Below are 287,717 nucleotides of genomic sequence, written 5' to 3'. Positions count from 1 at the left end.
GTAAAAAGAAACAAACAAAGCCTCCAAGAAATATGAGACTATGTGAAAAGATCAAATCTACGTCTGATTGGTGTACCTGAAAGTGATGGGGAGAATGGAACCAAGTTGGAAAACACTCTGCAGTGTATTATCCAGGAGAACTTCCCCAACCTAGCAAGGCAGGCCAACATTGAAATTCAGGAAACACAGAGTACGCCACAAAGACACTCCTCGAGAAGAACAACTCCAAGACACATAATTGTCAGATTCAACAAAGTTGAAATGAAGGAAAAAGTGTTAAGGGCAGCCAGAGAGAAAAGTCTGGTTACCCACAAAGGGAAGCCCATCAGACTAACAGCTGATCTCTCCGCAGAAACTCTACAAGCCAGAAGAGAATGGGGGCCAATATTCAACATTCTTAAAGAAAAGAATTTTCAACCCAGAATTTCATATCCAGCCAAACTAAGCTTCATAAGTGAAGGAGAAATAAAATACTTTACAGACAAGGAAATGCTGAGAGATTTTGTCACCACCAGGCCTGACTTACAAGAGCTCCTGAAGGAAGCACTAAACATGGAAAGGAACAACCAGTACCAACCACTGCAAAAACATGCCAAATTGTAAAGATCATCAATGCTAGGAAGAAACTGCATCAACTAACAAGCAAAATAACCAGCTAACATCATAATGACAAGATCAGATTCACACATAACAATATTAACCTTAAATGTAAATGGGCTCAATGCTCCAATTAAAAGACACAGACTGGCAAATTGGATAAAGAGTCAAGACCCATCAGTGATCTGTATTCAAGAGACCCATCTCATGTGCAGAGACACACATAGGCTCAAAATAAAGGGATGGAGGAAGATTTACCAAGAAAATGGAAAACAAAAAAAAGCAGGGTTTGCAATACTAGTCTCTGATGAAACACACTTTAAGCCAACAAAGATCAAAAGAGACAAAGAAGGTCATTACATAATGGTAAAGGGATCAATTCAACAAGAAGTTAACTATCCTAAATATATATGCACCCAATACAGGAGCACCCAGATTTATAAAGCAAATTCTTAGAGACCTACAAAGAGACTTAGACCCCCACACAATAATAATGGGAGACTTTAACACCCCACTGTCAACATGAGACAGATCAATGAGATAGAAAGTTAACAAGGATATCCAGGAATTGAACTCACCTCTGCACCAAGCGGACCTAACAGACATCTACAGAACTCTCCACCCCAAATCAACAGAATATACATTCATCTCAGCACCACATTGCACTTATTCCAAAATTGACCACATAGTTGGAAGTAAAGCACTCCTTAGCAAATGTAAAAGAACAGAAATTAAAACAAACTGTCTCTCAGACCACAGTGCAATCAAATTAGAACTCAGGATTAAGAACCTCATTCAAAACCGCTCAACTACATGGAAACCGAACAACCTGCTCCTGAATGACTACTGGGTACATAACAAAATGAAGGCAGAAATAAAGATGTTCTTTGAAACCAATGAGAACAAAGACACAACATACCAGAATCTCGGGGACACATTTAAAGCAGTGTGTAGAGGGAAATTTATAGCACTAAATGCCCACAAGAGAAAGCAGGAGAGATCTAAAATCGACACCCTAACATCACAATTAAAAGAACTAGAGAAGCAAGAGCAGACACATTGAAAAGCTAGCAGAAGGCAAGAAATAACTAAGATCAGAGCAGAACTGAAGGAGATAGAGACACAAAAAGCCCTTCAAAAAAATCAATGAATCCAGGAGCTGGTTTTTTGAAAAGATCAACAAAACTGATAGACCACTAGCAAGACTACTAAAGAAGAAAAGAGAGAAGAATCAAATAGACGCAATAAAAAATGATAAAGGGGATATCACCACCGATCTCACAGAAATACAAACTACCATCAGAGAATACTATAAACACCTCTATGCAAATAAACTAGAAAATCTAGAAGAAATGGATAAATTCCTGGACACATACACCCTCCCAAGACTAAACCAGGAAGAAGTTGAATCCCTGAATAGACCAATGACAGGCTCTGAAATTGAGGCAGTAATTAATAGCCTACCAACCAAAAAAAGTCTAGGACCAGACAGATTCACAGCCGAATTCTACCAGAGGTATAAAGAGGAGCTGGTACCATTCCTTCTGAAACTATTCCAATCAATAGAAAAAGAGGGAATCCTCCCTAACTCATTTTATGAGGCTAGCATCATCTTGATACCAAAGCCTGGCAGAGACACAACAAAAAAATAGAAAATTTTAGACCAATATCCCTGATGAACATTGATGCAAAAATCCTCAATAAAAACTGGCAAACCGAATCCAGCAGCACATCAAAAAGCTTATCCACCACGATCAAGTGGGCTTCATCCCTGGGATGCAAGGCTGATTCAACATATGCGAATCAATAAATGTAATCCATCATATGAACAGAACCAAATACAAAAACCACATGATTATCTCAATAGATGCAGAAAAGGCCTTTGACAAAATTCAACAGCCCTTCATGCTAAAAAATCTCAATAAACTAGGTATTGATGGGACGTATCTCAAAATAATAAGAGCTATTTATGACAAACCCACAGCCAATATCATACTGAATGGGCAAAAACTGGAAGCATTCCCTTTGAAAACGGGCACAACACAGGGATGTCCTCTCATACCACTCCTATTCAACATAGTGTTGGAAGTTCTGGCCACGGCAATCAGGCAGGAGAAAGAAATAAAGGGTATTCAATTAGGAAAAGAGGAAGTCAAACTGTCCCTATTTGCAGATGACATGATTGTATATTTAGAAAACCCCAGCATCTCAGCCCAAATCTCCTTAAGCTGATAAGCAACTTCAGCAAAGTCTCAGGATACAAAATCAATGTGCAAAAATCACAAGCATTCCTATACACCAATAACAGACAAACAGAGAGCCAAATCATGAGTGCACTCCCATTCACAATTGCTTCAAAGAGAATAAAATACCTAGGAATCCAACTTACAAGGGATGTGAAGGACCTCTTCAAGGAGAACTACAAACCACTGCTCAACGAAATAAAAGAGGACACAAACAAATGGAAGAACATTCCATGCTCATGAATAGGAAGATTCAATATCGTGAAAATGGCCATACTGCCCAAGGTAATTTATAGATTCAATGCCATCCCCATCAAGCTACCAATGACTTTCTTCACAGAATTGGAAAAAACTACTTTAAAGTTCATATGGAAACAAAAAAGAGCCCACATTGCCAAGACAAACCTAAGCCAAAAGAACAAAGCTGGAGGCATCACGCTACCTGACTTCAAACTATACTACAAGGCTACAGTAACCAAAACAGCATGGTACTGGTACCAAACCAGAGATATAGACCAATGGAACAGAACAGAGCCCTCAGAAATAACACCACACATCTACAACCGTCTGATCTTTGACAAACCTGACAAAAACAAGAAATAGGGAAAGGATTCCCTATTTAATAAATGGTGCTGAGAAAACTGGCTACCCATAGGTAGAAAGCTGAAACTGGATCCCTTCCTTACACCTTATACAAAAATTAATTCAAGATGGATTAAAGACTTAAATGTTAGACCTAAAACCATAAAAACCCTAGAAGAAAACCTAGGCAATACCATTCAGGACATAGGCATGGGCAAGGACTTCATGTCTAAAACACCAAAAGCAATGTCAACAAAAGCCAAAATTGACAAATGGGATCTAATTAAACTAAAGAGCTTCTGCACAGCAAAAGAAACTACCATCAGAGTGAACAGGCAACCTACAGAATGGGAGAAAATTTTTGCAATCTACCCATCTGACAAAAGGCTAATATCCAGAATCTACAAAGAACTCAAACAAATTTACAAGAAAAAAACAAACAACCCCATCAAAAAGTGGGCAAAGGATATGAACAGACTCTTCTCAAAAGAAGACATTTATGCAGCCAACAGACACATGAAAAAATGCTCATCATCATTGGCCATCAAAGAAATGCAAATCAAAACCACAATGAGATATCATCTCACACCAGTTAGAATGGCGATCATTAAAAAGTCAGGAAACAACAGGTGCTGGAGAGGATGTGGAGAAATAGGAACACTTTTACACTGTTGGTGGGACTGTAAACTAGTTCAACCATTATGGAAGTCAGTGTGGTGATTCCTCAGGGATCTAGAACTAGAAATACCATTTGACCCAGCCATCCCATTACTGGGTATATACCCAAAGGACTATAAATCATGCTGCTATAAAGACACTTGCACACGTATGTTTATTGGGGCACTATTCACAATAGCAAAGACTTGGAACCAACCCAAATGTCTAACAATGATAGACTGGATTAAGAAAATGTGGCACATATACGCATGGAATACTATGCAGCCATAAAAAATGATGAGTTCATGTCCTTTGTAGGGACATGGATGAAATTGGAAATCATCATTCTCAGTAAACTATCGCAAGGACAAAAAACCAAACACTGCATGTTCTCACTCATAGGTGAGAATTGAACAATGAGAACACATGGACACAGGAAGGGGAACATCAGACTCTGGAGACTGTTGTGGGGTGGGGGGAGGGGGGAGGGATAGCATTAGGAGATATACCTAATGCTAAATGACGAGTTAATGGGTGCAGCACACCAGCATGGCACATGTATACATATGTAAGTAACCTGCACATTGTGCACATGTACCCTAAAACTTAAAGTATAATAATAAAAACAATAATAATAAATAAAAAAATAAAAAGTCAGGAAACAACAGGTGCTGGAGAGGATGTGGAGAAATGGGAACATTTTTACACTGTTGATGGGACTGTAAACTAGTTCAACCATTGTGGAAGACAGTGTGATGATTCCTCAAGGATCTAGAACTGGAAATACCATTTGACCCAGCCATCCCATTACTGGGTATATACCCAAAGGATTATAAATCATGCTGCTATAAAGACACATGCACACGTATGTTTATTGTGGCACTATTCACAATAGCAAAGACTTGGAACCAACCCAAATGTCCATCATGATAGACTGGATTAAGAAAATGTGGCACATATACACCATGGAATACTATGCAGCCATAAAAAGGATGAGTTCATGTCCTTTGTAGGTACATGGATGAAGCTGGAAAACATCATTCTCAGCAAACTATTGCAAGGACAGAAAACCAAACACTGCATGTTCTCACTCATAGGTGGGAATTGAACAATGAGAACACTTAGACACAGGGTGGGGAACATCATACACCAGGGCCTGTCGTGGGGTAGGGGGAGGGGAGAGGGATAGCATTAGGAGATATACCTAATGTAAATAACGAGTTAATGGGTGCAGCACACCAATGTATGTGCCAATATATGGCACATGTATACATATGTAACAAACATGCATGTTGTGCACATGTACCCTAGAACTTAAAGTATCATAAAAAAAAGAAGAGAGTGAGAAAAAAGTACAAGTAAAAAAAAAATAAATAAATAAATAAATAAATAAATAAAAGAATGTAAGTGGAGTTTTCCAGAATATATGACATGCAATATCACAACAAACTGAATGCAAGAAGCAGCTATGAGAAACCAGCTGTGTCCTATTAAGACAATGAACAGATTTGCAAGAATGTAAAACAATGCCATCCTCCTCACTACATTGTTTTTGTTTTGAAAAAGATGCAGAAAAGGGCTTGGACAAAATTCAATAGCCCTTCATGCTATAATTATTTTTCAGAAAAAATTATGCTAATATATAATGGGTGTATTAATGTTATTTTTTCATTAATTAATTGCAGAAATATTGTCTATTTTTCTCAATGTTGATTTCAAGTATGGCATATATTAATAGCTACAACTCACATAAACAAAAATTATTTGGAATTCTCAACAATTTTTAAGATTACAAAGAGTTCTTGAGACCCAAAAGCTTCAGAATCGCTGCTCTAGGTAACCTCTTTTGAGAAACACAAAAGGATTACTTCCTGTAGCATACCAAGAGGTAAACCACAAAATCTTGGTCCTTATACCTAATGTTAAATGAAGAGTTAATGGGTGCAGCACACCAACATGGCACATGTATACATATGTAAAAAACCCGCACATTGTGCTCATGTACACTAAAACTTAAAGTATAATAAAAAAGAATAATAAATTTAAAAAATACATTGGTCCAGTGACACACCAGAGTCTTCTTAACAAATGTTTTAACTCATTTTAAATTTCACAACATAATAGAAGAAGGGAGATGGTTGGGGATAGCACAATCACTTGATAAGATGCACAACTCAAAAAAGACCTGGAAATTATTTTTCCAAGCTGTGCAGAAGTGAAGTCTTAGAATGTTTCAAACCTGTGAAATGCAAAGTCACCTTGGAAAGTAATGCCAAGGATATCAAAATTCTGCTTATGTGACCTTTCAGGGTGGCCACATACATAGTATAAGCTATTGATTTTTTTTAACTAGTATTATTTTTCACATAATGGAAAGAATCGTGAATGTACTTTTCCATGAGGATTCTGTTTACCTACAATCAACCATGATCATTTGCTTGCTTACACTCCACACTCTTCCTTCCAACACATCACTGAAGCCCACTGGGAAATGACCATTTTTTCCCATTACAGCAGGTACAACTTTCATTTCAGTAACCCGATTTAAGACATGGAATTATTTAATCAATTGATTTTCTTTCCCTAAGAATTATTCCAACTATGAAGCTTATTTTTACAAATAAAGAAATTGGAGTTGTCATAAAAGGATAAAAAATGGAAAGTGAGAGCCAACCTTGAATACAAATTATTACAATCATTTTTTCTCACATTCAGGTTGCAAATATACTCTAACGTTACCCTGTGGATAATTTTAAATAACTGTTGTTGGGGGAAAAAACTTTTTTATGAAACATTCTTATCAAAGAAAGCAGAAACACAAAATATCAAACATAATTAGAGAATTATGTTTCTTCCTTAGAGGTAAGTGACTTAATCAGGAATCTTAACTATTCAAAACAAAGACAGAACCACAGAAGGTAGACCCTCAACCCCTCTGCAAAATCAAAAATTTAATCCCAAACTCCATGTTTTAACCCACAGCCCTTTATGAGAAAATTCTTTAAATTTCTACTTTGAATGAATTTAGTCTTAATTTAGACCAGGGATCAGCAAACAAGGGCCTGTAGACAAACCCAGCCTGCAACCTGCTTTTGTAAATAAGGTTTTATTGAAACACAGTTGCTCATTTGTTTCCATATTGTCTGTGATTGCTGTTCCACTACAACAGCAAAGTTGGGTAGTCAAGAGAGAAACTGCATGGCCTGCAGAGCCTTAAAGATTTACTATTTGGCCTTTACATAAAAAGTTTAAATTAAAAATTTAGTCTAAATTTTAAGAAAATAAGAAATCATATTTTTCACACAGTAGATTGGAAGCAAAAACAGGTGGTAGGGGAAAGAGATCCTTAAACTGGGCATGCTGACCTTAATAGGCAGTGGCCACTGTTGGTCTGATATTGAGGAAGAAGACTTAAAAGCTTGAAAAGGAGTCCCTGTGATTGAACTGTCAAATAAGTGGGCTTTGGAAACCCCCTTGCCTCAATGGCAAACAACTCTGAAGGGCCAAGCCTGCTCCAGAGCTCCCAAAGGACTGACTGAAGCCCTGGTTACAACCATGTTTGTATCAGCTTCTCCCTCTGCTCAATCCTGTCATCCTCACTTCCTTTCAGGTGTATCTCCCAAAAGCAATCATTCTGCAAGCAACTACCCACTTCAGTGTCTGTTTCCAAGGAACCCAGTCAAAGACAGTGTATAAAGAACATGGCAATTGGCATTTGCCTCAGTCTTTAAGCCTTCAAACAACTCGATAAACACTTGTGGATCACCTCCTAGACTCACGGCACTACACCAGGCACTATAGGAAATTACAAAATGGGCAAGATGCAATCCCTGTCCTCAAGAATCTGGCAAATTACATATTGTCTATGGCTGCTGTTGTTCTACTTAAGGTGATTAAAACTACCTAAGGATAGGATATACTGCTGAAGGTATTATAAGATGAGGTTCATTGTCACCGCCACTGTAGATGGCTTGGGAGAGGGAACTAGGGATGAGGTTCCATCAGCTGCCCAACATCCAGTTGAGGGAAACGGACAGATATAATGGAAACAGTGTTTGGCCAGGAGCTTCGAAGATGGAGTAGGAGTTTAAGATGGATGAAAACAACAACATAGGAAGAAACATAAGGAAGAGACTAGATGCAGGAGCAGAAAGTGAAGGTTGTATTTTGGAGATTCAGCCACAGCCCAGTTTGTCTGAAGCTTGGAATGGGGCAGGGGAAGACTCTTTTTGAAAGATATGTTTAAACCAGCTCATGGAAGTTCTTGAACACTAAGCCAAAGAGTTTATTTAAAACAACAGGAAATAATAATGATTTTGAGCAGAAGCAGGGTGACCACTGATTTTGCCCTCCAAACTAGCAATGTTGAGGGTCAAAGATGGCATTATCAATTACCATCTAGGACAGCAGATGTAAACCAAGACTATTCCATGCAAATGAGGATGGTCACCTGAGCAGGAGGACAATGTGATTAGAGCTGTTCTTTAATATAATTAATGCAGTAGTGTATCAGTTAGCCATTGCTATATAACAAACTGCTCCAAAAGACAGTGACTTAAAACAAGAATATCACGAGGTCAGGAGATCGAGACCATCCTGGCTAACACGGTGAAACCCCGTCTCTACTAAAAATACAAAAAAATTAGCCGGGCGTGATGGCGGGCGCCTGTAGTCCCAGCTACTCGGGAGGCTGAGGCAGGAGAATGGCGTGAACCCGGGAGGCGGAGCTTGCAGTGAGCCGAGATTGCGCCACTGCACTCCAGCCTGGGCCACAGAGCGAGACTCCGTCTCAAAAAAAAAAAAAAAAAAAAAAAAAACAAGAATAATTTATTAACTCTAAATTCAGTGAGTTGGCAATTTGGACAACACTCAGTTGGGCAATTCTACTGCTCTTGCCTAGGCTTATACAGCTGCATTTGATTGCAGATGCTGACTAGTCTAGATAGGCTTAGCTGGCATATACAGCAGTTGGTGCTGGCAGTCAGATGGTGGTGAATGTCCAATGAACTATGTGCCTCCAATAGATCAGCCAGGTTTTTCCCATGGTACCAGGAGTCCCAGCAGTGAAAGAAGGCAAGCTCCTATGTGGAAATCCATCTCAAGCCTCTGCCTGTGGCACATTTGCTATTGTCTCATTGGCCATAGCAAATTAAATAGCCAAGAACAGAATCAGTGTGGGAGAGAACTACAAAGCCTTAGGGACAGGGAGTGGAATTTCACTGGCGATTTTGCAAACATTCCACCACAGATAGTAGTGTCTGCATTGGATTGAAGGAATAAGACTAAACATGGAGAAAACAATTCAAAAATAATTATGATAGGGATCATATTTCCAACATTATTTTGTGATGTTCAAGGGATTCTACTTTTATTACTACATGCAACTCTTACACATTCCTATGAAAAAATTATTATCCTCATTTTGCAGACAAAACTGAAGCTTAGAGAAATTCAATAACTTTAGCCAAGATTGCAAAGCTAATAAGTGGTTTAGGCCAGGTGCGGTGGCTCACACCTGTAATCCCAACAGTTTGGGAGGCTGAGGTGGGTGGATCACCTGAGGTCAGGAGTTTGAGACCAGCCTGACCACCATGGAGAAATCCCATCTCTACTAAAAATACAAAATTAGCCAAGTATGGTGGCACATGCCTGTAATCTCAGCTACTTGGGAGGCTGAGGCAGGAGAATCACTTGAACCTGGGAGGCAGAGGTTGCAGTTAGCTGAGATTGCGCCGTTGCACTCCAGCCTGGGCAACAAGGGCAAAACTCCGTCTCTCTCTCTCTCTATCTCCCTCACACACACACACACACACACACACACACACACACACACGTGGTGTAGCTGGATTCAAACCCAGCCAAACTGGATCCAGAGCACAAACACTTACTCACCTAGTCATACCATCACCTTGCCACTAAGCCAATGTACAAGGGATAATGAAAGTCTGAAGCAGAGTGCTGGCAGTGAGAGAGAAAAGGAGGGTTTGAAACATAAAAATCAGTAGAATTTATTAACTAACTGGATGTAGGAGTTAAGAAAGAAGGATGACTCAAAGATGAGTCAGAGTTCAAACCAGCATGGCAGAGGAAGGCATGTGAAACCAGATGTTAAATTAGAAGTTTTGATTGAGGCCCCAAGATATGAGAGAAACTAGATACCAACAGAGATGTGTGAGACAGACCAGCTAAATACAAACACAAATTAATTTAGCTGATAGGAAATGCAAATTTTCAAGTGAAATGCTGGAGAATCAGTTATACACCTCTTGGGGATCCTCATTCAGTTCAAGGACATAAAAGACTCAAGAGAGTTGAAATCTGAGAAAAATTTGTGAGAATGTATTTCGAAGAAGCCTTGCTGTGAGTAGTAGCCAGCCATCTAAGGGAAGGTATAAGAGAAACTTTCCCTTCAGCCTAACCCAGTAACAGGGCCTTTGTAGGCACTGCTCAGACACTTTGACATGGTTCAGAGTCTGCCTGAGAAAACTAGAGCATTCTTTGGCTACAGACTAAAGAGCCATAGCTGGGTAGTAATTAAACTTTCCTCATATCAAAGACATGGGATCCTGGGGATCAGATGTGGAACCTGCAGCAGGAACATGAGCCTGGGGCTATTATAAAAGGGATTTTGCCCTAGAGAATGGCCTTCCAGGCCAGGGGAGCCCAGCAATAATAGCCTGGAGAATGTATTAATACCTTGGTGTCAGAATATCCTTGGGTATCAGCAGCTGCCATTGATGGAGAGGCATCATTCACCTCCTAGGGGTCATAGAGGTGCCAGAATGGGATTTGCAAAGAGCCCACAGCAGTGCCCACAAAAAAAAGAGCCAAATGTAAACATCCGCCCAGCCCAGAAAGCATGAAGCCATCTCATGGTAATGTCTATTAAGTGAAAATGTACCTTTCCTTACGTATTTCTAGTCTCTTCAGTGTTGGTGGATTCAGGAGCTGCAGCTGGGGAGTCTAGGAGGCGGTGAGAGAAAAGTAGAAGCTGATCATACCCTTACCCCCAAAGGAATGCTCCCCTGGCCCCTACAGCTAGCCCTCGTCGGACAAAGAAGTGCTTAATGAAAACTGATATGTTAAGGTCTTAGACTGGACATTCTAATTTCTGTAACAAGACTGTGTCTTGTGACAAGCTTTCTATTATCTGAGAATGAGTAGAGGAGTTATCAGCCTCCTCTACCCCCTGGCAGAAGATGGACCACTTACTTGTTCAGAAGTTAAAAGAAACAATAAGTTATAAAAATAACTCTTGGTTTACACCCTGAAAGTGATGCCCATTAAACACCTCCATTAACAGAAATTGGGAAGTAAAGAGAAGTAGCTGATTTGAGGAATAAAAATAGAAAGATGGCAGAAATGAATTTGCATCTTGGCAGAGAGGTTGAAACCAGTGACAGAAATATAAGGGTCATCTGCTTAGAAGTAGTAGCTGATGCCGGGGAGTAATAGGTATTGGAGGGAGAAGGTAGACAAAGGAGGGTCAGGACAAAGTTTTGATTGATGGTTACAGAAATTAGAAAAGGTTTGGAAAATTCACTGAGAATAAATCAATATGGCATCAAGTGCTTATGAAAGACCACTAGACACCAGTAAATTCTCCCTAAGCATCAAAAGCAAGCCTGTGTGGTGTAACCACTCTCTAGTCTCATGCCTTTCTCCAGCAAAGTCACAAGTGAGATAGCCAGGCCTGGGCACTGTGTCATCAATGAATGGCTGACTTGGCACAGTGGCAGGAAAGGTAATGAGCTAGTACACAGGAAAGGGCCAAAAGTCAAGAAGTTACAATGTGAATGCAAAGAATAGCCAGCAGAAGTGAGGACATGACAGAAGGGGAAAATAGGCCATGGTTAAGAGGACAATTCCAAGTTTTAGATCCTGGGAGTGGTTCCATTTCAAGTGATGATGAGATTGATGCCATGGAGGGCATAGGGACAGGAGACATAGAGCTGGGGCTTCAGGTGTTAAGAAGAGCCACCAGGAGGAACATCAAAATCACCAAAGATTATGGCAGGAGATTAGGCAAGGAGAAAGATCATAAATTTTGATCTAAAGTCAGCCAACTTGGCTGGGCTCACACACCTGTAATTTCAACAGTTAGGGAGGCTGAGGCAAAAGGGCAGAAGAGTTCAAGGCTGTAGTGAGCTATGATTGCACCACTGCACTCCAGATGGGTGACAGAGTGGGACCCTGTCTCTAAAAATAAATAATAAAAAATAAAGTCTACCAATTTGTCTGATGCTGCTTAAGAAGCAGAAAATTAAGGGTCATATTTTTTAAAGATTTCCATTTTTAAAAAAATGTATACAACTTTTAAATTGGAAGCATTAAAAGGATTAAGCTTCTCCAGTGGTAGAGTGTTCATGGCAAAAAATACAAATTTAAAGGATAAAATAAAACAATTAAGTGTCCATTATCTGTAGAATAAATGTAGAATCCTTTAGTCCCCAGGTGATATTGGAAGATATGAGCATTATTGGAATTTTTTAAGATTATCTGAATCGACAGATAATCTGAGATGATCTGTAGAAAAACAGAAACTCGAAGTATCTTTAATCACGGCAAATTAAAACCATTGAAAGAATGCACAACCCTCAGCCTTTATTGGCTTTACATTTCAGATGATCTTTCAGTGATTTACCATTGTTATCTCAGAGGCTTAATTTTTATGGAGTTTCTACTATATGCCAGGCATTGCCAATATAAAGATAAATAAATCTTAAGAAGAAAGAGTTTAGCGGGCTGCAGTTGCCAGACTTAGCAAATAAAAATACAGGATACCTTGCTAAATCTGAACTCAGATAAACAATGAAAACATTTTAATGTAACTATGTCCCAAGTATTACGTGGAACATTTATTCTAAAAAAAAAAACGATTTGTTGTTTGTCTGAAATTCAAATTTAACTGGGCATCCTATATTTTATCTGGAAATTCTAATTTAGTCCTTTTTTGTCTGCAATAAAAGGGCTTTAGCCAGAAGACATTTTGAAAGCAAGTAGTAAAAGAAACAATTATAATCTATGTTTTGCCAACTCTTTGTATTGCTCTCAGTTACACAGGACAGAATCTAGTCACTCTAAACAGCCCTTGATCAGGTAACCTCCCTAGTCATATGTCCTGATGGCACACTGTACTTTTTCACAGGGATACTGTCGTATTCGTCTAGGGTAAAAGCTAATCTGTCATAATAACAACAGTGGGGTGGGGCCAAGGTTGGCAAGGCCACACCCAACATAGCCTTGTCACATCTCTATGTCAGTTGTCTGCTTAAATTGTTACCATTTACCTGCCAGTGAGAAAGGAGAAGAAAAAACATAGAGGGGAGCCAGTTTTCATTGTAAGGCTGGGACCTGGATGTGGTGCCCATCACTTCTATGAGCCTGAGCTGATTGGCGTGGCCACTCCTAGCTGTAAGGGAGGCTGGGAACTACACTGCCCTCTCCAACTGCCTGCCCTGCTCCTGCTCCAGGATGCCCCGTGTTACTGAAAAGAAGAGGGTAAACGGGGATGGGGGCAATTAGAAGTCTCTGCCACTGCTTATCATAATGGTAACTAGATCCTTAGTGTGTAATTATTAATGACTCCCCTCCCCATCTAGACTGTAAGCTCCCAGAGGGCAGGGGTATCCAGCTAGTCCACCACTCTATCTCCAGGACCTATGACCCTTTCTAGAAACATTTCATAAATGTCCGTGGAGAGAAGAGAGGAAGGGGTAAAGCAAGAAAAAGGGAATGTCTTCCCCCTCTTTGCCCTCAACTCTTTGTGCTTAAACTAGAGCTCTATGAGGCCCTCCCCTGGCTTCTGCCCACTGCTCTCATCTGAGGATTCAGCTCTGCTCTACTCTCCTCCCTCCCTGTCTCTGGGTCCTGGAGGACGGCTTCTGCTCTCAGCTACATAGGCCCAAAAACACTCTGTGTGTCTCCATCTGTCCACATGGGCACTTGGCTCACACTCGCCTGGCCAACGAACAGTATATACCTTTGCTATAGGACTCTCCTCCAACCATCTGTTTCTCATTTGTTCAGCCTCAGCATTGTGACCCCCTCAGTAACACACGAGATTCTAATTCTAATTTTGCCACAACCTCCAATGAACGAATGTTCCTCATTTTGAAGGGACTGACAAGAGGCTCCAATTGGCATTTCATGTGCCTACATTCTATATGGGGTGGAATTTTCCAATTGCCTAGAACAGCTGCAATGACTAAGATTTGAGACAAAGTTTGACTCTTTAAAACATCATACAGCTTAACAGAGAGAGTAGACATTTGGAGACAGCTGTATGTTCACCTACCATCTCAACCACTTTTTACCTGTGTGACTTAGGAAAAATTACTTAACCTCCATGAATCTAGATTTCCTCATCTGGAAAACTTGAATAAAATGATACCTATTTATAGGGTTTTTGTGAAGATTAAGTAACATACATGTTTTATTTAATGTTTGGTATTATGTGAGTGTGATGGTTGTTTTTTTTAATGGCCATAAATCCCTCACACTACTCCCATTAGAAGTGAAATATATCCCTTCTCCTATTGACTTTGGGTGGGCTTATGACTGCTTTAAGCAGTAGAGTATGATAGGAGTGATCTCCAAGGCTGGGGCAAAAAAAAAGCCTTTCAGAGCTGCCTGGTCTCTTGGAACCCCTGCTCTGGGAGGAGTCAACTCCCACACCAGCAGCCTGACTAACCTAACATAACCGTGATGGAGCGACCGCCTGCAGGTGCTCCAGGCAACAACCCCCATGGAGCTCCCAGTGGACAGGCAACGTAAATTGCCAGCTGGCCACATGAGTAAGCCAGCTTTACATCCAGCCCAAGAAAGCCTTCAGATACTTAACATCAGACTGCAACCCCAACAAGAACCACTCAGCAAAGCCCCTTCTAGAGGACTGGCCCACAAAATCATGAGCAAAATAAAATGGTTTATACTATGACATGTTGGGTAGTTTGTTACACAGCCGTAGTAACCAGAGCAATGAACAATAGTAAATGGTAGCATACACTAATATGAACATAGTTTCCAAATCGCATAAGTCCTAGAATCAGGCCTTTCACGTTCCAACGTGTGAATACTGGGGGGCATCCCAGCTCAGCACTGTCCTGGCTGAATCAGTCTACACTTATAGTGACCGCTCTTCAGAGCCTAGTTTCTTTCCATTCTCTGCTAGGTTTCCTGTCTAACTTCTAGATCAAGAAAGTCTGGATAAACTTCAGATAAACACTTTAAAATTATTTCCTGGAAGCTCACCAAACTGAACATGTGAATCCTCCCCAGTCTGCACAATTGAAAACAAGTTATATAATTTCTGTTTCTCAAGGCGGAAAGGGCTGTGCAAGACTGAGAACACTGGGACTGTTGCCTGTCGTCTGGAATCACATTTTAAATAAACAGACAAAGTGAACTGCATAGAAATGATGAAGAATGAAATGGCAGAAATAGAAATTAAAGAGCAATGGGGACTACAGAAGCTATTTCTGTCTCTCACTGAGAATTCCTCATGGCTTAGGTTAAATGTTTATTTCTAAGGGAGTGGATTATTTTTAATGTCTGAACAGAACGCCTCCATGACATCCATTATTTCAAAATGCCTAAGACATGCTTCTCAGATCTAAACGTCACCGAAGGATTGAGGAGCAGCTTGAGGCTCACGCTAAGTGCGTATGTTTTTCTTTCAGCTATTTGTTCCATCAGCTATCTCAATTATTTATAGAATTCATTCTCCAATGAGGAAGTTATGTTCCGTAGAGACTAGAATTATTTTAAGTTCTATTTTTCTCCTCCTGTCTGCTTTCTTCACTGGTCAACACTCTCCAGTCCATCTATTTAGGACAGTTTCCTCTGGGATGGCACTTGAAGCTTATAGAAGACAGAAAAGAAACAGATCAGATTTGAACCTCACAAATATGATATTTGTGGTTGTGTCTTCTCCTTCTAATCCATACTTTCCGGATGTCTTGTGGCATATTTAAGAAACATTTGCAGATGTGTAAGTATTTTTAAAAACATTCAGGATCCTGAAATCATTACAGCAATCACTTTAAAATAGCTGTATGAATATCTAGAAAAATAAAATTAGATTGTTAGTGCCCTAGTGTCTTGGTCCCCAAACTTTACTGATTACTGGAACCACTCAGAGAATTTATACAAATGCAGATTCCTGGATTTTGTCTCAGGAAAATGGAATCAGACTCTCTGGGAGAGGGGCTAAAGAATTCATGTATATTAGATGCTTTCAGGTGATTTATGGCTGGCCAGCTTTGGTAGTCTTAGCCCAACTGCACCTATGCCCTGCTAGAAAACCTCAGGAGGAAGGGGCTGTCAGCAAGCAATGTGTGGGTACTAGGGGAAGGTCCACCATTCACCCAGACTCTTCCAAGTGCCTAAATAGGGCTACGCAGGCCCTCCTTCCATTTATTCAAATAACAAACATCTTTTAGGAGTCTAATATAAGTGAATTATAAGAAGACAGGGAACAGAAGAATACGACATTCTCTGCCATCAAGAAACTCAGAATCTACTCACTCAGTCATTCATTCATTCACCAAATGTTTATTGAGCATCTGCTATATACTATTCTAGACAATCAAGATACAGTAGTAAACGAGCATAGTTCCTGTCCTCATGAGATATGGTATTTAACACAATTTACACCCCTGTTTTAAGAAGATAAACAGGTAACCTATAAGCTTGGCTTTGACCATTGCATTAGGCACCTCTTTAGGCAGAAGCAATACCTAATTTGCATTAACCTGAGCATGAGTGCCTCCTTAAATTCTGCACCCTAGACACCTTACCTGCCTCATCCTAGTTCAAATCATGAGGTTCAGTGGTGTCCTAGATGGGATCACAGCATGTGCAAAGGCAAAAACATGCTAATGTGCATGAAATGTTCCAAAAATAATGAATAATCTAGGACAGCTTAAGTATAGAATACAGGGGGTAGAGGAAGTGGCTGGAGATTTTACTGTGAATGAAGCTCCAATCTCCAGTTTGTGAAGTTCCTTGCATGCCAAATGTCTCCTTTCTGTCCATTTGATGATCATATTATCTATTTTGTATTTTAGAAAGATCACCAGGATGGTAATGTAAAAATGGGGTTGAGGGGGAATGGATTGGAGACCAAGAAACAAATAAAGTCGCTGTTATAGTAGTATTATAAAAGGGCAATAAATATTTGAAATGAGGCAGTGCCCTAAATGGAAAGGAAGCATTGGTATTCAAAGTTATAGGAATGTGGATGAGAGAAGAAAACTCTAGGACCACCAAAGTTGAGGAATCTAATTATACCCTTCTCTATAAGGATGAATGAGAAACAAACAGAGGTAATAAAGTAAATTTGCCTGTTTCATCCTTGACACTGCATGAAGGGAAATTGTTTTTGTTTTTATAATTCACTATCACAGACTAGCTCTCACATAGGCTTGTGGTCCAAATTCATACTAACTATGTGGTAAACACAACACCACACACACACATCCCTCAAGTATAGAAGTTAATTTAAAGTTACTCCTGGGTTAGCAGTATGCCAAGGCAAATGGAAGAAGCAAACACAAATCCTCACTGGAGTAACATCATCATCCCAGGCTTCAAAAAATTCTCGTAAATTTCCAAGGAAAATGAACAGCTCACAGTATAAAACGCCACACACAGAAACACTGTATTGCAAATGAGAGCCAGGAAAAACAATAGAATATATAGTCATCCCCATAAAGACTGCCAATATTGGAACTATACGATACTTTTAAAAAATAACAATATTTTATGTGGTTAAGGAAATAAGTCAATTTTGAAAATATGAACCAGAATGGAGAAAATAAGACAACTTTGAAAATACGAACCAGAATGCATCTGAGAGAGACAAAGAGACAGAAACATAAAATAGTGGTTTGAAAGCTTAGAGGATAGTCTAGAGGGTCCCCCATGTGTCCAGTTAGAGCTCCAGGAAGAATTAATAGAAGGGGGAGGAAGTACTACTTAAGGAAAATATGGCTGAGAATTTTCCAGAACTGTCAAAACATAGCAACCCTTACATCAAGGTCATGTTGTTTCTTAGAAATTCTCACTGAAGGACAGGCGCAGTGGCTCACATCTGTAATCCCAAAATTTTGGGAGGCCCAGGTGGGCGGATCACCTGAGGTCGGGAGTTCGAGACCAGCCTGAGCACCATGGAGAAACCCCATCTCTACCAAAAATACAAAATTAGCCAGGCATGGTGGTACATGCCTGTAATCCCAGCTACTTGGGAGGCTGAGGCAAGAGAATTGCTTGAACCCAGGAGGTGGAGGTTGTGGTGACACGAGATCATGCCATTGCACTCCAGCCTGGACAACAAGAGTGAAACTCTGACTCAAAAAAAAAAAAAAGAAAGAAAGAAATTGTCACTGAAACAAATCAATGAAGCCTCAGAAGGCACAATACAAAGAAAAGGTTATAAAAAGAAAGAAAAAAGATTTCCTACAAAGAAAAGGCAATTATAGTTGAATTGACGAAAGCAAAAATGAAAGTCAATACACAGTGAAAAATATCATTATTGTACACAGAAAGAAAATAACTGTCATCTTAGATTTTCTTGCCTAAAGAAAAGAACAAGAAAGGGGCCGGATGCAGTGGCTCACACCTGTAATCCTAGCACTTTGGGAGGCTGAGGCGGGGAGATCACATGAGACCAGGAGTTCGAGATAAGCCTGGCAACATGGCAAAACCCTGTCTCTACCAAAAATACAACAATTACTCAGGCATGATGGCACGTGCCTGTAGTCCCTGCTAGCTACTCAGGAGGCTGAGGCATGAGAATCACTTGAACCAGGAAGGAAGAGGATGCAGTGAGCCGAGATCATGCCACTGCACTCTGCCCTCCTGGATGATGGAGCAAGAATCTGTCTCAAAGGAGAAGAAAAGAACAAGGAAGAATTAAAGTCAGTTTTAAACAAACAAAAACTGAATGAGTTTACCATCAATAGATCTTTAATGAAAGAAAACCCTAAAGGACTCAAGCTTAAGGAAAAATGGGCCCTGATGCAAGATCTGAGATTCAATAAAGGTAGTGAACAAAGATATTAGAAAATATATAAGGAAATATAAACAAACATTGACTTATAAAACAATAATATGTATAATATGGGAGAGAGATGGGATAAAACCAAAATACAAAAAAAAAAAGAGTAGTAACATGAGAGAGGATGATCAGAATTATAATGTTCTATCATAAATGTATTATTAGGAAGGAAGGCAAAATAGTTATAAACTTTAGACTTTGTTAAATAGACTTGTTAAAATATAAATAGTGTGCTCCATCTCTGCGGATTAAAAAAATGAAATAGGGGGTTTCTCTTTGTTTGATTCTCCCCCTCCCTCTGTCTCTGTGCAGGGGAGCTGTTTTCTTCTTCCTTCCTTCTTTCTTGCCTGATAAACTCTCCACTCCTTAAAACCAAAAAAAAAAAAAAACTGAAATAAAATACAAATGGTAACAACTAAAATAATAGACATAAAACACAGGACTTCCAAGCAGAGGGGTGGGTGGAATGGAATGAGGAAAAGTGGAATATATATATTATTTATATATACACACATATAATTTGTTCCACTTTTGTTTATATATATTTATATATATATATATTCACAATAAAAAAGTGTAGCTAAAGTCTTTCACTGAAAAATAAAGATTATCAAATTGGATTTTACAAACATTCAGCAATATGTCATTAAAAACAAACACACCTAAAACATAAGGACACAGAAGGTGAAAGTAAAGGAATGGAATTCGAATCAGGGTCCCAGAAGAAAACACAAAGTATACCCAAAAGAATAATTGAAGACCAATGTGTGTAGGGGTAAGGGTTCCAGTAGGGAATGATGAAGTACCAAGAGACCAACAAGAGTAGGCAGCTGTCACCTCTGGGTTACTATCTCTGGGCCTAAAAGAGCACAGGAAAGGAGCAATTACTGGAAACAGGAAATTGCTTGAAGCTATAGCAGAGCCACTGCTAACTCACAGAACTGCAGGAAGGGACCCAGAGGAATAAATACCCCAACTTCCCTTGTCTCCTTGTTCTCTACTCCTGCTGGGGTCCTCATTGGCCAACCCCAAACAGAAGCCAAGGGATGAAGGAGCCAAGATTACACTGTCCACAGCTGTCGACCTCTTGACCAGGAGAAAGGGAAGGAGTAGAGAGGGAGCCGGGAGGTGCAAATAGAGAATATTCAGCATACCAGAAGAAAGCTGGTATATATCCATAATAACATAATACAATATACACTTTAAAGCCAAAAACATTGCTAAAGAGGATCACTACTGATATGGTTTGGATTTTTGTCTCTGCCCGATTCTCATGTCGAATTGTAATCCCCAATGTTGGGTGTGGGGCCTGGTGGGAGGTGATTGGATCATGGGGGTGGACTTCCCCCTTGCTGTTGTCATGATAGAGTTCTCACAAGATCTGCTTCTTTAAAAGTGTGTGGCACCTCTCGTCTCTCTCTTTCTCCTGCTCCCACCATGAAAGACGTGCTTGCTTCCCTTCACCTTCTGCCATGACTCTAAGTTTCCTGAGGCCTCCCCAGAAGCAGAAGCCTGTACAGCCCACAGAACTGTGAGTCAATTAAGCCTCTTTTCTTTATAATTTTTATTTTTTTTTATTTTTTAGATAGAGTCTCACTCTGTCACCCAGGCTGCAGTACAATGGCACGATCTCAGCTCACTGCAATCTCCATCTCTCAGGTTTGATTCTCCTGCCTCAGCCTCCCAAGTAGCTGGGATTATAGGTGCACACTACCACGCCTGGCTAATTTTCATATTTTTTTGTAGAGACAGGGTTTCACGACATTGGCCAGGCTGGTCTTGAACTCCTGGCCTCAAGCAGTCCTCCCACAGTGCTGGGATTACAGGTGTGAGCCACCACATCCAGCCCTCTTTTCTTTATAAATTACCCAGTCTGAGGTATGTCTTTATAGCAGCGTGAAAACAGACTAATACAACTACCTAATAACAAAAGATCCAATTTATCAAGAAGATAAAGCAATTCTATACCTGTATGCTTCTAACAACATACCCTCATAACACAAAACATTGCCTGAAAAACGTGAAAAATTGACAAACCTATCAGTAGAATAAAAAAAGAAAATACTCCTAAGTAATTTACAAATCAAGCTGATCAAAACAAAAAAGAAAGAATCATAGAAGATTTGAAGAGAATAATTAACAAGCTTGATCTCTTGGACCTGTAAAGCACATCAAACATGAGGCTGGGCACAGTGGCTCATGCCTATAATCCTAGCACTTTAGAAGGCTTAGGTGGGTGGATCCCTCGAGCCCAGGAGTTTGAGACAAGCCTGGGCAACATAGCAAAACTCTGTATCTACAAAAAATATTTTTTAATATTTATTTTTATATATTTATTTATTTATTTATTTATTTATTTATTTATTTTTGAGATGGAGTTTCACTCTTGTTGCCCAGGCTGGAGTGCAATGGTGTGTTCTCAGCTCACTGCAACCTCCACTTCCCAGATTCAAGCAATTCTCCTGCCTCAGCCAGTGGAGTAGCTAAGATTACAGGTGCCGCCACTATGCCCAGTTAATTTTTGTATTTTTAGGAGAGACAGGGTTTCATCATGTTGTCCAGCCTGGTCTCAAACTACTGACCTCAAATCATCTTCCCCCCTCAGCCTCCCAAAGTGCTGGGATTACAGGTATGAGCCACCACACCTGGCCTACAAAAAACATTTTTTTAAAATTAGCCAGGCATGGTGGTGCACAACTGGTAGCTGGAACTGAGTAGTTCCAGCTACTCAGGAGGCTGAGGTAGGAGGCTCACTTGAGCCCAGGAGGTTGAGGCTGCAGTGAGCTATGATCATGCCACCACACTCCAGCCTCGGTGATAGAGTGAGACCCTGTCTCAAAAAAAAAAAAAAGGAAGAACATCAAACATGATAAACAGAAAATGAACATTCTTTTCAAGCACACATGGAATATTCATGAAAATTGATCAGAGGCTGGACCACAAATCTATGCTCCAATGTCAAAGGATTTGGTGACATACAATCCTCATTTTGTGATCAAGTTATCATGAAGTTAGAAATCAATAGGAAGAAAGATAAAATTGAGGTGAAATAGACATTTCTAAAATAAAATAAAACTAACCAAGACTAACCCAACAAGAACTAGAAACTCTAGATGTTTCCCTATAAACCTATATTTTAAAAAAGAAACTAAGCAAAACTTTCCATGAAGAAAAGATCAGGCCCAAAAATATTCTTTGACAAATTCTATTACATTTCAAGAAACAGATCATTTAAATCTTCCACAAACTCTTCCACGAAAAAGAAGAGGGAATTCTTCACAACCCATTTTTGGAGACTGGCATACCATGAGACAGCAACCTGAAAAGCACAGTAAAATATAGAAAAACTGTTATCAAAATTGGTCAGAGGTGGTGGTGCATGCCTGTAATCCCAGCACTTTGGGAGACTGAGGCAGAGAGATCGCTTGAGCTCAGGAGTTCAAGACCAGCCTGGGCAACACGGTGAAACCCCGTATCTACAAAAAATGCAAAACTTAGCTGGGCGTGGTAGCATATGCCTGTAGTCTCAGTTACTTGGGAGGCTGAGGTGGGAGGATAACTTGAGCCCCAGAGGTCAAGGCTGCAGTGAGCCCACCACTGCACTCCAGCCTGGGTGACAGAGTGAGACCCTGTCTCAAAAAAAAAAAAAAAAAAAAAAAAAGTTACTAAAATAGATGCCAAAATTCTACATGAAATATTAACAATTCAAATCCAGCAATGTGAAAGCAAGATAATTTACAATGACCAAATTCGATATATCCCAGGGTGCATAGTTGGTTTAATATTAGAAAATCAAAATAATATAATTTGCCATATTAAAATCTAAAAGAAAAGCTACATGGTTGTCTCGTAGATGTATTAAATGTATACAAAAGCATGCAATAAAATTCAACTTTCATCCACATCTACAGATAAATGACTGAAATTAATGAGTTTGTAATAGTAAATATATAATAGCTAAAGTCAATGTAATACCAAATGTATATGACCTTTATCTTTTCTGGAACAGGTTGGATCACAGACCAATGGAACAGAAGGGAGACTAGAAATAGACCCATGCAAGTCAGTGGAGAAAGGATGGATTATTTTCATAAATGCTGCTGGAAATAAATTTGAATGGAAAAAATGAAACTGGATCACCACACCATGCACAAAAATTAATTATGGCTCAATTAAAGACTTACGTGATAAATGCAAAGCTATAAAACACAGAGTACAATGCAGAAAGATCAATATATGACTTTGGAATGGAAAGATTTCTTAAATAAGATGCAAAAACTGTTAATTATATAGAAAAAAATGATAAATTTGACCACATTAAAATTAGGAATTTCTGTGCCTGGGATTTGTTTGTGTTTTCTTTGAATCCCCTGTAGCACCAAGGACAGTGCCTGCACACACTAGAAATGTCTCTACTATGTTCCAAGGCTGGCTTCTCCAGCATGCCAGATTCCATTTTCTAAGTTTCTCTCTTCAACTCTTATCTTCTTTGGGTTCTGTTTCCAAAGGCTTTTTTTCAGCCTTAAGACATTACCCCTTAATTATAAGACAATCTTCCCTTGACCTTGGGCCCCTAAGTTGCTAATTTGTTTCTCTTGAAAAAGTGGTTTAGGATCACTGTCTCCAAGTTCATTTTTCAACCCCCTGCAGCCTGCTGTGGACAAAAGTTAATAATAAAAGGAACTCCTCTTTACCCAAAACCCAGGTTAATAAAACAAAACAATCATACTCTTATGTACACCATCCTAATTCAATTCCCCTTCTCTCTGCTCTCCTCCCTCCCTCCACTCCCTAATTAGAGTCTACCATGCAAAATTTTATATTATTTATGTCTATGCTTTTCCTCATAACTGTTAACACCTATGTATTTCTAAGCAATATGTTATTTCGTTTTGCTTTTTATATTTACATCAATATATATCACTCTCTAGTTTATCTTTCTAATTTAAAGGGGCTCAATGTTATGTTTTTGAGATTTATCATATTGATGCATATATTAGTTTATTAATTTTCCTTGCTGTATAGTATTCCATTAAAATAGTAATACAAATTCTTAGGCTAGAAAGCTAGGCCCTGTGTACTGGAGAAAGAAGACAAGGTCATCAACAACTAAAGAATAGGAAACAAAGCAATAAAGTTGTAAAAGACAAAGAAAGACGGAGGAACTGTTCAAGATCAAAGGAGACTAAAGAGGAGCAATACAGAGACCAAAGGGTTAAAAATATTTGGCTTTTCAATGGACAAGAAGTCATCCAGAGATAAAATCAATACGGAAACATCAAACTTAAATTATATTTAATGCCAAATTGACCTAACAAATATATACAGAACCCTTCATCTAATAGCAGAATGCACATTCTTCTCAAGTGTACATAGAACGTTCTCTAGGCTAGATCATATGCTGGGCCACAAAACAAGCCCGAACAAATTTAAGAGGGCTGAAACCATATCAAGTATCTTTTCCAACTACAATGGTATAGAACTGGAAATCAATAACAGAGGAATTTTGGAAAATTTACATACACATGGAAATTAAACAACATGTTCCCAAATAACCAATGGGTCAAAGAAGAAATTAAAAGAAAAATTTTTAGAATATCTTAAGACAAAAATAGACACACAACATACCAAAACTTATTAGATGCAGCAAAAGCAGTTCTAAGAGGGAAGTTTATAGTAATAAACACCTACATAAAAAAAGAAGAAAGATCTCAAATAAACAACCTAACATGACACCTCAAGGAACCAGAAAAAGAAGAAAAAACTAAGCACAAAGTTAGTAGAAGGAAGGAAATAATAAAGATCAAAGCAGAAATAAAAGAAATTGAGACTAGAAAAACTATAGAAAAGATCAGTGAAGCTAAGAATTGGCTTTTTGAAAAAATAAAAAAATTGACAAAACTTTAGCTAGACTACGAATAAAAGGGAGACAACTCAAAATCAGACTGAAAGACATTACAATTGATACTGCAGAAATTTGATTATAAGAGATTACTATGAACAATTATACACCCCAAATTGAATAACCTAGAAGAAATGCATAAATTCCTAGACACGTATACCCAACCAAGACTGAATCATAAAGAACTAGAAAATCTGAACCAACCAATAGTGAGTAAGGAGATTGAATCAGTAATAAAAAGCAGTCTATCAAAAAAAATCCCAGGACCTGATGGCTTCACTTCTGAATTCTACCAAACATTTGAGGTAGAACTAATACCAATCCTTCTCAAACTCTTCCAAAATAATTGTAGAGGAGAGAATACTTCTAAATTCATTTTACGAGGCAAGCATTACCTTATACCAAAACCAAAAGAAAAGGACACTAAAGAAAAGTACAGGCCAATATCTTTGGTGAACATAGATGCAAAATTCTCAAAAAAATACTAGCAAACTGAACTCAACAGCATTTTAAAGGGATAATTCACCATGATCAAGTGGGATTTATCCCAGGGGTGCGAGGAGGGTTCAACATATGTAAATCTCTAAAGGTGATATACCACATTAACAGAATAAAGGACAAAAACCATATGATCATCTCAACAGATGCAGAAAAAGCATTTGACAGAGTTCAGTATCTTTTCATGATTAGAAGCTCTCAATAAATTAGGTATAAATGTATCTCAATACAATAAAGGCCATATATGACAAGCCCATAGCTATTACATTCAGTGGTGAAAAGTTGACAGCTTTTCCTCTAAAATCAGGAACAAGATGAGCATGCCCACTCTCAACATTTATATTCAACATAGTACTGGAAGTCCTAGTCAGAGAAATTAGACAAGAGAAAAAAATTAAAGGCATCCAAACTGGAAGGAAAAAAAGTTAAATTATCCCTGTTTTCAGATGAGATAATATTATATACAAAAAACATTAAAGACACCATTAAAAAACTATTAGAACTAATAAATTCAGCAAAGTTGGAGTATACAAAATCAACATACAAAAAAAGTAGCTTTATACACTATATACACTAACAACAAGCTATCTAAAAAAGAAAACAATGAAACAATCCCATTTATAATAGTTACCAAAAAAGATAAATACAGTTGATCCTTGAACAAAACAGGTTTCAACTGTCCAAGTCCACTTATATGTAGATTTTCTTCTGCCTCTGCCACTTCTGAGACAGCAAGTCTAACCTCTCCTCCTCATCATCCTCCTCCTCAGCCTACTCAACATGAAGATGACAAGGATGAAGACCTTTGATGCTCTACTTCCATTTAATGAACAGTAAATATACGTTCTCTTTCTTATGATTTTCTTAACATTTTCTTTTCTCTAGCCTACTTTATTGTAAGAATACAGTAAATAATACATTTAACATACTGAATATATGCTGTTTATGTTATTAGTAAGGCTTCTGGTCAACAGTAGGCTATTAGTAGTTAAGTATTGGGGGATTCAAATATTATACAGGGGTTTTCAACTGTACCGGGGGTCAGCACCCCAACCCCCCATGTTGTTCAAGAGTCAACTGTACTTAAGAATAAATTTAACCAAGGAAGTGAAAGACCTATGCACTGAAAGCTATAAAATATTTATGAAATAAAGTGAAGAAGACACAAGTAAATAGAAAGATGTCCCATGTTAACTATGTTACCCCATGGAAAAAAAGAAGAAAGCTATCTCATGCTAATAGATTGGAAGAATTAATATTGTTAAAATGTCCATACTACTCAATGTGATCTTCAAACTAATGCAATCCCTATCAAAATTCCAATGGTGTTTTTCACAGAAATAGGAAAAAAAATCCTAAAAATGTATATGGAACAAAAAAAAGAGCCAGAATAACCAAAGAAATTCTCAGCAAAAAGAACAAAGCCAGAAGCATCACATTTCTTGGCTTTGAAATATATTACAAAGCTATAGTAAACAAACCAGCATGATGCTGGCATAAAAACAGACACATAGACCAATGGAACAGAATAAAGTGCCCAGAAATAAGTCCATGCCTTTATGATCAAGTGATTTTCAAGAGGGATGCCAAGAGCACACAATGGAGCAAGGATAGTCTCTTCAATGAATGGTGCTGGGGAAACTGAATATCCACATGCAGAAGAATAAAGGTAGACACCTACTTCTCACCACATACAAAATCAGTTCAAAATGGATTAAAGCAGTCATGCTCAGAGGCAGGTGGGAGAAGATTGACCCGGATGAGCCTCACTCCTGGAAGACAACCCTGTCCTTCCCATGGCTGTCCTATCTCCTCTTACCTAGACACCTGCAGACAGATCTTCATCCATAAACACGGCTGCACACCTAAGACTCCTGCACCCAGGCTGACTCCACTTGTCCATAAGGAGTAGTTCACAGACTGTTTTGAACGGCTGATATTAGATGGGATGTTGGAGATTACATTAGAATGAAAGAGACTCATCTGATTTAATTCAACAATTATTCATTCTATCCCAAATGCGTACCTAGATTCTGATCCTTACAGCATGTGCTGTCTTCAGAGATACAGCATTTAAACATCAAAACAAAATGTAGGGAAATAGAGTATAAGGATAATCACAACAACATCTGTCATATATGTAGTATTGACTCTGTGCCAGGCACCATATGAGGAACTTGACTGTCATTGACTCTAATTCTTAAAACAAGCCTTCAATGTAGGCACCATGATCCCCATGCTGCAAATGAGTAAATCAAGGCTCAGGGAAATTAAGTATTACCTCCTATGATCACACAGCTAGTAAAAGGCAGAACCAGCATTTGAACCCAAGTTTGTTAATTTCAAAGTCCATATGTGTGCCGCTGTACTTTGGAGCTCAAAGTAAAGCACTAAAAAATACCATTACAGGCTGGAAATGTTTCGAGTGGTAAAGAATGACTGAGTTCAGTGCTGCCCAGGATTCCTGGAGAAATTTTCAAAGGGCCAAGAGGTACTTTCTCATCTCTGGATGCTGCCTAGTTTGTTAAAAGTTCATTAAACCCAATATTCCTAGTGTCAATGCTACCGGAGAGTCTAGCATAATGAATTCTTAGGCCAAAATTAAGACACTGGGTCCACACCAGTCTTGCATTAAGGAGCATTACAACTAATGCCTCCACCAATAAAAAGGCTTTGCTCTAAGGACAAAACACTTTGCAAATATTTTCCATCAATCCCCACAGGTATCTTATTCAATCGTAAAAGTGTGCTTCAGACAAGTTTAAAACAACAAAAATCAGCTTCATAAGTATCAACTGTCTAAACAACACTCAGTTTTCAGTTTCTTGATTCATAATACATCATCCAATCTGCAATTTAACTCCCAGAAAATAAAACTCAACAAAACAATTACTATAAAAACAGCATTAAAAATTCTAACCAGACAAAAATGAACATACTCAAGGCTCAAAATGTGTTTTTGCTACCCTTTGACTAACTCCAGTTGAAATCAATTTCCTTTCCTCTCTTTTGTTGCTTTATTTTATTAACTAATTATCCTGTCTTCTAATCTACTGATTAATTTTCTTCTGAGTATAATTCATCAACTTTTTAGAACATCATTCTGGCTTGAAATAACAAGCCAGAAATATAGAACAGTCTGTGGCAGCTTAATTCAGATGGATAAAATAGTGCAATAACAAAACATAGGCCAGTGGTTTATTTTCAGAAGCACAGTACCTGGGACACAACAGGAACCAATGAATAACAGTAAGATTAACTGGGAAAGCCATTACTACAGGCAGGTGTTTTACTAATTTGGTTTCTGGCAGAAATGCACTTGAGTCTTGGAAGGCGAGGCAGAAAGGAAGGTTGGGAGTTGTTTTTTATGCTGGAATTGAGAAACGAAGAAGAGACATGACCCAACTACACTGCTCCTGGAAGCAGAAGCCCACAGGAAGACCGTACCGAGAGCAGCTCACCCAAATGTTGGGAAAATAGGAAAAGGGGAGCCTTTTCCCCATATTCTGATATTTTAGTAGATTCTTGCTTTGACTAAAGTGGTGAACCTAAAGCACTTAGGTTTTGACACGATACAAGAATGGTAACAGCACAGTACCTGGCCATGGTAAGCAAGTAGGAACCGAAGGAACCTCAGGGAGAAAGGCTTGCATCTCTCAGGCTCTCAGCAGGAAACTAAGAGCACCTCAGATGGAGAGACTGAGGAGGGCTTAATAAAGGCACTATTTATAAGGAGTCAGGTGGGTTTAATGGAAACCAAGAAAGTTTACATAATCTGGATTAGCTGGGGTCATTTACTCTTAGCACCCAAAACAGGCAAGGGAAGAGAGTAGTTATCAGAATCTAGAGAAGGGTGGGAAACACCTGTTGACTGCACTCCCTGCGACCCTGCAAATCCCACTGATGCTTCCCATTGGCTACAAAGGCCTTAGAGGTCAGCCTAGAGGCAGAGCAGGGAGGAGAAGAAGAGAGCAATGCTCTAGAAAGGCAGAGTCTAGCCATGGATGCTTTTCACAGAAATTGGAGGAAAGGTACTCAAAGCCATTTAATTTGTAAAATAAGTTTTACCTCATGTTAAAAAGTGAATCAACAGGAAACACCAGTTACCTCCATTTTCCAGGTAATGAAACTGAGTCTCAGAGAGGATAAATCACTTAGTAAAGGTTAATAAAAGATAAAAATAAATTAACAAAAATGAGATTCAAACTCCAGTCTGCCTGACAACAGAGTCCACACTTTTAGCCACTCTGCCACGCTGCCTCTAACAGTTATACTTTAAAAGTCGAATTCTCCAACTGTAACAGGACTTGGATACAACCCATTCGCATCTCACTGCTCAAAATATTGTTTTCTAAAACTATGACATATGGACATTTTCATGTAAAACCCTCTATGAGAGAATTATAAACCCTTATATGAGGACAAGCAGTACGGGAAGTGGTTTATGTTTGGAAATAGTTAACCCAAAATAAGAAATAAACTAACGTTTGAAAGGGTAGAGTTGCTTGTCTCAGTCTGGGCAAAGCTTCAGTTTCCAGAAATCTATGAAGATTAAAATGAGGCCTCAGAAGAAGCCAACACTGCTGATTGTGTGAAAGCTTAGAAAGCAAGGCTGATTAGGCAAAATTCCATTCCACAGACTTTATATTCAGTCAGCAATGGGCAAAAGGAAGGGTTCCTCTCTTTCCTTAGCAACCTTTTTTGAAAAGGAATGCATTCTGTACCTACTTGACACCAAGGAGAAAGCCTCATCCAGAAAGCATAATTACATTTTTTGTTTCAGCAGATTAACAACAGTTTATTCTGTTCTCAGATTTTTTCCTATTCTCATAATCCAGCAAAAACTAATTAATATCTTATTCCTTTTACACTCATGGTAGGCATCTCTACGCATTTATACATTTCCATATACATACACTTCAGGGTAGATTTGACTCAGTTGAGAGGAGTGTGTTGAATTCTTTGTCAGACTGTGATGCCTGGCCTGGCAGGCTGCTAAACACCTTTCTTTTTCTTTTCTTTTTTAAAGAGGTGGGAATTGCTATGTTGCCCAGGCTGGTCTCGAACTTTTGGGCTCAAGCAATCCTCCTGCCTCAGCCTCCTAGAGTGCTGAGATTACAGACATGAGCCACCATGCCCGTCCACTAAACACCTTTCTATTCTAATACCTCTTTAGATTCTGCAGTAAGTAGAATCCTAGGTATTAGAATAGAAAGCTGAATCAAATGTGAAGGATGAAATAATCTCTTCTCTACCATCTTGGTGTAGACAGATGAGAAGCCAAGTGCAGGTAATTTTTAAACATTGTATACATTAAATATGCACATTTTTATGTCATTCATACCTCAATAGTGGTTATTAAAAGGAAGAAAAAGGAAAAATGTGAAACCAAAAGTTAACACCTGAAAACCAAAGTTACTTGTTTGCATAAATTAAATTTCAAAGTTTCCTTCTCAAAAAAAAAATTATTTGCAGCATCTAAGAGATTCTGTGGCATCATAGAACAGGTCTTCAAAGCCTGTAGAAACAGTCCAGGTTCTAGTCCAGGCCTTTCCAGTTCGTCCTAGCTGTGTGCCATGAGCAAATGTCATCTCTCTGAAGCCTCAGTTTATCCAACTATAAAATGGGATCAGTGTCCAGCTCACAGGGTGATTGTGAGAGTCACATGAGGATGGGTTTACCGTTTACTGCACTACTATTTACAATATCAAAGACTTGGAACCCACCCAAATGCCCATCGATGATAGACTGGATAAAGAAAATGTAGCACATATATACCATGGAATACTATGCAGCCATAAAAAAGAATTAGTTCATGTCCTTTGCAGGGACATGGATGAAGCTGGAAACCATCATCCTCGGCAAACTAACACAGGAACAGAAAACCAAACACTGCATGTTCTCACTCATAAGTGGGAGTTGAACAATGAGAACATATGGACACAGGGAGGAGAACATCATACACTGGAGCCTGTCGGGAGGTGGGGGGCCAGGAAAGGGATAGCATTAGGAGGAATACCTAATGTAGATGACGGGTTGATGGGTGCAGCAAACCACCATGGCACATGTATTCCCATGTGACAAACTTGCACGTTCTGCACATGTGTCCCAGAACTTAAAGTATAATAATAATAAATAAATAAATAAAATACATGATTAGCACCACAATAGTGATATTCTGTGGGTACCTAACCAAGGTTGGAGAGGATTTCCTCAGAGTGAGCGGTATCTACATTGAATCCTAAAAGACAAATAGGCTTTTCCAAGCACCGAGTTGGGGAGAAGGTACTAGAGACAGAGAAGAGCTCGTGTGGAAGTCTGGAGGAGAAAGTGGTGCTTTTTTCCAAGAATTGCAGGCTATTTCTACAACAAATATTTACCAATACCTACAATGTGCCAGGCACGTTATGGTTCTAGGTGCTGGAGGTACAGCAGAGAACAAAACACCACAAAAATCCTGCCCCTCACAATGCTTATTATGCCAATGGAAGGTAGGAGGCAAGGCAAGATACAGAGAGAGACAAGGCTGCAGAGAAAAGAGGGGCAGATAAGGGCCTTGAAACCAAGCCAGAAAATACTGGCTTATCCTGAGGGCAGGGGAATATCACTGATGGATTTTTAAGCAGAAGAGAGGGATGAGAGGTTTACTTCATGTCAGCATATTTTCCTTTCTGTTTTTCCATAAAAATCCTCCCCATTCATTTTTCAAAGCAAGCATAATACTCTTACTATACCTGACAAAGATAGCACGCAAATGGAAGGTACAGAAGAACCTCAATTATGAATACAGACACAGGCCAGCACAGCGGCTCATGCCTGTAATCCCAGCACTTTGGGAGACCGAGGCAGGAGGATAGCTTGAGGCCAGGAGTTTGAGACCAACCTGGGCAACATAGCAAGACTCCATCTCTTAAAAAAAATAAATAAATAAAAACTATATATAGGCACAAAAATCTTAAAAACATTAGAGCAGTTTGTTATACATCTAGAAAAGAATAAAGATAGAATCTTACACATGTGTAAAAATAGATTTCGGGTGGATAAAAGATTTAAACATAAAACTATAAAAAATACTAGAAGAAAATATAGAAGCCTATTTTATAATCCTGGAGGGAAGAAGTCTTTTTAAAATATGACACAATGTATTTACAGATTTGACTACAAGTCAAACAAAGCATTAAGCATCTAAAAGGCAAAAGTTACCATAAACAAAATTTCGGATCACCAAGTAGGAAAACATATACAACATATGTGACAGCAAAGGGGACCTACATATAAAGCTCTTACAAATCAACATGAAAAAGATTAACATCAACATTTCAATAAAATAAAAGGATATCAACAAACATTTCTTAGTAAAAGACATACAAATAGATGTTATTAAACATATAAAAAAGATGTTTCACCTTTCACAGTGGAACATAAGATTGAATTGCCTTTTTTAGTAATCATCAACAGGCTTGTATCACACCCTTTAAAGCTTGTAATAAACCAAATGCTCAAGATTTTTTTTTATGAATTGCTACCAAACTGGGTTTTCTCCATTTTATGCTGGTATAATTGTACTTTTAAAGTTAAATTCCAGGCCCTACATTTATTTCTATTGCACTCAAATTTCAAAATGATCTTAACAGCTCTGAATTCTGGGCTGAAGTGAACAATTATTTCCTACCTGTCATGCCAGCTTTCAATTCCAGGTTATATTTTTATTCCAAGTCATTTTTCCTAAAGGTGAGCATCTCAGGAAAAAAAGATAGAAAGCAAATGCAATCAGATCAAAGGAGGAAGACCCAACAATTTATGCATGGGAAAGGGGCTTCTGTAAAGATGAGAGTGGCCCCAGGAGATGTCAAAGCTTAGAGGTGGCAAAAAAACAATGAGCAGAGCGAAATGGGGTGGGGCTGAAGCAATGGATGACATGCCTGTGAGGATAGCAAGTAAGGGCAAACAGGTGGTTCGCCCCACACCACCTGAGCCAAACAGAGGGATGCAGAGGGGTGGACGCTTGGGTGAAATGGACCACATAGTACCTGAGGCAGCTGGAGAGACTCAGAAGTAGCATGGGACCTCACCATCAGATAACTGGGTGGTACTAGCATCCCATGCATCACATCTTACCTCTCCCCATTAGATACATCATGACATAAATAAATGCAGTATTCACAGATGGGCTAATAGGAAATTTCAAATATCCAGATCAGTACTGAAGCAATCACATTCCAATATTTGCAGAAATCTAATATCAGGAAACAAAAATACTAAACTCAACAAACAGAACAAACACCCAAGGAAACAAAGTTAATGGAAAAAACACAGAGAAACATTAAAAGAAGCATTGAGAAAAGGACCTGGCTGGGCGCGGTGGCTCATGCCTGTAATCCCAGCACTTTGGGAGGCAGAGGCAGGTGGATCATGAGGTCAAGAGTTCAAGGCCAGCCTCACCAAGATGGTGAAACCCCCATCTCTACTAAAAATACAAAAATTAGCCAGGCATGGTGGTGGGCACCTGTAATCCCAGCTACTCGAGAGGCTGAGGCACAGAATTGCTTGAACGCAGGAGGCGGAGGTTGCAGTGAGCCAAGATCGTGCCACTGCACTCCAGCCTGGGCAACAGAGCGAGACTCTGTCAAAAAAAAAAAAGAAAGAAAGAAAGAAAGGAAGAAAAAAGAAATAAAGAAATAGAAAAGAACCAGCCGGACATGGTGCCTCACACCTGTAATCCCAGCATTTTGGGAGGCTGCGGTGGGAAGATCACTTGAGCTCAGGAGTTTGAGACAACCCTGAGCCATATAGTGAGATTCCAACTCAACAAAACATCAAAAAATTAGCCAGGCGTGGTGGTGTATGCTGGTAGTCCCAGCTACTTGGGAGCCTGAGGTGGGAGGATTGCTGGAGCCTGGGAGGTCAAGGCTGCAGTGAGCCATGAATGCACCACTGCACTCCAGCCTGGGCAACAGAGTGAGACCCAGTCTCAAAAAAAAAAGAAAAAGAAAAAGAAAAGAAAAGAAAAATACCAATTAGAGACCTTGGAGGGAGAATGAAAATAAAATAAATAGCATAATGGATACAGCTGGGGAGCAATTAATAAGCCAAGAAATTCTTTCCCAAGAAATTCTTTCAGAATGCAGTGCAAAAGAGCAAAGGAATTAAAAATACAAAAGAAAAGTCACAGTATCATTTCTGCCACATTCTGTTGGCAAGAAATGAGTGACAGGCCTAGTCCAGATTCAAAAGGAGGGAACTACACAAGACTGGAAGGTGTAATTCATCAGGACCGCCATGTGACAGACTCCACACACACTCACCGTCTGTCCCCTCCCATCACTGTGTATGTGCCTCTATTACCACCTATCCCATGGTGTTATGATTTGTTTACTTGGCAGTCTCTCCATTAGACTATGAGTCTCATTAGGGTAAGAACTACCTCACTCATCTTCCAAATTAACAGCGACTGGCTCAGTGCTTAGCACAAAACAGGTGTTTGCTAAAAGTTTGTGAAATTAAATTACTCCCTTTGCAGTCATTCAGAGTACACAGAGTCAGGGTGCTTGGCTCTAAAGATAGTTCTGGGCCATCTGGGCCACATCTCCTAAAAAATTAAATTAAATAAATTGTTTTTCATGTAAAGGTAACCACCAGGAGAACTGAAGTACCAAGACATTAGCAAAAAAGGGGACAAAGAAACCATAATCAATTCAACAAAAGTCTTTTATATGCCTCACTCAGAAATCTATAAAGTAGATAAAACATAATAACATAAACACTATACTTGAACTAAAGATATAAACAGATAATTTTGCAGCCAGTTTGTGTTCAAACACACATGGCACAATTACAGAAACTATGTATCATGCTGCAAAGACCTCAAAACTCCAAAAAGAAAAAATCATACAGGTCATAGAGTAGCACAATTTAAAATTCACACAAGAAAAAATGATATCTCCCACCAAAGTATCTATTCACATAAAAATGTGAAAACCCTCTTTTAAACCTAAATAGAATGCTAACCACAAAAGAAATACCAAAGGTAATCAAAAGTCTTCCCCCTGAAATTGCATCAGGTCCATTTGATTTTACGTGTGAGTTTTGCCAAGCCTTCAACGTTACACTTCCTATGTTATGTAAACAAGTCCAGATCACAGAAAAAAGTAAAAAGCTTTTTAATAATATTATGAGGTTAGCATAATACCAATATTAAAACCATTAAAAGAATATACTTTTATGATTGGAGCAATGGTAGCCAATTCAATAAGAAAGAAAAAAGAGAGAAGCTTTATAGGTAATATAGTTGTATAACAAGAAAAAACAAGAAAATCAACTGACAAAAAGTTGCAACAAGGTAACTAAATATAAGATCAATATATATAAACCTACAGCTCTACCATAAACCAGTAATAACCAATTGGGGAAAAAAATAAGTACCTCATTTACAATAACAACAAAAACTATTTAATCATTATAAATCATCAAGAAATATATAATACCTACATTAAGAAACCTATGAAAAATTTAGTGTGCTTACTGCATAAAAGCAGTCCTCAACATATCTCCCTAAATCAATTTACAAATTCAAAGAAATCCCAATTAAAATCCCCAAAGATTTTCATGGAATAGGACAGACTGATTTTAAAATTTATCTGAATATGAAAATGCCCAAGAATAGAACATTTTGCTTTTAATAATTAAAATAATGTGGCATTAGAGCAGAAATAAACAAATAGATAAATGATACAAAAAGATAAAAATCCTAAACATACTCATATGTATAATAAGGATTTAGTATATAAACTTTTTAATGTGGTATGTTGAATCATTGGAAAAAAGATGAAGAATGAAATCAGTAATTTTGATAATTGACTATCGATTTGAAAGAAAATAATTAGATTTCCTACCATTCACAAAAATAAATTCCAGGTACATTAAATATTGAAAGTTAAAAACAAAACGTGAAAAAGTTGGAGGAAAATCTAGAATATGTTTATAAGTCCTCAGTCCTTTTTATTTTCTTTTTTCAGAAGGTGAGTTGTTAAACATTCCTTAGCAGATTCCAATTCCATTGCCACCATCCTACTTTAAGTACCTTTAAAATTAGATTTTTTTCAGATAAATTATAAAATCTGGGCTGGAAGTGGTGGCTTGTGCCTATAACCCCAGCATTTAGGAGGCTGAGGCAGGAGGATTGCTTGAGCCCCAGGAGTTTGACCAGACTAGGCAACATAACAAGACCCTGCCTCTAAAAAAATAATAAAATAAAATCTGGGCAGTAAAATATTAATATATTTGACAGCATCAGAATTTAAAATTTCTATATCACAAAAACACCATAATTTAGTTTAAAAGGAGACAGATTACAGAATCTGTTTGTAATGTTTACAACAAAAGATTAATATCCAGAATATATTAAGTACTTCTACAGATAAATAAAATGAACCTGGCCGGGCGCGGTGGCTCATGCCTGTAATCCTAGTACTTTGGGAGGCCGAGGCAGGCGGATCATGAGGTCAGGAGATCGAGACCAGCCTGGCCAACATGGTGAAACCCCGTGTCTACAAAAAATACAAAAATTAGCTGGGTGTGGTGGCGCATGCCTGTAATCCCAGCTACTCGGAAGGTTGAGGCAGGAGAATCACTTGAACCAGGGAGTTGGAGGTTGCAGTGAGCCAAAATGGCACCACTGCACTCCAGCCTGGTGGCAGAGTGAGACTCCATCCCAAATAAATAAATAAATAGAATGAATCTAACACAAAATGACAAATGAAAAATTCAAAGAAGTAGAAAAACGAATGAACAATAAACATAAGAAAATGCATTCAATGTCACTAGTGGTCAGTAAAATGGAAATTAAATAACAATGAGAAACCAGCTGAGGCTCATTTGATTAGCAAAATTTATAAAGTTTTATGATATCAAATGTTGGCAAGGATGGGGAAGAACTCTCATCACTCTAGTGAGATTACAGACTTTTGGGAAGGGCAATTTGCAAAATGTGTTGAAATTTGAGATGTGTTTAGCTTTTGATCCAGGATTTCCATTAATTATTCCATTAATTATCTCTACTAGAGAAGCACTGACACATCCACAAAAACGCAGTGATGGTGGCGGCGGCCCATCTGGAGTGGCCTCTGCGAGAACACCAGCTGCAGCAGGGGAGGCGCGGCCGGGACTGAGCGCTCTGTGGAGCCAGTGGGGGCCAGGATCAGGTGATCCCAGTGGGAGCCCTCTGCCCTACCAAGTTGGCAGGATGAGAGCCCACACTTCCAGGCGCAGCTGCAGCTGCCCGAGTGTGGCTCTCGACCCAGGCATCCCTGTGCTCTCTGGGACCAGGAAGCCCCCTGTCCCCACAGGCTCACAAGTGGCTACTCCCACTCCCTGGCCTCTCCCTGCTCCCAGCGCCCACTCCACAGTGGAGCAAAGTTGTGGACATGTCCCCATAGCCGAGCCGGGGTGCTGCCACAACCCAACCGGGTGTGTACGAGCTTGGGGCAACGCTGACACACCAGCCCCCCACTGCCTCAGCCCCCCTCTGGAAACTGCTTCTGAGGCTGAAACTTTGGGTGCTGACAAGCATGGGAGGGAGGCCGGGGGCTGAGGGCACTCGGCCCAGGCCTGCTGGCCCCCGTTGATGTGGACAGCCTGGCAGCTGTGGATGGTGTGTTGATGGCAACAGAAGGCAGACAGGTTCTTAGGTGGGAAGGGGTGAGTCCCCAGTGAAACCCCACCTTCAAGCCAGGGAAGGCCTGAAGCTTGGGGGCCAGGCTGCCAGTTACAGGTGAAGTCCACGACCTGGAGTGAGAACTTCCATGATGCCTTTTGGCCAATCAAGTGGTGCTTTTCACGGCCTGGCCCATGGACCAATCAGCACACACTTCCTCCATTCTGAACCCATAAAATCCCTGGACTCGGCCTGACTCAGACACTCCTTGGGATGACCTGCCACAGATAGGAGCTGCCCACTTCAGGTCTCTTCTCTCTGCTGAGAGCTGTTTGGTCACCCAATAAGCACTTCTCTGCCTTGCTCACCGTCCAGTTGTCTGCATAACCTCATTCTTCCTGGGCACAAAACAAGAACTCAGGACCCGCCAAACAGCAGGAGGGAAAGGGGCTGTAACACGTGCCTGGCTGGCTCTCTGAGCTCTCAGACTGCAGGACTGAAGAGTGGTAACTCTTCCGAGGGCCCAGACCTGGAGATTCCCCAATGCAGCGCTGTAACACTATAGCCCTCCCTCTCTCTGCTGGCACCAGGCAACCACCCCACGCAATAGGAAGCAGTGGTGAGGCTGGGCCATCCCAGGAGCTGCGAGCCAGAGTGAAGCCACGGGACTGAAGAAGCTGTAACACAAACAGGCTGAAACATGCCATCCGCCAAACATCCCCACCCAACCCCGCTCACCATGCTGTGGGCAACGAGAAGGAGAGAAGAGCTGCAGCCCTTCTGGGAGCCCAGACCTCAGGGCTCCCGGAGCCAGGACTGTGACCTGCTATAACACCCTCTTTGGGGGCTCTGTGATTCCTGGCATCTCTGAGCTTTCAGGCGCCACCATGTTCCCCTTGTCCAGACGCCGGTGCTGGCAGCAAAAGCCGCTTGCGGTACCTCTGGTTCAGCCACAGCTTTGCACAGAGCCAGTGCCTGTGCCAGCGCCTGGAGCTGCCTGCCCCACCGCAGCACCTGGCATGCCTCACTGTGCTCAGTGGCCGGACCCTGCGCTCACTTGCTCACACACCCAACTCTGCTCCACGCCTGGCTCACCCTTGGCAGGCGTGGGATCCAGGCTGGTATCTCTGAGCACAGCCTGCAGGGCCAATCGAGTGGAACAAGACCAGCAGGCGCGAGCAAAACTCAAGCAGAGGCGCCGCCAGCCACAGAGGTTTCTGGCTGGTGAACAACACCCAGAGGATTTTGTGATAGCAGGAGTAAAGGTAAAATAGAGAAAACACTAGAAATTTACCTATTGCTTCCTATAATGGAACCAATAGGGGAAATAGTTAAATAAATAAATAAATAAATAAATAAACAAACAATTTGAGTTAAGAGAATAAAGCACTCATCAAAGCACTGTTTGTGATAAAGAAAACACTAGAAATTTCCCTATTACCTCCTGTATTGGAACCAATAGGGGAAATAGTTAAATAAATAATACAAATTTGAGTTAAGAGAATAAAGCGATTTGCAGAACATATATAAAGTGTGCTACCATATTTGTAAAAGCAAAACTGAATCTTCCTCTATGTCCATATATTATGCAAACATATTTTAAAAGAGCCTTAAAAGAGACACACTAAACTGGTAACTGTAATGACTCTGGGGAGATGATCAAGAGTAACTTCAGATTTATCTACTTGAATATATTACAATGAGAACACCGTTTTGCAGTGCTTGTGTAATTTTAAAATAACTTTTTAAGAAAATAAATAAGTAAAAATATTTTAGGAACAAGGATAGAGTTCTGTAACACACTGCCAGAAACATTCCTATAGATTGGCCCATAAACATTTTTCATATGATGATACCTAGTTTGAACCAGACATGTCAACATCCTCTTATTCCTTATACTTTACTCAGGAAGATTCTGGAAAACAGAGTATGTGGGTGAGCACCATTATGCACGAGCTGCTACTCTGGGAACTTTTCATAAATTATTGACATAACCCTCACAACAGCTCTAAGAGATGGGCATTATTTTTTATATTTTATAAATAGTAAAATGAAATCCAGAGCCAGGCACTGTGGTGCACACCTGTTGCCCCAGCTACCCAGGAGGCTGAGGCGGGAGGATCACTTGAGGCCAGGAGTTCTCAGTTATAGTACACTATAATGGGCCTGTGAATAGCCACTGCACTTCAGCAAAACTCCATCTCTTTAAAAAAGAAAAAGAAAGAAAAAAGAACATGAAATCCAGAACGGTGAAGTAACTTGTCTAAAGTAACAGTTTTCAAGTGACCCATTGAAGATTACTCAAATCAAGTTGAGTCCAAAGCCTATCCCACTTCTATAATAGTGTACTTCCTCCTCCACCCCTGAGAATGAGTACCCTTAGTTAAGTTGCCCCAGCCCAGTGCATTTCATCTGGGTAGACAGATGTCCAGCCACATGGACACAGTGATGTGTATTCCAGATCCCCCTTCAAGAAAGGACTTTTTGCCCAGCTGCTGGAAGTGCCTGCAGCTGTCAGCCCCTGTGGGGATTGCCTTGGCTACAGAAATAGGAAGTTATACAGAAAACTAAGCCTGGACTGTTTTCATGGGGTTTATCTTCCTGAGAAGCAGAGTCTGGATGCAGTTCAGTGGACAGGATGTACATTAGAGAGCACCCTTGGAATCCACACCTATGAAAGAGAGAGAGGAAAGGATCAGGCAGAAGGGAATCCAAGCCTTTGATGTAGGTCCAGCAGCCTCAGTTAACCCAATGGTGAGCTCTGGAGCCAAATGGCCCATCCGAATTATGCCAGGTAAAGAGAACATGGCCAGGCCTTTATATCTCTTCCTCCATCAGTAACTGGATGTGGACCACCAGGAAAGGACACAACCTCGATCTGAGATGGTCCATAAAGGAATGACAACTGAAGGCTGTCTGCCAACAGAAACTGGAGCGGCAGGTCCTTTCTTGAAGGGGAATTTGGGAGGCACATCACCGTGTACAGCACTTACTGAAAAGCAGGAGTTTTGACTGAAAATCTACATCAGGGACAGTTAGATCTCAGGCTCATACCCTCCCTGACCTCTGCAGGGAAAGAATGTTCTAACCTCCGGGAAAGTGTACGAGGGAAGCTCCAGATTCTGGAAATTCAGGTATAGTGGAGAGTTGGCTGTGAGGTCCTGGATTAAACGCAGTGGATTGACAGAAAGTCAGCCTCCTGAATGAGAAGAATCCCTTTTAACTTCCTTTCCCAGCCAATCTCCCAGAAATCCCACAGCCAAGCTGGAGAACCTCCAAGAGGGATAGAAAGATCCTTGTCAAGAGAAACTGGGCAAGCCCAGAGAAAAGATGGCCAGGTACTAAAATCGTGGAATCTCCCAGTGAAAAAGCCAGCTTCCTACCAGATCATTCTGAAATGATGGCCACCAATGAGCAAGCCCCACCAACGCTCACAGAGCTTCCAAGTATTTTCTCAGAGCCTCAGTCTTCACTCTAACAGAGCCCTGGCTCAGGATTACCTGACATTTAAAGACAGCCTTAGGCAGGGCATGGTGGCTTACACCTGTAATCCCAGCACTTTGGGAGGCCAAGCGTGGTGGATCACTTGGTGTCAGGAGTTGAAGACCAGCCTGACCAATATGGTGAAACCCTGTCTCTACTAAAAATAAAAAAATTGACTGGGCGTGGTGTGTGCACGCCTATAGTCCCAGCTACTCAGGAGGCTGAAGCAGGAGAATCATTTGAGCCCAGGAGGCAGGGGTTGCAGTGAGCCAAGATCGCACCACTGCACTCCAGCCTGGGTGACAGAGCCAGAGTGACTCAAAAAAAAATAAAATAGGCCAGGCACAGTGGTTCATGCCTGTAATCCCATCACTTTGTGAGGCCAAAGCAGGCAGATCACCTGAGGTCAGGAGTTCGAGACCAGCCTGGCCAACATGATGAAACCCCGTCTCTACTAATAATACAAAAATTAGCCGGGCATGATGGCGGGTGCCTATAATCCCAGCTACTCAAGACGCTAAGGCAGGAGAATTGCTTGAACCCGGGACGCAGAAGTTGCAGTGAGCCGAGATCACGCCATTGCACTCCAGCCTGGATGACAAGGCTGAAACTCAGTCTCAAAAAAAAAATAATAAAATAACATAATAAAGACAGCCTTGAACATAAAATACATAGAGCAAAGCAAACAAATAGAAAAGAATAGGAAGAAACTGAGCTATGCAGGACATCAAAAAAAGCAACTTATTAAAAAAATACAACTTAAAATCATAGACATAGCCCAGGAGTTCGAGACAAGTCTGGCCAACATAGTGAAACCTCATCTCTACTAAAAATACAAAAAATTAGCCGGCTGTGGTGGTGGGTGCCTGTAATCCCAGATACTCAGGAGGCTGAGGCAGGAGAATCACGTGAGTCTGGGAGGCGGAGGTTGCAGTGAGCTGAGATCGTGCCACTGCATTCCAGCCTGGGCAACAGAACGAGACTCCATCTCAAAAAAAAAAAATCATAGACATAGTCACAAGAGACACTGTCACATCCATGAATGAAAGGCAGGCTGCCATTTTTTAAAAAACGCAACGAAGAACCAGAAATAGCAAGAGCTCTTGGAAACTAAAACTATGGTAGTCACAGTTAAAAATCACTAGGAAGGTTAGAAAAGGAAATCAAAGAGATTGCCCCAATTATAAATAGAAAGAAATAAAATGAGTGAAATAGACAGAAAAGAGTAAGAATGAGAAGCTCAATTGACAAGGTTCACTATGCAAATCATTGGAGTTCTAGAAATGAAGACTGAAAAATATTGAGAGGAAGAAATAAAAAATAAGAACACTTACAGAACTGGAGTAAGTGAATCTTTGGATAGAAAATGACCATTTAGAACCAAGCACAGTAAATTTCAAAAGACACCCCCACAATCATTGCAGGATTTTAGAAGAGGAGGAATAAATAAAGAGATTATAAAAGCTTCAGAGAGAAATGGAAAAAAATAGCTAAAGCAGGGGAAGGCATAGGATTTAAGAAACAGAAGACCCAACAGAGTAGAGCAGAGGGAAAACTTCCAGGATGAAAAGAAGCCGGCTGGGCATGATGGCTCACGCCTGAAATCCCAGAACTTTGGGAGGCCGAGGCAGGCGGATCACAAGGTCAGGAGTTCAAGACCAGCCTGGCCAAGATGGTGAAACACCTGTCTCTACTAAAAATACAAAAATTAGCCGGGCTTGGTGGCAGGCGGAGGACAGTAGGCCCAGAGAGTACAGAGTCCAGATCTGAGCAGAAAGGTGGAAGACTCCAGGAGGGAAGTCTGGGAAGTGGAAGAATGAGACTGGGAAGTAGGAGAGTGAGACTAGTGAGTTATCTGCTGGAAGGTGTGTGATAAATTAGCAATAGGTACAAAGAAAACTAAGCAAATGTTAATGCAATTAACAACTTGGGAAAAAATAATACGAGGCCGGGCACGGTGGCTCACACCTGTAATTCCAGCACTTTGGGAGGCCGAGGCAAGTGGATCACCTGAGGTCAGGAATTCAAGACCACCCTGGCCAACATGGTGAAACCCCGTCTCTACTAAAAAATACAAAAATTAGCTGGGCGCAGTGGTGCACGACTGTAACCCCAGCTACTTGGGAGGCCGAAGCAGGAGAATCACTTGAACCTGGGAGGCGGAGGTTGCAGTAAACCAAGATCGCACCACTGCACTCCAGCCTGGGCGACAGAGTGAGACTCCGTCTCAAAAGAAAAAAAAAGAAAAGAATTGTAATCTTACTGCAGTACTTGGTTAGTGGTAAGCAATATGCACATGGAAACAATATTTACATAGGCATAATCACATAAACACTGAATATTACTCTAACCAGAAACACTTACTAGACTGTATCAGGAGACCAAGAAGAGCAAAGCAGCTGAATGACAGGGTGGGATGGGAGCCCTGTAAAAGAGCTAAATGCTCATCTACCGCAAGTAGAAGTCAATAAATCAATTTTTAAAAGTCTAAAATAAACAAACCACGATAGTATTCAGGAATTCCAGACACAACTGCTACATGGATAGAAAGTGGGTCCCTCCCAGAAACAAGACTAAGGGGTTTGGGTAGGGTAGGAAACATTTTTTTTTTAATTTTTTGTTTTGTTTTTTTGGGACAGGGTCTCCCTCTGTTACCCAGGCTGGAGTGCAGTGGTGTGATCATGGCTCACTGCAACCTCCAACTCCTGGGCTCATGCGATCCTTCTGCCTCAGCTAATTCCAAGTAGCTGAGATTACAGGCACAACCACCACACCTGGCTAAATTTTTTTTAAACTTTTTTTTTTTTTTCTGTAGATGGGTTCTCCCTATGTTACCCAGGCTCGAACATCTGGGCTCAAGAGATGCCCCTGCCTCGGCATCCCAAAGTGCTTGGATTACAGGCATGGGCCACCACGCCCAGCCAGGTTTTTAAATTTTAAGGCTTTGTGTCCTATTTCACTTTTTAAATTTTGGTAATAAAATAAATTTTAATAATAAATAGAATAAAGGGGGAACTCTTTATTAAGAAAAAAAAGGCATCACTGGCCTGATTCAATCCGACAAAGCCCCCAAGTAGCATCAATTCAATCCAATTATGAATTGTTCTTTTTCTAGGCTGGCTTGAAAAAGCAACACCTTCCCTTTTAAAGAAAGCCCAGCCTCAGATTAATTAACAGCTGAGCTGGCACACAGTCGTATTCAAATGATTCCTTCAGGTTCAGTCTCAAATTAATTAATGACACTCTCCATTGCACTTGAATGTCATGTATTTCATCTTTCACAATTACTTAGTTTGCCTCCTCTGGACAAAGATTTACTCTTTGGCTCTCAATATACTTATAGAAATTTACTCCTACCCTGCAAACAAGAGGAGAGAAAGCAATTCATCAGCCCAGGAGAAGCCTCAAGGTGAAGACCTCCTCTGTCTAAATCACACTTTGACTAATAGGAAGCTGACAGGCTGCAACGAGCATGTCAGCTGACTGTTTTTCTGTGCTCCACTTTTAGAGGAAATCTCAGGGTGTATCACACACACATACACACACAAGAGCAGATATTAGAGATGGAATTCCAAACAGCCAGGCTCAGGACAAATCCTAAGGCTAGCACATGTAGACACCTCTAACACCCCAGCTCACATCTCTCAGCTCCTCATTTCACCTCACATTTTCATGGACTTCAATGCAACCCCCACTGATGGTGCTTTCCCTCAAGCACACACTGGGACTTCTCCAGTACTCTAGAGCCCAGAGGTGTCATCAAGGGCTCACGGGGAGAGTTTCCAACCCCCAGGGAAACCTCAACTAATGGGGGCCAGGAGTGGATGGATAAATACTTCTCCCAGTCCATCTTCTGACAGACCATTCTGAGAGGTATTCTGGCTGGAATGTTCCAGGCAGGATTAAGCCCCAGTTACTCTCAATGTTGACCTCATTAATGCAGCCTTTTCCTTCTCCCCTTGCTCTCCCTGACTCCTCATCCTTGCAATTTGGCAGAACCTCCAAAATAAACTACCTGCATCATATATTTGTCTCCATGCTAAGCTTTCAGAAATTATGCAACTTAAGAGCTAGAGAGACTCAGTGTCCTAGTTTTCTGGGGACAGTGATAGTGCCTTGCCTCAAGTATGTACTGGGGGACTCTTCCAACACTCCAGACCCCAGGGTTTCTTCAGGCACTCACATGGGAGAGTTACCAAACCCCAGGCAAGATTCAACTAATGAAGGCCAGAAGCCAATGGAGATATCTCTCTCAGTCATGCTGGGTGTGGTGGCTCACACCTATAATTCCAGCACTTTGGGAGGCTGAGGCAGGCAGATCATTTAAGATCAGGAGATCTAGACCAGCCTGGGCAAGATGGCAAAACCCTTTCTCTAGAAAAAAATACAAAAATTAGCTGGGCATGATGGTGGGAGCCTGTAGTCCCAGCTGCTGGAGAGGCTGAAGGCGGGAGGATCGCATGAGCCTGGGAAGTCGAGGCTGCAGTGAGCTGAGATCGCACCCCTGCACTTCATCCTGGGTGATAGAGTGAGACCCTGTCCCAAAAAAATGAACTTCTTTCAGTCGTAAATCTCCCAGGGATTCCCCATGACATGGGATATTCAGTGCCAAAACCGGGAAAGTCCCAGGCAAACCAGGATGAACTCACCCATGTAAGACAGTGAATTTTTGTCCAGTCTTTGACACTTCTGATGTTATTATCTGAAAAACTTAAGAACTGTTATTCTTGATTATTTTTCATCAATTCATTCAATGTTTACTTGACTCATACTCTGCCTCAATCACTGGAATGAGAGATGAATGGGATATATCTCGGAGTTCTCTTGGTCTAGTGGGGAAAACAAACATAAACACATCACAGTATGTTGCAATGCATGTTGTGGCTGAGTAATACATGAGGCACCCCCAGGGCACAGAAAGAAGGCCTATCTCTGTGATGGGGGTCACAAAAGAATGCAGAAGTGGACCAGGCACAGTGGCTCATGTGTGTAATCCCAGCACTTTGGGAGGCCGAGGCAGGTGGTTCACTTGAGCCCAAGTTTCAGACTAAACTAAAGTTTAGTTTAGCCTGGAGACAAAGATACGATGCAGGTAGTTTATTTTGGAGGTTCTGCCAAATTGCCAAGATGAGGAGTCAGGGAGAGCAAGGGGAGAAGGAAAAGGCTGCATTAATGAGGTCAACATTGAGAGTAACTGGGGCTTAATCCTGCCTGGAACATTCCAGCCAGAATACCTGAAACTTGAGCCCAAGTTTCAGACCAACATGGCGAAACCCTGTCTCTACAAAAAATACAAAAGTTAGCCAAGCGTGGGTGCCCGTGCTTGTAGTCCCAGCTGCTGGGGAGGCTAAGGTGGGAGGATCACTTGAGCCCAGGAGGTCGAGGCTGCAGTGAGCTGAGATCAGGCCACTGCACTCCAGCCTGGGTGACAAACCTAGATCCTCAAAAAAAAAAAAAAAAAAAAAAAAGCAGAAGTGACTGGTGAGAGAAGTTATGGAAGCTGCAAAATCCCTTGCAGGCTTGATTTTGTTTTGTTTTTTGAGATGGAGTCTCACTCTGTCACTCAGGCTGGAGTGCAATCTTGGCTCACTGCAACCTCGTCCTCCTGGGTTCAAGTGATTCTCCTGTCTCAGCCTCCCGAGTAGCCGGGACTACAGGAGCGCACCACCATGTCTGGCTAATTTTCGTATTTTTAGTAGAGACAAGGTTTCACCATGTTGGCCAGGCTGGTCTTGAACTCCTAACCTCAAGGGATCCACCCGCCTCGGCCTCCCAAAGTGCTGGGATTACAGGCATGAGCTACCACGCCCGGCCCTCCTGGGTATTTTTTATGATTTAAATGTTTTCATGAGTTTGCCCCACTAAGGTAAGAAAATGAACTAATGGATATCAGCAAGACTTTTAAACAGCAAGCTTTGGCTTGTAAACAGTTTGGGTTGAACCTGGAGTATACCAGGAAATTCAGTTAACTATAAAACGCCTTCGCTGACGTGTGAAGGCAAGTCTGATGGTAATTTTTTTTTAAGTGCAGCACATTGGAAATTCCTGAGGGGGCAACAAGATGTTTCCCCATGTGGCAGCTTAAAACTTCCTGGAGTATGTAGTCCTCACCTCTGAGAGTAACCTCAAAATCAGATAGGACTTCTACAATAGCAAATACTTCAGGTTAAAGATGATTAGCTGGATGCTTGGAAAAAGGGAGCTGAGGAAAAAGAGATACAGAAATGGTTCTAGAGAAGGAAGAGAAAAAATTATTTTAAAAAATAATTGCCACATGATCCAGCAACCTTAATTCTGAGTATATACCCAAAGGAAATGAAATCAGTGTATTTAAGGAATATCTGCATTCCCCTGTTCATTATAGCACTATTCGCAATAGGCAAGATGGGAAATCAACCTATCTATTAGCAGACAAATGAATAAAGATAATGTAAATAGTACGCACAATGGAATACTATTCAGCCTTTAAAAAAGAAGAAAATCCTGTCATTTGCAATAACATGGATGAACCTGGAGGACATTACATTAAGTGAAATAAGACAAACAAAGAAGGACAAACACCACATGATCTCACTTATACGTGGAATCTGAAAAAGGTGAATTCATAGAAGTAGAGAGGAGAACAGTGGGGTTTGTAGGGGGATTGGGGGGATGTTGGTCCAAGGTTACAAAATTTTAGGTAGACAGGAGAAATAAATTCAACAGATCCCCTGTACAACATAGTGACTATAGTTAATAACAATGTATTATATTCTTGACTATCACAAAAAAAAGTGTTCTCATCACCAGAAAAAAAAATGATAAATATGTGAGGTAATGTACATGTTAATTAGCTTGGTTTAGCCATTCCACAATATATACATATTCCAAACATGTTGTGTATGATAAATATATATAATTTTTACTTGTTAATTTAAATAAAGATATCAAAAACTGGATAAAGATGGCAAAGTGAACACAAATGCTATTCTCTATCATAACCCAAATACCTTTAAAGTGACAGAAAAAAACGTATTTTTAAATAATAACATTTATAACAATCTTGGCAAAAATAAACAGCATCGTTAACAGAAATCTTAAAGAATTCCTGGAAGTTAGGGAGAAATCAGATTTATAATGAAACCACAGCAACAGAAAACTGCCATCCGAAACACTAAGATGTTCGTGGAAAAAAAGGATGACAAGATAATGCACAAAGCAGGTATTTAATATTACTGACAGCGGATTAATATCCAGAATATATAAAGAATATCTAGGAATCAATAAAAGGCTGGGCGCAGTGGCTCACACCTGTATTCCCAGCACTTTGGGAGGCCGAGGCAGGTGGATCACTTGAGCTCAGGAGTTCGAGACCAGCTTGGCCAACATGGTGAAACCCTGTCTCTGCTAAAAATACAAAAATTAGCCAGGCATGGTGGTGTGCGCCTGTAGTCCCAGATACTCCAGAGGCTAAGGCAGGAGAATCCCTTGAACCCGAGAGGCAGAGGTTGCAGTGAGCCGAGATCACGCCACTGCACTCCAGCCTGGGAGACAGGGCGAGACTCTCTCTCTCAAAAAAAAAAAAAAAGAATCAATAAAGGTTTTTAAAGTACCCACAGAAAAATGGGCAACAAACACAAATAGGAATTTCAAAGACAAAACACAAATGCCCAATAAACATATTGGGACACAACCTCAGCAGTAATCAGAGAAATGCCAATTAAAAGCAATGCCTGCCAGGCATGGTGGCTCTCACACCTATAATCCTAGCACTTTGGGAGGCCAAGGCGAGCCTATCGCTTAAGGCCAGGAGTTCCAGACCAGCCTGGGTAACATGGTGAAACCTCATCTCCACTAAAAATACAAAAATTAGCTGGGTGTGGTGGCGGGCGCCTGTAATCCCAGCTACACAGGAGTCTGAGGCAGGAGAATCGCTTGAACCCAGGAGGCGGAGGTTGCAGTGAGCCAAGATCACACCACTGCACTCCAGCCTGGGTGACAGAGTCTCAAAAAAAAAAAAAAAAAAAAGGCTGCGCACGGTGGCTCATGCCTATAATCACAGCACTTTGGGAGGCTGAGGTGGGCAGATCACCTGAGGTCAGGAGTTCGAGACCAGTCTGAACAACATGGCAATACCCTATCTCTACTAAAAATACAAAAACAATTAGCTGGGCATGGTGGCACACACCTGTAATCCCAGCTACTCGGGAGGCTGAGGCAGGAGAATCGCTTGAACCCAGGAGGCAGAGGTTGCAGTGAGCTGAGATCACACCACTGCACTCCAGCCTGGGCAACAGAGTGAGACTCCGTCTAAAAAAAAAAAAAAAATTCTAATTGTATAAGATTATAGATCTGCCAAAGTCTCAAGAGGAGAGTTCAGTGCTCACACTTGATTCCCTTTCTCCTTTGAAATGAAAATTTCAAATAATACAAAGCACAAGGAAGAAAATAGTAACCTAAGGTGGAACATCTAAAAGCCAAACTGCAAATGAATGATATGGTAACAAAAGGAAAAGGTACCAGAGAAGCTGAAAGCAGTCTAGGGGTAAAGAGGAGGGGACAGTGTCTCTCCATTATACACACTAAGTCTCCTGACCTCAGGAAATAACCACGTGCTGCGGTTGGCTCCCATGATCCTTGCTATTGTTAAACACTGTATGGATGCATACGAGAGACAATAAGACAAGAAAAAATATATAAGATATAAATCATAGAAATAAAGAAGCAATGCTAGAAAATCTAGAAGCGGCACCCTAGAAAGCAACCTAGAAAATCCAACATAGCAACTAAAAATCTATGAAAATAATAGAATTCGGCAGTTTAGCCAGACAAAAGAACAAACAGAACAAATGAAACAACATAAAAGCTGGATGTAGTGGCTCATGCCTGTAATCCCAGAACTTTGGGAGGCTGAGGTGGATGGATCCTTTGAGTCCAGGAGTTTGAGACCAGCCTGGGTAACATGGTGAGACCCCGTCTCTACAAAAAATACAAAAATTAGCTGGGCATGGTGGTGCACACCTGTAATCCCAGCTACTTGGGAGGCTAAGGCAGGAGGATAGCTTGAGCCCAAGGGACAGAGGCTGCAGTGAGCCAAGATCATGCCACTGCACTCCAGCCTGGTTGCTAAAGCGAAACCCTATCTCAAAAAAAAAAAAAGAAAAAAATAGACAAGCACATTCTTATTTACCATTAATAAGCAATTAAAAATTGTACTATTTTATTTTATTTTATTATTTTTAGACAGGGTCTCACTCTGTCACCCGGGCTGGCTCACTGCAGCCTCTGCCTCCTGGGCTCAAGCAATCCTCCCACTTCAGCCACCCGAGTAGCTAGGACAACAGGTGCATACAACCATGCCAAGCAAATTTTTGAATTCTTGTAGAGATGAGGTTTCACCATATTGCCAGGCTGGTCTTGAACTCTTGGGCTCAAGTGATTCACCTCCCTCATCCTCCCAAAGTGCTAGAACTACAGGTGTAAGCCACCGTGCCCAAGCAGAAATTGTAATTTTTAAAATTCCATTCATTACAGCAACAAAAATTATAAAATGTCTGAGAATGCACCTGAAAAAGTGTACAAAACTGATATGAATAAAACTATAAAAATTCACTCCCAAACACAAAAGGTGGCCTGAATAAAGGGAAAAACATTCCATGCCCTTGAATGTGAAGGCTCACTTTTGTGAAGGAATCATTTCTTTCCCAAATTAATTCATAAATTATCAAAGCAAACTAAATCAAAATCCCAATATAATTTCATAATGAAACTTGATAAATTGAGTATAAGTTTCCTCTGAATGAGAAAATGAATGTTTGAGGATAGTCAAGAAATGTTTTAAGGTGAGACACAGTGGTTCACACCTGTAATCCCAGTAATTTGGGAGGCCAAGGTGGGTGGATCACTTGAGCTCAAGAGTTCGAGACCAGCCTGGCCAACATGGTGAAACCCCATCTCTACTAAAAATACAAAAATTAACCTGGCATGATGATGTGGCCTGTAATCCCAGCTACTCGGGAGGCTGAGGCAGGTGGATCACTTCAACCCAGGAGGTGGAGGTTGCAGTGAGTCAAACGAAATGTTTTAACAGTAAGTAGGACTTGATCCACTGGCTATTAAAAGATTTTTTAAGTCTACCATTGGTGCAATAATAGACGACAGAAATGAAAGAGAGTAGGAAACTTGAAAAGAGACTCATTGTGAATCAGAATACATTTAGGTAAAATGGTATTTAAAATCAGTAGAGAAAGGAAGACTTGTTCGATAGATGAGGACAATAGGAGTAGGATATTCATTTAGAAAACATTTAAGCTAAAGCCCTACCTCACACAAATGCTTATTGAAGATCTAGTGATAAGCACTGAAAGAGACATTTTCTGTCCTGTGGCAAGGGCTACAAAAGAATGCCCCTTGCTGCTATGAGAACTCAGAATTTGCCTTTATTAAGCCAGATTAAAAAGTAAGTAAAATTGTTTTTTTAAAAAAAGAGAGAATTCAGAAGAGTGGAAACTGGCTTAGTGAAGTCAGTAAAGCCTTCCCTGAAACAGACTGGGTTGAGTTCTAAAAACTGAAAAAAATAAGGATTTGCCTGGCTAAGAGTCGGAGGGAAACATACCTTGCAAAGGACACAGCTTGTACAAAAGCTCAGGGAGAAAGGAAGGATGCAGGCAGCATTCAAGGAAGCGGAGGAGGTTAGTATGGCTGGCACTTAGAAAAGAGGGAGCGGCCAGGTGCGGTGGCTCACGCCTGTAATCCTAGCACATTGGGAGCCCGAGGCGGGCGGATTGCCTGAGCTCTGGAGTTCAAAACCAGCCTGGGCAATGTGGTGAAACCCCATCTCTACTAAAAACACACAAAAAAATTAGCTGGGTGTGGCAGCATGTACCTGTAGTCCCAGCTACTGGCGAGGAGGCTGAGGCAGGAGAACTGCTTGAACCCAGGAGGCAGAGGTTGCAGTGAGCCGAGATCATGCCACTGCACTCCAGCCTAAACAACAAGAGCTGGAATCCATCTCAAAAAAAAAAGGAAAAAAAGAAAAGAGGGAGCATGTTGCAAAATGAACCAGCAAAGGCAGGCAGGGGCCAGATCATGCAGAGCCTTGAAAGCCACATTAAAGGTTCCAATCCCTATCCTAAGAGCTATCGGAATCTACTGAGAGTCTTTGCCAGGGGAGTGACCAGAAGAGATCTTGGTTTTGAAAAGGTCAACTCTGGCTGCAAGAGAGAAAACTGGATTGGCTGAGAGGCCGTACTGAATAAGAGGGTAAGAGAATGTGGACAATAGCCATAGGCCACACAAAAGATACAGGTGGTGGCAAAGAAAATAGAAGGCGATGGGCCAATTTAAAATGTATTTACAGGCCAGCCATGGTGGCTTATGCCTGTAACCCCAGCACTTTCGGAGGCTGAGGCAGGCGGATCACTTGAGGTCAGAAGTTCAAGACCAGCCTGGCCAACATGGTGAAACCCCATCTCTACTAAAAATACAAAAATTAGCTGGGCATGATGGCGGACCCCTGTAATCCCAGCTACTCGGGAGGTTGAGGCAGGAGTATCATTTGAACTCAGGAGGCAGAGGTTGTGGTGAGCTGAGATTGTGCCACTACACTCCAGCCTGGGCAACAGAGTGAGACTCAATCTCAAAAAATAAAAATAAAATGTATTTAGAAAAAGAAAAAATGTATTTAGAAGGTAATATGTATAGAAGTTATTAGTGGATTGGATACTAAGGGTAAGAGCAAAGGAGGTGTCAAGACTAGATGGATGGTTATGCAATCCACTGAGATAAAGAGCACAGGATTAACCTGAAGCTGGTGAAATCACAAATTCAGGCTTGGACATGCCATTTGAGACACCTTTGAGATATTCAACTATAGCTGTAAAGTAGGCAATATAGAACCTTGGAGAAAATATTCATGTATCAATTTTTAATGGAACATAAAATAGAGTACTACTAACTGCCATAACAAATAAACCCCACAGTTTTGCAGATTTAACTGTATTGATTTTTCACCCACAGAACAGTCCAAAGCAGCTCTTGTCCGTTTGCAGTGTGGAGACTCAGGCTTTCTCCTTGTGACCTGTTCCTCCCCTAGGGCCTCACAGGTCTTCTGCATACAGGCAGAAGTGGAAAAAGAAAGTGGAGAACACACATCTTAACCACCTCAGCCAGGAAGTGGCACACATTACACATCATTTCTCACTATATGCCATTGGTAAGAACTACTCACATGCAAAGAAGCTGAGAATTAGAGTCCCTAGCTGAGCAACTGCTCCCAAGTGTAGCATTGCCAGACAAAATACAGGACGCCTAGTTAAATTTCAGTTTCAGTCAAAAGTGAATGATGTTTTGGCTGGGCGTGGTGGCTCACGTCTGTAATCCCAGCACTTTGGGAGGCCAAGGTGGGCAGATCACCTGAGTTCAGGAGTTCGAGACCAGCCCGACCAACATGGAGAAACCCTATCTCTACTAAAAATACAAAATTAGCCAGGCGTGGTGGCACACGCCTGTAATCCCACCTACTTGGGAGGCTGAGACGGGAGAATTGCTTGAACCCGAGAGGTGGAGGTTGCAGTGAGCTGAGGTCGCACCATTGCACTCCAGCCTAGGCAACAAGAGCAAAACTCCGTCAAAAAAAAAAAGTGAATGGTGTTTTAATATAAGAATGTCCCCCATATTGTATTTGAAGTTCAAATTTCACTGGGTATCTTGTTTTTCAAGTTTGTTTGCTAAATCTGGCAACCCTATCCCAGGGACAATCCTATCTATGGCAGGGGGTCACATATTTTGATGGATAGTTAGTCATGTCTGCCGCATGATAAAAATAACTTAGAGAAAATGTGGTACAAATGCATCACGGAATAGTATGCAGTCATAAAAAAGGAATGATATCATGTCCTTTGCAGCAACATGGATGTAGCTGGAGGCCATAATCCTAAATGAACTAACCCAGGAACAGAAAACCAATACCGCATGTTCTCACTTATAAGTGGGAGCTAAACACTGGGTACTCATAGACATAAAGATGGCAACAATAGAAACTAGAGGCTGCTAGAGTGGGGAGGGAGGCAGGCAAGGGTTCAAAAACTAACTATTGGGTACTATGTTCAGTACTTGGGTGATAGGATAATTCATATCCCAAACCTCAGCATCACACAATATAGCCAGGTAACAAGTACCTGCACATGTAGCCCCTGAATCTAAAAAAAGAGTTTTTTTAAACATGACTTAGAGCAAGCAGACTTCCTCCATATTTCCTGTACAAGCCATGGGTAGGGTTGTGGGGAGGGTATGCAGTAACTTTTTCTTATGTTTGAGAGACCAGGAAAGAGGACTTGTAAGTAGAGGATGAATGAGGAGCACCCTTGATAGATCTTAAAGTCAAAAAATTAGAATCTGGCACAATTCCATGTACTTTATCCATTTAGTCAATGAGCATTTACTGAGCACCTACTATGCTCTAAGTGCCACACTAGAGGCTGAAGATGCTGAGAAACTACAATCTATATCCTCAAGAAGCTTACGGTTCTGTGGAGTCAGGGGGAAAAGGAGGAAGCATAACTCAGCAGATGAAGGAGCCCTTAAGTCAAACTGGTGGAAACCCAGAAAGTGTCCCAAGGGAGATGGTGGCTGAATTGCACCTTAAAAGTCAGGCAAGTAGGAATTAACCAAATGAAGGTATACAGATTGCTACATTCACTCATGGAGTAGTAACTGGTACAGGACATACCCTCCCACTATAAACATCTAGAAAACTGGGCAAAATATATGACATAGTTGGCCCCAGGCAGAGCGGGACTGTGATACCTGAGAGAAGAGAGACAAACAAGGGGAACCCTCTCTACAATTGCCCTAGGTTTCTGCTTGGAGGCCATTCATGGACCTTGGCAGAGGGAAAGGAACCCAGATAGAACCTGGAAGACTCACTGAGTTGAGTAGACAAAGATAGGCATTTGGGGAGTTTGATGGTTAAGTGTTTATGTGTCAACTTTACTGAATTAAGGGATACCCAGGGATCTGGTAAAAACATTGCTGGCTGTTCCTGTGAGGATGATTCCAGAAGAGACAAGCATTAGAATCAGTAGACTGAGTAAAGAAGAGCCACTGAGGTGGGCATCATCCAATCCATTGAGAACCCTGATAGAACAAAAAGATGAAAGAAAGAACGGCAATTCTCTCTCTCTCTCTCTCTCTCTGTGTGTGTGTGTGTGTGTGTGTGTGTCTTTCTCTCTCTCTCTCCTCTCTGTGTGTGTGTGTGTGTGTGTGTCTCTCCTCTCTCTCTCACTGGAACATTCTCCTTCTCCTGCCCTTGGACGTTAGAGCTCCCGGTTCTTGAGCCTTCAGACTCTGGGACTGATACCAATGCCCGCCTCACTCCCAGACTTGGGCTGGGAGTTACCCAGTTGCCTTCTCTGATTCTCAGGCCTTTGGATTCAGACTGAACTATGCTGCTGGCTTTCCTGGTTCTCCAGCTTTCAGGCAGCATATCACGGGACTTCTTGGCCTCCAAAACTGTGTGACCCAATTCCCATAATAAATATACTTTTATATATCTCTGTATATCCTATTGGTTTGGTTTCTCTGGTGAGCCCTGACTAACACAGGGAGGCTAAGGTAGCTGGAATTTATTGGCCAGCGTACCAGAGAGGAGGGAGCTATACAGAGAAAACTTTACAGAAATCTGCGCAAGGTTCTCCTCAAGTGTTTGACTGAATACTAAGCCATACACAGTTAGGGCAAAGCTCCATGAAGCCAAAAAAAAAAAAAAAAAAAAAAAAGACAACTTGACAACTTTCAGGTAGCTCTGAGATGAACATTCTCAGAGCCCATTTAGGGTTGAGAGATGTTTTGATCTCCTCTCGGCCAAAGTAGAGAGGACTCACTGAATACAAGGGCATTCAGAGTGACCCCAGAGTGTCACGCCTTAGTGGTAGAGTAAAAGCTACTCTGGACCAGACCTAACAAGCTGAAAATCAAGCCTAGAGAAAAATCAAGCTGATCTGCAAGTAAGTTTACTGCCCACCGAAACAAACTTCAACACTACTTAGACAACAAAATCCAAACCCTCAACGAAATATCATTCATAATGTCGACATCTAATTTAAAAATTACTAGACATGCAAAGAAGTAGGAAAATCTGATTCAAACCAGGAGAAAAGTTAGTCAATAGAAACAGAATCAGAAATAACAGAGATAATGGAATTACCAAGTGAAGGTGTGTGGGAAGGCAATAGAATTCCAAGCCAAGAGAGTATTGAAATACACAAGCCTTCTGGAGTATGTCCAGTTTCTTTTGGTTGCACTGGTGAGAACAGGTTGCACAGGACAGGCACCCACTACCATCAGATGGGCTGGGTGACATGGGACAAAGGTAGAAGTAGGCTCTTCTGGAGAAACTTGGAAGACTAATGTAGGTCCCGTTAACTGACAAACAGAATGGCTGCCTTCCTCCCACTAAGGTGGTTCAAAGTCCCTGGGACAAGCCAGAATTTGAGTGTTTCTGTCCTAATCATAGTTTTCTCATTTATTTCTAAGATGAACTTGAATTAAATACTTGCATTTCTAAAGAAAGGAAAGGGAGCTGAGCTTTAACGAGCACTCACTATGCACCAGCAACTATACCCAAGCACCCTCAAATTCATTACTTAATCCTTAGACCAGTTCTGAAAGACAGGTACATATCTCTTTAGAAATGGAAACTGGACAACAAATTAAGGAACTTGCTTGTGTCAGTCAAGTAAAGTCAATTTGAACTGAAATCTGTGAAATTCAATGAATCAAACTGTGGTGAACATTTTGAAGTCCTCTTGTGTAGTGCCACCTTTGCAGTCAACATACTTGGGTTTAATTTTCAGCTTAGCCATTAGCTAGCTGTTTGCCTTTCAAAAGTTCCCAACCTCTTCAAGACTCAGTTTCTACATCTGTTGAGTGGGAGAACAAATCATACTTTGTACAGTCATGGGGAAGATTAAGTGAGAAGATTAAGAATGTAAAGAGCCATAGAAGCAAGTATATACCAGGTGTTCAACAAATATCTGCCCACTTGGTCCTCCTCTTCCTCCTCCTCCATTCATTAAATATCTGATTCTGACCATATATAACTGCAGGAGGATGAAAACCAAAGCCATAACCATAACCAAATCAAATAGAAAACTTTTTCTGCAAAAGTATGTCAGTGGTTCTCAAAATCAGATCCCTGGACCAAGAGCATTAGCATCACCCAGAATTTGTTAAAAATGTACATTTTATTACCTCACCCCAGACCCACTAAACCAGAAATTCTGAGAGTGGGACCCAGCAATCTATGTTTTAAGAAAGTTTGGCACCATTGATACACACCAATGTTTCCGAACCACTTGTATGATAGTTCTTTCATTGCATCAATTTAATTCATATATTACATAGACTGTGGCTAGGTCTAAACAATCAATCTAACAATTGCTCATTCTCTTTTGTTTTATAGAGTGCCTTCAGATTAACTTATTCTGATTAAATCTCTCTCCAGGAAAGAGTAAACCAAGTAAAATGGTGTTACATTAAAAACGTTACAGAAAAAAGACTAGCTAAGCTATTTATGTGATACAGAAAGATAAATGTAGAGAAGTTCTTCTTGAGAAAACTATTTTAATGGCCAAGTAGAGAGAGTGAAGCCTAAATTGGAAGCATTATCCCTAATCCCAATAGCAGGTTAGCACAAGTGACCCTTCAAAAATCCAACCATTTTCACAATAAATACTTTTTTCTTTTAATTTAGCTGTTTCTATTCCAATCCCTTTAACTAAAGTTTAATTACTAATTCAGCTGTCCTGTATTCCTGACCTGAAATTTTTGGAAACTATAAGGCAATTTTGATTTAGAAACCAGGCACTTGTCATTAGGTGCAAACGTTTACGTGCTGAAGACCTCAAACTATTGAAAGTTACAAAACAAGAACTGGGTGTGGGTTGGGCAGCTGAAACCAATTATGCAGATTTGGCATCTAAAGAAAATGGTACATCTGAATACTTAGAATGAGTCCCAATTATATTCCAGTTGTTTTCATTTTTTCCAATTGCTGCAACACTCCTCCACATCCCTCTCCCAGGGCGGTACTCCTCCATCCTTGCTTGCAGATGATTTCAATTGTTTTCCATTTTTTTAATCTTCTCTTTTATCTCAGATGCTTTTCCTTCCTTCCTCATTTCATCATTTTTTTAACAAGACAGTCATGCATCTGATGATTCTACAGATGCAGGGATTTTTCTTCCTGTCCTTGAAGTGACAGCTTGTCTTTCCCCTCAAGTGTCTTTGTCGCAATGCCTGATAAACTGTTTATTTTTCCTAACGGCTTTCCTTTTTAGCCTGAAAAACAAACATTAACCAAAAACCTCCTTGTTTCACTAAATTGTCACTTTCAATGCAATCCCTGGTGCTGGAGCGCCGCCTGCTGAGTAAATGAGAATTAGCAGGTCATAGTGCCTTTGGTTTAGCAGCAGAAAAAATAATGGGCCATTTTATCATCAACAGATTCTTCAGAAATGACTGACTGGTGTAACATTCTGGATATTGTTCCTTCCCCAACAATGCTGCTGAAGTCATTGTACATTATTTATAAGAACCCAAAGTATTTTTAAAACTGCTTATTTTAGGCTGGGCGCGGTGGCTCACGCCTATAATCCCAGCACTTTGGGAGGCCGAGGCGGGCGGATCATGAGGTCAGGAGATCGAGACCATCCTGGCTAACACGGTGAAACCCCGTCTCTACTAAAAATACAAAAATATTAGCCGGGCGTGGTGGCGGGCGCCTGTAGTCCCAGCTACTCGGGAGGCTGAGGCAGGAGAATGGCGTGAACCCGGGAGGCAGATTTTGCAGTGAGTGGAGATCAGGCCACTGCACTCCAGCCTGGGTGACAGAGCGAGACTCCATCTCAAAAAAAAAAAAAAAAACCTGCATACTTTAGCACCATCTACTAAAAACTCAGCAAAATGTCCTCCATAGAATAGGTGCTCAATAAAAACTTGTAGATAGCAGTTTATTAATATCATGTGAAAACATTTATCAAACTGTATTTCAGTTGTCTACTTCTCTTTCTCCCTAAAAAACCGTAGGGCTCCTTGAGGGGGAAAAAAACATACACGTTTTTTTAAAAAACCTATATATTGGCCGAGTGTGGTGGCTGACACCTGTAATCTCAGTACTTTGGGAGGCCAAGGCGGGCAGATCACTTGAGGTCAGGAGTTTGAAACCAGCCTGGCCAATATGGTGAAATCCCATCTCTACTAAAAATACAAAAATTAGCCGGGCGTTCTTGCAGGCGCCTGTAATCCCAGCTACTCAGGAGGCTGAAGCAGGAGAATCGCTTGAACCTGGGAGGCAGAGGTTGCAGTGAGCCAAGATTGCACCATAGAACCCCAGCCTGGGCTACAGAGAGAGACTCAGTCTTTAAAACAAAACAAAACAACAACAACAAAAAAGATATATTTCACTGTAGGTATTCAAAATACATTTGAAGAATACTGATTAAATAATTCTAAATATTTAATAGTCATCATCTCTAGCGCCCATTATGTGCTAAGAACTGTTCTAGCTATTCAACAAACATTTTCTCTAATCCTTAAAACCTGCCCGACAATTTTTGGAAAAAGCTCATCAGCTGTAACTTGACGTCCCAGCTGAACGCAAAACCCTCATTTCCAGGGCTTCTCTGTTACTCTGACACATTCTTTGCACCTGGTTTTTCAGAAGCTTACATTTTATTTTTTTTTTGTTTTTGTTTTTTGTTTTTGTTTGTTTGGTTGGTTTTTTTGTTTGTTTGTTTTTTTGAGACACAGTCTCACTCTGTTGCACAGGCTGGAGTGCAGTGACGCGATCTCGGCTCATTGCAAGCTCCACATCCTGGGTTCACAACATTCTCCTTCCTCAGCCTCCCAAGTAGCTGGGACTACAGGTGCCCGCCACCATGCTTGGGTAATTTTCTTGTATTTTTAGTAGAGAAGGGTTTCACCATGTTGTCCAGGCTGGTCTCGAACTCCTAACCTCAGGTTATCTGCCCACCTCGGCCTCCTAAAGTTCTGGGATTACAGGCCTGAGCCAGCGCATCCAGCCCGGAAACTTACATTTTCAACAGTAGCTTGAGACATTTTCCTGTCAGTGGTCCTTACACAAGGTGAGAAATCATGCACTGACAAAAATTACAAACCCAGGTGTAGTAGATGAAAGAAATGGCCGCCAATTCTTTCCCTCCTTGTACCTACACCCTAGTAATGTGACACTGTAACTCCTTCCATCAAGGAGTAAAGTGTTTTTCTCCCCTTCTTGAATCTGGACTGGCCTTGAGATTTTCTTGGGCCTATACCTCAAAAAACCTTGCATGCGTCTGTTCTCATGCATGGAACCCTGAGCTGCCATGAGAATGAGCTAGCATGGGAAAGAGTGAGTGATCACATGGAGAAAGACTGGCCATCTCAGCCGAACCCATGGTCAGTCAACCCAGCCAAACTATCAGCTGACTAGAGACACATGAGCAAGTGCATCCAAGACCATCCAAACTCAACCTGGACCAGAAGCTCTTCCCAGCTTATCCCAGCCCAAATTAAAGAACAACCTTCAGAATCGTTAGCTAAATAAATAGCTATAATGCCATATAAACCAGAAACATCACCTATTATATATTATAGCCTTAAACGGTTAACTTGAATCTAATCAAGACTCAGATCTAACTTCCAGTTCACAGGAAATGTAAGATAAAGGAACAAGCTAACTGATGTTTTGAGGTGAGGCAGGAATACATAAATACACACATAGACACACGCCACACACACACCAATTTACACTCTTACTTTAATGGGTTAAGTTAGCCAAAAGTAGTCTCAAAAAATTTTTAAAAGGATCAAATTCATGTCCCAGAATTGCCCAGAATGTTTACAGTGTTCTGTCAACAGAAGATGTGAAGTTGTATTTTGTGGATCCCATAGAATGTTGAAGTCTAGCCACTTGAGAATCTGTGAAGATTTATCTATATGCAGCCTCTGGATTGATCACTTCCAAGTTAAATCTTTTTTAGGATCATTTTAACAGTCAGTTTCTGAAGCCAGCCGTACAGTCTCTATGATTCACTCAGATCCAGGGAAAATCATCAGACTGACCATTTTTCATCTCAAAATATTTATTCTCATTGGCATAAGAAAGGATTTATTATCAACTTATGCAAGATGCAGATAATAAATCAGCCTTAGGAGTTTGTAGTAGAAATGATTAAATATGGCAGGAGTTTGAGCTCATCTGGTGTCTGGAATGGTTTGGGGTTTTGAAATTCTTTTTAACTACTATTATACAGTTTTAAAACCCGAAACATATTTTCTTAAGGCTTTTTTCCTTCATTTCTAAACCCAAGCGTATGATCAAGGAAAATGGAATCCTTGTGCTATTGAATGTATTTACACTCCATTCAGTTCAGTGCATTACAATGTATGACACTGACATTCTCTTTTGTAGGAGTTATTTCAAGGCCTAAATGATTCTGAAGCTAAAATTTTAGGGAATTTTCTTTCCCAGCCCCTGAAAGAGTCCCAAAATTTGCAAGCCATACTTTTGACTCCTCACCTGGAATATCAGGTTCTTAAAAGTTTTAATATTCATATGATGGAAAGATTAGTGAAACAAGTTCTTCCCCTCTCTCTTTTGTCCTTGACTCTAACTGCTCTGGATAAATAGAACGAAATGGTGTCTTTATGAAGAAACAATCAATACTATCTTGCAAGTCTCTCAGCAACTGAGTGGAATGGGATGACAGTGGAGAATTCCACAGTAAAGAAATAAAGGGCACAGTATGAATACAAGGTGCTACCAGACTCTTCCCAAAGCCCTTTGCAAAATAGTGTCTCCTATTATTGCAGCATCCCCAAGGGGCGGGTGGAGAATTGTTAATGGTACAACTGGAAAAGCTTGTTAATGCAAGCTCAGGAGAGTGCCTTTACCTCCTGAGCTTCTTGGGCTTCCTCTGGAAAGTGACAGGCTACCCTGATCCCAAAAGATGTTATGTGAGTGTTTCTCCTGCACGTCCATCACGGTGCTGGTAGCTGAAGCTCCATGCTTGGGCAAATGAGCTAGTGACACTAGAAAGGAACAGTTTTGAAGACTGACAGTGTCTCAGAGAACTGGCTGTGCAAAAAGGGAAGTGCTTACATTTAAAGATTTTAAAAAAAAAAGATTTTGTGCATTAGCATTAAGTAAAAATAAATTTAAAAGGATAGGTGTGGATAGATTGCATTGTCCATCATTTGTGAAAAGTATCACATCAGATGTTGCTAACATGCAAGTATAAAGGCTTTTCAATCACTTATTTTTCAAATATGAATTAAAGCAGATTAGAAGTTATCCCTACAAAAATGCCACTCTTACCAGCATTTCCTAGATTAGGGAGGAAAGATACTATTACCACCAGAATCCTGGAAATTGTATATTAAGTGTTCCAGTTACTGTAACTGCATAACAACATATTTCAAATGTAGAACTGTAAAACAACAATCACTTTACTTTGCTCACAAATTCCGTGGGTCAGGAATTCAGACAGAGCTGGATTGGGCAGTTCTCACTTGGGGTCACTCAAGAGGTTGCAGTCAGATGTTAGCTGAGGCTGCAGATAATTGAAGGTTCCGACATCCAAGATAGTTCCTCCACACAGCTAGCAGTGGATGCTAGCCATTGACTGGGAGCTCCACTGGGGCTGACCAGGGAGCCTACTTATGACTGCGCCAGCATGGCCGTCTCAAGGTAGTTGACTTCTGACATAGCAGATCAAAGCTCTAAATGCAAGTGTCCCAGCAACCAAAAAAGTTGCAAAACTTTTTATGACTTGACCTTGAAGTCACATAGATCACTTCTGTCATATTCTATTGGCCAAAGCGGTCACACACCTGCCTAGATTCAAGGGAAGAAACTCCTCTTAAGGGGAAGTGTGTCAAGAATTTACAGATAAGACTTTAAAACCATCACTATCACTATAAATACTATCACTTAAGTGCGTTATGTCATTGGAAGTTAACCACAAAGGCAGACGCTATTGCTGCCCTGTCCTATATCACCCTGGTCCATGTCTGAGTTCAATGGCAACTACGGTGGACAGTTCCTGTGACTGCTGACAGCTTCCTACCTCAGGTCCCCAAGTGTAGCATCCCCTGTTCCTTCCAGTTTTTCCTTTGTCCTGGCCAAGAAATACAAAGTGCCTTAACTGCTGTGTGACCAGCCAGCTGCATATTTTTTCCTGCAGGCTTGAACCGAAGCCAGGCCTTAAATATTCCCAGACACTGATAAACTAATTTAGGTTGTTGCCTGAACCACGAAAAGAACAAACATGTTGCTAAACATGTAGAAAGTAGCCCCCATCCCTAAACAGAATTCCTTAGACCCACATATAAACTCCATACCTGGATCTGCATGTTATGGACATACCTAGACAGATCTTGTTTCACTGTCTGTCAAGCGGACACGCTGCAGCCCCCTCCATACATAAGTTCCCCTAATAAGTGTTTGCACTGATCACCCTGGCATTTAGTGTTTCTTTCTTTGGAATCCCATCCAGCCCCATCTCAGGATAGTTTGGGGCAGTTGCCTGCAGGAATTCCCCTGCTGCCACTTTTGGGCTGATTCCAGGCTCCAGTTCAGCCACACAGAACACCAGGTCTCTCTGTTTCTCAGCCTGAGGGTTTCTCTGGTAAGTGGGAACTGGCTCAGCATACAGAGGTAAGCTTTAGCCAATAAGAGACAGAGTCAGTGGACAAATACCCCGACTCCCTTGTCCCTTAATGGGACAATTCTGAGGCACATTCAAGCAGTCCCCGACATGACTGAGCTCAGATGCCCTTAGTGGCACCCAGCTCATTAGGCCCAGCACAGGCTCTCCTCTCCCCCTCTGGATTTCTCCCTCCCTCATTTCTGCTTCCTGGCATCACTTCCCAGCAGCCAACTGCTTGTCTCTGAATTGGCTTTGGGAGCACTCAAACTAAACATCCATTATATGTGTCTGGGACTGAGTATAAATGACCTCTAAGGTCCCTCCCTAGTCTGAATTCCTATTATCGTTATCATTTCATCCTTTCATCCTTTTTTTTTTTTTTTAAGACAGGGTTTCCTCTGTTGCCCAGGCTGAAGTGCAGTTATGTGATCATAGGTCACTGCAGCCTCAAACTCCTGGATTCAAACAATCCTCCCATCTCAGCCTCCAGAGTAGCTAGGACTACAGGTGCACACCACCATGCCCAACTAGTTTGTTTAATTTTTTGGAGAGATTGCAGTGGGGGTGGAGGGGGCGGTGCTCTTGCTATATTGCCCAGGCTGGTCTTGAACTCCTAGTGATCCTCCTGCCTCAGCCTCCCTAAGTGCGGAAATGGATGCTTTTATAAACATGGTTACCCGAGAAGCTCTAGGATTGTCCTGAGTTCTCAAAGAAGTCACAGGGTAAAGCCAAAATCACCCCAATGCCAGGGTGGATAACAATGTTTCATTAGTTGATCCCACCTTCCGAATAAAATAAAGCATTTCTTATTCCAAAAAAGAAAGTCCTCGCTCCCATAAAGTAGCCATAAAAATCAGCACTAAACAATGGTCTAAAGTCTGAAAAATTAAGTGAGACTACAAATAGAAATATCCCATTAAAACCTAAACTTTCATAGACAGCAAACTTAGGGTAATTGCAATGTCTATAGCTAAGGGTACATTTTGTTTTATTCTTTAACTTCTCATGCCTCCAAGAAGTACAGTCATGCACCACATAATGATGTTTCAATCAATGAAAAGCCACATATATGACAGTGGTCCCATTAGATTATGCCATATTTTTACTGTACCTTTTCTATATTTAGTTATGTTTAGACACACATACTTATCACTGTGTCAGAACTGCCTACTGTATTTAGTACAGTAACATGCTATGCAGCTTTGCAGCCTAGAAGCAATAGACTATACCATACAGCATAGGTGTGTAGTAGGTTATCCCATCTAGGTTTGGGTAAGTACACTCTGTGGTGTTTACAGGATGAAATCGCCTAATGACACATTTTTCAACAAGTATTCCTGTTGTTAAGCAACGCATGCATCCAGGCTCAAGTTACGCTCTGAAATTAGCTTATCAAATGAATCAGCCTTCCCTTGGCTCTTAAATCTTATATAATTAGCTTTGTAACATAATGCGTTCAGTGGCTGTGGGCAAAGCTCAAAGGAGTGAGAAAATCCATTTAGGGCAGTTGCCAGAATTTCCGGTGTTTCCTCAAGCTGAGCTGCTAATTCATTTTCTTGGCATAGCCTAGGATGGATCCCAGATCTGCCAGGCCCTTCTGGCTTCCCCTCCATTGGAAATGACTTGAGATTCAGTCTTCTGTTATTTTGAGGCCTTCTTTTGATGTCCCACCTGAATGAAAGAAGTGTGGTCACAGAAATGACAGAAGTTTATCATTTGTCAAACCTCAGATTTGAGCGGGAATTGATTAACTGCGTTATGTGCCAACCATCCCCAGAGTTTCTCAACTACCACAGCGTGTCAGCAACAAAAGTCACAAAACTGCATAGGAGACAGATACGCAGTTGTTTTCTTGAAAGAACTCCAGAAACCAAATTATACAATTTCTAACACTGGGCTAATTCAGGGGCCTGGTAAACACAGAAACCACAGAGGGGAGGGAAGAGGAAACAGGGGAAAGCAGGATGTCTGGTCTAATTCACCATTCACTTTGCTCTGCTCTGTTTTATAACAATGTCAGCTCTATGGAATAAAACAAAATGTGGCTTCTGTGTCTTTAAGGCCCAGGCAGCACTGGCAATGGATAGGTTTCCATAGCAACTTGTAATTCCACTGTCTATTAAGTGGAAAAGCAACAATAGAAAATCCCTAGCAAATAAAGTGTGATACCTCTCAATGACAATTATCTGCTTATTACAGTCTCGCTTTGAGTGCTTAAAAATACAAACACCTAGAATCTTTTACTATGTTTGAATGAAGCAGCGCTATTTCTTTTCTTCTTTTTCTTTTGAAAAACTCTTAGACACAAAAGAAGAAACAAGTTTCTGAGGGTGTTGAGACGTCAAGCCTCTTTGGTGGCCCCAGATGAATTCTCCCACTCTACATGCACACTGCACAAAAGCAGAAAGGAGGATTAAGCAATTCAGAAATCTACAGCAACATGAGGTAGATTCCTACCACAGGACCTCATCCAATCAGTGTCCATCAGACTTGCTTGTAAAAGGCCTGGGACCACATGAAGTCTAGGGCAGTGTACTTTGCACACACAAAAAATTTTTTAAGATTATAACCTCATTAAACATCGATAAGCGTCCATCCATAGTCAATCAATTTAAATAACATTTATTGAAAGACTGTTAGGCAATTTGTGAGACACTAGAAAAACAAGGAAGACCTCTAGAAGCTCACAAACGGGGAATGGAAAGAAAAACAGAAATCTTTATGTGACCCGGTTTCTCAAGTGTTATGAGCTGAATTGTGCCTCCCAAAAATTCACATGTTGAAATTCTAACACCCAGTACCTCGGAACATAAACTTATTTAGAGATAGAGTCTTCAAAGAGGTCATTAAAATGAGAGAATTAAGGTGGGCCCAATACAATCCCACTGGTGTCCCTAGAGGGAAGACAATGTGAAGACACAGGCCCCTCCGCAAGCCAAGGAGAGAGGCCTGGAACAGCTCCTTCCCTCACAGCCCTCAGAAGGAACCAACCCTGCCCACATGTTGATCTCAGACTTCCAGCCTCCAGAACTGTCAAGAAATTAACTTCTGTTGTTTAAGCCACCGAGTCCATGGTCCTTTGTTACAGCAGCCCCAGCACATGAATAAACCAAGCTATATCCTTTTTTTTTTTTTTTGAGACGGAGTTTCGCTCTTGTCCCCCAGGCTAGAGTGCAATGGTGCAATCTCGGCTCACTGCAACCTCCACCTCCCAGTTCAAGCGATTCTCCTGCCTCACCCTCCCCAGTAGCTGAGATTACAGGCACCTGCCACCACACCCAGCTAATTTTGTTTTTTATGTTTGTTTGTTTTTTGTATTTTTAATAGAGATGGGGTTTCACCGTGTTGGCCAGGCTGGTCTCGAACTACTGACCTCAGGTGATCCAACCCCCTCGGCGAAAGTGCTGGGATTACAGGTGTGAGCCACTGCACCTGGCCTATTCTTTTTTTTTTTTTTTTTTTTTTTTTGAGACAGAGTCTCACTCAGTCACCCAGGCTGGAGTGCAGTGGTGAGATCTCGGCTCACTGGAACCTCCGCCTCCCAGGTTCAAGCAATTCTTGTGCCTCAGCCTCCCAAGTAACTAGGATTACAGGCATGCACCACCACGCCTGGCTAATTTTTTGTATTTGTAGTATAGATGAGGTTTTGCTATGTTGGCCATGCTGGTCTCGAACTCCTGGCCCCAAGTGATCCTCCCACCTCAGCCTCCCAAAGTGCTGGGATTATAGGCATGAGCCACCGTGCCCGGCCCCAAGCTATATTCTTCTAGAGCAGTGGTTCTCAATCTTTCAGTTGGAACAGAATCACCTGGAAAACTTGTTAAAACACAGACTGCTGGGCCCTATCCCCCAGCCTCTGATCCAGGTGGTCTGTCGTATGACCCCAGAATCTGCATTCTAGGTAGGGATGATGATGATGGTTGGAGGGCTACCCTTTGAGAACCACTGTACTAGGAGGTATTCAAGATACAGGCTGTATCTAATCCTAGCCAACTCAAGTCAGGAGGCGTCATGCTCTCTCCTCCCTGAATCTAAAGTGGATATGATTCCAACCTGAGTTTCACACCCAGGTGCAGTCACAGGCGGTATGCTGCCCAGGTGTGCTTGCCCCGCAGGAGAACACAATCACCAAAGCTGTATCTTACAGAGACCCTAAGCTTTAAGGCACAGTAAGCTTGTCCACTACTAAAACATGGCCCATGAATAAGTGTCCTGGGTTCTGAAATATTAGACCGGCAATTCTCCATCCATGGGGAAATGAGGCAGATGGATGAGGGTGGAGGTTTTCTCTCCTATCCAGGCAGAGGCACAGGGTTGGGGAGAGGGGACAGAAGGATTCTCCCTCTTTTCTCCTCCCTGTAACTCAGGCTACGGGGGCCACAGAAGGCCCAACTCTGGCCCTCCTCTGACTGTGCCCCTGCCCTAAGCCAAGAAGACACACCTTCCCAGAGCCCAGAACCCCTTCTAGACCAAGCTCCAATTAATGTAATTCCCTGGCCAGAGGGACCTGGGCCTTCCAGGCAGGCCCTGAGACTCTTTCCTTGGTCCTCCTGCAGGCAGACCTCACTGCCCATGGTGCGCAGACCTAGGCCCAAAGGGGTGGCTCAGGAGGTGACAGTGTGAAAGATAAGGTAGACAGCTTGGACTCAGGAGCTGGGATGTCCACCGTTATGCGTGAGAGGCTTAGCTGCAGGCGGGTGCTAGGGGTGGAAGGAGCCCTATCTGTAGCATTTACTGATTTCCATAAAATCAATACTACTCCCACCATGGCCAATCTCAAGCTACCAATGCGAAGTCAACTGGCTCACAAAATTCCTGAAACATTGGCTTTCATGAGCTGGTAAGAACTGGCCCCAGCACACCACTGGAGAGGTCCTTCATGCTAGGGGACAACGGCAGGAGTGGAAAAAGGACAAAGGCAGACTGAGGACCTTCATCTATTTTTGCTCTGGCCCTTCATGTATCTGGCCCTGCATTCCTATCAACCAGGATGTTGTTCTGGTCACCGCTGATGATGGCCATCAGTACTGAGCTCACAAAGAAGGACCCTTTGTTCCTTACTATTCGATGTAGAAGATATGGATGACTCTTGGTGTCCATATTCGTCCGTTGTCACAATGCTATAAAGAACTACCTGAGGCTGAGTGTGGTGGCTCAGGCCTGTAATCCCAGCACTTTGGGAGGCCAAGGAGGGTGGATCACTTGAGCTCAGAAATTTGAGACCAGCCTAGGCAACATGGAGAAACCCCGTCTCTACTAAAAATACAAAAGTTAGCTGGGCATGGTGGTGCACACCTGTAGTCCCAGCTACTCGGGAGGCTTAGGCACGAGAATCGCTTGAACCCGGGATGCAAAGACTGCAGTGAGCGGAGATGCCACCATTGCACTCCAGCCCGGGTGACAGAGCGAGACTCGGTCTCAAAAAAAAAAAAAAAAAAAAAGAACTACCTGAGGCCGAATATGGTGGCTCACACCTGTAATCCTAGCATTTTGGGAGACCAAGGTGGGTGGATCACTTGAGCTCAGCAATTCGAGACCAGCCTGGGCAACATGGTAAAACCCCATCTCTATAAAAATTACCAAAAAGTTAGCGGAGCGTGGTGGTGTGTGCCTGTAGTCCCAGCTACTTGGGGTGCTGAGGTAGAAGAATCATTTCAACCCAGGAGGTCGACGCTGCAGTAAGCCAAGATCACACCACTGCACTCCAGCCTGGGTGACAAAGTGAGACCCTGTCTCAAAAAAAAAAAAAGAAAGAAAGAGAGAGAGAAGAAGGAAGGAAGGAAGGAAGGAAGGAAGGAAGGAAGGAAGGAGAAAGAAAGGAAGGGGAAAAAACAAATTAAAAACAAAAAGAACTGGCCGGGTGTGGTGGCTCACGCCTGTAATCCCAGCGCTTTGGGAGGCCAAGGCAGGCTGATCACCTGAGGTCAGGTGTTTGAGACCAGCCTGGCCAACATAGTGAAACCCTGTCTCTACTAAAAATACAAAAATTAGCCAGGCGTGGTGGCAGGCACCTGTAATCCCAGCTACTTGGGAGGCTAAAGCAGGAGAATTGCTTCAACCCAGGAGGCAGAGGTTGCAGTGAGCCGAGATCACGCCACTGCACTCCAGTCTGGGCGACAGAGTGAGACTCTGTCTAAAAAAAAAAAAAAGAACTACTTGAGACCAGACGATTTATGGTGAAAGGAGCTTTAATTGACTCACAGTTCTGCAGGCTATCTATACAGGAAGCATGGCTGGAAGGTCTCAGGAAATTTACACAATCGTGACAGAAGACAAAGGAGAAGCAAGCACGTCTTACCATGGAGGACCAGGAGAGGTGGAGAGTGAAGGGGGAGGCACTTTTAAACATCCAGATCTCATGAGAACTCACTCTCACAAGAACAGCCAGGGGAAATTCCGCCCCCATGATCCAATCACCTCCCATCAGGTCCCTACCCCAACACTGGGAATTACAATTCGACACAAGATCTGGTTGGGGACACAGAGCCAAACCACATCAGTGGCCTACCCAATAGCCTTTCCCCAACAGCTTCTTTCTGGAAGAGCCCGCTGCTCTCTACAGAGGCTGAAAAATGTTAGATACTTGCTTTCCCAGGCTCCCTTGAGGCAGGAGACCCAGTCTGGCCAACAGGAACTGAAGGGTGAAGCCCGCTAGAGCCTTCTGGAAAAGATTCCCCCCTAACATACAAGAGGAAGGTCTCTGCCCTTCTTATCTGGAAATGGTACCTCTGCTGTGATGCCTGAACTGTGGCAGCCATCTTGCAACCATGAGAGAAAACATTAGAAACAGGCACAGGATGACAAAGAAGGATCAGAACTCCTAGGTTCCTTCTTTTCTTTTAATTAATTGTGGTAAAATGTACATAACATAAAATTTACCATCTTAACTTTTTTTTTTTTTTTTTTGAGACAGAGTCTCGCTCTGTCGCCCAGGCTGGAGTGCAATGGCGCGATCTCAACTCACTGCAAGCTCCGCCTCTCAGGTTCACACCGTTCTCCTGCCTCAGCCTCCCAAGTAGCTGGGACTACAGGTGCCCACCACTATGCCCACCTAATTTTTTGTATTTTTAGTAGAGATGGGGTTTCACCGTGTTAGCCAGGATGGTCTCCATCTCCTGACCTCATGATCCACCTGCCTCAGCCTCCCAAAGTGCTGGCATTACAGGCATGAGCCACCGCGCCTGGCCCATCTTAACCATTTTTAAGTGTTCACTTCAATAGTGTTAAATACAATCACTTTGTTGTACAACCCATCTCAAGAATTCTTAAAAATTATTATGGGTGCATAACAGTTGTATGTATTTATGGGGTACATGTGTCATTTTGATGCAGGCATATAATGTATAATGATCAAATCAGGGTAATTGGGGTACCCATCACCTCAAGCATATCATTTCTTTGTGTCAGGGACATGCCAGTTCCACTCTTAGTTTAGAATTCTTTTCATCTTGCAGAACTGAAATTCTGAAATAATTCCCCCTTTCCCCCTCCTCCCAAACCCTGGTAACTATTTTTCTACTTTCTGTTTCTATGAATTTGACTACTCAAAGTACTTCACATAAGTAGAATCTTACAGTATTTGTGACTGGCTTATTTCATTTAGCACAATGTCTTCAAGGTGCATCCATGTTGTAGTATGTGTCAGAATATCCTTCCTTTTTGAGGCTCAATAATAGCACATTTTGTTTATTCATTCATCCTTCTATGGAAATCTGGGGTTTTCCCACATTTTGGCTATTATGAATAATGCTGCTATAAATGTGAGTACAAATATCTCTTCGAGAGCCTGCTGTCAATTCTTTGGGGTATATACCCAGAAGTGGAATTGCTGGATCATATGGTAGTTCTATTTTTAATTTTTTGAGGAACTGCCATACTGTCCTCCACAGCAGCTGCACTGACTTACATCTCCAACAGTGCACAGTGGTTCCAACTTCCCCACATCCTCACCAGCACTTATTTTCTGGTGTTTTTTTTTTCTTCCTGATAGTTGCCATCCTAATGGGTGTAAGGTAGGTGCCTGTGTTTTTTATGGCATTTGTGAAGCCACTGAACCAGCCTGAAATTGTCCTGCCTCTAGAAGTCTTGTGTAGGAAAAAAAATTAATAAGCATCCTTATTACAGAACTCCATGTTTTTTAATTTTTATTTTTTTAAAGATAGGGTCTTGCTCTGTTGCCCAGGCCGGAGTGCAGTGGTTACAGTGAGTGCACAGCTCATTGTACAGCCTCAAACCACCAAACCCAGCTAATTCTGAAATATTTTAATAGAGATGAGGGCTCACTATGTTGCACAGGCTGGTCTTGAACTCCTGGCCTCAAGCAATCCTCCCACCTTGGCCTCCCAAAGAGCTGGGATTACAGGGATGAGACACTATGCTCTGCCTGAACTCCCTTTTAGACAGAGCTTAAGCACCTTCTAATTGATGCACTGCTCCTTCAGTAATACAGAAAGTATTAATTCTTTTCATGATTTACTTTCGTTTATCATGCTTTCCATTATATACTGCTTCTTGAACTCTTAGAACTTAGCACAGATTATATACCAGGGTTAAGTCACAAAACAGTGCAACTGCAAATACAAAGGAGTGTTCCTAACAGCTTTATACATAATAACCAAACTGGAAACAATCCAGATGTCCATTCGATAGGCGTATGGATAAACCATGATGCATCTATACAATGGAACATGACTTGCAATAAAAAGGAACAAACTGCCAATACACGAATGACATGAATGAACCTCAAAAACATTATGCTGGGTGAAGAAGCCTGACACAGAAGAGAACTGTTAGTCCAACTCCTGCTGCTATAACAAAATAGGGTAAACTGGGTAATTTATAAAAAAAAGAGGTTTATTGAGCTTATGTTCTGGAGGCTACAAAGTCCAAGATTGAGGGGCCATATCTGGTGAGGGCCTTCTTGCTGCATCATAACAGAAGGGTGAGCAAGCACATAAAACAGAGAGGAAGTCAGGCCAAACTCACCCTTTATAGGAACCCAATCCCGCTATAATCCATTCAAAGAGGCAGAGCCTTCATGGCCTAATCACCTATTTTTTTATTTTATTTATTTTTATTTTTTTTAGATGGAGTCTCGTTCTGTCACCCAGGCTGGAGTGCAGTGGCGCGATCTCGGCTCACCGCAACATCTGCTTCCCGAGTTCAAGTGATTCTCCTGCCTCAGCCTCCCCAGTAGCTGGGATTACAGGCGCCCACCACCACGCCTCACTAATTTTTGTATTTTTAGTAGAGACAGTGTTTCACTATGTTGGCCAGGGTGGTCTCAAACTCCTGACCTCAGGTGATCTGCCTGCCTCAGCCTCCCAAAGTGCTGGCATTACAGGTGTGAGCCATGGCGCCTGGCCTAGTCACTTATTAATTGCACACAGTTATTGAATATCTATGTGTCAGGATTAAAAAAAAAAATCCAATGCAAAATGAGGTTCCATGAAGGGCTGGGCAACTAATTCAGACAGTGTTAGGGGAATTGTATGCACGTGGAGCACAATGGCTACCAATCCCAGCATTTTGAAGGATAATTGCCAGGCACTGCTGTTGTAGACCTTGTATGCCGGAGCTGGCTTGTGAGAGCTCCTGAGGTCTGATTCCTGTTTCCAGGAATTCAGGGCGCAATGGCGTGCGCCTGTAATCCCAGCTACTCAGGAGGCTGAGGCAGGAGGATTGCTTGAACTTGGGAGGCGGAGGTTTCGGTGAACCGAGATTGAGCCATGCACTCCAGCCTAAGCAACAGAGTGAGACTCCATCTCAAAAAATAACAATAATAATAATAATAAGTGACTAAACCATTAGTCCATTCATTGAAAATCTGATCAGATAAAACAGCCTAGGAAAACAGCAGCCATAGTAGAGAACAAAAAGTTGATCAAGAGAATGAAAGTAGGTACTTTCCACTTTGGAAACGACCCTAACTGCATTTAACTGCAGAATTGAGACAGGAAATTAAACAGCTACTGCAGGGGGAGAAAACAGATGAGCATTTATAAGCAAAGCAACAAAATAATAAGGGGAAAACTGCTGGAGTTAAGGTGTTCAGAGCAATATGAGACAATAGAAAAGAAAAAAAAATACAGAACTGACTTCAGAGACTTTAAGAAGATCATATTTGACTCTGCAGACTCCAGTAGAAAAAATAGGGGGAAAAATTTTAGGAACACCATATTCACCTGCGGATTTTGTTTTTGAGTCATTTTAAAAACACTGATCCCACCCCTGTCAGTAACTTGCATTAAAAAGTATGGGAAATGCTAACTTTGAGAGCATGTTTACATTCTGGGGAATGTGCCCCATATTAAAGCAACTGCAGAGATTCTGAGCTTCCTCCAAGACTTCCCCTTAGGGCTCCTATACTCACTGCATTCAGTGTTGTTCTAAGTGGATTTTGTACTCTGGTGTCAAAAATTACCCCACAGCAACCAACTCTTACACAGCGAAGAGCAACACTGATGTGGCTACTAACACACATGCCACAGCTGTTTCTAAGCTTTTACATAGACAGAGAATAAAAAAAAATCAAACATAACAAATTTTAACACAGACCCAATCTAGAGTAAAAACTAAAACCAGATCTGTGAAGTGATTATCTTTATTCCTGTATTCACAGACAGCATTCCTCAATTTCACAAGGAATTTAATCCATTTTGTTTTCCATCAACCACACATTTACTTGGAGCTTGCTTATTAAACTGTGCAAAGAAGGGGACAAAATAAAATTAAATTTGTGCAATAATGCACTGAATTCGATCAACATCCTGATCAACACCCAAAATGGGTATAAGGTTAACAAGCCTTTTTCTCCTAAAAGCTGTCTTTCTTAAGAGTCCCAACAAGTGCTCAGCACAGGAAAAAAAAAAAAAAAAAAAAAAAAAAAAAAAAAAAAAAAGGCAAAGGGGTTATTTAGGGAAGACAGTTTGATGAAAATTGCATCCCATTAAACCCTTCCTTAAAGGATTCACAATGCACACTGCCTCACTGCAGAACAGGACTGACATGGAGACATCTCAGTAACCTTGTTTAACCCAGCATTTCCAAACTTACTTGATCAAGGAGCCCATTTTTCCCACCTAACATCAATTAACATCCACAGAAACACAGTGGATATTTATGGCAGAAGCTGCTCCAGACGGCCCATGGCTGCATCACACCAGCTGCAGCAAGGAGGTGCCTCCAGGGCTGCATGCTCCATAAAGCCGGTGGGAGGCCCACCCATCTGGGTCCAGTTGCAGCTGCCCAAACATCCCTGCACTGTTTTTGTTGTTGATGTTTTTTGAGACGGAGTCTCCCTCTGTTGCCCAGGCCAGAGTTTGGTGGTGCAATCTCGGCTCACTGAAGCCTCCTCCACCGGGGTTCAAGCACCCTGCACTCTTGGGGGCACGAGGAAGGCCCCCTCACTGGCCCTGCCCTCACAGGCTCAGAAGTGCCTGTTCCCCCTGCTATTGGCACTCACTCCGACCTTGGAGCAAAGTTGGGGCCAAGTCCTGGGGTCATGAACAGCAGCAAGAGACAGACGGGTTCCTGGGCAGAAGGAGGCGGGTCCCCAGTGAGGCCCCACCTTCAGGCTACAGAGGGCCTGAATGCTGGCAACTGAGCCGCCAGCCCTGCAGACCAGAGTGGAAACTTGTGGTGCCTTTTCCAGGCCCACCCATGGCTGCCCGTGGACCAATCAGCATGCACTTCCTCCTCTCCGAGGCCCATAAAATCCCTAGGCTGAGTCAGAGCTGGGGAAAAGGTAGGGATGACCAGCTGCAGAGAGGATCTACCCACTCCAGGGCCTCCTCTCTGCTGAGAGGATGGGGAGACCAAGGGATGGCCAGCTGTAGAGAGGAACTACCTTCTCTGCTGAGAGCTGCAGAGATGACAAGATGACCTGCCTGCAGAGAGCAGCCACCCACTCCAGGGTCTCCCCTCTGCTGAGAGCTCCAGAGAGTGGGATGACAACCTGCCCACAACAAGGTGCTTCCCACTCCAGGGTCTCCTCTCTGCTAGGCCTAAACACTCATTGGGATACCCCTGGCTGCAGAAAGGAGCTGCCCACTGCAGGTCCCCTCTGAGCTATTCTATCGCTCAACAAAGCTCCTCTTCATCTTACCCTCCACTCATCTGTGTACCTCATTCTTCCTGGTTGCAGGACAAGAACTTGGGACCCACTGAATGGCAAAGCTAAAAGTTGTAACACAAATAGGATTGAAACATGCCCCTTGCTCACCACGCTGTGGGTGAAGGAGAGAAAAGCTGCAGCCAGCCCTTCAGGGACGTCACACCTGGGAACGCCCCAAGCCAAGGCTGTGATTCCCTCTTTGGAGCCCTGTGGTTCCTGGCATCTTCAGCCTTCCGGCCACCACTGCATTCCCAGGTGCCAGCTGGGAAAGCTGCTCATGGTGCACCTGGTCCAGCTGCAGCCTCGCAGAGAGCCTGCACCTGGAGATGTCTATCCCATGGCAGCAGCTGATGTGTCTGCACAGTAGCTGGACCCCACGCTCGCTCACACACCCCTTGCTGCTCCATGCCTGACTCACAGTCTCCCTTGGAGGCGTGGGATCCAGGCCAGGAGCGTGAGCTGGGTACAGCCTGCCAGGCCAAGTGGGTGGAACAAGCCCAGTGGGCCCGAGCAAATCTCAGGCAAAGGTGCCACCAGCTACAGGTTTCCAGCTAGAAAAGCAACACCCCCAAGATTGCCTAACAATATTACTGCAAACAATGGAGATTTAAGTAGCTATCTTAATTTTGCCAACATGGGAACAACTGATAGGAAAAGAAAAAGAAGCTAGTGGTCTTGCTGAGGTGCACTCCATTCATGGCCAAGGGTGATTTCTGGTTATATCAAGTACCCCATTCCTCTCTCACATCTCCTACCTAGAAAGACTACCTTATTAGACACAACGAACCATTACTCAGTTGGCATTATAGAAAATAGCAACAGTCCTTGCCAGAATCTCAACTCTAAAATCTTTTTTTAAGCCCTGTGTGTGTGTGTGCATGTATATATACATATATATATATACACATACATATATACACATATACATATATATGTGTGTATATACACACACACACATATATACATATACACACATTTCCCCATGCTGAATCAGAGATTTACATAAAACATCCTGCTATGCTCAGGGGAAAGATACTTGTAGTGAGTTAAATTATTAGTTTTACAAAAAAGGCAAGGTAGATTAGACACCAAACACCACAGTTGGTTAGAAATATTTATTATCCCCTCCCCCCACATACAGATTACTTCTCAGAAACATGAAGATATTATCCATGTCCTCATCAATTACAGTTTGTAGAAAATAAACTTAACTCATATCCCATCAACAATGTATTTCTATCATTTTTTTAAACAATAGCCATTTCATTTTTCCATGTTAGTTCCAGAATAGCTTCAAGTTTTATCTTTTGGATCGAATCCAGTCAATCTTTGTTTATAGGTAACAGTTTCCTAACAGATCCCCTCCCCCAACCCCTAAAAAAATTCTATATCCTAAGTGATAAACTCTTCTTGTACATTCAGCAAACTTTATATTGGAAAAGAAAAAGAATAATTGAGATAGGTATTTACTTTCGTGCACAGTAATAAATCTAGCTGAGCTGCTACACCTTGCTTTGCAAAGATGTTTACATAAAATAAATCATCTCTTATCAAGTTACAATGGTAATTTCTTGAAATGTAGATATGAAAGCTATACACTTAATCCACTGAAATTTCCTTCTAATTTTTTAATCTGTAATTAAACCATCACCATAAGGACAAGCTTCATCCCAAGATGTTCCCCCTTTTCCCCTCAGCTATTTCTATCAACTTGAATCCTCTCTCAGATCATGTAAAGAGATACATTAAAAGCACAGGAAAAAAAATGTTTTAGCTTGCTGACATAATGCCCTTAAGTTTGCTGACATAATGCCCACATTTTAACTTTAAAATGTAAAATCAAAGTTAAAGCATCACTTAATTCATACAGTACATTATTAATCAACAGTGTCCCACCAACTCAGAAGTTTCCTAAATTGGCTGCTTTCTCTGCATTTAGTAAGTTTATAACCAATGACTCAATCAAAGAATGTGCTTGTAATAGGCTGCTGGTTTAATTTTAGAATCAAAAGTTTTATATTGGGCTACTTTCAAATATAGAAATGCTATGAGTGACATATGAACTATTAATTTTGTTTCCCATTACCTACAGGAAGAATTTATTCAAATAAAATTTTACAAGACAAAATGCAAATCTATATACCTATATAGAGATGTATATATGTATATATTGAACCTAACTAAAGTTTTATAAGCAATACTAACATAGTTCTGGTTACACATTCCTAAAGACTTAATTGTTTTAAAGATACATGTTATAAAGAGGCTTATGCAAAAGGCAAAAATTAAGAATCAACATGATCTTTTGAGGTTTTCATTACTTCAAAAAGCTGTTTCTATCACCCATAGAAGAAAACTATGCATTTGTTTATCTTAGGAAAAAAAATTATAAAAAGATAATGCTATCATGTAAAGATTCACAAAAACTATACTGTATATCCCATAAGAGTTATACCTACTTAAGGTAAATCACAATTATGGTTTATATTGTACTACAGACATCACCATCGCCTTTCCTCTTTAATAATGAGAGGGTTTAACTTTTTTTTAACTTACTTAACTAGTGCCACAGTAAATCAAGTCCCAGTAGCAACAAGTTAAACAAGATTACAAAATAAGGCATTCTGCTCACACGTCATGAAAGTAACAGGCTTAGTACAGTAAAGCGGGCTGTTATCATTTTTGCAATTTTATATAATCCAAACATTATACAGAAGGCAATCTTTACCAAAAAATCCAATTAATTGCTATTTTCCAGGTAAACAGGAAAACATACATAAAATCCTCAACTTTGGCTATTTCTCCTACTACCATAAACAGATGCTGATCTTATCTACTTAATCAAGTCCACTATTAGAAATGTGGATAAAATGTCTTTGACTATACCATTTCTAAGCCTGTAGGTCACACACTAGATGATTTTTCAAATTATAAATTAAATCTAATATGACAAAATCCCTGTAGTGTTATTTAGGAAAAAAGAAGTGGACTCAGAACATACACACGCACGCACACACACACATGCCATCATATTAAACAGTTGCTTTAAACATTAATTAGTTCTTCAGAAAGAATAAAAATTCTTTAACATCAAGCTGCAGCATGTGTATAAGGGGCAGCAATGCAACCTTTCTCAGCACAAGGTAAGAATATGAATCAACTTTTAAACAACTAGTACCCTGAACCAAAGATTTTGCCAAAGATGAACTCTAAAATACATGTTTTTTTTTTTTGTCGTTGAAATTTGGATTCAATTGCCTGTTGCACTTTTACATTAAGTGTTGCTTAAATAAACAAAAATAGAGCATAAATTCAATATTCTACTGTCTAAACATTTTAAAGCAATGGTTATGCCATCATAAACAAGTAAAATGCACCTAATTTGGGTCTTTTGACACCTCTTGTTTTAAGTTTCCTGTATGATAAAGTTCTTCACAGTTTAAAATATTGTGAAGAAATATATTTAACTATATTCACATACATATTATGTACATGTACTATGTCTTTGTTGTACCCATAAACTTTGAATACGTGTGTATCAGTAGGATACCCCACACATATGGCAGGAACCCTGAATAATATGGTTGGTGTGGACTGAAATGATTTCCCAGAAAGGCTTAGAAATAAGAAAAGAATATTATTATGAATAATTGTAATAACAGAAATTTTACCTTATTTACATAGTGCCTATCTCCCAAGAGGTAAATATGCTTTACAGACATTTTTTAGTAACTCTGTGAGGTGGGGCATTGGGGACACCATCAATTCTCATTTTCCGCAAGCAAGTAAACTACCCAGGACCACACACTTTAGCAGTGGTAGAGTAAATACAGACATGGAGATCTCCTAAATCCCGAAGTCTCCAATTACCAGATCAAATAGTCTTGTGGTAGTAATAAGATTTCCATCATTCAACAGAACTCCTACCACAAAGGATTAATTTCTAAGTCCTCATACACTTGTGATTGTGCGTTATATTGATAACCACAGGGAGATCAAAATGGTTTTTGGTTTTGGCAGATGAAAAAGTCTAACATTCAGTGTGATTATACTTCAGTGTAACTTCTCCAGTTTAAGTGCGACACAGCTGATTGGTCTATCAGGGAGATGCAGTCAACGTCTAATCATGGCTGAAGAGTTCTCAATCCGAACAGCTATTGCATGATTACAGAGATAGCCTACAATCTTTTATTGTCTTAAAGGTCTTTTCTATCTCCACATATGGTATACACATATAAATATGCATTTTAGCACAAAATGTACAGTTACCATCAGTTCATGTTTAAATAAACAAAGGCCTTAAGGGTGAACTTTAAAGGCCAAGAGCTCCTCAGAGTGCATGTTGTTTAAAGATCGAAGATCTGGCAACTTTAGAAGCAGTTTTGTAAAAATAGAGGCCTCATTTGGATGGTTTTTCATTATTAAGGTCCTTAGTGCACGAATGAGAGTTTCCTGCAAAGCCTCCACAGAGTTGACGTTTTCTATTCCAGATCGATCTAAGAGAGATCAGGAATAGGGAAATAGGAAAAACAGGATAAATTATTAACATTAAATATAAATAAAATTCTTGCTTATCAGTGTCACTAACGAATAGAAAGCAAGGTTTTATACATCTGAATAAAGGCAAAAGTTGACAAATTTCTCAAAATCTCAGTAACAAATCGTTAGCTAGTTACTATATTATAAAGCATATATATCACATAAAACATTTGATCAATCAAAATTCTTTACTGTTAAGAATTTTTATTCACAAGAACATAGAGGTTCTGACTTTTTAAAATTAGATGTCATCTGATTTCAACTGCTTCTAATTAGCAAAATAAAATAATGTAGTATATAAACATATTTTCAATACATATGGAATACACTCCCATTTGTATGTCACCATGTGTGGTAGGCAGCCCCTAAAATGGCCTCCAATGATCCCTTCATCCTGGTATTCGCACCCTTGCGCAACCTCCTCCTACTAAGTGGACCTAGACTTACTAACTTCTAATGAAAAAAAATATGGCAGAATTGATAGGATGTCCGTTCTGAGATTAGCTTACAAGAAACTGTGGCCTCCATCTTAGGTACGCTCTTGCTCACTTACTCTGAGAAAAGCTGCTGCCATGCTGTGAGCCACCCTGTGGAGAGGCCCACATGGCAAGGAACTAAGAGTGGGCTCTAGCCAACAGTCAGCAAGCAACTGAGGTGCTCAGTCCAACAGCTTGCAAGGAACTCAATCTTGCCGATAACTACATACAACTGAAAGCAGATCCTTCCCTACTCAAGCCTTCATATGAGACCACAGCCCTGTCCACAGCTTAACTATAACCTCCTAAGAAACCCTGAGTCAGAGGCACATATCATATCCTATCTCTCATATCATATCTTAACCCTCAAAAACTGTGAGATTAAATAAATGTTTGCATTTGTAAGCCCCTGAATTTTGGGACAATTTGTTATGCAGTAATAGGTAACTAATACACTATGCAACTTTATTGCTATGTAACCCTACATTCACTTTCATTTAGCATATTGTGTTTATTAAATTTGTCATACAATATGTTTATAAACCAGTCATTTGGCATAAGCCTGCAATAAAGTATCTTAAAATCAGGCAAACCTATGTAGATCACCCATAGATGTTTTCATCAGCAAGAGTATTTTTTTCCCTTTACAACAGGAGGCAGGAGTATACAAAAATATTCAATGGTCCCCCACATGGGAGGTTGTAATTAACAAGAAAAAGATTTCTAACTTCTACAAGGAATCAAAACTTCTGGCCATTCATGCCCTTTCGTTTTTTTACAAGGATATTGAGGAGGTCTTCCATTATAAGTGATAGCTGAAAAAGGTCATTTGCCATGAAAGCACTTAAAACAAGGACTAAAATTTAATAGTAAAGGGCAAAAAAAGAAAAATTTGATTAACTCTAAATGCAGAAGAATGATAAAAATAAGTTTTATCTTTTTTTTTGAGATGGAGTTTCACTCTGTCACCCAGGCTGGAATGCAGTGGTGCGATCTCGGCTCACTACAACCTCTGCCTCCCGAGTTCAAGCAATTATCTGCCTCAGCCTCCTGAGTAGCTGGGATTACAGGCACCCACCACCACACCTGGCTCATTTTCGTATTTTTAGTTTCACCATCTTGGCCAGGCTGGCCTTGAACTCCTGACCTTGTGATCCACCCGCCTCGGCCTCCGAAAGTGCTGGGATTACAGGCATAAGCCACTGCACCTGGCCAGTTTATCTCATATTTAACAAAATTTGAACATTACAACTATATGTTAATTCTTATTTGGAAAAAAAGGCCAGGCATGGTGGCTCACACCTGGAATTCCAGCACTTTGGAAGGCCGAGGCAGGAGGATTGCTTGAGCTTAGGAGTTTGAGACCAGCCTGAGCAACATAGTGAGTCTTTGTCTTTACAAAAAAAAAAAAAAATTTAATTGAATGGGCATGGTGACACATGCCAGTAGTCCCAGCTACTTGGGTGGCTAAGGTGGGAGGATCACTTAAACCCAGGTCAAGGCTGCAGTGACCCACGATCATTCCACTGCACTCCAGTCTGGGTGACAGAGCGAGATGCTGTCTCAAAAAATAAAAAGAATGTTGGGCAGGACGTGGTGGCTCATTCCTGTAATCTCAGCACTTTGGGAGGCCAAGGCAGGTAGATCACCTGAGATCAGGAGTTTGAAACCAGCCTGGCCAACATGGTGAAACCTCGTCTCTACTAAAAATACAAAATTTAGCCGGGCATGGTGATTGGCATCTGTAATCCCAGCTACTTGGAAGGCTGAGGCTCAAGAATCACTTGAACCCAGGGGATGGAGGTTGCAGTGAGTCGAGATCATGCCCCTGCACTCCAGCCTGGGTGACAGAGTGGGAGCCTGTCTCAAAAAAAAAAAAAAAAAATTGGATATTGGTTTGTGGGGGTAGGGGGAGGGTCACAATTTTTCAGACAAAACTACTGGCAGAGACCTCTTTCTCTTGACATTTAACTTTGGTCAATCATAAATTATCTTCATAAAAATAAAGCCTTCAGTAATGATTTGAAGAGTCCCTCTTGCCTTTGATATTCAAGTAATGGTTTTTTTAAAAAAAACACTATTTCACTTGATGAAATCGTTTGCCAAACATTTATTAAACATATGTACTGGTTACTGTTCTAAGGTGCTTGGAAATCAGCGGTGAACAAAACAAGAATGCCTTTAAGGAGCTTACATTCTGACAGAGGAAAATAGTCATGTGCCACGTAACAATGTTTCAGTTAATGGCAGACCACATATAAAAGGGTGGTCCCATAATATTATAATGTTGCTGAAAAATTCCTATCGCCCAGTGACGTTGCAGCTTTTGTTGTCGTAACATCATAGCACAACACATAACTAACACGTTTATAGTGATGCTGGGGTAAGCAAACCTATTACACTTAATAATAGTAAACAACTATATTACTGATTTAAGTATTTACTATACTATACTTTTTATCATTATTTTACAGTATAGTCCTTCTACTTCATTTTTTGAGAACTCCTGAACTCAAATGATCCACCAGCCTGGGCCTCACCAAGTGCTGGGATTACAGGCATGAGCCACCTCGCCCGTCCCTTCTACTTAAAAAAAAAAAAAAAAAAAAAAAAAAGGTAACTGTAAAGCAGCCTCAGGCAGGTCCTTCAGGAGATATTCCTGAAGAATGCATTGTTATCATAGAAATATAGAAGGTGATAGATGATGACAGCTCATGCATGTTACTGCTCCTGAAGACCTTCCAGTAGAACAAAATGTGGAGGTGGAAGACAGTGATATTGATGATGATGAGCCTGTGTAGGCCTAAGCTAATGTATGTGTCTGTCACAGTTTTTAACAATAAAGTTTAAGAAGTAAATAAATAAATTATAAATAGAAAAAAGCTTATAGAATAAGGATATAAAGAAAATATTTTTGTATAGCTGTACAATGTGTTGTTTTAAGCTAAGTGTTACTACAAGACTCAAAAAGCTTTTAAAAATTTAAGTTTATAAAGTAAAACAGAGCAAGCTAAGGTTAATTTATTATGGAAGAAAAAAAAATTTTAATAAATTTAGTGTACCGTACGTGTTCAGTGATTAAGTCTACAGTCATATACAGTAATATCCTAGGCCTTCACATGCCCTCACGATGCACTCACTCATTCACCCACAGCAACTTCCAGTCCTGTAAGCTGCATTCATGGTAAATGCCCTACACAAGTATACCAGCTTTTATCTTTCATATCTATTGTTACTGTACCTTTTCTTTGTTTAGATATGTTTAGATACACAAATACTTATTGTGTTACAAACTGCCTGCAGTACTCAGCACAGTAACATGGTGTACAGGTTTGTACCCTAGTAACAATAGGCTATACCATAAAACCCAGGTGTGTAGTAGGATATACCATCTAGGTTTATGTAAGTACACTCTATGATGTTCACACAATGACAAAATTGCCTAACAATGCATTTCTCAGAACATATTTACGTCATTAAGCGACGCATGACTCTGGTTTCAATCATATGATTAGTAATTTATAATACCGAAAACTGAGAAAGAATGACAGTAATCCCCACAAACAAAATAATCTAGGTGGGCAAAGAAAGAAACAACTGATAAGTTGGGAAGATACCTGAGTGGGAACTAGTATTAGTAGTAGTTGGTTGGACAGGTGTAGGAAGTCACACAAAAAATTTAAAAATGTTTGAAGTTGTTGGTCTTTCAGTGGCTATTTTGTGTTTAGATGACCTATGCTTCGTTATACAACTCAGAACTTCAGGGAAATGGATGCCTATATCTAAAACCATAGATTGTATTAAATTTTTCTAAAGCCTCCATTTCTAAAACCATGGTTTTTAAGATTTCAAGGCCAAAGAACCTAAGGTACAAACCTGGCTGGATGGTAAACAATCTTCTGGAGACTATAATGTTAAGAGTACACATGTTGAAGTGGAAATTCATCTTCTAAATGGTGTACTAAATGCTACACTAGTACTGCAGAGTTTAATTTATGACACTTCTATCTTCTCTCTCCTTAGCTGGTTCTTCATTGCACTCCCAAGCTTGTACTCCTCACCAAATATTCTATTTATTTTCACTTCCTACAGGATGAAAGTCAAACCTTCAACAAAAATCTCTATGAAGACAACTGAAGTCTGTATGTAAATGAGCCTTGACCTCACACCTACATGCAAGTCCTTAATCTTCAACTGGAAGTGGCTGCTGTTACTTTAAACAACCTGAAAAGAAACTTACCTTCCAGGTATAATTCCCCTTCCATGATACTAGGATTCTTCCAATCTTACAGGCAAACATCATGTTTGAGATTTTTCTCCCCCTTAGCAGCTAGAGCTATTCTGTTAACAAGCAGTATAATGGAAAGGCTTTGAAGCCAGACTAATGGGAGTTCAAATACTTGCTTAGCCAGTAATTAAAAATGGACATTGGGTAAATTACTTAATCCCTCTGTTCCTCAAATCCCTTGTCTGTATAACTGTGAATAACATGTCCCAGCTCACAGGGATCTACTGTGAGGATAAAGTAATATAATGAGATATAGAAATTAACTACCATTTCTTCTGACAACCCAAAAACAACAAAAGAAGACCACTATACATTTCCAAGAAGAAAAAGCTATTTTAAAGATAAAGCAAACTATGTTACTTAATTCTAAACAATTAATAGAGAACTGAAATAAACTATCCATTTGTTCCCTGATTCAAGGTGCAGAGGTTTGGAGAAGAGGTTTCCATTATTCTTTACCATTTCAACCTCACTGTGTGAACACTGTAAGTACTATTTACATAATCATAATACCATAAATGCTGACTTTCAACTTTTCAACTTTGGGAATTGACTGATCAAATCATGACAAACAGTGATAGAACAAGATATAAATGTTTTAATTGACTACATAAAAGGAATGTTACAGCGAAGTCAGAGTACAAAGAAAAAACTGTCTTTGAACAATTAAGAGATTCTATCTAAACTATCCAAAAGACATTATGTATAAGGTCAAAAACTGTGAGTATATTAAAATTACCAACAAAACCATTAAAGTAAATTAAAAAATAAAACATAAAAAAATTGAGAGGGAAAAGGAAGGATACTTTTATTTATAAGTTATACTCACTAAATAAAAAGAGGTATAGGCTGGGCACGGTGGCTCACGCCTATAATCCCAACACTTTGGGAGGCCGAGGAGGGTGGATCACCTAAGGTCAGGAGTTCAAGACCAGCCCGGCCAACACGACGAAACCCTGTCTCTACTAAAAATACAAAAATTAGCTGAGGATGGTGTTGGGCACCTGTAATCCCAGCTACTTGGGAGGCAGAGGTTGCAGTGAGCTGAGATCACTGCACTCCAGCCTGGGTGACAGAGTAAGACTCTGTCTCAAAAAAAAAAAAAAAAAAAATAGGTATAGAGATATAAGCATTATATTCAGAGTTGGGTGGTCAACAACCAGAAAATTAAAAAGAAGGGTGTTAAGAAATCCAGTTTTCTGAGGAATAAGGCTGGGGTGGAGGAAAGAGGAAAAAAGCAGAGACTTTTCATTTTAAACTCTTCTGTAGCGTTTGAATTTCATTTTCCTGCCTAGATACTGCTTTAAAAACAGCTAGTAATTTATGCTGCTGTTTGGCCGGGCACGGTGGCTCATGCCTGTAATCCCAGCACTTTGGGAGGCCGAGGCGGGCGGATCACCTGAGGTTGGGAGTTCGAGACTAGCCTGACCAACATGGAGAAACCCCCTGTCTACTGAAAATACAAAATTAGTTGGGTGTAGTAGTGCATGCCTGTAATCCCAGCTACTCAGGAGGCTGAGGCAGGAGAATTGCTTGAACCTAGGAGAGGGAGGTTGCGGTGAACAGAGATCATGCCATTGCACTCCAGCCTGGGCAGCAAGAGAGAAACTCCATCTCCAAAAATAAAAATAAAAAAACAAACAACAACAACAACAAAAAACAGCTAGTAATTTTTAAGTGGTAAGGATTAAAATTTGACATGAAACTTCATATATGTGTACTTGTATATGTTCATACAGTGACATAACAAAAATTAGAATGCACTGTATTCTTTTACAATCAGTCTTTCACACTTAATTTTCCATTTTTAAAATATATCCTATATAAACAAACAGGTAAATGGATAGATGGATAGGCGAATGGATAGATGGATAGGTAAATGGATAAAGACTCCCCAATATTAATAGTGATCTTTTCTGGTAGTGATATTATAACCTTTTTTTTCCATTTTAATATTTTCTACATTTTCAAAGAACCCATATTAAATTTATAATCAGAAAAAAGGCTTTTTCAAAAACAGATTAAATCAAACTAAAAATCATGTTCCTATCCTGAAATAACAAGGTTCGTTCCTGGCATACAGAGTTTCCCTCTACCCCTTTGCCATCATTTCTTCCTCTGAACTACCTCTGGGAAGTTGGCCCTTCTACTTCATCTCACCTGCCTTAATTTATTTTAGAAGAGTTCACCCCACCTGATGTCATTTCAAAAGCTTCTCAACCTAACTCTCTAGCACTAATGACTTACCTATCTAATCTGCCCACCACAATAAAAATGCAGAATTAATGTTAAACATCACTTTGTTCAACCAGATCACTCTCCTACTTAAGAAGGTACACAGACTTTCTTCTGCCCCATATTTTGGTTAAAATCTCCCCGCTTAGTTCTCATAGCTGTTAGTCCATAACCTGGTGCTCCCCTAACTCTGAAGGCTTTTGTCCCCCTTCCTCCTTGATGTACACTCCAGGCTTTGGCCACCTGACCCTTCCCCGGCCCTATCTCGTACTCTCTCATGCCTTTCCATCTCTTCTTCACTGGGAAAGCTTAATAATTCAACCTTCAAATTCCAGCTCCACTTCTATCTTTCCCCACAGAGCCTTCCAAGATGATTTCACCTTCCTTTCTACAACTCCAGCTTACCTCAGACAGAGAACTACACGGTTTAGTAGCATAAAGCTCTTTGTGTAGTTTCATCTCTCCAAAAAGAATGAAAACACTTAGCAAGCTTGTGCCTTAAAGCTTTCTGTCTCCCCCTGAGCACCTAATAGGTACGGCATATTCATCAGATAAATAATTTAACAAGTATTGATTATCTGTGGTTTCAAAATAATCGATTAATCTGATGTCAACTCAAACCAATACTAATTACTTATCAAGAGATTCTGCAAATGATAGGTAAAATGCAAGAGGCATTATAAATTAGCTATAAAACAGATATCCCTTATTGACATATTCCTTTCATACTACTCCCACGTCATATACACATTTTTAGTTATCCAGGTAGAGCTGGTCAGAAAAGGTAGCCAAATTATGTTACCAAATGGCAAGTCTTTATTCCACTGAGGTACAGGTCCTCAAAATTATACAAATAACTTGTTTTTTTTTTGTTGTTTTTGTTTTTGTTTTTTAACACGGAGTCTCGCTCTGTCACCCAAGCTGGAATGCAAGCTGGTGTGATCTCGGCTCACGGCCACCTCTGCCTCCCAGGTTCAAGCGATTCTCCTGCTTCAGCCTCCTGAGTAGCTGGGACTACAGGCACGTGCCACCATGCCCGGCTAATTTTTGTATTTTTAGTAGAGAAGGGGGTTTCACCATGTTGGCCAGGCTGGTCTCAAATTCCTGACCTCAGGTGATCCACCCACCTCAGCCTCCCAAAGTGCTGGGATTACAGGCGTGCACCCCTGGCGCCTGGCCAAGAACTTGTTCTCTTTCAAGAGCTACTAATTTATGGTTTAGCTACATAATCAGAGGCCGTAACTTATAACTCTCACAATGCCTAGCACAGTGCCCTTTACACAGTAGGAAGCAAATGGGAAACAAAGTCATAACCAAATACTAAAAAATTCCCAAATGTTATACAATAAAATGATGCCTAAAAATAGCTGGCACTTACTTAGACATACCCAGGAAAGTACCTCAATTTCCATTTGTTATTGGGAGTAACAATCTCTGCCTTAATGGGTACTGTCAGAAATAACTGTAATATTAATGCAAGATGGCAGGGGCATTGGGAAACATCATAAATGACTCATATAAATAAACATTAGAAACTCAAAAATCTTGCTCACTCATTCAAACAGTGACTGAGTAGCTCTTCTATGCCAGACACCACACTAGGCTCACATGGTACAACCCCTTCCTTTGACAGGATGAGGAAGGAATCCAAGACCCAAAAGAGTAAAGTTACTTACCCAAGTTACCCACATAATTCAATGGCAGAACTGGACTAAAGCCTACAACTAATTCACATTTCTCTGCAACAAACCACACTAATACCTCTTGATACTTTTAATGTTTTCAAGTAACCCACATTGTATTTGAATGGAAACTGAAATTCATATTACAACTACCTACCTGGAGATACATAATGTTCTAACAAATTCATGAAATAAAGATTTAGACTCATAGAAAAATTATGAACAAAAAGCTAAAGACTAACAGTGGTAAACACAAGGCCTAGATGTAAGTATTACTTTATTCCTATAGTACTTTGACATATATTGTTATAACGAAAAAATTAGTTACACAAAAATAACAGGGTCATACAATTTAGCATCTTCCTTAAGGCCTTATTCCCTCTATATAACTTTCTGGAACCCTGTTAACTGCCATCTTCTCCCCAGTTGGTCACTATATGCTAGGTGTGGCACAATTTTGAACCAGCTTGCTTACCTGCAGATACCAGGACAACAGCTGTAAACAAACTCATCTCTTCATCACTAAGTTGGAGGGCATTTAGCTTCTCACTAAATTCAAACATAGAGTTTAGCAGATCCCCTGCTCCCATTGAGTGTAAATCATCCACACTATATTTCTTTCCACTTAAAAAGGTGACAGTACGTTCCTTTGCATCAAATAATGATGCGAACCGTACCATTAAAACCTGGAAAAAGAAAAAGAAATGTATTTGGAGAAGTCTAACAGCAATAATAAAAAAATAACTTAGTATTCAATCAAGTCAGTTATGAATCATCCCACATATAAAAGAAAGTTATAAAAGAAAAACAGGGTATACTTTTACTCAAAACCACTCTATTCTATTCTATTCTATATTCTATATTCTATTCTATTCTATTTTTGACATGGAGTTTCGTTCTTGTGGCCCGAGCTGGAGTGCAATGGCATGATCTTGGCTCACTGCAACCTCCGCCTCCCGGGTTCAAGCATTTCTCCTGCCTCGGCCTCCCAAGTAGCTGGGATTACAGGTGTGCGCCACCACGCCCAACTAATTTTTGCTATTTTTAGTAGAAGCAGGGTTTCACCATGTTAGCAAGGCTGGTCTCAAACTCCTGACCTCAGGTGATCCACCCGCTTCAGCCTCCCAAAGTGCTGGGATTACAGGTGTGAGCCACCATGCCAGATTTTATTTTTTGAGATGGAGTTTTCTTCTTGTCACCCAGGCTGGAGTGCAGTGGCACGATCTCAGCTCACTGCAACCTCTGCCTCCTGGGTTCAAGCGATTCTCCTGCCTCAGCCTCCCAACTAGCTGGGATTACAGGCACACGCCACCACGCCCAGCTGATTTTATTTTTAGTAGAGATGGGGTTTCACCATGTTGACCAGGCTGGTCTCAAACTCGTGACCTTAGGTGATCCACCCATCTCGGCTTCCCAAAGTGCTAGAATTACAGGCATGAGCCACAGCGCCCGGCCTATTTATTTATTTATTTATTGAGACAGGGTCTTGCTCTGTTGCCCAGGCCGGAGATGCAATCACAGCTCACTGCAACCTGAACCTCCCCGGCTCAAGTGATCCTTTCCACCTCAGCCTCCTGAATAGCTGAGAATACAAATACATACCACCACACCCAGCTAATTTTTGTATTTTTTGTAGAGACAGGGTTTCACCATGTTGCCTAGGCTGGTCTCGAACTCCTGGACTCAAGTGATCGGCCTGCCTCGGCCTCCCAAAGTGCTGGGATTACAAGCATGAGCCACTGCACCCGGTCCCAAAACCACTTTCTTAAGACAGATTCTCTACCAAAGCAATAAATACTCCAAGAAGAACATCAAAAGAAATTCTAGCCACTCATGGCAAAGATACTCTGCCACTCTATTAACAAAGATTCTGAAATGCAATATAAAATTAGAGCAAGAAATAGTGCCAGTAAATTTAAAACTGGGCCCTGGCCAAAGGCATTAAAGAATCTCTTTAGGCTGCCAAGTATAACACATGGCCTCTATGCCTTAAGTAAAAAGAGCAAAATTCCAATGCAGCAACACTTCGAAACATCAACACATCAAATGCAGCCAAGGCAAAGGAAGCAGATGAAGTCTAACTGAACTGCTTCAAGAAACCAACACCCAAAGAGACTATCCACAAAGAAAGCTATCACAGTAAGTGTTCTAAGCACCATGTTATAATTGACATCCAAGTTAAATCGGTTAACAATTATATTACTTAGTTATCTCACTCCCTCCGTTATAATAAATCCAGGGAGAAGTGAAAATATAGCCCTGGCTCACTTCTTCCATCCATAAAAGGTTCAAAGATTTGGCCCACCAAACATCAACTTCCTCTCACCACCCCAATCTCAGAGTTGTCCTTAATTAGGTCCCAAGGCATCTCACACCTTGGCAGCAAAAGGGATGCCCTGGGGCAGACAGAAGGTGAAAGACACCTAACTAAGGACCAGGAGAGGCACATCTGTTAAGTTATACAGTAGAGACTACCCCAAGCCCAAGCAGGATACAGTGTTGCAAGAGAAGCGGGACAGAAAAGTAGCCAAGGATCCTGAAGCAAGGTGAAACCAGGAAGAGCTAAGGTGGCACATAAGAAATGTCTGATATATCCCCAAAATATTCTACAGTCTCTCGAAAAACGAAATCACATTCTATTTGCCCTTCTTATTCTGTATCGAATACAGTAAATGCTAGGCTAGGCTTTCAGGAGGTGTCTAACACTGCAGAAACTTGTTAAGTCCACATCTAAAAGCAATACTAGAACTCAGGAGTTCATATGCTGTAGATACAGAATACCTATATTTCAAATCCTAAATAATAAGTAAAAAATATATATAAAATCCTAAACAATTCTGGATTTACCAAGTCTCCCAAGTCTGTTCCCAAAATCCTGAGATGATGATTATTTTGTTGATAGTTTCAGACTCTGGACTATAAATACTGACTTAGAAAAGAATGAAAACATCTGCCGGGCACAGTGGCTCAGACCTGTAATCCCAGCACTTTAGGAGGCCAAAGTGGGCAGATCGCTTTGAGCTCAGGAGTTTGAGACCAGCCTGGGCCACAAGGCAAAACCCTGTTTCTACAAAAAAAAAAAAACAAAAAAAATTAGCCGGGCGTGGTAGCTCACACCTGTAGTCCCAGCTACTCAGGAGGCTGAAGCTGGAGAATGCTTGAACCCAGGAAGCAGAGGTTGCAGTGAGCTATGATCGCGCTGCTGCACTCCAGCCTGGGTGACAGAGCAGGATTCTGTCTCAAAAAAAAAAAAAAAAAAAAAAGAATTAAAACATCCATGAAAATAAAATACTACATGCCCTGCCTGCATCAATATTCAGGATAAATAAAACCTACCTCAAAAGTCCCAGCCTTTAAAAGGTTGACCTGGTCATGCTGAGAGAGATCTCTGAACCCAGGAATACGCTTTGCAAATTCCACCACTTCTTTCACTGCTGGAGTGAAGCTCATCGAAAATTCTTCCCAGATTTCATGTCCTGATTTATGAGGATCCACATATGGAGACTTACTCATTGGACAAACCTAGTATACATAAAACGGAAAAACTCTTAAATACTAAGAGGTGGTAAAGAAATGTCAAAAGCAGCATCTCAATTATCAGAAACCCCAACATGAATTTAACCCCCAAAACACAAGTAAAATCTACTGAGATATTAGCACTTCATCCATTTGCTGCCCACCATACTGTAGAAAGCCTCTTGGCAACCTAATATAAATAGCAATTAACTTATCATTAAAAAAAAGCCTAAGCAAAAATATCATCTATAACAAGCTATTTCAAACACCTGTTGCACAGGTTTAAGAGTTTATTTTGTAACACTGCTGCCACCTTATGCTAGTATATGGTGTTTTATAATTTTGCAAACAAATTCAATTGTTTGATTCTCAATCTATTATTCATGGCAGATTATAATTTCCATTTCTTAGGTGGAGAAATGAGACTCTGAGAGGTTTAGTGATTTGTCCAACACAGCCAGAAGTCACAAGCCTAGGCCCAAATTCACATTTAGTTAATATTTCCAAACTCCTTTATTTCTATATAGGTAGAATTACAATGTTGTAATTTCCAAGAAGAAAAAACAGCAAGGTGCCTCATTTTGTTGAAAAGGTCACTCACTGCCTGGCCGGGCGCAGTGGCTCACGCCTGTAATCTCAGCACTTTGGGAGACCGAGGCAGGCGAATCACAAGGTCAGGAGTTCGAGACTAGCCTGGCCAACATGGTGAAACCCTGTCTCTACCAACAATTAAAAAAATTAGCCAGACGTGGTGGCTTGCGCCTGTAGTCCCAGCTACTCAGGAGGCTGAGGCAGAAGAATCACTTGAACCGGGAGGCGGAGGTTGCAGTGAGCCGAGATCATACCACTGCACTCCAGCCTGGGTGACAGAGTGAGACTCCGTCTCGAAAAAAAAAAAAAGAAAAAAAAGTCACTGCCCATTTATTTCAAAAACAATGCTGTGATCACTGACTTCTACTTGTTCAATCAGGAAACAAGGACTGCAGATACAGGTGTGTCTTCTAAATGACGACTGCGTGAGGGAAAATAGGAAGCCAAGAAGTTATTAAAAAAAAAAAAAAAACACCAAAAAGATGATGAAACACACCTGTATATTCTATTAGTAAAATCAGCCTTTAAATTTTCACTAAATCCATACAAAATCTAGGAATGGGATGATTACAAAACCATAGAGAATATCATGAAATCAGAACCAAAATGCCCACAGATTTTTCCTTCATTAAGGCAGCCACTTGGCCAGGCGTGGTGACTCATGCCTGTAATCCCAGCACTTTGGGAGGCCGAGGTGGGTGAATCACTTGAGGCCAGGAATTCAAGACCAGCCTGGCCAACGTGGTGAAACCTGTCTCTACTGAAAATACAAAAATTAGCCAGGCATGGTGATGCATGCCTGTAATCCCAACTACTTGGGAGGTTGAGGCATGAGAATTGCTTGAACCCAAGAGGTGGAGGTTGCAATGAGCTGAGGTCGCGCCACCGCACTCCAGCCTGGGCAACAGAGCAAGAATGTCTCAAAAAAAAAAACAAAAAAGCAACGACTTAGCCTAACATAAGGTCCACAGAATCAAATAACTCCAAGTGACAACAAAAATTTTAATGAAGATTGAGGTAGAGTCAACTATTTTGAAAATGAAAAAGACGACTTTAATTACCTGTCAGTAGAAAATACCAAGCACTATCAAAGGACTTCATGGTTTAAACTGGAAATGGTGTGGTACTGCTGTTTTTGGTGAAATTTTGGCTGAATATGAACACTGTACTTTGATGTAGAATGTCGTATTTGATGGAAAAATAGAAAAGCTTCAATGATATGACCAACATTAAGTCATCTCATAAGATGAAGTCTGAGAAAATCCTTAGAAATTAGCCTATGAAATTAAAATACTCCTAAATTTATCAAACAATAAAACATCTATGTTCTATATCCAAAGACCTTCTTGCATAATAATGGTTAAAAAAAAAAAAAACCTCTTTCTATAGAAATCAAAGAATTTCTAACTATGGCAAGCGAAAAGTTCGGCCCTTTGAGAAAATCCCAAAGCTAGTAAGGTACTAATTAACCAGAATGCTTAAATTTTCAAAGGGATTTCCAAGAATTAAAGGACCAATTCTGCATGAATCATATTTTACATAAAATCCTAATCCCAATCTCAGATCAATCAAATCACATGCTTGTACCTAGCTGGGTGTGAAATTAGGTCATTCATCAGAAGATGTTTATTAAAATTATTTGACCTAAAATACTGTACAAAATTAAGTCTGTAAATTTCTTAGGTTTCCTGACACCATCCCCCCAAGTTAGCATATCTCCCGAATAAAAGAAAATTTTCAAAGCTTTCCCTGATACAATGTAAGCAAAAAATCGATTTCACTATACCAGATGCATTCTTCCTCCAGTGTTGCACAGGTAACTATTCTTGTTCTCATTCTGAGAAAATCCATCTATCGGAACTCTATCACATACTCTTTGAGTATAAGCATTGGAGAAGTTCATACAATGTCCATTTGCAATACAAATGGCATGACCATTTGGGTAATGCATTATATTCCTCCCTTTGAACTGTCCATTGAGATGCTGCTGGCTCTCACTACAGGGAAAATGGCTGCTAAGCCCATTGCCGCAATGATCATGATTTAAATTATATTGCTCCATGTTCTTGGGAATCCGTTCTCCTCTCTGGGGCTGCATGCTCTCAGCTGAGTTTTCTTGCTGCTCTTGATTATACATAAAGGTATCCTTGTGAGCTCTGGTCACCATGCCAATCACTTCTTCCTTTGCAAAATCAGAAGATGGAGGAGAAGAGCTTTTGATGTTTTCTTGCTCCAGTTGGGGCTTGGGTCGCAGCTGTTCCTGGGCTGGCAAGGCTGTCTGTTCATGATGTTCTACTAATGTGTCATTTTGCAAGTGACCACTGAACTGGCTGTTCATCATGGTCTTCATTGCACTTTGCATTTCAATTAGCATCCTCTGTTTTTCACGCTTAGGAATACGACCAAACCGAACAGCTATTGAAGAAAAAGATATTTAACGTCTATATTCTAAATAAGACCTGTTTTGTATAAAAGAATAACACAAAATTATCCAACAGTTATGGCCTCTAGTCATACATATAAAGAATGAGTCTACATGTCTCTGGTCCACATTTTTCTAAACTTGCTGGTCTTGATGCACCAAAGGAAGTAGGAGAGGGAGAGAAAATTTTCTATTTTCCCCCCACAACAAAGTTAAGGACATCTACCTCCTAGGTATTTTATAAGCAAAGTCTAAGAAAAGAAATAGGAAATTCGGATGGGTGCAGTAGCTCATGCTTCTAATCACAGCACTTTGGGAGGCTGAGGCAGGTGGACCACCTGAGGTCAGGAATTCGAAACCAGACTAGCCAATATGGTGAAACCCCGTCTCTACTAAAAAAACAAAAACTAGCCAGGTGTGATGGCGGGCGCCTGTAGTCCCAGCTATTCTGGAGACTGAGGCAGGAGAATCGCTTGAACCCAGGAGGCAGAGGTTGCAGTGCGTCGAGATGGTGCCAATGCACTCCAGCCTAGGTGACAGAGCAATACTCCATCTTAAAAAAAAAAAAAAAAAAAAAAAAGAAAGAAAAAGAAAAAAGAAATATGAAATTAGCTAATGAAAACCAGTTTGAAGCAGACCAGTATTACTACACAGCTCCTTACTAACAAAGCTGAGGACTGTTCCCAGCAAGGCATGTGTGATTCAGCTACACACATCCATTACCATTAATGGAATCTGGTAGGTGAAATCATTCCCTGAACACCTGGCCCTTGTCAATTCATTTTTGTAACTTTGCTCTCAAGATCTAACTATGAAATTATCTGCTGTCTTCTTTTCCAGCCTCTTTAAAAAAAAAATCCTTAAAAAAAATTCCACAATCAGTAGAAATGCACTTACTGAAAAATAAACTTGGTAGATTTTAATTAAAACCAGTGAAATAAGTAAAAATGAGATAAGTCATCCTCTATTCTTTTAGAAGCTAGTCTTAGAAGGTGTCTTGTCTCCAATAATCCTATCCATGAGAGAAAGAAAAGCTTCTTTCACAGTCTAGTATTTACACAGAGATAATAAAAATTCAGTATACTTGCCCAGAAAGCCTCGTTAATCTAATTGTAGCCTCTAACATTATTGCTACCAAAAACAAACAACTTAATCATGTTTGATACTTTATCTCTACTCCTCCCTTCACAAATGATTGTCAGTTTTATTCTTTCAGGGCAATCACAATATCCATCAACTATTTTTATAGCATTAGTACTTTTAGCACTATAAAAAAAATTTCAGGGAATTGAAAAAACAAAACATCAATTGCTGAAATCTGTTACTCAAAAAACTCCTGGCCACGCCTGATGGCTCACACCTGTAATCCCAGCGCTTTGGGAGGCCGAGGCAGGTGGATCACTTGAGGTCAGGAGTTCGAGACCAGCCTGGTCAACATGGTGAAACCCCCATCTCTACTAAAAATACAAAAATTAGCCAGGTGTGGTGGCGGGCACCTGTAATCCCAGCTACTCAGGAAGCTGAGGCAGGAGAATCACTTGAACCTGGGAGATAGAGGCTACATTGAGACAGAGTGTCACCGTGTCACCCAGGTTAGAGTGCAGTGGCACGATCTCAACTCAGTGCAACCTCCACCTCCTGGGTTCACGCTATTCTCCTGCCTTAGCCTCCCGAGTAACTGGGATTACAGGTGCATGCCACCACGCTCAGCTAATTTTTTTTTGCATTTTTAGTAGATATGGGGTTTCACCATGGCTGGTCTGGAACTCCTGACCTAAAGTGACCCACACACCTCAGCCTCCCAAAGTGTTGGGATTACGGGCGTGAGCCACCATGCCCGGCCATATAAAAAATGTTTTTAAACTCCATTGGTTTTAGGAAAAAATAAAAAGTAATCAAATTGCACAGAAAAAAAATGGCTCTTTTTAGAAGAAGCAACAACAACAGAAGTTTAGCCAAAAACTGTTTCTGGGATGATAATGCTAAAATACGACTTTAATCAATTTGGTGTCCTGTAAAGCATGAAAATATGTTTTCTGCTTCACCTTAAATACAAGAGGGTCCTTGGTAACCGGTTTATAGCTCTGGTTCATGATGAGGAATAAAAGCCAAGCTCCATACACTTTAGGAACACTCTTTAAACTGGGAACATACCATCTCTTGACATTCCAACAGACAGACACTTTTTGAAGCGACATTGCTGACATCTGTTCCTATTCATTCTCATTATAGAACAGTTTTCATTCTTCAGGCACTTCTTGTACTGGATGTTTTGTTGAATACTTCTCCGAAAGAAACCCTAAGAACAAAGGAAGATTTACTTACCCATTTAAAAACACCCAAATGAACTTCTTATAAACACTGCTCCCATACCTATCTAGTGTATATGACGAACTACAGTCCCAGTATATGACTCACTATCTGGGAAACACTATGTCTTAGGACAGAGGGAAATACAATGTTGACACACAGAATTTAATTTCGATTCTTATTGGTATGAGTAAGCACCTAACACCTACTAACCAAACAAAATTCTTCTTCCCTTCAGAGATTCTTTGTCCTTACCCAAAACACCCCTTGCAACAACCACACTACCCTGTTACCAGACCCTGCCTGCAGTCACATTTTCCATCTCATACTTTTATTCACTACAAATTCCAAAACTCTTGAAGTATGAATGACTGATTCTTTTTTTTTTTTTTTTTTGAGATAGGATCTCGTTCTGTTGCCCAGGCTAGAGTGCAGTGGCATGATCACAGCTCACTGCAGCCCTGACCTCCCTGGCTCAATTTTCCAACCACAGCCTCACAAACAGCTGGGACTACAGGCATGCGCCACCACACCCAGCTAATTTTTGTATTTTTTGTAGAAATGAGGTTTTGCCATGTTGCCTAGGCTGGTCTTGAACTCCAGGGCTCAAGTGATCTGCCAGCCTTGGCCTCCCGAAGTGTTAGACTTACAGGGTGTAAGCCACCACCACTCCGGACCTGATTTTTTGTTTGTTTGTTTGCTTGCTTTCTTGAGACAGACTCTTGCTCTGTAGCCCGGGCTGGAGTGCAGTGGTGCGATCTCAGCTCACTGCAACCTCCACCTCCCAGATTCAAGGGATTCTCCTGCCTCAGCCTCCCCAGTAGCTGGGATTACAGGCACGTGCCACCATACCTGGCTAATTTTTTGTATTTTTAGTAGAGACAGGGTTTCACCATGTTGGCCAGGCTGGTTTTGAACTCCTGACCTCAACTGATCCGCCCACCTTGGCCTCCCAAAGTGCTAGGATTACAGGCACGAGCCACCATGTCCAGGCTTTTTTTTTTTTTTTTTTTTTTTAAAGAGACAGGGTCTTGCTCTGTCACCCAGGCTGGAGTACAATGACGTAATAATAGCTCACCGCAACTTCGAACTCCCGGGCTCAAGCAATCCTTCTGCCTCAGCCTCCCAAGAGCTGGGACTACAGACATGTGCTACCACATCCAGCTTTTTTATTTTTTGTAGAGGTAGGGTCTCCCTATGTTGCCCAGGTGGGTCTCACACTCCACCTCAAGCAATCCTACAGCTTCAGCCTCCCAAAGAGCTAGAATTACAGGCCTGAGCCACTGCACCCAGCCTAAATGACTACTTCTTAAAAAGTGGACTGAGAAATATGTTTGATAGCTATAATCCCCTCACTAGATTGTGGATTACATTAACAGAAGTTGGTCTTTCCAGGATCATTACCTGCTGACAATGGCAAGGCCTACTTATACATGACAGAAATCACTGACTACGTGCCAGCAACAGGTAAGTGTTACACCACACACCAACAGAGTAGCTAACTATCCAAGGAAAGACAGTTCCCAACTAGATGGCTACAAACAGCTGCCTTTACTCCACACACAAACAATTCCAGTACATGTTCTGTGATAGGTCTCCAAAGATCTCCAGTTTCATGGTACCAGGGAGGACAGAAAACTCAAGAATGCAATTACTGAAATTATTTTAAACTGCATTTTCCTTTTATATGACAACTAAACACATTTCCCGAATCTATACTAAGTAGTCATGGGACACAACATTTTTATATTTTATTATTGTGATACTATACACTTGACTTAGATACTACAAGAGCTGAACTAGACATTTTAAGAGTACTGCACAGATGTGTATTTATCAAGAATATGCAATCAGCTCATTCAGTTTGTGCTTTTATTTTCTAGCTATAAAGTAAGAATAATGCCTTCCCCAATATTACTTCACTTTTTTTTTTTTTGAGACGGAATCTGGCTCTGTCGCCCAGGCTTGGAGTGCAGTGGTGCAATCTCAGCTCACTGCAAGCTCCGCCTCCCGGGTTCACGCCATTCTCCTGCCTCAGCCTCCCGAGTAGCTGGGACTACAGGCGCCCACCACTACGTCCGGCTAATTTTTTTTTTTTTGTATTTTTAGTAGAGACAGGGTTTCACTATGTTAGCCAGGATGGTCTCGATCTCCTGACCTCGTGATCCGCCCGCCTCGGCCTCCCAAAGTGCTGGGATTACAGGCGTGAGCCACCGCACCTGGCCTATTACTTCACATTTTTGTAAAAAAAAAAAAAAAAAAAAAAAAAGATATATAGAGAAGGAGAATCTTTTTTAAACAATGAAAAAAATGCTACATCTATAAAAAATACTGACTTGTCTTACAAAGTTACCCGGCCATTAAAAGTTAGCAAACTTGGCAGGGCGCGTGGCTCACGCCTGTAATCCCAGCACTTTGCGAAGCCGAGGCGGGCAGATCACCTGAGGTTAGGAGTTCAAGACCAGCCTGGCCAATGTGATGAAACCCCGAATCTACTAAAAATACAAAAATTAGCCTGGAGTGGTGGCGTGTGCCTGTAATCCCAGCTACTCGGGAGGCTGAGACAGGAGAATCACTTGAACCCAGGAGGCAGAGGTTGCAGTGAACCAAGATCACACCACTGCACTTCAGCCTGGGAAATAAGAGCAAAACTCCATCTAAAAAAAAAAAAACTGGCAAACTCGCAATTCATTCAGAGCCACACTTGAAAATATTTCCTCTCCCATCATGTATATTCATTATCTTGTTTACCCATCATATCTCGCCAAACTAGATTCTTGCTTGTGGCCTCAAGTCAGAGAACAGCAAGAACATGTGTCTTCATCACGTTAATTTTTGATACTCAGGAGAAAAGATTGTGCCAAGTTTTTTAAAAAGAGAGAAAGATTCCCTGTATATAGGTAGGGAGGTAGAGACCATCTCACTTGGAATTATTTGACCAATACTCTAATAGCAATAACTAGAAAATAGTCAACTAAACTTACAAATAAACTAGCTTTCCCAAGGGCTCAACTTATATTCAGGATTATTTTACTCACTTGGCATTATTTTTTAAGATACCACATTTTTTTCAAGTATGTAGCAATTATTCCCAGCTCCCAGTACCTGACGTGTCATTAAGTCAAAGTATATGATGAGATCCTAATTCAAAGTTTGGTTTAAACTAAGTTCCCACAAGGCAGAAGTAGTGCCTTCTCTGTTTTGTTCCTTGTTATTTCACTACCACCTAGAACTGTGCTTGACACATTAATGAATGAGCATTTGGTGCACTTGGTTTAACACAATAAGTATGTTTAATTGAGATAGCAAATTTACTTTGTTCAAAATCTTAAAGAAAAAAGAAATACTTTCACTGAATTAAGAATATTATTCAAAACAAGTTATGCTTATACACTACATAAAATGCTTAAAACTTAAAAAGAGCAGCTGACTTCTCACTGTCTCTCAGACTATCAATTGCACAAATGGGTAAATCTAAACCCAACTTCTTAAATCCCAGAATCAGTAGCTTAAAGAAACAAAAGCATGCTTTACCTTACAGCCTTCGCAAGCATGAACTCCATAGTGGAATCCTGACGCCACATCCCCACAGACTTTACACAGTAGAACCATGCCACTAAATTCTAGGACACAAAAGGACACGAAGTAAAAAGTAGGAGGAAACACCGAGTCTGTTTTCTTTCCAATTAGATATTTTATTTCATTCAACGTGTAAGAGCTTTTAGAAGATACACATCTACTTTCATAATGTAAAAGAAAAATATTTTCAAATCAAAAGTAATCACAATCATAATTTTCTTACGGTGTTTTTTTTTTGTTTTGCTTTGTTTTGTTTTAAAGATAGAGTCTCCCTCTGTCGCCCAGGCTGGAACGCAGTGGCGTGATCTCAGCTCATTGCAACCTCCACACTTCCCAGGTTCATGTGATTCTCATGCCTCAGCCTCCCAAGTAGCTGGGACTACTACAGGCATGCACCACCACACCCAGCTAATTTTTGTATTTTTAGTAGAGATGGGGTTTTGCCATGTTGCCCAGGCTGGTCTTGAACTCCTGGACTCCGCCCCACTCAGCCTCCAAAAATATTGGGATTACAGGTGTGAGCCACCACACCCAGCCATAATTTTCTTTTAAATACAACTTATGGCACTGACAAAAATACCTCGCTGACCCGGATTTTTCCTTTCCTGATTTTAGAATTACACTGAAATTTTGTAAATTTATTTTTTTTCCAGACCTGTCAGCAGGAAATAAGAAATTTTGTAAATTTAGAGTTACTTTATACCAGATATGCAACCAGAACTAAGAAAACAATTCTCTGGATAACAATTAAGAATTCAGACAGAGAAGTCAATCAATAAAAGGTGGAAAGGGATATCTCTCCACAGGCAGCTGTGTCAATTTACTTCACCTACAGAGGCCAGATAGGTCCAAATCCCCCTACTCATTTGGTTATCCCAATCCAACATTTCCTCATCCCAAATATTCCCAAATCCAGTTTCACTAACGTAACCCCTTCCCACAATGAGCAAGTACTCTGTTCTAGAAACAAGACTTAGTTCTAGTAGTTCAGAAGAAAAGTAACTGTGAAATGTAGTAAAAGAGGGTACCCTAGAGGGACCAGGGTCAGGCAGAGTACATAATCACATGTCTTGCTCTGAGGCAAGAATTAATGACAGCCCCTAGGTTATAACTTCTATCATCATCACTGATTTCTTCCCTAACTACTGATGTATGATTACCCAGCAAGGAGTGAAAACTGTACCCAGAAACATAATGGCCACCTAAATGAAAAGCTGATAAAATAAGCCCCATTTGCAATTAATGGCAGCAATCTTTAGAAAACCAAAGTAACTTACTTGTCACACCACTATGACTTTTTGTCATCCCAGGTGCACTCGATTTGCTTGTTTTCATAGAACAATCTATTCGATCATTCTTCAAGATGCCTTCAATATTGGCGAGATCACCATTCTTGGGATTACCATTGGTATCAGAATTAGAGCTATTTGGAGAAGATGGAACAGAAGAGGAGGAGGACTGGAAACTATTCTCAGAACCCTCACTGTGACAAGAGGCAGGGCTTGAGGCTGAGCTGGAAGAACTGATATAGGCAATCACACCTCCTAGAAAATAGGAGGAAAATCACATAATTAGATACAAGATAATACGTATTTTTTATTTTTGCAAATCTCAACAGTAAAGCCATTAACTTTAGAAACAGGATACTGATATGAAATGTTTGCTTACACCAAAAGCAAAAAATAAAGTATTTCCTTATTTCCCATTATTCGTCCTGCTTCCGCAAAGTTCAAAGCACATGTAACTCCCACTGATTTAAAAAGGGAGATAGGCCCGGCACACTGGCTCATGCCTGTAATCATAGTACTTTGGGGGCTGAGGTGGGAGGATTGTCGCTTGAGCCTAGGAATTTGAGACCAGCCTGGGCAACATAAGGTAATGCTGTTTCTACAAAAAAATTTAAAAACTTGCTGCATGTGGTTTGCACCCAGCACCTCTAGTAGTGCCAGCTATTCAGAAGGCTAAAGCGAGAGGATCACTTGAGCCCAGGAGTTCAAGGCTGTAGTGAGCCATGATCATGCTACTGCACTCTAGCCTGGAGACAGAGCAGGACCCCATCTCAAAGAAAGAAAAAATTAAGTGAGAAGGATTTCACTGGCTTGGATATTCTGAGCACATGGAGATCCTCACACCTAAAGCTTTTCATTTTCCAGTATTTTCCTAAAAGGACTAAAAAATGCTCCTAAGTAACTTCATTGCTCAAACAAACTGGCCATGAAGAAATCTGGTTCTGGTCTCTTCTTTGCCTCCTGTTATAGTTATCTGACACAATCCTAGAAACAATGAATTTATCATTTGCCTCCCCCAACACTTGGCTAGAAGCACAGGTTAATCCAGAACAGATGTAACATTTAGAATGGTAGATAAGGTAAATTATCTCAAAACAGGGATCGTTTCACAGCCCTTGCTCCCACACCTTTCTGTTTTGGTGTTCCCAGAAGACATATGTGGCTATCCACTAACCAATCCCCAGTTCAATACTCTCCCTTCTCTACCCCATTCTGCCATTCATCTCTAAGCAGCTCTTAAGAAATCCAGACTCACTACTTGTTCTTCTGACTCGCTCTTTATAGGTGTTAAAGATGCTAGAAGAATGCATGCTATACCAGAATAACAGTAAGGCTGAAGCTAATTCCCTCTACACAGAGCTATTGTCAAAATGTGATTCCCAATTTTATATAACCGCCACAACCCTTCTGAAAACTGGCATTTTTTTTTTTTTTTTTTTTTTTTTTTTTGAGACAGAGTCTCACTCTGTCACCCAGGCCGGAGTGCAGTGTCACAATCTCGACTTACAGCAACCTCCACCTCCTGGGTCCAAGCAATTTTCCTGTCTCAGCCTCCTGAATAGCTGGGACTACAGTCACATGCCACCACCCCCAGCCAATTTTTGTATTTTTTTTTTTAGTAGAGATGGGGTTTCACCATGTTGGTCAGACTGGTCTCGAACTCCTGACCTCAGGTGATCCACCCACCTTGGCCTCCCAGTGCTGGGATTACAGGTGTGAGCCACCGCACCGGGCCTATCAATCATTTTTAAACAAAAATCCACAAAGCAAAATGCTGAGGCCAAAACAATCCCAAAAAGACAGACATTGCCGTCTTTAGGCAAGAAAAAAAAAAACAGGCAGAGAAATTTAGAGTCACTTTTAGTCTGTCATGTAGTAGATATCAGATGTGTTTTTAAGCACCAATTATATATATTGAGGCTAAGAAACAAACCCTCTGAGGAGGAAAGCACAACCACAACTCTCAAGGGGTTTGAGTGCAACCCAGAAGGGAAGATAAAACAGGTGCCTACTATGCCAAGAAACACACAATGTTTTTCATCAGACACGATTTTTTTTTTTTTTTTGAGATGGAGTCTCACTCTGTTGTCCAGGCTGGAGTGCAGTGGCACAACCTCAGCTCACTGCAACCTCCGCCTCCCGGGTTCATGCGATTCTCCTCCTTCAGCCTCCTGAATAGCTGGGAATACAGGCGCCCGCCACCACGCCTGGTTAATTTTTGTTTTTGGTTTTTGTTTTTTTTTTAGTAGAGACAGGGTTTCACCATGTTGCCCAGGCTGGTCACGAACTTCCGACCTCAGATGATCCGCCCGCCTCCACCTCCCAAAGTGCTGAGATTACAGGTGTGAGCCACCGTGCCCAGCCCAGACACAAATTTAACATACATAAATTCAACTATATGCACTTGATTTTTAAGACAAAAATATCACTAACGTAGACAATTCCATCCACTGTTTTATTCATGAAGCCTATGCCTGGACTCGATCATGAGGTGAGAGGTGCAAATCTGCTCTTCCCAGTTAAACCCACTGTCCATATGCTCTCTTGCTATGTGCATCTCACCTTAATTAATCCTGCAATTAATATTTTTCCTGCAACATGGTCCCTAACTACAAACCAACCATCTCAAAGTGTGGGCCCTGGACTAGGGGCATCAGTATCACCCAGAATCTGTTAGAAATGCAAATTATCAGGCTCCGCTCCAGATCTACTGGATCAGAAACTTTAATAAGCCCTCTTGGTGATTCTGATGCACATCCAAGTTTGAAGAACACTGCCACAAGCCAACTACTTCATCTGTGCTCCCTGGAAGACAAAGTGACCAAGGTAGTTTTCATCTACCATTTATTCTAAAATCTAAAAACTCCAAAACTACAAACACAAGAAGAAAGATTCCCAACTTCGAGTTTATTTTCATCACCCAGAGAAATTATGTAAAATACATATCCTCAAAACTAGCTGGTGCTTTTTCAGAATACATGTTTCCAAGGCCCTGCCCAGACGAGAACACATCCTCAGGAATGTGCAATTTTAACAAGCTCTCCAAGCAATTATTTGCACATTGAAGTTTCAAAATGGCTACAATCAGTGAATTCAAACACAAATTGGCCCATAGTTTTAAAGATTGATGATTTCATCGATACAACCGCCAGAATATCATTAATACCCTGTGAATCCAAAGAGAAACCAACTTAACCTAGAAACCTAGCCAGTGTCATGTTACTGGATAAAACCATTGTGCTGTCTTTATATAACTTTAGAGATCTTAAGTCCACATTAAAAATTCCAGGTATTAGCACACTGCTACTTTTTCACAGATGTCTCCACTCACAATAGGACACTTTACAAAGACAAATATTCTTAGTCCTCAATGAAATTCCAAAGGAAGATCTCACAGCTATTTGTCTTCTCTAAAATAGTGTCTTAAGTACTAAATTCACATCTAACATCTCAGGAAAATAAAAGATAAGAAAGTGATGTTTTTCCTTGGAAGTAAGACTTTCCTAGGGCCCCCATTTTCAGTCATTTATGTTCACAAGATCTGCTGACTACCTTAGCTAAGAAATAAACTTTTAGAAATTAGAGCTGGCCGGGCACAGTGGCTCACGCCTGTAACCTCAGCACTTTGGGAGGCCGAGGCAGGCGGATCACCTGAGGTCGGGAGTCCAAGACCAGCCTGACCAACATGGAGAAACCCCATCTCTACTAAAAATACAAAATTAGCCAGGTGTGGTGGCGCATGCCTGTAATCCCAGCTCCTCAGGAGGCTGAGACAGGAGAATCACTTGAACCCGGGAGGCGGAGGTTGCGGTGAGCCGAGATGGCACCATTGCACTCCAGCCTGGGCAACAAGAGTGAAAACTCCATCTCAAAAAAAAAAAAAAAAAAAGAAAAAGAAAGAGAAAAGAAAAGAAATTAGAGCTATGCAGATGGCTTAAAAATTGGTTGCAAGCACTGACGGGGCAATGGACTGTATCGTAATTAATTAACCAAAAAACAATTTCCTTTGCAAAAGCTTCAATATCCAACCTAAAAGAAACTACTGGGCTATTATCAATCCAGCGAAGATCCAATTCCTGTCTTAAGAAAACAAGCATCTGTGCCAGGCACCAGAAAATCAAAGAAGACCCATCTAGAAGTAGCTGCATTCTCCTAGCAAGACCTTCAATATTGATTTAGTTGTCTTGGCATCTATTCTTGCTACTAGACACCCATCTATGAACCTGACTGATAGCAACCCAAATGGGTTAAATTTTAATTTCTTAGAAGAAAAGGAGTACATCTAGTAGTTCCTCAACCTAATGAAGAAAGGAAAGTGAAACTACAAGTCACCAAGTACCTACTGGATGTCAGGAATAAAATGACACAATTTCATCCTCACAAGAAGAACTCTGTGAATTAACTTTCATCAAATCATTTTTTAAACAAGGAGCTCAGAGAGGATAAGTCAGCCACTAAGTGGCAGGCCAAAGTTTAAAGTCAAGGTTGTCCAATTCCAGAGTACAAACTTATTTGGTGAGAAGACCTGAGCAAGCAAGTCACTTTCAATCTTTCTAAACCTGAGTGGTCTTCTATAAAATTGGAATATCTGCCACTTATTACAAGACTGAAATGAAATGGCATTCATAAGTGCTTTTTTCATACACTGTTTTTGATGATAAAGTAAGAAGAGTAAAAATCCCCAAACCAGCAAGTCCCAACACCTCCAAGAAACAGGCAGTATGTACCTCTTTGAAACCCTGAGCTAAAATTAGCTGAAGCAGTCTTCTCTATTTTCAGTTGAAAGGGACCCTGGACCTGGGCCAGGTTCCCAGGCTAGGGCTTACCCAGTGGTCAACTTCAGACAAGCCTTAAGTCAATATCCAATTTTGTACTGCTAGGAAGCACTGATATTCCTGCATATATTGGGGTCTTCTTACCCATTTTCTACACTTGTCCATCATCAAAACCCTCACACTTCCTCTGTCCACCATCCTGGAGATTATGTTTGACTTCAAGTCATGACTGTACTTTTCTGCCTTGTGACTTAGAACAAAACATTTTATCACCAAGAAGCTTTAGTTTCCCTCATTTTAAAAGTGTTATAAATAATTTCTACTCCAAGGGTGGTAGAGTAGATCTAACTGAAGCACTAAAATTCCAATTGTGTCCTAGGTGTCAGGGCTCCAGAGAACAGCATGGTCCTTTCCCTAAAATGCCTTATAGGCCAACTGGGGAAACACCTATGTTATTAGGAGCAATGTTTCACACACATGATTGTGACTGCTGAGGATCATACTAAAGAGGGCAGAAATCAATAGGGGCAAACACATCCAAGGTTGCAATATCTAAGTGGGGAATTGAAGACTGTTTAAATCATCAAAAGAGACATTTTTTAAATAGGGTGACACAAAAATAAATGGTGTGTTTTTTGTTGTTTTTTTTTTTCAGACGGAGTTTCGCTCTGTCACCCAGGATGGAGTGCAATGGTGTGATCTCGACTCACTGCCACCTCCGCCTCCTCGGTTCAAGCGATTCTCCTGCCTCAGTCTCCCAAGTAGCTGGGATTACAGGCACCCGCCACCACACCCGGCTAATTTTTGTATTTTTAGTAGAGACAGGGTTTCACATGTTAGCCAGGCTGGTCTCGAACTCCTGACCTCAGGTGATCTGCCCATCTCAGCCTCCCAGATTGCTAGGATTACAGGCATGAGCCACCATGCCCAGCCAAATCGGTCTTATTTTATAAAATAGACATTATTTTTATCTCCATGTAAATTACTGGAGAAGGGAGGTCAAGGTGTAATCTAATGTCTGGAAATAAGCCAGCATGACTAAAGAGAGGACTGATGAAACTGGGAGGCCCTGCAGATGACTATCCTTTTCCACTAGCTATAACCTACATATATCACTGCAAATTGAGTGGGGATCCATACACATGCAGTATCTCCTTCACCCTCAAGAAGACAGGACCACCAAGTTGCGTATAAATCTTCAAATATTATGCAGGCTAAAGTACATTATAGCACAGTAGTTAACAGTTTGTGTTCCCAAGTAAATTTTGTGGATTCAAATTCTGGCTCTACTACTTGCCTGAGTAAGTTATTTAGCTTCAATTTACTTAGCCCCGCATCATTAAGATGGTGGCAACGGCACCTTCCTTCATGGAATTAACATGAGGAACACATGTAAAAGGCCTGGCACAGAGTAAGAAGCTGATGATTATTTTTTTGTCATCATTATACTAGAAGAGTTCCAACAGAATGGTTCAAACCAAAGTAACTAATCCTCCCTACCCATTATTCACCTCATTTTTTAATGTGTGTTAAGGATCCAGTGGTTTCTTTGTAGGTTATTTCCACACTACCTTTTGAATCTCTTAACCCTACTGACCAGTAGAGCAACTTTTCTTCAATTCTTGCTTTTCCTTGCTCCAAGGAAAGATTTCTTTGCTCCACCTCTCCAATTTTTTTCCAAGTCTTTTACTCCACTGTTTTCACTTGTTACTCATGGGGCGAGGAGACATAGAGATGTCACGAAGGACAGTAAGATTACAGGATCACTGGTTGAATGTTTGTCAACTGATAACCAAACTAGAGGGAAGGGTAGAGGTGTGCCACACAGCGCTGAATCTGGCCCCACCTTGGTCAATGTTTACAAAAATTCGAAAGTTAAAAGGCTTTTTTTTTTTTTTGAGATGGGAGTCTCGCTCTTGTCGCCCAGGCTGGAGTGCAGTAGCGCGATGTCGGCTCACTGCAATCTTCACCTCCCAGGTTCAAGCTATTCTGCTGCTCAGCCTCATAAGTAGCTGGGATTACAGGAGCCCACCACCACGCCCGGCTAATTTTTGTCCTTTTAGTAGAGACGGGGTTTCACCATGTTGGCCAGGCTGGTCTCGAACTCCTTACCTCAGGGGATCCGCCCGGCTCAGCCTCCCAAAGTGCTGGGATTACAGGCGTGAGCCACTGTGCCCGGCCAGTTTAAGGCAATTCTTATTAGACCTCCTGCTTACTGATAGATAGCAGAAACTGTAAACATGGTGGGTAACAGCTTGTAACAGCTTTGAACTTAAGGCCAAATGAACGAGAGAAATTTTAAGAATGGTCATTGTAAATTCCTACACTTCAAGTCATGCAATTATCTGCACAATGAATGAAATCTAACTTCATAATAGTTCACGTGAAAGGTCCTAGTTGACTGCAAGGTTACTGTGAGTCAGCAAAGCAACATGCCAAAAATACTAAGCCTGCCAGGGAATTCATTTGCAACAGGATTCAAGACAAAGAGGGCAACTTGGAACTTGATAATCATCCAACCACTTCCACAAGAGCCTGTTCACTTCTGGGTGCTCCATCCCAAACGGCAACAAGGATGATGAGTGATCAGAAAAAACAATGCTGGGCAAGGACAAAGAGATGAGAACTGTAAATGGAAGAACTGAAGGGGGAAGGGGATGGTCAACATTCATCCGGAGGAATTTTTATAATGTGCCTTGCTCCACGAGGCAAGATTTAGATCAGCGAAGTATTGGAAGAGGGCTCAAACCAGAGAAAAACTTCCTAATTGAGCCAGCCCTTATGAGGTTACTAAAGCTATTAGAATTCATGCTAAAGGGTGGGTTAGAAGAGGTTCACCCTGATCACCTCTGAATTCTAACATGTAGAAGTTTAATTCTATGATAAACTCATAAAATTTTAAAAATACCCTCAAAGGCTAAGTAGGCCGATTAGGTAATCAAAACACAATTAGATCCAGATTTTTGTGAGACAACAGGTTAAAAAAAATAAGTAAATTCTAAAAATACGTAAATAAAATTAGAAAGTGACTTTATTTTTACTTTTGGTGAAAAGTTCACAATACATTTGTTATCGAGGCAAGATTCTTAGAGGCGCATTGCAACTCAAAAAATAAAACAAAAGCTGGCTGTTTCCATAACCTCACTCACTTCAGATCTACCTCATCATTTGGGGCAGACAAAAGGAGGGAAGGGCACCCTGTTGTTCCGTTGCAATGTAACAAAATGTGACAAGAAAAATATTTATAAAGCCAAATTCTCTTGATCAGATTCAGGAAAAGTCAGCGACCCACAGGTTAATTTTTTTTTAATTTAAATGAAGAATGTCCAGTCTTACATATGGTGTTGGAGTCACCTATGATCACCTGAGTCATCCTGACCATACGTGAGCTGCACGCTCAGCTGCGGGTGTGACCCGTTTACTGGAAAACTCCAGCCCGAAGGGATCTGGAAGCAGTTTTTAAGACTGTGTGTGTATGAGACAGGTCGCGTCCTAGAGCAAACGGTTTTTTTTGTAAACAGACGGCATCCTAACAGGGGCGGTGCTACCCAGTCTGCGGGGAGTCGCTCGGGATCGAAGCACCTCAGAGCTCCTTCGAGCGTATCCCTTCGGGAAAGCCCCACGCCTTCCCCGAGGCGCCTCCTCCGGCCTGCAGCACGCCCTCGTCCTGCACTTCCTCCTCGGAATCTGCAAGGTATGCAGCTACCAGCCTCCCCAGGCGCCGGTTCGTTTGGTTTGCGCGGGGTCCGCGCCTTGGGGTCACCTCGCGAAAAGAGCGTGCGGCGTCCGGTGCACTGCGGTGTCAGCGCCCGCTTCGGGGACGCCCCGCCGCGGGGGCTCAGCGGGCGCGCACGCGCGGCCTCCTCCGCAGTGTGCAACCCCGCGGGGGAGGAGGGAATCGCGGCGACGTCACTGCCCCGAGGCTTCCAAAGGGGCGGAGCCTCCCGGGAGGCTGCGGCGCTCCCAGCCAGCGCGCGCGCGCGCGCCCCCGCCCCCACGTGTCCCTGCGGCCCCGGGGAATGTGGGTCAGGGAGCCGAGCGGCCTCACGTGTCCCCGCCCGCCGCCGCCGCCTCAGCGCCCATTATGTAATGCCGCGTCACGCGCCCGCCCAGCCAACCGGCGCCCGCGCGCCGCCGAACGTAAACACAGCGCGCACGTGGCTCGCGCGGCCGGGCCATGTGAGGGGGGGGCCGGGCCGGGCGCCGGCAGGCCGCGCTGCGGCTTTGCAGGGAGACAAGAGGGCGGGCGCCGGGCGGCCCGGGGGGCGATGGGAACCGAGCCAGAGGCGGACACGCGGCGCGCAGCAGCCCACCCCGCCCCACCGGCCATGGGGACACCCCCTGCCGCCGCCCCCCAAAGTGCCCCGCGGGCTCTGAGCGCTCCCTCCGGCCATCCCCCACCCGCCGCAGTCCGGTTCTTACCTGCATTCACCTCCATGGTGCCCTCGCGGAGGCGGCCGGGGCCGCCCGCTTCCCGCAGAGGGGGCAGCGCCGCCGCCGCCGCCTCAGCGCCGCGCCGCCCCGGGCTGGAAGCAGCGGTGGTCGCGGGGCCCCCTCATGGGCAGAGCGGGCGGGGCTCCCGGGCCCCAGGCCGTGCAGCGCACAGCAGGCTGCAGCGAGAGAGGGTGGCGGCGGCCGGCGAGCGGCGCTCCTCGCTGGGTCCCTGACAACAAAAGCGGCGGCGCGGCGGCTTCCTGCAGCCAGCGCACCGCGGCGGCGAGGGCGGCTGACGGGGAGGGCAGCCGCGACCATGTGACCCGCGCACACACCCCCTCCCTCCGCCCGCCCTCGGCCGGCCGCTGCGGCGACCTCCGCCCCGCCGCTCCCCTCCCTCCCGCCCGCTTCCCGGCTCCCCGGCTACCCTTTTCTCCTGCGCTTCCCCCTTCTCCCCTTCCTTCTCCTTGCCGAGCCCCTCCTCTTCCTTCGTTTTTCCCCTCCGTGCCGTAAACCTCTTCTCCGTTTCCCTCCGCCGCATATTCCTCCCCTCCTCCTCCTCTTTCCTCTCCTCCCGGCTGCCTTTCCCGCCTCTGGCCGGGAGTCCTCTCCACGCCCTGCCCCCCAACCTGGTGGCTCTTAGGTCAAAGCGGTGGCTTGGCGCCGAGCAAGGGTGATTCTCAGGACCCCGGCTGGGCCGGCTGGTTCGGGCTTGCTCAACCCTTGCGCCCCCCACCCCCACCCCCCGCTCCCACCCGACCGACCTCCAAACGCTGGTCTCTGAGGGCACAGACCCTTCCCTTTCCCTCTGCACCCTCTAGGTGATTTTATCCAATCTCATAGCTTAAGTAGACCTATGTTCTTGTGATTCCCAGATTTATATTTCAAGCCAAGACCTCTCTTCTAATCTCCAGATTCCTACATCCAGCAGCCCGTTTGATTATGCCGCTTTTTTGCATCTCAGATTTTAGACGGGTGTACGCGTGTGTCCGAACTCAGCTAATGTGCAGTCAAGATCTGGGCGTTTCACCTTGAATGTAAATTTTAGATCAAAAGAAAAAAGCTAGACATAAATTGTATGCGTGCTGAGGTGAATTCTGAGGAAAGTGCATTGATGCCCGCAATTTAAACGCATTACTGAAGTAAGATGGGCTGATAGAGGCATGAATAGATGATATGGTAAGATGTTAAACTTAGGCGATGGGGATATGGGTGTTGCTTGTAAAACTCTTTCCAGTTTGCTCTGAAATTCTTCACTATAGAAGGTGGGGAAAATGTCACGTGGAAGACATATTTACATGTGCAACACCCTATTTCCCCACCCCCCAGGTTTCTTCACCATATCAATATTTACTGTTTTGGTAAATCTGCAAGTTCCTGAAGCCAGCAAAATTATGTTTCTCTCCTAACACTCTCACAGCCTTTTATTCTCCATTCAATCCATTAGCAAGTCTGAGCTATTCTACCTTCAAAATATGTTCAATCCCTGTTTCTCACCGTTGGTATTGCTAGAGCAAACCATTATCTCTTGCCTCAGCTACTGCTCTGGTTCCCTAACTAGGAGAGTGCTTCTTGGGTCCTCCTACAGTCACTTCTCCCCAGCAGTCAAAGTATTATTTTTAAAATGTAAATAAGATCTGATTACTCTGCTGAAAACCCTCCAATGGCTTCGTGTTACACTTTGAAAAAATTCAACGACTTAACCTGACCTGCTTCGCCCTGCACAGATGTGGGTCCTGCTTCTCTTTCCAAGGCTGTCTTGATACCCAAACCCTTCTAAACACAGTTCCCTAATCACGGTAGCCCTCTATTCTTCCCTACTTCTGGAATTTATCACCCTCATGTGATGCTGATGGAAGAGTTCCCCAGGCCACGCTTTGTAGCTTGCTTGCTTTTTCATGTATCAACTACCATCTACTTCTACACAGGTAAAATGAGGTTAATATGAACAGTCTAGAAGGCAGAAAAGAAATCATAAAAGAGGATACCACTCTAAAAAGGCTGTGTACTGTATGATTCCAACTATACGACATTCTAGAAAAGGCAAAACTGGGCTGGGCGCGGGGGCTGACGCCTGTAATCCCAGCACTTTGGGAGGCCAAGGCGGGTGGATCACCTGAGGTCAGGAGTTCAAGACCAGCCTGACCAACATGGAGAAACCCCATCTCTACTAAAAATACAAAATTAGCCGGGGTGGTGGCGCATGCCTGTAATCCCAGCTACTCGGGAGGCTGAGGCAGGAGAATCGCTTGAACCCGGAAGGCGGAAGTTGCGGTGAGCCGAGATCGCGCCATTGCACTCCAGCCTGGGCAAAAAGAGCAAAACTCTGTCTCAAAAAAAGGAAGAAAAGGCAAAACTGGAGACAGTAGAAAGATCAGTGGTTACTAAAGGCTAGAGGGGAAGGAGGGATGAATAGAGCACAGAGGATTTTTAGGGCAGGGAAAGTATTCTGTATGATACTATAATGGTGAATATATGTTTTTACACATTTGTCAAAACTAGAACCTACAACGTCAAGAGTGAGCCCTGGCAGGGCGCAGTGGCTCACACCTGTAATCCCAGCACTTTGGGAGACTGATGTGGAAGGATCAATGAGCCCAGGTATTGGAGAATCGGAGACTAGCCTGGGCGATATGGCGAAACTCCATCTCTACAAAAAATACAAAAATTAGCCGGGTTTGGTGGTGTGCAACTGTAGTCCCAGCTACTCAAGAGGCTGATGCAGGAGCATCTCTTGATCTGGGAGGTTGAGGCTGCAGTAAGTCATGATCTCCCCAGTGCATTCCAGTCTGGGTGACAGAGCAAGGAGATCCCGTCTCGAAAAAAAAAAGAAGTGTATCCTAATGTAAACTGTGGCTTTGAGGCCGGGAGCGGTGGCTCACCCAGCACTTTGGGAGGCCGAGGACGGCAGATCATCTGAGATCAGGAGTTTGACACCAGACTGACCAACGTGGAGAAACCCCGTCTCTACTAAAAATACAAAATTAGCCGGGCATGGTGGCACATGCCTGTAATCCCAGCTAATATGGAGGGTGGAGCAGGAGAATCGCTTGAACCTGGGAGGCGGAGGTTGCGGTGAGCCGAGATCGTGCCGTTGCACTCCAGCCTGGGCAACAAGAGCAAAACTCTGTCTCAAAAAAATAAAATGAAAAAATAAACTATGGCTTTGAATGATGTATCAGTGTAGGTTCGATAGTGGTAACAAATGTACCACCGTGTCGCAGGATGTTTGATAGTGGGAGAAGCTGTGCGTTTGTGGAGGCAGGAGGTGCTTGGGAACTCTGAAGTTCACAGTACTGCTCTAGGCCAGGCGCGGTGGCTCACGCTTGTAATCCCAGCACTTTGAGAGGTCAAGGCAGGCGGATCTCTTGAGGCCAGGAGTTCAAGACCAGCCTGGCCAACTTGACAAAACCCCGTCTCTACTAAAAATACAAAAATTAGCCGGATGTGGTAGCACACACCTGTAATCCTAGCCACTAGGGAGGTTGAGTCACGAGAATCCCTTGAACCCGGGAGGCAGAGTTTATCGTAAGCTGAGATCATGCCACTGCACTCCAGCCTAGGCAACAGAGTGAGACTCTGTCTCAAAAATAAATAAATAAATAAATAAGTAAATAAATAAAGACTATTTAAAATTGTATAAGAGGTTACCACTATTTAAATTTGAAAAGAAGAATGTAAGTGAAAAATAGCCATTGCAAAGTATATCTTTAAGACCCTCTCTTCGATGATAGTGTCTATAAAATAATATCAGTGTCTATGAGCCTCAGCGTTTTTTAGAGGCTGCCTTCTTCCTATGAGACTTTGCAAGTAACTAGTAGAGGCTATAGAGCTATAACCCAAGTCAGTCACCAGCCACACCACTGGCCACTGGAAATTCGCTGGGCTCCTCAGTGCCAGAGGAGGATGCTCAGGAGCATCCTCTGGTTGGGCAGTACCCAGCGTGCTGTAGCTGCGGTGGAAATTGCCTTTTGCTGCTGTCATTCCAAGGAGCCTCATTTATTAATCCTGTGGTGTCTATGGCTTAGTCTGTTGGGATTCTCAGAATATTCATAGTGGATTTCTACCTACTCCACCTTCCTCATTCTGACCAAAATAACTGTTGAATGAAGTGACTGTGTCTTCAAAAGTTATCTGTTAAAAATGCAAATTACTTTCTAGGAAAGCTACCTCATTAGCCCTTACATACAATTAACAGAGCCTGCAAAACAACACAAGATAGGTCCATCTAGATATGAATAAAGGAAAGAAGAGCCTAAATGTTAAGAGTCCTCTTATCCCAAACTCAAGTAAGATAGGCCAAGTGGCGCACTGCAGTATGAGGACCTAGATGAAGGAGGGGCATTAGGAAAAAAAGAGAAAGGTGAAGTCTATTAAAGATAAGGCCAATTAAAAACATTTAAGGTCATTCCTCATTTTAAAATGTTCCAATGAGTCCTGCTAGCTCCTAATACCGAAACAACATGCCACTTAAATTGCCTTTTCTATGCCCTAGATGAGCAGTTCTCAAACTTTTGATCTCAGAACTCTGCACTCTTAAAATTGTTGAAGACCACAAAGTACTTTTTTTGTGGACTATATCAAGATCTACTTATTAGAAATGAAAACAGAGACATTTAAAACACAAAAATTCCCAAGCATGTTTGTCTCAGAGCAGCGACATCATCACATAGCAACAAATAGCTCTGGCAGTTTGCTGTGACACAGCAAATTGCAGTTGCCGTTCATCATGACATTTGTGACGTACCTTCTTCCAGGCTATTTTTTTCTTTACCGTTCCATTCATGGTATTAGCTTCTATATTTCTCCACAATTCTGCCTCAATAATATGTCTTTATTTTAAATTTAAAACTTTGTCTGTACTTAATTTTTAACTAAAAAAATGATTTTGTTATAACGAAATAATAAAAATTATATTATGATTTATATATCACTATGTAAATTATGTCTTATTTGATGTCTTCATAAAATATTCAAATAAACACATTCCACTATTACATCTGTGCATAGAAAACACTAATTCAAACTGAATCAATCCATTGACACCAACAAGATCAGTGATGTGTTTATGGGCAATACTGAAAACAGTACACAACTCCAGCACACACACTACAATGCAATAATAATAGCTTATGAGATGTAGTGGTTAAAGTTAAATACAGCCCAACCAAAACTGTCAAGTTGTGTTTAATGAAAAAAAAAATTCACACTGTTGCAGTTTTTTTAATTTTTTTTTAGAAACAGGTCTGGCTTTGTCGCCCCAGCTGCAGTACAGTGGTGCAATCATATAACTTATTACAGCTTCAAACTCATGGGCTCGAGATGCTCCCACCTCAGCCTCTCAATTAGCTAGGACCACAGGTGTGTACCACCACACCCCAGTAATTTCTCTTTTTTTTTTTTTTTTTTTTTTTGGTAGAGATGGGAGTCTTCCTGTGTTGCCAGGCTAGTCTTGAATTCATGGCCTCAAGCAGTCCTCCCACCTCAGCCTCCCAAAGTGCCAGGATTACAGGTGTGAGCCTACGCACCCGGTCAGTTTTTAAATTTAAATTTAAATTAGTTAAAATGAAATAAAATCCAAAATTTCATTCCTTAGTTGCTGTAGTCACATTTCAAGTGTCAATAGCCACATGTGGCAACCAAATTCATCATTACAGATTTAGAGGCTTTCTTCGTCTTCCTGAATCAGTTTGATAAATTATTATTCTAGGAGTTTGTCCATGTTGTATAAACTTTCACATTTAATGGAATACAGTTGTTTGTATCCTCTTATCTCTTTGATTGATATCAACTCTACAGTTTCCCTTTTTTGTTTTTTGTTTGTTTGTTTGTTTGTTTTGAGACGGAGTCTCGCTCTGTCACCCAGACTGGAGTGCAGTGGCACGATCTCAGCTCACTGTAACCTCCACCTCCTCCTGGGTTCAAGCCATTCTCCTGCCTCAGCCTCCTGAGTAGCTGGGATTACAGGCACATGCCACCATGCCCAGCTAATTTTTGTATTTTAATAGAGACGGGGTTTTACCATGTTGGTCAGGCTGTTCTCGAACTCCTGGCCTCATGATCCGCCCAACTTGGCCTCCCAAAGTGCTGGGATTACAAGTCATGAGCCACCGTTCCTGGCCTGGTTTCCCATTCTTAATTTTATTTATTTGTGCTTTTTCTTTCTTGATCAGTCCTACAAAACTTTTATTTACTTTGTTAACTTTTTCAATGGCCTAATTTTTTGCTTTATTGATTCACTAAATTATTTTTGTTTCATTGATTTCTGCTCTTTATCTTGATCTACATCCTTCCATTTTATTTTTATCTTATTTTTCTCATTTCTTGATTTGGACATTTATCGTATACATTTGTTCAATTAGCCAGAGTCAGTTTCTCCTGTTTGTAACTAAGGAAACCTCACTGATAGAATTGTTTTCAATCATTCTCACCAATTTTAGGGAACATTCCAGTCAACTACTGCATTATAACAAATCACCCCATAACTTAGTGACTTAAGATAACAGCATTATTTTGTTATCTATGATGAAGCCTGGAAGCTCTTGGCTGGGCATTTCTGGCTCAGGGTCTCTTGGCAATCAGACAGTGGGTGGAGCTGAAACAGCAGGGGGTTGGAGCTGCTAGGAGCTAGCTGGGCACTTCCCTCTTTAGGTAGTCACAGGGCTTCTCCACAAGATCTCTACATGTGGGCTACTTTGGACTTCCTCACAACATGGCAGCCTCAGGGCAGTCACACTGCTTACAGAGCAGCTCAGGCCTCCAATGCAGGTGTTCCATGGGATAAGGGAGAAGTTGCATCACCTTTTCTGATCATGCCTCAGAAGACATGTGGCATGAATTTTGCTGCATTATTGGTTAAAAGGGAGTCACAAGCACACCCAGATCCAAGGGTAGGGGACATGGACCTTATCTCTTTATAACAGGAGCATCAAGGTCATATCTTGAATAGCATAAGAGATGGAATATATTCTTGCAACTATCATTTTCAAAAGGGAACAATTTTAAAGAATCACGCACATATACAGTGCACCCTGACTCAAGGACCACATTACTTTGTTAAAATTTTAACATGGCTGGGCATGGTGGCTCACACCTGTAATCATAACACTCTGGGAGTCTGAGGCAGGAGAATGGCCTAAGCCCAAGGGTTCAAGACCAACCTGGGGAACATAGTGAGACCCCCCAACTCTATAAAAAATTTAAAAATTTGTTGGGTGTGGTGGCTCCTGCCCGAGGTCCCAGCTACCCAGGCAGCTGAGATGGGAGGATCGTTTGAGCCTGGGAGATAGAGGCTGCAGTGAGTTGTGATCGTACTACTGCACTCCAGCCTGGGCAACAATATGAGACCCTGTCTCAAGAAAAAAAAAAAAAAAGGTACTGTACTTCTCAATGAGAGGGTTTTATCCTCTCCACCCTGGAAGTATTTTTCTAAGTGTTAGGATAGGAAGAATGGATGCTCCAGAGAAAGGAATGAAAGTCAGATAAGAAGTGGATACAGAAAAGCCCCCACTCCACATAATGGTTCCACTCTATTTTTGAGGAGCTTATTCTCTGTGGAGCTGAAGGTCACTAAATGATATTTCAGATATAGACCCAGTTTCTTGCCTATTCTGAGTCTCTTATTGTCTTAATAATATCTAATATCTTTTCGTTCATTTGGAGAAGAATCTAGTAGGTAAAAGGGTTATGTCTACATGTAATGAATGCAGTCTACACGATAATGTATATATAAAAATCCAAAACAATCAACAACAGAAACCATCTGGCCAAGATACTTCATTGAATAGAGTGGAAAAAATATCTAATGCCACCTGGAAACCCTAGTTGAATTTTTTTAAGTGCTGCATTGATTTAATAACATACTAAACAGATATTTTTTAAAAAGTAAGAAAGAAAATAAGAAAAGTTGCATGACAGTTCAACAAATAAAAAATGCTATATGAAATGCCTCATTATTTTCAATACTCTCGGTCACAGTTAAAAAAAGAGATCCTACTTTTTCCCTGGGGTGAGGGAAAAAAAAAAACATCAAACACAAAACTTGCCCTAACAACAGGGCATGCTATCTAAAGGAACAATATATATTGCTGACTCACAAATTTTCCCATTCAATCTTCCTGTTTATTCTTTTGAAAATACTTCATTGAGAATTCCTCCCAGCAGTGCAATCTCTCCTAGCATGAGTTCATTAACTGACCATTCTCTTAAGTTTTCTTTTCTTTTTCTTTTCTTTTTTTCTTTTTCTTTTTCCAGACAGAGTCTATGGCCCTCCATCTCTCCTCCTCCCAGGTTCAGGCGATTCTCGTGCCTCAGCCTACCGAGTAGCTGGGACTACAGGCACACGCCCGGCAAATTTTTGTATTTTTTGTAGAGACTGGGTTTCGCCACATTGGCCAGGCTGGTCTCGAACTCTAGCCTCAAGTGATCTGCCCACCTCAGCCTCCCAAAGTGCCAGGATTACACCACCCCAGGCCTCTCCTAAATTTTCTATCCTACCTTGTCGCCAATACTTAGAGGAGACTTAGAGACCCAGGTGGGTCCCTTTTCAACAATCAACTCTTCACTCAGCTTCAGTTTATCAGGAGCTCTCCTCCACTGGTGAATTCTCCAAGTGCAGCGCATTCTTCCCTCACTGGGAAAGTCACCTAGACCAATAATTCTCAAAAAGTGTGGTCACTGGATCAGCAGCATCAGCATCACCTGAAAACTTGTTAGAAATGCAATTTTTCAGCCGGGCGCAGTAGTGCAGTGGCTCACGCCTGTAATCCCAGCACTTTGGGAGGCCGAGGCAGGCGGATCACAAGGTCAGGAGATCGAGACCATCCTGGCTAACACAGTGAACTCTCATCTCTAGTAAAAATACAGAAAATTAGCCAGGTGTGGTGGCACGCACCTGTGGTCCCAGCTACTCAGGAGGCTGAGGCAGGAGAATCGCTTGAACCCAGGAGGTAGAGGTTGCAGTGAGCCGAGATCGCACCACTGCACTCCAGCCTGGGCGACAGAGGGAGACTCCGTCTCAAAAGAAAAAAAAAAGAAAAAGCAGTTTTTCGGGCTCTACCTCAGATTTAATGAATCAGAAACTCTAAGGGCAGGGCCAGTAATTGGTATTTTAACAAGCCCTCCAGGTGATTCTGAGGCACTCTCAAGTTTGGGAGAGCATCAGCTTAGAAAGCCAGTAACCAGAAAATTGATCAGCCCTGTACTCCAGGGCTTACAGGCCAATGTGACTAAGTATATAAGGTTAGTGGCTGCCTCCCTTCAGAATTTCTGCACCACACCTTCAAGCGACCAGTATTTCTGCCCTGTAATATGACAGGATAGAATTTTAAATGCAAAGAGCACATTGCTTGGGTTTATGATTCCAGATCTTCTTCCATGCCTGGATGGATTTCTGCCTATAGACTCTAGGACAAACCTGCTATTCTCAGAATAAACACTCCTATTATGCTTATCACCAATGAGCTCCCCAACCCCGCTTTTTTTTTTTTTTTTTTTTTTTTGAGACAGGGTCCCTTTCTGTCGCCCAGGCTAGAGTGCAGTGGCGTGATTATAGCTCACTGCAGCCTCGAATTTCTGGGCTCAAGCAATTCTCCCACTTGAACATCTCAAGAAGCTGGAACTACAGGTGTACACCACCATACCGGGCTAATTTTTAAAAAATTATTTGTAGAGACGAGGTTTTGCTGTGTTGCCTGGGCTGGTCTTGAACTCCTGAGCTCAAGCAATCCTCCTGCCTTGGCCTCCCAAAGTGCTGGGATTACAGGCGTGATGAGCCACTGTGCCTGACCATGAGCCTTTACTAATTATCTATCTATAGATGTATTTATCTACATTCTAGAAAACAAATTTACTTCTTGCTAGGTGTGATGGCTCACACCTGTAATCCCAGCACTTTGGGAAGCCAAGGTGGAAGAGGATCACTTGAGCCCAGAAGTTCCAGACCAGTCTGGGTAACATTAGCGAGACCTCGTCTCTGCAAATAATGTTTAAAAAATTAGCTGGGCACAGTGACACGTGCCTATAGTGCCAGTTCCTTGGGATGCTGAGGTTGGAGGATTACTTGAGCCTAAGTGTTAGTGGTAGAGGCTCCAGTGAGCCCTGATCATGCCACTGCACTCCAGCCTGGGAGACAGAACAAGACCCCATCTCAACAAAAAAAGAAAAAGAAAAAAGAGTTGATTCGTTGATCAATTTTTTTTTTTTGTCTAATCAGAACCTTGGCCATTAACACCTTTCTTTCATAAACTAATTTCTTCCATCTGCCTTATCAAATTTGGTAGATTTTCCCTTTGCTAAGATTTAATTTATTATTTTTGAGTTGGCAATAAATCTTACCATGTTTAGTTTTAGCCATTGTCAGGGTTTTTTTTTAACAATAATATTCATTATAAATTTGATATTCTTTTAAAGCCTGATGGTTTCTGCTTCTTTTTTACCTAACTCACGAGGCAGGAGGATCCATTTAGCCCAGGAGTTTGAGACCAGCCTGGGCAGCATAGCAAAGCCCTGTCTCAAAAATAAAAATAAAAAGAACTGAGAAAGCTTTAAGATCACCTTCAAGGTACAAAGGGAAATAGAGGGTGGATTGGATTGGAGCGGGTCCTGCTGAGCAATCCTCACAGCCTTATTTTGCCATTCTTTCAGGATTTAGAAATCATTTATTGCATGGATCTCTTAAGCAATCTTCTATAGATTAAAAAAATTCAGAGATAATAAGTCTTCTGATATTCTCTGTAAGTTTTTTTTTTTCAAGAGAGCAAGAATGGATGCTTTCATTTAAAGGAGGGAAAAATACCTCTGAAAAAGGCTTTATTTTCTCAGAAGATGGGCAAGTTGTGAATAATCACCATTGTGGTTAGTGTTAATTCTTGCAGAGTTGGACCTTGTAGGTCAACCAGATCCCTTTCTTTTGCTTTATAAATTGAGTTGAAATAGTTCCTGCTGACCCGAGAGTGCTGCCAGCATGCCCAGAAGTGCCACCCCTGAAGGCACTGTATAATGAGACAATCCACAGGGCTGATCGCAGCATAAAGAAAAGTTCAAGCTGGGACTTAAATTTTTAACACATTTGCAGTACGAAAGCAGAATAGCCAGAGGAACTGCAACAGAATGACATCATTCAAATAACTGAATACTCAGTTTAATCATTCAAATTCCCAATATCACAAGAGACATATCATTATGACAGCATCGCCCACAGCTGCCTAAAATGTGTGCTTTCTTACTTTATACCCATGGCAGAGCATAAGGATACAATTATTTTTGGCTTTTGGTTTTGGTTTATTGGAGTGGTTTGTTTGGGGGTGAGGAAAGGTGAGATGACATTTAGTTTTTCTTTATGGAAAAAAGTTTCCGCATATATGTGATGGAACAAAGGAAGGGAGGAATGAATGATAAACACATACAGACAAACCTTCCCCCATTTCTTTTGAACTAATATAAAGTTCAGTTCATTACTTTGCCATACTTTGAGCTAAATTTAGAAACCTCTTGCTATGGTCTGAATGTGTTCCTCCAAATTAATATATTGAAACTTAATCACTATGCGATAGTATTAAGAGGTGGGCCCTTAGGAGTTGATTAAGTCACGAGGGCAGACCCCTCATGAATGATATTAGCCACATTGTAAAAGATGTTGAAGCGTCCTGGCCCTTTTTGCTCTTCTGCCACATGAGAATGCAGCAGCCAAGGCGCCATCTTGGAAGCAGAGACTGGGCCCTTTACCAGACACCCAACTTACTGGTGCCTTGATCTTGGACTTTCCAGCTCCAAAAGTGTGATAAATAAATGTTCTTTAAGCCACCCAGCCTACAGTAATTTGTTATCGCAGCACAAAGTGACTAAGACATCCCTCAAAAACCAATTTTTACCCCCTTAGGGGTGATATTACCCCCTTGAGAATGCACGTATAAAAAAGCAGGACCAAAAAAAAAGTGGGGAGTAGGAGTGGGGGAGATAGGCACAGGAATTCTTTGCATGTAGACACTTATCCCCAAACCCCATATGTGATATAAGGTGATACATATGTACAACAGGGTTTTCTCAACAGTGGTGCTATTGACATTTTGGGCTGGACAATTCTTTGCTGTCTGTGCATTGTAGTATGTTTGGCAGCATCCCTGGCCTCTATCCACTGGATGCCAGTGGCAATACCACCCACTTCCCAGTTGTGACAACCAAAAATGTCTCTGGACATTGTCAAATGTCCCTGGGGGACAAAATTGTTCCCCTACCCCATCAAGAACCACTGGGATAGAGTAATTTACAAGAAACCAGCAACAGTGAGGAAGAATTCTGGAGGCGTGAGGCAGGAGAGAAAATAACTTCTGTGTGTGAGATTAAATGACAAATGCAGACAGCAGAACAATACTGTATTTGTTTTCTATTACTGCTCTAACAAATTACCACAAACTTAGCACTTAACACAATACACAGGTATGATCTTAACAGTTCCTGTAGGTCAGAGTCTTAACAAACTAAAATCAAGCCATCGATCTCTGGCTCTCATGTTCTTCTGCCTCCCTCTTCCATATCTCAAGGAGCCTTGTGATTACATTAGGCCTGAAGTCTCCCCATCTCAAAGTCAGCTGATTTGCAACCTTAATTCCTCTTTGTTTTATAATGTAACATAGTCACAGATTTCCAGTATTAGGAGTGGACATCATTGGAGGGGCCATTATTCTGCCTCCCACAAATACATATGGAGTGATTCTATTAATGTTAACGTTGTTGACTCCCAGCATAGAGAAATCAAGCAGATTTTGGAGGAAGAGGAAGAAGTAAAAGTGGAACACACTGCTGGTTTTTGCTCTTTCCTATGAGAGGCACCAGCAATCTTCTCTGCCAGTTTTCTTCCTAAAACTATAGAAGTTACTTTTTTTTTTTTTTTTTTTTGAGACGGAATTTTGCTCTTGTTGCCCAGGCTGTAGTGCAATGGCGCCATCTCGGCTCACCACAACCTCCACCTCCTGGGTTCAAGCAATTCTCCTGCCTCAGCCTCTCTAGCAGCTGGGATTACAGGCATGCACCACCACGCCCGGCTAATTTTGTTTTTTTAGTAGAGATGGGGTTTCTCCATGTTGGTCAGGCTGGTCTTGGACTCCCGACCTCAGGTGATCCGCCCGCCTCGGCCTCCAAAAGTGCTGGAATTACAGGCCTAGAAGTTATTTTGTAGCAAACAATAATAAACAGTCCTTATGCGAGATTAATTTGTTAGAGAGGTACACTTCAGGTCATTAAATCACAGGTTAAGTAAGGGACCTCTGTATATCATTTAGTATAGAAATTTATGCAAATAACTGGGATTTCATTATGTAATTTATTTCTTTGTTGAGTCTCCTTTAATTGAGCCCTGTTTTCTAGGCACTCTCACAGATGTTTAAAGGTTGCCTCCTAGGACTGACTCTAAACACCCCTGGCAAACTCTGTCACTCTATGATCACTTCTGACTTCCATTTAGTTGTGAGTTTTCAGTTCCATAATTATATACATCTCATTGGAAAGAGAATCAAAAACTTCAAGCCACACTCCTTTCTAATCGCCTGTAGTCAGTTGGTTTTGGGGTAGTATAGCTTACAAAAGTTCTCCCACATCTCTCCCCTCAAAATTAAAAAACAGCAGCAGGCTCTGCTGACTAATAATAAGCATCATTGCTCCAGACAAAGACTTGATAAAACACCCTGTCTCTGCCCAGTGCCCATAGAAAGGGGACAGCCTTTGGGGCAAGGAGCTGACAGCCAATGCCGAGTTTCTGAAGTCACTGGGTGGTTGAAGGCAAGAAACCAAATTTGGGTCTCATGACCCTTTGCTACTTCCTGAAACCCGCCCTTCTTCTCTACCTTTCTTTCTCTCTCTCTCTCTCTCTCTCTCTCCTTCCTTTCCATTTCTTTTTCCTCCCTTCCACTAATACTTATTGGGCGTATTGGTGGACAAAACAAACAGAAAATGAATGCATTAAACTTAAAACCTCTGGGGGTGGGAAGGTGGCTAGATAAACAATAAGTAAAACACAAGAGCATGTCAGATGGTGATGCTAAGGAGACAAATAAAGCAGGGAAGGGAGACAAGGAAGTGCCAGGGGCAAGGACGAGGAATGTTTAAATTTAAGTAAAGAATCCAGGAAGGTTTTACTGAGAAATGGATGTTTGAGGAAAGACCCAAAGTAAGTGAGGGAGTGAGCCACGACTATATTTGGGAGAAGAACGTCAATGCAGAACAGGCATTGAAAGAGCCTAAAGCTGAACATACTTAATCAAATTTGAGAGAGAGGAGGCCAGGATGGCTGCAGAAGCAAAAGTAAAGAGAAATGTAGTAGGAAATGAAATCAGAAACATAATCTTGTGATTGAAGGGAACGTTGGTTTTTTGTTTGAAACTTTACGAAGAGTTTCAAACCACTTCAGAAACCAGGTCAATGATGGAAACACTGTTTACGGTATTAGAGCCACTGATAGCATACACAACTGTATCAGGCTGCATACATAAAGATTCTGAATACAGGTATAAACACCATCTTACAACTTCATTATATCCTGTGATCTAATTGTATCCAGATATTTACATATTGAAATACATATTGTTTTATTGTAGGTTACCTTTATTTTGGCTGGCTGTGGTGGCTCACGCCTATAATCCCAGCACTTTGGAAGGCCAAGGCAGGAGGATCAGCTGGGCAACATGGCAAAATTCTGTCTCTACAAAAAAAAAAAAAAAAAACAGCCGGACATGGTGGCATGCACCTATAGTCCCAGCTACTCAGGAGGTAAAGGTGGGAGGATCACCTAAGCCCAGGAGGTGGAGGCTGCAATGAGCCATGATTGTGTCACTGCACAATTGTGCCTGGGTGACAGAGTACGACCCTGTCTCAGAAAATAAAAAAATGAAAGAGATTACTTTTATTTTTTTCTTCATATTACAATTTGGGCATTTTATTGACTCTTATGATCATTATAATTATGAAATTATATATATAGATTAGTTATTGTCTGTAAATTTAATTTCATAATAGTAAAGAGGGCATTGTAAATTCCTATTATAAAAAGGGAATGGTGGGTCCTTTCAACCCCAAAATAAGATTGAAAACTGTTTGTATAGTGTAGATTTTTTGTCCTTTTTTTTGGCGGCTTATTTATCTTTTATTCTGAGGTTCAAAATCAATGGAGGGTTTCAAGCAAAACACTGCCATGATGTAACTAGCTTCAGACACATCATCCTTGCTGCATTTGGGAGAACGAATTGCAGGGAATCCAACCCAAAGTGCTGGGCTTAGCAGGACCCTCCCCCTGCACTGCTTATTCCACTACATCTTTATCCCTTTAGCCCGCCATGGCTGTCAGGGTGTTGCTCAGCCTCTCACGCACTCAGCCACCCCTTCTAGAATCAGCAAATACCCCCCAGGATGAAGCAGCTCTCAATGTGACACTCTCTCTGGATTCCCCATGTTCTTCCAGATCTGGGTTCTGTAATTCTTCATTGCTTATTAGCTCTCCAATGCCTTTAAGTAGACTCAATATATATGACATATTCTATGTACTTATAATTTGACCTGCCTTTCTAGTTGTCCCTGGAGTGTTTGTCCAGATTATCCATTCCACCAATTACTTATTCCATCATTATGAAAACTAGAAATTCTATCATTTTTTCCAATTAAAAAAAACAAAGACTGGAAGAAAATAAACCAAAATGATAACATGGTTCTCTCTGAGTAATGGGATTCAGGTAATTTTTTATTGTCTAGATTTTCCAAATTTCCTGTAATTCAAAAATAAAATATCTCTTATGTGCTAGTATTATGTTAAAGAAGTCTGGGCATCCCACAAATTTTAAGTACATTGAAACATAGAGGTTGGGTGCAGGGGCTCATGTCTGTAATCCCAGCACTTTGAGAGGCTGAGGCAGGAGGATCACTTGAGTCCAGGAGTTTGATAACAGCCTGGGCAACATGGGGAGACCCTTTCTCTACAAAAACAAAAACAACAACAACAAAAAAAATTAGCCTGGTCTGGTGGCACATAACTCTAGTCCCTACTACTCAGGAGGCTGAGGTGGGAGGATCGCTTGAGCCGGAGACGCAGAGGTTGCAGTGAGCTAAGATCACGCCACTGCTCTCCAGCCTGGGTGACAGAGCGAGACCCTGTCTCAAAAATAAATAAATAAATAAACAAATTTTTTCAGGTAGTCCAAAACATGGTTTTTATTTTTATTTTATTTATTTATTTTTTGAGATGGAATCTTGCTCTGTGGCCCAAGCTGGAATGCAGTGGTGTAATCTCGGCTCACTGCAACCTCTGCCTCCTGGGTTCAAGCCATTCTCCTACGTCGGCCTCCAGAGTAGCTGGGATTACAGGCGCCTGCCACCATGCCCTGCTAATTTTTTTGTACTTTTAGTAGAGACGAGGTTTTACCACGTTGACCGGGCTGGTCTCGAACTCCTGACCTCAAGTGGTCTGCCCCTCTCAGCCTCCCAAAGTGCTGGGATTACAGGCATGAGCCACCACGCCTGGCACAAAACATGGTTTTTACAGTTAATTTTAATTTTTGTTTTAAATATATTTTCTTTTCTTTTCTTTTCTTTTTTTTTTTTTTAAAGAGATGGAGTCTCGCTCTGTCGCCCAGGCTGGAGCGCAGTGGCACGATCTCGGTTCACTGCAACCTCTGCCTCCTGGGTTCTAGCAATTCTCCTGCTTCAGCCTACCAAGTGGCTGGGACTACAGGCTCAGCGCACACCGCCACACCTGGCTAATTTTTTGTATTTTATTAGAAACGGGGCTTCACCGTGTTGCCTAGGCAGGTCTTGTACTCCTGAGCTCAGGCAATCCACCCTTCTCGGCCTCCCAAAGTGCTAGGATTACAGGTGTGAGTCACAGCGCCCGGCCTTTTTTTTTTTTTTTTTTTTAAGCCTAAATCATACTTTGAGGCTTCTGTTTTTTTGGTCTGACTTCCTCATGCCCTTGTCGGTTTCTCCTAAAAGCACTTCAGTAATGAAAAACTAGCAAACAAATCTTGACTTGGAGTCAGCTTCCACATATGGCATTATCTGAAATTACAGTGTTTCTAGGAAAAAAATTAGTATGAACATTTTTTTCAAGATGCAACAGGATCTTTATTTTTCTGTACAAGCCAAACATGACACATATCAGAATTAAGAATGTAAATTACATTTTATATATTTAGAAACTTAATGTCAGTTCACCAAAGAGTTATGGGGGATTGGAGAGTTACTAAGCACTAATGGTATTCAAATGATAACATTTATTTATTTATTTATTTATTTATTTATTTATTTATTTATTTTTGAGACAGAGTCTTGCTCTGTTGCCCAGGCTGGAGTGCAGTGGTGCAATCTTGCCTCACTGCAACCTCTGCCTCCTGGGTTCTCCTGCCTCAGCCTCTTGAGTAGCTGAGACTACAGGTGTGGGCTACCATTCCTGGCTCAGATGAACTGTGTGTGTGTGTATGTGTGTGTGTGTGTGTGTGTGTGTGTGGTGTGTAGAGAGAGAGAGGAGAGAGAGTGTGTCTTGTTTTGTTACCTAGGCTGGAGTGCAGTGGCACCAACATGGCTCACTGTAGCTTCGACTTCCCAGGCTCAAGCAATTCTTCCACCTCAGCCTCCTGCATATCTGGTACTACTGGCATGCACCACCAGACCAGGCTAATTGTTTAATCTTTTGTAGAGACAGGATCTCACCATGTTGCCCAGGCTGGTCTGGAACTCCTGGGCTCAAGCAGTCCTCCCACTTTGGCCTCCCAAATTTCTAGGATTACAGGTATGAGCCACCATGCCCAGCCTTGGATGATCATTTTTTGAATCTTTCTTTTTGATAAGCAAAACATCCTAGCTTAGTTAATAATCAACCTCGGGAAGCTAAATAGTATGTTTACACTCTCATAGAAACAAGTTTCGTGATTTGATGACTGATAATTACATCATCCATCAGTTAATGTCTCTAACTAACTAGGACTGCCAAATAATGAACTTCTCTCCAAATGACAATGAGAATTGCCAATAAATGAGTTCAGATGTTCACAGCATGCCAATTAAATCAAATGCTTTCATCAGTTTTGGAGGAGTGAGTTGCCGTTTGCCAGGATTTCAGAGTGAGCTGAAGTGTGCATTCCAGCTACAGCATTTCGTTAAGTTTGAATGCTTTGATTATGAGGTTTAATGTCACAAGCCAACTATAGCACCTTCGCAGTAGGTTTTTTTTTCTTTCCTCAACTAAGAAATATAGAGATGGGGGCCTCACTATGTTGACTGGACTGGTCTCGAACTCCTGGCCTCAAGGGATCCTCCCACCTTGGCCTCCCAAAGTGCTGGGATTACAGACGTGAGCCACTGCACTCAGCCTTGCAGCAGATTCTTCTTTTTCTAAAGAAAACTTGAGCAGCATTTTATACTAAAAGGCTTTATTTTCAGTTTATTTTTCTTATATAAAAATAGGTTGAAAACTATATGTATAGTGATGATGTTCACTGCATCATTAATAAGAATAACTAAAATCGATGGAGAAGCTAAATGTCTAGTCAGCCTTCCCAAGGCTGAACTGGAATGATGTTGGGGCTGTGGAGAGTGTTGCTTGGTTAAAAACTGCGACATGGATTTCATCCTGTTTGGGGCAGCTGATGGTCAAAGTGTAGCTTGTTGGTGCATGTCACCCCCTATTGGTATTTCAGGCCAGCTTGATCCTTCTAGGACAAATCCAAAGAATTGTTTCTTCTCTGAATGATGAATATTTATAAAACTGATTTCAAAGGTCCAACAGTTTGGCAAAAGATGCAGCCAAATTGCAGCAAATGGAAAACTAAAGGTCTTTTTCGACCAAAACCTTTTTTCTTAGAAAAGGTGTTGTAGCAGTTCATTCTTCTACAGTTTGTACCATTGGGATAAAACTCTTATCAAAAACTTCTAAAAACCTAAAATCGCCCTGACAAAGGAAGTGGTAATTATACAATTAAAATATCTATAGCAACAAATACTATTCTCATATGAAATCTATACATCAAACTTTTTACGGTAAAACTAGACTTCATATGCCTCATCTTCATCTACTAGAGAATGACACAAAAAAAAAGAAGAGGAAGAAGAGGAAGAGGAAAGAGAAGGAGAGAAAGAGGAAGAAGAGAAAAAAGAGAGAAGAGGAGGACGAGGAGCAAGAGGAGGAGGAGGAAGGAGGAGGAGGAAGAAGAAAGAAGAAGAAATAAAGAAGAATTTCAAGGGTCTAAGTCAGTACTATGGCCGGGCGCCATGGCTCATACCTATAATCCCAGCACTTTGGGAGTCCAAGGCAGGTGGATCACCTAAGGTCAGGCGTTTGAGACCAGCCTGGCCAACACGGCGAAACCCTGTCTCTACTAAAAACACAAAAATTAGCTGGGCGTGGTGGCGGGTGCCTGTAATCCCAGCTACTTGGGAGGCTGAGGCAGGGAGAATTGCTTGAACCTGGGAGGCAGAGGTTACAGTGAGCCAAGATTGTGCCACTGCACTCCAGCCTGGGCGACAGAGCAAGACGCTGTCTCAAAAAATAAATAAATAAATAAAAATAAAAATAAATAAATTGGCACTATACAACAGAAATTTCTGTGATGGTCAAAATATTTTCTGTGCTGTCCAACGTGGTAGCCAATGTGCCCACTGAGCATTTGAAATGTAACTAATATGACTGGAGAACTGACTTTTAAATCCTATTTAAATTTTAAAAGTCACAGATGGCTAGTGGCTATCATATTGAAAAGCATACAGCTAAAGTATTTTTCAGTGAATATTTGTGGGTATACAGCAAGGAAGCTATCACATAATAAAGTGTCAAATGAATTGGTTGCAGAGTTGTATGCAGATAACCATATTTTACCAAATGAATTAACTCAATAAGGGAATGCATTGTCTGTAGGAGAATTGTAAAACAACAAAAACTGAGTAAAAGTACATTTATTTATTTATTTATTTATTTTTTTGAGACAGAGTCTTACTCTGTCAACCAGGCTGAAGTGCAGTGGCGCAGTCTTGGCTCACCGCAGCTTCAACTTCCCAAGCTCAGGTGATTCTCCCACCTTAGCCTCCTGAGTAGCTGGAACCACAGGCGCATGCCACTGTGCCCAGCTAATTTTTTGTATTTTTAATAGAGACGGGTTTCGCCATCTTGCCCAGGCTGGTCTCAAACTCCTGAGCTCAAGCAATCCGCCTGCCTCGGCCTTCCAATGTGCTAGGATTACAGGTGTGAGCCACCAAGCCCAGTCTCAGTATGTTCTTTTTCAACATCATCATATTCTGGCAATGCTAAGCAATGTCAGTGACAAAATACTCTCTCTACCAGTGTGGACTGCGCTGGTTCCTGCTTTCTCCTTGGTATACTAGCTGTTTTCCATAATACTTCAAATGGGTACAAAGACTAAAGAGAAACGAAATGGATTAGTGTATGTGGTAGACATTAGAGCTGTTCACAAATATTTGATTCTCTCTCTCCTTCCAAGCACTGGAAGATATCACTTCCCCACCCTTTGAACCCAGGAGTAGCCATGGGACAACCTGAGCAGAAGCTTTACAGGTTAGGGTGTTCTACGCCATGCTCTTTGCCCTCTGCCATGGACACCTCGCAATGTTCCAGATAGTGTCTGTTCTAACAGTCTGGATTCTAGAGTGAGAACAATCTTTAACATACATGAAGTATGATCAAGAAACAAATCTTTATTATTTTAAGCCACTGAAATTTGGAGGCTATTACTGTTGCCTCATTTAGTCTGCCTGATACAATATAGCTACTAATTTGGTTTAGGAATTTCAGAACTTAAAGATGAAATCAGAACTTAGAATTGAAAGGCGAAAATGAACAGTTGAAATTTGAAGAATTTATTCTACATAAAGTTACCTTCAAGAATCTTATGAGCAGGGCCAGGCTTGGTGGCTTATTCCTGTAATCCCAGCACTTTGGGAGGCCAAGACGGGCGCAGATCACCTGAGATCAGGGGTAATAGACCAGCCTGGCAAACATGGTGCAAACCCGCCTCTACTAAAAGTACAAAAAAATTAGTAGTGGCGCACACCTGTAATCCCAGCTACTTGGGAGGCTGAGGCATGAAAATCACTTGAACCCAGAAGGTGGAGGTTGCAGTGAGCTGAGATCGTGCTACTGTACTCCAGCCTGGGTGACAGAGACTCGTCTCAAAAAATAAGAATCTCATGAGCAGAAAAATTATGAAGCATAGGAGAAATGAGCTAGCAGCTCCTTCCAATTTATTAATATAGCATGGTACATAAGGGAGGGGGGATTCTCTGATAGAAAAGTGGAAAGCCACTGTAAAGCAAACATAAAAAACGCTTTTAAATGTACAAATAATGCTCAACTTTATTTATTGAATTAGTTAGGGCTAAGCTAGGCTATGCTGCCATAATAACAAAACACAACTAATGCAGTCGTTTGACACAATAAAATCTTACCACTCATGCTGTCTGATGCGGTTGAGCAGCTTTCACCCATCTTGTATTAATAGCTATGCTATCTGGATCACTGGCTTCCACAGTTGTGGGAAGTGTGGAGGAGGCATACCAACTGTTGTTTTTCTTGGAGGGAAGTAATATGACCCCAACCTAAATGCATGAGAGGCCAGGAAAACAATGTAGTTTAGTTGTGTTTTCAGGGGGAGAAAAAGCTATGGTATGCACATAGCTTTGCCTCTGCCACACTCAGAATGCAAAATAAAAGTAGAGAAGAGTATCATTTCCCCCTAACAGACTGGCAGATATCCCAAAATTTGATTACATACATTAAAGAGGGTGTGGATAAACAAGTCCTCTCCTACTTTGCTGGTGGTAGTGAAAATTGGTTCAACTTTTATGGAAGACAATTTGGCAATATCTATAAAAAATTATATACATACAATTTTTAACTCTGCCATTCTACTTCTAAGAATTTATTCTACAGATGAATAAAGATGTATGCACACATTTTTCTTTTTGTAATAGCAACAGATTGGAAGAAATTTAAATGTCCATCAGGAGGGTCCACATCCAATGAATCATGGTACATCCACATGATGGGATACCATGCAGTTATACCAAAAGAATGAAGTTCCAGCCGGGCACGGTTGCTCATGCCTGTAATCCCACTACTTTGGGAGGCTGAGATGGGCGGATCACCTGAGGTCAGGAGTTCGAGACCAGCTTGGCCAAAATGGTGAAACCCCGTCTCTACTGAAAATACAAAAATAGCTGGATGTAGTGGCAGGCACCTGTAATCCTAGCTACTCGGAGGCTGAGGCAGGAGAATCGCTTGAACCTGGGAGGCAGAAGTTGCTGCGAGCCAAGATTGTGTTACTGTACTCCAACCTGGGCTATAAGAGCAAAACTACATCTCAAAAAAAAAAAAAAAAATGAAGTTCCTCATGAGCTGATAAAGAATAAGCTCTGAGATACATAACTAAACAAAAAAATCAACAATGTGTATCATATCCTACCACTTGGGGAAGAAAAGGAAAAAATACATATGTAGGCCAGGCACCGTGGCCCACATCTGTAATCCCAGCACTTTGGGAAGCAGAGACAGGAAGATTGCTTGAGCCCAGGACTTTGAGACCAGCCTGAACAACATGGTGAAACCCTGTCTCTACAAAAAATACAAAAATTAGCCTGGCATGGTGGTGTGCACCTGTGGTTCCAGCTACTCGACAGGCTGAGGTGGGAGGATTGCTTGAGCCAGGAGGTTGAGGCTACAGTAAGTTGTGAACGCGCCACTACACTCCAGCCTGGGCAACAGTGAGACCCTGTCTCAAAATAAAAAAATATTGTTAAACTGATCACCTTGCCTCCAGGGAGAGGAACTAGGAGGCAGAAGGGTTTGTACTGTAGAGCCTATACTTATCTTTTGAATTTTTAACGTTAATGTATTATCTATCAAAAACTTTAAGTTGGCCACGTGCAGTGGCTGACACCTGTAATCCCGGCACTTTGGGAGGCCAAGGCGGGAGGATCACCTGAGGTCAGGAGCTCGAGACCATCCTGGCCAACATGGTGAAACCGTCTCTACTAAAAATACAAAAATTAGCTGGGTGTGGTGGTGCGTGCCTGTAGTCCCAGCTACTCGGGAGGCTGAGGCAGGAGAATCGCTTGAACCCGGGTTGCAGTGAGCTGAGATCGTGCCACTGCACTCCAGCCTTGCGACACAGTGAGACTCCATCTCAAAAAAAACCAAAACAAAACAAATAAACTTTAAGTGTATAGGATTTGAATTCAGACTGTCACTGTATGACTTTGAGCAAGTTGCTTCATCTTTGTGTTTCCTCATTGGCAAAAAAGGATTAATACTAGTAACTGCACCTTTTGGGATTGTAAGAAACCAATTGTTATTTTTGAGACAAGTTCTGGCTCTATCACCCAAGATGGGAGTGCAGTGGTGTGATTTCGGAGACTACAGGCGTGCAACACCATGCCCAGCTGATTTGTTATTTTTTGTGAGATGGGCTCTCACCACGTTGCTCAGGCTGCTCTCTAACTCATGAGCTCAAGCCCACCTTGGTTACCGAAAGTGTTGGGATTGCAGGCGTGAGCCACCGCACCCAGCCAATTGTTGTTATTACTAAAGTAAATTTGGGCCCGGTGTGGTGGCTCATTCCTATAATTCCAGCACTTTGGGAGGCCAAGGCAGGATTGCTTGAGGCCAGTAGTTTGAGACCAACCTGGGCAACATAGTGAGATCCTGTCTGTACAAAAAATAAAAATTGGGCTGGGGGTGGTGGCTCACGCCTGTAATCCCAGCACTTTGGGAGGCCAAGGCAGGTGGATCACTTGAGGTCAGGAGTTCGAGACCAGCCTGGCCAACATAGTGAAACCCAGTCTCTACTAAAAATACAAAACTTAGCTGGGCATGGCAGTGTGCGCCTGTAGTCCTGGCTATTTGGGAGGCCGAGGCAGAAGAATTGCTCAAACCCGGGAGACAGAGGTTGCAGTGAGCCGTGATTGCCCCACTGCACTCCCACCTGAGTGAGAGTGAGACTCCATCTGGAAAAAAAAAAAAAAAAAAAAAAACTCAATAATCAATGTTGCTGTGTGAATTACATGCCAATATAGAAATAGTAAAGCAAATGGGAACAGCTTGTGGGGCGGTCAGGGTATAGCTAATAAAGTGACCCTTAATATTGGAGTAAAGCTTTCCCATCATAAAGGCATTAGGAAGTGTTTGGTGTATTTGAAGAACAAACAGCAAGGAGCCTGGGGTGTGGACTGCAGTAGGACATGAGGTCACACATAAAGTGGGAAGATCATGAAAGCTATCATGAGGACTTTTGATTTTTTTGCACGGGAGTGCCATGATCAATTTAATAGGATCCCTTGGACTACTGTGTGGAGATAAAACTGTTGGGTAGCAAGGACAGGAACAAGGTTTTCTTGTAGAGACAATGCTGACCTTTGGCCCGAACCCTTTCTCTCCTTCCCAAATTAGTCATGTTTAAGGATTTTTTTTGTTTTTAGGTCTCACTATGCTGCCCAGGCTGGCCTCAACAAATCCTCCAGCTTGTCTCCCAAAGTGCCAGGATTACAGGCCTGAGCCACCACACCCAGCTGAACAGTTTTAGATAAAAACCTAATTCATGCAATGATCAAAGAACTGAGAGAATAAGTACATTTTATGCTATCTCAAATTATATTATTTCTATAATCACATTTTGATGCCTTTTTGCTGGTTAGGGCATTTGGTTTGCTTTAAAGTACATTAGCACTGTAAGATGACAAAAAATAACAGAAGGTCCATTTGTTTTAGTTTAATAGACATTTATTCCTTCAGTTGAACAACCTCTACACAATTAAAATGTATGACTTAAGATCTTTTCTTTTTTTGTGAAGAAATTTAGGTCTCAAGAACTTTTATGAACTTGCTATGAGTACTTCCTGGAAATCAATTAACTGAGTCTTTTGAAACCCCTAGAGAAGATAGGAGAAAATTGGTTCAGAACGAGCATTTAAATTAAGTCAGCAAAGTCAGAATTTAAAATTGGGCAATTCCTTGTCTACATTTTCTTTACACTCAAATTGACCCTGGACAACAGTAGTCTAGTCTCCTGGAAGACATGGTGCAAACAGAAATGCAATGTGGTGGTATACTCATAGTCAAAGTGGGTGCACAAGTGATGGTCCAACTTTGTGGAATGGTAAGGATTTTTAGGGTTGTTTGGCCAGAACAAGAGAAATAACTGCAGAAAACACATATGGTTGGAAACCATGCGCTTGTGACTTTTTCTGTAGCCTATGGGAGTGGACAGAGTGGGTAACCCAAGATGTTTTTAAGACTGACTGGACTAAGAATGACGTACTTATAGCCAACTACTTTCCCCCTAATGTGACTGAAGGGATTCATAATGATCACAATTAGCATTACGGTTAAGTATTTTAGGGTTGACGTCTAAGCTCACACTTGAAAGGTATTTATCTAATGGCCACTGGCTCACCAGCTTCCCACCCTAGCATTCATTGCTAGCTTACCAATCTTAAGGCTAATAATTTTATCGCACATTCAACTTCAAAACACACCAGTGTTTACCATTACCACTAATCACTGAATGCCATGAAGCCATGGCACTGAACCAGGAGCTTTCACCTTTTATGTGAATTTAAAATGGTACTGTGGAGGCTGAGGCAATTTTCTTCAGGCTAACCCAGATTTTCTAAAGCCCAACTTAAAAAGTCTACACCTGCCAAACTAAAAAAAACGCAGCCACTTGAAAATAAACCAGCAGAGCATTGCCATCACTCCGATAAAGCTGCAGGTTTCATCACATGCACCAGACAAATCTACAGGGCTAGTTTCAGTTCTCTCCTTTTAAAGAATTTATTAAGCCTGTTATACCACACAGTATGTTTTATACACTGACATACAACTCCCTAATAAGATAAAGCAAAGACAAAAAAGTTTATCTTATTAGAAACAAGATACACCACCACTTATTGTCTTCAAACATTATTGCACTTTAACTTTCTTAATTTGACAAAGCATTCAAGAAACATCTGCAGACTAGTTTTAACAGACAAATAACACCTGTAAGCAGACATGACTGTCCTAAATTGTTTATTAAGTATGAATTTTACAAACTTTACTTATATTAGCGGTAACGGTGGAGCTGGAGAGTATTGCGCCTTCTCCAAGCTGCCCGGCGAGAGCCACCAATAGTGTGGTGGAACTTGTGGCCCTTTCCAAGGCCACGGCTCTTTCGGCCTGCAGATGTCAGCCCACGCATCTCCCTGTGCTTGTGGACTGGTTTGGTGATCCACTGGGTGTCAGGATTTCTTCTGATAGCTTTATGGAATGGATCAATGAGGATAACCTCAAAAAATTTGTATGTGGAATCTTCACCAACCCAGTAAGAATTCAGGACTCTCAGAGCCCCACAGTGGCGTCCAGCTCGCTCCTAGAATAGGAAAAAAGGCCCAAGGTCAATCTCCCACATTGCCTATAGCAGCAAGTCAGAAAGAATTTTAATTCTCAACTCTAGTTCACCACCAGACAAGAGTCTTTTACTACTCAAGTTATTTACTAAGCATTTCTCCCTAGACTATCACAAGTGTAATGAGATAATGTAGACTTGCTAAAACAACACACATAGACTGAAACACATCATTCCCTCTTAATACTCCATTCCTGACTAGGGCAGGAATATGTTAATATCTGGGTAACAAAATTTAGGGTTTGGGGACCTTATCTTTTTCCATACAACTGAGAGCTCAGCAACGTTTAGCTTTAAAAATATTTAGTATATATTTTAGGCTGTGCAGGCCACATTTGGTCTCTTCTGCATATTCTTGCCGCTTTAAAGCTTAGGTTCCACAAGTACTTCCAGTATATACACACGCATTTGTAACAAAGACAAGTCTTTCAAGCAATTACTCTTCACCAAGATTAGTAAAAATCACAAACCCTGTTTTATATACGAGACAGCTCACCTAAGTACAATCAGAAAAGTTGCTTAATCTCTCTCTCCCACCATCCCCAGGCAGTATTCAATATAACTGCTACTCAAAACCATTTACCTCTGCAACGGACTGAAGGCTTCGAGCAAACTTTAGCTGGTTAACACCATGATGGACAGGCTTGCCGTAAGTTGCACCCTTAGGAACTGGGCGTTTTCGGCCACCACGGCGAACACGAATCCTATATATAACGTAACCTACACACAAACACACACGAAATTAGTGATTTTATAGGAAGCCGTAAGGCTTAAGACTCAATGGCTTGTCACTAATACTCCACCAAAAATACTTCAACAGTAAGTTAATGCTATCTAATAGAAAAAAATAAAACACATCCCAGTCTTTTTCAATGCACCTTAGGCTACTCACACAGGGAGGCACACTGTTTATTTTGCTTTAGTCTGAACTCATTCAGATTTGTAACCTTTGACACACTTGCCACTTTAGACAACAGTGCATACAGTAACTGACCAGTGTTGCTAGCTTTTTTCTGCCAAAGCCCTATGCGAAGAAAGACACTGAGGCAGCAGTGTCTTCCTAACAGCTGGTTTCCAACTTTTCTCGAATATAATTTTATCCAAGCATCCACGCAGTCGATCACGTACCTTGCTTGGCCTTGTAGCCCAGTCGGCGCGCTTTATCAGGCCGGGTGGGGCGGGGAGCCCTGTGGAGAGCAGAGAGCTGGCGGTACTGCCAGCAGCGGACCCTCAGAAGAAAGCGCATGACATCAGACTGCTTCTTTCTCCATAGCTCCTGGATGTACTTGTATGCACCCATCTTGGCTTACCTGTGAAATCAAACTGTGTATTAAATATCATCCGCTTTAAGTACAATAAGACGACTGTATCCGTCCATCTTAGTTCCCCAACAAAAACAAGGAAACCGCCGGGAATGAAAATGGCTCTGCACCAACTGCCGGGGACAGCTAGCCCAACCCCCACCACTGCGCCCACGGAGCCGCGTTCAGTCACTTCCGCAACCCCAGCACAGAGCGGTGCTCGGCACGTTTTGGTGGGGCGAATTAACAGAACCAGAACTGAGCACCAAGGGGGCGGGTGGCTGCGGCAGGCGGCGTCCCCAAGGAGGACCTGAAAGGAGATGCCGCTGACATCACAGGACAAGGTACTGCTGCGGCCACCGAGGATTAACTCTCGAGGAAAATGCATCTACCCCACCCAACCAGCAGCCTCACTTTAGGCTGCCTTGTCCCGGGCGCCCCATTCGTCAGCCCCACGCCTCCTCCAGGATCCGGGCCCAGCTCGAATTCGCGCCGCCATCACATCTTCGCTCAACCCGCCCCGGGGGCCGCCTCTCCACCCCTTTGCTGTCCCGCATCCTGACCAAACTCTGGCCGCACAGGAGGGAGACCTATCTCCGAGGACGCAGGGTCCCCGGACCTGGATGGCTGAAGAGGAAGACGATCAAAGGCGGATGGAAGAGCAAAGATCCTCAACGCAGCCTACCTGATGGCTGCCGCCAGACGGAAAGGAAAGAGCTGTACTCCCACAATGCCTTTTGGGCTCCTCCCCCACCTCAGCCACCCTCTTTCCGGTGGAAAGCTGCGGCCTCCCAGAGCGTCATGGGACATGTAGTTCCGGCATCGCGCCTGGTGGCGGAGTTCTGCCGAGTGGGGCGCCGCGGCCGCTATTGTCCCGCCCCCTGCTCCGCAAGATTCGAGCCTGAGCGGCCTGGGCGTCTCGAGAGGTGAGAGAGTTGGCGGCGAGGTCTCGGCGGCTAAGCGAGCGTCGGCGACTGTCTCTCCGCGAGAGGAGGCAAGTTGGGGTCCAGGCTCCAAAGCCGGTGGCCGCGTACCGCGGTGGAGCCGCTGTCTTTGAGGTCTGAGGAGAGAACAGGTTTGTTTCACGCACCGCGGGCTCTCCCCCTGCGGAGTCTCTGCGTCTCCGCGTCTCCGCGCTGCGCTGTCCCTCTCTGGCCACCGCACGACGGGCGCAGAAATCTGGGCCCCAGAGCTGCGCTGAGAGATCCCCCGACGCTTCCCCAGCCTCCCAGGGAGGCCTTCGCGGAGTCGGGGCGTCGCGGGTCGGGGCGCTCGCTGTGTCCCTTCAGCTCCAGACTGCGTGAAGCTCCTCCAGCAGGCCCCAGCGCCCAGGGATTTTGTCCTAAAAAAGGGTCATGGAGTGGGTGGATTGCGGGCGGCCCGGCGCTTTTTCTGCATACGGATTTCGTCCCAAATTTGCTAACATGAGAACCACAGTTTTTCAGAAGAGCAGAATGTTTATTTGCCAAGACCTGTTTGGCAGGTGTGAATGTTTTAGAGAAGAAATGCCGAGAAAATGCTGGCATTTTGCGTTGCGGGTTTTTTTTTAAATTGAGAAATAGGTTACTGGCTTACTTTGTTTCTCCAGAATATTTTCACTTGGCTTTAATTTAAGTCATGTGGCTTTAATTTCCTTCCAGATTATGCGTTCAGATGTGGCAAAGGCTTAAGAGAATCATTATCTCTTAATCGTAGCGGTTTTGATTATCTTTTTTCCCACATCATATTTTTCTTTCTTTCTTTTTAAATCACAGCTTTACGTTTTTAAGAGTCTCTATCTGGTTCATTGATTGATTCAACAAATATTTATTAAGTGTCTAATATGTGCCAGGCATAGTTGCTGGGGATGCAGCAGGAAACAACGCAGAATTTTTGGCCTTCTTGGAAATGGGCAGTAAGCAGAAGTAAGCTGTGTTTTGGGTTTGGTGGTAAATGCTAAGGAAAAAAGATAAGGGGAGGGAAGTGATGAGGGAGTGTTAGCGGCTGAGGGTTGCAATTTGGAATGGAGTGTCCAGGTTAAGTCTTTGAGAGAAGGTAACATTTAAGAAAGGACTTCAAGGATAGGAGTCTGGGAGTAAGAGTAGGGGTCTGATTCAGGCAGAGGGAGAAGAGCCATGACTGGAGCATGCAAGATTAATAGAGGAACAGCAGGGAAGCAGTGTGGCTGAAATTCACAGTAGGGGAAAGTGGGAAATGACGTCGGAGAGGTGAAGGTTCTCACATGGACTTTGGATTTCATTGGCAGATTTTGAACAGAAGGATGACTTCATATGGCGTACATTTTAAAAAGATAACTCGGATTGCTCCTTTTGAGGCTAAAAGGAGAGAAAAAATGGAAGCAGAGAGACTGCTTAGGAAATTGTGTTAGTCTTCCATTGCTCCTGTAACAAATTTCAGCAACTTTGTTGGTTAATAATACAAATTTACCGTCTTTTAGTTTGTACATCAGACTAGGTCTGTAAATCTGTAAATATCACCAAGCTAAAACCAAAGTCAGTAGGGCTGTGTTCCTTCTGGAGGTACTAGGGGAGAGTACATTTATTTCCTTGGCTTTTCCACCTTATGAAGCCTGCCTGAATTCCTTGGCTCCTGACTGCTTCCTTCATCTTCACAGCCAGCAAAGGAGCATCTTCCAATTACACCTTCTGTCCTCTCCAGCACTCCTGTGTGTCTCTTATAAAGACACTTGTGATTACACTGGGCCCACCTAGATAATTCAGGATAATATCTTCGTATGGAAGTTCTTAATTTAATCACCCCCGCAAAATTCTTGTATGAGTATGTAAAGTAAACATATTCACAGGTTTGGGGGATTACGATATCTTTGAGAGACCAGGTGAGAGAACATGGTGCCTCACCCAGACCACTTCAGTAGTGATGAAAATGGTAAGTAGTGCAGCCCTGTATGTATTTCAAAGGTGAGGATGACTAAAAAGTTGAATGTGCTACTGTAGGTACGCTGCCTATGGGCGTAGTCCTGCTCCTAAAGGAGCAGTAAAAATAAAATTTAAAAAGTTGGATGAATCATTTGGAAAAACAATTCTAGTAGTGTGAATAATCACTGCTAATTTATCAATCACATTTGCAGTTTTGTTTCTCAATTTGTAGTTTCTCAGTTAACAGTTTTACAAGATTTGGATTTGTGTTTCCAGTTGATTTTGAGATTCCTGAGGACAAGGGATGATTTCTGTTTTTGCCCCCTAGTTTGTCCCTGATGGCTGGCATGATGGCAGGCCCTCAGTAAATGTTTGGTAAATGAATAAAAGAATGGTAAGCTAGAATCTGCTTTATTACATTTTATTTTGTGCAATACTGTGTGCAAAACCTGTTGAATATATTTTTATGTATGTAAATATATTCATATATGGATAAGTGAAAGTATTCCACACTATACATAATGTTGACATAAGTAAATACACAGTGTAGGTGGTTTCCCCACATGACAGTATTTTTAGAGATTTATAACATCTCTCCTATGATGTTAACAGTGTTTTGGTATTGTTTTTCTGGTTGCGTCAGAAAGTTGTGTTTTACTTATAAAAATAGAATGGCCCACTTACATAGAAGAACAGAAGCAATAACGGTTTTGGGGAGCTGTTTCTGATGGCTCTTCAAAGAAAATGTTGACAAAGCATTTCACAGGAATGGACCAGGTCATATATTTACTCTCTGTTTTTTTTTTTTTTTAGCCTCAAGTTGGAGAGAGGAGGTTGTATTTATTCTCTAGCAATGTTATTGATTAGCCTGGAAAGTAAAGCAATAAGTATTTAAGACTGCCCTGAATCTTGCCTATTAAGCACGTTCTCTTAGTAATTTACATCAGGTGAGGTTTAATAGGTCACAGATTGAATTTTATTGCCCAGTTTCTTAGGGTAGGGATGTGACAAGTAGCTGTAACTACTGCTTTTTGTGTTCACCTCAGTGTTGATGTATTCTCTGGATAAGCAACTTCTAATATCATGGCATCACAGTGTTGAAAGGAACCTAAAGGTGACCCATGTACTACAGAGCCTTTCAAATTCTTGAAACCTAGATTTAAGTAAGAGGCTTGGTTACCCCAGGATCGGTTCATGTGATTCAGTGCCCATTCAGGGTACTGCAGATGACCACCTTTGTATATTTCGCAGGAACTGGTGTACATTTATTGTGTTTGGGAATTATTAAATAATTATAAGTGCTTTAAGAACCAAACTTTTAGTAGTTTTTATTTGTAAATCTGAAAATATCTAAGCATGAGAACCACTTATTTGTAATGTGAGTTCCTGCCATAGCGATCATTTATAGAAAATAAAGTATTTTTGTGTATGTGTTATTTATTCAAAATGTTAATTATTTTTTAAAGAATTCTTAACTTTGTAATTGATGGTAGCAAGGCACTCATCTGCTTTATGTAGTGGTATTGTTTCCTATTTGGAAGGCAACCAGGAACCTAGAATATTTCAGCCTGCTTTGATTAATCACACTTATCTTTTCATCTTTGTTTTCTTTTTGATAGTGTAAAATATTTAATGAGGTCTGTTCTGTCATCTCTTTGCTTTCCTTCCAAAAAATGCTTAAAATTCTTAGCTAGTGTTTTGAGCTACTTTTATTCAGTTACTTTTACCGTTTGCCCATGATGAAGACTTCTTTGGTAATATCAAAAGGAACTCCCCAATTTATTAATATATACATACAATACAAAACAATGTATAATTTTTAGCAAACGTTGTCTGTTAATCCTATTATCCTGATAATTATATTATCCTGATAATCATATTATCAATGAGTGATCAAAGTACATTTGTAGTGTATTACTTTTTTTTTTTTTTTTTTTTTTTTGAGACGGAGTCTCACTCTGTCACCCAGGCTGGAGTGCAGTGGCATGATCTCGGCTCACTGCAAGCCCCACCTAATTTTTTGTATTTTTAGTAGAGACGGTTTCACCATGTTAGCCAGGATGGTCTCAATCTCCTGACCTCGTGATCCGCCCACCTTGGCCTCCCAAAGTGCTGGGATTACAGGCATGAGCCACCGCGCCCGACGTATGTGGCATATTTTCTTAATCCAGTCTATCATTGATGGACATTTGGGTTGGTTCCAAGTCTTTGCTATTGTGAATAGTGCCCCATTAAACATACGTGTGCATGTGTCCTTATAGCAGCATGATTTATAATCCTTTGGGTATATACCCAGTAATGGGATTACTGGGTCAAATGGTATTTCTAGTTCTAGATCTTTGAGAAATCGCCACACTGTCTTCCACAATGGCTGAGCTAGTTTGCAGTCCCACCAACAGTGTAAAAGTGTTCCTATTTCTCCACATCCTCTCCAGCACCTGTTGTTTCCTGACTTTTTAATGATAACCATTCTAATTGGCGTGAGATGGTATCTCATTGTGGTTTTGATTTGCATTTCTCTGATGGCCAGTGATGATGAGCATTTTTTCATGTGTCTGTTGGCTGCATAAATGTCTTCTTTTGAGAAGTGTCTGTTCATATCCTTCGCCCACTTTTTGATGGGGTTGTTTGTTTTTTTCTTATAAATTTTTTTAAGTTCTTTGTGGATTCTGGATATTAGCCCTTTGTCAGATGGGTAGATTGCAAAAATCTCCCATTCTGTAGGTTGCCTGTTGACTCTGATGGTAGTTTCTTTTGCTGTGCAGAAGCTCTTTAGTTTAATTAGATCCCATTCGTCTATTTTGGCTTTTGTTGCCATTGCTTTTGGTGTTTTAGTCATGAAGTCCTGTGCATGGGCAATTTTTCTAGAGTTGTCTATTCTTCCTCAAAAAGAAATATGATTAAGAAAGCCCACGTGACAGCCAGGCGCAGTAGCTCACGCCTGTAATCGTAGCACTTTGGGAGGCCAAGGCAGGCGGATCACTTGAGGTCAGGAGTTTGAGACCATCCTGGCCAACATAGTGAAACCCCGTCTCTACTAAAAATACAAAAATTTCACCGGGCATGGTGGCAGGCACCTGTAATCCCAGCTACTTGGGAGATTGAGGCAGGAGAATCGCTTGCCCTTGGGAAGCGGAGGTTGCAGTGAACCGAAATCTCATCACTGCACTCCAGCCTGAGTGACAGAGCTAGACCCTGTCTCAAAAAAAAAAAAAAAGCCCACGTGACTACCAAAATCCAGTTTCTTCCCTTCTCGAGAAAAGACTGACATAAACTTTCATGTTTCTTTGAAAAATCATGTCCATTTTCTAAAAACTTTATCCTCATGCCTCCTTAAATTTTTACTTAAATGTTTATTTTTCCAGGTAAATATTGATGAGTAGGCAGTCTCTTTCAAGGATTTAAGAGTCTGTTGGATTGCTATAGACTTAATCAGTATTGAAATATTCTTCATATAAAATGTATTTATTCTTTTTGAAAACAAAGATGTATTCATACCTATCCATGTGTTTTTTTGTTTGTTTGTTTTCAGACAGAGTCTAGCTCTTTCACCCAGGCTGGAGTGAAGTGGTGCAATCTCAGCTCAGTGCAACCTCCGCCCCCTGGGTTCAAGTGATTCTCCTGCCTCAGCCTCCCCAGTAGCTGGGATTACAGGTGAGTGCCACCACGCCTGGCTAATTTTTGTATTTTTAGTAGAGATGGGGTTTCACCATGTTGGCCAGGCTGGTGCCGAACTCTTGACCTCAGGTGATCCACCCGCCTTGGACTCCCAAAGTGGTAGGATTGCAGGCATGAGCCACTGTGCCTGGCCTGTATTCTTATATTTATCTACATTGTCTCCGTGAGATATATAAGAAACTGATAATGCTTATTGCTCTAAGGGAGGAAATGGGAGACTGGGGAATGGGGTTTGGAAGGCTATACCTTATTCTATATCTCCTTTTCTGTATTTGAAAATTTCCCCTGTGCATGTGTTACATATTAAATTGAAATACTGAAAGAAAAAGAAATGGTTAATTTCAACAGTATACAATTTAAAAGACCTGTTATTCTCTCCACAGTGATATCCTGAGAGAAGATGGGAAAGGGCTGCAAGGTTGTGGTTTGTGGATTGTTATCTGTGGGGAAAACTGCAATTTTGGAGCAGCTCCTTTATGGAAATCATACTATTGGTAAGATTGTTTTTCTCTAGTTTGTCTCTAGGTTCTGGGAGCTATCAGGGGTCTTTTGTTGGTCATGCTAAACTAAAGGTGGTTGATGGTACATAAAGGGGAGGTATAATCCAGAGGGACCAAAAGAGATTAAGAGGTAAGAAAAGAGGAGGGAAAAAAGTCTTAGTGTTATTGAAATTCAAGAGTGCCTGCTGTAAGTTATCACAGGTAAGGAAAGAAATGGCCAATATAGATAGATCAATATGGATATATATTCCTTTGTATATATGTGGTTTTCCGTGTATTTACATAATGAATGGTGTAAATTCATTACATTACAAATCATAGAATCACTGATTTAAGAAAACATAACTTTCCAGTGGGCATGGTGGCTCAGGCCTGTAATTCCAGCACTTTGGGAGGCCGAGGCAGGCGGATCACCTGATGTCAGGAGTTCAAGACCAGCCTGGCCAACATGGTGAAACCTGTCTCTACTAAAAATACAACATTAGCCAGGCATAGTAGCAGGTGGCTGTAATCCTGCTACTTGAGGGGGTGAGGCAGGAGAATCTCTTGAACCTGGGAGGCTGAGGTTGCAGTGAGCCAAGATGGTGTTACTACACTCCAGCCTGGGCTACAGAGCGAGACTCTGTCTCAAAAAAAAAAAAAAAAAAAGGCCGAGCGCAGTGGCTCACACCAGTAATCCAAACGCTTTGGGAGGCCGAGGCAGGCAGATCATGAGGTCAAGAGATCAAGACCATCCTGGACAACATGGTGAAACCCCGTCTCTACTAAAAATACAAAAATTAGCTGGGTGTGGCGGTGCACGCCTGTAGTCGCAGCTACTCAGGAGGTTGAGGTAGGAGAATCGCTTGAATGTGACAGGCAGAGGTTGCAGCGAGCTGAGATTGCACCACTGCACTCCAGCCTGGCGACAGAGCGAGACTCCATCTCAAAAAAAAAAAAACAAAAAAAAACAAAAACAACTTTGCAGAGCTGCTGTATGTAGATTTTTAAAAATGGAAGAAACAGTTGTTTGGTGAGTATGACTTAATTTTGTGAATTGGGCTACCTCATTCATTTATTCATTCGCTGAGTCAAATAATTATTTATTAATTGGTATATGATACGTGTAATCAGGCCTTGGGTTACAGAGGTGAAGATAGCATCTCTGGAGGTCATGGCTTAGTAAGGAAGATAGATATCACAGGTTAGAATGAAATGACGTTTGTGTTAGATAAGTAAACAGAGATCATCAAAGCATTTTTTTCTGGCAAGTAACTTAAAGCACATTTCTGTTTTTCTGAGATGGAGTCTCACCCTGTCTCCCAGGCTTGAGTGCAGTGGTGCAATCTCGGCTCACTGCAACTTCCGCCTCCCAGGTTCAGCCAATTCTCCTTTCTCAGCCTCCTGAGTAACTGGGACTATGGGTGCGTGCTACCACGTCTGGCTAATTTTTGTATTTTTATTTTAGTAGAGACGGGGTTTCACCACGTTGGCCAGGCTGGTCTCGAACTCCTGACCTCAAGTGATCCCCCCGCCTCGGCCTCCCAAAGTGCTGGGATTACAGGCGTGAGCCACTGCGCCTGGCCCACATTTCTGTTTTTCATTAACCATTTCTATGTGCTCTGCTTCTCTTCTAGCTTTCTAAAATAATGTTTAACAATTGTGGTTAAATTCATATTTAGTGTTTATTATAATACCTATGTCAGTAGTTCTCAAATTTTTTGGTTTCAGAATCCTTTTGCCCTGTGAAAACTTACTGAGGACCCCAAACAACTTCTGTTTATGTGGGCTGTATCTTCCAACATTTACTGTATTAGAAATTAAAACCGTGGCCAGGCGTGATGGCTCACAGCTTGGTAATCTCAGCACTTTGGGAGGCCAAGGTGGGAAGATCAGCTGGGCTCAGGAGTTTGAGACTAGCCTGAGACCTCATCTCCACTAAAAACAAAACAAAATGAAAAAAAGAAAAAAAAAAAAAAGAAAGAAAGAAATTATCCAGGTGGGCATGGTGGCATGTGCCTGTGGTTCCAGTTACTTGAGATGCTGGGGTGGGAGAATCACATGGGAGGTTGAGGCTGCAGTGAGCCATGATCACACCAGTATGTTCCAACTTAGGAGACCCTGTCTGAAAAAAGAAAAAAAGAAAAGGAAAATGGAGACATTTGTAAACTACTTATTTTTTCTAAATGACACTAATAAACTCATTATATCCTAAAATAACTTTATGAAAAAAATTATATTTTCAAAATAGAAAGGTGGCATTGATTTACTTTTTAGAAAATCTTTTCTGATGTCCAGCTTAATAGAAGGCAATTATCATATCTATTAACACTTGCCTTTGTAATCTGCTGTGATGAGGTGTTTCAGTTGAAATATATGAAGAAAATCCAGCCGCACACAGATATGTAGTTGGAAAAGGTAGGAGGAATACTTTAATAGCCTTTTCAGGTAATTATGGGTATTTTTCTTTGGTATTTCACTAAAACTTAACAAGTGATGGTTACTTAAAGGTTATTGCAGTGTAGAATCTGAAATCATATTCGTGAACTTTTTTACTCTGCTAAATTAAAATCTCATTGATTGATCCTGCATTTTAAATGGATCTTTTTACCCAAGCAGAGTTTTTTAGCATCGTGAATTGGTCATTTTGGAAATTTTGGTTCGCTAAGGAAGTCTTCCATATCACTTTTGTTAATATCTGATGAAATACCAATTTCATCAGTATTGGGAATCTGTCAAGTTCATGATGATGGATACAATTCTGATTTTTGCCTGAAAGCTCAAATTTTATTGACAACAAATACTGTTACCATAGTTACTTTCCTTGAAATGATAGGCTTCCTTTATTACTTTTTGAGAAAATGTTTGTCAAATATTGTAAATACATAGTTTTTCTGTCATTTCTTCTTTTTAAAAATGATGGCTAGTTCAGCTTGCAATTTAAAACACACAAGAGATTTTCCTCAAGACAGTTACCATAATTGCATGCAGAAATGCTTTATGTATAGTTTCCATTTAATTCCATAGAATATTGAAAAGATATATACTCAAGGCTTGAGATTTAATAAAATTAGTCATTTTTATTGCTTCATTAAGGACATTCTTAAGTAAAACTGGCTTTTTAATTTTTTAACTGCAAGCACAGGATGGTGAAGAGAGGATCTAATGGCAACTATACGTTTAGTGCCACTGACTCGATTTGCACTAAGGTACCGGCAGTTTTACCCACCACTGCTTTTGCAACATCAGTACAAATATCAACACAGTGGAAAATGCAAATGGCTTTGGTAGTAGTATGAATATAGTTTTGCCCATGTGGGTCCCCTGAAAGGAGACCTCATGAGATCTGCAGACCACAGTTGGAGAGCTGCTGGCATATATAAATACAGTACAATTGACCCTTCAACAGTGCACGGGTTAGGGGTGCCAACACCGCCCCCCCATCAGTTGACAACCAAATTTTTGTCCCCCCAGAAACTTAACTACTCATAGCTTACTGTTGACCAGAAGCCTTAAACCTGATAACATAAACAGTTAATTGCCATGTCTTATATGTTGTGTGTATTATATACTGTACTCTTACAATAAAGTAAGCTAGAGATAAGAAAATGTTATTAAAATCATAAGGAAGAAGCCGGGTGTGGTGGCTCACGCCTGTAATCCCAGCACTTTGGGAGGCCGAGGCAGGCGGATCACTTGAAGTCAGGAGTTCAAGACCAGCATGGCCAACATGGCGAAACCCCATCTCTACTAAAAATATAAAAATTAGCTGGGCATGGTGGCACGTGCCTGTAATCTCAGCTATCTAGGAGGCTGAGTCATGAGAATCTCTTGAACCCGGGAGGCAGAGTTTATCGTGAGCCAAGATCACGCCACTGCACTCCAGCCTGGGCAACAGAGCGAGACTGTATCAAAACAAAACAAAACAAAACAAAAACCTGCTTTAAAAAATAAAGGTTATTTTAAAATGTATAAGAGGTTACCATTATTTAAATTTGAAAAGAAGAATGTAAGTGAAAAATAGCCACTGCAAAGGATATAAGACACTCTCTTTGATGATAATGCCTATAAAATAAAATCTGTGTCTCCCAGACTGGAGTATAGTGATGCCATCTCACCTCACTGCAGCCTCCACCTCCTGGGTTCAAGTGATTCTCCATCTCAAAAAAAAAAAAAAAATCATAAGGAAGAAAAAATATATTTACTATTTATTAACTGGAAGTGGTTCATCGTAAAGGTCTTCATCCTCATTGTTTTTATGTGGAGTAGACTGAGGAGAAGGAGGAGGGATTGGTCTTGCTGTGTCAGGTGGCAGAGGAGAAAGAAAATCTACATGTAAGACATGTGAAGTTCAAATCTGTGTTGTTTAAGGGTCAGTGGTATTCTCAGCAGAGCAGTATAGTATACTGTGATTCTTTTTTTTGTTTTGTTTTCATGGAAGCCAACATGTATTTGTCATTTCTTTAGTTTTGTTTATACCTTTTGCTAGTTCTTTCCACATAGTCCAGATGTTTCTCAGTTCTGCATGAGGTCAGCTCCATCAGATAATCTATTTTTTTTCTTGGCTGTGTCCTTTCAGGAGCTCTGTGTCCTCTTATCTACTGTGCCACCATCATCATGGAACTTCCCCTTTGTTTCTCCCTTTGGTTTTTTTTTTTTTTTTTTTTGAGACGGAGTCTCGCTCTGTCACCCAGGGTGGAGTGCAGTGGCACGATCTCGGCTCACTGCAACCTCCACCTCCTAGGTTCAAGTGATTCTCCTGCCTCAGCCTCCCAAGTAGCTGGGATTACGGTCATGCGCCATCATGCCTGGCTAATTTTTGTGTTTTTAGTAGAGACAGGGTTTCACCATGTTGCTCCAGCTGGTCTTGAACTCCTGGCCTCAAGCAATCTGCCTGCCTCAGCCTCCCAAAATGTTGGGATTATAGGCATGAGCCACTGCACCCGGCCTCTCCCTGGTTTTGATTTCCTGTTTCCTAGATCTCTTGTCTTCTTTTCTTCTTTTGGCTTATACCTTTTTTTTTTTTTTTTGGAGCACATTTTCCAGTACTTTTCTGGGGTTGAAAAGGTTGTACAGTAGAACAGAACATCCAGTGATGATGGCCTTCAACATGCCCTCTACCTGGGACGTAGTCGTGACCCTGGGGCTTCCGAATTGAGATATTTACTAATTGTGCTTGTGATTTCCTTTACTTCATATCTGTGTTAGGTTCTGTTTCTTCCTGTTTCTATGATTACATATTAGTTTTTATGGAGGGTCTCCTCAAATAGTTTTCTGAGAAAATATACGTGATACATTTTCTGAGGCTTTGCATGTTTGAAACTGTCTTTATTTTACACTAACATTTGAATTGTAATTTTGATGGGTATGGAACTCTAGGTCAAAAATAATATACTTTCGGAATTTTGAAAGCATTGCATATATGGTTTAATAATTATAAGACAAACCTTCACATAATCTCCACATGGATCAAAAAGTACAACATTGAGGACAGGCCAGTGGCTCCCTGTGTTCCTCTGTCCAGTTGCAACTCATTCCTTCCCTTGACTTTTGGTTAATCATTCTTTTTATTTTTAATTGCCACATATGTGTGTCACTAAATGGTCTAGTTTATTTTTTGCCCTATGGATTTTCTATGAATTAAATTAATCCATGTCTGGCTTCTTTTACTCAACATTATATTTGTAAGACACATCAGGCCAGGCATGGTGGCTCACCACTGGAATCCCAGCACTTTGGGAGGCCGAGGTGGGAAGATCACTTGAGCCCCAGAGTTTGAGATCAGCCTGGGCAACATCAGGAGACCCCATCTCTATTTAGAAAAAAAAATAAAAGATTCATCCATTTTGCCGTAGCTGTGGTTGTTTACTTTTCATTGATGTAACATTCTATTGCATGAAACTACCTCTGTCTGTTAGGTCTTCATGAACATTTGGGTTATTTTCCAGTTTGGAGCTATTGGAAATAATGCTACTCTGGAACATTATTGTACATGTATCCTGGCTATTATGTGATAAATTCTGGTATACATATCTAGAAATTGCTGATTCATAGAAGGTGTGTCTCTTTAACTTTATCAGCTTCTATTGTCTTCTTGCTTCTAGTGCTACTTTTGAGAATCTGGGAACCATTATGATTCTTGATGCTTTGTCTGTGGAAACTTTTTTAGGCTCTCTTCTTTGTTCTTAGTTGCTGTGGTTTGAAGGATAGTGTCTCCTCCAAAATTCATGTTGAAACTTAATCTCCAATGTAACAGTATTAAGCACTGTGGCCTATAAGAGGTGATTAAATCATGAGGGCTCCACCCTTCACCTTCATGAGGACTAATCCCTCATGAAAGATTAGCATCCTTATAAAAGGGCTTGAGGTTGAAGGGAGTGCTCTCTTGCCCTTCTGTCTCTCCCACCATGTGAGGACACAGCATTTGACCCCTCCCAAGGATGCAGCAACAAGGCTCCATCTTGCAGTAGGGACTGTGCCATAACAACACACCAGACCTACTGGCACCTTGATCTTGGACTTCCCAGCCTCCAGAACTGTGAGAAAGAAATTTTCTATTTATAAATTACCCAGTCTGTGGTATTTTGTTATAGAAGCACAAATGGACTAAGACACCAGTGTTCTGAAATTTCAGTGATGCGTCATAGAATTGATCTTTTCTTTTCTTTCTTTTTCTTTTTTTACTCGGGTTGGAGTGCAGTGGCACGATCTCAGCTCACTGCAGCCTCCGCATCCTGAGTTCAGGCAATTCTCCCACTTCAGCCTCCCAAGTAGCTGCAATTACAGGTGCGCACCACCGTGCCCAGCTAATTTTTGTATTTTTAGTAGAGATGGGGTTTCACCATGTTGGCTAGGCTGGTCTTGAACTCCTGACCTCAGGTGATCCGCCCACCTTGGCCTCCCAAAGTGCTGGTATTACAGGTGTGAGCCCCCGAGCCTGGCCAGTCTGTTTTCATTTACTGTATTGGACACTTAGAGGGCCCCTTCTATATGGAAATGCATGTTCTTCAGTTTTGAATTATTTTGTTATTGCTTTCTTTCCTCTGTGTTCTCTGTCCTTGTTTTCTGGAACTCTCTTTTTGGATGCTGGACCTTCTGGACTAGTCCTTGAATTTTCTTATTGCCCCTTTCCTGTTTATCATCTCTCAATATTTTTGTACCACTTTTTGGTAGATATTCTTATCTTTATTTTCCAGCCCTTCTATTGAGTTTTTGTTAGTATCCTGTTCTTATTTCATGGATGTACTATCTTATTTTTTTGATAGATTAGGTAGTTTTTTGTTTGTTTGTTTTTGTTTTCTTTTCTTTGTATAGTTGGTTTCTCTGTAGCGGTCTCTTCTTGTTGGTCTCTATTTTCTTCAGGTGTCTGCTAAACCTTGGTTATCTGTTCATAATTAAAAATGGACCCCTAGGCCCAGTGCAGTGGCTCATGCCTGTAATCCTAGCACTTTGGGAGGCAGAAGCAGGCAGATTGCTTGAGCTCAGGAGTTCAAGACCAGCCTGGGCAACATGGTGAAACCCCATCTATACAAAAAAATACAAGAATTAGTGGGGCTTGGTGGTATGTACCTGTAGTCCCAGCTACTTGAAGGGCTGAGGTGGGAGGATCGCTTGAGCCCAGGAGGTTGAGGCTGCAATGAGCTGAGATTGTCCCACTGAACTTCAGCCCAGATGACAAAGTGAGACCCTGTCTCAAAAATAAATAAATACAACTTAAAAAGCCAATTGGAAGCTCTAAGCATATGGATAGGGTTCATGACTTAGAGCTTCACTAAAGTGATCTGGCAGGGGCATTTATTGGGGAAACCTAGATGTCAGTATATTTAGGATTTTTTCCTTTTCCGTTGGCCAGATTCTCCAGATTCCCCTGGATGGGGATAAAGAGCTGGCTGCCAGTGTTTTGGGAGCAGAAAGGGAAAGCCGGAGGACTTCAACATTCAGTATGTGTGTGTGCGCAGGCATGTCACTTAATTGCCCTGTTTTCATGGTGGAACTCATTCCCTTTATCCCACAGTCTAGACAGCCTCTATTTTATACTCCCCAGAGATTGCACCCTTAAGCCTTCCCCTGGTGTGCGAGATGGGTAGTTGCCCAGCAGCGTGGAGTGGGAGAGGAAATCTAGAGAACTAGTGGAAGACTCTTGACTTCATTTGATCTTTAGAGTACCAAAATATCAAAAGGTCTAAACTTTAGACCCCCTTTTGGAGAGGCAGGTGGAGGTGGGCTAACCGGACTGGCTTTTGGTGGATAAAAAAATCACATGACAAAATGCTTGGTAGTTTTTGCTTTTAAATTAATTTGTAATCAAAGCCCAATACGTTTGTGTCTTAATAGATAACCTTTAATTTCCTTAGGGCTTAATTTATGACAGGATGACACAGACAGGTATATACATAATCAGATTTATGAATAATTTTACCTTTCTAAACACTGAATACATTCCTTATGAGTTATGTTGATGAAAGTAAATTTTTGGTTTCTCAATGATCCAATCTATGTATTACCATGTGATTATTCCTTTTAATCTAATACTTGTGGAGATTTTATGTAATCTAATACTTAACGGACATTTCATGTAAGGCATCTGGAACAAATCATTCTACAGTATTTAGGTTGTTTAGGAAAACTGTAACTAGTTTAAAAAAAACTATAACATAGTATGATTGGGGGGGGTATAGGATGTTATCCATGTGATTTTACCTCTGGATGTATCTCACATTCATTTATTTTTATTTTTTTATTATTATTTTTTGAGACGGAGTCTTGCTCTGTCATCCAAGCTGGAGTGCAGTGGCATGATCTCGGCTCACTGCAACCTCTGCCTCCCAGGTTCAAGCAATTCTCCCTGCCTCAACCTCCTGAGTAGCTGGGATAACAGGTGCCCGCCACCACACCCAGCGAATTTTTGTATTTTTAGTTGAGATGGGGTTTGGCCATGTTGGCCAGGCTGTTCTTGAACTCCTGACCTCAGGTGATCTGCCCACCTAGGCCTCCCAAAGTGCTGGGATTATAGGCGTGAGCCACCGTGCCTGGCCTCATATTTAAATATGGAGGTGGTTACTGGGACTATACCTTACCTGTCTTATCACATGTCTCTCCACTACTTATTAAAATTAAGAATGTTAATCTTCTCCCTTTAATTCCTTTATCAGTAAGGGCTTATTGAATATTTGCTGTGTACACAGAATGGTTCCTTTCACTTAATAAACTTAGAGACTAGTTGAAGAGATAAAACTTGCACAAATGAAACAAAGTGGTAAAATGCATTTTTAAAAGATCATAAACAAGAAGGGGATTTTTATTTTTATGCAGAAGAAATATTTTTTAAAAGAATTTTGTTTACGCCAGGTGCAGTGCCTCACACCCGTAATCCCAGCACTTTAGAGGCCAAAGTGGGTAGATTGCTTGAGCCCAGGAGTTCGAGACCAGCCTGGGCCACGTGGTGAAACCCTGTCTCTACAAAAAGTACAAGAATTCACTGGGCATGATGGCACCTGTAGTCCCAGCTGGGAGGGACTACTTGGGAGGCTGAGGTGGGAGGATCCCTTGAGCCCAGGTGGCGGAGGTTGTAGTGAGCTGAGATCGAGCCACTGCACTTCAGCCTGGGCAACAGAACAGGACCCTGTTTCAAAAAAAAAAAAAAAAAGTAAAATAGAAATGTGATTATTATATGTGGTAAATAAGAAACCTAGAAAGCCAATTTCTAAAGGACAAGAAAATACGGAGCAGTTGACACTGACTTAGCCAAAAAGAGTAATTTGTTTTCTTAATCCCAGGAATGGAAGATTGCGAAACAATGGAAGATGTATACATGGCTTCAGTAGAAACAGACCGAGGAGTAAAAGAACAGTTACATCTTTATGACACCAGAGGTCTACAGGAAGGCGTGGAGCTGCCAAAGCATTATTTTTCATTTGCTGATGGCTTCGTTCTTGTGTACAGTGTGAATAACCTTGAATCCTTTCAAAGAGTGGAGCTTCTGAAGAAAGAAATCGATAAGTTCAAAGACAAAAAAGAGGCAAGTGGATATGTTAAAAATGCCAAATGTGAATTATAATACCATTTAAATTATAGCACAGACTTTTGGGTAGTTTATTTTCAGATCATTACAGTATATTCTTAGTATCTGTAAAACCTTTACAATTTTTTTCTTTTCTTTTTCTTTTTCTTTTTTTTTTTTTTTTGAGACGGAGTCTCGCTCTGTCTCCCAGGCAAGAGTTGAAAGTGCAATGATGCGATCTTGGCTCACTGCAACCTCCGCCTCCCGGGTACAAGCGATTCTCCTGCCTCAGCCTCCCAAGTAGCTGGGAATACAGGAGTGTGCCACTATGCCCGGCTAATTTTTATATTTTTAGTGGAGACAGGGTATTACCGCGTTGGCCAGGCTGGTCTTGAACTCCTAACCTCAAGTGCTTTGCCGGCCTTGGCCTCCCAAAGTGCTGGGATTACACGTGTGAGCCGCTCTGCCTGGCCTAGAATTTTTTTCTTAACCCAAGAAATACAGGTCTGACTGAATTTAGTTAGGACCAGAATTTGACTTTCTGCCTTTTGCTTGTTACCATCTACAAGTTGAATTTTAATGACTTCTTATCTCAAGTACTACATAATTCATTTTATGTTCTTTGGTATTGCTGTTTCCTTGGGTTTTTGTTTTTGTTTTTTTTGAGACTGAGTCTCTCTCTTTCACCCAGGCTGGAGTGCAGTGGCACGATCTTGGCTCACTGCAACCTCCAACTCCCAGGTTCAAGGGATTCTGCTGCCTCAGCCTCCTGAGTAGCTGGGACTACAGGCGTGTGCTACCAGGCCCAGTAATTTTTTGTATTTTTAGTAGAAACAGGGTTTCACCGTGTTAGCCAGGATGGTCTCGATCTCCTGACTTTGTGATCCGCCTGCTTCGGCCTCCCAAAGTGCTGAGATTACAGGCATGAGCCACCATGCCTGCCCTCCTTGGGCTTTTTATTATCTCCTTGGGTACATAGGATTCTTGTCTTCAGGCTTACCAAAAAAAGAAACCTAATAATTATTGGATTCTACCCATATACCACTTAAACATAAGATTCATATGCCTTACAGTGGTCTGTAAAGATTTAGATTACCTGGCCCATGCCTGTCCTTTTCATCTCATCTTTATTATCTGCCTGTCTCTCACTATACTCCAGTGACACCAGTCTACTTTCTGTTTTTTCAACATGATAGTTTTGTTTTCCTATTAAGCTTTCTCAATTGCTTGTTTCCCTGTCTGGAACTCTCTTATCTCAAATCTTTCTCCAGATCTTCACGTGGCGGACTCTTCATTGTCTAGGAAACCAGATAATATACTGATTAACAGTACTGGCTAGATGGTAGAAAAAAAACAAAAAACAAAACAAACAGCAACAACAAAAAGTACTGGCTAGATGTTCTTAACTTAGATTTTTGCATATTTTTTGTTAAGCTTTTTATTTTGAGACAATTATAGAGTCACATGCAGTTTTAAGAAGTAACAGAGAGAGATCCCTTACCCAGTTTGCCCCAGTGGTACCATCTTCAAAACTCTAGTACATCATAACCACCGTATTTGTGTTGATTCAGTCAAGACACAGAACGTTTCCATCACCACAAAGATCCTTCATGTTACTCTTTTATAGCTGCCCCACTTCCCTCCCATCTTCACCCCCACCTTAACCCTTGGTAACCACTCATCTGATCTCCATTTTTATAATTGTGTCATTTCAAGATTGTTATATAAATCAGTGGTCCCCAGTCTTTTTGGCACCAGGGACCGGTTTTGTGGATGACAATTTTTCCACAGATGGAGATGGGGTGGTTTGGGGATGAAGCTGTTCCACCTCAGATCATCAGGCATTAGATTCTCAAAAAGAGCATGCAACCTAGATCCCTCACATGTGCAGTTCACAATTTGATTCTCCAGCTCCTGTGAGAACCTCATGCCACTGATGTGACAGGAGGCGGAGCTCAGGTGGTAATGCTTGCTTGCTCCCTGCTCACCTCCTGTTGTGTGGCCCGGTTCCTAACAGGCCCTGGACTGGTACCAGCGCATGACCTAGGGGTTGGGGACCCCTGATATAAAAGAAATCATACAGGCCAGGTGCAGTGATTCACACCTGTAATCCCAGCATTTTGGGAGGCCGAGGTGGGCAGATCACGAGGTCAGGAGTTCGAGTCCAGCTTGACCAACATGGTGGAACCCCGTCTCTACTAAAAAAATACAAAAATTAGCCTGGCGTGGTAGCACACGCCTGTAATCCCAGCTACTCAGGAGGCCGAGGCAGGAGAATCGCTTGAAACCCGGGAGGCAGAGGTTGCAGTGAGCTGAGATCATGCCATTGCACTCCAGCCTGGGTGACAGAGCAAGACTCTGTCTCGGAAAAAAAAAAAAAAAATCATACAATATGTAATCTTTTGGGATTGGCTTTTTTTACTCACATATCCTCTGGAGATTCATCCAAGTCACTGCATGGATCAGTAGTTCATTTCTTTTTCTTGGTGAGTAGTATTCCATGGTACGTACCAAACTCTTTTTAACCATTTATCTGTTGTAGGACATCTGGGTTATTGATATTTTATTTAGAATACTAATTTACTTTATGAATAGATAACATATTCACAAGGTTTTGAAAAGATGTAAGAAGTCATGAAAGCTCCTCTCCCCCGTATTTCCCATCTTTCCCACCGAAACAGGCAAATGCTGTAATTATTTACTTGGGTATCCTCCAGAGACCCCTCTCTGCCCCACAAAAGTTGAAAGGTCAATGAACACTCACGTACTAGATACTTAAATCTTGGCTTTGCTTCTCAGCTTTTCTGCTTCAGTTTCCTTATCTGTAAAAGGAGAATAATAGTAACTTCCTCATATGCTTCTTCAATCCCCATAATCGTATTAATTCCGTGAATGCTTATTTAGCAACTACTATGTGCCAGGCATTGTTCTAGGTACAGGGAATGTGGTAGAGAACAAAACAGTCCATATCCCAATAAAGCTTCTATTTTGGGAGTGAGAGAGACAGTAAATAAATATATTTAATACATTACAATGAGTGATGCTATGTGGAAAAGCAGAATGGGGAATGAGGGTGCTATTTTCTGTAGGGTGACTTTAGCAGATATTTGAAGGAGGTAAGGAGGGAGGGAACAAAGCTGATGTCTGGAAGGAAGAGTGCTCCAGGTGGAGGGAATAGCTAGTACCGAGGATCTGAGGTCGGAATTTGCTTGCCATGTTCAGGAATCGGCAGTGAAGCCAGAGTGGGCTAGGAGGTGTGTTGTAGGTGATGGGGGCACTTTGCCTTTCACTTTTAGTGAGATCAGAAAGCACTGGTTTGGGGCAAAGGAATGACATGATATGGCTTAAGTTGCATTTATTTATTTTCATGTTTGGTTTTAAAAAATTGAATAAGTAATGTTTGCACATGGTTCAAAAATGACAATCATATGTAAAAAGGACTGTGTTCAGTCTGGTTCCCACAGCTGTCCTCAACCACCAAGATCCTGTACATTAAGCATGCTTTTTAAAATATTTTACCCCTTTATTAGTTTTGGGGCAGTCATCCAGAGTTTCTTTATATAAATGCAAGCAAATAGGAGTATACATTAAAAATATTTTTCCTCCTTTTTTTTTTTCCCTATTTCAGACAGGGTCTTGCTCTGTTGCCCAGACTTGAGAGCTATGGCATGATTGCAGCCTAAAACTCCCAGGCTCCAGTGACCTCCTGCCTCAGTCTCCTGAGTAGCTGGGACTACAGGAGTACATCACCATGCTTGCCTAATTTTTATTTTTATTTTTTTGCAAAGACAAGGTCTTGCTCTGTTGCCCAGGCTGGTCTCCCAACTCCTGGCTTCAAGTGATCCTCCTGCCTCGGCCTCCCAAAGTGCTGGGATTATGAGTGTGAGCCACCGTGTGCCTAGCCTTTTTTCCCTTTCTCACACCAGGTGGCATACTATCCTGTACCTTCTGTTTTTCATGTAACATATCTTGGAGTTGTTTCCATATCAGTACCCAGATTTTTTTTTTTTTTAATTGTAGAGACAGGTGTTGTTATGTTGTTCAGGCTAGTCTTGAACTCCTGGTCTCAAACAGTCCTCCTTCCTCAGCCTCCCACACTGTTGGGATTACAGGTGTGAGCCACCACACCCATCCACCCACCCCTGTTTTTTTTTCTTGGTAACTAATGTATAATATTCATCCTGTGGCTATAGATGTATCATCCTTGTTTTTTTTGAGATGGAGTCTTGCTATTGCCCACGCTAGAGTGCAGTGGCATGATCTCAGCCCACAGCAACCTCCGCCTCCCAGGTTCAAGCGATTTTCCTGCCTCAGCCTCCCGAGTAGCTGGGATTACAGGCGTTCACCACCACACCTGGCTAATTTTTGTATTTTTAGACGACAGGGTTTCACCATGTTGGACAGGCTGGTCTCAAACTACTGACCTCAGGTGATCCACCCACCTGGGCCTCCCAAAGTGCTGGGATTACAGGCATTAGCCACCATGCCCGGCCGTTTGTTTTATTTAGATAAGATTGTGTTTGTATGCTAATGGGAGAAAATTGATGATGAGGGGACTAAGTGCTGGAGTGACACCCTTGTCCGGGTGAAGGAGGATGGGTTTTAAGGCAGAGCAAATGGGCTTGGAAGATGGTAGGTTGTTAGATGTGGTGGCGGAAGAATGTGGAAGTTTTTTTTTTTTTTTTTTTTTTGAGATGGAGTCTTGCTCCATCTCCCAGGCTGGAGTGCAGTGGCATGATCTCGGCTCACTGCAAGCTCTGCCTCTCGGGTTCATGCCATTCTCCTGCCTCAGCCTCCCAAGTAGCTGGGACTACAGGCGCCCGCCACCATGCCCGGCTATTTTTTTTGTATTTTTAGTAGAGATAGGGTTTCACCGTGTTAGCCAGGATGGTCTCAATCTCCTGACCTCATGATCCACCCACCTCCACCTCCCAAAGTACGGGATTACAGGTGTGAGTCACCGTGCCTGGCTGAAATTCTCTTCTAATTGCGTATCTTACTGAAACAATATGGTCATCAGGTGAAAGGAAAGTGGGGAAGGAAGAGGAGATACTGGAACTTGTAGAAGGGCACCAAAGGTATGCGATATCTCATTACAGAGTAAATGGAGAAAATGTAATACATTTGCCGGAGAACATCAGTTCATTTGAGATCAGTGGTATGATCTGGGCCAGCAGGGTTGTATGTTTTTCTCCAGCCATATTCAGCTAAATGGTGTAGGCACAGAGTCTGGTTAATAGTTAAATTTAACAAGGGAGGGGTTTTGCCGGGTGAATATGGTGGGATAATGGGGGCAAGGGAGTGAATAAAAATAATCTAAGCTGGGTAGGGAGGAATTAAGGACATGAGTGGGGTGGAAGGACAATGATAAAGGTAGTAGAGCCAGTAGGTTGTACGTCCTTGTGGTGTTTGGAATTCTTGCAATGGGGGCATTAGGCATGACTGGGAAGGCAGGAGTCAGAGTGGGATGCCTGGAACTGAGATCATAGAGAGCAGTTACAATGTCAAGGTCTAGGCTGGATGTGGTAGTTCACGCCTGTAATCCCAGCACTTTGCGGAGCTGAGGCAGGAGGATTGCTTGAAGCAAGGAGTTTGAGACCAGCTCCAGCAATAAAGTAAGACCCCATCTCTAAAAATTAAAAAAATAGCTGGGCAGGCTGAGGAGGAGGATCACGATCGCTTGAGCCCAGAAGATCAAGGCTGCAACCAGCTATGATCAAGCCATTGCACTCCATCCTGGGTGACACAGAGAGACCCTGTCTCTTTAAAAAAAACAAACAAAACAAGGTCTAGGATATGACCACGGGAGTGGTGAATGGCTGAGGTAAGGATGATGAGACCATTGGAGAAGTCAAAGAATAAGAGACCAGGTTACTGGAAGCAGCATCTACGTGGCCAGTGAAATCACTAAGAATTATGACCAGAGTAACGGCGAGAGCAGGTTGACCATGAGTCAGCTCTGTGATGAGGAGCAGTTGGGGGGCCGGCCTGGGATTAGTAGGTACAACAGACTGATAGCATCAGCTTTCTGCAGGGGTTTTAGAGAAGGACACCATTGGAGGTAGCACTGAGGGACAAGGAGGACATCTTACCCCAACCTTGTGGTAGTGGTAGGAGGGGAGTGATAGAGGAAGCAGGACTGCAAGGCAACTAGGAAAGGTGAAGGAACATTCAAAGCAGAGGTGGAGGACGCAGAGGTGGAGGATGCAGTGGGGGTTAGTCTTGCTGAATTCTAAGGGGTAAAGTGAACGAGTTTCTGCAGTTGGGAGGAGAGGGAGATGGAGGTCACAGTAGGGGGAGATACATGAAGATGAAACCCTGGGTGATGAAGAATGACAGGAGGGCTTGAAAGATGAGATAGAGTATGTGATTCCCCTAGAAAACTGGAGCTCTGGCCCACTTTCATCCTGCCAGCAAGGCATGGCCTTACTGGAGCACAGGGAGCTCAAGCTCAATGTACAGACAGGAAGGAAGACAGTAGTGGTTCCAAGATCTGATGAGTTCACTGCTGCTCCTCAGAGAGGCCTTTGACAGTTCTTGCTGCCCATTGTCTACTGTCACATCGTCTTGTGTAATCTTTACGGGCACTATCTGAAAATCTGGTTTGGGGTCTCTTCTCCTCCCCGAGCTTTGACTGCTGTATTCTGTCACGCGCAGTGTCTGGTGTATAGTAAGCATTCGTGTAAAATGTTCCTATTGGCACATACTTTTTTTGTTTTTGGCCCATACATTTAACAGACACTTAGCAGTCACCTTTTTAGTATTGTGAATAATGTGAACACAACAATTCCTGTTCTCATGGATACAGAACTCCCACAGCTCCAGCTGTCTTGTTTTGAAGTACTATGTTGCAAATCTCTCATACATCAAGTGTAGCCAAACTGAAATGCAGACTCATTGAAACCAGTCTGTATCCTAGATGCCAATTTCCCAAGTCCATCTTCCATTCATACCTGAGCTAATTTTTTTTTTTTTACAGTTAGCAAACTACAGAGCATCTGCATTTTTTTTTTTTTTTTTTTTTTTTGAGATGGAGTCTTGCACAGTCACCCAGGCTGGAGTGCAGTGGCGCCATCTCGGCTTACTGCACCCTCTCTGCCTCCCGGGTTCCAGCGATTCTCCTGCCGCAGCCTCCCAAGTACAGGCGCACACCACTACGCCTGGCTAATTTTTTTATTTTCAGTAGAGATGGGGTTTCACCGTGTTGGCCAGGGTGGTCTTGAACTCCTGACCTCAAGAGATCCACGAGCCTCGGCCTCCCAAAGTGCTGGGAATATAGGCATGAGCCAGCACGCCCGGCCGAGCATCTCCATTTTTAACAAAAATGCATTAAGGAGTAAGGTGAAATCCTAATATCCAGTCACACTTGAGAATCAGTTTAATGAAGCAGGTTTGTTAAGTGGAACAATTTTCCTTATGTCTCCATTTTGCCCAGGAACTGATGTTGGCAAAGTACTAGTATGATCTTTTCAATCCGTTTTCTTTCAGGTAGCAATTGTGGTATTAGGAAACAAAATCGACCTTTCTGAGCAGAGACAAGTGGACGCTGAAGTGGCACAGCAGTGGGCAAAAAGTGAGAAAGTAAGACTGTGGGAGGTGACTGTTACAGATCGGAAAACTCTGATTGAACCATTCACTTTATTAGCCAGTAAACTTTCTCAACCCCAGAGCAAATCAAGCTTTCCTTTGCCTGGGAGGAAAAACAAAGGGAACTCTAATTCTGAGAACTAAAAATCAGTAATTTCCACAATTGTATGTTGAATAGTGATTGCCTTTAAGTGTCTGTGAACATGGAGTAATATTACTATTTAAAATAGGCCATTTGTATCTACCTTTGGTCCTTAGGAAAATTCCTAAGGAAGTCAATTAATGCACTTTAGATGTTAAAAGTATTTGGGCTAAGGTTATTATTGCCTGATATGAAATAATATATTCTTATTCTCATTGTTTGAAACCTGTCTTTGAAATTAGCACCTTTGTTATTTATGTTGTACTTGTGAAAACAGTAAAATAGTTTGGATAGTTATGCAAATGCACCTATGTGTAACTTCCCCCCAACCCCAAGCTGTTTCGGAAGATATCATAATCATTCTGTGTAACATTATGCAAACTTCTAAGCCCAAACATGACTTTGTTTTTAAAAAGTTCATTAATCTAATGTCTAGGATTATAAAACATTTTTTTGTGTCTAAATTGGACCCAAAACATTGAACAGTTTGGGGTAGTAAGCTAAATTTCATCTTGTGGAGATTTTGCTAAACAGACTAAGACCCATGATTTAGCTTTGCTCAAATTAGAATGTTTAGCATGAGTTGAGGTACCAGGTAGTGTTAAGTAGGTTCATCACGCTCTAAGGCCGTTTTTTCCTTAGCCAGACCCCTGTTGATAGACCAGATACTTGAGGGCAAACTGTTTGCTCCTCCTCTTGAAAATGATTAGGCACTTAAGGACAGTAAAGCTGTATTTTCTGGAAGGAAGACTGTATCTTCTGGAATAGTTTTCTAGAAAACTAGTCATATACAATAAAAGTATCAAAAATATTGGGCTCTAATTTGATCTGACTTAGATGTCTGAGTTTGTGTTGTTTCTCTAAAGATTTTGGCAAGACTCAAGCAATGTGGCTGACTGTAACTTTATTAATTTAAAAGGTAGGAAGTAAGCTACTTAGTGGTTTCACCTGTGAAATAACTATTTTGACTGAAATGTAAAATAAGCTATTCAACAAAGAACATATTAAAACATCAAGTAATTTGTAACATCTTAAATGGAATACTTTTTTCATGAGCTCTAGTGAAGAACTACTACATATAAAAGACGATACTTACAAATCAGCTATTGCTGCTACAGTATAATTCTTCAAAATTTCTCATCATAAATTCATTTTTTGGTAAAAAAAAATTACCAGACACTAACTCACCCCCTTACCCTTTTCCCCCGGTTATTGAATATTAATCTAGCTTCCCACCCATGCATGTTACATAGATGGACAAATGCTTTCATAATGATTTTTAAATAAGTACCTTCCAGTTTGCTTTGTTTCCTACTAATGCAACTTAGTCTATATTAGTACAAACAGTTACCAATTCTTTTTAAATTCTGTAATGAATGTATGTGTATCCAGATAAGTTTCTCTGAAAGAGACATACAGAAACAGAACTGCTGGGTCAGGACATGTACTGCCAAAATGCCCCCTAAGGCAGGGTACCAATTTATCCATGACGGAACCCATTTCTCATGTACTTGCTACTACAGCATCTGCAAGTCAGAAAATGCTTTTAAAAAGATGCAGTAGGGTTCGTCTTTGAAGCCTAAATGGGGTAGATTATTTAACCTTTTCTAGGATACCTCATCTACAGCTGTGTAAAGTACAGATCCTAATATAGGTAACTAACTAATACCTACTAAATATGCATTATTTTTAGCTTGTTTTAGAAGCAGATACCTATCGATTTCAGAAGAATCTGCGAATGGCAACCAAAAGGCAAAAGAAAAGTAAATGAACACAGCAGTGTTTATTAGGTGGTTTTTAATATTGTTTATTAGCACAGTAACAAATGCAGACTTAAGTAGTCCACAACATAGAACCAATCCACTGAGCAACTCCTATTCCACGCCTTACAGTTAGTTAACAGCTTAAGGTATTTCACTACAGGTTTTCACAAGTCCTGATTCAGACCTTTTTTAAACAAAGTAGATTGGCATATAAAATAAAACGCACTACTCATCTCTTATATGGTGTTTTATAGCCACGTGTCCATTTTATATATATGAGATGACAATCTCTAAAAACTCTGTTAAATATCAATGTTCCCTTCCAAGAAGGGAAAACAAATTCCAATTTTGTTTTAAACAAAAAGTATGTAGTCTTAGAGGGACTTTACATAAATGGCCATATGTGTAACCTGTACCAAATTAAGCTGTTTTAAATTTACAGACTACAAGCAACTGAACCCAAATGTCTAAATGTACATTCTTTTCTGTACTACATTTCAGCTAATATTGCAGAACTAATGACAATTTTAAAAGTTGCTATTACCAATTCTGTCTACTGTAGCAAGATACCTTAAGTTACAACAAAATCTTAGGAAATAAGACTGAATAATATCTGTTATAGAAATACCCTACTCTTTACCAACTCCCACCCTCCCTGACCCCTTCAAAATCATAAGCAGCTCTCTTCTGTGACAGACAAATAATGTAAGAATTGTGAAACCCCAATTTATGTAGCGTATCTCTTGGTCCACTGTCTGGCCATTCTGTCATGTTCTGCTCTGTTGGTCATATACTGAGTGGCAATACTTCCCACCAAGGGGTCGGCTGGAAGAAAAGAATGTAGATTACTTTGGAGAAAGGAAAAGAACATTTTAAACTTTAGCGAATAGTGACAGCTTGGGTAGATACGTACGACAAAGTATGTGTGATCAAACCCATCTTCGAAACACCACTCCACCATGCTGGATATTTTTCCATCAAAATTTCAAAAAAACATAACGTTGGGGGAAGAGGGAATGCTTAGGCTTTAGTGTACTGGTCTGTCTTTATCTTAGTTCATTCCATTTTTCTCCCAACAAACAACACTCAATTGGAGTTTCTTTACTCTTATGTGTTAGGCTGAGTTCAGTAGAGACTGGAACGGTCAAGGCTTCAGACTGCAATGAACATCCAGCTGTGTTCATGTGACCCTTAGCTCAATGTCACCAGTTAACGGCATTGTGAATACTGTGAAGTCTTCGGGGCTGTTGCAGTGCAACACTATTAACCTTTACGCTGGTTAAAGAGCCAGGTTGCCAGGCAAAACCTGGACCTCCAATTAAGTATAGTATTTCTCTGAATCTTAGGATCTTTAATAAATTTATATTTGGTTTACCTAGAAAATATATTTGTCTGTGTGTGTGTATATATATACATATGTGTATATATATATATTTTTTGAGACAGGGTCTCGCTTTGCCACCCAGGCTGGAATGCAGTGCAGTGACATGCTCATGGCTCACTGCAGCTTTGACCTTCTGGGTTCAAACAATCCTGACACCTCAGCCACCCTAGTAGCTGTGACTACAGAAAAATATTTTTTAAATGAAATGAAGTCCCAAAAAAGTCACAATTCAATAGTCACTAAGTATTTAACAACTACCATTTTCAAAATTGAGTGCCATCTCAGTGACCAGCTATGGGACACATGCTCACTGAACCCCAGAGGCACAGGTGAGGCTTGCCAGGCAGATGACTCGACATTTAGAAGTGTCTGATTTGTTTTATAAGAACTCTATGGGAAATTAAGCAACAGGAAAAAAAAAGGAGGAAGAATAATTGAAACTAAAAGCCCAAGGCAAACTTACGTCAGTCTTCAGTTTAAAATACCTTGTTGCTAGAATATACTGATTAATGAAGTTGTGTGTCTCAACTAGTAGACTGAACTTGATTAAAACTTTCTTTTGAAAAGCCGATTAGTTTTTGTATTCACAAACTTGTGCAGAAAAATTAGTTTTGTCCTTTGAAAGCTTTTGGAAACAAGTATTTTTCAGGTAAGGAAGAATAAAACAAGGTAAAGAATTATGAACCTTACCAGGATTACAGTCTGTAAGAAGTGAGCAGATAGAAAGGAGGACTTTAGAAATGGTTAGTGCTGGACTCCAATTATCTTTCAATATGTCCAAGCAAATAACACCTTGACTGTTAATATTACAATGATAGATTCTTGTCCGAAATGTAACCTAAAAAAAACAAGTGACAGACAATATTTAAACAGCAAACAAACTTGTTACTAAATATTCAACTGAATGACCCTTAAGAAGGTGACTAAAAGCAGTTTTAATTAAAGCTGTCAAGAAGATAGACAATAAATTTGATTAGAAAGTGTTCATTGATACCATCTCAGGGACTGTGTCAATTTCATTTAAAATGTTATGTCCACTGACGGTAAGTTCAGTACTTCCTAATTTCATCTTTAGCAATTTTAAATCTTTTAAATATTAACATTTCCAAGTTTGAATAGCTAATTGTTTGCTGACCTCTTGTGTTAGCTGGTAGTACTACACTGCCTCAAAGTAAGCTTTAAAATACTGAGAATCATAAATACCTCTTAAAAACTGAAGTGCAACATAATGGGTACATAAAGATAATTAAACAACATACTTAGCAAACAATGACTACACCCAAAAGGCTGAACAAAATTTGAAGAGAAGTCTATTTCTGCTTTTTTCTGACCGTTACATCAGGTCCTATAGACATCCTGTCTACCTACATCACAGAATTTACTATTATATAATCGAGTGTCCATGGATGCAGAGCCAGTAATGGGCAAGGACCACAGCAGAACACAAGTCACATAAGCTGGTGTTATTTGGGTCTCTTAATTTTTATTTGTGAAATATACCAAAACACAAAGTAAAAATTACCTGTAATTTTACCAATTTTTTAAAAAAGTGACTTTCGATTACTTCTTGTTGCTGCAGTTGTACTTTTATCTGGCAGTCTACCTAATCCCCAAGACGGGGTTTTCTTTCTGACTGAATGAGAATCATAGATTGAGTACAGGAGATGGGTGACTTGGGCAATCCTCACCTGTCCTAGAAAGAAAACTGAGGCCTGGAGGTAAAGGAACAAGACCAAAACATGACAGGGAGCACAACAGAATCCAAAGCTTTGGGAAGAGATTCTGATTCTCTAGTTGTTTGGCCCCCTGACCTGCCCTGCCTTTTTTTGGGGTCTTGCTTTGTTGCCCAGACTGGACTCAAACTCTTGGGCTCAAACAATCCTCCCAAGTAGCTGGACTACAGGTGCACACCACTGCACCTGGCTTGACACCATTTTTAACCTCGAGAAAGGTTCAAAAACATTTCTCTATGGGCTGGAAAACAGGGGATTAATTCTAGGTTGCTGACAATATTACTATAAATAGCACAATTTTAAGCACCATCAAAACAAAGCACTTAATCCTAGAATGGTCTCTGCCAGATAAGGCAAAATCAACCTAAAGAAGTGTTTTGTATATGTTAAAATACTCAGATCTATTAGGACATAAGATAAATCTAGTTTCTGTGATTAAAAATTAAATTTAGAAAAACCTCAACAGTTGCTCTCTTGTGGGAATTAGTAAATTTGAGCATACAGGGAGATTTCTTACCTTTGGAGGCTTGAAGGGATATTCTGGTGTAAAAGTGATATCGAGAAAGAATACACCACCCTCATACACGGATCCTGGAGGCCCTAGAATGGTTGATCTCCATTCATAGATGTTATCGCCTTTGGGACCAGCACTGTGAATAATACGTCAACAAATAAGCAGATGGTGGCACTATCCCAATTTTTACAGTGTATTAAAAGAGATGGAAAGATTACCTCTCTCCTCTCTTTTGTTTACTGTGTGGATTCTCTTTACAAAACAAGTACAGAAACGGATGCAGAACTGCAACAAACCCATAGCCATTGGTCAAGCAAACTGGATGATAAAAGAATGTTAAAACCATTCTAAGCCTACCTAGCTACGAATAAGCAGGAAACTTTCCTCAATTCTCAAAACTCTCCTGGACACGTAGGAAAGTGTAAACAATACTTAAAATGGGAAACACATCTCAGCACCTAGAAGCGAAATTAGTGACAAATGCGAGCAGTTTTTGCTCACAGCTACATCACTTATGACCATTTTAAGCACAGAAGTTTCATTTTCTGACCCACTAACTGGCTCTTCCTTGCTCTTCTATCTCCATAATCTCACCTTTAAAAGAATCTAATAGATGGTTTATAATGTAAAAAGTATGTCCATGTTAGGTGGGAGGAGAATGGTAAGTATCCAGTTACAGGTTATTCAATTTTCATTTCAATGTGTATTCTATAATTGGGTTCTCTAAATACTAATACTTGAGACATTCCTCCAACCCTGTTAGCTGTTATCATAAATCACTGTTACATACACTTGGGTACACCATAATTTGGCCACAATACCATTCTAAAGCATTGTGTTGGCTTCTAGAGTGCCACCGCACCCAGCAAAACTACTCTTTTAAATAAATGTACGATGTGAATTGGATTTATTCACTCACTTACTGAATGCCCATGTACTAGGCAGAGGGTTAAATGTCAGGGGTTTTGATGCTGAACAAGACAAACTCCTTCAAGATGCCCTCTGCTAACTGGTTACAAAGTCTGATGCCTTCATTTAAGAGACAGAAGAGATGAAGAGGGAGGGAATAAAAAGCCTACCCATGGGCCTATACTTTCCCCAAACCCATCACAGGTTTTTCTTTTGGTCTGAAATTTGGTGTGAGAGATGCAACAGGTTAGGGGAATGAGCTTATTACAAAGGAAAAGCAGAGGAGAATACAAGTTGGGGAAGAAAACATGACATGGCAAAAAAGGAGGGAGAAAATATGGGCAACCGAATAGCGGGTAATGGGAAGAACAGGGCCCAAACTGGCCAAGAGGCAGAAAGAGCTCGGACACTGTCCACCTCACAGGAATGTTTTCAGAATTAAGTGAGAGAAAGAAGGAAACTGTAGAGCAACACACCCATGGGTATCTCTCATTAAACGGCAGTGATCACCATTATTATTAATTCTTTAATATCTCTTTGTGATGGGTATTACCAAAAACTATTAAAAACTTGTTTTATTTTTTATTTTTGAAACAGAGTCTTGATCTGCTACCCAGGCTGGAATGCAGTGAGTGGCATGATCTCGGGTCACTGTAGCCTTGACTTCTAGGCTCAAGTGATCCTCCCACCTTAGCCACCTGAGTAGCCGAGACTACAGGCATGCACCACCATACCTGGCTAATGTTTTCTATTTAATTTGTGTAGATGGGGGTCTCTCTATGTTGCCCAGGCTGGTCTTGAACTCCTGGGCTCAAGCAATCCTCCTACCTCAGCCTCCCAGAGTGCTGGGATTATAAGTGTAAGCCACCAAAAAGTTTGTTTTAGATACAGAGAGAGTTTTTTTGTTTGTTTTGTTTTTTTTGTTTGTTTTTTAAGGCGGAGTTTTGCTCTTGTTGCCCAGGCTGGAGTGCAATGGCACGATCTCGGCTCAATGCAACCTCCGCCTCCCGGGTTCAAGCGATTCTCTTGCCTCAGCCTCCTGAGTAACTGGGACTACAGGCATGCGCCATTATGCCTGGCTAATTTTGTATTTTTAGTATAGATGGGGTTTCACCATGTTGGTCAGGCTGGTCTTGAACTCCCGACCTCAGGTGATCCGCCCGCCTCGGCCTCCCAGAGTGCTGGGATTATAGGTGTGAGCCATCGCACCCGGCCAGAGATTTTTTAAACATTGTCTACACCATGAAGTCATACTTTGTGTTTAAAAAAGATGACTTCATAGTTTTACACGATATCTGATGGCAATTTTCACAAGGTGGAATGTAGGGAGAGCTCTTAATCAGCCCTCTCCCTCTGGAAACAGGCAGAAACTTCTCCAGTGAAATGATATTACCATTATTGCTTCATTTCCTGAGGTTAGAACCGGTTCTTGGTCATCATAAGTTTGCCTACCTGCCTACATGTTTGCATCCCCTCGAAACTTTTATGTTGAAATCCTAATCCTCAATGTGACGGTATTAGGAGGTGGAGCCTTTGAAGGTACTGGGTTAGGGGGTAGAAATCCTCATGAAAAGGATTAGTGTTCTTAAAGAGAACCTCAAAAGCTCTCTAACTTTTCTCTACCATATGAGGATACAGCAAGAAGACAGTTGTCTGGAAACCAAGAAACGCATCCTCACCAGACCTGAAGCTGCCAGCACCTTGATCTCATATTTCTAGCCTCCAGAACTGTGAGAAATAAACTTCTGTTGTTTATAAGCCATCCAATTCATGGTACTTTGTTATAGCAAACTGAAGAAAGTCTAGAGACACTGGCTGATACAGCTATGACACCTGGAGTGCAGTTAATGAAAAGTGGACTATATATGAAAATAACACTAATACAGGGGTTGCAGATAAAGGGGAATGCTCTTTTATCTAGTTTATGGTAAACACTTAAAGGCAAAAGGCTACTCTAAAATCTTTTTACAGATGAGGAACCAAGGCCAAGAGTTCATTCACAGAAGCCAGGCTCTCTAAAATCCAGTACTGACAATATTCCAAGCTGCCTCCTAGAGGCAGGAGTCGTACTGTTCATGTTCAACTTGGTAGTGCTAAGAAACCAACCTAGAAAAAAACAAAAGTGAGGGCAGTCTAGGCCCTAGAGGTGACATGTTGGCATGGGCCCAATTCTGCTGGTCCTTTAGTATACAAAAAAAATAAAGGTTTACCAGTATGTCACTACATGCAGATTTATGGATTGTACAGAAAATTGGTGATTCCCAAATTTCACTGTGCATCAAAATAATCGATGGAACTTTAAAGACTAAAGATTTCTAGACCCCACCCCAGGCCCGATGATTGAGAATATCTAGAGGGGACCCAAGAATCCATATATTTAAGTGCCCCACCCACAACAATGACCTTTAAGCAGGTAGTTTGCATTTGGGAACCACTGCTACAGGTTACTAGTGGGACAACCAGTTAGGAGCATAAGTTTGAACATTTTACAGTTTGTCACCTGTGATAGCTTATCACCTGTGATATAACCAGAAATCCAATTAAGATTGCTATCTCTCTAATCTGTTTGCAATTTAGGTGTTAATTTTTTTGAAAGTTCAGAAAAAAGTAGACAAAACAGAAAAGAAATCAAGTACAACTACATAATGACAAAAAACGTATTACACTTGTATTAAACTTCAAAACTGGAGAATAAAGGTGCAATATAACATGAAAATAATTAAATGCTAAGTGAAATAATATCAAATGTAGTTGACCCTGAAGAAAATGCAGTAGTGAGGGATCCCTAACCTGTGGGCCCTCAGGAATTACTGTGAATGGTCTTGAGAATCCACTGGAAAAGACCAAGCATTGTTACCTGAATATCAAACTTTTTTTTTTTTTTTTTTTGAGATCTGTCACCCAGGTTGGAGTGCAGTGGCATGATCTCAGCTCACTGCAACCTCCCCCTCGTGGGTTCAAGCGATTCTCTTGCCTCAGCCTCTGGAGCAGCTGGGACTACAGGTGTGCGCCGCCATGCCCAGCTAATTTTTGTATTTTTAGTAGAGCTGGGGTTTCACCATATTGGCTAGACCGGTCTCAAACTCCTGACCTTGTGATCCGACTGCCTCAGCCTGCCAAAGTGCTGGGATTACAGGTGTGAGCCACCATGCTCAGCCCTGAATATCAAGTTTTAGATAGTCACTTAAAGCTGCTATTGGATGAATTCAGGTAGCTTTTTATCATGTGTACTTTCTTAATCAGAGAATAAAACAGAAAAATTCTGATGCAGGGGCGTACAATTTTATTTGTTTCCTAAGTTCTCATTGGAAAAGTTAGGATCTGCTGGTCTACAAAGTGGGCAGGCAGTCCCATCCCCAGGGGTGGAGGACAATATTAACAACTCTATAAGAAGGCCAGTGTCAGAAGAATAGGGAGTAAGACTCAGCTTTACTTGAGGCTGTTCAAGCATCCCACCTATTTCTCGATAAAATGACTGACCAGGTTTGCCCTCAGGTCACCTAAGTACACCCTTTAATAATCTCCTGTCTCCTCCAGAAGATACTTTTGGTTCCACAACAAGAAATACAACTTTAATTTTAAATACTGGTTGAAGTGTACCATAGAATGGTATGTAATTTAAATTATTAATCCAAATGATTAGAGTATGGAAAATCCTGAATTGGGAAAAGGAGGGTTGAAATTGATACTAAAGAAAAGATGGGGAGAGGTGACAGCATGCTGGCAGCCCTCGCTCGCTCTTGGTGCCTCCTCAGCCTTGGTGCCCACTCTGGCCGCGCTTGAGGAGCCCTTCAGCCCCCTGCTGCACTGTGGGAGCCCCTCTCTGTGCTGGCTGAGGCTGGAGCTGGCTCCCTCTGTTTGCAGGGAGGTGTGGAGGGAGAGGCGCGGGTGGGAACTGGGGCTGCGCGCAGTGCTCATGGAACAGCGAGAGTTCCGGGTGGGCGTGGACTTGGCAGCCCCGCACTCGGAGCAGCCGGCCGGCGCCACTGGCCCCAGGCAGTGAGGGGCTTAGCACCCCAGCCAGCAGCTGCAGAGGGTGCGCCTGGTCCCCCAGCAGTGCCAGCCTGCCAGCAACAGGCTCAAATTCTCGCCAGGCCTCAGCTGCCTCCCCGTGGGGCAGGGCTTGAGACGTGCAGCCTGCCAGGCCCGAGCCTCCCCTCCACCCCTGCAGTGGGCTCCCACGTGGCCTGAGCCTCCCCGATGGGGACCACCCCCTGCTCCGCGGCTCCCGGTCCCATCGCCTGCCCAAGGGTTGAGGAGTGTGGGCGCACAGTGCGGGACTGGCGGGCAGCTCCGCCCGCAGCCCCGGCACAGGATCCACTAGGCAAAGCCAACTGGGCTCCTGAGTTAAGTGGGGACTTGGAGAACTTTTACGTCTAGCTGGAGGATTGTAAATGTACCAATCAGCATTCTGTGTCTAGCTAAAGGTTTGTAAATGCACCAATCAGTGCTCTGTGTGGAGCTAATCTAGTGGGGACTTGGAGAACTTTTGTGTCTAGCTCAGAGATTGTAAACGCACCAATCAGCACCCTGTCAAAGCAGACCAATCAGCTCTCTGTAAAACCAATCAGCTCTCTGTAAAATGCACCAATCAGTAACATGTGGGTGGGGCCAGATAAAGGAATAAAAAGCAGGCTGCCAGAGCCAGCAGTGGCAACCTGCTCAGGCCCCCTTTGACACTGTGGAAGCTTTGTTCTTTCACTCCTTGCAATAAATCTTGCTGCTGCTCACTCTTTGGGTCCGCACTGCCTTTGTGAGCTGTAACACTCACCGCGAAGGTCTGCAGCTTCACTCCTGAGGCCAGCAAAACCACGAACCCACCAGAAGGAATAAACAACTCCGGACGGGAGGAACGAACAGCTCCAGACGTGCTGCCTTAAAAGCTGTAACACTCACCACGAAGGTCTGCAGCTTCACTCCTGAAGCCAGCGAGACCACGAACCCACCAGAAGGAAGAAACTCTGAACACGTCCGAACATCAGAAGGAACAAACTCCGGATACACCATCTTTAAGAACTGTTAACACTCACCGTGAGGGTCCGCGGCTTCATTCTTGAAGTCAGTGAGACCAAGAACCCACCAATTCCGGACACAATGGGAGCAGAAAAGTACATTTCATAATTTTGCATTAAGTCTACCCTGTCTTCACCTGAGCACTTATTTTAATTGGGATTCTCTAAACTGGGTCATCTCAGTTTTGTGTAACATGATTTTTTAAAACCAGCCAACCAAAGTATGATTGGGGTTACAGAAATAAGTATAAGACTGTGCCTTTTTAAAAAAACCCACTTATCCGTGTTTGAAGACATTGAAATTTAACTGTGATTAGAACCTCTGCATGAGAGGATGTAACTGAGGAAGTGAAGAGACCATGCCTATACCTTTCACATTTTTCTACACAGAGGTTTAAGGTTTATTTGTAACTAAAAGCACTTTTCAAAATATAAGCAAATACATACAAGGCAAAAAGAAAAAGATAACATAGTTTTTTCTTCTAATCAAAATAAATATTACTCTGATACAGATTTTAAGAAAAATGAGTAATTTCTACTTTAACACAATATTTTCTTCTTTCTATAAAGGATTCTGACTTCACACAGGTATGTAAACAATAGGAGCGGGGATGGCCATGAGCCACGACACTTCTGTCATACAGGAAGCTGTGTCTGTTAACTGATAGGAAACTCTCCATTGAATAAACGCAATTAACAAGGACTCACTTCTGACAGCTTTTCCTACAATCCTGGAGACATTTTCCCCCTAATGACCACTGGACAGCGTGGCTACATATCTTATGCCTCAATATTATATTGATAAGTATACAAAGTAAAAAACTATCAACTGGTAGTAACTTTTGCTTTACACATATACAGTCTTAAACAGCATCTGCACAGTATAAACTGTACTACAAATCATTTGAGGTATTAACAAACCAACTGTCAAAGACTGTCATTAGCACAGTCTTACTAGAATCTGTTGTGTTCCCTGGACTGACTTAAAATCTTCCAGGGTAACTCCACAAAGTAACATTCATGTTTTCTTTTTGTTTTAAAATCATGTTTTTGTGAGTCTTTCCCCATTCCCATTCTCAGTACAGACTTATTACAGACTACTCTGCTGCTCTTCCATTTCAATGGTCAGAAACCAAATCTGCATTTCAATTTTCAAATGACATTATTGATTTCTTTTAAAGAACATCCTGAAGCAAAGTGAAATTTAGGATATTTTTCGAGTCACAGTCTTGCTGTGTCACCCAGGCTGGAGCACAATGTGATCTCAGCTCACAGTAGCCTTGACTTCCTGGGCTCAAGTGATTCTCCCACCTCAGCCTCCCTAGTAGCTGGGACTAAAGGCACATGCCACCATGCCCAGCTAATTTTTAAAAAATTTTATCCATTATTATTATTTTTAAGACAGAGCTTCGCTTGTGTCATCCAGGCTAGAGTGCAGTGGTGCCATCTTGGCTCACTGCAACCTCTGCCTCCCAGGTTCAAGCAATTCTCCTGCCTCAGCCTCCTGAGTAGCTGGGATTACAGGCATCCGCCACCACACCCAGCTAATTTTTGTATTTTTAGTAGAGATGGGGTTTCACCATGTTGGCCAGGCTGGTCTCGAAATCCTGACCTCAGGTGATCCGCCCGCCTCAGCCTCCCAAAGTGCTGGGATTACAGGCGTGAGCCACTGCGCCCAGCCTAATTTTTACATTTTTCATAGAGACAGGCTCTCACCAGGTTGCATAGGCTGGTCTCAAATTCTTGGGCTCAAGTGATCCTCCCACCTGGGCCTCCCAAAGTGCTGAGATTCACAGGCGTGAGCCACTGTGCCTGGCCAGAATCAATTTTTTAAAAGTATCTTTCTATCAAATGAATTTTTACATTTTTTATTGGGAGACAGGACCCTTGCCTACAAACACATAAACCATAGTTCAGATATTATTCTAGGCATAATTTTAGAAGGCTTAGTTATCTGCTGTCATACCCTAGAAAAAAAGTGAAAGGATGAGAGGCTGGGAAGATAGGAAGATAAGCATGCTAGAAACAGACTTGCGGACTGCTGGGCGAGCACTGTTAGAGCAGCCAGGCACACAGCACCCACCTGGTGCCCTGTCCTCCGCCGCGGCCCAGGCCTCCCTGGTGCCCACGGACAGGTATCAGAGCACCTCCCCAGATGTTAGGACAGACGCTGAGTGAAGAGAAGGGAAGGATGGTTAGTCTTATAGCTGGATCACCTACGAAGAGAAGTTCTAAAGCAAGAAGAAAGCATTTCAATTTGGGACATTTATTTGCAGTGGGAAATTGGGAAATGGACTATCAGACCACACTTCTATCCTGTCCAGTCGGCCTTCATTTCAGTCTTTCCACACTGTTTTCCTGGGTTTGTACTGTGCTAGCAAGACAACTGTCTTATACAGGCTGCAGCTCATGAATTTGTAAATACTGTACCTACCAAAAGATTTAACACGGAGAAAATTAAGGTAATCTTGGCAAATTCTAAAACAGTCCCTTTTCACTTCTGGGATGTAGGTGTTTAGGACAAAGTAAGGCCACTGTGGAAGTCATATGCCAGATGCACAGATGGCATTGTATTTGTTGTGGACTCTAGATGTGGAAGGATGGAAGAAACTAAAACTTAACTTCATAAAATAACTAGGATATAGAAAACCAAGCAGTCCCTCTACTTATAGTTGCTAACAGCAAGACTTCAGGAACTCATTCTCTCAGGAACTGATACATTGTTGGCAAGGGGTGAACTGAGCTCATCAAGTCCTTGGCATTTGCAGCTTACCTGTGCAATCATAGGAGATGGACTAAAGCAGCAGTCCACAACCTTTTCTGCACCAGGGGCTGCTTTTGTGGAAGACAATTTTTCCACAGATGGGGGGTGGGATGGTTTGGGATGATTCAAGTGCATTGTATTTATTGTGCACTCTATTTCTATTAGTATTACATTGTGATATAGAATGAAATAATTATACAACTCACCATAATGTAGAATCAGTGGGGAGCCCCCGAGCTTGTTTTCCTGCAACTAGACAGTCCCATGTGGGGGTGATGGGTGACAGTAGCAGATCATCAGGCATTAGATTCTCATAAGGAGCACGCAACCTAGATCCCTCACATGAGCAGTTCACAATAGGGTTTGCGTGTGCCTATGAGAACCTAATGCCATTGCTGATCTGAGCTGACAGGAGGCGGAGCTCAGGCAGTAATGCAAGCCATGGGCAGTGGCTGTAAATACAGATGGAGCTTCACTCAGCTGGCCGGCCTGCCCACCCACTGCTCATCTGTTATGTGCGTGGTTCCTAATGGGCCAGGGACCAGTACGGGGTCTGTGGCCCAGGCTTTGGGGAACCCTGGACTAAAGGAAGGACTTGAGACAACTACATGATAATAATTAAAAGAAGAAAAACGTTGTGGCAACAGAAAAAGAAATGATGACTATCGCTACCTTTTAATCTGTGGGGAGTAGGTTTTCTCTGGTCTGATTTTGACAAATGCAGTGTGTCTACAGCCTGGTTTGCCTGTCTGCCCTCCTGGGTGCTACTGAAGCTTTGTTTTGTTGAATAATCAGATGCCCAACTCTGTTGCCTTGTGGAAGATGAGTAAATGTAGTGCGTCTTAAAGTGGTCTCTTCTCCCTACCCCACAAATCTTCTGGTACTACCATTTGGGGAAGCCAAGCAAGGATAGTAAATTGACCAGAACACAGTTGTGACATTTGACCTCAAGTTAGTGAAATAAAACTTTAAAGAGTAGGGGGGAAAAAGAGACATGCGGACAGCAGCAGAAGTAAGAATGAAGGAAGGGGCAGAGGCAGGGGCAGGGTAGCAACAGTGCCAGCGTATTTCAAAAAAGGGCAGAGGCTTGGGATCAACTGAATTAGAAACTCAGTTCTACCTATTTAAAAATCTCAAGTAATTCCTGATATTATCTCATAGTACAATGACTAATGTTTCGTAAAAATAAAGAACTGGCACTTGGAATAAGCTTTATCATCATCCTCAGAAAGCCAGATGTGGCACGGACTGCTTATTAGCTACTGCATGCCTATTCTCCTTTTGTCTGTGGAAGCTTCATGATAAGCTTCTATGTCACTTACATAAAGTACATCATTCATATCACAAACCCCCCCAAACACCCATATTTCAACAGTAGTCTTAGAGCAGTGGTTCTCAACTGGAAGTAATTTTGCCTCCTACCCCACCCCCTGACGTTTGGCAATGCTTGCAGTCATTCTGAATGCCACAAACGGGAGGGAGGTGCTAATGGCATCTGGTGGATAGAGGCCAGGGATGTTGCTAAACATCCTACAATGCACCAGACAGCCCCCACAAAGAATGATCTCAGCCTACAATGTCAACAGTGCCAAGGCTGAGAAACCCTGCCTTAGAGAAAATTTGCTCAGGGTTAAGCTAGTAAAGGGAAGAGCTTCAATCTGAATCCCAGCTGTTAGACTCCAGTGCCCAGTCTTATTTTATTTTTCTGTGCCTGGTACACCAAAAAAGGATCAATATATATGGTTGCTGTTGTTATTATTAAAAGTTAATTTGCATATACCCTGAATGTTCTGTAGACTGATATTCAAAGTGCCGCCTCTGGACAAGCAACATCGGCATCCATCCCCTGGGAGTTTGTTAGAAATGCAGACATCAGACTCCACCTCAGACCCTATCAATGTGCATGTTAACAAATGATTCTTATGCACATTAAAGTTTGAGAAGCCAGCTACAGAGGATTATTAAGAGCAATGAATACCAACTGTTTCTTTCTTTGAGACAGTGTCTCACTCTGTTGCTCAAGCTGGAGTGCAGTGGCTCAATCACAGCTGGCTCAAGTGATCCTTCCATCTCAGCCTCCTGAGTTGCTAGGATTACAGGCGTGCATCACCACACCTGGCTAATTTTTAAATTTTTTTTAGAGACAGGGTCTTGCTAGGTTACCCAGACTGGTCTTGAACTCCTGGGCTCAAGCGATACTTCTGCTTGGCCTCTGAAAGCACTGACATTACAGTAGTGAGCCACAGTTCTGATTTTCTAGATTTAAATTACCATTAATATTATTTAGCTCCCTCCTCCCTTGTCTACAACTCTTTGCAGTAATAAATATGCATCAACCCTGGTAATGCCTAGCTCTATTAAGACAAAAAACAAAAACAAGAAACAAAAAACAAAAAACCCAAAACTGAATTTACAAAATGCTTATATGAAAAAAAAATCCAATTACATCTACATTCCCTATGACAAACACACTACTAAAAATCCACTCCTGATTTACTCTTCTATTGCTAAGAAATTCATAGAGAAGATAAGCTATGAAGGTAGCAATCTACCAGAGATACTGGGTGAAAGCTGCCTTCTCCATGAGATCTACTTGGTACATTCTTACCCTCAGCACCCCTTCATAAAACAGTAACCTTTTGTAACCTAGAAGCGAGTGGCAGAAGGAACTTGAAAAATGAGAAAACTTTACTAAAGAAACTAACAGGGTAGTGACACGATTTTGTAAGTGCTATTAAAAAGCAGGGCGACCACTGCCATAGTCCTAATAACTAAGTTAGAAGGCTTCCTCACCTAAGGTGAGGGGAAGAGGAAAGGAAGAGGCTCTGGTACTGTGAGGAATGTACCATTCAGGTTAACTATCCCTTGGAAAGAACTTGCAGACCTAGAGCCAACCTAAAGGGCTCCCCAGAAAAACTAGTACCCACACACAAGAATTCACATATTTGGCTGGGCACAGTGGCTCACGCCTGTAATCCCAGCACTTTGTGAGGCCAAAGCGGGCAGATCACGAGGTCTAGAGATAGAGACCATCCTGGCCAACACAGTGAAACCCCGTCTCTACTAAAAACACAAAAATTAGCTGGGCGTGGTGGCGAGCGCCTGTAATCCCAGCTACTCAGAAGGGTGAGGCAGGAGAATCGCTTGAACCTGGGAGGCGGAGGCTGCAGTGAGATGAGATCACGCCACTGCACTCCAGCCTGGGCGACAGAGCGAGACTCCGTCTCAAAAAAAATTCACATTAGTGGTATCCACTGTATCAAGGAAGTTATACTGGAACACGGTGGGGCTAAATAGGGGATATATCTTCCTAACTATGGGAAGGAGACTATCCCAGGCACTTAAGATCTCCAACAGTGTGGCCATTTAATGGCCTTCTAACAAAGCCCTCCAAAAGTCTTGTAACAACAACACTGAGGAAATGGTGCCTACTGTCTTCCTCTAGCATAAAGTAGATAAACTTCCGAAGGAATTTTTGACATAACTTTTTGTGACGCACAAGGATGATTTGTGGCCTATGGAAGCTATAGAGTTCATTTTTAAAATTTGTTCCAAACCAGGAAGAGAATAGATTTGTCTGGGTATTTACACAGACTGCTATAGTCATTTGGATACAATCTTTTGTACATCCGAATTTAAGTCTCTAGGGGGTAGTAATTTCCCACACATACTACAGGACTTGGCACACTAACAGTTACCAATATTTAATTAGATGATCAAATATGTACTACTGTTTGGGATTATACAACAGTGTTTCCATATTAGGTAAAATAATTAAAACATCACAAAAGCTCAATCTTGCCCAGTTAGTCATTCAATCGTAGGTCTTACTGTATATGCTGCTGCTCTAGGGACAGTCCAGCACATCTGGAAATTTACATTCCAATATTGAAAAAAATTAGATGACACTGTTTTTAAAAGAAAACTACTTCCAAGTAACTTGTAAGTAAAGGGTTAAGTTACTCTGGTAGGGATGACAAAAGAAGAGCAGACCTAAAAAATGTGGACATTAGGGGGTCACTCTTAACTAGGGATGGCTGAATGAGGAGTTATTAGTACAGTGAGCTAAGGAACCGCACTTTCCCTTCTGGCCTGTCAGGGTAGTCGTGGGGGTAGGTGGCAAGCAAGTAAAATGACAAAACTAGTTCAATGCCAAGTGCCTGAAAGAAGCAGGGGTTGGGGGTACGGCAGTGATTAGAATTAAAGTAAGATCAGTATCCCTTGTGTCTTGAAAGCCATTTTCCTCTATAAGATTAAACATGTAGGTAAGTCAGGATAAAGGTGGATCCAACAATAGGTCTTTTCTGCAGGAATTATACAAGCCTGAGTTGGAACAATTCTAATCTGCCCTTTCGCCCAAGAAGTTAGAAAAAACGAGTCAGGACAGAATCCAATGCTGTGTGTGTGTGGTGATGACTCCTCTATTCCCACTAAAGAATCCAGAGCTTGGGTGTCTGGAATCTGCCTTATGGTGGAGTCCAGATTCTTCAGTTGCAATGCTTATGCTACCATACACAAAACTGCTATTTGAATGAGTAAATACCAACGGGTTATTAGTCCTGGTTCTTCAGTTCACAGGGCACAACTGACTCTTCTATTGGGATGATTAACTATATTGTGCATAAGTGAGAGTCAGCTGGGGGAAAAGCAGAGCATCTTGTTCAGACTTTTTGAGGGGAGAACGTATTGTTAACACCTCTACCCTCCACACATTTAGTGCTGATCCCCAAAAGCAAGAGTGTCACAAAGAAAGTTTTAAAAGGATACCAAGATTCTCTTAAAGGAGCTTATCAGGTTTTACTCAATTCTAAGAAAAGATTCTGGCACACATCTTTGATTACGAAATTAATTTTAGCTAAAGGTCTCCCATTACACTCAGCTCCTTATGCAGCTTCCACACTGCAACTGCTGCCAATCTCAAACTCCAGGTGGGGCAGTCAGGGGGCTGCTAGGTCAGTGGGAAGCATGGGAAGTGACACAAGTACAGAGTTCAAGAAACAGACTTCAATAACTTGCTACAAAGCAGAGTTGTGTGAACAGTCTTGCACAGTGATTTTTTGCTCACTGTGTGATATGAATCTATTATTTTATTGTTTGGCAAAACCTTTATCTGGTAATAATAATTTTCAGTTTTTTGTTGCCCACTTTTGCTTTCAAAAGTGTTCCAACTTGCATGTTATATGGTTACCCTATTTATGAAGGAATCAGAACACCTCCCTGCACTGGTCAATCAGCCTGAAACTCTCCTGCCGGTCTCTTATTTTTTTTTCTTGAGACGGAGTCTCGCTCTGTCGCCCAGGCTGGAGTGCAGTGGTGCCATCTTGGCTCACTGCAACCTCCGCCTCCCGGGTTCAAGTGATTCTCCTGCCTCAGCCTCCCGAGTAGCTGGGATTACAGGCACACGCCACCATGCCTGCCTAATTTTTGTATTTTTAGTAGAGACGGGGTGTCACCATGTTGGTCAGGCTGGTCTCGAACTCCTGATCTCATGATCTGCCTGCCTCAGCCTCCCCAAAGTGCTGGGATTACAGGCGTGAGCCACCGCGCCCGACTGCCTAATTCTGACATTTTGCTGCTGCTTCAACCTCAACCTCCACCTGCACCCTCCCAGGGCCATGGGGTCTCTCATCCTAGGTCCGGCTCCCTGTACCTTCCCTCAGTACAGAGCTCATGTGAATTTGAAGGATAAAGATGCCTTCAGCTGAAGGTAGCATTTACATCATCAGGGAAAAACTAGGCAGTTCTCCCAAGACCCTTTCAAGGGAGCCCCATAAAGTCAAAACTATTTTCATAAATCTAAAACATGACTTACCATTTTTACTCCCATTTTCTCACATTTGTACTGTGAGATTTTCCTGAATCTACACCAGGTGTGAGAGGGCCACAGCCTGAATGCAGAAGCAGGTATGAAAATCTACCTGTCTGCTAAGAAGTCAGACATTAAAGTCATCTGCAAATATGTGAAATAGTACCAGTCTTCTAGGTTAATTTTTTTTTTTTTGAGATGGAGTCTCGCTCTGTTGCCCAGGCTGGAGTGCAGTGGCGTGATCTAGGCTCACTGCAACCTCTGCCTCCCAGGTTCAAGCAATTCTCCTGCCTCAGCCTCCTGAGTAGCTGGGACTACAGGCATGCGCCACCACGCCCGACTAATTTTTGTATTTTTAGTAGAGACGGGGTGTCACCATGTTAGCCAGGATGGTCTCGATCTCCTGACCTCATGATCCACCTGCCTTGGCCTCCCAAAGTGCTGGAATTACAGGCACGAGCCACTGCGCCCAGCCTAGGCTGTTTAATTTTGAAAAACAGTTTTCATTTAAAATGTTATTTATATTAATATGTTTTTTGTTATTTTAAAATCAATCATAGATGTTTTAAATAATTGTTTTAATTGTGAATATGGTAAAAATCCATAACTGTTAACCATATAATCAAAAGCTGCTGGGGCCTGAAATAAATTTTAAGAGTGTAATGGGGTCCTGAAACCAAAGAGTTTGAGAACCACTGGGCAGATTATTTTTAAAGTATTTTGGTGTAATTGGTTAACCATTAAAATAAGTGCTTGATTCTTACTCCCAGACATTAAAAAACAAAAGTTAAACTAAGAATTTTAAATAGGCCTCTCCCTCTCCCTCTCCCCCTCCCCCTCCCCTCTTTCCACGGTCTCCCTCTGATGCCGAGCCGAAGCTGGACTGTACTGCTGCCATCTCGGCTCACTGCAACCTCCCTGCCTGATTCTCCTGCCTCAGCCTGCCGAGTGCCTGTGATTGCAGGCGCGCGCCGCCACGCCTGACTGGTTTTCGTATTTTTTTGGTGGAGACGGGGTTTCGCTGTGTTGGCCGGGCTGGTCTCCAGCTCCTAACAGCGAGTGATTTGTCAGCCTCGGCCTCCCGAGGTGCCGGGATTGCAGACGGAGTCTGGTTCACTCAGTGCTCAATGGTGCCCAGGCTGGAGCGCAGTGGCGTGATCTCGGCCGGCTACAACCTCCACCTCCCACCCGCCTGCCTTGGCCTCCCAAAGTGCCGAGATTGCAGCCTCTGCCCAGCCGCCACCCTGTCTGGGAAGTGAGGAGCGTCTCTGCCTGGCCGCCCATCGTCTGGGACGTGAGGAGCCCCTCTGCCTGGCTGCCCAGTCTGGAAAGTGAGGAGCGTCTCTGCCCCGCCGCCATCCCATCTAGGAAGTGAGGAGCGCCTCTTCCCGGCCGCCATCCCATCTAGGAAGTGAGGAGTGTCTCTGCCCGGCCGCCCATCATCTGAGATGTGGGGAGCGCCTTTGCCCCGCCGCCCCGTCTGGGATGTGAGGAGCACCTCTACCCGGCCGCGACCCCGTCTGGGAGGTGAGGAGTGTCTCTGCCCGGCCGCCCCATCTGAGAAGCGAGGAGACCCTCCGCCTGGCAACCGCCCCGTCTGAGAAGTGAGGAGCCTCTCTGCCCGGCAGCCACCCCGTCTGGGAAGTGAGGAGCGTCTCCGCCCGGCAGCCACCCCGTCCGAGAGGGAGGTGGGGGTCAGCCCCCGCCAGGCCAGCCGCCCCGTCCGGGAGGTGAGGGGCGCCTCTGCCCTGCCGCCCCTACTGAGAAGTGAGGAGCTCCTCTGCCCGGCCAGCCGCCCTGTCCGGGAGGGAGGTGTGGGGGGGTCAGCCCCCCGCCCGGCCAGCCGCCCCGTCCGGGAGGTGAGGGGCGCCTCTGCCCTGCCGCCCCTACTGAGAAGTGAGGAGCTCCTCTGCCCGGCCAGCCGCCCAGTCCGGGAGGTGAGGGGCGCCTCTGCCCGGCCGCCCCTACTGGGAAGTGAGGAGCCCCTCTGCCCGGCCACCACCCCGTCTGGGAGGTGTACCCAACAGCTCATTGAGAACGGGCCATGATGACAATGGCGGTTTTGTGGAATAGAAAGAGGGGAAAGGCGGGGAAAAGATTGAGAAATCGGATGGTTGCCGTGTCTGTGTAGAAAGAGGTAGACATGGGACACTTTTCATTTTGTTCTGTACTAAGAAAAATTCTTCTGCCTTGGGATCCTGTTGATCTGTGACCTTACCCCCAACCCTGTGCCCTCTGAAACATGTGCTGTGTCCACTCAGGGTTAAATGGATTAAGGGCGGTGCAAGATGTGCTTTGTTAAACAGATGCTTGAAGGCAGCATGCTCGTTAAGAATCATCACCACTCCCTAATCTCAAGTACCCAGGGACACAAACACTGCGGAAGGCCGCAGGGTCCTCTGCCTAGGAAAACCAGAGACCTTTGTTCACTTGTTTATCTGCTGACCTTCCCTCCACTATTGTCCTATGACCCTGCCAAATACCCCTCTGCGAGAAACACCCAAGAATGATCAATAAAATAAAATAAAATAAAAAAAGAATTTTAAATAGGAACTTGAAGAAAATATAAGTGAACAGTTTTATAGTTTTGGAAATAAGAGAAGCCACTTGAACTCCTGAGCTCACTGATAAACTATAGCAGAAGCTGTCAGTGCCTCACCAACACATCCCTTAGGATTCTGGTGTGCTGTGGCCAAGTTCTAGCTACCCCTATCTGCGCCTCTGTGCTTAAAGCTGCTCTGCCCATAGCAATAGGCAGAAATACAGGTAAATTAACTCCCTGTGGCAGTTTTACAACACCGTCCACAGATTGTTTGAAACTGCTCAAAGAGGCAGAGTCTAATTCCCCTCCCTCTGAATATGGGCTGGTGATATTTAAGTCTAAAGTGATATAAGTGTGACTTCACAACTGGCTCCTTTTTTTAAAAAAAGGAGCTATGGTCCCCCCGGCCCCCCATCTCATCCTGCAGCTGTCTGTCTCTCCCTTTCTATGTGCCTTGGAAACTCTAAACATCACATAAGAAGCCTAGTACTGCAGAGACCGTGTGAAGAGACCACATCAAGAATGAGAATTAGCCAAGAAGCCCAAGGTGTTACAGCCCTCAGCTGTGGGCCTTCCCAGCCCAGGTGGAAAACCAGACATGTAAAAGTGAGGAAGGCTTCACATGACTCCAGTCCTAGCCCCTGTAACTGCATTAGAAAGCTTCAGTAGGAACCAACCAGCTGAGCCCAGCCCCAAACTCTATATCTATGAAAGATTATAATCATAATAAAAAATAGTGGTTTTTGTTTAGAATATTTTGTTATGTAGCAATAAATAACTGGAACACTCCCCCCAAGAGCAGCCCTCAATGAATAACTGATAATTTGGGCGGGATCATTCTGAGGCAAGTGTTCTGCCCAATTTCCCAGTTTCCACACAGGCAATTTTCCCTGTGGGGTTTGGCTTAATAAGACATCTTTTTTTTTTTTTTTTTTTTTTTTTTTTGACACAGGGTCTCACTATATTGCCTGGGCTGGTCTCGAACCCCTGAGCTCAAGCAATCTCCGACTGCCTCAGCCTCCCAAAGTGCTGGGATTATAGGCATGAGCCACTAAGCCCAGATGAGACATCTTTTATTGACTATCTTTTCTTCCTTAGCTTCCCTTTGTTCTTTGTACCTGGAAATAAACTACTTGTATTTGAACTCTCATCTCACAAGTCACCTTGGGGTGAGGGGGCAGGCAGGAGTGCAGGAATGACCAAAACTGAGACATCACTGAAGTTAACACACACACACACACACACACACAGGAAAAGACCAACAGATCTGACTACATAAAAATTGAAAATCCTTAAAAAAAAAAAAAAAAAAAAAAAAGGATACCATAAAGTTTATAAAAAGGTTGGAGGGGGTATTTTCAGTTCATGATTAAGGGCTAATATCTTGACTAATTTAAATAATAATAATGGATAAAGTACACAGGCAGTTCTCAAAAGTGGAAAATAAACATATGGCAAATAAACAGATGCACAATCTTACTTAGACTCAAAGAAATACAAGTTAAACACTCTGGTACTTTTACCTATCAGAATGGCAAAAATTTCCAGTAAACACTTTGATATAGAAATTCTGCTTCTTGGAACTTACCCTAAGGAAATAACTGGACACGTGCATGTGACTATAGTATAAGGATATTTTGGAGACTCTTACTTATATATGATGAAAAAAATTTGGAATGAGCTAACTTACTGACAGGAGATAGGTTCATTGGAGTACAACCATATGACAGTATACTGTACAGCTCTTAAATAAGAATGAGGTATACATACTAAGCAAGGAAAGAAATCCAGAAGGATTGAAAGAAACAAGTTCCACAACAGTATGCAAAACAAACATTTTTGTAAGATATAAATATACCCGAACTTAATAGTGGTTATACTTGCAGGATGAGATGCAGGGGATTTTCTCCTTCAAACAGATTCCAATTATTGAGATTAAAAAAAAAAAACAACACTGTGTTTACTTCCCAATTTCTATTCTGAAGGACAAAATAAAGGTAGAAGAGATGGAATCTAATCTACCTATTAATGTAGAAAGTAAAGTAATAAGAGAAAGTAAAAGTGGCCAGGCATGGTGACTCATGGCTATAATCCCAGCACTTTGGGAGGCTGAGGCAGGCGGATCACAAGGTCAGGAGATCGAGACCAGCCTGGCCAATATGGTGAAACCCCATCTCTAATAAAAATTCAAAAATTAGCCGGGTGTGTTAGTGGGCGCCTGTAGTCCCAGCTACTCAGGAGGCTGAGGCAGGAGAATAGCTTGAACCCAGGAGGTGGGGGTTGCAGTGAGTGAGATCGTGTCACTGCACTCCAGCCTAAGCAACAGAGGGAGACTCCATCTAAAAATAAATAAATAAATAAAAATAAAAAATAAAAGTAACTATGGTCACCCTAGGGTAAGCAGCGTTTCTGAGTAGAAAGCCAATGCTTTAAGGACTTGGAAAGGTGGGGGGGATACTAAGTCTGGGCTATCAATAATTCTTACTCCAGGCATTCGAATGTATGTTTCATTTAAGCCCAGTTTTCACAGTTATTTTTACAACAAAGTTGCTTAGGAACTGAGGGGAGATCTTTTGACTTATTTTCCTGCTTCATTCCAAACATGTTTTCAATAGTGACCCACTGATATGCTACATCTTTGGGTAAAAAATATCTAGAACACTCATTCATAGGAAATATTTATGACTGCTGCCATTCCCATCTATAGCCCAATGAAAATCATCAGTGACTACAAGGGGTTTGGGTCTCCTGTGGCTCTGTGGTCACATTGAAGGACAGATTTTGGCCTTATGATAAAAGCTTCCACTGACATTTTATTGGAAAATTTGGAAATACTCAGACTAAATGGATACTATCTCACTGTTCTGCCTTCTCTGCTCCCTCCTCTCTATTCAATTCAGGTGCTCTTTCCTACCCTCTTCCTTCTCCTTTGCTCTCAGACATGGGACTGACATACTGAATCTCTAAGAGACTACAAAACCTGCACCAGTATAAATGAAAGGGCTCAAGTGTACTCCAACAGCAGGATGCAAATCTGATTTTGAAATGAGACAGGGGGACCGGAGAGCCCACACAGGAGAAACTTTTGCCAAAAGAGGGTGCTCTTTCTCCCTTCTTTAATGTAGAAATACCAACTGTTATCTAAGATAATTATTTGTCAATTTATCTAAACAGTCAAAACACATGGAAGATTTGAAATGGGTGAATTTAATTGTGTATAAATTACACCTCAACAAAGTTGATGATAATTTATCCAAATATAAGCAAAACCAAAGTTTGAACTCAATTCTCCAGAATTTATTACATACAGGTTTGTTCTGACCTACTATTTGTACATCTAAAGTATCACTCCAAGAACCAACATAAATCAAAGACAGAAAAGTACCCTAACACAATTGCAGAGAAATATATAATTTTCAAAGTTCCTTCACAAACTTTGACTTCTTTTGATCTTTGCCTAGAATCTTTGAATCAGGAAAGGTAACATTTATCCATTTTAAAGATGAGGAAAATAAAATACATAAAATATAAAAAAGACAAGAAGAAAGTAATACAAAATAAAGAAATACATTTAAAAACAAACAAAGAGAAAAAAAAAAAAGATGAGGAGAAGGATTCAGGATTAAGTGATTTGTTTGTACAAAGTCAGAAAGCCTGGAAGTCAGTTCTGGCTAATGGCAATCCAGGTTTTCTTAAGGTGATATATTTTTACTACACCCATGAAGCTTAAAATAAAGTTACCTGTCTTTGGACTCAACACAAAAGTTGTTTAATCACAATTACTGGTCTGCCTTTCCTACCTTATTATTTCATTTCTCTTTCACATTTGGATGGAAGCCAGGATTAAATAAGAACAAGAAAATCTTGTGATCTGCCAAAAGGTGTTATTTAAATTTCTTAATACCAAAAATTAAATCACTTTATTTGCAGAAATCAATTAGGTGAAAATAAAAGCATACCACACACAGTACTTAGTGTGGAGAGGAATTTCGATAATAATGTGACAACTCCAAAAATGCAGAGAATCCCCCACCTTAATGAAAACCAAAGACATTTTGGGGAAACAAGCATCAGTTCAATTACAGTCCAAACGTTATGCCCCTAAGCTGCAAAGAGAACAAGAAAGATGCACAATTCTTTTTTCCCCCTAGAGCTAAAAAAAAGCAGGTATAGAACATGAGACCTACTTTCTCCAGCTCAGAAGTTAGGTTGGTCCCACAGTCCAGGAATTCAGATCCACTTCACTCTATTCCATTCTAGTTCACAGTGGCACTGGGAGGTCCAGCAGTCATTAGAATGACCTGCACTGAAATGTGAGGTCAACCCCTGCCTGAGGATACAATATCACCCACTGCTCAATGCTCTGTGAAGCTGAGGCCTCTGCAACTTCTTTGTTCCCTCCCTCTCCACTGCAGGATCCACAACTCAGAACTACCAGGAAATAACAGGGTCAGGAGGTGAGGAGAGCTATTTACTGCACTTGGGGGAATCACTGGCTTCTTTCTTGGCCCCGGCTGGCCTGGAGAGACAAGAGGAAGGCTGTTTATATTTGCATAGGGCTGAGAGACTGAATGAGTGAGGTTATGCCCTGCATGTCAAATACAGGGCTGGGCTTGGAGGGGAGGGTCTGGTTGCTTTCTCATTGCCAACTCTTTCACCCAGGCGAATCCTTGGTCCTGCTGTCTACACACACCCTTCTAGCTGAGCAGTAGACAATAGCTTTCAAAAGGCTAGATGCTGCAGCAGCAGCAGCAGCTAAAGAGGCCCACAGATGGAGGGCTGATGTGGGACATTTCACAGCTACCTAAACGTAACAAGCCTAGAATGACTGGTAAGCAAATACTGGTGGCCACTGGTCAGGCACGAAACTGGCTTGTAAGTTAACAGACGGCAGAGTCATATGCTACTTCATGTTGGTATCAGTTGGTTTCTAAAATGATTCAAACAGTCATTTAATACCAAGAAGTCCAAAGCATTATCCCCAAACAGAGAAGGGTGCTGACTTACAAACATGTCCTATTCCAGCCAAGTGCTCACAGGTGTGAGCCAGCACTTTGGAAGTCCGAGGCAGGCAGACTGCTTGAGCCCAGGAGTTAGGGACCAGCATGGGCAACATTGTGAGACCTCATCTCTAAAAAAATACAAAACACAGCCGGGCATGGTGGCATGCACCTGTCATCGCAGTTACTCGGGAGGCTAAGGCGGGAGGATCACCTGAGCCCTAGGAAGTTGAGGCTGCAGTGAGCCGAGATTGCACCACTGCACTCCGGCCTAGGTGAGTGACAGAGTGAAACTCCATCTCAAAAAAAGGACTAAGTCTTAACTGACTGAAGAGTCTCCTGCTAGCCTTGAAGAAGCAAGCTCCTATGACATAAACTACCTAAGAAAAGGGCTAGAGAACTATGAGCGGCCTCTAGGAGTTGCCTGGGCCTCAGTCCCATAGCTGCAAGGAACTGAATTCTGTCAACAACTATGTGACCTTGTAAGAGCTACAGATGAGGACACAGGCCAGCTGACTCCTTGACTACAGCCAAGAGAGACCCTGAGCAGAGGGCTCAGCTAAGCTATGCCTGGATTCCTGACCCACAGTAACTGTGAGATACTAAATGTGTGTATTGTTTTGGGCTGCTAAATTTGCAGTAATTTGTTACACAGAAAGAGAAATCCTGACAGTCTGAAATTTATTTTCAGAAGAAGTTGAAACAGAGGGTCTCTGCACCAGTGGTCATTAACATGGATGAGGGCAGAGGTGCTGTACTGAAAAAGAGCTTATGCATGCAGGACAGTAAGACCCCAGTTTTCTTTCTCCACTCAGCTCCCAGAACACAGGCCGGCCTTCGCCCTCCAGGCAGTCTCTTCTGGGGAATATGAGCGACTCAGAGGAAAGACCTTTCTAACTAAGGAACAGATAACTGAGGAACATGGTTCTTTTCTAACATAAAAATCAAAAATCAAAACAAACTAGAAGATAGCCAACTACAGAAAACAGAAATTATAGGGAGAATTTCAAAATAAACTTATTAATATCCAGAGAGACAGAATACATTGCACTTATGAAAAAAGAATAAAGCCAAAACAAAATAACATTCAGAGGAGAAAAAGTAGCTTTTGAAAATTAAAAACAAAAGCAAGCAAACAAAAGATTTCAAAAACTCAATAAAAGATAAAGTTGAAATCTCCCAAGAAAGTAGAAGAAAGGCTGCAAATAGGAGAGAAAAGATACAACAATTAAAGGACCATAGGAAGGACAAAGATTTGAATAGTGAGAGTGATCCAGAAAGGGTAAACAGAGAGGAGGTCCAAAATAACTTAAAACTTACCAGGCCATGAGTTTCCACATTGAAAAGGCACAGTACATTGGAGGAAAACTGACCTACACAAGGTGGCACATCAAGTTTCCAGGGAGAAAAAAAAAAGTAATGTGTAAGAAACCCCAAATCAGCGGGCTTCAGATTTCAAAAGCAATAGTGGGAGTAAGCTGGCACTGAAGCAATGTCTTCAAAATGATTTCCAATACAAATTCCACACCAGACAAACTATCAATCAAGTGCTAGGGAAGAATAGAGATCTTTTCAGATACTTGAGGTCTCTAAAAAATTATCTCCCAAGAATCCTTTTTCAGGAAGTTACTGAGGGATGTACTCTGCAAAATAAGGGCATAAACAAGAAAAAGATAAAGGAAACAAAACTTCTATGTAGAATAGTAAAGAGAATTCCCCAAAAGACAGTGACACGAGAATCCGGTATGACAGCTATAAACAGAGTTAGCAGGTAGCCTGTTAAAACCAGAAGAGGTCAGATGGCTCTGGGGAGAGATTTCTTCAAAAAAGATAAAATTCAGGCTGGGCGCGGTGGTTCACGCCTGTAATCCCAGCACTTTGGGAGGCTGAGGTGGGTGGATGACCTGAGATCGGGAGTTTGAGACCAGCCTGACCAACATGGAGAAACCCCATCTCTACTAAAAATAGAAAATTAGCCAGGCGTGGTGGCGCATGCCTGTAATCTCAGCTACTTGGGAGGCTGAGGCAGCAGAATCACTTGAACCCAGAAGGCGGAGGTTGCGGTGAGTTGAGATCGCGCCACTGCACTCCAGCCTGCGCAACAAGAGCGAAACTCCGTCTCAAAAAAATAAAAAGTAAAATAAAATTTATATAAAACCTATGCATCTGAATGTCTTTTGAGGACTTTTAGATAATTGTGAAGGCATCTGGGGTTGAATTTGTGACAAGTATATATATGTAGTGGGTAGGGAAGGGCACAGAGGGAGAAAGGGAGAGGGGAAAAGGTGAGAGAATAACTTGGGGAGGGAGGTAGTCAAGCAAGGAAGGAAAAGTAACCACATGTGAATAATGCTCACATAATATAAACAGTGAATATTTTATCAACATTGATCTAAGCAAAACAGGATAAAGGAAGAGTGTGACTAGGTAGGAAAGAACTAAGTTGTCATCATCCATTGTCATGAATCAAGAGTTATTGGTAAAAACTGAAATATAAAGTAATATGAGTATATACCTAAAAACAGGATATAAACAACAAAGTACTCGGCTCAAGGAGGTACAAGTAGTTGCCACTAGAGAGCAAAATGCTGGGAATAGTTTTTTTTTTTTTTTTTAACAAACAAAGAAATATTAAAGCCTTTAAACTATGTTAGTGTATAATTTCAATAAAAATGAAAACTATTGGGAGGCCAAGGTGGGAGGATTGCTTGAGGTCGCAAGTTCAAGACCAGCCTAGGCAACACAGGGAAACCCTGTCTCTACAAAAAATTTAAAAATTAGCTGAGTGTGGTGGTGCATGCCTGTAGCCCCAGCTACTTGGAAGGCTGAGGTGGGAGAAATGCCTGAGCCCAGGAGTTTGAGGCTGCAGTAAGCCGTGATGGCACCACTACATGCCAACCTGGGTGACAGAGCAAGACTCTGTCTCAAAAAATAAATAATAAGAAAGATAAGACGGAAAGGAAAAAGATAGTATCTTACAACCTATAACCATGTGACACAATTCTTTACCAAATGAAGTTCCTCTGCCATGCACAATGGTGGTATATTTTTCCAAATGATCATCTACTTGGTCCCCAGAAATCAAGCATAACATATTAGCTTAATATTATAGATTCACCACATAATTCAGGGATAACTATATGCCAGGGACATATAGTTCATTGCACACTGCACCACATATAGTACAATACAAACTAAAAAAATGTTTTCAAAGGAACAGACAGAACACAGAAATGTATTCTATGGAAAACTGAGAAGGTTTCACAGTGTAATGGTATCTAAGTTATGCTTACAGAGCTTAATACGTTTTTTTCAGGGGAAAGGGTGACCAAACCGAAGAACTTTTGGTACAGAGATGTGTTTCTCCTGCAGAAATGAAGGTGAAGATAGAACCTGAAAGATTAAATGAGACCAGAGCAGAGAGGACCTTACATGCCTGCTAAGCAATTCAGATTTTAATAGCTTTGCACTGTCACAGCAGTGAAATGGGAAAGGTTCCCTTGTCCCACTTGCAGGTGTGTGATGGGGGTGTGGCTCAATTCTTCAGTGTCCCGCTGCTCAAACCTCTAGGGGAGCATACAGACAGGCGGGCTGTGAGGCGCCGACCCCACGGCAGTGTCTAGGGGTAAATGTTTACAGCTGAAGCCCCAGTGGGCATATGTTACAGGATGCTCTTTTAGTTTAGCCGTCCATAGGCGGCTTCTGTTAACCAGCTCAATTAGACCCCTGCCTTATGGCAAGGACAGAGGGCTTTCTGTATCCTGGCTTTGGCATACCAGAAGAATAGGATCACATGTGGGCTTGGAGAATGAGTGCGAGGTTTTATTGAGTGGAAGCAGCTCTCAGCAGATGGGGCAGCCAGAAGGGAAATGGTTTTCCCCTGGAGTCTGGCCGCTTGGTGGCCCAACTCTTCTCCAACTGCCCCAGCCAAACTTTGTGTCATTCCACCAGTCGATGGCCTGCTGGCATCCCAGTGTGCTCCTACACCAGTGCATTCCTCTCGACGTCCATCCACCTGTGTATTCCTTCGCCAATGTGTTTCTCTCGGCATCCAGCTTGTGTGTCTTCCTGCTAGGGTCTTGGGGTTTTTATAGGCACAGAATGGGGGCGTGGCGGGTCAAAGTGGTCTTGGGAAATGCAACATTTGGACGTGAAGGCTGGAGTGCCTGTCTTCACCTAGGTCTGTGGGCACAGGCCCGGGGGTGGAGCCCTCGCCAGGGACCCACCCTTCTCCTCCCAGCACTTCCCTGTCTCCCTTCCGTATCAGGAGTGAGGTAACAGAAAACTAGTCACTGTCTTCAGAAATAGGTAACTCCAAACACTGAAAACATCAAACAATTCAGAAACAAGAAGCTACTTAGAGCCTTCAATAAGTGAAGCAGAGAGCCTAATTAAAGAGGCTATAGGAGGTCTAACAACCTGGACAAGAGCACTGGCAATGGAAACAAAATTGTCTCTGGGGAAATCATAACTACTTCATAGTAACAATACTAAAGAGTTATCAATAAACCACAGATCCTCCGAAGGCATCAACACATATACAAATAAGATGTCTACATTCTACCTTTAAGGAGCAGAAGGGAATGCAAACTGTCTTTTTCTGGCCTGTGCAGTCTCCCTGCGGTATTGTTAAATAGACATCCCAAGCATCACTCCAAGCATGGCTGTGTAGCATTTGGTGCAGTCATCACTTACTAAATAAATAAAATGTGACTTTACATATATATATCTCCTTGTCTGTTTATATATTAACATTTCGAAAAACAATCAAATCATGTACCTTCATTTTAGTTCAAAGAATGTTCACCATTAGTTACATCCCTAGTGAATTCATTTACTATTATATGCAATAGTTTAAATATAGTGTACATGCTATTTTAGGTACTACCTAGTTTTATTTCAAGAAGTTAAAAAATAAGGCTTCATATTCTTTAAAAAACACCATTTTGATGTTTATGGCTTATAGCAAATAAAGAGGTAAGTGTATGGGAAAGAAACACATTTAAGCAAAATGAATACTTTTAGTCAGTTCACTTGATACGTTGGTTGGGTTGTGCTTGTTGTTAAGAGCCAGGACCCACAGCTTTAGATACAAGGCACATTCAACACCACGTAAGCATGAGGTAAGATAGTATCAAGATAAACTCATAGGATAGCCACTTTAATACAGTCCATTTCTGACTACTAATTGTACCTCTCTCAGAATTTTGTTAACTAAAGTCATTGTTGATGTTTGGCCATTTTAGTGTTTTGTTAATGTGCGCTTCCATTAACAATGAGCCCCACAAAGCCACAAGGAAGCATACCAGCTAAAACATTGCTAAAAAGGTAAAACCAGAGCGCTAAAGATTTGTCTAGCCGAACAGCTAATTTAGTGAGGTGCAGTCACCAGCATCAAAGGAGCAGTAGTGGCAGCAGAGTCTCAACCCTACAGAAACCTGAGCGGGTCAGAACGTTCATCTTCATCTAGCCAAGGTGAAAGCACCCAGAAACCAAGGACAGACAGCTGTGAGAGCAAGCTGGCAGCAAAGGGCTGAGCTCTGAATTTCAGTCTGGTAGAGCAAAATGATTTTCTCCTTCAGCAATGTCAGAAGAACCATCCCTTATTTCAAGACATCCTTACACATCTGCTGTGTGCAAAACCTGCACACAGGACGTGGTTCTGAACTGCTTCTTCAAAACAAAGTAAATGAAAATTTCAGTGGCTCCAGCAGTCGGGACTGTTAGGCATGAAACAATGAGAGTACGAAATAAATCCTTATATGCTTTATAATAATATAATAAACCAATAAAAATACATATTCATACTTAGTATTTGTTCAATACTATGCTAGGTACCAAAGAATTTTGCCTGCTGGATGGGCAGGTTGAGGCCAAATCATTAAGGGCTTTAAAAACCAGGGAAGACAGTTTACCCTCAATGAACTGGGTAAGGCAAAGCCACAGCAAGTTCTTCAACACCATTTTGGAGAGAATATCTCTGTTTTGCATTAGAGGAAACTGAGGCCCAGAGACTTTAAGTAATTAACCTTAAGGCCATTCAGCTGCTAACTGGCAAAGACTGGACTCAAATCTCTGTATTACAAAGGCCACTCCATTTGCTATGGCATGGCCAACTGTTGCTCAGGTGAGAGAAGCTTCATTTGGGCTAATGTTTCTGGATGAAGAACCTGGTAAGCAGACACTGGTAAGCAGATAGATATGGGTCATCCACATGGATATCAAAGTCACAAGGGTGGGAGCAGGTAATATGGAGAGTCATGGGGCATGTGCTCAGGTGAAGTGAGGAGGTAGCAGTGTTGGAGATGGAGGAAAATTTCCATGCCTCATACCTCCCTTAAGGAGTAAAAGAAAGCAAGAATTTAACAAGAGAGTGAAAGAACAGCTGCAGGCACATTACTCTCTGGGAAGATGAAAAGTAGGTCAAGGATTAAACATCACTTCCTCTCAACCAGCTTCCACGGGCAGAGCAGAAGGATCTGGCCTCAGGCAAAGGCAGGCTGAACTAGAGCTGGCACTAGATATTGTTTGGCCAGGAGTGTTTAGTGAGGTAACTGGTAGTAAGTTTAGACTAGCAATCAGTTCCATTTAATGAATATGGCAAAATTCTAGTAAGATACACAAAAATGGTAAATAATTAATGCCTTTTCTCATAAAACTACCAGCCAAATTGGGGGGTGGGGGACTGTCCAACAATAAATGATTAAAATACGAGGTATTTGATATGAGGTAAATTGTTAAAGACGAGCTCAAGTGAGGGTGGCTTAGAAATGGGCCCAATATAAAAATTTCCTATGGGCAACCCTCCTCTCCCTCACATGTAAGCAGATAGCATGCCAGCTTTCAAGCTCCCTTTCTTTTACTTGTGAGAAAGTGGGGAGGAGGGAGGACAAGTATTTAGGACAAGTTTCTCAAAAATGAATAGCTTCAGTGCTGCAGGTCAGTTGTTCTTACACACGAGTGGTAAGAATAAGAGAAAGCATTACATTTTTTTCATAAATTTTAATTTACTCAATATAAAGGTTTGTCTTCCATTGTCATAAAGTTCCTGGCCGGGCGCAGTGGGTCACTCCTGTAATCCTAGCACTTTGGGAGGCCAAGGTGGGTGGATCATCTGAGGTCAGGAGTTCAAGACCAGCCTGACCAACATGGCGAAATCCTGTCTCTACAAAAAATACAAAAATCAGCTGGGCGTGGTGGTGCATGCCTGTAATCCCAGCTACTCGGGAGGCTGAGGCAGGAGAATTGCTTGAACCCAGGAGGCAGAGGTTGCAGTGAGCCGAGATCATGCCATTGCACTCCAGCCTGGATGACAGAGCGAGACTCCATCTCAAAAAACAAATAATAAACTTCTTCATATTTTGTGATTAAAAAGTATCCTCCCTTTTATAAAATGCTGACGACAGTAAACAATGACTTTTTTTCAATGTCCTTGCAAAACAAAATAAAATTAGTAGCCCTATGTCTGCCCTCTGCATTGAAATCCAGAATTTACACTGTAGGTAACAGCTTCTATAGCCCCAAGTGGTATCTGCCATAGAGCCTTCGCAGGGAAAGCGCCTGAGGTTTAACTAGCTCAGTACCTCTCAACTGTCCTCAGGCTCCCAGCCTCTTAAGAAAGACTAGCTAAGGTCAGCCAGGCCAATATGGTGAAACCCCATCTCCAATAAAAATACAAAAATTAGCCAGGCACGGTGGCATGAACCTGGGTGACAGAGGTTGAACCTGGGTGACAGAGGTTGCAGTGAGCCGAGATCGCACCACTGCACTCCAGCCTGGGCAACGGAGCGAGACTCTGTCTCAAAACAAAACAAACAAAAAAGACTAGCTAAGGTCATTGCTACCATCTCATAGCCTACTGGCACCTCTGTCACTCAGACTCATTCCTGAGGAGCACACGCTGGGAACCATTTCCATAAGCACAGAAGGTTCATAAAGAGGCAGAGCACAACAGCTCTTGGAGTTGCCCACAGACAGCTTCCAAACCACAAGCAAGTCCTATCTCACCAGGCTGACACCACACCAATGAGACAAATCCTTCACAAGTGGCAGGAGAAGTGAAACTTCTGTATGTCAGACTATTTCCTAAATAAATTCAGTGTAACGTGACTCGACAGGCATACATCTCCAGTCTGACAGGCAACCCAAAAGTGTATGTTTTGGAAAATAACATCTTAAAAGTACTGAATGTGTTCTTTATAAGGACTTCTCAGTTGTCTTGGTATTCCTTGCTACCTCAACTTCAATTCTTCCCACATGAAAATTTCTATTTTCACTCCTCTCTTCTTTCATTTCACAAAAATGTGTGCTTCTTTCTAAGATAAACATGTGGTCTTTACCTAATTCCTCTTTTACTTTAACAGTGAATAGAACACTTGGTTACAAAAAGTTCAAACTTTCCTATGCAGAAAGAAAAAAAAAACCACCAGACTCTAAAACATACTCCTGAACACCTCTACCCCTCCAGGCTGCTGGGCCAGCTTTCTCCTGCCCTTCAGTGCCAATTTCCTGATGCTTCTCCTAAATACACACAGATCCCTCTACATGTGATTCAGTCCTACTTTACCTCAACATTCCACAGTAAACTAGTCTCAAAAGTCACCAAAGACCTGCCAGGCTCAAAATTAAATGGCATTTCTCATTCTCTCTCTTTTTTTTTTTTTTTTTTAAGAGACAGCCTAGCTCTGTCACCCAGGCCGAGTGCAGTGTTGTGATCACAGCGCACTGCAACCTCAAAATCCGGGACTTAAGTGATCCTCCTGCCTCAGCTTGCCAAACTGCTAGGATTATTGAGGTGATCGGCTGCACTCAACTCCATTTTTTTCATCAGCCTTTTTGTCAAGGACTGATGAGCCCTGCCTTCTGGAAACATTCTTGATAATCATGACATTAATTTTCTGATTCCCCTCTAACCTCTGAACTCCCCTCTCACTTTTCTAAAGCGCTTTCTTTTCCTGCTAATCTGTCAGGGCCCAGAAACAAATCAACAGGAGTTCCCATTGGAGTGGTATGAAAAGAGAGATGCATTTCAGGGAAGGGTTTAGATACGTGAGGTCCATAGTGGCTTTACTAAGCATTAATGGGTGATGAAAGGGAGAAAGCAAAGTCACAATCCGATACAAATCTAGAAGAAAATCTTAGTTTGTTGATTTAACAGTTGTTGGTCCTTGGCAATGTACCAGGAAAATAATGCCTTACTACAAAGCAATGACTTCCAAACCATACTCCAGATGGGGAGAGAAGGCTAATGTTTTAAACGTCTGTCTTCCCTGAAATCTGTTTTAAGAAAGGGTTAACACTGCTTTTTAAAGCTTTAAAAGTACACTTAACAGTATGATATAAGAAACCACAGCTGGGCTCATGCCTGTAATCCCAGCATTTTGGGAGGCCAAGGTGGGTGGATCACAAGGTCAGGAGTTTGAGACCAGCCTGGCCAATATGGTGAAACCCTGTCTCTACTAAAAATACAAAAAAAATTAGCAAGGCATGGTGGTACCTGCCTGTAATCCCAGTTACTCGGGAGGCTGAGGCAGGAGAATTGCTTGAACCCAGGAGGTGGAGGTTGCAGTGAGCCGAGATCATGCCACTGCACTCTGGGCTACAGAGCGAGACTCTGTCTCAAAAAAAGAAAAGAAAAGAAAAACCACACAGGGAACTTAAAAAATCTGAACAGCATGCAAATTCCAGTTCAGTCCTCAGTTTCCTCATCTGGAAAACACAGCTAATGCTATTCCACATACCACACCTCACGGAACTGAACCTTGAAGGAAATAAGCTATGTAAGTGCCTTTAAGCCCTAAAGCACTACTTCTTTTTTTTATTTTTTATTTTTATTTTTTTGAGACGGAGTCTTACTCTGTCGCCCAGGCTGGAGTGCAGTGGCATGATCTTGGCTCACTGCAAGCTCCGCCTCCCGGGTTCACGCCATTCTCCTGCCTCAGCCTCCTGAGTAGCTGGGACTACAGGCGCCCACCACCACGCCCAGCTAATTTTTTTGTATTTTTAGTAGAGACGGGGTTTCATCATGTTAGCCAGGATGGTCTCGATCTCCTGACCTCGTGATCCGCCCACCTCGGCCTCCCAAAGTGCTGGGATTACAGGTGTGAGCCACCGCGCCCGGCCTAAAGCACTATTTCTATGCATACAATTATTTTTAAGGAACAAGTGCTAACTCTTCCAAAGAAATAATGACTGCTTAACTATGTATTAATAACGGCTGTCACAAAAATCTAAAGCTATATTTTTGCTTTCCAATAATCAACAGTTAGTCTTTTCACTTTAAAGGTTAAAATTAACATAGTAAAATCCCATATAACTAATGAAGGTATTATAATGAAATGAAACAATATGAAAATTAACGTATCAAGATGTACTAATTTAATAAAATTGAAAAATTAAAACATAAACTAGTAAGAATGGTAGAAGTGTTTCCTAGAGAAGGTTGTGTATTTGTGTCCCTTAGTTAACCAATAAGAAGGAAAAAGACACTTTTGAGATCTACCTACTTAAACCCAAAGACTGCTTTTAATAAATGTTTTAATTTCACCACTACATAATGAACTCTCTATTTTTGGATTAAACACATCCCTGAAATGAGTTGAATCTCTAAGTTGAAAAACATTTCTCATTTTAATTCAAAGATACTGTCTCTCACAAAATAATTACGGCTCTAAAGTAATAAAAAATTACACTTGAGAATCCTAACCTGTCAGTGGACAATCTGCCTTTTGAAGCCTCTATATGCACTGAATTCTCCCATAAAATACCAACAAGTTTGTCAAGTGAATAATTAATCTATATCTTCATTAAAAGCAGACATTTAAAGATATGCTTCTCAGTGAATTCTCATGTAACCTTAGGACTTAAATTCAGCCTTCCACAAAACAGTATCATAATCCTACGTATTTAACAGAATTTCTTTAAAGCCACAAGGAGCTGCTACTTCCAAGAGCACACACAAAAGTTATTGTCCTTTTACTGTCCATTAATAAGACAGAGCCTAATGTATTTGTAACTCCTACATATTAAAAATTTATTCAAGAAGACTAATAGCTTATTAGTTAGGGCTTTTTCTGTTACAAGTATAGATACCTGACTCAAAAGAGCCTGGGCCAAAAGATAAACTGGCCCACATCATCAAAAAGGCCATGAGAAGGCTTCAGGCCAAGGATGGACCCGAAGGGACAGACAGTGTCATTAAGAGTTTCTCACTAACCCCTCAATTTTGGGTTGACTTCATTTTGAGACTGGCTCTCCACATAGGATAGCTTGGAAAAGATAATATATCTCAGGAAAAGAGGTAAGCTTTAAAAACATCCCTCCCAAATACTTTGGTATATCTCTCATCAGTTCAGATTAAGTTAAATACCCTCTCTGAACCAATCACTGTGGGTAGATGCATAAAGCTTTTTTTTTTTTTTTTTTTTGAGACTGAGTCTCTCTCTGTTGCCCAGGCACAATTTTGGCTCACTGCAACCTCTGCCTCTCAGGTTCAAGCGATTCTCCTGCCTCAGCCTCCCGAGTAGCTGGGACTATAGGCATGCACTACCACAATCGGTTAATTTTTCTATTTTTAGTAGACGTGGGGTTTCGCCATGTTGGCCAGACTGGTCTCAAACTCCTGACCTCAGGTGATCCATGCACCTCGGTCTCCCAAAGTGCTGGGATTACAGGCATGAGCCACCATGCCTGACCAAGATAAAGCATTCTGATGGGCCTGGGCTTGGGTCAGCCTATCACCACTGGAGGGTAAAAAAAGACCCACTTGAACCATGTGGATAAAACGAATTATTATAAAATGAGGAGTGTTGGTACCCCAGGGGGATGTTGGGTGAACAAATAACATATGACCACCACAGATGGTCACTGGGTGGTATCCCTGAAAAACCACCACCAGGAATTTTTGAGCACTGGCAGACTACCAAATGCAAAACCTGTACAAAGCAAGACTACAGGTGTACATGTAGTTATTTTCACCAATTCACTCATTACCAAGAAACAAGTTAAGAGGGACAAGTGTCTCCTCTCCCCTCCAACTCTCCTATATGCATTTAAAGACTGAATTGTGAACAGAAATGAAGAGACCTAAATTTAACAGCTAAAACCATAAAACTTATATTAAAAAAAAACAACAGAAGAAAAATCTTTGTAATCTTTGGGTAGGCAGATTTCTGAGGAGACAAAAGCATGAATCACACAAGAAAAAACTGACAAACTGGGCTTCATCAAAATTAAAATGCTTGGCTCTTAAACAGACACTAATGATAAACCCACAGCCAACACCATACTTAATGGTGACAAGAAAATGATTTCTGAGGACTAAGATGAGGAACAAGACAAACATGTCCACCCTCACTACTACTTATTTTATTTTTCATTTTTTTCAGAGCAAAAGAACTTGATACCCTTACTACTTCTATTCAATATTTTACTGGAAGTTGTAGCCAGGTGAATTACAGCAAGAAAAAGAAATAAGGCAGCTGGGCGCGGTGGCTCACGCCTGTAATCCCAGCACTCTGGGAGGCCAAGGTGGGCAGATCACCTGAGGTTGGGAGTTCGAGACCAGCCTGACCAACAAAAAATAAAATTAGCTGGGTGTGGTGCCGCATGCCTGTAATCCCAGCTACTTGGGAGGCTGAGGCAGGAGAATCACTTGAACTCAGGAGGCGTAAGTTGTGGTGAGCCGAGATCATGCCATTGCATTCCAGCCTGGGTAACAAGAGTGAAACTCCATCTCAAAACAAAAAAAAAAACAAAACAAAATAAGGCTGGGCATGGTGGCTCATGCCCATAATCCTAGCACTCTGGGACGCCAAGGTGGGAGGATCACTTGAACCCAGGAGTTCGTGACCAGCCTGGGCAACATGGTGAGACCCCTGCTCTACAAAAATACAAAAACCTAGCTGGGTGTGCTGGGTGCAGTGGCACGTGCCTGTAAGTCCCAGCTACTGGGGAGGCTGAGGTGGGAGGATCGCTTGAGCCCAGAAGGTCATGGCTGCACTGAGTTGAGATTGCACCACTGCACTCCAGTCTGGATGACAAAGTGAGACCCTGTCTCAAAAAAAGAAAAAAGAGAAATAAAAAGTATTCAGATTGGAAAAGAAGTAACACGATCTGTATTTGCAGATGACATGATCTTGTAGAGAGAAAACTCAAATCCACTAAAAAGCTCTTAGGACCAATAAACAAGCTGAACAAAGCTGTAGGATACAAAATTAATACACAAAAACCAACCATCGCTATATACTACCCGTGAGTAATCAGAAAATGTAATTTTTAAAAATTCAAATTTACAATAGTATCTGAGTAAAATACATAAGAATAAATTTAACATAAGCATAAAATATGTACACTGCAGACTAAAAACCATCATTGAAATAAATTAAGGGAAATATAAATAACTGAAAAGACATTTAATGTTCATGAATCATGTGTTAGTCCATTTTGTGTTGCTATAAAGGAGTATCTAAGGCTAGGTAATTTATAAAGAAAAAAGGTTTATTTAGCTCATGGTTCTCCAGGTTGTACAAGAAGCATAGTGCCAGCATCTGCTTCTGGTGAGGCCTCAGGAAGCTTCCACTCATGGCAGAAGATGAAGGGAGAGCAGGCATGTGACATGACAGGAAAGGGAGCATGAGAGAGTGGGGAGGTCCCAGACATTGTTTAAACAATGAGATCTTGCATGAACAAAGCAAGTGAAAACTCACTCATTACCGTGAGAGCAGCACCAAGCCATACATGAAGGGTCTGTCCCTGTGACCCAAACACCTCCCACCAGGCCCCACCTCCAATGCTGGGGATCACATTTCAACACAGGATTTGGAGGGGACAAACATCCAAACTGTACAGATCTGAATTTTAATTTTTTTTTTATTTTTTAGAGACAGGGTCTCTGTCACCCAGGCTGAAGTGCAGTGGTGCAATCACTGCAGCCTCGAACTCCTGGGCTCAACTGATCTTCCCACCTCAGCCTCTTGACTAGCTGGCACTACAGATGTGCACCACCATGGCTGGCTTATTTTATTCTTTATAGAGAAGAGGGTCTCACTTTGTTAATCAGGCTCATCTCAAACTCCTGGCCTCAAGTGATCTTTCCACCTTGGTCTCTCAAAGTGCTGGGAATATAGTAGGCATGAGCCACTGTACCCAGCCTAAAATTAATATGGGAATACTTCTCAAACTGGTGTACAGATTCAACATAAACCCTGTAAAAACCCCAGCTGGACTGTTTAAAAAAAAACAAAATGAAAAACAGAAATTGACAAGCGGATCCTAAAATTCATATGGAAATGCAAGGAACATAGAATAGCCAAACAATCTTTAAAAAGAACGAAGCTAGAGGACTTCCTTCTCAATTTCAAAACTTACTATGAAGCCACAGAAATTAAGACATCGTAGTACCAGCAAAAGGATAGATACAAAGATCAATGGAACCTAATTAAGAGCCCAGAAATAAACTCTTACATTTACAGGTAAATTGATTTTTGACAAGAGTGCCAAATCAGCTCAATGGAGACAGAATAGTCTTTTTTATCAAATGGTGTTGGGAACAAAAGAATAGCCACAAACAAAAAAATGAAACTGAACCCTTCTTCACACCACACACAAAAATTAACTCAAAATGGATTACTGATCCAAATCGAAAAACTAAAAGTATGAAACTCTTAGAAGAAAATATAGGAATAGGCTGGGCATGGTGGCTCATGCCTGTAATCCCAGCACTTTGGGAGGCTGAGGCAGGTAAACTGCTTGGGCCCAGGAATTCAAGACCAATCTGGGCAACGGGCAACACGGCAAAACCCTGTCTCTTAAAAAAAAAAAAAAAAAAAAAAAGCTGGGTGTGGTGGCGCACATCTGTAGTCCCTGCTACTGGAGAGGCTGAGGTGGGAGGACTGCTTGAGCCTGAGGCTGCAGACAGCCATGATCATGCCACAGCTCTGGCATGGGTGACAGAAAGAGACCCTATCTCAAAAAAAAAAAAAAAAAAAACAATCAGGTGTGCCGGATGCAGTGGTGCATGCATGTAGTCCCAGCTACTTGGCTGAGGCAGGACCATCACCTGAGCTCAGGAGTTTGAGGCTGCAGTGAGCTAGGATTGCACCACTGCTCTGGTGACTGAACAAGACCCTATCTCAAAAAAAAATAATAATAATAATAAAGAGGAGTAGATAATGGTTTCTTAAATACAATTCCAAAACACATGCAACAAAAGAAAAATAGGTAAACTGGACTTCATTGAAACCACAAACTTTTGTACTGCAAGCAATACCATCAAGAAAATAAAAAGACAACCCACAGACAGGGTAGAAAACACTTGTAAATCATGTATCTAATAAAGTACTTTTATCTGGAATAAAAATAATTTTTAATGGCCAGGCACAGTGGCTCACACGTGTAATCCCAGCACTTTGGGAGGCTGAGGCAGGAGAATCACTTGAGGCCAGGAGTTCAATACCAGCCTGGGCAATATAGTGAAACCTTGTCTTAATAGATTGATATATTAGATAGATAAATAAGAACTTTTAAAATTCAGCCATTAAAAAGCCTGAATTTTATTAATAAAACAGGCAAAATATCTAAAAGACATTTTTCCAATGAGAATATGTCAATTTTGATCCAATGAAGATACCCAATAATCACATGAAAAAGATGTTCAACATCATTGCTATTAGAAAAATACAATTCTGAATGTCATTTTTTAAAAATGAAAATCAAAGACACACCATTGTTGGAGACAGTGTGGCAATTCCTCAAGGATCTAGAGCCAGAAATACCATTTGACCCAGCAATTCCATTACTGGGTATATATCCAAAGGATTATAAATAATTCTACTATAAAGACACTGCACACATACGTTTATTGCAGCACTATTTACAATACCAAAGGCTTGGAACCAACCCAAATTCCCATCAATGATAGACTGGATAAAGAAAACGTGGCACATATACACCATGGAATACTATGCAGCCATAAAAAAGAATCAGTTCATGTTATTTGCAGCAACATGGATGAAGCTGGAAACCATCATCCTCTGCAAATTAACACAGGAACAGAAAACCAAACACTGCATGTTCTCACAAATAAGTGGGAGATGAGCAATGAAAACACATGGACACAGGGAGGGAAACATCACACACTAGGGCCTGTCAGAGGGTGAGGGGTAAGGGGAGGGAGAGCATTAGAACAAACACCTAATGTATGAGGGGCTTAAAACCTAGATGACAGGTTGATAGGTGCAGCAAATCACCATGGCACATGTATACCTATGTAACAAACCTGCACATTCTGCACATGTATCCCAAAACTTAAAGTAAAATTCAAAAAGAAATTTAAAAATTTTTTTAAAAAGAAAGAAAATCAAAGACACAATGAAACAACACTTCACACTCACTAGGCTAACTACAATAAAAACCATGGATAATAGCAAGATGGGAACTGGCTAGATGGGAATGTAAAACAATGCACTTAGGAAAACAGTTTTGCAGCTCCTCAAAATGTTAAACATAATCATTAACATCTGACCCAGCAAAACCACTCCCAGGTTCCTAAAAAAATAAAATAAAATATAGCCATGCAAAAACTTGCACATGAATGTTCATGGCAACATTATTTTAACAGCTGAAGGTGGAAACAACCAAATGTCCACCATATGGATAAACATGGTATATCCCTACAATGAAATATGTATTATTCAGCCATAAAAAGAAATCAAGTACTGATACATGACACAACATGGATGAACCTTGAGAACACTGTACTAAGTGAAAGAAGCCACTCACTAAAGACCACATGAACTCATGGTCTTCACTGCTTATTAGGCCCCCTTGGCTTACCAACACCTCTCCCCCTTTGATTCCAGTTAGGACTTTCTTGCTAATGCTATTCCCTCTTCCTTTCTTAGATGCCCTCCCTTTTGGCCTTCTGTTTAAATTCTTTCCTAATCTCTCTATATTCTTCTATGAAGTTTTCCCCAACCAAACCACTTGATTTCTCCCATATCTGAACTGTCAGGGTAGTTACTGATTATATCACATTATGTGGGCATTTAAGTATATTGTATTTTTTTTTCTAAAATTGTGATTATCTTCCTCCAAGCTTATTAAGCATAAGGACATATTTGGGTAAGAGAACGTGATGGAAACTAACATTTACTAAGTACCTGCTTAGCTAAAGTTTTTTGTTTTTTGTTTTTTTTTTTTTGAGACAGAGTCTCACTCTGCTACGCAGGCTGGAGTGCAGGGGCACGATCTCAGCTCACTGCAACCTCCATCTTCCGAGTTCAGGTGATTCTCCTGCCTCAGCATCCCAAGAAGGTGGAATTACAAGCATGTGGCCACCACACCCAGCTAATTTTTGTATTTTTAAGAGAGACAAGGTTTCATCATGTTGGCCAGGCTGGTCTCAAACTCCTGACCTCAAGTGATCCATCCGCCTTGGCCTCCCAAAGTGCTGTGATTACAGGCATCAGCTATTACGCCCAGCCTAGATATTTAATATACGTTTTTCCTTAAAGCAAGTTACTTTAAACTCTGAGCCTGACTTTCTTCATTTGTAAATAAGGAAATTACTGCACAGGTTTATTGTGAAAACACTGGGGAAAGTCCAAGATATCTGAAGTTAAAAAACCAAGGTACAGAACAGTGTTTACAGCAAGTTACCATTTGTGTTTATTTAAAAAAGGAGGTAGGGGAAAGGGGTGTATAATCTATTATTATAGATTAAGTATATCTAAAGTAATTCACACAGGATGCACAAGAAACTGATAACAGCTATTGCCTTTGGGGCTGGAAATGGGAAAACTTACTTTTTCTATATATCCCTTTCTACTGTTTTGAGTTGTCTATCACGTGCATTATTTCCAAATAACAATTTTAAGGCTGAGCATGGTGGCTCATGCCTGTAATCCCAGCACTTTGGGAGGCCGAGGTGGGTGGATCACGAGGTCAGAAGATCGAGACCATCCTGGCTAACACGGTGAAACCCCGTCTCTAATAAAAATTAGAAAAAATTAGCCGAGTGTGGTGGTGGGCACCTGTAGTCCCAGCTACTCGGGAGGCTGAGGCAAGAGAATGGCATGAACCTGGGAGACGGAGCTTGCAGTGAGCTGAGATCGCACCACTGCACTCCAGCCTGGGTGACAGAGCGAGACTCTGTCTCAAAAAAAAAAAAAAAAAAAAAAAATTTAAAGTACATGTACACACACAGATATGAAATATATTTTTAAAACTATTAATACCACAGGGTATTTCTACCCTTAAGGGTGTAAAAATAAGCTTCATTTCAGTCATAGTTATCATACTAATGTTTATCACCTTTTTTCTTTGAAAATGCTCTTTTCACTACGTACTACTGATGTCATGACATTAATGGATGTCTTCTTTTCATCTAGGAAGTTAAAAGACTTATCTACCCTTTATATTAAAAGTACTATATGTGACTGGTGTATAAGATCACTACATGTCCTGGTTTGCCCAAGACAATCTTGGTTTATGCCTACTGCCCTGATGTAATTATTAGTAATTATATGATCGCCCTACTGATGAACCAAAGGGAAAATAAGTCTATTCTTCTTATAACATCAATCAAAGACCATTCCATCAAATTTAGGGATAAACTATATTCTTTTGTACAATGAATTCCTCTTTGGTGAGTTTCAAGAATTAGCTTATCTTCTTAAAACGTGTAATAACATGATTAACATATTGACCTCGCACAGCCTACCTGGCCCCTGCCCTTAGAATATTTCAAGATAGCAGCTATTTATTCATCTTGATAAATCGATTTAAAAAGAAAAAAAAAAGTAGCTAAACACCTAGCTATTTTTACTATAGGCAGTTAAAAAGACTGTTTCTCTATGTCCCATCTTTAACAATTCCATCTCAAATGGTATACTCCAAGACTTATTAAATACAGCTTAAACATTCCATTTTCCATCTCTATTACCCATTCCCTTTTTTTTTTTTTTTTTTTTGATGAGATGGAGTCTCGCTCTGTCGCCCAGGCTGCAGTGCAGTGGCACGATCTCAGCTCACTGCAGCCTCCGCCCCCTGGGTTCAAGTGATTGCCGGGCCTCAGCCTCCCGAGTAGCTGGGACCACAGGCATGTGCCACCATACCCGGATAAATTTTGTATTTTTAGTAAAGATGGGGTTTCACCATGTTGGCCAGCTGGTTTCAAACTCCTGACCTCAGGTGATCTGCCCACCTCGGCCTCCCAAAGTGCTGGGATTACAGGTGCAAGCCACTGCACCTGGCCCCATTCTCTTTTTTAAGAGACTGTGGCCTTGCCATGTTGCCCAGGCTGAACTCAAACTCCTAGCCTCAAGCAATCCTCCTACCTCAAGCCTCCCAAGTAGCTAGGACTACAGGAATGGGCCACTGCACCCAGCTCTATTACCCACTCTTGAATAGGCTTAAAAGGAATTTAAAAAACCAAATGTTTCAACATTACATTTACCTTAAACTAGATTTATGTAAGACATTTATTTAATTATCCCTTCCTGACCATTAAGAACTACTTTCTCTTACAGGTACTGAAAATTCATGTTACTGATGTAAGAACTTTTCCCAAATAATACAGAGAATGACAGTTAACTATCAGATAAGCTAGGGCACTGGTTTGAAAACCTTAGTTGCCTAAGGAGCAAGAGTTGGCAAACTATGACTCACATGGGCCAAATCAGGCCCTCAACCTGTTTCTGTTTGGTCTACTAGTTAAGAAAGGTTTTCACATTTTTAAGTGATTAAAAAAATCTAAAGAAAACTAGTATTTTATGACACGTGAAAACTATTAATAAATTTTATATTGAATTATTAAATTGAAATCGGTGTCCGTAATAAAGCTGTATTGGAACACAACCACATTTTTTCATTTATGAATTGTATATGGCTGCTTTTGTACTATGGGTAGAGTTGAACGGTTCTAACAGAGATCAAATGGCCTATGACGCCTAGAATATTTACTACTTGGACTTCTGCTAAATAACTTTGCCAAACTCCACCCTAGAGAGGTTTTGTTTAAAAAGAAAAATTATATATATACATACACACACATACACACACACACACACACACACACACAGAGAGAGAGAGAGAGAGAGAGAGAGAGAAACCAAAACAGTGGGGAGATGGACAAAAGAGGAATTTCCATTTTTAACAACTGCCTCAAGTAATTCTGATACAGACAATATATTCAGAAAACACTGATCTACACTCTACTCCTACATATGCTTAGAAAAAGGGAATTGTCATGTGGCTTACAATTTCATTGCTAAATAAAATGGGGGCAACTTGGTAAACAGAGGCTTTCTTCCTTCTATCAAGAGAGTATATATGTGCATAGCCAATTCAGCCTCCCCACTCCTGAAGAGTGTGCAATGCATTCTGCCAGACACACAGATCTTGAGGTAAAAAGAAGAAAATATCCTGTCCATTAAGAAGAAAATTTTAATTTCACATAAAATTTGCTTTAGTTTATTGTCAAGATTTGTGATTTTGAAGCTACACTTAGGAAATCCTTCCTGGCCTGTGGGTCGCATTTTCTTTCTTCATTGTATAGTTTTAAAATTTCACATGTGAGCTTTTAATCTACCTAGTCTACCTTCATATATGGTATTAAGTAGGAATCCGGTTTTATTTACCTCCTTGTGGTGAGTCAATTTCCCTATACCATCTATGAACAATCCCATCTTGTCCTCAGTGTTTGGTGCTGCCATAAATTATATATTATATATTAAAATCCTACATATACACATGTCCATCTCTGGGTGCTCCAAGTCAGCTTCATTGGTCTGTTTACCTTACCACAGGGCTACGGTAATAAATACAGTGTAGTATTATTGGAGCACGTCTTCATATCTGGGAGAGCAACAACCCATCTCCCACGCATAACACCTAAGACTGACCTACATGTTCATGAACATATTCTCCATATGTAAGTGTAGAGTATGATTGGCAAAAATTAGAAAATCAGAACGCACCTAAGAGGACACAGGAATTCTCATGCTCTGCTACTGGTGGGCATGGAGATGAGTACAGCCATTCTGGGGAACAATCTGGTACAACTTAAGTCAAATCAAATTTAAGTAAGCCCTATGATCCCCTTGCAGTTCTGCTTAATTCTTACAGAGGTCCAAAAAAGATTACGGACCAGAATGTTCACTGTTAGTGGGGATGGAGAGCTGGAAACGATCTGGTCTTCTATAAGATAAAATGAGTATACCCCTTGGAATACTATGTGGCTGTTCAACGCAATGAATTAGATGCTTGCATAGCAACAGGGAGAGAGCTTAAAACATTGTGCTTAGAAAAATGTAAGAAAGAATTAGGCATCATTTATGTAAGTTAAAAATACAAACACTAAATACATTTTACAAGAACACAAACAATATAGTGAAAGGCATTAGAATGGGTGCTTTTGGGGCAGAAGTAGAAAATGAGGATAAAATAGAATAAAATAAACAAGCAGGAAAGAGGAGAAAAAGGAATCAACCTTTACTGGGGGAAGGGGAGGGCTCACAAACACTAGGCTAGCTAGCTGTAGCCTGCGCCTTAGAGACTACTCACAAACCCCACCCACATGGCTCTCCCACAAATTATTTTTACATACTCCCATTTTACATATGAGTTGCCTTCATTAAAGGAGCCCTAAGAGCATAAAAAATTACACATGGTGGAAGAAATATCAAGAAGATATCGTTAAGTCAGTACAACTGCAGGATAAAGATGGCAATATCTGTAACTCGGGCAACCAGAAAAAAATACATTAAAGAGATAAAAATATAAAAACACAGGAAAAGCATTTGGGTGAAAGAAGAATTAAGTTTTAAGTTTTGGACACAGTTTGTTGTTAATTTTCACTGTTTGGCTGAAAATACTGACTCCAGAAGGCAGTCAAGAATAGCTAGAATACATCTGAGGGTCATTTGGATTGTCATTGTCCAAACTGCCACACAGTTGTTAAAGATGACACTGGTATGGAAGATGCTTGTGAAGCTAATGATGTGGGATGCTCTGGGGGAGTTGGAAGGGTGCTGGTTCAAAACAAAACAACCAATAGGAAGCAGGGGAGAAATGACTGTGGAAGGTGAGAGTGGAGTAGGCAAATTATTATAGATCTCATTTATTGAAAGTTGATTATGTGTAACATAAGCTAAATACTTAATTGTGTGTTCAAATGCCACTATATTCTAACAGCAGTAGGTGCCAAAGACTTAAGACATTTATGCAGCAAGCAAACTCAGAACTGAGAAAATCTATATTATCATTATGTGAATGGTGTGCCACAGTTGTGCAACTCAATGGTCCTGACTCATAAAACATTGTGCACAGTTCCGAATGTCAACAAATATTTAACACATATTATATGCTAAGCAATATGTTAGGAACTGTATGTCCTGCAGTCAACAAGACTGGCATTAACCTCGATTATACAAACTAAGTCCAGGTATTATGGTAACCTAATGGTCTTGCCTCTGTCCCTGTCACTACTCTCAACAAAACTTAGTCTGGGGGGACAGATGGCTTCCCAAAGAAAGTCCATTTTAATCTGAAAAAAATTGTCCTTGAACTATGCTCCTGCTAAAAAAAAAAAAAGCTTTAAGCCAAATAATCATACTATATACTACTATAATATATATTTTTATATGTAACTGTAACATATATAGTATATATGCTATGCCACAGTATAATAGCACATGGGATATTTTATGGTATAAAGTTATACCATAACTACCATAATCATGCTACTATAGGGTTCTTTATTCAAATAAAACAAGCCCTTGCCCTCAGAGGTTATAGTTAGATTACAGAGATATGGAAAATTTGATCTTTTGAACATCTATTCCAGAAGACTCAAAGTTATTATTGTTTATTCCATTTACTGTTGTACAATTAGAAATCTTTATTCCCTCAAAAAGTATAAAAACTTATGTGTGACTTCAAAAACCAAAATTAAAATTTTTAAAAACCGAATAGCGCACTTGTAATTTGTGATAATGAGATTTTACGTCACAAAAAATGCTGTTCAGTGTTGACACAGAGGTATGAGACTCCGACTTATTTCCTCAAGCTATGAATTCAGCTTACATAACAAAAGGAGGCCTTGAAATATCTTGCCTTATTATCTCACTTAGGATGACAAAGTTTAGTGATATTTATAGCAAATGATAATAAAATAAAAAGGTATATTCTTCAAAGAAAAACGAACAACAGGCCGGGCAACATGGCACGACTCCGTCTCCACAAAAAAATAGAAAAATTAGCTGGGAATCGTGGCATGTGCCTGTCATCCCAGCTACTCAGGAGGCGAGGTGGGAGGACTGCCTGAGCCCATGAGGTTGAGGCTGCAGTGAGTCGTGACTGCACCACTGCATCCCAGCCTAGGCGACGAATTGAGACCCTGTCGCCAACAACAACAACACCACACACACACACACACACACACACACACACACACACACACACACACACACCCCTTCACTTACTGGGTCATGACATAGTTCAATCTTTCTTCTTACCTGATCCTAACATCTGAGATTCCACTGCCCATTATAGTCAAACCAAAAGTTACACCACATTTACTTTCACCTAGTTACAATAAAGGTTTTAAGGTAAATGCATTTTCTGATTCAGTGTAACAATCACTAGGATAATCAAAGTACTAAATCATGTACCTCAAGTTTTTTGTAAAAGATTATCCCATTTTGCCCTCTAACAGCAGTCAGCCACTCAACACTCACCTAGAATACCTTCATCTCTCTCCTAATAGAACTCTAAACCATCTACCCCCAAACATACGTCCACAAAACAAAAAGATCTAGGAGAGTCATATAAAAACTGTGACTGTCAGCTGCATGTGACTTTTTCACTCACCAACCCATTGGATTTCAAATTTCTGTGTCAGAATAATACAGTACAATACTGAATTCAAAGGTAATAGTCATGTGGGATTGTTTTTGTTTTGGTTAATGGTGGCTACAAATGTGGCTCCAGAATCCTAGAACTGTGAATGGCATGATACATGAAAAAGTATGAGAGATGAATGCATGATATTTATATTTTCTCCCTATTAGACAGAAAACATTTTATCTGCAAATCCAACAGAATTCATGGAAAGTAGAAATGCAATCTCTAACAATGCGGCCATTACAAGTCCAACTCTAATCAACACATATAATATAAATATTCTTGTGGTATGGCTTGACCTTTAATCGTATTAGAATTAATACGTGCTCAAAGCACATCTAATTCTGAGTAAGAAGAGTAGAGAGACAGAAAAAAATCAATCATCTATTCTTAAAAAAAAAACCCTAAAACAATTAAAAATTCTAATGACACAGTTCAGCTGATATGGCCAGAAACAGTATCAGTCTCTAAATGCCAAGATGAATTTTAAATAAAATCTAACTCTTACCCATTTATAGCAGATAAAATTGAAACATAGCCATTTAAGACGAGCTTAATTTTTTTCCTCGCTCATGATGTAAAGAATCCAATAACTCTTTATATCTTTTCAATCTTTTCAAACAGTTCACCCGCATCTCTAAAAGTAAATAATATCATTATAGATGTATAAAAGCTGAAACAGCATGAAAGTATTGTTTTCTAACGACTAATCTTTATTTACAAAAAGTATCATGGGCTGTAAAGTCACTTCAGCTTCTAACCAAGATGGTATATCAGATACTAAATCTGCCCTACCACTTAAACAACAAAAAAACTGACAAAATATATAAAACAGCAGTTTCCATACACTGGACATCAGGTAGTGCAAGGCAGTGATCTCTGAGAAAGGAAAACTAAATATATTGAGACCTACAATCGCCTGTGGTGCAGGAAGGAATAACCTAAGTGGTCAGAGTTCACAAGTACCAGAGCTGCACAGAGACAGAACTCCGGAGATCTGTAGAGGGTCCCGTCAAGTATTTACCTAAGCATGAATTAGCACATGCATGAGAGGACACTACGCAATGCCAGGGAAAGAATCACCAGAGAACAGAGAGAACACTCCCCAGAGCTCGCACAGGGCTGAGAATAGTTTGCATTGCCATTAGTCAGAAAGAAAAAGACCCTGGTAACTTATGGGCCATCCAGCAGAATACTCAGAATGGTGATGCCTCAGTGAATGGTAAAAATTAGCCTTAATAGCTGTTCTGGTCACTCTCAAAAGCAGGCTTCAAAAGGAGGCCTTAAAAGCTTAAAAGCAGGCCTCAAAAGGATCAGACTAAGTTCCAACTTAACTGCACCTTACGACAAAGCTCAAGAATATTTTTAAGAATACAAAAAGGCAGCACTCAAAAAGGCAAAATTCACAATGTTTGGTATCCAACAAAAAATTATCACGCATGTGCAGGGGCTTGAAAATATAAGGTAAAAAACCAATCAATAGAAACTGATCCAGAAATGACCCAGATAATGAAATTAGTGGACAAAAAGACAGTAAACGCTTGTTATAACTGTAATCATAAATTTAAAATGATAAATACCTGACCATGGTAAGTGGACTCATAGAAATTATAAAAAGATCCAAATCAAACTTCCAGATATGAAGAAATACAACAACTGAGATTAAACATATACTGAAATTAACAGCATGTTAGACTATGCAAAGGAAAAATAAGAAACTTGAAGTCAGCCATAAAAATTATTCAAATGAAACACAGAAAACAAACTTTCTTTCCAAATATGATGAAACTATAAGCTCATAGAGCCAAGAAACTGAACAAACACCAAGCACAAGAAATACAAAAAATAAAAAAACTACATCAAAAGGTATATCATAATCTAACTGTGTAAAACCAGTGATAAAGAGTAATTCTTAAAAGTAGCCAGACAAAAAGATGACACATTATATGGAGAAACAAACTAAGGATTACAGAGTTCTCACTGGAAACAATGCAAGTCAGAAGACAGTTACATAGCATCTTTAAGTAAAAAACAAAACTGTCAGCCTAAAATCCTATATCCAACAGGAACATTTCCAAAAAAAAAGACAAAGATTTTTTTCAGACATAATAAAACAAAGAATTTGTCACCAGCAGACCTGACTGCAAGAAATGTTAAAGGAAGTCTCTCAGGCAGAAGGAGATGTCAGTGAGTGAATATCTGAAACTATACAAAGAAAAAAAGAACACCAGAAATGGTAATAAATGTGTGGAAAATATAAAATTTTAAATTATTATTATTATTATTATTATTTTCTTTTTTTGAGACAGACTCTCTCTCTGTTGCCAAGGCTGGAGTACAGTGGAGTGATCTTGGCTCACTGCAACCTCTGCCTCTTGGGTTCAAGTGATTCTCCTACCTCAGCCTCCCAAGTAGCTGAGACTACATGCGCATGTCACCATGCCCGGCTAATTTTTTTGTATTTTTAGTAGAGACAGGGTTTCACCGTGTTAGCCAGGATGGTCTCGATCTCCTGACCTCGTGATCCACCCGCCTCAGCCTCCCAAAGTGCTGGGATTACAGGCATGAGCCACCGCACCCGGCTAAATTATTTTTTAAATCTCTTAAAAGATAATGTTTAAAGCAAAAATAGTAACAATATATTTTGGGGTTTATAACATGCAGAATAAAATATATGACAATAACAGCACTAATGCTGGGAGAGGGATTGTTGAGGGGTCGCTGTGGGTGAAGGGGTATAATTATCACGTGAACGTAGTCTGTGATAAGCTAAAGATGTATTCTATAAAGATGTATTCTAAAGCAACCACTAAAAAACAAACAAAAAAAGTTATAGCTGGTAATACAGAAGAGAAATTAATTAATATAGTATCATTAAAAAAAAAAAAACTCAACCCAAAAGCAAGCATGAAAAAAGGAAATACAAATAGGATAAATTGAAAATTAATTTAAATCTAATTATATCAGGCCTGGCACGGTAGTGGCTCACACCTGTAATCCCGGCACTCTGGGAGGCCGAGGCAGGCAGATCCCTTCAGCTCAGGAGTTTGCGAACAGCCTGGCCAACATGGTGAAACTCCATTTCTACTAAAAATACAAAATTTAGCCAGGAGTGCTGGTGCATGCCTGTAATCCCAGCTACTTAGGAGGCTGAGGCAGGAGAAATCTCCTGAACCCTGCAGGGCGGAGGTTGCAGTGAGCTGAGATCAGGCCACTGCACTCCGGCCTGGGTGACAGGGTAAGACTCCATCTCAAAAAATAAAAATAAATAAATAAATCCAATCATGTCAACAATAACATTAAATGTTAATGGTCTAACCATTCCAATTTAAAAGCAAAGATTGTCAGATTGGAAAAACAAGCAAGTCCCAATTATATGCTGTTTAAAAGAAACCGCTAGTCCAGGCATGGTGGTTCATGCCTGTAATCCCAGCACTTTGGAAGGCCTAGGAGGGAGGATCACTTGAGCCCAGAAGTTCAAGACTAGCTTGGGCAACATGGCGAAACATTTTCTACCAAGAAGTTCAAAAATTAACCAGGTGTGGTGGCTCACGTTTATAGTCCCAGCTACTTAGGAGGCTGAGGTAGGAGGATTACTTGAGCCCGGGAGGCTGAGACTGCAGTAGGCTGTAATTGTGCCACTGCACTATAGCCTGGGCAACAGAACAAGACCTTGTCTCAAAAAAAAATAAAATAAATAATAAAAATAAAGAAAATAAACCCCTATTATATATTTTTAAAGTCCTGTACCAGCTATCACTTATTAGATACTAACCAATGAAAAGAACTTCTTTGCAGAGCCTTAAAAGTATCAACCTGTTTTAATAAGCAATGCAGATTAGTGGACAAGCAGAAAGAAAAGGGAAATTCCCAACAGCATGGTCAAGATTTCTAATTCTCAGTTCTCCATATTACCTGTCTACCTTCTATTGAAAGTTTGTAGTATTTAATTTTCCACATGCCAAAAGTTCCTCAAAAGATTGAAGGTGGTAAAAACGCTGCTTCTCAAACAAAACTTTCTTACTCAAACCAGGTGTAGGCTAGTCCTCTAAAAAACAAAACACCAAAACCAATCAGCCAACCAAAGAAAAACTATCTCCAACGCTTTATAAAATGCAGCAAGGAGCTAGTAATTTTTAAAACATATCACATAATATATCACAAATCCTCTGAATTTCAAATTGGAATCAGCCAATGGCTAAAAATAAAAACACATAGCAAGTTGGACTGGGATGGTGCAGGCAACAGTCCCAAAATTCAGTCCCTCCTCTCTGCAGAAGAAAGCAAATGTATCACTAAATAGCTTACAGTTAACACATTACTATCTTTTTGAGACACCAGTATCCTGGGGATACTTACAGTTTTGAGAGCTTCTCAAGTATTAGTGCTGGGTTTGGAACACACTCCCTGGCTCAGGTCCTAAATCTAAACAGAGCACTCAGACTCCTGTATTTTAATTCTGGCTCCCAAACTTTCTAGCTTTATGATCACAGGCAAGTTACTTAACTTTTTTATGTTTCAACTTCCTCACCTGTATAACTGAGGTGAAAATAATAGTATAACTTTTTTGTTAGTGTTAGTGCTTACTGTGAGCCAGGCACTGTTCCAAGTGCTTTATATACATTTCTAAATCCTAAAAACTCTATGAGGTAGGCATTATTATCCCTATCTTACAGATAAGGAAACAGAGTAGAGATTTATGTTCCTTCCCCAAATTACATAGCTATTATGTGAGAGCTAGGATTTTAACTCAGTCTGGCTCCAGAACCTGCCATGTTACTCAATATGCCAAACAAGTTAACAAGCCACAGATTTCCCAAATTGCCCATCTTTTCATGATAGACCATAAACTACTTAACAAGAGCTTTATCTTCTTCATCATGAGTGATGCCACCATCTAGCACAAAGAGAACATAAACTAGATCAATCATAGTGTGCAGAATGAATAGATTCCTGGGCATGATTCTGTCTGTCATATGTCATTTACTTTCACATGCCCCTGAGGGACACGGTAGAGAGTGTACAATGGTTAAGAATCAGAAGACCCATGTTCTATCCCAACCATACCAGTCCTCAGCTGAGCCATTTTAGGAAAGTCACCTCACTTCCCTAGATCTGAGTGTGTTCATTTGTAAAATGAGGAACTGAACTAGATCTAAGTTCCCTTTCAGCTCTAAAACTTCCAAGAAAAGCCAATGTCACTCTTTTGGAAAAAGAACAAAAGAGCTGCCTCACTGAAATACCTTGCAGTTTTCAGAGGAACACACACATCTCTTCTATTGCTTACTTAAAATCCCTTACTCCCCTAGACTAAGGGCTCCAACAGAGTCTGGACCTAGTCTCTCCTGTTTATGTCTTCCCCAGTACAGCACATGGCATGTGGAAGACATCTGATGTTTAATGAGTAAATACATTATAGGTGAAAACTTGTGAGGACTAAGTGAAAAGAGAAACTCTTTTTTTATATAGCATTCTAAATCAGTTATTTCCTAAATTCATGAATGGATGGCTAATTTTACTAGCTGGATATTCATTTTAGATATTCCTATTAACTTTAGTTATAAAAACTCTCTTGTAAAGATTTATTCACAAGGCTTTTTAAAATGCTTTAACTTCTTGCTGTTTCAATGTATTTCATCTATATCCTAAACAGTTCTTGTTCCAAATGTCCTATTTAACAGAAAAATCGTAATCTTAACATCAACAGCAAAAGCTCAAAACATTTTTTCTGAAATATATATCTTATCTGTGCCATAAACTAGATCATAAAAGCAGCAGCTGAAAAGAAGTTATTAGAAATAGCTTAAAACTCACAGGAAACAGATGCTAACTTTCCCTCCCTGCCTCCCCCTTTCCTAATGCCTTTAAATATAAAGCTATTACGTGTTGAAATGAACCTTTTATTTTGAGGATTATTTATGTAGATTATCCAGAGAAATTTAATGCAGTCTCAATTCACCAGAATTTTTCAAACAATAATCTGCAAATTGATACAGGTAAACCGTGAGATTTAACTTCTAATGTCTAAAAAAAGGGGGGAGGAGGGGAGTTTCTAAAATTGATTCACTTTTTATTTTGAATAATTGATGATTATATGTCATAAAAGCCTGGAAATTACCAGAGGTACACTGTATGCAAATTTTAAAACGTATACATTACTTTAAAAGTATACATTACTTCCTTGGTTCTTACCCTTGGCTTCTGAGTTTTGTTTTAATGCAGGTGTGGGAACCTCCCCTAGAGATGATTCCAATAGGATGGGGCCCTGGTGTGACTGTTTTTTGTTCTGGTTTTTGTTTTGAGGCAGGTCTTGTTCTGTGGCTCAGGCTGGAGTGTACTGGCATGATCCTAGCTCACTTAGCCTCGACCTCCTGGGCTCAAGTGATCTTCCCACCTCAGCCTCCTGAGTAGCTAGGACCACAGGTGCGCACCAGCACATCTAGCTAATTTTTAAATTTTTTGTAGACAGGATCTTGCTATACTGCCCAGGCTGCTCTTAAACTCCTGGGCTCAAGCAATCCTCCTGCCTCAACCTCCCAAAGTGCTGAGATTACAAGCATGAGCCACCCAACCTGGCCTGCATTTTTTTAAAACATTACATGTAACTGAGATAGCAGCCAAGGTTGAGAACTACTTCATTAAACATTTAACAGTTAATGCTAGACTGCTTCAAGTAGGTGATCAGGTTAACTCAATATGTAAAACCTAAAAATGTTAAAATATTGTACAATTAGTCCCGTATTTTTTTTTCTATGCTCTTATTCTCCATTTTAAACATTATCAATTTGAGCAGTGATTCCTCACATTGCTTTTTATGCATTACAGGGAATACCACAAGTCTTAAAACATAATTCAGTATGAATTCATTTTAGTTTTAAATTTCCTCCAAAGTGATTTCTTTCATTACATTAATATTTTAAGTTAAAAAATTTATAAAACAAAACTGTAAGAAAAAACATCAGCCAATTTCTAATCTCAAAGAGCTTTCCTAGTATTAAAAAGAGCAGTGTAAGTTTTTTTTTCCTTTTTTATTTTTAGAGACGGGGTCTCGCTCTGTCATCCAGGAAGGAGTGCAGTGATGCAATCACAGCCCACTGCAGCCTCAAACTCCTGGGGTCAAGAAATCCTCCCATCTCAGCTCCCCAAAGCACTAAGATTACAGGCTTGAACCATGGCACCTGGCCTTTTTTTCATTTTTTAAATAAAAAGCTGCCAGGAGCAGCTAGCAGTGCTGTTCAGGGAAAAGAACTTGGAAAAAGCACAGGAGGAAGGAAGGTTAGAAGCAAACACAGAAAAGCTACAGAGTAATGGGACATGCTACAGAGGTTATGTGAGAAAGATGGGGGAATTTTAAGTGGGCAAGTAGAACAATTAGACATATTTTAGAAAAATCACCCTAAATGGTGACAAACATTTGTCCTCTGAAGGAGAATTTGATGGGGGTTATTAGCTCTGATTTATAGATGAGAAAATAAAGCTGCTAGAGGTTAAATGATCTGCCCAAGATTATAGTGCCATCAAGAGGCAGAGTTAAGATTTGAACTCAATGGTGAGACTCAAAACCAAGCTTTTATTACAGCAAAGAAAACTGTATGACTATCACAAATGAGCTGTAAAAGGCCTTGTCCAAAGACACTTCAAAAAATGTTTTAAATAATGGACCAAGAGTTAACCTCTTGAAGTTTTATTTTATTTCTTTTTATTTATTTTTTACCATAAGGCTTTTTTGCACTGTTGAAATTTTCTGATACAAAACTTCTGGCATCTTTTTATTTTTATTTTTTTTTGAGACAGGGCTGGAGTGCAGTGGTACAAACACGGCTGACTGCAGCGTCAACCTGTCGGGCTCAAGTGATCCTCCCACCTCAGCCTCTCGAGTAGCTGGGACTACAGGCACATGCCACCATGCCCAGCTAATTTCCTAAATTTTCTGTAGAGATAGGGTCTCGCTGTGTTGCTCAGGTTTGTCTTGAACTTCTAGCCCCAAGAAATCCTTCTGCCTTGGCCTCCCAAAGCGATGGGATTACAGGCATAAGCCATCACGCCCAGCCACTTTTGGCATCTTAAATAAACCTCATTTCTTCACAGTCATGCCTATAATTTTCTTTACATAGACAACAACATTTGCTGTAAAATATAAGAAATTATCTTCTCTCTAGCTTTGCTAACATTACCATTGCTTTCCGACATCTTGTTCATCTGCATTTAATACTCTGTTTAACTACTGCTATGACATGGCTTTCAGACTCTCATGTGGCGTTCTGAATCAGTGTTTATTTGTATCTTCCAACCTGACTCTATTAATATTCTAAAAATAGGGAAAAACAATTTATCTAAAATAATAAAACTAATTCATTAATGTAGCACCTTCCAAAGGTGCCTAGGAAACAAATGCTTCCCTAGTGGGAAGGTCTATTAAATTCTTAATTTTAAATATATGACTATCAAATAGTTCACTGTCAAGAAAGGCACATACCATATACCAATCATTTTTTAAGGTTAGGAACAAGCAACACAAAACTCATATTTTAAAAATAAAAAATATCTCCATTTTATACTCTACTGAGAGGTACGTTATGGAAAATAAAAGGAAGTGCTAAGAGACAAATATATGGAGACTGAGGAAAAATGGGAGAAAAGGGACAAAAATTGAAAAATTGACCAAAAGGTATGGTGTTATATAGTTAAAATTAACTTGAATACTTTATATTTTTCTTTTTCTCCCACTTTTTGAGACAGGGTCTCACTTTGTCGCCCAGGCTGGAGTACAATGGCACAAACACAGCTCACTGCAGCATCAATCTCCTGGGCTCAAGCAATCTTCCTGCCTCAGCCTCCCAAGTACATGGGATGACAGGCACACCACCACACCTGGATTATTTTTTAAAATTTGTTTTGTAGAGATGGGGGTTTCACCATGTTGCTCAGACTGGTCTCAAACTCCTGGGCTCAAGCAATCCACCCGCCTTAGCTAACCAAAGTGCTGAGATTACAGGTGTGAGTCACCACATCCCTGTATTTTTCTTTTTTTGAGACAAAGTCTCGCTCTGTTGTCCAGGCTGGAGCGCAGTGGCAAGATCTTGGCTCACTGTAACCTTCGCCTCCCGGCTTCAAGCGATTCTCTCTCAGCTCACTGCAACCTCTACCCACTGAGTTCAAGCGATTCTCTCTCGGCTGACTGCAACCTCCACCTCCCGGGTTCAAGCGATTCTCCTGCCTCAGCCTCCTGAGTAGCTGGGATTACAGGTGCCCACCACCACGCCTGGCTAATTTTTGTACTTTTAGTAGAGATGGGGTTTTGCCATGGTGACCAGGCTGGTCTCAAACTCCCGAGCTCAGGTGATCTGCCCACCTCGGCCTCCCAAAGTGCTGGGATTACAGGCGTGAGCCACTGCGCCCAGCCCCCCACACCTCTATATTTTTCTTTACAGGTCTCCTCCCTCCAGGAAAAACACAGTCCCTTCTCCTTTATTAAAAATGTATATTCTCTTCCAACAGGTCAACTATTTGTGTCCAAGCCATTCCCTGGACAATGATCAGAAACTGAATTCTGTTTTTATTTCCCTTTCAGGAAAATCATTCATTTGCTCCTTCATTCATTCACAGCAAAAGTTTGAGCAGTTACTGTTTTCTAAACCCTGTGCTAGATGGCTGACATGATCCATATGCTCACAGAGCTTAAAGTATTGAACAAACTCAAAAAGCCAATTATTAAAGCTAAATAAATGACTAAGTTTTCTTCCTTTAGAAAAAAGTATTTGGCTGGGCATGGTAGCTCATGTCTGTAACCTCAGCACTTTGGGAGGCGGAGGCGGAGGCAGGCGAATCACCTGAGCTCAGTCAGGCATTCAAGACCAGTCTGGCCAACATGGTGAAACCCTGCCTCTACAAAAAATACAAAAATTATCCAGGCATAGTGGCGGGCACCTGTAATTCCAGCATTTGGGAGGCTGAGGCAGGAGAATGGCTTGAACCTGGAAGGCAGAGGTTGCACTGAGCTGAGATCGCACCACTGCATTCCAGCCTGGGCAACAGAGTGAGACTCTGTCTCACAGAAAAAAAAAAAAAGAAATACAAAACTTAGCTGGGTGTGGTAGCACGTGCCTGTAGTCCTAGCTACTTAGGAGGCTAAGGTGGGAGGGGATCACCTGAGCCTGGGACATCAAGGCTGCAGTGAGCTGTGATCACACCACTGCACTCCAGCCTGGGCAACAGAGTGGGACCATGTCTCGAAAAAAAAAAAAAAAGTATTCATTTTGTTAAATATTTTGTCAAACTAGCTCCCAATATTAGTGTCATCTGGACCCTTTCACTTTAATTACCAAAATAGCTGACTGATCCAAAACTCAATCAAGTTAGACTAACTGGTCCCTCGCCCAAGAGTTTTACAACTGGCCAAAAGTAAGTTTCTCTCTGGGTGCCTGTGGTCATGTTCTTCAGGCAGGCTGTGGGCAGCCAGGAGCAATCTGCGATGTGAGAAAAAATAAAGCGCACTTGGAGTGAGAGCATAGATGAGAGTTGGAGAGAATTCCTGGTTTCTGTTGTTTCTGATATCCAGAACATTTCAGTTCCTGGGTTATCAGACACACACTCAAATATCCCTATAATATTATCTTTTTATTTAAATGAATTAATTAGACTGCTGTTACCTGCAACATAAAGAGTCTTAGCTAATAACAAAAGTGGTATCAGAATGACTAATTCTCTCCAAAGTACAGTGGTTGAGTATCGGCCCTGAAGCCAGATCACGTGGGTTCTTCTGGCTTCTCCACTTACTAAGCTGCACATAACCTTAATGTTGATTTCATAATCTGTAAAATGGGATTACATGACCACCAACAGGAATGGTTTAAGTTTTAAATGAGTTTCTAATGTTCAAAGTCCTTAGAACAAAACTTGACCCACAGTTAAGACCGCAACAGAAGTTAGCTATCACCACCACCTCCAAGGGGGATCTAAATTCTACGATATACTGATTTGCTGATGTTTCAATGAGACCACTCATCTGGCTTGACACATTCCCTACTGTACACATGATACACAGAGAGCATTGACAAGGCCACTCTTAAACAGGGACAGTTTCCACATCCAGGTGAATCAAGAAGAGTAATAAGGTAAGGAAGAGAGAAAAAGCAGTGGCTGGATTCTCCACAGCTCCAAGCATCACACTGTTCTCTCATAAGGAGCTTCTACACAACCAAAACCCCAAACCTGCCCCCACCCCAATATTGAGTCACACTGCTCTTCCTTTGATGCTGTTGGTTCTATAAGCCTGAAGATTTTTATGCATTTTTGGATCCAACAGATGACTTCAGCTTGCCAAAAACAAACAAAAACAAAAACAAAAAAATGAACCCACTCCCGACTGGTATAACTCTTAAAATCCTTTATTATTTGTGATTTTTATTTTTGTGTGTGATGGGGGTAGGGCAAGAGATGAAGGCTGCTGACCTTTGTGAACCCTAAATCTATTTATAATACATATTGACTAAGACTCCCTCTATCCACTCCATGCTCTTGTCAGGGGATATTATAAAGGGCTCAGAATAAATTAAACACCATCCTGAAAGGCTACTTAACTAGAAGCAAGCATGGCCCAGAGATCAAGCACATGCATGTAAGAATTAGAGGAGCCTAAAGAACCAGGAAGTAGTTAAAAAGAAAAAAGGAAAAATAATATATGCATGATTTTTCCAAAGATATTTTCTTGACAAAGTATCTTTTAAATTATTCTAGAACCAAAATTCCAGGTGTAGCTAGCTAGGTAATAAGAAGGAGTGGAGGGAAGGGGGAGGAAGGGAAACATGTGGCATACCCATATCCTGACAATGCCAGGGTTTCTCTACAGAAATTCCGAAATAGCAGCAAACTCCTCAAGAACCCAGGCCAACAGAGCCAATCAATCCATGCTTATCAACTCACAAATTTGCTGAAGGCTTTCTCCTTTTATCTGCTTCTCTTTCAGACATCTCTTATTTATAGAAAGTAGTGAGCTAAGCCTGAGGGGAAAACCAAAGTCCCCATTTCTAACCGCTCTTCTAGACCCCTTTCCTTTCTCAGTTCCTCTTTCCTTTCTCCTTCTCTTATTAGCTCGACCTCAACCTTTTCCTTGGACTCCCTAAATCTGTAAACTTTCCCACTTCAGCACTTTTCCAGGAGAGGGGCAGGTATGGGGGCTCAGGCTACTGGTAAACCCCGTGCTTTGGGAGGTTGAGGCAGAAGGACTGCTTGAGACCAGGAGTTTGAGACTAGCCCAGGCAACACAGCAAGACCCCACCTCTCCAAAAAAATTTAGAAAACAGCTGGGTCTGGGTGTGGTGATTCACACCTGTAATCCCAGCACTTTGGGAGGCTGAGGCAGGAGGATCATCTGAGCTTAGGAGTTCCAGACCAGCCTGGGCAACATAGTGAGATCCTGTCTCTATTAAAAAAAAAAAAAAAGCTGGACTTTGTGGAGTGCACCTGTTGTCCCAGCTACTTAGGAGGCTGAGGTGGGAGGATCGCTTGACCCCAGGAGTTCAAGGCTGCAGTGAGCTATGATCACACCATTGCATTCCAGCCTAGGCAACAAAGCGAGGCCCTCTCTTTTTTTTTTTTTTTTGAGGCCCTGTCTCAAAATAATAATAATAATAATCCTCCATCTTATCAAAAATAAGAACTTATTTTCAAGAATCAAAGAAAAAAATAAAAAATACAAGACGGAGAAACTGCCCCTTCTGCAACTGCCACCCCCCTCTAGCTACAGCTTGTCAGAACCACTGGAGGGCTTTTATTTTTCACCCCAAATTTGCTAATCTCTCCTTCCATCCACCCTGTCCACTGAAAGTAAACCCCTGTTACTTATTGATGGACATTTTCCCTCTTCCTTAGGTGTGCTGGGACAGGCACAAGCCTGGAAATCACCAGACTAGAGTGTGAGACAAATCTGAGGAAAACACTGAAATCACATAAGGTTTAGATGAAATTGAACTATGATAAAAATTATAAACAAATTTACATCTTAGGTCATTAACGAACCTTTATATAATGTCTTGTTCAGTAGCTATGTAACGTTTATTTTATATTGAAAGCATCTATCACACTTTTGTATCTCCAGATGATCTAATTCAGTGCTATGCACACACAGACACCCATAAATGCTCAGTTTGTAATTTGAGTCAAATAAAATTTTTCAAGTCTTCTGTTCTGATGGTGACTCTAATGTTTTATTGCAAAAGTAACTTCTATCTATATGCATCAACTCCAACGCCTTTACCAGCAACTGCTTCGATTAGCACTGGTAAATATCCAAATAATGATCCCATTTTCTCATAGATTTAAATACCTAACTTTTTAATCACTAAGTATACTGTGTATCTTCTCAAAAATTAAACCTATATTTAAAATGTTATATTACATTTACATACAATATAGAAATTGATCTTTTTACACAATGGAAGATTAAAACACTGTATTTATGATTTCATTGCTTCAGCCTACATGTTTCTGTGATTGATGGTAACATCTAAATGAAGTAACTGGTAACATTTATACAACTACTACTAAATGCTGTATTTTAATTTGTTTCAGTAATCATTCATACTTTTTAGGCATCTTCTGGTGTTAGGTACAAGAAATAAAAATAATCATATTTTTTAAAAACTCGGTCTTGACAGAGAGACAAACACAAATGACCGTAACTCAATGTGATAAATGTTTTAAAGAGGTATGTATTTAAAGTGCCCTGGGACACAGATGAGAGCTGTGTGGAGTGAATCATTTTTATCAGAGCTTTGAAAAATAAAAAGCAAAGAAGCTGGGAGAGAGAACATCCTAGGGGGCATACTGAAAACAGCAAGTTACAGAGAGAGGAAATAAGATGGAAATATAAAAGCTGGGATCAGGTTGTAGGGGATCTGAATACTACATAAGATTTTGGGCACTTAATTCTAAGGGCAGTTAGGACCTTAGATTTTTAAACAAAAGAATATAAGAATTAAATCTACACTGGAGAACAAGTAGAGGTAGATGGCAATTCCAATGAAAAATATTAGTGGCTATGTTATAAAATAAGCCTCTTTTTAAATTTAAATACAGCTCTGCATATGAGTAAAATTTAACATCAACAACTCAAAAGAAGGTCTATAATTCATAAAGCCACTATAAGAGGCAGTAGAGTATAATGGTTAGGCTTTGAAGGCCAGGGCCTAAATACCAGCTTCTCCACTTAAGAGCCTAGTGACCTTGGGCAAGGTACTTAAGCATTTTAAGGTTCTCTTTCCTCATTTATAAAATGAGAATAACAATCATATTGACATACTTAATAAAGTTAGCTGTTATTATTAAAGCTTTATCCTATTTTTAAAATCTCCACCGCACACAGTGTGAAGCAAAAAGAAACTAAGCTAAAATTTGTATAGTAAATCTAAAAAGCTGTCCAGAATATCATAAATCAGGCTTTCTACTGTTCCTTCATTATTCTGTATAAAGTGAATGAACACCCAGAATACTGGATATATTCATGCATTCATATCATTTTAGAATTACCAAAATTCACCCCAAAGCAAAATATAAAATACAGGATTTTTTTTTTGTATTTTGATTTTTTTTATTATTTGGTGGTTTTTCCCTTTGAGCAAATAGCCATGTTATGTCTGCATTGAAATTTTGTCCCTTTAAGAATTGTGAATAACTTTTTATAATGGATAAGTGAAAAAAAATGTCCTAAGGGCCCTTTTCTTAGCTGTTTATTAGTGGGGAGAGGGAGGAGTCATGAGAAACTGGTCCTTTAGCAAGACAAATGACCCTTCTGCAAGAAATCATGTAATTTCTTATCAGTGCAACCCAAAAACCTCCTGGCAACAGTTTAAGATATGCTAGAATTACATTTCATTTTATAAGTCATTTTTATAGCATATATATCAAAAAGGGATTTAGTACCTAAAGTTTAAAATACACGTGTAGGAATGATTACACTGCTACTCCAATCTCTTCATTAGCCTTATTACATGTGTTTAGACCTCCCCTTCAGAACAAATATTTCAGCTATCATAACAAAAAACTATGAAAAAATGACAACTCCACAAAAGTATCTACCAAATCAAGAAAATTGGAAAGCATTCTCCCTCCATAGTCATATCACAGATTTGGGGCTTCACACTGTAGAGATAAATCTTTTAGATATCACAGATAACCAAGTGAGGGCTGGGAGGAGTTCTGGCAAGCTGCCTCCCAGACTGCTGAGGTTCCCTGTTTCCAAGCTGCCCAACTCTCCTAGTTTCCCTGCTGTGTCATTTGCTGTTGTTGCTCTGAAGGAGGAGGAAGCCAAACTCTTGATGCTTCCCTACTGCCAGACTCAGGCTGTCTTCACTTCAGGTGAACAGCCAGGAACCAAGGCAAGCACACTACAAAGACAACTAAGAAGTTGTTTCTGTTAGCTTTAAATATTATGTATGCATTACAAACATTCACACTTCATCCAACCTTTACGTCAAGACCAGCTGAGTAATGCTATACTTCCTTTCACTGGTTGAGGCACCAATTTTTGGTAACATGTCTTCAGTTTTTGCAAAATGTCTAAATTTGTTAGATACACAGATATCTAGATATAATAGAACTGTTACATAAAGGTCAGTAAAACTGCATATAATGCCAAAAAAGTTTTACAGAGTATCTGCATAACCTCTATTTTTTAATACAATTTTTTCAAAACACTGAACAGAATACTATTTTTTAAATGAGGATCTCACTATGTTGCCCAGGCTGGAGCACAGTGGCCACTCACAGGTGCAATCATAGTACACACCACAGCTTCAAACTCCCAGCCTTGAGTGATCCTCCAGCCTCAGTCTCCTAACAGCGGGGAATATAGGCATGCCCCACTGCACCTGCCTTCTCTCTTTTCATGAGTAGGAAATTTTACGTGAGGTATTCTCCAAATACCTCGTATTTCACTCCTCCATTTAAAGCTCTCCCACGGCTTTCTACTGAAATTCAAATAAAATCTGACCCCTGCCTACCTCATTTCCTACCACTCTCACCCTCATTCACTATGTCCAGCCACACTGGCCTACCCCACTCAGCACCTTTCTATCTGCTGTCCTTCAGCCTAAAATGCCCTTCTCATGGTTGGGTCCTTGTCATCATTCAGGGTCATTTCCCCAATGTGGCACCAACCAATGTCCCAACCTGCGCAGTCACTCACCAAGCCATTTTACTCTATTTTAATTTCTTGGTACTGTTTTCTGAAATTACTTTTGTACATTTGTTTCTTTTATTGTACCTCCCTCTATATGAATAAAATCTCCATGAGCACAGAGACAGTGTCTTTTTTGCTGCTGTATCTTCAGTACCTGGCACAACAATAAATGGCCGATAAATATCAGAACGAATGACTAAATACAGTCAGGAGCCACTGGTTGTAACTGCATCTTCAATCAAAGGGCCAAAAAATGGAATAAGCCAGGGCAGGCACAGACCAAAGCACTGCCAGTGTTGTCAATGATTTGTACTGCTCAGCCAAGGTCACAAGTAAACAGGCAGAGAAACACAGGTGGGGCAGGTTGGAGACTGCCCTGCCCACCCCACCTGAGTCACTGACAACCATGCAGGCCTGAATACACTTGCAAAACTAGGAGTAAGATTTAACTGGAACAAACAAAAATCTCTTATTAGTATGGACAATTCTCATGGTGCAAATGATGTGTGTGTAGTATGTTACATATTTTTAAAATTAATTCAAGAAATATAATTACTAATCCTACAAGGTTTCGTATATACTTGTTGGGGAACTAGTCATACTTTCAAAGTTTAGCCCCATAATAATTGATATATACAGTCTGGGTACACAAAATCTTATCTCCTCCTTGAAAAGTCAAGTGTCACAAACTGTTTTCCGGCTTAAGTTAGCACTGTCCACAAGAAATTTCTGAGAAAACTTCACCGAACTGGCTAACCATTTTTTTTTTCTTAAGGGAGCAGGAAGGGGAGGAAGCACACCAGAATGGGAGAAAGTCAGAAATGCATGAGTAAACTGACAAGATTTCAACCAGAAAGGAAAATGCAAATTCAGCCTGCAAGACTGTTATTAGGTATACTGAGATCCAACATAGCATTTCTTTCTACGCATCTTCAGGTCAAAGGACAACGAGTAAATGTTACCATCCTCAAACCTAATGCTCCTTGAGGGGCTTGAAGAGTATCAGAGGAGCTACAGAACTGAAAGATGACTGCTTTTGGAGGGGGACTTACATTCAGATAGAAAGTTCAAATCTTGGAAAGCAATGAAAATTGGACTATAACAAACCATTAACTGCAGAAAGATTTTAAGAGTGGCTCTGGAGAAAAGAGGAGAAAGTAAAACATAGTACCAGTCATCTGGAGACAGAATGGATAAAATTACTATCACTTTTTTCTCTGCTAAGTCATCAAAGAATGCCTTTCTTCACAAATTCATTATCAATATACACCTCACAATAAACAGGACACAGAGACAGAGAAGGGAGCATCGGGTCCCTCCTAGCTCCAAATCTCCATAACAAATAAGTCTGGGCTCCAAGATCTTAACAGTTTTTACTTTTTTACCAAAATCATGTGTTTTAACTTGCTACAATATAGAATTTCCTCCCAATACAGGTAAATGTAAATAGTTACAGTAAAATGTAGAAGTAGAAATCCCCGCATCTACAAAGAATCCAGTAGTGTGAATGCAGAAAATGGCAACAACTTCAAATTTCAGTTTTAACAAGAACTGTGTCCTCAATATATGATTTACTTTAGGACTGGTCCAAATCACTTGACAGTGTTTACTTTGGATGTGAGAACATCTCAGAATACCAAGCTACAAAAAATAAATGTCTTTTCGGGGGCTACCAGTCTCCCTGAAGGATGAAGTTAGGCATTCTGAAGACTTCCAGAGAGAGGGTTACTCAGAAAAAGGCCAAAGCAGTGTGATATACTAGCAAGTAGTATATGACGCTGCTAACTTTACTGCCAGTCTCTGCACACACATTACTATAATCACTTAACATACGTTGGTTCTGAAATATTTACTTAGGTTAGAGGAAAGTTATCTTTCATGTTTATAAAAAATCCTCCTGGGTGCTTGTAATAAAACAAATGTTTTCTTTTAGGGTCTTTTTCTCTGCAAAGTCAACAATCTCCTTTTATTTAGGATAAATGTGTTGTAGCAAAGTCTGCTAAGAAATAAATTTTTATAACACCAATTCTAATATATTAACTTAAAAATTGAGATGTACCCCCATAGAGGAGGAAAGGTTGTAAGTGGTAGTAGGAACAATTTAAATTACTTGTGGAGCAAAATTCCTACGTAGCCAAAACAGTTGTGGTTCCACATATTATTTGTTGCTTGTCTCTGGCAGTTCAGCACCTAATGCTTTTGTGATTCCAACTAATTACTCTCTGAATTAGAAGAATGATTCCTAATCCTAAAACTTTCTTAATTCTACCCTCAATTATCAAGGTAAGCAGGACCAAGAGTATCTGGCATAATCTGAAACAAATTATTAAGACATGATCAGTGGACAATTAAAAAGACAATGCTTATATGATTGCTTTAAGAGTTCTAAGTATATCCAATGTAAAGCATTAACATAACAGCCCATATTAAAAGGATGAAAAACAGGATGGGCGCAGAGGCTCATGCCTGTAATCCCAGCACTTTGGGAGGCCAAGGCAGGTGGATCACAAGGTCAGGAGTTTTCGACTAGCCTGGCCAACATGGTGAAACCCCATCTCCACTAAAAATACAAAAATTAGCTGGGCGTGGTGGCACATGCCTGTAACCCCAGCTACTCAGGAGACTGAGACAGGAGAATCGCTAGAACCCGGGAGGCACAGGTAACAGTGAGCCAAGAAGGCACCACTGCACTCCAGCCTGGGCGACAGAGCAAGGCTCCGTCTCTGGAAGGGCGGTGGCGGGGGTTGGGGGTGGGGGGATGGGGGAGGGGATGAAAAACATTAAATATGATGAGTAACTTATGCTGTGTTAAAAGTAAATACATATATCCAACTCATTCTAGTGCATTCTCCAGCTTGAACAGAATACAAAAGGTCGATGCAAATCAAAGCATGTAAAATATTTTTAAGGATGGCAGCAGCAATTTACTGATTTTCCAATTTATCCAGTAATTTCAAACCAAGTCTTGAAAAAGAGATTCATCAAGATGTAATACATGAACCTGACACTATTTACTTGTAACATGCATGGTACAACGTTAACCTAAAGATCACAAAGGACTTGAATCTCGTAAAGTAGAAGTTAACTTTTTTTGGTGAGGAAAGAGGGGAGATCAGAAAAAAAAAACTCCTTTGAGAATCCACTGAAAATGGTGGGCCCTTTCCCCATCCTCCCCACAAAATTATATATACTATGTTAAGAAATTCTGCCCTAAAGTGTAGAAAGTAGATAACACCAGATCACTTTTCTGGATAAATACAATGAAATATTTTAACTAGGAAGAGTAATACAAACACATTTTCATTCTTGAAAATCATTCCTCCTTTTCCATTGTCTCTCCTCTAAACCAGGTTTGACACGTGAAGGTCACCAACAAACCTGAGGTAAAATCTAGTGGTTACTTGCTGGTCTTCATCTTTTTCTACTGCACAGCACCATTTCCCACTTGATCACTCTACCTCAAAACTTTCCACTCACTGCTTTCTAATACCACACTCTCTTGATTTTCCTTCTGTCTCCTTTGCTGGCTTTTCCTAGTGTACACTTCTAAATGCCAGATGCCTGAGTCTTCATCCTGGGCACTCTTCTCATGATGCCTTTCCTTTCTAGGAGAGAGAAAGGCATTCCCAAGACACCCAAGAGCCTCTGTTTGGTAAGGTCTCCTTTACAAATGTGTATGTATCTCAGAGCTCCAATTACCTATGTCTAACTTATTTTTGACACCTTCATTTGGATGCCTCATGGGAACAGATTTCAAATCTATCAAGTCCAAAAAGGAGTCATTTCCACCCTGCCCTCATCTCCCCTGCCACCCACCACACACGCGCCCTACGGCCCTATTCTAGGCCTAGGAGTCTACCTATCAGTAAAACATCACTATCATCTAGCCAATTGCAAAAAAACACAGAAACTTGGAGTCATTTTTGTTCCTGTCCCTCATCTCTCACATGCAATCCAACAACAGGTCCCAGTGTTCTACCATATCTCCACTGCCACTACCTTAATCCTAGCCACCTGCACCAGCTAGCTTGAAACAGAGCAATACCCTCCTTTCTGGTCTCCCTTCTTCCACTAGCATCTTCCTCCCAGCTATTTTCCATGCAGCAGGGAGGGTGGGAAAAGACTTTTAAAGCATTATTGAGAAAAATCCAAACTCTCTACTTAGCACGGTTTACATAATCAGCATCACCTGACTTGTCCCCGCCTCAGGGCCTGTTTTTACCTTCCCTCTGTCCCAGATGTCTTCTGGTACTTTTCACAAGGCCATTTCCTTTCCTATCTTTTAGGTCTTTGACCAAATGTCTTTGTAAGGCTTCTCTAGGTAACCCTCACACCCTCCCCAATTATTCTCCATCACTGCACTCTGTCAATTTCTTTCCTACTAGCCATTACAACTTGTACTAATCCTTTTGCTTAGCTGCTGTTTGCACTGTCTACTAAAATTCAGGTTTCACAAGCCAGAGGCCAGGTCTGTTTTAGTCACCTACAGAACAATGCCTAGCACACAGCAGACACTCTAATGTTTTAAATGATTACGATCTGATCTACTCATGCTGCTGTCACATGTACAACATTGCTTCATAATAATGCTGACTTTTTGAGCTGCATCACATCTAAAACTTTTCTCCAAGTAAGATCATCCCAAGTTACTCTATTTACTCTCATCTGTTTGGAAATGTGCCTCAATGCCTTTTTCTGTAGAATTTACTAGAGGTCCATCCCACACCAATTTTCCATCGATCAATTTTAATAAATACAAATGGCCAATGTACTGGCAGTATGGATAATGATCATCATTTCAATGCTAGTAGACTCTACTAAGACTACTCCGTTGTATTACTATTTAAAATTTAATAATGACTCAGATCACTACAGACAAGTCAGATGTGGCACCTGTGGCAAATCTGCCTTTGAATGCTATATAAGAGGGCTTTGCATTCACTTTGTCATATTTGGGTCAGCATGTACTTTGGAGAGCAGACAGAATTCAGTTTTTAACTACTCTGTTAAAAGTATTAGTGAACAACACACTGCCCCAATGGTTTGCTGTCACTGTAGCAAAACCCAGTGACAACTTAAATATGTTCTGTATGTGAAAACCTTTGGCTTTGTAAGATTTCCTGAGTGGGATGGGACATCAACTTGGCCTTCCAAAGGTTGATCATCTATGTAATGTGGCATGGACTCTACAAAGCAATCCATAATCACTGTGTATATGTTTCAAGAAAAGAGCCATTAGCATACAGCAAAGTTCCTGGATTACGGTTCTCAAGCAGGGACTTTGATGAGCTTTTAGCCTATAAAGGAGGAGGTTTCCCAGAGGATTAGAAGCATATTCTGACACCAGTTACTAGGTCTTTTGTTTCACTTTAGAGCATGGCTGCATAAAAGAGGCTGAATAAGAATGGGCTTATTATGAAACCCAGTTTCACTTCACTGGTGACATGGGATGTGTCAGATGTCTCAGGCGGGTGCCAGCAACTCTAACATAACCAACTATCTGGAATAGCTTTAGGACTTGGGGGACCATCTCTAGGAACCCACTGTATTTAGCACCCCTAGACCCTTGCTCACTTGTTAACATAAGGTAACTTTATAATAAGGTTACCATTTGTAACTCTGTAGACTAAGAGTCTATGCCACATTACATAGATGATAAACCTTACATGAAGTCAAAACAAGCAATTCAAAGGTGTTATATTTTCTCCAATACATCTTTTCTCAATCGAGCCTGCAGCAGAGATCACATCTTTTTTGCCACACTGACGTCCAGAGCTTCTCTGTGATTGCAGGAAGGTCAAAATTGCCAAAACTGCTTGGGTGCCAACTCAGAAAGACTGCCAGCAATGGACAGCTGTAAAATGTGACAGCAATTTCCCCAGCAATTTCCACTATTTTCTGAAGAGGGTAATGAAGATGTTCTATTAAACCATCCGACCAAATTAGGTTTTTGTGTTTTAACAAATATGTATTGTTTACCTACCCTTTCTCGGACACTGTAGGGATATAAAGACATAATAATCCCTACTCTCGAGGAACTTAAAGTCTGCTGGGAAAGAACACAAACCAAATAACACCAGAAAGATGCTGCTTCTTTTCAGTTCTATACAAATACCTAGAGTGCTACTCAAGCACCAAAAATGCTTCTAATCGTCTAGAAAATTCCAGGCTACCAGCCTTTCTAAACATACATTCTCCCACTTAGGGCCTAAGTTCTCTAGGGCCATCAGTTTCTCTACAATTATGTTATAAAACATTACATCTGCCTCTCTAGCAATTTATTTATTTATTTATTTATTTATTTTGAGATGGCGTCTCGCTCTGTCACCCAGGCTGGAGTGCAGTGGCGCAATCTTGGTTCACTGCAACCCCTGTCTCCCGGGTTCAAGCGATTCTCCTGCCTCAGCCTCCTGAGTAGCTGGGACTACAGGCGCGTGCCACCACGCCTGGCTAATTTTTTGGATTTTTAATAGAGATGGGGTTTCACCATGTTAGCCAGGATGGTCTCAATCTCCTGACCTCATGATCCGCCTGCCTCTTCCTCCCAAAGTGCTGGGACTACAGGCGTAAGCCACCGTGCCCGGACTCTCTAGCAATTTTTACTCTTTTTCTCTCTATATTTGCTTCTTCCTCTCAGCCTACAAAACATACACCTAAGTTCTTACACTTTAGAGCCCCAAGAGAAAATTTCCTTGATCTCCCTCTAGGGACTTTTGCAACCTTGTGGCTTTCCTCCTACTCCTTTCTCCAAGTCCTCTTCATTTCCCATCCTCCATCTGAAGACATCCTTCAGAGCACAATTCTTTCCTCCTCCAATCTCAGCAATCTTGTGCACTTTAACATCACCCAAACTTTCAAATCTAATGTGGACTACCAAAACCAGTTCCAGCCTCAGCTCCACCGTCAGGCCACCTCAGATTCAATGTGTGCAAAGCTAAACACACGGAAGCATCAAAATGCTCACTTTCAAATGACTCCACAAAATTATCATATAGAGATAAGAGAGAGACAGAGCAAACATGGTGTAATTTTGCTGAGGAATCACGGTGAAGGGTGGGCGCTTGCTGTATCATTCTTTTAACATCTCCTGTAGCTGTGAAAATCGTCAAACTAAAGCAGTTGGGAAGAACATGTAGGGTCAGAATCAAAGACAGAAATCATTGTCCTTCCCTTTTAGGAAGTTTATAATCTATTTAATTTGTCTAATCTAATCTAAAAGTAGGCCATGTAGATCTGGGAGTTCAATGACTGATTTAATAATAAACTCAAATATATAGTCAAACTGCAAATATTTACTGAGGACCTACTAAGTGGCAGCAACATGCTAAGCATTGCATGTGATCAACGAAGCAAGTAACAAAACCTTTTTCCCTCAAGCCAGTTCATCCTCCTGCCTTATTTATTTCTGTTAATGCACCACCAACTTCCCCAACACCCAGAAGAACCCGACTCCTTTTCAAGTCCTCCATATCGAAATCAGTGGCTAAGTTCTATGGATTCTACTGTCTTCTACCTCTCTTTCCTCTCCACTTTGAAGGCCACCACTTACACCCCAGACCCTCTTGACCTTCCACCTTAACTACTGTAGCAATCTCCAAGTCTCCTGGTTCCTACCAAGCTCCACTCAATCCTTACTCTGTCTCTATCCAGATAGCCAACTCTATCTGAATGACAGCCCCTACTCAAAAGGTTTTTAATGATTCTCCAGCATCTACATAATAAAATTTAAAGACTTAGCCTGACACTGAAGAACACAAGCTTTATCTATTACTATTTATTCTCCCACTAATGTTTCTTCCTCTCTAGACACAGCTTTTACTCACTTCTGCCCAATAGTGCCCTTTTTCTGTCTTCCCTCTGCTGTCTTGGCTTACACTGTTCCATCACGAATATCCCTTATTCTTCCCCACCCCACTTCTCACCTCTTCCATGAAGCCTTCCCAGATCACTAAGTACTCCAGCCACAATCCCTCAAACCCAAGTCAAAGTAATCTCTCACTCCTCTGAAACTTTATAACATGATATCTGCATTTTATTATTTTCCAAATAATATTTATATTTCCAAGTACCATTCAAAATATGTGTGTGCATGTCTTAACATCTTGACTAGATTATGAACTCCTTGAAGGCAGTGCCTTTTCTTTTCTTTCTTTTTTTTTTTTTTTTTGAGACAGAGTCTCACTCTGTCAACCAGGCTGGAGTGCAGTGGCGTAATCTTGGCTCACTGCAACCTCTGCCTCCAGGGTTCAAGCAATTCTCCTGCCTCAGCCTCCCAAGTAGCTGGGATTACGGGCGCGCGTCACCACGCCCGGCTAATTTTTGTATTTTTAGTTGGCCAGTCTGGTGTCAAACTGCTGACCTCAGGTGATCTACCCGCCTTGGCCTCCCAAAGTGCTGGGATTACAGGCGTGAGCCACCATGCCCAGCTTGTGCCTTTTCATTTATAACAGGCCCTCAAAGTTTGTGACAGGAATTTAACAAGAATCCCCAAAAACTGTGAGTATTGCCTTCTAAGCTATAAGCATTTTTCTCAAAATACTGATTAATATTTTAACAGTGGTATAACTGTTTATTGTGATAAAATATATATAACATGAAATTTGCCATTTTAACCATTTTAAGTGTACAATTTAGTGGCATTAATTACATTCACAATATTGCGCAACCATCACCATTATTTCCAAAACTTTCACCACCTCAAAAAGAAACTGTATTCATTAAGAAATAACTCCCCATTCTCCCCTCCCCTCAGTCCCTGAAAACCTCTAATCTACTGTCTGTCCTTATGAGTTTGCCTATTCTAGGTATTTCATGTAAGTGGAATCATACGCTATTTGTCTTTTTGGTTCTAGTTTATTTCACTTAGTATAACCTTTTTTTTTGAGATGGAGCCTCGCTTTGTTGCCCAGGCTGGAGTGCAGTGGTGCGATCTCTGCTCACAGCAAGCTCCGCCTCCTGGGTTCACACCATTCTCCTGCCTCAGCCTCCTGAGTAGCTGGGACTACAGGTGCCCGCCACCATGCCCGGCTAATTTTTTTGTATTTTTAGTAGAGACGGGGTTTCACTGTGTTCGCCACGATGGTGTCGATCTCCTGACCTCGTGATCCGCCTGCCTCAGCCTCCCAAAGTGCTGGGATTACAAGCGTAATCCACTGCGCCCAGCCCACTTAGTATAACATTAAGGTTCAACCATGTTGTATCCATGCATCACAACTTCATTCCTTTTTATAGATGAATATTCCAGTTTATAGATTAACCAAATTTTGTTTATCCACTCATCTGTTGACAGACACTTGGGTTTTTTCCACTTTTTGGCTACTATGAATAATGCTATGAATACTGACATACAGGTTATCTGTTTGAGCCTCTGTTTTTAATTATTCAGGGTACATAGATAGCAGTAAAATTACTGGGTCATACGGTAATTCTGTTTAGCTTTCTGAGGAATAACAATAGTACAGTTTTACAATCCAGATATAGTCTTTTGGTAAACACAACCGCCACAAGACTTCCTGCTCATTTGAAAGGCAATTCATCTCCAGATAGGGTTTCTTTCCTCTCTAATAGGAAAGGCCCCAGTGATGATCTAATTCCCAACAGCCTGACCCTAGTATGGGTGCTGTTTTGATCGTGCTGAAACCCCAGTCTCCTGGTTGTCACAATTTTTCAACACTGCCTTTACATGCATAAAGGTATACACACTGCAATGGTGAAACTAAACATCATTCAGATGTTTAAGTCACACTTCTATCCTTAACGCATTTAGTAACATCAGATAAATGAAAGATGCTAAAAGGAAGAATACTTTTTAGCACATAAGATACAGGGTTTTATAAAGGATGACTTCTGCTGAACCTATTTCTTATACCCAAACAACCATTTAAAACATGCTGAACCTGGACGAGGTATGTAACACTCCACTGTTGCAAGAAAAGGATCTCTTTCCATTGTGAACCATGATGAGCAGCCTGGGACTTCTGAACTGACATCTCATTACCATTACCACCAATTCGAGGAGGTATTGGAATGCCAGAAAAACACAATGTAAATTCACAGAAACTACGTGGAAGTATACAAAGTGCTAACTTGGAGCATCTGTGTGCAAGGAGCAGGATCAGAAGAGGTCATCAGGACTATCTTTTGCCTTTTACTCCACAAACTTCTGTATTTGAATTTTTCAAAAACATGCATTCTTGTATAATATAATGGCTTAAAACTATTTAAAATATAGGCAGTGTTAGGGAAAAAAAAGCTATCAAAAGAAGGCTAAATGGAAATTCTGTCACATACAGAAAAACTAGTATCAGGGCCAGGCACCATGGCTCACGCCTGTAATCCCAGCACTCTGGAAGGGCAAAGTGGGTGGACGGCTTGAGGCCAGGAGTTTAAGATCAGCCTGGCCAATAGGTAAAACCTGGTCTCTACAAAAAAATACAAAAAATTAACCGAGTGTAGTGTCGAACGCCTGTAGTTCCTGCTACTTGGGGGCCTGAAGCAGGAGGACAGCTTAAGCCCAGGAGGTCAAGGCTGCAGTGAGCACCACTGCACTCCAGCCTGGGTGACAAAATGAGACCCTGTCTCAAAAAAAAAGTGAGAAAGAAAGAAATGTATTTTTATTATTCTCACCCATGCTTGAAGTGTTTAATGACTTTTCAGACATTTTATCCTAAAATAGCACCCCATCTGAATTTCTAGGTTAAGTCACTGAGACATTTACTCATGAAACAAATATATCCATTAAATAAAATCTGAAGTTTAAAGGACTTAGGCAAAATATGCCATTTAGTCTGTATAGACATACTGTCTACAGATATTCGTGTCTACAGGCTAGTTATAACTAGTCAATTTAGCAAAGTTTGAGCCCTGGGCTATAAATAACAGCTGCAAAACTGACTCTGGTGGCCCAGAGTTCATCAGCTATCTAAAAGGCATAATTTTACAATCTAAGATCTGGCACGCTTTAGGGAATCATTACAAAGTTAACATATTTTTTTCCCTAAAAGAATAGAGCTAAATGATATGGGAATAAAAGCCTAACCAAAATGAAGAGTGAGTTGGGAAACTATTTTGTGTGTGTGTGTATGCATATATATACACACACACACAAATCACAGATACTAAAATTAAGAATTTGATTTCTATGGCAACATAAAGCAGTTTGAAAATACTTACTTAAAATGACTTTGGACCAGGTCATTGAACACAATCTGTACTGTGTTCTAAAAAATATCCACCCAACATAATATACAACATTAAGAATTTAATTTTATGTTTTCATACATTATAACATATTGAGCAATTGCATTTCACATAAGTTTTGATGCTCAGTAACTTCAAATATTTTTGCCAAGTGCCAAAATTAGTGAACACAAACAGTGCACCTTCCTTCAAGAGGAGCAATTCTACTGATTTGCAATAATCAACTTTTTTTTTTGAGACAGGGTCTCACTCTGTCGCCCAGGCTGGAGTGCATCACCATGCCCGGCTAATTTTTGTATTTACTGAGAAGTTACTATGTGCCAAGTGCCATATTTTAATAACGTGTTTAAAACTACACACTGAATGCTGACTGAAGAAAGGAAGTATGGCAAAGGGTAAAAATATAAGACAGACTAATTGAAAACCAATTATTTAACTCATTCAAATCTCATGCTTTCATGCTGAGGGTAATTTTAAACATGTACGCACTTAATATATCACTTAATTCATAGATTTTCATTGGACGCTGACTTCAAAAAGTATCCCCAAGGCCAGGTGCAGTGGCTCACGCCCGTAACCCCAGCACTTTGGGAGGCCAAGGCGGGCAGATCACAAGGTCAGGAGTTCAAGACCTGCCTGGCCAACATGGTGAAACCCCATCTCTACCCAAAATACAAAAATTAGCTGGGCATGGTGGCACGTGCCTATAATCCCAGCTACTCAGGAGGCAGGAGAATTGCTTGAACCAGGACCCGGGAGGTGGAGGTTGCAATGAGCCGAAATCATGCCACTGCACTCCAGCCTGGGCTACAGAGCAAGACTCCGTCTCAAAAAGAAAATAAATAAATAAATAAATAAATAATCCATCTTTATCTCCAATAAAGTACATTAAAATACTAAATAATTAAATTCCAAAAGGTAACAGCACAAAACGTAAAACCGAACTCTTTTAAGAGAGCTGAATATTGGGACTACTATATAACATTAAGACAGCACCATTAGCCAACCAAAAGTAAAAATTTTAATTCACATTACTCAAACGGCCCCACTGGAAAATATCTTCAGAAAATAAAGTCATCTTTATTGTTAAAAGACAATGTAATATACATTCTCTTGCAAAATGAAGATGCCTCGTATTTTCTCTCAAATCAGAGATTTTTCTTAAAATTTAGTATTTTGAGCTTTGACTCCGTAACACCAATCACCCAACAGCCACCCAGTTTGGTGCATCCCCTGACCACAGGTAATTCCCAAACGTTTCACCTTGAAGGGGTAATTGGGAGGGTTTCCCAAAGATAAAAAAGTTCCACATGCCTCAGGAGCATAAATCTTTCACACATAAACTCAGTTAAAACGATGTGAAACTGAAGTGTACTTACACTGTTTTTTTTTTTTAAATGCTTAATCCCATGAAAATCTTCAAATGGTTTACAATTTTAGATTTGACTGTGCTTATTCACAAGAAAGCCATTATATGTTTTAATCAATGTTATTAATAACACACACATAGGAGACACACAATACCAAGCAGGAGCAATAACTAGACAGCACAGAACCACCTTGGGGAATGTACATGGATTCCACACAAACAACCAAGGGAAGCTACAGGCTTCCACGTGAACCACCACCATCAAAATAATGAGTTAGGCCTAAGTCTTATGGTTTTTCCACTTCTCAACCATCTTGAGAGATTATTAGCCAGGAAAGAATTCCCCAGAATGATTAAGTGTTCCAATTATAAACTATAGTTTAAGAGCATTTCAAACTCAAAATGACTTTCCTTACAAAACAGGACAAAGTTTCACGGAAGAGCATCCCACACCTAATCAACATTAAGAATGAATGTAACCAAAACGGCAATAGTTTTGTATTTAATCCACTAATTAGTTTCCAAAGTTCACTGTTACTAAACAAAATACTTCATTTAGCTTTTCAACCTATTCCCACACACTCATCTTAAAAATTGTGTATAGCCGCTGAATACTTTGTCAGTAACTTCTACTCCTACCAATAAGTTTAGAGTATTTCTGAAATCTCACATCCCTTTCCAACGCCGATCTTGAGAACTAGGTTAAATGTTATACTTAATTTTTAAAGTATGGGAGTTACAGGACCTCCCTTAAATAAATGGTTCTATTCTAATACATAGTTGTAAGTTACCCTCACTTCATTGTTGATCTAGTAAAGTCATCAAGTCTTCCACCTTGACTCAACAGTAGCAAAATGGCTTCTCTAAATAAAGCTGTGATCAACAAACCCTTAGAAAGCTGGTTTCAATTTGTTTTGAAACTGAAACACACATATGTATACAGTCTGAATAAAGCAAGTGAAAAAAACACCCCATGAAAGTTTAACTCTACAATTTAAAAGAAAACCTTTATCAAAGCCAGAAATTGTTTCCTGAATTGCTCTGCCAAAAGTCTAATAAAAAATCTATATGCTATGGAGTAAGTTTGAAGATCCAGTGTTTAACTCTAATGTTCTCTTAGCTTAGCAGAGATTGAATAAGAGATTACTGTAGCAAAGCAGTTTTCCAAACCAAAATGTCCTTCGCATCTGAAAGGTTTTACATCATCTTTAATGGCATATCAAAGACCCATGATTAGGCAAGGAGACACCTTTAAATTTACTTTAGTTTTGTTTCATATATGTAAAAATCCACTCCAAATAAATCCATTACTTCTTCTCAACAGTACTGAGCTTGTCAGAGGCTCATCAAAACATTATACTCAGGTTAATAAATTTCAGCTGTTACGTGATGTTAGTGCCATAACAAGCATTAGCCAAAGAATCAAAGAAAAAGTATATAATAAAAAGAAAAACCCAAGACAAAGGTTAGAAGAATTTTAAAAATGGAAAAAATCCGAAAAGCAACTCACCTGCAATTAGGTGGAGGGTCTAAAGTGATGTCCGCCAGCTCCTTCTGAATTCTGGAGTGGGAGAAATGGGAAAGACAAACACAAGAAGCATTAAGGCGCGGAAGCCTCCCACCTGTAGCGTGCAGGTCTGCAGATAAACCTAAGCGCGATCACTGGATTCTACTGGGCAAAGAGGAACTACACATCAAGAACTTCAGGTCCCTAGTTTAGGAAAAAAACTTTTCACGGAGGAAGTGAGGCAGCCTGGAATCTCCTGTTCTCATCTGCAAAGTTTGGCTTCCAACCTTGCCTCGCACACCAGGGCAGTTCTATTCCTCGGTGTTTTCCATGTAGGACCTAATTTTAAAGTTTCTCACTTGCCGACCGGTTTCCTCAGTCCCTCCCCTGCACCTCTCCCCAGCACGGAGAGATCACAGCCATCGGTGCGTGGGAAGGACGCCAGCCTCCAGCCTCCCTTGCCCCTTTCACCCCTCAGATGCCCCCATGCCCACCCCGGCAGGGCGCCCCCGACAGGCCGAAGGTCCGAGGCCTCGCTCAACACCCGACCCGCCCGGAGTCCTCAGTGACGAAGCCAACATGGCCGCTCCCCACGAGGCCCCTCGGGCCCGAGTGACCTGCCAGCCGTGGCGGGGTGCCCGGGAGGCCCAGACCGCAGGTCGCTCCCCAGCGGTGGGCTGCCACCGCCCGGCCACGCCGCCCCCACCCCGCGCGCGCCCCCGACGGCTCGCGCCGCGCCGGTGAAGTTGCGGGCGGGGGAGGGGAACAGGGTGCCCGCACGGGGGCTGCTCCGCGCCGCCCCAGCTCTCCTCTCCCGGCGCCCAGAACCTTGGCCCGAGACCGCGCGCGAAAGCAGGGCGCGAACACCCCCGCCCGCCACTCGGGCACCACAGACCCCAAGTGGCCGGCCCGCGGCCGCACAGGTGCACCGGACCCTGCCTCCGCCCCGCACGCTGGCCGGGACTCTCGGCCCACCTCCCCGGACCTGCTTTTCCCCGGGCGTCCTCTAACTTCCCGGGGTCTGCCCACTTCCTTCATGGTCCGCTCTCTAGCTCACACTGGGGATAGACTGGAGACCTGCAGTTTTCTCCCTCCGCACCAACCCTCGACTTCACAAAGGGCCCCATCCCCCACTCATAGGCCGAAGCCACCAGGCAGTTCACACCAAGCCCTGGCCTTTGTCTTTTGCTTACCTAGGCACTTAGAGCATCAATTAATACGACAGTTTAGGGCCTCTAAGCTTCTTCCACCTTCTAAACGGTGCCTAATTTTATAACCTTTCCTCCTCCTATCATATAAAGCCCAATGGGGCTATGTTACAACTTAAAAATCTCACCGAGGCAGCACTGTAGTTAAAAAAATTTTAAACACACACACAGAGCAATCTAATTCACAAAGGATACGTTTTCCTTTCCAAAGGTTTTCTGCGGGTAGGAGGACGGACGAGCTATATGTAATGAGGAACAGGTTTTAAGGACGACGACTGGGGGAGGTTCTATAAACCTTCCTACTGGAGGACATTTCCTGTCCCTACGTATCTGTCAACTTTAGAAAGGGGTTTGTTCACAATCTCAATTGACACGTATTTGTGTCCTGCTAAATTCTACTATCAAAAAGCGTTTCATTTCTGAGACATTCATACTCCCGCTGTTTGACTCATGACTGTACATTAGACTCAAAGTTTGGAAAATTGGTTTCCTGATTCTTTACCTGAATCTTTTCAAATAACTGTATTTTAAGACCTACACACGTAGGCAAAAATTTCCTCCCCGGAGCACAACGCATATAAAAATACATATTGACTTCAGTCCTCCTTGCCAACCCAACTCCCACTATAAAATAGTCACAAAAAAAGGTAGTTGTTTCTTTAATACCTAAGAAGCGTTAATACCAAAAAGCTTTATCAACTTCATCTTGACAGACAGCATTTGCATTTCCAAAAAACTGGCAAGAGATTTGCAGGAGTAACTCATACCTATTTCCAGAGAGTCATTCTTGTTCAGACCACTTGCAATGGGGGCTTTCCTCTACCCACGGTTTAGAAACCACTTTCCAACATGCAGTTAGCAGCCTGTTAGTCTGCCAATTCAGGCTTCTTTTTCACTCCTACTCCTGGTGAATGTGCCCCTTCCAATTCTATGGGCAACACCTACCTTCCAAATCAATATACTTCACAGAACAGCCTCTATAGGGTCCCACTAACATCAATTTTCCCCATTCTCTTTCCTGGATACACTGTCCCTCTCCATTTTTTTACCTTTTTCTATTAACTTTAGGTCTGCTTTAACACTAATAGCTACTCTTTCAGCAAGATTATCAAGGAGCTAAATTCATTGCAAAAACAAAACAAAAGCCCTGATGTTAATTTATAGGTAAAATTACTATTTGTAGCTTCCCACCTTTCATTTTTCTACACCTATCATCTCTTTTCCAGAACTTCCAAATAAATTCTTAACTTGTTTAAAATAAACAAAGTATGTCTAGTGAAAAAAATCCCCCTCTCTGTAATTCACTCACAACAAAAGCAGAGTATTTTCTATTTGATACCTGTGTCTTTACCCCCAAATATATTCATGTACACCAGGGATATCTAGCAAAATATAAAAATGCAAATTACCAAAAGCAAGTATCCTGGCTTGAGCACGTGAGGCCAAAACGTGAATGAGGATCAGAGAGCCTAGAGGATTGAGGTGGGGCGCAGTATTAAGGAAGGGCCCGTCCCAAGTGGGCAGAGTAGATGTCAGGTTCCAGGAAAACCGCACAGGGCTAATCAGTGAGGGTCAGTCAGGCCTCCTGAGAAGCTGTACAATCAAACCAAACCTATAAAAATGAGAACAATCTTGCAGAGGCACCTTGCCACTTAAGACCTCCACACTATTTTTTAAAAGTCACTCCTTCATCAGCCCATGGTTAGGTCACCAAAACACTGCCAAGTTTTCAAATTACAAGTCAGGGAGAATGACAGAACAAACTCTCAAACCCTGACTTCCAGGCTCACTACTCAGTGGAGAGATCTAAAGTCTCATGTTCTACTTTATTTTAAAAATTTTTAAGAAGGGTATCCCTATCCCATCATTTGGAGTTCTTACTATCTTCCTGGTTTGCCACCTTTTTAACAACTGCCTAACTCTGAGAGCAGAAGGATTTATGAAAGGGTGTCTCAGAGCTCCTAGGAATCCACTAAAGATGATTTTGAGGGTCATGGCGATCAGAGGATATTACTGAAGGATGGCAGGGGTAAAAAGTAGCTACCTCCAGAGGCTTAAGAGGAAAAGAATAAAGAAAAAGGGTGACCGCTTAGGATGGCAGGGATAAAAAGTAGCTACCTTCAGGGCCTTAAGAGGAAAAGAATAAAGTAAAAGGGAGACCACTTAAATTGAAAAAATAAGGCAAAGTAACATTTTCACAGCATGAGGACAGCAAATAGCATGAAAAAAAGACAAGTCTCCCTGAAATTGGTAAACTGAAGTTTTTAAAGAGAACCACAAAAATAACCTAGAATAACCATTTTATAGTCACTTACTGATTCATTCATTTGCCTCAACTCTCAGAAAAATCTCTTTAAATTCCACCAGAAAACATCTGTCTTCACCTACTAAATTTTGTACCTGCTAATATGAGTTTCTTATTCCTTATGCAATTTGTGAAGAAAGCTCTATTTAGAAAAGATCATCCATGCAACAGGTGAGGAGAAGGTAAAATGGTCACAGAATTCATTTTGATGCAGTTCTCTGGGCTGGTATTAGTAATTAAGAAATGGGATCATGGCCTTGGGGAAGGTCACAGATTAACCATTAGTAGGACAAGAAATCTGAAATCAGATTTGGGGGTCACTAATAAAAGTAACGAGGAATCTTACAAACTTCAGCAAGAAATGCGAGAGGCAAGCCGCAACAGCTGCATGTGAGCAATGATTTAAAAACAGAAGCAGCAATAGAGAAAATAATTAGGGCTTCCAAGGCCCTTCTTTCATTTTTAAGAACACATAAACCATGAGGAGCGTTTAAGCTATCCTCATTGGGAGGCAGACCAAATGCAGCAAGAGGCAGTTCGGAAATAGGAAGCCTGTGGAAAAAAAAAAGAGCACAGTACCTCTTGGCGCTGGTGGAGAGGAGTTTGGAGTTTTTGCTCATGCTGACTTTACTCTCCTTCTTCTTGGGGGTGTTTGTTTCTTTCTCGGTTTGCTGGTTGGAAGACGAAGATGAGGAGGAGCTGGTGCTGGCCCTCGAATCGTCATCCGACATAGCGAACCCCCCACCCCACCCCGCAAACAGCCCCTGCAGGGGGAGAGAAACAAAACAGAAACACACAAACCATGCAGCCAGTGTAAATAAGGAACTCGGGTGCTGTCAGGAGGGCATTGACCAGGGGCGCACGCGGCCGCCCACCGCCCTCCACTCGCTTTTCAAAGTCTGCAGGCCCATTAAGGCTTTTGCAAATCGGACGCGGCTTGTTTATTTTTGGCCCCAAGTGGGGAACGCTGTGGGAAAACGGTCTGGAGCTAGGAGAGAGGCCCCTCCCTCGCCCCCCGGGGCTCTCCGCTGGGCAGGGAGGGAGTAGCCCGGGAGGCGAAGGAGGGCAGGGCGGGGGGCGCGGGGCGCCACGGCGGGGCAGGGAGGGAAGGTCCCGGCGGCCGGCCGGCCTCGGGGCTGTTTTTGTCCGCTTTCCGGGGGTCGTGAGGGGCCGGTGGCCCGGGTGAGACTGTGGGGCCACGAGCGGAGTTTGGCGAGGTCGGGAAGAGAGGAGGGGCGGGAAGGAGTAAGAGAGGAAGCCGAAACAGGGGGACGGAGGCGGGGAGCGGGTGCCCGGGTGGGGGAAGGGAGAGGCCGGCGGGGGGCAGGGGCGACGAGGCCCGAGGCCCCCCCGCGCCGCGCCCCGACGCCCCTCCCGGCCTGCCTGCCTCTGGCCGCCCTGCTCACAGCTATGCGGCCGGGCGGGGGTCCGGAGCACACGCCCGATCGCCACTCCTGTAGGGGGATAGGGGCTGCGGCGGGGAATGGGGGGGTCGGCCTCCGCAGCGAAGACATAACAATGAGCCCTTCCGCCCCGGAGGGGTTAATCCCCGCGAACCCCCGCCCCTGGGGAAAACGGGGCTCCCCCAACTCCCTCCCACCCCCGCTCCCGGGCCCCTCGGTGGCCAGTGGGGGGCTCTTGGGGCAGCGCTGACAGTTCGAGCCACAATGACCCCCGTCCTCAATGCGGGCGGCCCCCGCACCCCACGCGGCCCGGGGTCCCTGCCCATCCCCCGCGGGCGGGCCCCGGACCCCTGGGGCTCCCCAGCCCCTCTCCGCTCCCCCCCCGCGCCGGCCCCGTGCCCTGCGGCCCGGCGGCCCCGGCGGCGCGAGTCGGGGGAGGCGGCGAGGGGTGTCCCCGAGGCCCGGCGGCGCGGCCGGGGGGCGGCGGGCCGCTGGGGGGATCCCCGTACCTCTCTTTGTGTCTGGCTCCTCCGTGCCGCCGCGGCGGCTGCTGCTGCGGCTGCGGCTGGGCCTGGCCACTCGTGTCTCTCTCTCGCTGGGAGAGAAGCGGAAGTGCAGCAACAGCAACTATTAAACAGGCAATGGCTTCCCCCAGCCACACACGCTCGCACACACACCACTCCTCCGCCGCCGCCTCCTCCTCCTCCTCCTCCTCGCCCTCACCCCTCCCCCACCCGGCCCGGTCCCACCCACCCGCGCTCCCCTCCCCCTGCAACACCTCCTGGGGGTGCGCGAGGAAGACCCAGGAGACCCCAGGAAACCCTGTCCCCCACAGACACCCCCACCCCAGCGCCTCCTCCGGACGCCCGGGAAGGGGGCGAGGGTTGTGAATTTTCTCTTAAGTGGTTTGGGAACCTGGATTCTGGGCGGGAGAGGGGAAGCCGATGGAGATGGGGGGCGCTGGGAGTGATTGGAACTAGATGGAATAGGGGGGTCACGAGAGAAAGTTCTTTCCAATGAGGGCTTTTGGAAAGGAGAGGAGTAGGGAGGTGGCAAATTGGTGAAAACGTTGGTAATCTGGTGGTGGCAAAGACTTTAGAGAATGCAGCGGGTACTCCACCTAAAAAGCGATTAAAGAGAAAAAAAAAATCACACAACAAGGGTTTTCTTTGGACTGACACTTGCTTCTCCTTCTAGCAATTTACCTGCTAGGAGCAGAGGTCAGTTTAGGTATGCCTGTGAGAAAATCCCAAACTAGGAATTTTCTGCTCAGGTCACGCGAGGCACGTGCAGTTTTACAATATTAGATTCTTCCACTCACTTTTTATAGAAAGTGATGTGGTTTTTTATAAGAGTGATACAAAGGTTTTGGTGACAGGTAAAACCAACGTGTAACGGGCTTGCGAATGTGAGACATCACTGGGAATAAGCTATATACTACTGAATTAGACTGGATTTAGAATTTTTTGTGTCATTTTACATTAGATGTAAGGTTTGGTTTTTGGAAATTGGATGCAAAGTTCTGGGGATCGCAGAATCCCCAGATCGCTAAATTGACCAAATTATTTTTAAAATATTAAGCCATTTTTCTCTTTCTTTAGCTACCTATAAATGCTATGCAAATAATATTTTTGAAATGATCAGCAATTCTTCTGAATTGTTCCTTATTTAGCATTTTTGCCAATTTTTTTTTAATATTAAGCCATCAAATTACGATTCAGTTTCTCACCTTTTGTCATTTCAGTTGAAGGGAACTAAAGAGATGTGTGCCATTCAAATACAACAGTGCCACACATACAAGGTCTTGTACATTAAGGAGACAGCCTCAGATTTCCATAGGTCACTCTAAATTATCTCATTCAAACTGCCATCATTTTCCACAGCAACAGTGGCTTCAGTTACCACAGGACAACACAAGATATACAGCCCATGGCATATCCAGTAACCAGGAAAACAAGCATTCTCACGACCCAGCCGAACTCCTTCTAACCATCAACCTGAAATTCCAGCTTTATCAAGACTCATAAAGTAATTGTGCATGCTTCTTGCTCAATCCCTACCAGGAAACCTGTATCTACCAGGAGTTGTCATAGAATAAGAAGTTCAAAAGCTGGAAGAAATCTTCAGGGTCATAATTTCAGCCTCCTGCTTCCAGACAGAACTATTTCTCCACCACTGAAATGCATATAGATTTTGAAAAAATTTCCAGACATAACCTTTCTTAAGTGTTTGGTTTCAGGAGTCCTGGTAGAGTATATAAAAATGATGACATTCTTTGCTATATATTTGAAAAAATTTTTTAAACTTCTGAAAAACTGATTGTATTCTTTTTGTTCTGATGAAAAGATGTAAATTCAGAAGAAAACAATAAGAAGATGAAATAAACTCAGGATGAGGAAAATAATCTAAAAATAGTTATTAAAATTGAAATTTCCTCCTATGAAAATTTGGATTTCTGATACTTAAAAATATATGTCTACATTATGAATACAACCAGTAAAAAAATCATGTGTTATAAAGACAAGAACTAGCAGAGATCACAGGAAAATAAAAGGTTTGATTTGCTGAAGTGATCAGGACAGTAGGTGAATTTTTTCTTTAATATTGGTTTGCATAAATTGCCTACCAGCTATAATAAGAATTCTTTTGTAACAGAACATGATATTTTGTGTTGTGTTACTGATGCTTGGGTTGGACTGATTCCTTGTGAAAGAAATCATGAAATCTAACAGCTCCTCCTATAAGGAAAAGTGATTTCCCAACCACCTGTCTGGAAGGTTTCTTGCCCTCTTTTGTGTACTGTTCCCCCTAATCTCTAATTCCAGCTAGCTTAAGTTAGTGCTTTATCGTTTTGGAATGACCTGATGACAGGGAATAAAAACTTCAAAATGTTTAGAAAAGAATCCAGTCCTCTCAAAAGACTAATCTTTATGTCGAATTATTTTTAAGACCTGTATGCAGCTGTCTTAGGGGAAAAAAAATTCATACACAACTTTCTATCTCTCCTTCTTATTAACTACAAGGCCTAAAAAGCTAAATTGACCTCCCTGAGCCTCAGTTCCCTCATCCATAAAGGGCAGAAATACCTGTGCTCTACTGACTGGCAAGGTCAAATATGTATCTGTAAGTAAGGTGATTTATTAGCTGTTACGCAAAGTAAATTATTAATAATTCCACTCTAGTGGAATTTTCTTAGTTCATGGGTTTGGGGTTATTTGTTGCTTTTATGTTTTTGTTTTTCGTCACCAGGGCAGAAAAGAGGACATGGGGTTTTTATAACTTAGAATTGATGAAAATATAAGAAACCTTCCAGGAGAAACATATACTCAAGGAATCATAGTATTTTATGCCTAGAAGGGGCCTAAGATATCTTCTAGTTCACACTCTTCATGTTACAGATAAAGAAATCAAAGCAAAGAAAGTTATGTTGGCCGGTATGTTGGCCGGGCGTGGTGGCTCATGCCTGTAATCCCAGCACTTTGAGAGGCCAAAGCAGGTGGAACACGAGGTCAGGAGATTGAGACCATCCTGGCCAAGATGGTGAAACCCCGTCTCTACTAAAAATACAAAAATTATCTAGGCTTGGTGACATGTGCCTGGAATCCCAGCTACTCGGGAGGCTGAGGCAAGAGAATCTCTTGAACCAGCGAGTCTTGATTGGAGGTTGCAGTGAGCCGAGATCGCGCCACTGCACTTCAGCCTGGGGACAGAGCAAGACTCTGTCTCAAAAAAAAAAAAAAAAAAAAAAAAAAAAAAGCCAGTATGTCTTATCCAAGGTCATGCAGTAAGTTGGTGGCAAAATTGTTGTTATGACCCATGCTATCCACAGATGATCTTGTCAGTTCTGGCAATATTGGAGTGGGAGAAGAGCCTCAATTACATTGCAGAAAAATGTATTAAATATAAAAGGGCCGGGTGCAGTGGCTCACGCCTGTAATTCCAGCACTTTGGGAGGCCAAGGCAGGCAGACTCCTTGAGCCCAGGAGTTCAAGACCAGCCTGGGCAACATGGCAAGACTGTCTCTACAAAAAATGCAAAAATTAGCCAGGCCTGGTGGCACATGCCTGTGGTCCCAGATACTTGGGAGGTTGAGGTGGGAGAATCACCTGAGCCCCAGAGGTTGAGGCTGCAGTGAGCTGTGATTGTGCCACTGTACTCCAACCTGGGTGGTGGGAGTGAGACCCTGTCTCAAAATAAGTAAATAAATAAAATAAATATAGTAGTCTCTGATAATATTTTCGAGAATATATTAACAATCAAGACAGCTGGGAAAGTGGGAACATGGAAGCAAGCTAAGGGAATCACTGAATTTGTAACATGGTTGCTTGAACTAATGACTGCTATTGAAGTTCCCCAACCCCACCCTCATCCTGAGAATAGTCCTCATTATTTATTTATTTTGCCTATATGGATATATTTTAAATAGATAATACATTTTCATGCTATATTATTCTAAAGAAACCAGAGAGTATGCCACGAAAATATCTTTCTGCCCCTTCCCCCACCCCTAATTTCCTTTGGAGAAAGCAGTTTTCGGTTGTAGTCTATGCATGTGTAAAGCAAATGCATACATATGCACTGAATGCTTTGATAGTAATGCTCAATTTACATTTTAGAAAACCAGCCAGTCACAGAAGCCCAAGTAGTATTACACTGTGACATCCTGTGGACTTTGAGAAAGTGGGCTCCAGTTTTTATTAATACCTATTCCTGGTTTTCAGAATGACCCAACTCTCCTTCAAGTCATCTTTAGTGTATCAAGTACATTTAAGTAGAAACACTTGAAGATCAAGGTGCTAGTTGATCCCTAGGAGGTGAAATAATACAGTTGAAAGAGGGAGACTTGGTTTAACTTTTTGACTTGTTGCTTACACTGAAATTCAAGTATTTCATAAAGATTCTCTTTGGCCAATTTCATGTCCAAAGAATTGTCAAGCAAGTTAACGTTGGTTAATATAGTTTTTTAACTTACCTTATTGCTGAATAGAAAGGATTTCCTTTGCTGGGCGTGGTGGCTCACACTGGTAATCCCAGCACTTTGGGAGGCTGAGGTGGGCGGATCACCTGAGGTCAGGAGTTTGAGACCACCCTGGCCAACATGGTGAAACCCCGTCTCTACTAAAAATACAAAAATTAGCTGGGTGTGGTGATGAGTGCCTGTAATCCCAGCTACTCGGGAGGCTGAGGCAGGAGAATCTCTTGAACCCAGGAGACAGAGGTTGCAGTGAGCCGAGATCATGCCATTGCACTCCAGCCTTGGTGACAGAGTGAGACTCCATAAAAAAAAAAAAGAAAAAGAAAAGATTTCCTTTTTCCATCCAAAGAAAAAAAAATCTTGTGTTTGCAACTTATAAAGAATTTATATAAAGCCTTTCTGGGAAAAATGGACTCACTGGATTTCAATCGACTTGTTTCATTTTATAATTCTCCTTTGGCTGAAAAATCCATTCCTTGTAAGAAAGATAAGGAAAGTTCAAAAACAAGGGTCGATTCCATAAAGACGAATGTGATCTGGGGCATTTACCTTCAATTTGGGTCATTTTTCCATAGGCCTTTTAAAAAAAATAAAATAGCACTGATCCCATTGAAGGGCCCTAAGCACTATCGTACTTTATTGGCCTGAATGTTGCTAACACAGGAAGGTAGGACAGAGCTAAATTATTTTTTTCTACCACATGGAGGCATTGAACAACCATGTGATTTTCAAAATTTATCAAGACTTGGTAAGAGTCTAATGTTGTCTCAGGCAAGGGCAAAAAGGTTGATTTGATGTCCACAAAAGGATAGTGATTAGTATGAAAGTACTCTTCTCAGTTTATAATGTAGCATCTCCTCTGTAGGACCTATTTTTTAAACAAACTAGCCTTCTTCAACTTTCTATACATTGATCACACAAGAATAGACTATATTAGAATATGTAGGATTATAATTTGAGCAGTTTGGTTCATTAGTCTCTGAAACCTTTTCCTGAATTGAACACTCTTCCAGTTTACTGAAATTTGGAGGAATAAAATAGTAGGGAATAAATATTTTTATTTCATGTTCTTAATTATCTATTGTGAAACTTTTAAAAAATATCAACTTCTCCACAGTTCCATGGTGTGGCAAATCTATAGTCAAGGATCCAATTTGAATCCAAAATTTACCTCAATAATTGTAAACCCCAGAAGCAATTGGCAGCAAAGATACCAATCTCGACTTGCTAAGCCTACAGGACAAGTTCTGTCTTTGCCACTGATTGAACTCATGGCTGTGCCTCAAATAAATTAATCAACAAATATTTATTAATTAGTCTGTGTAGGCTAAGTACAGTGCTAAGTGCTATGACAGATGTAAAAAGTTGTTTCTTTTTTTTCTTTTCTTTTTAGAGACAGGGTCTTGCTCTGTCACCCAGGCTAGAGTGAAGTGGCTCAATCATAGCTCGCTGTAACCTCAAACTCCTGGGATCAAGCAATCCTCTTGCTTTGGCCTCCCCAGTGGAGTCACTGGGATTACAGGCATGAGCTACCACACTGGACCCAAGATGTAAAGAGTTCCAAGAGGTACCCTCTGGCCTCCAGTAAGGACCAGAGGAAAAGGGATTAGAGCTGAGCCTAGAACGACAAGTAGGGCTTGGGAAAATGAAGAGACATTCTCAGGTATTGAAATGACGTTGAAAATGATGTGGAAAAACATCAGACCTGAAATAGACTATTATTAAAATATAAAATTACATATATATAAATTATAAACTGTAAAATATATTATCAAAATAGTATTTTATTAGAAACAAAAAGAAACTGGCCTTTATTCTTTAAAAGCATCACTGGCATGAAAGACAAGGAAAAATTGAGACTTTAGATTAAAGGAGACTAAAGAAGCACAAGAACTAAATATAATATGTGATCCTGATCAGACACTGTACTGAACGGCAAAAAAATTATGAAGAACAGAATTGGGTCAATTGAAAAAATTAGAGTATGGAAGTTAGATTAAAGTATTGTATCAATGTTAAATTTCCTGAAGTTGATAACTATATGAAGAATATTTTTGCTTTTGGGAAATAGACACTGAGCTATGAAGGTGTAAAGGCACGTGATATCTGCAAACTATTTCAAAGAGTTAAAAAATGTTACTAATTGGTAAATCTGGGTAAAGGGTATATGGACGTTTTCTGTATTATTTTTGTGACTTTTCCATAAGTTCAAAACTTAAAAAATATAAATATGTAGTTACCTCAGAGGAAATGAAACGGAGTGGAATGAAGGAGAGATTGCTAACTCATTACATATTTCTGTATCATTTCTTAAAATAAATGTGCATTACTTTAGTATACTTTTAAAATCCAACCACTGAATCTTTAAAGAACAAAAAATATCTATGGAAGCAGAAAAATGCAGAAAGCGATTAGGAAGACCATGAATAGACTAATTTGGTTGAAAGACTCAGAAAACTAAGTGAACAGAGAGGAAGAAGGATGAAAAGTAGGTACCAAGAGCTTGTGGAGGGGCTCAACAGTGAGCTAAGAAGCCTGGATTTCATTACAGGATAAAAAGTACAAGGGATAAACATTACAGGCATTTTAGCCTCTGGGTATTTTAAGAAGATTAGTTTGATAGAAAAGCCAGAAAGGAGTCAAGGAAACCAAGGAAAGACGCCATTGAGGAAGTCTAGGCTTGGGGAAGCAGCTCCTAATTCCTAATTCTCCGTACTTATTTTAATTAATCACTGTTTAATGTTGAAGCTCTGGGAATCTAAGTCCCATGTTAGAGAATTTGTCTGCTTAGAACTGTTTTTAGAACAGTGCTTGGCCCTTAGTAGGCATGCAAGAAAAAGTTAACCAAGGTAGGGAATGAAAGATATCCTTGCCTTTAGTACTATTCCTTTCTTTCTCTTTTCCCCATCTCTTCTGATGTTCCGTGATTCATGCATACATGATTACACCATCAAGCAGTTGACAAGGAACGTGTGGGTGGGTGTTGTTCACTGAAAGAGGGTGGGTGACCCCAAGGTGAAGCCTAAAGTGACCGCCACCCCCCAACCCCCAGCATTGTAAGGAATTAAAGCCTTGACATCAGAGTCACAGAATTCCAAACCGGAAGAACTCTAGAGACCATCAGGTGTTCCCCGTTCTTTTGACAGTTGAAGACACTAAGGTGCAGGAAGAAAGGATGAGTTTTCTGAGGTCAGGCAAGTAGGTAGCAGCAGAACCGAGACCTTTCCCTTGAGGGAACCAAAGTTGACTATGGGGACTTGTGGAATCCACATCTCTATACTTCAAGCATGGAGCAGCAGGCAGGGACTACAGAAGCAAGAGGAAAGCTCCATGGAGGCATGTTCTCATTCTATCTACCCAGCTACTACTGCTTTCCAGGATCTGGGCTGTCTCATAGTCTTTGATGTCCACCCAGTAGTGAGCATTGGGCTGGACACACACACACACACACACACACACACACCCCTTGTTTCCTGAATTACTTAACTGAAAGTTAACCTAAGGCTGGGCGTGGTGGCTCAAGCCTGTAATCCCAGCACTTTGGGAGGCTGAGGCAGGTGGATCACAAGTTCAGGAGTTCGAGACCAGCCTGGCCGATATGGTGAAACCCCGTCTCTACTAAAAATACAAAAATTATCTGGGCATGGTGGCGTGTGCCTGTAGTCCCAGCTACTCCGGAGGCTGAGGCAGGAGAATGGCTTGAACCTGGGACGTGGAGGTTGCAGTGAACCTAGATCACACCACTGCACTCCAGCCTGGGTGACAGAGCAAGATTCCGCCTCAAAAAGAAAAAAAAAAAAAAGAAGCCCACACAGATACTTTCCCAACGTGATTGAGAGGATAGAAGCAAAGATTCCTACATCCCCTTTTCATCTCTGACTTTAGTCATCTTGAAAAGTCTCTTCAGATCTTGGTGAAGTAGTAGGAAACAGGAAAATGGTGAGCGTAATCACTTTGGTTTTGTGGCTGAAACTACACACATCACCACTGGGTTCTCCACAGATTGTCAGGGGCAGAAACTTAAGCAGTATCCTTGCCCCCTTTTCCCCATTGCTTCGTTTTTCTCCACTCCTCCATCCCAGAGAAGAGCCCAGCTCAGGGTAGTTATGAGAATGAACAGACCTGAGTTTTCATACCTGCCTTGCTGCTTACTGGCTACGCATCCTTGGAAAGTTATAAAATCTGCCTGAAACTTTGTTGCTGCATATGTAAAACTGGGAAAATAAAACTCACTTCATAAGGTTTTTTTGAAGGGTAAATGAGAAACATCTGTAAAATGCTTAGTCCTGTTCCTGGCACGGCCTAACTACCCAATAAATAGTAGCTGTTGGCCCGGCGCGGTGGCTCACGTCTGTAATCCCAGCACTTTGGGAGGCCAAGGCAAGGCGGGTAGATCACGAGGTCAGGAGATAGAGACCATCCTGGCTAACATTGTGAAACCCCCGTCTCTACTAAAAATACAAAAAAAATTAGCCGGGCGTGGTGGCGGGCGCCTGTGGTCCCAGCTGCTTGGGAGGCTGAAGCAGGAGAATGGCTTGAACCCAGGAGGCGGAGCTTGTAGTGAGCCGAGATCGCGCCACAGCACTCCAGCCTGGGCAACAGGGCGAGACTCCGTCTCAAAAAAAAAAAAAAGTAGCTGTTACCAGTCCAGTCTAACATGTCTCCTGGCCTAACGTATTGTTTCAACGTTCAGTTCAGCGACCTTTCTTTGGCTGATCCAGAGTTGCTAAGAATGAAAGCTTTAGTTACTACAAGAATGCATGCAGCCGAATCTCACTTATATACTATTTTGTGTTGTTTCCTGCTGGTCAAGAAGTTGCAAGCAAAGGGAGGCCAGGATCCCTGCTGTATTCCAGCTCCACCCCAGTGCCAAGCTCATTCCTGGAGCTGAGTAACCACCTGTTGATTGATTATTACACTGACAAGGGCCCTGAAAGAGCATGAACAAACAGGTAGGTCAGAAAACATCTGGGGTTTGCCCAGAAATGTTCCCCTCTAAATGAGTGAATCAGAATGGCCCATGTACGTGATGCTTCTGCTTAAGTTGTTCTGGAAAACTATCAAGAGAAGGATGTTTTCAAAGGATTTATGTCCATTACTGGAATTAATTCTCTTTCTCTTTAGATGGAAGGATAGTCCAGCCTCTTAGAAATGTTAAATCGAGAGATCTAAAAAACAGCTGGCTGTGAGCAAGTTAGGATTTTCAAAGTTTAAAACACAAAAAAACTTCCCTGGGAAGTTTGTCAATCACAAGGTGGGCAAGTATGGAAAATGTTGGTGAAAATATTTAGGCTTCTTAACAGGCTAATTCTCCTCTGTAAGATTTGCTCATTTATTCTTGGAAGCAATACACCTATCATAATCAGCACTTTTTGTTTGAAAAGGCCATTCTCAGAAACATCTGTGAGTTATTCAGGTTCTTACGTCTAATCTAGAAGAGAGACTTAAGACTGGATAATTTGAGGAAACATTTGCTCTCTTCTTAGGGTTCTTAATTTTTACTATATTGAGGGGTTGAGAGCCACAACTTTTTTTGAAAACAGTTTTTTTCTCGTAATTATAAAAAGTTAAGATTTCTATTCAGAAACCCTCAAATAATAAAAAAAAAAGCCAGTACCCCCAATTTCTCGATCACTCCTTGGTACCAGTGTATCTGTGACTAGTATAGAAAGATAGATGAGGATTCTTTCTAACACTGAGATTTATGTTCCAGTGCTGAGAGTTCACTTGGTTCCAGTTGTGTCTTAGCTTAAAATAAATCTTTGGGGTGGTGGGTTGGTCTATGAGGTATATATTTAAGATGTTATTTTTGGAAACTGCTAGAGAATAAAATGAAAACTTGTGATTTTTCTCAAACTTGGCTTGAAAGTAAAATAAAGATTTTATGAACTGGGAGGTGAATACATTTACTCTCCCCAAACTTTCTCACTTGTAAATGAGTGGCTTAGTGCAGATCCTAGAGTTGGGAATTCAAATCCTATAGATTTTTCTTAGCTCTGTCTCTGCTTGTGAATCAATCTTTACCCAGACTATTAACTATGCTCTGATTTTTTTTAAAGTACTTACAGTTCCAATGTGTTTATATTATAAACCCATATTATTAATTTTATCCTATCATTTATTTATTGCACATCTAAGTGCTACACAGGCCCCCAAACTAGAGAATTTAGGTTTGACCCTTTGTAGGAATGGCTAAAGAGGTTTTCCTTAGGAGTATAAGGTGGGGTGTTTTCTCCCCCTTAAATGTAGGATTTTTGTGTCCTCTCCTCATGAAATGTACATGAACTCCTAATTGTGTAAGATGTGGAAGGCAGAGCTGTGTTGTGTGTCACCATCACCAAATGGACATTTGGATATGGCACTGTGCTGGGTCATGTCCTGAACAACTTTGACACATAACTTCTGCTTTCTAAAATGGTTCTTTTAAATTTTGTTTACTTTTTATTATCAAAAATTTTCAAATCATTTTTTTGCTAAATCATTTTAATGTAAATTATAGATATCAAGATAATTTACCCAGCCAGGCACAGTGGCTCATGCCTGTAATCCCAGCCCTTTGGGAGGCCGAGGTGGGCGGATCACCTGAAGTCAGGAGTTTGAGACCAGCCTGGCCAACATGGTGAAACCCCATCTCTACTAAATACACAAAAATGAGCCAGGTGTGGTGGCATGAGCCTGTAATCCCAGCTACTCAGGAGGATGAGGCAGGAGAATTGCTTGAACCTGTGAGGCGGAGGTTGCGGTGAGCCGAGATTGTGTCACTGCACTCCAGTTGGGCAACAGAGCGAGACTGTGTCTCAAAAAAAAAAAAGATAATTTACCCTTAAATTCTTCAACATGATTTTTCAAAAGCTAGACACACTATTATCACATTTGACAAAACTAGCAATAGGTCCCTGGTATTGTATAAATATTCTGTCCATATTTAATTCTCTAATTTTCTTTTAGGTTCAAATCACTATTCTACTAAAGATCATGAACACTGCTTTTGTTTGTTTTGTCTCTCACTCTGTCGCCCAGGCTGGAATGCAGCAGCACAAACATGGCTCATTGCAGCCTCGATCTCCCAGGCTCAAGTGATCCTTCCACCTCAGCCTCCCAAATAGCTGGGACTACCCACGTGAGCCACCATACCCAGCTAATTTTTGTATTTTTTATAGAGATGGGATCTTGCCATGTTGCCCAGGCTGGTCTTGAACTCCTGGCCTCAAGCAATCCACCTGCCTCAGCGTTCCAAAATGCTGGAATTACAGGCATGAGCCACTACACTGGGCCTGTTATGTTTCTTTTAATTTAGAACAAACCCCAATTATTCCACCTCTTTTGCCTTTCTTTTATTTGTAGCATTGACTTGTTGAAAAGATGTATGGCTAGTTTGTATTGCAGAATGTCCCACATTCTGGATTAGCTTGATTGTTTTTCTACACGCTACCATTTAACATGACCCCTCTATCTCTTTTTTTTTTCTAGTTTTTTTCTTTTTTTTCTGCAACCTTCTCTTTTGAGGAACTCTATCTCTTCTATGTCTTATAATTTAGGGTTTCATAGTAAGGCGTGATTCGATGCCAGTTACACATTTTTGGCAAGATAGTCAAGTCATAGCATAAGTGACACTGTGTATGTCCCATTGTATCACATCAGGAAGTGATGACTGCTTGCCACTTAAAAACCGTCTCTTGAGAAGGAGCAATATCTACCATTTCTCATTTGTCTTACCACCACTGGAGCTGAAGCTGGAACTGTGAACATCATTTAGCCTCTTTTATCAGTTTTCTATGAGAGACAAAACTAATACTAGTCTCTCTAACTTCACAAGGTATGATAAAAACCACAGGAGACGATGACAGCAACATCATAATAACACCACCACCAATACCTATCATTTATTGAGCAATCACTATGTCAAGCCCTGTGCAAGAGCTTGCCACTCACTATTTCAGCTAATCCCCACAATAACCATGAGAGATGAGTACTATTATCACCTCCATTGTATAGGTGAGGATACTGAGCCACAGAGAGTTCAAGCAACTTGGCCAAGGTCAAACAGCTGGTAAGAGGGGGAGGTGGGATGGAAAGCCAGCCAGCCTGGCTGCAGAGACTCCGTAGGAAATCGTATGTATCATACAAAAGTAAAGCAATGACCCAGAAGTACCAGTTGTTGTATTAGAGGATGGAGAAGACATTTTTATTTTGTTTTTCTCTGTTTTTCAGACTTCCATTGCTGCTACTGTATTACTTTAATAACCGTAAAACAAATAGGTACTTAAAGTGAGACATGCAATATGAATATAAAGTAACAATCAGAATCATTTATTAAGTACCTGCTCTAGTGGTACTGACAACAGAATAAAAGGAATCACATCAACAATAATAAAAAAAAAACTTTGCCTAGAGGCAAATAGACATAGGAACTAACACCATAAACAGTTATTCTATGCTTTCTTCTTTACAATTCTACTCCTTTTGTCCTGTTTGACATATGGCTCACTTCATAAAAATGTTTAAATATTGATTTCCAAATAGCTTTAGTTGGTCCTAAAACAATATTAAGGGACCATGTGGTTCTGGAAGGATCCATTCTGCTGTTTCTGTTTTTAAAAAAAAGTCCTTTTTTTTTTAAAGGATTTTTTTTAATCTTGGTTTTTGAATCAAGATGGTTGGTCAATTATACCCAAACAAAGTGACCATGCAATTTCTTTATTTTAATTTTATTATTTATTTATTTAATTTATTATTATTATTTTTTGAGATGGTGTCTGCTCTGTCACCCAGGCTGGGGTGCAGTGGCACGATCTCAGCTCACTGCAGCCTATGACTCCTGGGTTCAAGCCATTCTCCTGCCTCAGCCTCCCTAGTAGCTGGGACAACGGGTGCACGCCACCATGCCCCACTAATTTTTGTATTTTTAGTAGAGACAGGGTTTCACCATGTTGGCCAGGCTGGTCTCAAACTCCTAACCTCAGGTGATCTACCCACCTTGGACTCCCAAAGTGTTGGGATTACAGGTGTGAGCCACCAGGTCCGGCCACAGTTTCTTTTTTAAAGGTTATGTTTACGGTATCTAAAGAGACACTGCCCAATGTGCCCTCTGTGTTAACCTCTTAGATGAGCATCGGTCTTCTCCAAGGTGTGAAATCATACTTGGCAAACAGTATCTGAGCCCCTAGAAACCTCAGCCAAAGCCATCATGTTTTATGCCCACACACGGTAAAGATAGCTGTGAATACTGTGTGCATTCCCCAGAAGCTCTTTGCCACTAAAGTCACTAAGAGGTTTTTTTTCTCCTGCCTTCCCCTTCTGTTTCAACTATTAGAAATATAAAATGTTTAATTTGGTAGCTGTAATAGTCCTAATCCTGGAAATATTTATTATGACTTTATATGAAAGCCATTAAGACCTTTGAAATCAATTTAAAAATATATACATCACCCATTGGAGGAAGGAAACCAAACTCCAAAGATCAGCAAGCTATGGTAAGGTAACTAATGATATGACAAAATTTAAAAATCAGAACTGTCTTTTATGATGCCTAAATGGCTATAAGAGAAAAAAAGTGGTTTCATGAAATTTCATATAGCTTATTTCTACTCAAAAGCTTCTAAACATTATCTTTGGGTGTGGGTTTGTACAGTGTTAATACTAGCTGATACATACTGTTTTCTTACTAGTTCTGAGCACTTCACCTGCACTGTTTCACTTAATCAGCCCTGTAAGGTAGCTGCATTTATTATCCCCAATTTACAGATGAGAAGACTGAGGCTTAGAGAGGTTAAGTAGTTAAACCAAGTCACATGGAGGTTAGGCAGCAGAGTCAGGACTATCTGACTCCAGAGCCCAACCTCCCAGCTGCGCACAGATGACAATAAATAATGAAAACAATTTTCATCAACTGAATTTCAAACTCGAAAAAGATGCAAACTCAAAACCTAGTAGAATGCCTTTTGCTAAACCCAGAACTACACAACACGAGGAATTGAGTTATAAAATGCAGTTTTAGAAGCTGGAACTCAAACTCCTGTTTCCTGCATCAGCAGTGGAAGAGAATTCTTGCCACTCCCAGAGGTTTTCTCTCCTTCTCACTCCCCTGGGTAGTCTGTGGGCATTATTCATGAAGATGCTCACAGCCGCCCTGGTGTCTACAGCTGCTCTGCACCCCGCATTGCCCTTTCCGCCTCCCCCCTCAAGGCTCTGGCAGGCAGTGAGTGTGTCTTCTTTCCCATCGCCTTGGGTTTCAGCCAGGAGTCAATCAATAAATATTTGTTGAATGAATAAATGAATGAATGAGTGAATGAATAAACAGCTGTCAAACTAGCCACAGAAGAGAAAGTCAGCAGAGGTACATAAATAGTAAGCTGGTCGCCTAAAATAGCCTGACCAGAATGTAAATTCCACCAAACTTCATGTTAAGTTGGGGAACATTTATTCTGTACCAGATATCATGTTATCTTTTTCATATTTCAAACTTGGTTTCCTCAGTATTATTCAACACTTCACTTTCTGTGTGATTGGGTCAAGTCACTTCATCTCCCTGGTCCTTGTTTCCTCAGTTATAATATGATGCTATGAAGCCATGCCTCACGGGCTGCACTAAGGATCAAATAAGGTCACGTTGTGGGTAGGAGGGGGTGCTCTGTAAACTATACAGTGCCTTTGGATGCTGTCATCATCATGCATTTATTGGCCCCTGATATTTGTAGTCTTTGTACATCTAGTTGGGCGGGCCTAAATGCATTGTTCAAGAAGGAGAGCATTAGGTCGGGCGCAGTGGCTCACACATGTAGTCCCAACACTTTGGGAGGTCAAGGCGGGTGGATCACCTGAGGTCGGGAGTTCGAGACGAGCCTGACCAACATGGAGAAACCTCGTCTCTACTAAAAATACAAAAAAAAATTAGCCAGGTGTGGTGGCACATGCCTATAATCCCAGCTACTCTGGAGGCTGAGGCAGGAGAATCGCTTGAACCTGGGAGGCAGAGGTTGCAGTGAGCTGAGATCGCGCCATTGCACTCCAGCCTGGAAAGCGAGTGAAACTCATCTCAAAAAAAAAAAAAAAAAAAAAAAAAAAGGAGAGTATTCTGGAAAAAATTCAGGGGTCCCTGATGCCACTCATGGGAACAAAACAAAACTATAGCCTGAGAAGGACTTTCATGATGCCAGGCTGCGGCAGGTGGACCACAGCGCAAGGAAGGCCAGCAGCTGAGTTGCACCTTAGGAAAATCTGAGAAAAGCCCCAGAAATCTTTGGAATCATCTCGCTCTTCCTTGTCTCCATCTCAGCCATAACCACCCTTCAGTCAAGGCTCTGACTGACAGCTGACAACTAGATTGTATAATTAAGCCATGCAATTGCCCTTGAGACAGTCATCCTGGAGGAAAATGCTGGGCTTGAGCCACAGCACCTGCCTAGGTGCGCATGTTCCTGTCATCATCAGAAGGCAGAGCCCACCTTCCGCTCTCCATTCATCCTCCTCCACTGTTGGGGGGGGTGGGGGGAAAGGCGGGGGGCATGGGGACCAAAACTTAGGTGAACTTTTATTTGATTCATTCTAATTTGCTTCTTCCTCCTTGTTAAGATTTACCTTAGCAAGTGAGACAATTAACATTTGCTCAGGAAGCTCTATTCCCCAAACAGTCAGATCTTGCAGAAAAGACATAATGTGCCAGAAAGTTTGTAAATGGATGCTCCCTCTCTGTGGCGTCTTCCTGACTTCCCCCCTTCTCTGTCCTCTCCGCTTTCTCCCAGTCACCACCCGCTCCTTCCATCTGTGGAAGAGGAAACCCTTTGACATATCTGTGAAACAAACAAGTTTCTTCGTTTCTTCCTCCAAGTTTCTTTGCACTAGTTTTTAAAACACGTTTTCACAGCAGATTGTTTTGGTGGGTTCGGGAACATACTTTTTAATTCTCAGCCCCCAACCTAACATTTCAACCAGGGATTCCTTACCTTCTTAAAAAAAAGTGCAAAGTAAATTTCTCCAGTAAAGAAAGACCTAGTATTTTCCCAGTCCTTCATGCAAACAGAGGCCTCTTAGACAATATTTACATCTACATGTAGGTGAGTTGGGACTGTGCTTGGGGCAGTTGGAATAAGAGAGGCATTGATAGATTCCAGTAAGCCTTGTGGGCATTGAAGAAGGGTAAGGATGGTATAACTTGGGGGACAGGCACTGGGTTTCTGAAAAATGTCTAACATTTATAGGATATTCACGTGAACCTGGCATTGTGTGGAATGTTCTACAGATATCATCTTCTTGTTTTATCTTCGTAACCACCCCACAAGGTAGAAACTAAATTCCTGATTTACAGATGAGGAAACTGGGACATAGAGAGGTAAGGGATCTGAAATCACAGCTGATCAGTTTTAGAGTTGAAATTCTAACACAAGCCCTCTGACTCCCTGCCCTGCCACTCCTGTGTGTCCAGGGACCAGCAGCGTATGGAGCTTGTTAGAAATGCAAAATCTCAAGCCCTGTCCTAGACCTTTTGAGTCAGAGTCTGCACCTTAACAAGCCCCCAGACAATCAGTGTACACATTCTAGTGCTGTTCTTGATTGCTAAGTATATTGGCTGCCCTGAGCATAGCTTTTTATTCTGATGCTCCTGGGACCCTGTTTTTCACATACCTGAGGTGAAAAATTTGAGTAAATGGCTCCTATGTAAACAGTAGCAATATGTAACATTTTTTTTTCAAAAAAACAATTTTTTTTAATAGAACAGAGTCTCATTCTGTTGCCCAGGCTGGAGTGCAGTGATGCAATCACAGCTCACTGCAGCCTCAACCTTCCAGACTCAAACGATCCTCCCACCTCAGCCTCCCTAGTAGCTGGGACTACAGGCATGTGCTACCAGGCTGCGCTAATTTTTTTAAATTTTTAGTAAAGATGGTGCCTCCCTATTTTGCCCAGGCTGGTCTTGAATCCTGAGCTCAAGTGATCCCCCTGACTCAGCCTTCCAAAGTGCTGGGATTACAGGTGTGAGCCACCATGCCCGACCCTACAATTTTTTTTTTTAATTAGTCAGGCATGGTGTCAGTAGTCCCAGCTGCTTGGGAAGCTGAAGCAGGCGGATTGCTTGAGCCCAGGAGTTCGAGGTTACAATAAGCTATGATTGTGCCACTGCACTCCAGTGTGGGCAACAGTGAGACACCATCTCTTTAAAAAAATTACTTTTCAATAGTAATAGAAATAATACACACTTAATACAGGAAACTTGGAAAATGAAGAAAACATAAAAGTTCGCTCATAAAAACACCATCCTGAAGGCCGGATGCAGTGGCTCAAGCCTGTCATCCCAGCACTTTGGGAGGCCGAGGCAGGTGGATCATTTGAGGTCAGGAGTTTGAGACCGGCCTGGATAACATGGCGAAACCCCGTCTCTACTACAAATACAAAAAATAGCTGGGCGTGGTTCTGCGTGACTGTAATCCCAGCTACTCAGGAGGCTGAGGCACGAGAATCATTTGAATCCGGGGGTCGGAGGTTGCAGTGAGTCGAGATTGCACCATTGCACTCCAGCCTGTGTGACAGAGAAAGGCTCTGACTCAAAAAAAAAAAAAAAAAAAAAAGCCAGGCGCAGAGGCTCACGCCTGTAATCTCAGCACTTCGGGAGGCCGAGGCAGGTGGATCGCGAGGTCAGGAGTTTGAGACCAGCCTGGCCAATATGATGAAACCCCGTCTTTACTAAAAATACAAAAACTAGCTGGGCGTGGTGGCACACACCTGTAGTCCCAGCTGCTCAGGAGGCTGAGGCAGGAGAATCGCTTGAACCCAGAAGGTGGAGCTTGCAGTGAGCCAAGATCACGCCACTGCACTCTAGCCTGGGTGACAGAGCGAGACTCCGTCCAATATTTTCTCTACACATATGTGCATATGTGTGTGCGTGTGTCAGTGTGTGTGTATATATATATGGGGATCATTTTGTATGTGTACCTTTACATACTGAAATTTTTTCTCTTCATATTTTCAGGATGAGCATTTTTGAAATAGTTAAATTGATGAATACACAAGCTGCTTTTTAAGGCTCAGACTCTGGATCAAAAAGTTCTTTCCATCGAGTTTTGATTCCTTCAGCAGCTGTTTTAGAATTCAGATGGGGGCTGGACGCGGTGGATCATGCCTGTAATCTCAGAATTTTGGAAGGCCAAGAGGGCGGATCACTTGAGCTCAGGAGTTCAAGACCAGCTTTGGCAACATGGCAAGACCCCATCTCTAAAAAAAATACAGCTGGGCATGGGGGCTCACATCTGTAGTCCCAGATACTCAAGAGGCTGAGGTGAATGGATTCATTGAGCCTGGGAGGTCCAGGTTGCAGTGAGTTGTGACTGCACCACTGCAATCCAGCCTGGGCTACAGAGCTAGACTCCGTCTCAATAAAAGAATTAAAAAAAAAATACATAAATAGAAACAACAGTAAAAAAAAAAAAAAAAAAAAAGAAAGAAAACAAAAACCAATAATTCAGATGGGAACTGCCCTGTGTTTGAGTATTTCAGTGGTGGACTCCATGCTTAGAGAAAGAACTGCATGGGGGTTGGATTGAAGGCCGACCCAGGAGACTCTTGGGGTTCAGCAGTTCTAAGGCTCTGTAGAGGACCTATGTTTGTTCTGGGTACTGCAACACCTCTCTTAACGGTAGCTTTGACCTTAGGGACACAGAATGAGAAGTGACATTCCAACTATGCAAGCTCCTTCAAAATAGGAATTATTTTTTTTTGTTTTTGCTTTTGTTGTTACATCTCTATGCCCCAGGGCTCAGAACTTGGCCTGACACATAGTAGGTATCAATAAAGTTGATGGATGAAGGCCGGGTGCGGTGGCTCATGCCTGTAATCCCAGCACTTTGGGAGGCTGAGGCAGGCAGATCACCTGAGGTCGGGAGTTTGAGACCAGCCTGACCAACACGGAGAAACCCTGTCTCTACTAAAAATACAAAATTAGTTGGGCATGGTGGCTCATTCTTGTAATCCAAGCTACTCGGGAGGCTGAGGTAGGAGAATCACTTGAGCCCGGGAGGTGGAAGTTGCGGTGAGCCGAGATTGCACCACTGCACTCCAGCCTGGGCAACAAGAGCATCTCAAAAAAAAAAAAAAGTTGATGGATGAATGAATCAATAAATGAATTAGTGAGTGAATGGATGAATGAATGAATAAAGTGGAGAAGGTGGACAGGTGCCTATTGATGTGAATTAGACATCTTCTTACAATCCCACTTTGGCCTCAAACAGCTCCTCTCCATGCCTCAAGTTCCACCATGAGATTATTTTTTCCAGCCAGTCTTTTTTTACACTTTTTTTTTTCACCAAAAGCAAGCATCCCTCAGAGGGCTACCTGTTTCCGTTAAACAGCCTTTGCAAATACATTGATGCTGGGATTTTAGGAAGGGGATTTCCTACAGTTTGGCATAGTCAATACTGTTCTAGGTAAACCAGCTTCCTAAGCCAAGTTCTCTGTCCTTTTAAATATTTATAAAGCAATTGTGTGCCCATCGAGGGTGTTTTCCCCGGAAGCAAGGAGACTTTGCCATTAAAAGCTCAGGGAATGGAGAGCAGAGAGGTCAGTCAATGGACTCTTCCCAATAAAAATTCTTTATGGGTGACATTGTTCCTCCTGGCAAAGATGGAATAATCTGGCATGGGAAAGAGTGCAACCCCACAACTTGGAGACTTTCTCTTAGAAGACTGGTAAAGAGCAGAACTTGCTTCCTCTTGGTTGTCACCTAAAGAGCTGACTTACAAAAGATTTCTCCATAAGGGCATAGCCTAGAGCAAGCCCAGGTTTACTAAGCCACCTTTCTGTTTAAGTGTCCCCTCTACCTTGTTCAATTCTCCCTAACCCTGCTTTAATCTTTCTTCATAGCATCTCTCAACACACGATATTCTATATATTTGTGTATTTATCTCCTTTCCAACTAGAATAAGACCCCACAAGAATAAGGATGATTGTTTAGTTTTATTCACTGCTGTTGTTGAGTGCCTAGAATGTTGCCTGGATCCTATTTTTTTAAGTGAATATTGAACGAATCTTAAACAATAACAATGGTATAATTTATTTTGATTTTCTTATAGTTTCATCGCCAGTCTTCCAACACAGTATCCCTCTCTTTTATTTTTTGTTACAGGGCTTTTTATTTCAAAGGAAAATCCAAACTCAGAATGACTACATGGTTGTAAATAGATTCTGAAGGGTAATAAAACATGTAATGATTTTTTCATTTGCTCCACAAACAAGGCTATGTAATAGCTGGGATCCGATTCTGCCTCGTGTGCCTAAATTTCCTTGTTTATTTTAAGAAGAGCAAAATATCGTGTGTGTGTGTGTGTGTGTGTGTGTGTGAAAACATCTGGCATTGTCATTTCAGGTTTAGCCTCTGGATTTGGGAACTGAGTACGAGGATCTAAAGGTTAAACACCAGAGTTCAGAGCACTCAGGAATTTGAGAGATGACTTTTCTTAACTTGACTTTTGGAAAATATTTGAAAATCCATTTAATCACATGTAAAACTCAACAGATACATCCTGTTTCAATTTAGCTTACATTAAATTTTTTTTGTCTAACTTCAGAAACAATGCAACAACTTTGTCCCGATAATTTTCTTTACTTCTTTATGTTTAAGTATATAACTTAATAAATGGCACTTGTCAAACTACATGCCCAGGAAGAAGGAAAGCAAACTTTATGAACTGCACAAATGCTGATGATTATGCCCTGAAATGACCCTTCACAACCTTAGTCCAGCCCCTACATCAATATTTCTCAAACTTCACTGTGCAGAAGAGTCGCTTAGGGAATCTTGTTAAAAGTGTAGATTCCTGAGCCCCACTCATAGTGATCTGGATTCGAAACATTTTGGGGAGGGGCTAGAGAGCAGCATTGAAATGCTAGCATTCTGAGGGTGTCTGGCACAGCCTCCTCCTGAGAAGCCTGATAGATTGTAAACCACATGCAGGCGGGAACCACACTCAACCTAAACCACAAACGCTGCTAGGGAGGCAGCTCTGCACAGGGAGATGGCTCCTGAAAGATGTTCATCATTAAGACAGTTCTTTCTCTTGGACTGTTCTGCTGGCGCCCAATAAAGGTGTCTCCCCAGAAAGGAAGACAGGTAGAGGATTGCGGAGACACCCAATGATATTGTACTTTAATAGAGACAGATTCAGAATCATCCAACATCTCACAACTCTCCTTTTTTGATTATAGCTTCAAAAGATAATTCTTTTTCACTTTATCAAGTTAAGTTTTAGGATGACAGATTCATAGTGACACTTTTCTTTTAAAACTTGAGAATGGTCATGGTGGCTCACACCTGTAATCCCAACACTTTGGGAGGCTGAGTCAGGCAGATCGCTTAAGACCGCGAGTTCGAGACCAGCCTGGGCAACATAGTACCCCATCTCTAAAAACAAGGAAAAGTTAACCGGGTGAAGTTGTGCACACCTGTAGTCCCAGCTACTGGGGAGGCTGAGGTGAAAGGATCACTTGAGCCTGGGAGGTTGAGGCAGTGAGCCATGATCACTGCATACCAGCCTGGGAGACAGAGTGAGACCCTGTCTCAAAAAAATAAAAATAAAAATAAAAAACTTGAGAATGTCTTGATACCCAATCAGTTATTAAATAGGCCCCCACTGTTTATTTCTGGCGTTAGAACAAGGACCAGGAACATGAAGGTAGCTCCGCCATCAAAGGAGTCTAGTTGGTGATTTTATAGGATTGGAGGAACTCAGTAATGAGAACTCATATACTCCAAAAATTACTATTCTCTGTGAAAATTATTCTGTTAATAGTTTTCATGGGGGTGGTGTAATGTTATGTTGGCTTCCCCCACCATTAATCCTATCCTCCATTTTTATTTTTTTAAAAAGGCACAAGTCATGCATATCCATTCATTGTTTTAAAAAAACCAACCAAACAGAAATATAAAGTCAAAAGAGAAAATCCCCTTCAATCCCTTTCCACTTCCAGCTCCACACCCAAAGTATCTATGGTTACTAGATTGGTGCATATCATTTCAGGCCATTTTCTATGCATTAAAAAATGTGGGGGGGAGCGGGCATTAGGATGGGAAGAGAGTTGATGTCCACTTTGATCCCCAGAGCTATTGCTAAACCATGCCACCTCCTTCCTCTTGCAAATACCTAAACAACTTTGGAAGGGCTTGACAGCTCCCTCTACCCCCTGGCATCACCTCACACAGCCCTCCACCAGCTGCCTTCTCATTTACTTGCTTCATGGAGTATTTAATCTCCCGGCTTACCGTTTTCCTTACATTTGAGGCCTGTCCTCATTGTTGGTAATGTTGACACCCACGTCAGGAATGTTCAGTACTCAGCCTATCAGTGCCTTGTCCCCACCCCAGTGCCTGCTCCCCTGCTTGCAACTTTGACTTGGTTGCACCAGCCATTTCTCCACACATTCTACTGTCGGGCTGTCCCCTGTCCTCTTCTGCCTCCTCACACCATGTCTGCCGTCACTGTGTTTGCTCCTTTCTCTTGCTTGAAGACGCTAAGCTCTTTGCCTCTTGAAGGCCTTTGTGCTTATTTTCTCTCTGCCCAAGAGGGTCTCTGTATAGCTCCCCACTCAGCTGAATTATTCGAATCCTTCAACATCTCCTAAAAATGTCACCTTTCAGAGCAGCCTTCCCAGCCTGCCCCAGAGTGGTTTCCCCAATCACCCCCTTTCTTTGCCCACTTTATTCTCTCATAGAGCTGCTCACAAGCCGTGGTTGTCTTGTGATGTATTCATTGATTTGTTTGTTGTCTAGCACTCCCACTAGAACATTACCTTCACTGATGAATCCCCATCCTCTACCCCAGGGTCCACCACATAGCCATAAGTCAATACATTTGTTGAATGAATGAAAGAAGTGGGATCACACTACATGTGACTTTTTTGTTTTCTACTAAATACAGTTAGAGGTCTTTCTATGTCAGAATATATAGTTCTGTCACTTTTAAAAAGCAACTGCATTGCTGCAGACACTGCACGTGTATTACTACATGTAGTTAATCATGCCTGAATTATTGAACGTTTGGGTTGTTTACATTTTGTTTTTTACTGTTGAAAAAAACTGAGGCAATAAATTTCCTCTTACTTGTATCTTTGTGCATGTGTGCAATTATTTCTGTAAATTAGATTACTTGAAGTAGAACTGCTAGGTCAGAGACTATGAACATTTAAAATTTTGATAGGCATTGCCAAATTGCCTTCCCAAAACAGCTTTGCTACCTTATAACATCAAGAGCATATGAGAGTTCCTGCTTACATACATCTTCACCAATACTGTATTTTATTAACCTTTTAAACTTACCAATTTGATTAGCAAAATTATCTCATTTAATTTGTACCTCCCTAATTGCCAATAAAACTAAGTGTTTCCTTTTACAGGTTGCCTGCATTTCTTTTTCCCATTAATTCCCTATTCTTACCCTTTGCTCAGTTTTTGTTGTTATTTTTGTTTTGTTTTGTCTTTTGAGAGACAGGGTCTCACTCTGTTGCCCAGGCTGGAGTGCAGTGACATGATTATAGCTCACTATACTGTCAACCTTCTGGGATCAAGGGATCCTCCCACCTCAGCCTCCCAAGTAATTAGGACTACAAGCATATGCCACCACGCCTGGCTTTTTTTGTTGTTGTTTCTAGTGGAGATGGGGTCTTGCTATGTTGCCCAGGTATCTATCAGGAAACTGATAGAAAACTCAGTTTTGCTCAGTTTTCTATCAGGATGTTTGTTTTTCATTTATTGACTTGTAGGCTCTCTTTGTATATTGTGGATAATAGTCCTTTCTTTATATAACTTATGAATGTGTTCTCCAGGTCTATTATGGGTCTTCTAACTTTGACTTTCTCTGAGGAGACTCACGATACATAATTTAAGGCTTTCTTCTTTCTTGTATTAATTTAGATGACTCTCTTCCATGCTATTGATTTTCCTCAAGTATCTGATAATGTTTGGGTGTCTGTTTCTATTTGTAGATGATGGTCTAGATGGAATGGTACACTCCTTGTTCCCCTGACAGCCAATGCATGTTCTTATGAGGTGAGCCTTTGCTCCAGAAAGAGGTGAAGGGACAGGAGGCAGCATATGCAACCAAGTGGTCTCTCCTCTCCAGTGTCTCCTAGATATGGAGCTACCAGGTCCTGCTGGCAGCAAAGGTTACCTAAGGCACTATCCAAGGAGTAGTACACCCAATACCACTCAGGGAGTTTCCTGAGGGGAACCTTCTTTTTATAACTAGGTCCTCACAGCATTTCCCAAGGGGCTTATTCCAGAGTTAGCCTCTGAAGGGGAGGGCCTAGTTTTGCTGCCCTTTCATTAATGATCTACTGGACTACCCATTGCTCACTCCTTCCTCTGGCTCTGACTCCTCTTTTCTTAGGGTTTTTCCTTGGTTCTGCTGGGAAATTTTACTTTTGTGGGGAGCACTTTCTCTGGGTTATATAAGGCTGAGTCCTTCAGTTTCATAAGATTTTGCTGCTCATCCCACCTCTGTTCCTCACTGTTCTCTCATCTCTTGGTGGCATTCCACCCAGCTCCCAGCACTGCTGTTGGTTAGTGTCATTGTTATATTTCTTCCGCCATTTCACAAAGATTAAGTAAGGAAGAGATATACACACATGTTTAGGCAGCCATCTTGAACCAAAAGCCCCTAGAAGATGTTGAAATTTTTAAATTAACCATTTTTACCTAAAGTAGAATAGGGGATATTTAAAAGTACAATTATGAGGAAGTATAACCATAGCTAAGTTTTTTAAGTAAAAAAAAAAAAAAAAAAAAATCCAGCTTCAGGAATAAGATGGAATCATTTAATAGGAATCCCTTTTAGCACATTTTCCAAACAGCTGTCCCACCTAAACCCTTATCTACATTACAGTCTTCCGGCCTCACCATGGGTTCTCAAGTCTGTGGAAGTATAGTCACTGATGCTACCTGGATTCACAAGGAATCCTTGAGGCGTGACCTTCCTGAGGAGCAGAATGGCTGACATGGGGGGCAAAGCGGCACCTCCATGAGAAGATTCCTGCCAGATTCTTATTTTCCTCGAGGCTGGGATTCTAAATCTGCTTCATTTCTATGTCCACAGAACCTGCATAGTGCCTGGCACTGAATAGGTACACAAACTACCTCTCAAATTTGGCCATTGAATTTATGCCCAAGTTGCAGATTTGTGAACAAAGTAAGTGTTGTTGTTTTAAGTCACTAAATTTGGGGGTTATGTTTATGTAGTAATAGATAACTGGAATAGACACATTCCATTAGCTTAACGGTAGAAAGCAGGTCTCTCAGAGAAAAGGACAGGGGTCGGGGAGATTACTGGGTCTGAGGAGGAATGTGGGGCTGTTCTGGGAGGCAGGAACTGGTGACTGGACAGTTTGGGTCTGGGGCAGCCAAGAGTGTGCATGAGGGTGCTGGGCATGGGGAAAGATTGTTGACAAGAGGAGGAGGTGCCCATTTCAGGCTCATAGACTGAGGAAGCAGTTATTCATTTACCTTGAGCAGAGACATGATGCCCAGTCCTTTCTATTAGAACAACCAACACTTATTAAGCCTTTTTTATGTGCCAGCCACTTGATAGGCCTCCACATACATGATCTCTCATCCTTGCAACCACTCTAACAGTAGGTATTGTTTTATCTCATTTACTCCAGTCAGGGGGACATTGAGGCTAAGGGACTTGAAGCAACCTGCTTAAGGTTATGAAAGTAGGAAGTGGGCTGGGCACGGTGGCTCATGCCTGTAATCCTAGCACTTTGGGAAGCCGAGGAGGGCAGATCACTTGAGGTCAGGAGTTCGAGACCAGCCTGGTCAACATGGTGAACCCGTCTCTACTAAAAATACAAAATTAGCTAGCCGTGGTGGCAGGCACCTGTAATCCCAGTTACTCAGGAGGATGAGGCAGGAGAATCGCTTGAACCTGGGAGGTGGAGGTTGCAGTGAGCCAAGATCGCATCACTGCACTCCAGTCTGGGCGACAGAGCAAGACTCCGTCTCAAAAAAAGAAAAAGAAAGTAGGAAGTGGCAAAACCATGATTCAAATAGGACTCTGTTTAATAAAACCACTGTTCATTACTGATCACTTTTGACAAGTTACTTACTGCTCCTAGCCTCAGTTTCCCTGTTTATAAAATGGCAATAGTAATAGTTCTCATCTTGTGGGGAGGATTAAATAAAATAAGACATGTTAGGCCTGTGCTGTCTGGTATGACACCTACTATCCATATGTAGCTGTAGGGCACTTGAAATGTGGCTGGTCCAAATCGAGACATGCTCTACAAGTAAAATACATATAAGAGTTCACAAGGCCAGGCGTGGTGGCTCACACCTGTAATCCCAGCATTTTGGGAGGTCAAGGCAAGGCGGATCGCCTGAGGTCAGGAAGGAGTTCGAGACCAGCCTGGCCAACATGGTGAAACCCCGTCTCTACTAAAAATGCAAAAATTAGCTGGGCATGGTGGTGGGCACCTGTAATCCCAGCTACTCGGGAGGTGAAGGCAGGAGAATCACTTCAACCCGGGAGACAGAGGTTGCAGTGAGGCAAGACAGTGCCACTGCACTCCAGCCTGGACGACAGAGCAAAACTCCACCTCAAAAAAAAAAAAAAAAAGTGTTCGTAGACTAGGACAAACAAAACACAAATAAAAAGAAAAAAGATGAAGAAAAAAGAGTTCATAGACTTAGTATGTAAAAAAGATTGCAGCTGGGCATAGTGGCCTGCGCCTATAGTATAGTCCCAACTACTTGGGAGGCTCAGGCGGGAGGATTGCTTGAGCCCAGGAGTTCAAGGCTGCAGTGAGCTATGATTGTGCCACTGTACGCCAGCCTGAGTGACAGAGCAAGACCTTCTGTTAAAAAAATAAAAATAAAAATAAAATTGCAAGTCTGTTTTCTGCTGCTGTAATAGAATACCACAGAATGGGTAATTTGTGTAATTTATAAACAATAGAAGTTTATTTGGCTCACAGTTCTGGAGGCTGAGAAGGCCAAGATTGAGGGATTGCATCTGGTGAAATTCTTCTTGCTGAATCATATCATGGTAGAAAGGAAAGCAAGCACATGGGAGAGAGATGGGGGCTAAACTTCATCCTTTTATCAGGAGCCCACTTCCAAAATAACTAACCCACTTCCACAATTAACTGCATTAATCCTAGGGCAGAGCCCTCGAAACCCAATCACCTCTTAAAATCCCCACCTCCTGATACCATTACATTGGCAATTAAATTTTAACATGAGTTTTGGAGGGGACATTCAAACCACAGCATAAGCTATCTTATTAACTTTTTATATTGATTACATGTTGAAATGATCATTTCTGGTTAAATAAGACATGTTATTAAAATAAATTTTACCTGTGTTTTTTTACTTTTTAAAAATGTGGCTGCTAGAAAGTTTTACTACATATGTGGTTGGCATTATATTTCTATTGCACACTGCTGAGTTAGACACTTAGAGTGTGAACACTGTGAGGTGGCCATTATTACTGAGACAGCTCAGCTTAGTATGTCCCACACCAGGACTTTCCTTTGCAATTCTACCATTTTTTTTTTTTTTTTTTTTTTGAGACAAAGTCTGGCTCCATTGCCCAGGCTGGAGTGCAGTGGCAAGATCTCAGCTCACTGCAACCTCTGCCTCCTGGGCTCAAGTGATCCTCCCATCTCAGCCTCCTGAGTAGCTGGGACCACAGGCATGCACTAACACACCTGGCTAATTTTTTTTGTATTTTTTGTAGAGATGGGGTTTCACCATATTGCCCAGGCTAGTCTTGAATTCATGAGCTCAAGCGATCCACCCGCCTCAGCCACCCAAAGTGCTGGAATTACAGGCATGAGCCACCATGCCTGGCTCTACCAATTCTTTTATTTTCTTGGGTTGGAAACTTTTTCTATATGACCTCATTTTCATTCTTATAATAATCATTCTGCAATTTTATGATTTTTTTAAAAAAACTTTTTTCCCATATTTGTTGACTTTCTTTCAGTCTGTCTGCAGTAAATCGTAAAAATATTACATGGAAAGAGCTCATGGGCTTTTCTACAAGGACAATAAAGAAAGGTAATCTGGGAAGGTAGCACCAGGCTTGACAGGAGGGGAGACCCCAAGAGCTGGAGATAGTGTGTTCAAACCAGGTTGCAAAAAAAAAAAAAAGAGCTGGGGAGGATGGTGCTGGGGGAGAGAGGAAAGGAAAGTGGTCTTACTTCTTGGGACTTGGGGCAAGGTAATGAAGACATGGCCTCTTCCCAAGAGGAGGGCCTAGGTACCCTTCAGTTAAAGTTTGTCCTAAAGATGTGTTGCCTCAGAACTTCCCAGGTGGCATCCTGGCCTCTGGGTGGAGGGCAGCTGACTGCCCTATGCTGACCTGGTTCCTTCCTGCAAATCCAGATGAGCCACCGTGAAAAATAAATGAAGCTACCTTCTGCTCACACCAGGCTCATGTTTGGCACAACAGATTTTAAGTAAGGACCTGTGGATTCAGAATGAGGGCTAACGTGAGATTTTAATTTAAAATGGAATAATGGTTCTTTCCAAATCTAAGCTAACAATGTTAAAACTCAGCAGCAATGTATTGCCACTTTAGAATGAATATAAATCTGACTTTTAAGCATCAAGTTGACATTATGTTAAGCAACATTAAAATATTTAAAAGAGTCTGCATCGGGAAACTCTGAACATCATTACTCCCTCCTGTTTCACAAAGTTTTTAAAGATTTGGGCTCTTTTTTTTCAGTGTGATCATAGGGGACATTGCTCTGGTTTATATGTTCAGGCTGCTCATTCTAATTCCCTGACACTAGCAGAACAAAGTAGACTTTTCTCAAATGAATCACTCCTTACAGAAAGAAATCACATGCTTTCCTTGGGAAATTTGCAACCTCACACTCAGTCCCAGAGGGACAAAGGATAATGATTTCATGTTGTCTGGCTACTTACTCCCTAGTGGTTCTGAAACATGGGTTTTCCTTTGAAAGGAAAGATGCCTCGTCCTTTTTAAAAGATATCACAAGGCTCTCTGTGGCACAGTTCAGCCCTGGCGTCCACCACAAAGACATTTGTGTGTCCTTCTGGGGCTTTGAGCCAGGCATACAGTCTGCCCAAACTTTCTGCCCATCTGCCACATGGAGGGCAAGGTGCTTCTGCCAGGCCACAGCAATAGGAACGCTGCTCAGGAACAAAGACAGCCCTTGCTCCTGTCCCGAGCTGTGAGTGAGCTGCCTAGGCACGAGCCTCAGGCCACCCCATGCCTGAGCCTGGGCGTTTATATACAGCAGTGTGAGGTTTGAAAAGCCAGTATAGCCACCTTAGTTTAACAGATGGAAGGATAGTGTATGGTCTGACAAGTGTGTGACATGGGGGCTGAGGGGGAATGTCTCCTTTGCTGGAGTAGCCATGAAAGTGGTGGTGAGTTTTATGGGCTCAGCAGAGGAACCTTTGTAACCGTACCTGAGAAAGCGACTTCCTTCTCCCTGACTTCTTTGAATCCCTGCCAGCCTAAAGTTCAGGATCCCCATGGAAGCCCCCAAATCAGGGACGGTTATACCTCTTAGAAGTTATGAAAATTGGCAGCCGGGCGCTGTGGCTCACACCTGTAATCCCAGCACTTTCAGAGGCTGAGGCTGGCGGATATGAGGTCAGGAAGTCGAGACCATCCTGGCTAACATGGTGAAACCTCGTCTCTACTAAAAATACAAAAAATTAGCCGGGCCTGGTGGCGGGCGCCTGTAGTCCCAGCTACTCGGGAGGCTGAGGCTGGAGAATGGCGTGAACCCGGGAGGCGGAGCTTGTAGTGAGCCGAGATCGCGTCACTGCACTCCAGCCTCCGTGACAGAGCAAGACTCCATCTCAAAAAAAAAAAAAAAAAAAAATAGTTAAGAGAATTGGCTTTGGAAAGAGTTTTCACAGTTCCAACCTTAGCTCAGCTATTTACTGCCTGTGTGGCCAAATTGCAAGTTGCTCAACATTTCTTTTAGTTGAACCTCTGACAGATTCCTACCCTAAGATGAGGATTCAGTGCAGTCAATTATTAGGGAGGTGACGGAATGGATTAGGGAAGGTGGACGGAAGGAAGCTAATAAGGGTGCATTTTAAAGCCAGCTACCACAATGGGCAGCTGAAGCTTAAACCTTCAGGAAAACTCTGGGAAACAGAGTAGAATACACAGCTTACAATCATTCCAGCCAAGTGGAGAGGGAGCTGGGATATATATACCCCCACACCTGGCAGACACATGTTAAGGGCTTCCTGAGGGGGCAGTGAAGACCCAGACACTTCTGGCCTGTCATGTTCATGGACAAAGCGCAAAGGCAGCTCTCACAGAGACGCAGGGGATGGCCATTGGGAGCCGGCCTGGGGTGCACCAAAATGGTAAAGGGATGTGGGCAGAACAATGGCAGCATCTGCTATACTCTCGAAGCTTCATGTACTGTTTTGAAAAGTAAGGTCATCATAGTTTTTATCTCATAGGAAGGATGATATATATATATATATATATAAAGGCCTGCTAAGTCCTCAGCATAAGGAGCAGCTTGTAGCAGCACTTGTTAAATACTGGTTATTATTACTGGAACCACTCAGCAGTTTTTGCCCTAGGATTTTGTTTGCAGTTTTGCCATTTCTTTTATTTTCTTGGGAGTTCCTGACTTTTTGCCTACAGCACAAACATATAGGTCCAAAGAAAGAGGCTTGTGGCTTGTTTTCATTTGTCCAGAGGACGTTGAAGATATCACTGTCACCTTTTAAGTTGAGATGCAGCAAGTCAAAGATGCAGGGTAGCAACTGGCAAGATATGTCTTCTGCCTTGGCACACTTCTACCCGCCCAGTAGTTGAGTTGTGAGAGGGTGCTGCTTAGGGCCCAGGGGGACCAGCCCCTCATTTGTACACTGGGAAATCAAAGAGTAGAAAAAGCTGTCTTTGCTTGCAAACAAGAGAGCGCACCAGTAGTTGTGTCTCAAATAACCTGCAAAGAGGTTTGGCCAGGGGAGGGATGGAGGTGACTTTACATTTGCCGTAGGGATTCGCAGTTTCTTCACAGTAGAGTTTACAAAGACTTGGCTTAAATGTCATGTGAGTGTGCACACACACGTGTGTATTATACTGTATACAGATTCTCCTTGACTTATCATGGAGTTACATTCTGACAAATCCATTGCAAATTAAAAATGTAAGCCAAAAATGCAAGTCAAAATGCGTTTAATACACCTAACTTACTGAACATCATAGCTTAGCCTACCCTGCTTTAAATGTGCTCAGAACACTTACATTAGCCTACTGTTAGGCAAAATCATCTCACACAAAGCCTATTTTATGTTATTATTTACTTATTTATTTATTTTTAGAAACAGAGTCTTGCTCTGTCACCCAGGCTGGAGTGAAGTGGTATAATCATAGTTCACTGCAGCCTCAAATTTCTGTGCTCAAGCGATCCTTCTGCTTTAGCCTCTCGAAGTAGCTAGAACTACAGACGTGTGCTACCATGCCTGGCTAATTTTTGTAGAGATAGGGTCTCCCTATGTTGCCCAGCCTGGTCTTGAACTCCTCAGCTCAAGCAATCCTACCTCTTCAGCCCGCACAAAATGCTGGGATTACAGGCATAAGCCACCATGCCTGGCCAAAACCTATTTTATAGTAGTGTTGAATATTTCATGGAATTTTTTTTTTTTAATTTTGAGATGGAGTCTTGCTCTGTCTCCTAGGCTGAAGTGTAGTGGTGTGATCTTGGCTCACTGCAACCTCCGCCTCCCGGGTTCAAGCGATTCTCCTACTTTACTTAGCCTCTCGAGTAGCTGGGATTACAGACACATGCCACCACACCCAGCTAATTTTTGTATTTTTAGTAGAGACGGGGTTTCACCATATTGGCCAAGCTGGTCTCAAACTCCTGACTTCAGGTGATCCCCCCGCCTTGGCATCCCAAAGTGTTGGGATTACAGGCATAAGCCGCCGCACCCAGCCCCCATGTAATTTATTGCATAGTGTATTGAAAGTGAAAAACAGAATGGTTGTATGGGTATTTGAAGTTTCTACTGAATGCTTATTGTTTTCACACCATCCTGAAGTCAAAAAATCCAGTAAGTGGACCGTGCCTGGTGGCTCACACCTATAATCTCAGCACTTGGGGAGGCTGAGGCAGAAGGAATACTTGAGCCCAGGAGTTTGAGACTGGTCTGGGCAACATAGTGAGATCCTGTCTCTACAAAAAATAAAAATAGGTAAGCATGGTGATATGTGTCTGCAGTCCCAGCTACACAGGATGCTGAGGTTGGAGGATTGCTTGAGCCCAGGCAGTCAAGGCTACAGTGAACCATGATCATGTCATTGTATTCCAGCCTGGGGGACAGAGTGAGACCCTGTCTCAAAAAAAAAAAAAAAAGTGGAATCATTATAAGTCAGGGACCATCTGCATATATTTTATCATATGAAAGGGAACTGGAACTCAACATGCCTTAAAATTTTGTATATAGAGTTATTTATATATAATTGTTTCTGGATGGGATTTATGAGTAATTTTTTTCTTTTAATGTGCTACAGTCTACATTTTCTATGATAAACATGCATTACTTAAGCAAAACAAAATGATGACTTTTTTTCTGGAGACAGACAAGATCTCGCTGTGTCACCCAAACTGGAATACAGTGGAACAATCATGGAACAATCATAGCTCACTGCAGCCCCAAACACCTAGCCTCCAGCAATCCCCTCACCTCAGCCTCCTGAGTAGCTGGGATTATAGGCACGAGCCACCATGCCTAGCTCAATAATTACTATTTTTAAAAAAACAACATCACAACTAACAGATCTAGAAATGTAACCAGGCCGTAGGAGTGCCAAAGGCTTATTTTTTTTAATGAAGTATTAAAATTTTTTATTTTATCTAAAAAAAAAAAAAAAATGTAACCAGGCCTGAGAAAGCAGGTTGAGAGCAAAGAAGAAGCATTTTTTTTTTTTTTTCAGTTTAAAAAGCAATGACGGCTGGGCTTGGTGGCTCACACTTGTAATCCCAGCACTTTGGGAGGCTGAGGTGGGTGGATCACAAGGTCAGGGGTTTGAGACCAGCCTGGCCAACACAGTGAAACCCTGTCTCTACTAAAACTATGAAAATTAGCTGTCCATGGGGGTGGGTGCCTGTAATCCCAGCTACTCAGGAGGCTGAGGCAGGAGAATCGCTTGAAACCGGAAGGTGGAGATTGCAGTGAGCTGAGATCGTACCACTGCACTCCAGCCTGGGCAACAAGAGCGAAACTCCATCTCAAAAAAAAAAAGCAATGACTTGGCTGGTCGCAGCTGCTCACACCTGTAATCTCAGCACTTTGGGAGGCCGAGGCAGGTGGATCACTTGAGGCCAGGAGTTCAAGAACAGACTGGCCAACCTGGTGAAACCCCGTCTCTACTAAAAATACAAAAAATTAGCCGGGTGTGGTGGCGTGTGCCTGTAGTACCAGCTACTCCGGAGGCTGAGGCAGGAGAATCGCTTGAACCCGGGAGGCAGGGGTTGCAGTGAACCAAGATTGCGCCACTGCACTCCAGCCTGGACGACAGAGCAAGACTCCATCTCAAAAAAAAAAAGCAATGGCTTAAAATACCCACTGACCACCCTCCTCTGGGCTGCCTGCTCTTGTGTCTTCATCAGGTATGTGGTGGTGAGGATGCAGTTCTCTTCTAGATAAGGCACTGAAACGATGATGGTGCAGTGCATTTATTAGAAACTGCTGCAAAATTGTTAGAAACTGAGGCTATAATCTTTTCAAATATCTGAGATTTTACACATATATATGTTATTCTTTAATTCTACATTGTATTTTTACCATTTTCCCAGCACTCAAAATTAATAAAGCAACACAGTATGATAAATACTTAGGAGTTGCACAAGAAATGTATTTTTGTCAGTATGCTTCCCCCCCTCCTTTTGACAATTCACACTGGGGACAATAAAGATTAATCACACAAGGGAAAGTGAATAAGTGAAAACAAGTCCATTGGCAGTCACATAACAGCAGCTTAACTGTGCCTCCAGGTTGGGTACTTATTTATCATTACTCTCTCAGTATCCCTTTTAATTCAAGTTTTATTCCAACAATTCAAGAATCAGTCTATTAAAAATATTAAACTATAAAAAAAGCAATTATTATGCCAAAGGCACAAAATATTGAAATAGGTTTTACAACAAAAGTCTGTGCATGAGCCTATGTGTTATTATTTCAGCTCTTTGCTCAATCCAGTGGAATATTCTACACTCATTAGCTCTAGTGTTTATGAGAGTTTAACAACTGCTTGGTTTTCACGGCCAACATGATTATGCTCTGTCTTTGGTTCTCATACAGCTCTCTTTTGCATTCAGCTTACAGAATTTATTTATTTATTTGAGAAGGAGTCTCACTCTGTCACCCAGGCTGGAGTGCAGTGGCGCAATCTTGGCTCACTGCAACCTCTGCCTCCCAGGTTTGAGCAACTCCCCTGTCTCAGCCTCCCGAGTAGCTGGGATTACAGCCACCCACCACCACAGCCGGCTAATTTTTGTATTTTTGGCAGAGACGGGGTTTTGTCATGTTGACCAGGCTGATCTTGAGCTCCTGACCTCAGGTGATCCTCCCGCCTCGGCCTTCCAAAGTGCCAGGATTAGAGGTGTGAGTCCCCTCGCCTGGCCAGAATTGACTTTAAAACATAGCTAATATAAAGAACAGACTTGATACTCCAGAGTTTGGGGGCTTTAGAACCTGGCTCCCTGACAGAGCAATGAGTTCTTTGAAGGCAAGGACTATTCTATGCACTATAGCTTTATGTCCACCCTGGACTAGGTAGAGATTGAATGAATGGCTGAGTGATAAAAATAGCAGCTGGCACCAAAAAAAATGATTTTATGAATTAGTTTTGTTAGACCTTAGAAATAGCATACACTATTTTTTTTCTAATTTTTATTTATTTATTTTTTTTGAGACGGAGTCTCACTCTGTCGCCCAGGCTGGAGTGCGGTGGCGCAATCTCGGCTCACTGCAAGCTCCGCCTCCCAAGCTTACGCCATTCTCCTGCCTCAGCCTCCCGAGTAGCTGGGACTACAGGCGCCCGCCACCACGATCGGCTAATTTTTTTTGGTATTTTTAGTAGAGACGGGGTTTCTCCTTTTTAGCCAGCATACACTATTGTTAAGTACAAAGAGGAAAAAAAG

The 287,717-nt window shown here is 41.6% G+C and overlaps 4 protein-coding genes, 2 long non-coding RNA genes and 1 pseudogene across 43 annotated transcripts, besides 25 other annotated features; 4 read left to right on the top strand and 3 right to left on the bottom strand.

Moving 5' to 3' along the window:
* Positions 38,368-38,662: an enhancer, noted in NCBI's record as "tiled region #5785; K562 Activating DNase matched - State 20:ReprD". NCBI's record gives its function as "activates a minimal TATA promoter and a strong SV40 promoter by Sharpr-MPRA in K562 cells {active_cell/tissue: K562}" and the evidence as "EXISTENCE:reporter gene assay evidence [ECO:0000049][PMID:27701403]".
* Positions 75,194-75,728: an enhancer, noted in NCBI's record as "H3K4me1 hESC enhancer chr3:24023963-24024497 (GRCh37/hg19 assembly coordinates)". NCBI's record gives its function as "activates a minimal SCP1, AML or CMV promoter by ChIP-STARR-seq in naive H9 embryonic stem cells {active_cell/tissue: H9 hESC(naive)}" and the evidence as "EXISTENCE:reporter gene assay evidence [ECO:0000049][PMID:30033119]".
* Positions 75,729-76,265: an enhancer, noted in NCBI's record as "H3K4me1 hESC enhancer chr3:24023426-24023962 (GRCh37/hg19 assembly coordinates)". NCBI's record gives its function as "activates a minimal SCP1, AML or CMV promoter by ChIP-STARR-seq in primed H9 embryonic stem cells {active_cell/tissue: H9 hESC(primed)}" and the evidence as "EXISTENCE:reporter gene assay evidence [ECO:0000049][PMID:30033119]".
* On the bottom strand, positions 77,583-112,914 carry NR1D2 (nuclear receptor subfamily 1 group D member 2). 4 transcript variants are annotated; one of them, NR_110524.2, is made up of 9 exons: positions 112,606-112,914; positions 103,397-103,663; positions 102,075-102,163; positions 98,385-98,529; positions 95,595-96,223; positions 94,870-94,976; positions 93,038-93,223; positions 90,177-90,387; positions 77,583-80,977 (listed from the first exon to the last, which is right to left on the bottom strand). NR_110524.2 is itself a non-coding variant. In NM_005126.5 (8 exons), exons 1-8 carry the CDS (start codon positions 112,619-112,621, stop codon positions 80,781-80,783), a joined length of 1,740 nt encoding a protein of 579 aa, NP_005117.3. In that variant the 5' UTR covers positions 112,622-112,914; the 3' UTR covers positions 77,583-80,780. The 4 variants fall into 4 exon arrangements, 3 of the variants coding, with proteins under 3 accessions (NP_005117.3, NP_001138897.1, XP_006713514.1); NM_005126.5 differs by lacking the exon at positions 94,870-94,976; NM_001145425.2 differs by lacking the exons at positions 94,870-94,976; positions 112,606-112,914 and adding an exon at positions 111,947-112,079.
* Positions 89,156-89,356: a silencer, noted in NCBI's record as "peak4577 fragment used in MPRA reporter construct". NCBI's record gives its function as "represses an SCP1 promoter by STARR-seq MPRAs in K562 erythroleukemia cells {active_cell/tissue: K562}" and the evidence as "EXISTENCE:reporter gene assay evidence [ECO:0000049][PMID:32103011]".
* Positions 109,168-109,462: a silencer, noted in NCBI's record as "tiled region #12700; K562 Repressive DNase matched - State 7:EnhWF". NCBI's record gives its function as "represses a minimal TATA promoter and a strong SV40 promoter by Sharpr-MPRA in K562 cells {active_cell/tissue: K562}" and the evidence as "EXISTENCE:reporter gene assay evidence [ECO:0000049][PMID:27701403]".
* NKIRAS1 (NFKB inhibitor interacting Ras like 1) lies at positions 111,638-168,249 on the top strand. Of its 27 annotated transcripts, none has more exons than NM_001377359.1 (7): positions 141,210-141,335; positions 143,546-143,611; positions 144,031-144,164; positions 146,750-146,871; positions 147,279-147,389; positions 157,151-157,392; positions 164,863-168,249. In NM_001377359.1, the coding sequence occupies exons 5-7, from the start codon at positions 147,296-147,298 to the stop codon at positions 165,103-165,105; spliced, it is 579 nt and encodes a 192-aa protein (NP_001364288.1). In that variant the 5' UTR covers positions 141,210-141,335; positions 143,546-143,611; positions 144,031-144,164; positions 146,750-146,871; positions 147,279-147,295; the 3' UTR covers positions 165,106-168,249. The 27 variants fall into 27 exon arrangements, with proteins under 27 accessions (NP_001364309.1, NP_001364293.1, NP_001364291.1 ...); NM_001377371.1 differs by lacking the exons at positions 143,546-143,611; positions 144,031-144,164 and adding exons at positions 150,520-150,583; positions 156,723-156,839 and having other exon boundaries at positions 141,210-141,416; NM_001377372.1 differs by lacking the exons at positions 143,546-143,611; positions 144,031-144,164 and adding exons at positions 149,106-149,373; positions 150,520-150,583 and having other exon boundaries at positions 141,210-141,416.
* Positions 111,823-112,364: a silencer, noted in NCBI's record as "fragment chr3:23987327-23987868 (GRCh37/hg19 assembly coordinates)". NCBI's record gives its function as "represses an EF-1alpha promoter that drives an FKBP-Casp9 reporter gene in an ReSE screen in HepG2 liver carcinoma cells {active_cell/tissue: HepG2}" and the evidence as "EXISTENCE:reporter gene assay evidence [ECO:0000049][PMID:32094911]".
* Positions 111,823-113,050: a biological region, named in NCBI's record as "ReSE screen-validated silencer GRCh37_chr3:23987327-23987868".
* Positions 111,861-113,050: a silencer, noted in NCBI's record as "silent region_14145". NCBI's record gives its function as "represses an Ori minimal core promoter by ATAC-STARR-seq in GM12878 lymphoblastoid cells {active_cell/tissue: GM12878}" and the evidence as "EXISTENCE:reporter gene assay evidence [ECO:0000049][PMID:35858748]".
* Positions 113,020-115,788, top strand: LOC124909354 (uncharacterized). Its single transcript, XR_007095845.1, has 2 exons — positions 113,020-114,545; positions 115,120-115,788. It is a non-coding gene; the product is annotated as an uncharacterized LOC124909354 (long non-coding RNA).
* RPL15 (ribosomal protein L15) lies at positions 133,569-141,655 on the bottom strand. Of its 6 annotated transcripts, NM_001253384.2 has the most exons (5): positions 141,027-141,655; positions 140,169-140,350; positions 139,624-139,760; positions 138,954-139,004; positions 133,569-136,602 (listed from the first exon to the last, which is right to left on the bottom strand). In NM_001253384.2, the coding sequence occupies exons 2-5, from the start codon at positions 140,338-140,340 to the stop codon at positions 136,525-136,527; spliced, it is 438 nt and encodes a 145-aa protein (NP_001240313.1). In that variant the 5' UTR covers positions 140,341-140,350; positions 141,027-141,655; the 3' UTR covers positions 133,569-136,524. The 6 variants fall into 6 exon arrangements, with proteins under 6 accessions (NP_001240313.1, NP_001240312.1, NP_002939.2 ...); NM_001253383.3 differs by lacking the exon at positions 133,569-136,602 and having other exon boundaries at positions 137,211-139,004; positions 140,961-141,068; NM_002948.5 differs by lacking the exon at positions 133,569-136,602 and having other exon boundaries at positions 137,211-139,004; positions 141,027-141,068.
* Positions 140,327-140,426: an enhancer, noted in NCBI's record as "active region_19607". NCBI's record gives its function as "activates an Ori minimal core promoter by ATAC-STARR-seq in GM12878 lymphoblastoid cells {active_cell/tissue: GM12878}" and the evidence as "EXISTENCE:reporter gene assay evidence [ECO:0000049][PMID:35858748]".
* Positions 140,327-141,606: a biological region, named in NCBI's record as "CDK7 strongly-dependent group 2 enhancer GRCh37_chr3:23958136-23959335".
* Positions 140,356-141,555: an enhancer, noted in NCBI's record as "CDK7 strongly-dependent group 2 enhancer chr3:23958136-23959335 (GRCh37/hg19 assembly coordinates)". NCBI's record gives its function as "activates an origin of replication core promoter dependent on BRD2, BRD4, P300/CBP, MED14 and CDK7 cofactors, with strong dependence on CDK7, by STARR-seq in HCT116 cells {active_cell/tissue: HCT116}" and the evidence as "EXISTENCE:reporter gene assay evidence [ECO:0000049][PMID:35650434]".
* Positions 140,807-141,606: an enhancer, noted in NCBI's record as "active region_19606". NCBI's record gives its function as "activates an Ori minimal core promoter by ATAC-STARR-seq in GM12878 lymphoblastoid cells {active_cell/tissue: GM12878}" and the evidence as "EXISTENCE:reporter gene assay evidence [ECO:0000049][PMID:35858748]".
* Positions 166,560-252,245, bottom strand: UBE2E1 (ubiquitin conjugating enzyme E2 E1). Of its 4 annotated transcripts, NM_003341.5 has the most exons (6): positions 252,112-252,245; positions 250,779-250,963; positions 246,690-246,740; positions 170,501-170,633; positions 168,941-169,088; positions 166,560-167,691 (listed from the first exon to the last, which is right to left on the bottom strand). In NM_003341.5, exons 2-6 carry the CDS (start codon positions 250,928-250,930, stop codon positions 167,594-167,596), a joined length of 582 nt encoding a protein of 193 aa, NP_003332.1. In that variant the 5' UTR covers positions 250,931-250,963; positions 252,112-252,245; the 3' UTR covers positions 166,560-167,593. The 4 variants fall into 4 exon arrangements, with proteins under 4 accessions (NP_003332.1, NP_872607.1, NP_001189405.1 ...); NM_182666.3 differs by lacking the exon at positions 246,690-246,740; NM_001202476.2 differs by lacking the exons at positions 250,779-250,963; positions 252,112-252,245 and adding an exon at positions 247,672-247,746.
* Positions 174,836-175,420: an enhancer, noted in NCBI's record as "H3K27ac-H3K4me1 hESC enhancer chr3:23924271-23924855 (GRCh37/hg19 assembly coordinates)". NCBI's record gives its function as "activates a minimal SCP1, AML or CMV promoter by ChIP-STARR-seq in naive H9 embryonic stem cells {active_cell/tissue: H9 hESC(naive)}" and the evidence as "EXISTENCE:reporter gene assay evidence [ECO:0000049][PMID:30033119]".
* On the top strand, positions 178,504-179,219 carry ARL4AP4 (ARF like GTPase 4A pseudogene 4; annotated as a pseudogene).
* Positions 192,489-193,248: an enhancer, noted in NCBI's record as "H3K27ac-H3K4me1 hESC enhancer chr3:23906443-23907202 (GRCh37/hg19 assembly coordinates)". NCBI's record gives its function as "activates a minimal SCP1, AML or CMV promoter by ChIP-STARR-seq in primed H9 embryonic stem cells {active_cell/tissue: H9 hESC(primed)}" and the evidence as "EXISTENCE:reporter gene assay evidence [ECO:0000049][PMID:30033119]".
* Positions 200,583-200,712: an enhancer, noted in NCBI's record as "active region_19605". NCBI's record gives its function as "activates an Ori minimal core promoter by ATAC-STARR-seq in GM12878 lymphoblastoid cells {active_cell/tissue: GM12878}" and the evidence as "EXISTENCE:reporter gene assay evidence [ECO:0000049][PMID:35858748]".
* Positions 226,662-226,711: an enhancer, noted in NCBI's record as "active region_19604". NCBI's record gives its function as "activates an Ori minimal core promoter by ATAC-STARR-seq in GM12878 lymphoblastoid cells {active_cell/tissue: GM12878}" and the evidence as "EXISTENCE:reporter gene assay evidence [ECO:0000049][PMID:35858748]".
* Positions 227,232-227,441: an enhancer, noted in NCBI's record as "active region_19603". NCBI's record gives its function as "activates an Ori minimal core promoter by ATAC-STARR-seq in GM12878 lymphoblastoid cells {active_cell/tissue: GM12878}" and the evidence as "EXISTENCE:reporter gene assay evidence [ECO:0000049][PMID:35858748]".
* Positions 228,361-228,790: an enhancer, noted in NCBI's record as "active region_19602". NCBI's record gives its function as "activates an Ori minimal core promoter by ATAC-STARR-seq in GM12878 lymphoblastoid cells {active_cell/tissue: GM12878}" and the evidence as "EXISTENCE:reporter gene assay evidence [ECO:0000049][PMID:35858748]".
* Positions 247,288-247,607: a silencer, noted in NCBI's record as "silent region_14144". NCBI's record gives its function as "represses an Ori minimal core promoter by ATAC-STARR-seq in GM12878 lymphoblastoid cells {active_cell/tissue: GM12878}" and the evidence as "EXISTENCE:reporter gene assay evidence [ECO:0000049][PMID:35858748]".
* Positions 248,078-248,137: an enhancer, noted in NCBI's record as "active region_19601". NCBI's record gives its function as "activates an Ori minimal core promoter by ATAC-STARR-seq in GM12878 lymphoblastoid cells {active_cell/tissue: GM12878}" and the evidence as "EXISTENCE:reporter gene assay evidence [ECO:0000049][PMID:35858748]".
* Positions 250,730-250,819: an enhancer, noted in NCBI's record as "active region_19600". NCBI's record gives its function as "activates an Ori minimal core promoter by ATAC-STARR-seq in GM12878 lymphoblastoid cells {active_cell/tissue: GM12878}" and the evidence as "EXISTENCE:reporter gene assay evidence [ECO:0000049][PMID:35858748]".
* Positions 251,120-251,299: a silencer, noted in NCBI's record as "silent region_14143". NCBI's record gives its function as "represses an Ori minimal core promoter by ATAC-STARR-seq in GM12878 lymphoblastoid cells {active_cell/tissue: GM12878}" and the evidence as "EXISTENCE:reporter gene assay evidence [ECO:0000049][PMID:35858748]".
* Positions 251,295-254,176, top strand: UBE2E1-AS1 (UBE2E1 antisense RNA 1). Its single transcript, NR_046652.1, has 2 exons — positions 251,295-251,381; positions 253,486-254,176. It is a non-coding gene; the product is annotated as a UBE2E1 antisense RNA 1 (long non-coding RNA).
* Positions 251,500-251,799: a silencer, noted in NCBI's record as "silent region_14142". NCBI's record gives its function as "represses an Ori minimal core promoter by ATAC-STARR-seq in GM12878 lymphoblastoid cells {active_cell/tissue: GM12878}" and the evidence as "EXISTENCE:reporter gene assay evidence [ECO:0000049][PMID:35858748]".
* Positions 251,990-252,119: a silencer, noted in NCBI's record as "silent region_14141". NCBI's record gives its function as "represses an Ori minimal core promoter by ATAC-STARR-seq in GM12878 lymphoblastoid cells {active_cell/tissue: GM12878}" and the evidence as "EXISTENCE:reporter gene assay evidence [ECO:0000049][PMID:35858748]".
* Positions 252,200-252,309: a silencer, noted in NCBI's record as "silent region_14140". NCBI's record gives its function as "represses an Ori minimal core promoter by ATAC-STARR-seq in GM12878 lymphoblastoid cells {active_cell/tissue: GM12878}" and the evidence as "EXISTENCE:reporter gene assay evidence [ECO:0000049][PMID:35858748]".
* Positions 254,177-287,717: the final 33,541 nt, after the last annotated feature.

This window comes from Homo sapiens, chromosome 3 (genome assembly GCF_000001405.40).
Source record: "Homo sapiens chromosome 3, GRCh38.p14 Primary Assembly".
NCBI classification, from domain to species: domain Eukaryota; kingdom Metazoa; phylum Chordata; class Mammalia; order Primates; family Hominidae; genus Homo; species Homo sapiens.
The sequence above is the reverse complement of the archived record's forward strand: the minus strand, read 5'-3'. Positions and strand labels throughout refer to the sequence as shown.

What these genes read in the sequence shown, in the direction of transcription:
- NKIRAS1 (NM_001377380.1), top strand. Translation starts at nt 147,296, where the DNA reads ATGGGAAAGGGCTGCAAGGTTGTGGTTTGTGGATTGTTATCTGTGGGG. An exon ending in TTATGGAAATCATACTATTG is followed by an intron (nt 147,390 to 157,150) that starts GTAAGATTGTTT and finishes TCTTAATCCCAG; the next exon opens with GAATGGAAGATTGCGAAACA. An exon ending in AGTTCAAAGACAAAAAAGAG is followed by an intron (nt 157,393 to 164,862) that starts GCAAGTGGATAT and finishes GTTTTCTTTCAG; the next exon opens with GTAGCAATTGTGGTATTAGG.
- UBE2E1 (NM_003341.5), bottom strand. Translation starts at nt 250,930, where the DNA reads ATGTCGGATGACGATTCGAGGGCCAGCACCAGCTCCTCCTCATCTTCG. An exon ending in ATCCCTTCAAGCCTCCAAAG is followed by an intron (nt 169,089 to 170,500) that starts GTAAGAAATCTC and finishes TGTTTTTTTTAG; the next exon opens with GTTACATTTCGGACAAGAAT. An exon ending in TCTTACAGACTGTAATCCTG is followed by an intron (nt 167,692 to 168,940) that starts GTAAGGTTCATA and finishes CTTTTCTTCCAG; the next exon opens with CCGACCCCTTGGTGGGAAGT.
- RPL15 (NM_001253379.2), bottom strand. Translation starts at nt 140,340, where the DNA reads ATGGGTGCATACAAGTACATCCAGGAGCTATGGAGAAAGAAGCAGTCT. An exon ending in GGGCTACAAGGCCAAGCAAG is followed by an intron (nt 139,761 to 140,168) that starts GTACGTGATCGA and finishes GTTTGTGTGTAG; the next exon opens with GTTACGTTATATATAGGATT. An exon ending in GCCTTCAGTCCGTTGCAGAG is followed by an intron (nt 139,005 to 139,623) that starts GTAAATGGTTTT and finishes TTCCTATTCTAG; the next exon opens with GAGCGAGCTGGACGCCACTG.
- NR1D2 (NM_005126.5), bottom strand. An exon ending in TGTTGGAATGTCAAGAGATG is followed by an intron (nt 96,224 to 98,384) that starts GTATGTTCCCAG and finishes TTTCTTCAATAG; the next exon opens with CTGTTCGGTTTGGTCGTATT. An exon ending in TGTTGTCCTGGTATCTGCAG is followed by an intron (nt 80,978 to 90,176) that starts GTAAGCAAGCTG and finishes GATCTCTCTTAG; the next exon opens with ATCGATCTGGAATAGAAAAC.